Raw genomic sequence first — 288,358 nt, 5'->3', positions numbered from 1 at the left:
CATTCTCATATCGTGATATGATATGGGGTCGGACTTGGAAAGTTTTTAAAGGCTTAAAATTTTCTTGGTAAACCTCAAATGGGAGCCAGGAACATGGAATCCAAAGCTGGCAGGTAGGTAGATAGGTAGGTCCTCAGTTATTCTGTGACTGGTTCATCGGTGTCCTGGCCCTCCCTGCCTTGCACCCACCTCACCCCTACCCCCACCCTCTCAGGCAAACTGACACAGCCCCCTTTAGTGAGCCGGAGACCCTGAGATGGGAAGCAGAGCAAGGATTTTCTGGTCACTCAGCCTGTCAAAGACCATGCAGTGATGGGCTTGCGGTTTCTGCCTGGCGAAGTCTGTCTTTCCCAGTTCGGAGTTTCTGGCCCCTGAGAGGATGGGCAATGGGAAGGAGAGGGGCCCAGAGAGGCTAGTTCTCAGGGGTATCAGGATCCAGGGTTTCAGGACGAGGGGGCCTTCCCAGAGACTCTCTGAAGTATGAAGAGAAGACCAGTGGGCTCTTAGACGGGTAGGAGAGACTGGTGTGGACCCTGGAGCACTGCCACTAGGGAGACAGCTTGCAGTAACTCGCTAATTTCAGAGCCAATCGGAGAGGTTTTTCTTCTGCTGTAGGTCTAGGACTACCCCAGCACCTACCTCACCTAAGCCAGTCTCAGTCATCCAGTCTCATCCCTGTGTTATCAAACTCTCCAAGGGAAAGAGAGCACCTCCCACCCACCCCCTGACACACAGATCAGCCATCCTGATTCACGTCCTTCAAGTTCCTTTTTTTTTTTTTTTCAAGTTCCTGATATGAGGTCTACAGCGACTAGATATTTCCATGGTCAAAAATCACAGTAAGAAAACTCTCTTCAGGGATCCCTGGGTGGCGCAGCGGTTTGGCGCCTGCCTTTGGCCCAGGGCGCGATCCTGGAGACCCGGGATCGAATCCCACATCCGGCTCCCTGCATGGAGCCTGCTTTTCCCTCTGCCTGGGTCTCTGCCTCTCTCTCTCTCTCTCTGTGTGTGACTATCATAAATAAATAAAATCTTTAAAAAAAAAAAAAAAAAAGAAAACTCTCTTCAGGAAAAAAAAATTCTCTTCCCTTTTCTGGGCCCTAGCATCCCCATGATAATAGTAAGAGATTTCTGAAAAGCTCTGTGGGCAGTGAATGGGCAGAGAAGTGGACAAAAAAGGCCCAGCCCTGGCCTGACTGAGGCCCTTTGGATGTCTGTGGGCCTAAGTAGGCCTGGCAGTGGCATTAGCTTCATTTCAGAGGCACGGACAGAGGGCTTACCTGGGGTTAGCCAGGGTGAGACAGTTCTGCCCCCCACCCCCTGCCTGCCCACCCGCCCCATCTGGTACACACCATTTTTCCTGTCTCTCTTGGCAGAGCAACCTTCCTGGGGCCACCAGACTGTTCTAGGAGAGCTCTGGGGCAAGGTCCCCAATGAAAGAAATGCCACAGAGGGAACTCTGTGTTGCTAAGCTTTGCTCAAACCCTGACCTACCTCCTTCCACGAAGCAAAGGTTTTCCTCTTCCCATTTGCCTCTCTGGGGACTGCCATCTGTCCCTCACTGCCATATTCATCTCTGCTGGGAGGGGGTTGGTGAGCGCTTTTCCACTGGGAAAGCAAAGATTGTAGGGCCTGCTCCCGCCACCCCCATACTCATTCTTAAAACCCCATCAGAGAAGCTGCTCAATATGGCCATTCAATCCACTTTCTCTGGTCCATGTCTGGGCCTTGCTGACTTGCTGAGTCTTAGGGATCCACTCTCTGTTCTGGCCAAATGCAACCAGGAACCAGGCTGTCAGAACAACATCTTCTTTGACTTTAAAATCTTCTATTTTCACAGGAATCACCTGGGTGGTTTAGTGGTTTGAGCTTTGGACTCTTCCAGAGCCCAGAGCCTGGGGCTTGGCACTCAGTGTGGAGTCTGCTTGTCCCTCTCCCCTCCCCCTTCTCTCTCTCTCTAAAATAAATAAATAAATTGAATCTTTAAAAAATCTTCTATTTTCACATCTCCTATTTTCTATCCTGAGGATACAGGTTTTCCTCACCCCTCCCCTACTCTTCTTCACAGAAGAATGTAATAAGGAGGTGAGGCCACAGCCTTTTGACTCGTGTGGAGCATCATGGCCAGGGCAAGCCGAGGCTGCTGCCCCAGGACCAGAGATTGGAGAAGTCTCAGTGCCCCTTCTCTGGGAGAAGGGTGGGCTGCCCTCTCTATACTCTCCCCATAGAACCAGGGTGTTGGTGGGACTGCTGTTTCCCTCTTCTCTGCCCAACCCCATATCACTTTCTGAAACAGCTCAAGAGAGATTATAGGGGGCCCAGCTCACAGTCATGGGAGCTTTTGTTTAAAAACTCAGGCTCTGAATCCAATATGTGGCTTAAACCCAGCCCCCGTCAGAGCCTTATTGGGCTCATTTGTAAAATGGGGATCAGAACTCCTCCACAGGGATTTGATAGGAATAAATGCCATAAACAGTAGAAACAGTTGGTACCTGCACTGGAGTAACCACTCCACAGATGTCAGCAACGATTATTATCCACTGGCAGGACTCGCATCTCCTCTCCACCTGGGGCTGGAAAGAGCCTTCTCTGAGAGCTTGGAGCACCAAGCACAATATCTGATCCTTTCTTCTTGTTAACTTCACTGTGCTTGTCATTTACTGGGCACCCATCATGGCACAAACACCCTCTCAGGGTGTTCACACGCTTCCCTCATCAGCAGTGCATAACTGCCCCAGTATATGGTTGGAGAGCCCGTCCAGAAGCATAGAAAGGTGCTATGATGACCTGCCCAAATTTCACAGCCAGTAATGGAGTTTGGATAGCTCCTCATACCTCCTGGTCCCAGACCCACGCTCTGAAGCCCCAGTAGGCCTCTGGGCAGTCCTGTGTCCACATCTGGTGTCCTTTCCTCAGACCAGCTGCCTCTCTCTTACCCACCAAGATGGGAAATTCTGGGAAGTCCCAGAGGAGCCTGTGGCCTTGACTCCAACTCCCTGCAGAGGAGGTTGGAGCACTCTCCTGAATGAGAACAGAAAGCCCCCTGTGGGGGAAAGAAAAGCTGAGCACTTAGTCCCCCTCACCCTTTCTTTCTTCACTGTGAGCTCCATCAAGCTCATCAAAGGAGCAGCCTCTGATATGCTTCCCACAGCCATCCACAACACTCACTATGGCCCTTCCATGTGAGGCCTGAGCTCCCAGGCTGCATAGCTGGCAGGGATGCCACCAACGTGAGAGTTAGGCCTTGGCACCATACCTAATTGGTCAGAGGCAGAAGGTGGAAGACTACCCCAATCCCTCTAACTGAGGGGACCCTGCTGGGTTGTCAGGTTTGATATCACCCCACTGGTGGGGCCTGCTGGGCACCAGGCCCTCTGAATTAGAGCCATTCAGATGGGCAAATGGGAGGAGCTGTGGCAAAGCTTAAGGCTCATCCCCACTCACTGCTCCATCAGAGACTGGCAGGATCTGCTCTGATCCCCAGCATTCCCACGGGAAAAACACCTTACAGCCCCTGCAGGGAGGCTTGCCGACCATCTTCCATGTTAACCACCTTGTCCAGACTAAATTCCTCTCACTACCCAAGAACAGAAATATGGTTATGGGCTCAGTTAGGCCAAGACAACCAGCCATCTGCCATTGACTGTTAAGTCCAAGCTCCTTGCTGGAAAGATGGGGAAACAGAGGCCCAAAGAGGCAGTGACTTGCTCCCAAATCAGAGCCAGTTTAGTAATAAGAAACTGTGGTGAAGGAGTGTCCAAACCAGGAAGATGGTGTTTCCTTAGTAAATGAATGGACATTCCCTGCAAGCCTACCTCTGCTCTAGGGCTTAGGAAAATACCTGTGAGGTACTTGTCTCAGGGCTGATGAGTGACCTTCTGGGGTGAAAGCTTAACCCCTCTTAACCTTTGCTCTCTGGCCATCAGTACCCTCTTGGCCCCAACTCCATCTCCCAGGCTAAGTGAGTGCAAATCCAGCATCAGTCTGTGCAGAGGCCACCTGAGGGGACAGAGAGGCCAAAGGCCCAGCAAGGACAGAGCCCCCTTAAGCCGATCAGCCTTGCCCCAGTGAAGGGAATCCCAGAGGGAGTGAGGTTGCTGCTTGGCAGGATAATTGCTGCAAGAGGGAAGAGATGGGGTAGGCCCAGCTCCTGGCTCCCACGAGGGCCCTCTGTCCACATTCCCTGGCCCAAAGCCCATGCCTGGGATGTGCAAATGCTCCCAGGACTCAAGGTGGTGGTGGGGTTGGGGGGGAGCCCTATCTAGAGCAGACTTCTGCAGGAGAGCTTGGAGCTAGAGGGGACTTCAGCCTGCTTGAAAGAACAAACAGCTTTCAAGTGCTCTCTGAAGTACCTATTTCATTGCAAACTCTTGTTATGCTAATGAAAGACCCCTCTTCTCTGCTCATTAGAGCACATCTCCAAAAGACCTCCTTGTAGCCTTTCTGTGTGAGTGTCCAAGAGTCAAAGAGGCGCTCCAGAAAAGGCCTGGGGCTCACTGTCCACCCTGCCAGCATGCGATGTGATGGGAGAGGACATGTCGCCAACATCTCACCTATTTAGAAATCACATCAAAGAAACCTGCCCTTTCCCAGAGCATCACGGCGCATCAGGCAGCCAGCCAGGGAAAAAACATCCACGCTGCCCAGAAGATGTCACTTAGCTCTGCCTGGGGCCCCAGTGGATCACAGCGTGAGCCCCGGATTCCTGTCTTGGCTCTGTACTCACAAGGCAGAGGACCTAACTGCTCTGAGACTGAGAGTGTCTATCACATGGTGAGAATTCAGGTTGAGGCCAGATTCTCTGAAAAACGTTTTAGCACAGGGTCTGCACACAGCAAGCCAGCAAGCCAGCAACCCCTCAAGGAGGAGTGTCCACTGTGGTGAATCTTGCTTTGGTCCCTGGCTCAGTACTGAACACTCGGGAAGAACCCAGGATGGGCAGGTTTGGTTGAAGACTCCGGAAAGGAGGCCCCTGGGTACACGTATAGGACATGTGGCTGGCACCTGGTGATCATTTGGATAGAAGCTCAGACATGCACCATAGATTTCCTTTTCAGAAAAGCTGATCTGTGATTTTTCATCTTCACAGAAGGCTCAAGAGTGGCAACTTCCCAGAACATCTGAGGGTATACAGGGTAGATTCCTCATTTCCCTCAGAATCAGCCAGGCCTCTACAACTCACCAGGTTTGTCCCTGGGTCAGTGATTTGGTGCTGAGGACCAGAGGACCCCACCCCTCCCCCTTTCATATGTTAAAGCTCTAACCTCTAGGGTGACTGTGATTGGAGGTAGGGATTTTGGAAGCAGGTAAGGTTCAATGAGGATGTAAGGATGGGAGGCTAAACCAACTGGATTGGCGGCCTTATAAAAAAAGGAGCAGAGAGGAACCTCTATCTCCCTCTCTGCCACAGGATGACATGGCAAGAAGGTAACCATCTGCAAGCCAGGAAAAGAGAGCTCTCACCAGAACCCGGCCACGGCAGCATCCTGATCTTGGGTGGGCCTCCAGCCTCCAGCACTATGAGAAAATGCACTTCTGTTGTTTGAGCTCTCCAGTCTCTGGTGTTTTGTTACAGCAGCCTTAGTTGACTAGTATATTTGGCCTCTCCATGCCTTAGTCTCCTCATCTGTAAAATGGGGTAATAATGTTGTCGTTAGATCCATTAAGGGAGTTTAGCCCAGTGCCGAGCTCAATAAATGTCTTCTATCAGCATCATGATCATTTTTCCATGATGATATGCATCTCACCCACTATAATGCTAATAGGAGATAACCACCCAGATGCAAACCCCAAATGATGGGACAAGACCTCTAGATAAGCAAGCCCTCTCAGGGCTCAAAAAAAAGGCTTCCTGGAAGAGGAGACCATTGAAAAACACTTTCTTACTGGCTTCGTTGGCCTACCCCCTTCCTTGCTCCTTAGGCGCAGGGAAGGATCAGATGAGAATAAGGGATAAGTAGTCAGCAGGAGGAAACAGCTGTAATGTGGGGCTCACCTGTGCCCCAGCGCCCCCCTGACCCCCAACCCCTTCCTTCAGCCCATTCTGGGGCCACGCAGGGGCAGGATGCTCACACAGAGCGAGGAGAGGGCTGTTGCCTTGGGGAAGAGAAAGCCCTCAAGAGCAGGCCACTGATCTCAAAGGGAAATAATGGGATTTTCTGGGATTCACATTGATCCCCAAAGGAGAAAAGCTTCTGTTTGCCTTTTTTAAGCCGCCAAACAAGGAACTAAAGCCTCTTTCAGCCCTGACTCAGGGCTGTCCTTTCTGAAGTCCTTATTATCCCTGGGGCACTGGGAGAACAGGCCCCGGTGCTGGGCCCTCCATACAGGGAGCTTTCCGCTGGGCAGAGGCCTGCCTGGTTTCCTAGCGACCCAAACCCCACCGAACTGCAAGCGCGCTGGCACCTTGACCCACAGTTCTTGACTATGGCCTGGCTCAGGCCTGCCTCCTCTTCTTGATTTGCCCAGGGATGAGTTTCCATACCCAGGAGCAAACACATGAAGCAACAGCTCTCCACACCCCCCGATATCACACATCCCTCACCCCAGCTGACCAAAAAGGACATCAATGATGATAATAGTCACACTAAGAGAGTGACTAGTTCTTGAGCAACGTTTAGCTCCAGGCTCCATCTTCTTTTCCACTAGGCCTTACCTCAAGATTTGCATGCTTGGTGGGACAACCAGCCCTCACCCCAAAGAGATATTCTCACCTCCAGGCCCACCAGTGACCCTCACCTCTTGCCACTTGAGCTACTCCTCTCATAACCACACTCTAGATGTGGTCATCATTCACCACTGCTCCCTCCATCTCTGAAACCTCACATATACCTTCGCACTCACACTTACACCCCTACAACCCTCTCAACTCTGTCTCTGGCCTTCTCTCTGTCCAGTTCTTAGACCCTCTGATCCTCGGTCTTTCCTCCACCCCAAGTGCTCTCCTCACCCCTGGCCAACTTCCTCAATCTCAAGAAAGGGAACCTCAAAAAAAAATGAAAGGGAACCTCTCCTCTCCTTCCCTCCTGGTCCTCCTCCATCCACAAATCACCCAGCTTAAGGACCAAAGAGGCCCTCCCCTCACTTCCCTGCTTCATGTTCTCTTGCAGATTTGACTTTCTGAATATTTCAGTTTAGAAACTGAACTACTCTTTAGTGCAGTTTAGACTATACAGTACACTTGGGGATAAAACCAAATTCCTTTGTCAGGTGCACAGGGCACAAAACTTGAGATTTGCCTGACTTTCTAGCATCAGCTCTTGACACTGCTGCCTGGCAACATGGGTGCATGTATGTACACACACGTGCACACACATACATGCATGTACATGCATACACATGGCACCTGCCATATTTCAAGGGAGTGATATGATATGATATGAGGCTGGTAAAGTCAGCTGGTGCTGGGTGAGGCAACCAGGAATGATTGATTGCCAGGCCAGGAGTCTGCTGCTTCTGGCAGCCACCTGGGCACTATGAGGACTGTGAGAGCCATCATTGGATAGTTGCCTTGTTGTCCCTGCCACAAACTGGCCAGAGTTTCCCTTACCTCCTCCTCTTCCATGAAGTCAAGGACTTCTGTGATGCCCAGGTATTGGCAGAGAAGATTTAATATGTGGCAAACGACCCTTCCCTTTGGCCCATCATTGCACTTTTAATAAAATATGTTCTAGGTCTACTGTCATGTGTGTACAAAGTTGAAAGTATAAGTGACTCAAGCCAGGACAATCAGACTCTATTCCTGGACTTTTGTTGGAATTAACAAGAAAATTGTTAATTTCTTGTTAACAATAAATTAACATCATCCTTTGGCTTAGTTCATAGGTTTAGCTGGTGGGGTGTGAGCTTGGAATAGATCTTGCCTTCTGTAGGGAGAGCCTGAAAACAAAGCCAGACAGGAGCAAAGCCAAGAAATGAAGGAGACAGAGAGGGAGGGAGAGATAGAGATAGATAGAGATAGATAGAGATAGAGATAGAGATAGAGATGATAGAGATAGAGATAGCTGAAGCCATCACAGGAGCATCAGAATTGTGTTGATCTTGTTGAAGCCATACGTATGCCACATGAACTAATAAATTCTCCTTTTCAGTGAAGCCAGTTTGCATTTGGTTTCTATCATTTGCAGATGAAAATGCACTCATCACTATGATAAACAAGGAGGTTCACGGCAGTGTTGATTTAATAGCAAAAACATGGCACTATCTAAGTACCCATGGCAGCACTTCCTTATATAAATGGAAGTCTTTGTACATAATGGGCCGATGCTGCCATCACAGAGGGCTCTGTCTTTGCCCACATGGAAAGACACTCAGGCTATATTATTAAGTGAAAAAGGTGAGGTGTAGAATAGTGTGCATGTTTCCCAATAAGTGTATTATTTTTAAGGATGGATACACACATTTACATGCACATTTGCTTGGATTTACATGAAATTTTCTGGAAGTCACACGCACAAACACTTGTTACTAAACATAGCATTTATGTACATGCTTTTGGAGTGCAATAAATGCACTATTCTGAGAGCTCCACGTGTTTTATCTCATTTTACTCTCACAACATTCCAATGGGATTGGTACTATTATTATTATTAGTCCCTTTTTATAGCTGAGGAAACTGAGGCACATAGAGCTTTCAGTGTAGACTAAAATTATAGAGATAGTAAGTGGCCCTTAACTGGCTCAGGGTGCTGGTTACCTGTTGGCAGTGGGCATACACCTGTTTACAATCTTCCCTTCCTACTGCTGGTTCAATCTCACAAGACACACATATGCAGGGAAAAATAGCAGAAGAAGAGGTTGGAGAGGACTTTGGGTAGTCCCTCTGTGTGGCACACCAGTCCCAGCAGCTAGAACAAGCTGCCTTGGCTGAGGGAATAGCTCTGTGGTTCAGAAGGGAACCTGAGGGTAGCACTAGGGGTCCCAAGTCTCCTTGGACCTCGAATCTGTCTATGCTGGGCCTGAGCTGATGGGCTGCACACTCTCCCTCTCATTCAAGCCCGCTGACCATCATCCAGCCTCCAAGAGATGAGCCTCCAGTCCGCATATCCCAGGGGTCAGAGGGCATCTGAAGCCCCCAGAGCAAGGTTGGCCTGGTTGGCAGTAAGGCAGCGTCACCCATCCTATGAGTGACATGGCCTCAGATGTCCAGCAAGGGATCCACCACACTGGGGCCTCCGCAATGGGGTCATAACCCCAGCTCTTAACCCCAGGGCTACGCCCTTTGTTGGGGGATGAGAGGCTCTCTGGAGGCCACTACATTGCTGCCGTGACCTCACTGCTCAAGAAGAAAGACCTGGCCTTGCCAGGAGTGGCTCGCTCTGCTCATGCTGCTCAGGCTGCCTGCTGGGCATTGGGAGCCAGGCTGGTGTTGGGATTGGCTCTGAGCGCAGGGCTTTCCTGTGTGCAGGGTGGGCAGGCAGCCCTGTGAGGGCACGGGGCTGGTAGGGGCTGGTGGGAACTCCTCCACAGACTTCCATTAGCCTTTTTCATGCAGGATCAGCCTGAGGTGGCCCTTCCCCACCCCTAGATGCTTTCATCCCACTGGGTCAGTGGCAGCGTCTACTGCCCCCACCCCCAGGCCACCTGCAGCTCCAACATGATGATGACCCCTGAATGCCCGGAAGCCTCAAACTGCTGATCCCATAACATGCCTTCCTGGGAAGCCCAGCGTGACCAGGTGGAGAGCCCCATTTTGGGTTCAATTCCTACATCCTTTATTCTGCATGCAATAACTGGCTATCTACTCTGTGCCAGGCACTATGATAAGACCTGAAGTTATAAAGCAGTGAGAAAAAACAATAAAGGCCATGCCCTCATTTTGCTTAGAATATGGCAGGGAGAGAGCTCTTGTACAAAATGTTCATGTAGATTTTGGAGGTTGGGGGTTATGCCTCCATTGGGGAGGCTCAGTGTGGTGGATCCCTTGCTGGACATCTGAGGGTTTTGGAGGGGTAATGTCTTATTAGTACAAGGGCCACAGAGGAAAGGTACAAGGGCTGAGACTGCTATGGGTGGGGGAACTCTGACCCAGTCGAGGGGGAACGGGCTACTTGGAGGAAGGATGTATGGGAGCTCATTTTGGCAGAGAGTCCAAAAGATGTTCTACTCAGTAGGAATGGTATGAGCTAAGGCCCTGTGGTTATGGGAAGAGTGTTACATACTAGGGGCTAAAAAGAAGGGCAATGTGTCCTTAGTGCAGAAAATATGAGGCAGTGTAAAGTGAGAGGGTAGGCAGGAGAGGTCAGCGGGGACCAGAGCCATGGAGAGCCACTGAGGGAAGGAAGGTGAGACGGGGGCTCCCAAGATCCATTCGTATTTTCAAAAGATCATTCTGGCTTCAGACAATGTAGGTATGCAGCCTGACCAAGTCACACACCCTAAACCTTGGGTTTCTGCTCTTTTAACTAGTAATGGCTCTCTTCCTGGCCACGAGCTCTGTAAAGTACTTAGCACAGTGGAGGGCTCAGGATAAGAGTCCAATCCATGAGCGCTGCTCTCGCTGGGGACTGAGGCTGTCCTGGGGTGTTGGTGTGGGCGGGTGGCAAGGCCGAGCTGTGGGGCTTGTTTGCAGGGTCTCTGATTCCTCATTTTATTGGGTGGGCTGTAAAGTCCCCAGAGGGCAGATGTTGATGTTGCTTCAGCGGCTTCTCCAGGGAAGAAACTGGAGACGTTCACCAAAAAAAAGAACAAGTCTAAGAGATGAGAACCTGGGCCAGAACCTGTGACCCACAGGAAGATCAGGAAGGAGGGGAAGGCAAGAAAGACTAGGAGGTGAAGTCTGGGAAGGTGAAATCACTCACCCAGAGTCACTTAGCTGGTGAGTAGCCAGGGCAGGCTTTGAGCCCAGACTACCTCCTTCTAGAGCCAACAACCGCAGACCCAGATTCACTCCAGCAACAAGAGGCAGATATCCAAGGATGGACAGAGAGGCCAAGAGGGAAAGGACTCAGGGATAGAAGGACCAGGCCCAAGCCAGAGCTGCCCATCCTGTCCTTCCCCAGGCGTGATTCTCCAGCATTCCCGTGTGCCCAGGTCAGTATATCCTTCCCATTCCTTCTCTCCCTGGCCCATCTGATTCTGCAGTAAGTCCTGCTCCTGACAGCCCATCGGAACAGAAGGTTTGGGCAGCCCGGGTGGCTCAGCGGTTTAGCGCCGCCTTCAGCCTGGGGCGTGATCCTGGAGACCCAGGATCGAGTCCCACATTGGGCTCCCTGCATGGAGCCTGTGTCTCTACCTCTCTGCTCTGTGTCTCTCATAAGTAAATAAAATCTTAAAAAAAAAAAAAAAAAAAAAAAGAACAGAAGGCTTCCTGGAGGAGGTACCAGTGATGCTGAGCTTTGAGGAACCGGCAAGAGTCAGCAAGGGCATTCTGGGTGGAGGCACCTCGGATCAAAGGGCTAAAGATCAAAATGGAAGTGCACAGCCTGAGTGGCGATTGAGAGCAGCCTGGCTCAACTAGGGTGAAGGGAGGGCATGAGAGGGGGACACTGGGAGATGCTCTGGGGGCCGGTTTCTGGGAGGCCTTGAGCATCAAGCTAAAGAGCTGTTTATCCTATAGACAATGGTGTGCGACTTACAGGACAAAGGTGCCTCTTTGTCATCGAGATGGACTTGGGGGGTGTGGGGGAGGGGAGCAGAAACTAGGTCGATGCCTTGGAGGCCCATTGGGGCAGGTGCTTGCCTGGCGGCTGGTGGGCAGGATGAGGCAGGTGCAGAAGGCTTTGGCCTTGGCCTGCCCCCTCTCCGCAAAGGCAGCTCCAAGGCCTGATTCCGGCCCAGCTAGCTCCCCTGCTGATGGCTTGTGCCCCTCTCTCCCCCCCAGCACAGCTAATCAGCTTAGGATGGCAGTAAATGAAGGCTCAGGGACTGCAGGGCCCTCACTCTGCAGCAACAAATTAACACTTCAATTAAAAGCCAGCCAAGCCAGACCTGACATCCACACTCTCACTGGGTGAGGATTTAATTAAGACGTGGTGGGGAGGTGGCGACCTCAGAAGGCCTCACCTTGAGCTGCCCATCTTGGTCAACCTATTGTTTCCAGCTCAGACCATGGGATTGAGACCACAGAGCCCACTGGAAGCAGCTGAGTTTGTCAAGGTACAGCGGAACTCCCTTTCAAGGGGAGAGAGCCTTGCCAAAAATATCTATTCATGGGCCCCACACCAGCACCAGATGCACCCAGCATCTCTCAGAGATGGGCCCAGGGGCCTGGAATTTTATAGAGGTTGGGGGCTGCAGGGGGATCCGAATGGCTGTGAGTATTTGAGAACTACTACTCTGGTAGGTTGTAAAAGCAGTGTAGGGAATCAACACGACTCGCATCTTATTTTATTTTTTAAAGATTCCACTTATTTATTCATGAGAGACACAGAAAGGCAGAGACACAGGCAGAGGGAGAAGCAGGCTCCACGCAGGAAGGCCAATGCGGGACTCGGTCTGTGGATCCCGGGATCACACCCCGAGCTGAAGGCAGATGCTCAACTGCTGAGCCACCCAGGCGTCCCACGACTGGCATTTTAAACAATGGAATGGAATATTAGAATAGGAAATATCAGAGGGCATCTCATAGACTTGGAGGAAGTATTATTTTGTGAAACTTTTGCTTTATTTACCTGTGTGTATATTAGATCGCTATGAAAAAGTGTGTATATATATGTATTTTACTATGGGTTTCATCAGAAATAACTGTTTGGAACCCCCATGCCCACTCTTCAACAACAAAGAGCTGTGCATGCCCTCTACAAAGCTCTAGGCACACAGTTCACAGATGTGCCCGCCAGCGAAACCTTACCATAGCCGTTTCTTCAGGTCTACCGATCCAAAAACATCATGCCCCCTGGCAGCCTGCCTTCCCCCAGAAGTCGTCAGCAGACAGGTGGGAGGGTGTAGCCGCCAGCTGCTCTGCAAGGAAATGGCCCCATTTCTGGACCAGGATAAGCAGGTAGTGGGAAAAGGACCTCAAAAGAGACCCGAGCTGGGGCTTATACTGACATCCAGCACAGAGCCCCCAGGCCAGCCTACCCGCCGACCTCGAAGCTTTGGGCAACGTGAAAGGGTCAGCAGTTGCATCCACACCTTCCCGAGCTCACTGCCTGCTTGGGAGAAGGAGAAGCAGGTGCAGGAAAGAGCCTAAGTGCATCCCAAGGAGGCAGAGCTGAGGGAGGAAGGGACGAAGGGGAGCCTGGGCCGTGCAGGCGGTGGGGGCTGGCGGGCAGGCTGCCTTCCCCATGCCACATTCCCCAGCCCTTGTGAGGCCACGCCGGCCCTGCCCTCTCTGCCTTGGAAATCCCTTTGAGCTCGAGAGGGCAGATGGGGGTCAGAGAGTGATGAGCCCTGGCCCCAGCCCCGTTTGAAATCGAAGCATCCTCGGCCAGGGGTGAGGCCTGCGAGGTGGGGTCGCCACCTCTGGGGCAGCAGCATCCTCCCGCCTGGGCCTACCCGTTGCTAGGGCCCCTGTTCCGAGGCATCGGGTTATAGGGCCGCGTGGAGCAGCCCATCTGCCGGCTAACTTCTCACTTTCCCCCCTAAGGCTGCCTGTGACCCGGCTCCCCAGGCTCTGGCCCGTGTGTAAAGTGGCGGGGGGCCTTTATTCCCACTGAGCCCCTTCTCGGCCGCCCGGCAGCCAAACTGCTCTTGGATTACATTTTGATGAGTTTTCAATTTAGGCCCAGCAGACAAGGGAAGGGAGGGGGTGGGGGCGAGGGGTGGGGGCGGGCTGGGTGGGGGGAGCTAGCGGAATAAATGCAACAGATGGGTTCAATTGTGCTGCCGAGGCCAATGAAGGAAGACATCTGTAGCTCCCGAATACTGGTGGTCTGAAACGCAATTAGCCCTCTGTGAAAGGGGCCCCTCGCAGCCCCCTCGGCCAATCCCCTCCGAGGCACTGCTCACGTTACAATGGCCTTGACCACAATCCATTGAGCAGAAAAAGGAAAAAAGAAAAGAAAAGAAGAAAGAAAAGAAAAGAAAAGAAAAAAGAAAAGAAAAGAAAAGAAAAAAAAAGAAAAGAAAAGAAAAAAAGAAAGATTAATCCAAGAGTTGCTGCGCGGTGGGGCTGCAAGGAGAGCTGGTATGCAGGGAAGGTTACTTAGGGCCCTGCTTCTCCCTTTTTTTCTTCCGTCTTGAGTCTTGACGGAAGGCTGGAAGGTTCCCGGGAAAGAGAAGGGGCGAGGGGAGTGTCTTCGTTCTGGGCTTGGTGAGGCTCTGCGGACGCACATCTTGAGTAGTTACTCATCTGCAAACCTCAATTTTTCTACCGCCCTGTTTGGAACATAAGGGAGGGAGACACGTCCCTGTGGTTGTAAGCGCCACCTCCCCCACCCCCCCGCATCCCCTCCGCCTCGCATCCCTCCTGCCCTCCTTAGGGGTGAGAAATTTGTTACGTGGTAAGACCCCTTCTGCACGCGGTAATGACGCCGCCTGCGGGGAGGTTCTTGCGCAGCTGGAAACGTGAGTTCTGCTTGATGCCTCGGAGGATCTGCCTCTTCCCCGGACCGAGGGGCCCGCTGGAGAACTGGGACAGGACTGGGGCTTCCTTTATCTATGCCTATTTATGATCAGTGGTACCTGGCAGAAAAGGGGGGAGAGCCCAGGGCAACAGGACACGCTGCCCCTGGGAGGGCGCAACGGGATCAGGGCACCTTATAGATGCCCTCCCCGCTTTGGTTCCTCTCTGCTCTTTGGTCTCTGATCTGGGAGGTGGCAACTTCGCCCAAGGAGGTGAAAGAAAGCCCGAGTTCTGGAGAAACCTGTTGTTGGGTTTCTGCTGACTGTGTCCCTTCAGAATCATCGAACAGCCCAGAAGGCTTCCTCCTAAGCCTGGATCATGGGGACCCCCCTAGGCCAAGCACTCCGAAGCTCACTCCCACCTTCACCGAGAACCTATACAGATTGAGAACCCTCCTAATGCTCCTCGTGTTCATTTAATCGTGATGGAATACATATAAAACGTACCACTTTATTTTTTTTTTAATTTTTTTTTTAAATTTTTTTTTTTTTTTTTTTTTTTTTTTTTTTATTTATGATAGTCACAGAGAGAGAGAGGCAGAGACACAGGCAGAGGGAGAAGCAGGCTCCATGCACCGGGAGCCCGACGTGGGAATCGATCCCGGGTCTCCAGGATCGCGCCCTGGGCCAAAGGCAGGCACCAAACCGCTGCGCCACCCAGGGATCCCTAAAACGTACCACTTTAAAGTGTACAGTTGAGTGATATTAAGTACATCACGTTGTTGTGCCACCATCACCACCATCCATCTCCAGAACTTTTTCATCATCCCCAAATGAAGCTCTCTAGGCATTAAACAATGACTCCCCATGTCCCCGCTCCCCAGCCCCTGGCAACCACCATTCTACTTTGTGTCACTATGAATTTGCCTTTTCAGGCACCTCATATAGATGAAATCATAAGTGTTTGTCCTTTCTGATCGGCTTATTTCATTTAATATAATGTCTTCAAGATTCATCCCTATTGTAGCACATGTCAGAACTTCCTTCCTTTTTAAAGGCTGAATAATATTCCATTACCTGTATGTGCCACATTTTGTTTCATTCAGACCATTCATCTGTCAATGGACACTCGGCCCAACCACTCAGAGTGGTTCCACTTTGGGCTACTAGGAATAATGCTGCTATGCATGACTGTACAAATATCTCCTTGAATCCCTGCTTCTTTTTGGAAGCTGAAATGTTGGACCACACAATAATCCTATGTTTAATTTTGTTTGTTTTTCTTTTCACTCCAAGTCTGGAAGCTTCCTAGGAAGATGCAGTTTATTTTTTTTAAGATTTTATTTATTTATTCATGAGAGACCCAGAGAGAGAGGCAGAGAGAGAAGCAGGCTCCATGCAGGGGGCCCAATGCAGGACTCGATCTCGGGACTCCAGGATCATGTCCTGAGCCAAAGGCAGGCGCTTAACCGCTGCGCCACCCAGGCGTCCCAAGGAAGATGCAGTTTAAAGACTATGTTGATGATAATATCTAATAGCGTTAGGCAACCGATGCTTGGATTCATATTGAATTCAGGCTGCAGGTGCTCTAGTTTGCTCTGAATTAAAATTGTGTGTGATCCAAGCCCTGGGGTTAGCTGGTTATTGGAACTGGTCTGGGTATCCCGTTGCATTTGGGTCAGGTCTCCATCAAGTCCTGCTCCCCCAGGCCCTTTCTCTTGCCAGCTAACACTGAAGGTGTGATAGTGATCCAGCTGTTGGGAGTTTTTGGTTGTGTTTATAATTATTCTCATGTGTGTTTAGACAAAGTAGTAGATGCTTGGACTTAATTTTTACAACCCTTACTAACCAAGTGCTCTAAGATTCAGGGATTTCCTAGTTAGTCATCACCTGATGCTATCTGGTTAATTAACGAAGCCAGAACTGAAATGCATTATCTGTACTTCCATGACTGTCTTCTTGAGAACTCCCAATATGTCTCCTGTGGACATATAAGTCTTCCCCTTTCCCAAATCCCTGTAGTGGGCATGGGAATAGTTTGAAAAAGTTGGTGACCACTCATCCCTGAATTCCTACGATGACCCTGGTTTCAAGTACTCTATTCTATATGTCATTTCTTTGAACCTTTTGCATAGTTCAGAAATCCCAGTGTCTCATCATCTGGACTCTCTCTCTCCAGTCCTGGAAATGGGCAAAATCATCTATCTGTGCATCTCTTCCTAACAGAGGTTTGACTACATATTTACAAGCCACTGTCTGAGGGTCTGCTTTCTAACTAGCCTGCAACCATGGGCTGATGTGATACTCCCCTTTGGGACACTGATTGGTCTTGGCACACCCTTAACTACTGGGATCCACAAAAGAATAAAGTAGGCATCTTGCACAACCTCAAAGACCCCCTTATAGTCAAAGCAATCTTGAAATAGAAGAACAAAGCTGGAAGCACCAATGTTCTGACTTCAAACTATATTTTAAATCTATAGTAATCAAGCCAGTATAGTGGCATAAAAGCAAACACATAGATCAAGAGGACCAAAAATAAAGCCCAGAAACCATTCCATGCATAGGTGGTCACTTAATTTTCAACAGAGGAGGGACGCCTGGGTGGCTAGTGGTTGAGCGTTTGCCTTCAGCCCAGGGTATGATCCTGGGGTCCTGGGATCGAGTCCCACGTTGGGCTCCCTGCATGGAGCCTGCTTCTCCCTCTGCCTGTGTCTCTGCCTCTCTCTGTGTGTGTGTCTCTCATGAATAAATAAATAAAATATTTTAAAAAGAATTTTCAACAGAGGAATCAAGAATATACAACAGAGGGATCCCTGGATGGCGCAGCGGTTTAGTGCCTGCCTTTGGCCCAGGATGCGATCCTGGAGTCCCGGGATCGAGTCCCACGTCAGGCTCCCGGCATGGAGCCTGCTTCTCCCTCCTCCTGTGTCTCTGCCTCTCTCTGTCTCTCTCTCTCTCTATCTATCATAAATAAATAAATCTTTAAAAAAAAAAGAATATACAACAGAGAAAGGTTAGTCTCTTCAATCAGTGGTGTTGGGAAAACTGGACAGCCACACACAAAAGAATGAAACTAGACCACTAACCGACACCATACATAAAAACTCAAACTGGATTAAACATTATGGTCTTGAACAAATGACCTTGAACATGAGACCTGAAACCATAAAACTCTTAGAAGAAAATATAGGGAGCAAGCTCCTCAATATCAGTCCTGGCAATGATTTTTTGGATTTGACACTGAGAGCAAAGAGGACAAAAGCAAAAATAAACAAGGGAGACTACATCAAACAAAAAAGCTTCTGCCCAGCAAAAGGAATCATTAACAAATGAAAAGGCAACTTATGAAAAAAAAAGAAAAGGCAACTTATGGAATGGAAGCAAACCACACATCTGATGAGGGTTAACACCCAAAACATACAAGGTACTCCTACAACTCAACAGCAAAAAGCCAAATAACACAACTTTAAAAATGGGCAAAGGACCCAAATAGATATTTTTCCAGGGAAGACATACACATGGCCAATAGGTACATGAAAAGACTGTCAATATCACTAATCAGGGAGATGCAAATCAAAACCACAGAAATGTCACTTCATATCCGCTAGGTTATATATTATCAAAAAGATAAGAGAAATGCTGGCAAGAATGTGGAGAAAATGGAACACTTGTGCACTGTAGGTAGGAATGTACACTGGTGCAGCCACTATGAAAAACAGTGTAGAGGTTTCTCAAGAAATTAAAAATAGAACTACCATATGATCTAGCAATCCCACTTCGGGGTATATATGCAAAGGAAAATAAATCACTATCTGGAAGAGATACCTTTACTCCCATGTTCACTGCAACATTATTAATAATAGCCAAGGTAAGAAAACAACCTAGGTGCTCTTCAACAAATGAATGAATAAAGAAAATGTCACACACACACACACACACACACACACACGCTGGAATATTATTCAGCCTCAAAAAAGAAAGGAGGCAGAGAGGATTATGCTGAGTGAAATAAGCCAGACAGAGAAAGACAAATACTTCATGATATCACTCATCTGTGAAATCTAAAAAAAAAAGAGAGAGAGAGAGAGAGAGAGAGAAAGTTGAACTCATAGAAACAGAGGAGAATGGTAGAATGGTGGTTGCCAGGGGCTGAGGGGTGGGAGAAATAAAAGAATTTGTTAAAAGGGTACAAGCTTCGGCAGCCCGTGTGGCTCAATGGTTTAGCGCCGCCTTCAGCCCAGGGCATGATCCTGGAGACCCAGGATCGAGTCCCATGTCAGGCTCCCTGCATGGAGCCTGCTTCTCCCTCTGCTTGTGTCTCTGTCTCTGTCTCTCATGAATAAATAAATAAAATCTTTTAAAAAAGGGGGTACAAGCTTTCATTTATAAGATGACTAATGTCAAGGGATCCAAAGTATAACTTATACAGTAGTAGAAGTATACGATAGAGCTGATAATTCCATACTATATAATTAAAATTCACCAGGAGAGTAGAATGTAATTGTTCTTACCAAAAAAGAATATAAAGGGGAAAAAAAAGTAAATATGTGAAGTGAAGGATGTGTTAGTAAACTGGAGGGTGGGAAGTCTTTCACAATGTATATGTTTATCTAGTCATCACATTGTACACCTTAAATATATTACAATTTGATTTTTCAGTTATGCTTCAGTAAAGCTGAAATTAAATAAATGAATGAAATAATAATCTCACTTCATGTTAATGTATAACATTTTTAATGAAAAAGAGCTTTGTTTTTTGGAACAATAATTAGTGAGAAGGGTGATGTTGCTTTACATGTTTGCAAATCTCTTTAATATCTGGCTTAATAGAAGACAACTTAGACTTACATATCTGCTCCTGCATTCTCAAGTTGGCCAGCCATGTTTTTGAACTATATGAAAATGCAATCTCACATAATTATGTGGCTTGAAAACAAAAACTTTGCAGACTCCATGTGAGGATCTCAGGGACCTCCCACCCCAGGGTTCTTTGAATACACTTTGAGAACCACAGACTAGAGATGCTCTTTACCCTAACTACTTCAGCGTGTGTTTCCTAAGAAAAATAACATTTAAAAATTTAATCTCAGGTTAATTACCAAAATTGGGAAATTTAACATTGACATATACTAATACCTAATGTTCATTCTGTATTCAAGATCCTCCAATTGTCCCAATAATGTCCTCTTTACTTATTTCCCTGCAGATCAAGATCCAATCTAGAATCACATACTGCTTCTGGTTGTATATCTCCTTAATCTCTTTTAATCTGGAATGGATTTTCAGCCTTTATTTTTCATGACCTTGATATTTTGGGGGAGTATAGGCCAATTATTTTGTATAATGTCCCTCAATATGGACTTTTCTGACATTTCCTCATCATCAGATTCAGGTTGAACATTTTGACAGGAATACCATAGAAGTGATGTGAAAAGCGAGAGGTGATTCTTCTCAATGCCTCAGATGAGGAGGCACTTGGTATTGAATTATCCCAATGTTGGTGATGTTAACTTCAAGCAGGGGTTAAAGGTTAGGACTCTCCACTGTATAGTTACTATTTTTATGATTCGTAAGTGATTTGTGGGAAGATTCCTTGAGATTCTCAATATCCTGATTTGCCTCAAACTTTCACGGACAGCTTTAGCATCCATTGTTGATGTTTGCCTTTATCAATTATTACCTAATGTTTTCTAACTCAATTCATTCCTTCTCCATTCATAAATTGGCATTGTACTATAAGGAAATGTTTTTCTTCCCCCTCATTTACCCATTCACCTATTGATTCATTCATTCATGCATTCATTTATACTATTTTGGACTCGTGGATTCTTATTTTATTCAGTGGGTTTTTTTTATAATAAATTTATTTTTTATTGGTGTTCAATTTGTATTCAATGGATTATATAATTTTTTACTACCATTTTTTGTTTTGACTTCCAAATTGTCAAATTTCCAGCTGGCTTCTAGACATTTGGATTTATCCCCATTGTTCTTTCTGGCATAAACAGATGTCTCATGTTCATCATGTACTTTTCCTGCCCCAGCCATCCTCCAATGAGCCCTGGTTCTTTTTTTAGTAAGGAATGGTATTTAGAAACCAGAACTTAGATATTAAGTGTGCTCATTGGAACTGAGGTTCAGACTTTGCTTCTAGAAGTTTTCACTGTACAAAGCTGACAAATGTATGTATGTGTGTATATATGTATATTTGTTCATATATGTATATATTATATATATTGTATGTTCTGATACCTCTGATCGTATGGTTCTAATCCAACTCATGGAATTCTTTCCAGCCTTCCTCTATTTCATATTTTTTATTCCCTTCCCCAACAGTGAGAATCTGACTCTCAACATTATGTATATATTTACTCGTTTACTTATTCCTACAATACACAGAAAATTGCTGTACTCATATAACTGTGAAAAACACATTCTAAGTAGAGTTTAAGTTTTGCATTTTTGCCTTAAACTGAGGGTATATGGTCAAAGTACTGTGTTCAAGTTACATGGGTTAGTTTTCTTTTTCTTCCTTCAGTATGGTTATGTCATTCACTGGAAATATTGATTAGTTTCATTCGTTTCTCTTTTTAGGATTTGCTTCATTGTTGTTGATTTCCTAGTGTCTGGACCCTTAACTAAGTATTGTTGCAACTCTCATTCAGTGCAGGCCCAGGTAGCGTGGGGCTTCTGGACACAGTTCTATGTTTTTATCCTAATCCCATAATAATATATATTTTCATCCTGATTTACACTTCTGGGACACTTCCCAACTACCTTTTGAACACTTAGCAGCTGCAAATGTTCTTCCCTCCTTCCAAACTTGTCCTGCTCCTGGCCTTTGTGGTGCTGTTCCTCCACGTAGACCACCCCTCATCTGCTCTCTCAAGCATTGGGCCATTTCAGGCCCAGGTGAAGGCCCACTCCTCCAAGCTGTCAGGATGGTAGGCTGGGCCAAAGGAGGTCATCTCCAGATTGCCAAGTATCACCCAGAAGGGTTCTCGTTGTAGCGGGTGCCCTTCTGCTCCTGCCTCAGCTTCCTTGAGGGAAGACCTGGAGTCAGTTCCTGTGTCCACTGAACCAAGTCTTCCTACTCAGTGGAGCCTGTGGGGAGCAGGTCCCTCTCCCAAGGGGAGAGCCCTGGGATCACAATGTACAGCAAAGCACCTTAGTTTCTCTGTGAAGAGTCCCTCCTAGAGGGCCATAGGCAGTGGGCTTTGGCACATGAGGAATGAGGGCTTAGATCTGGGGCCAAACTCCCTCTCCTACAAGTCTAGATACTTCAGTTGTCTCTGGCTCTTGGCAGCCCCCTTCCCTACCCAGGGACTCATTTTCTCTTGCTTCTCTCCGCTGGGCCTTAACATGGAGAGTTCAATCCAGAAGAGGGAAATTTAAAATTGAATGTCAAATATCATTATCTCATGGCTCAACAGAATAGCCCCATTACCAGGGTCCCATGGTAAGAACAAGCCCTCTTGTTTCTTAGCCACCACCTTCAACTCTAGGACTTTGGTCAAGGTCTCAAGGATTCAAGGCCTCACTCTGCCTGGGCTGTGAGGCATGCAGACCTCCACGCTGCCAGCTGCCACCTGGGGCCCATGAGGTTTGGGAAGTCCAGTTTGGGCATTGAGCGTCTTGCCATTGAAAGATCCTGCCCGGTGAATGGGCAGTGCCTCTGGTCCCTGCCAACACACACTCTCCTTAGATCTCTAGCCCCGGGATGGACGCTCTGACCTTCCTGTCGGGCGGCCCTGGCCTGAAACTGTTGCAGAGAGTGGCAGATGCTGCTGAGTCCTAGCGTTCCGGGCAGTCTGTTTCCACTTGGGGACAGTGAGTGCAAATTTAGCTCTTGTTACCAGGACACACCTCACTCTGTGTGCACTTCTAATGAGGCAGCACATACACGCACGCACACACACAAGCTGTTAAACTGTGGACACGCTGCAGCTTTCCAGTGAGAGAGGATTTCAAGGGTGTATTTTTATAAGGAAGAAATGACATAAGCATCCCTCTTTGTTATTTAAATTTCATGAAAATCAACTATAGATGGTGTGTAATTGAGCACAAAATAGGTCCTAGAATATATTCTGGAATAACGGGAGCTCTTTTATCGGGTTATATATGAAGAAAAAAAAGTCAAAGAAAAGCAAAATCTCCGTGCAAAATAATGAACTATTTGAAGAAAAAAGCGAGAGACTGGGGATCAGGCACGGCTGGGAGGGTATTCAAGGGGCTGGTTTTGAGAAGTCGCTTGGGAGTGGGGGTTAGAGACGGTGTGGGTTGTGGTCATTATTGGTTGACTCCGGCACAGAAGCAGGCTGTAAACAGACTTCGACCAGACACCAGAGCCGGGCAAGTGAAAGGCTGAGAGCTGCTCAAGGTGGGCCAGGTGACCCAGGTCCCAGATGGGGAAAGAAGGGTTTGCAAAAGACGCATCTGCTGGACCTTCCCCCGCCACCCCCCAACTACTCTCTGGACTCTGTGTCCGGTGGCCCCTAGACACAGTGTGCCGCTGGGGCCAAGCAGCCAGGGGACAAACAGAGCTGGCCTGGGGTATGTGGTCAGGAGCTAGCCTGACTCAGGAAGAGGCACTGGCCAGCTCTGCATGGATATGCTCAATAACAAGCCCCATCGCCATCACTGACAAAGAGGGACCAGGCCTAGTGGCCCCCAGATACCCCACTCCCCATCACAGTGGCACATCTTCTCATCTGCCACTCAGCCTGAGTACATCTGGACCTGAGACTGTCCTTCCCTGAACCTCCGGAGTCCTATGTGCCTAGCAGAAAAGATAGTGTCTCCAGAAAGGCTTGCTGTGAGGATAATACAGGATAGAGGGCCTAGTACAGTGCCGGTCACAGGAGACGTGCTGAATGTAGGATACTATGTCCTCTTCTATTGACCAAGCCCCTCCACTCTCTCCCTTCTGTTCTGCTTCCCTCTGCAGGCTGCTGCCCCAGCTGCCCAGCAGCTCATACTCTTTTCCTTTTTTTTTTTTTTTAATTTTTTTTTATTGGAGTTCAATTTGCCAACATATAGCATAACACCCAGTGCTCATCCTGCCAAGTGACCCCCTCAGTACCCATCATCCAGTCACCCCAATCACCTGCCCACCTTCCCTTCCACTACCCTTGTTCATTTCCCAGAGTTAGGTGTCTCTCATGTTTTGCTCAGACTCTTTTCAAGGCCAGGAGCAGCTCAAAGCCCTAGGGGCACAGCAGCTTCAGAGAAGGTGCCCAGAACGCCATAGTGAAACTCTAAGGAGCCAAAAAGCTCCCAGGAAATGATCACACTGCTGTTATTGGCATTGCTGGTGCTACTGCCATGCCACACAGCCTCCAGAACGTCCTCATCTACGCCGACTGTGCAGATGAGCACCGACTGTGTGCCTGGTGGTACCTGGTCCCAAATAGTCCCTCAGGCACAGCCCATGAGAACACTAACTCCAGCCTTCTCCCCCAGATGGTGCAAGGCCACTTAGCCCAGGAATTCAATGTTCCCTGGACTCTCAAGTTCCTGCCCAGGACTCTACTCTCCTGGTCGTGGTCACCCTGAGGTAATATGGCCTTTTCTGTCCTCCTCATTGGACCATGAACGCTGAACACTGAGCACACAGCACAGGCCCTGATACTCAGCAGGTGTCACATAAGTGTCAGTTAAAAGAATAGGGGCACTTGGGTGGTTCAGCGGTTGAGTGCCTGCCTTTGGCCCAGGGCATGATCCTAGGGTCCCCGGATTGAGTCCCTCGTTGGGCTCCCTGCATGGAGCCTGCTTCTCCCTCTGCCTGTGTCTCTGTCTCTCTCTGTGTGTGTGTATCTCATGAATAAATAAAATCTTAGAAGAAGCAGAAGAAGCAGAAGAAGGAGGGGGAGGGGGAGGGGGAGGAGAAGAGTGAAGAGGCAGCTCGTCCTCCTAAGGCTGGCGACCCTGGTTGACTCTGGGACCCGCAGGGGGTACCTGGGACCTGCAGCCTGGGGCGCGGCCTAGCTGACCACAGAGCGGGGAGCGGGGTCCGAGCGCCATCTACAGGCAGCTTCTCAGCCTGGCAGGAAGCAGCTGACCCGGCGGGGGACCCTGGCACCTGCAGGGCCGCCCCAAGGCTGTGATATCAAGCGCGATTCTGGGCGCTCCTCCCGAGCCCACCTACAAACACGCCACCTCACCGTCACTAGCTGATGTGGTCGCCTCATTGAGTAAAGACAAGCAAGGCCCGGGAGTGAGTAGGAGGTCCTAGATTGCATTGAGAATATCCCGAAGGGCTTCTCTTCCACCAGCCTCTCCAGGCCAGGAGTTGCCAAGAAGCCCTCCTCCGTGGAAGGCCGACTACTGGCGCTGCAGCACTGAGGCAAGGGCCTGCTCCCTGGGAGACCAGCAGGCTTTGGGGTCAGACCCACCCAGCTCTGCTAACTTGCTAGCTGTGGGACCAGGGCATGGGACTTACTTTCTCTGTGCCTCGCTCTCCCACCTTAAAAAGAAGCTCCATGATCATAGGGTTACTGCGAAGAAGAAAATCAAATCTGTAACCCAGATGCCCAGATACCCATTGTTCCCAAGGGTCAGGCTTCTCTTTCTTGCCCAAATAGCGCAAGAGACCCAGCTTTTGCCCTCCTTGGTCGTAGGATGGTCAGCTTTTTATTGGGTTCCCGGCCCCAGTGTTTCTGGGGGGTCTGCAGGTTGAATTTGCCTTTCCCTTGAATCCTGGCTGCTGCTGTTTCTTTGTTCCCCTTCCTGACTCACACTCCTCCCTCTCCTTTCTCTGGTGACTTCTTGCCACCTTGTAACAAATTTGCCCAGGTCCTGCCACTGCCCGGACCTCATTACTCCAAATGTGGCCAGGGGTGCTCCCCCAAGGCTCCCCCAAACCCAAAAGGACTAGACTTGCCTGAAAGAATATTAACCACAGAGCATGCTGGAAACTCCCTAACTACCTCCTAGGAGTGATCAGGCTCAAAGTCCTAAAGCCAGCCTGGCCTCAGGCTCCTCTTGACCCACTCTCTCTGGAACCCCTGGCTAGCACCTCCTCCATGAGGGAGAGCCCGGTCATGCTGTGCTCTCCCAGTGCCAGAAACATCTGGCTTTCTGAGTCCCTGAGAGGAGAATTGCTTCCTTTTTATTCCTGCAAGCAAAACGGCCAGAGACACAGCTCTACCCTGAACGAAGACTACCTTTCACATGATTATACAAAACTCTCAAGATTTTTATTTTGTTGCCTGGAAGCTCTCCATCCCAAAAAAGCATCTTGGCCTTTCTATATAAAACCAAATGTCCCATTGGTTATTTTCCCCCCTTTTCAGAAAACAAAGCAATAGCTTGCTCTCAAAGTTGTCTCCTGTAGAAACTGAAAATCAAACAACAGTTAACATTTATTTATTTCGTGTTTCCTAGTCTGAGACTCTGCTGTAAGCCCTTTGCCTGTTTTAGCTCTTTAAATCTTCACAAGAATGCTGGAAGGTGATCATCATTTTGGCTCCATTTTGTAGAGGAGGGAAAGGAGAGAATACAGCTCTGCTGACACTTTTCAACCCAGTAATACTGATTTCAGACTTCTGGCTTCCAGAACAGCATGGGCTCAGAGTCGGTGCTCTGTTGTAAAAGCCCTAATAAGTGAGTGTCCCCACCCACCTGTTGATGGTTGAATCCTCAGGGCCAAACCCAGTGCCCAACGTATAGCAGGTCCTCAATCACTATGTGTTAAATCACTGAATGAAAGAAACTTCACCTAAACCAAACTCTCAGAAAAATTAATGAGATAGAAAAAAAAAAATGAAGGAGGCAAGCATTGACCAAAGGACAGACATTATGAGCAGAGTAGATAGTGAGGCAGAGGAACACCACTGGGGATTGTGTAGGCACCCAATAGCATGATCTCGAAATTGATAAAGCAAAATTTGACTAAATTAAAAGGATCAAGAAGGGAAAGGTATGAGAATATAAGCATGGTAGGAGATTATATTGTTCCTCTCAAAAATGGATGGGTCAAATGGCAAATGAAAAAGATGGTAGACTTGAATGTCACTATTAGAAGCTGGGTCTGATAAATGAATGAATGGAGATGAAAGGCTGAAATCAGGCCAAGGTTTAGAGAGGGGAGGAGAGGCTGCAGGGCTGCTTGGGAGCTGAGGATGACACCGGGCCAGGAATCAAAACAAAGCGGGGAGGGGAGCAGAATGCAAGAGGCAAGGAGCACACTTTGGAGAGAGAAGTGGTGGGGGTCTGAGCATCTCAGTCGTTGACTGTGTTCACAGCCTGCTCTACGGATGATGAGCTCTGTGACTTTAGGCAATGAGGGAGCCTCTCCAAACCTCAATTTCTTCCTCCATAAAATGGGGATGACAGATTGACATAATATAGTCATCAAGAGGGTTAAATGAGACAATGAATATAGAGGACTTAGCATGTAGTAAACCCTCAGTAAGTGGCAGCACTTCATAGCATTTGAGACTGGGATGAAGTACATAGGCAGGTGGAAAGGTGGCTTTGCCTGCTCTGAGGGCAAAACAGGGGATGGGGGCTTGAAGGCCTGCACCCAGCCAGCAGTCAGTTTCTCTCCACGGTTTTCCCTGAGAGCATCCCCCCATTTCCTGCCTGGACTCCTGGGGAGACCCAGTGAAGCTCCCCTCCACTCCCAAGGGCTGGTCTTGCTTTCCTGAGGGGTCTCATCTAGCCCCCAGAGCATCTTTATCAGGAGGCAGGGTGTGGGGTAGTTAAGGTCACAGACTTTTTTTTTTTTATGATAGTCACACACAGAGAGAGAGAGAGAGAGAGAGAGAGAGAGACATAGGCAGAGGGAGAAGCAGGCTCCATGCACCGGGAGCCCAACGTGGGATTTGATCCCGGGTCTCCAGGATCGTGCCCTGGGCCACAGGCAGGCGCTAAACCGCTGCGCCACCCAGGGATCCCAGGACACAGACTTTAAAGACATCATATGGACTATTGGTATGACATCAGGTGAGTGACTTAACTCCTGTTCTTAAGTCTTCTCCATTGGTAAAATGAGGACAATTGTGGCCCCTGCTTTATAGGCCTATTGAAGAAATCAAATTAATCAGTGTGTGTCAAGTGCTCCCAGCATTTCTGCCACATAGCATCACAGGTGTCTGAAAGTTAGGACAGCCCTCCTAGGGCTCCACGAGGGAATTCAATCAACCCCCCCCTCCCCAGCCCAGTAAATCACCATAACCATTTTGCTGATACAGCTGCGTGTTTGCAAAATTTAAATAAGAGCCCTGACAGTCATTCCAGTGATGACAGAAAATACCAGAAATGAATGAAACATTGTGTTCTTGATTTTTAAAAATGCTGGCATTGGGGGAAAAAATTCAGTTCATACCAAAACATCCTACAGGCCCTTGAACTTGTGGAGTACAAGATGAAAGGGAGGGGAGGGGAGGTGGGCAAGATGCAGCTCTGCTCACTCACATCTCTCAGGCACCTCTCCAACCACATGAAGACAGACTGAGTTAATGCCACCAAGAGGGACAGGAAGTGGACTCTGAAGAGATGAGGTAGGGGGAGTTCTGGCCCTGACAGAGTCTGGGTCTGCTAAGGTCCCAGTGAGCCTTCCCCACTGAACAACCTGCCCTCCAGACATAACGGCAGGAATCCAGTGATCTTGCTTCTTGCTATTTACTCTAAGTTGAAAACATGTCCGCACAAAAACCTGCTCATGGAGGTCCCTAGCAGCTTTACTCATAATTGCCAAAACTGGAAGCAACCAAGATGCTTGAGTGGATGAGTGGATAAATAAGCTGTGGTCCATTTGGGTAATGGAATGTTGCTCAGCAGTGATAGGACCTGAGCTATCAAGCCATGAGAAAACATAGAGGAACCTTAAATGCATATTACTAAGTGAAAGAAGCCAATCAGAAAAGCTGCCTACCATGTGATTCCAACCATATGACATTCTGGAAAAGGCAAAACTAGACAGTAAGAAGATGCTTGGTTGCCAGGGTTTGCAGGGGACAGAGACATAAACTGGCAGAGCACAGAGAAGTCTTAGGGCAGTGAAACTATTCTATATACTATAATGGTGATACCTGCCGTCATACATTTGTCCAAAACCATAGGATGTGCAACACCAAGAGTGGACCCTATGTGAACTGTGGGCTTTGAGTGATAATATGTCAGTGCACGTTTAGAGATGATAATCCGTTTACCACTCCGGTGCAGGATGTTGATAGTGGAGGAAGCTGTGTGTCGGGGTAAGGCAGGCGGTATGTGGGAACTCTGAACTTTCTGCTTAATTTTGCTGTGAACCTAAAACTATTCTAAAAGTTTAAGTCCAGGGCACCTGGGTGGCTCAGTGGTTGAGCATCTGCCTTTGCCTCAGTGCATGATCCTGGGGTCTCGGGCTCCCCACAGGGAGTCTACTTCTCCCTCTGCTTATGTCTCTGCCTCTCTTTGTGTGTCTCTCATGAATAAATGAATAAATAAATCTTAAAAAAAAATTCAAGTCCATGAAACAAATACACACAGGCAAGAGGCCTTTGGAAAACACAAAAGTTGCCCAACAGTGCCCCCTAGCACCCACAAACTATAAACTTTCTTAGAGTTGGGCGTGTAGGTTAAGTATCCAAGAGGAAAAGGCTGGGGGAAGTCTTGCTTCTGTGAGCCATGCTCACCCATAATCTGTGCATAAGGGGGTTAGAGGAATGGGGGAGGGAGGGACGGAAAGGCAGGTTGGGGCTGGCATTTGCCAAGCCAGGGCCCCGGTATGTTAGCCAGGTTCCCAGGTTTCCAGGCAGGTCAGATCCTGGCTCGTACTAAACACTCACAAAGGCCTGCCAAGGTGGAACGGACAGCCCCTGGGCTTTATTTAAAGGTGTTGGAGGCATCCCATGGTCTACAGCAAGCCCGTCAGCACTGAGGTTTGCCTCTGAATGGCTGAACCACAGTGGTCCTGGGCCTCAAGTGGAAACCCGGGTCTTTGTGCTGAGGGGCCCAGAGGGGAGTATGTGCCCCTCCCAGGGATGGGTCTGCCGGTAGCCGGCAGAGGCCAACACCGATGGCGTGGATGCTCTGAGTCAATGGCCACCAAACAGAAAGAGCCGTGTACTAGGCCACTGGGTGACAACTTCACCAGGCCTCGTTGGTGATTTACGCTTCATGAGGTGACACGGTCCCAGGGAGCCTCTGGAAAACCACTTGGAGAGAGAGCTCTGTTGGCAGGATTTCTCATTTTCTCATCACTTTTCCATTTTCATGATATAGTGCCCCCCTGGGGCCAAGGGAAAGGGAACATGCTTTTTATATTATATTAGTGGCCATGTGGAAAAGACATATTTCCCACAACATTCGGTTCAGAACGAAGACGCACATTTGCAAAGCATATGTGAAAAATGTCATGCGTGAAGGGTATGAAATATCTGTTGTCATGGCTGGGGCTAGTTTTGTGAAATATCATAGGACAGGGAGAATAATTTTAAGAGTGAGAAGCCCCTGGGGAGAACGTGAGCTGCTGGTCTTAAGGACACCTTCACAAAGCAAGGCACCAGACAGTGCTTAGGAAGGAGGAGGGCATGGCGAGGCTGTATATTCCTGTTTGCTTGTACCTGCATAAAGAATATCTGGAGGTGTGTACAGGCCACTCATTACAGCAGTTACCTGACGGGAGTCTGAGACAGACTTTTCAACTCAGCCTCCATTTATCTTTTCAAAAACTGTGTGAACTCTGCAAATCCACTGCTTTTTCAAAACATTACATGAAAACAAGACAAACAAAAAGCCTTTCACTTTGTGAGCCTGCATCTCAGAACAGAACCAGAACATTTGGAGAAATATTGCATATTTTGTCTGGAAAAAAAATGTCTCAGAACCTAAACCTCCTCCCTCTCACCGTGAACCTGAGCAAGACCTCTGGGTTTGGAACTATCCAGATTTTACAGCTGGATGCTGCAGCCCCTTTCTCTGATGGTCCCAGGGGCACTGACTGCATGTGCTTTATGAGAGGCCGTGGTTGGACCCTCATAAATAGGACATTCAACAGGACAGCAGAGACAGGAAAACAAGCTAAGTGACAAAGGCCAACATGTCACATCAACCAGCCTTGAGGGCTTTGACAGGGTCAAGGGAGAGAATTGGAGGGGCAGAGCCGGGAGGAGCTGTGAGCCATGATGAGAGCAGTACCCCAAGAGCTTATGCGGAGGGCTGAGGAAGTAGCAGCCTTCTCCTTCTCTTGCAGTTCTCCTGACATCCGGCTCTTTCAAACTTCTAAGTGAGCTTTTGCTTGTGCGCAGCACCCTCTTGGGACATCTGATCCTCCTTATTAACTTCGCCAACTCCTGCTGTTTCTCCAAGACCCATTCTTGGCATCATCCGCTTAAGGAAGCCCTCCTTATACCCTCCAGGCTGGTCTTGGACCTTGTTGGAACTCCAACAAGGGAAGGTCTTCATGCTTCCCTTCTGGGTCTCCCTGGCTGGAACTTGTCTGAGGGTCTGTCTCCTGCGCTAACCTGGGTCTCCATGAGGTGGGGGTTGTCTCCTGTGCTTGGCTAGTGCAAAGCCCACCCAAGGCTGGGTGCAGAGGAGGCCGGTTCACCCTGGGCCCAGCCTCTTCCTTGGGAAGAGGTCCAGAATCCCCACTTGGAAACACAAACAATCTGGAACTTGGCTCTGGAGCCATGCCATGGTCAGGGTCCTAAAGCGAGCAAGTCTGCTAAGCTTCTGTTCTGTTCTGTTCTGTTTGTAGAGACAGCTCTTAGTCCCTATGGGCAAAGAGCACATGTACACATGGGGGTGGTCCAGGAGCTCCAAAGTCTGGGGAGACTACTGCCAAGGCCCCCACTCTTTGGAAGTTTCCATGGTCTCATTTTTTTTTGGTCCCAGATTGAAATGCAGGTCATGTGGGATCTATCACCTACTCCGGGGTGGGTTTTCTGAATGTCACTGGTTTTGAAATTCCAATAGGTATTAAACTGGTAAAGGAGAATTAAAAGCAGACAATTTAATTTTGCAAAACAAATCCGCAGAAATTGCTAGAGGCCCTTTCCTTTGTTTTGACAAAATCAAGCCAGATTGCACTACCCATGGTGATGGCAGCTTCCTGAGGTGGCATCTGAGGCTCACAGCTTCAGAGCTGGGCCGGGTTATTTTTCTTGGTCCCAGAAGCCTCCATGATATAGCATTCTTCCCAGGAAATCTGAGTCCTCCTCCAGCTCACGATGACTATTCCAAAAGCGGGAGGTGACTTGAGGTGTTAGAGGTGGTAGGGGCAAGTGGACACCCAGTGTGGGCAGCACAGGGCCCTTGAATTCCCACTTCTGGTGGCAGTCCACACAGTAGGGATCAATTTTTCTTGTGGGTATTGGCCGACAGTTGAAAGAATCAACCTTCTAGGAAGAGTTTTAAATTATGACCAAATGGAAAAGTTTTGCAATGCTTTGAACCTCTAGGCTTAGTGTGTCTACTGTACTGAGGGCTCAGAATTTGGCTCATGGGCTCTGAATCTGGGGCCCAAACCCATAAAAACTAGTGCACAGTGGAGGCTGTCTGGCTACAGCTTTGTTTAGAAACTCATGGTAACAAAATCATAGCACTAACACTAACCCTTGCCCTTAAAATCTGTGACGCCAGGAAAATCAGGAAAGAACAGAGAGCAAGGGCATAGGATCCAGTTTACAGGCAGGAAATGATGGACTCGGGTGCCTGGCAACTCACAGCCTGGATGATTCATCGATCTTCCCACTAACACCTCCATGAGATTCATATCGTCAGGAAAAATCCTGTACTGCTGACAGTGTGCTGTGTTATTTCAAAGGAGGAGTATTTCTACTCAATGATATAAAGATGAGAACACAGAACTAACAAAAACTCCAAGGTCAGTTTGAGTGCTTTTTGTTTTGTGTTATCAAGGTATATAAACGTTGTGGTATTTTATTCCACCTGATATGGTCAAATATGGTACATTGTCCCCATTAATCAGAAATCTTATCTTTAAATAACTCTTTGTAGGAAAACCAAATTCACAAGAATTTGGACCCTGACCTTAGATGGTATACGAAAACTATCTCAAAATGGATTAAAGACCTAAATGTAAGACCTAAAACTCCACGACTCTTAGAGGAAAAGCATTCTGATACTGGATTTTGCAATAATGATTTAGGCATGACACTAAAAACACAGGCAAGAGGTAAGAATAGGTACACTGGATTACATCAAAATTTAAAACCCTGCATCAAAGGATCAGTCAACAGAGAGAAAAGGCAACCTCATGGAATGGGAGAGAGTATTTGTAAATCCTCTATCTAATGAGGGGTTAGTATCCAGAATATGTAAAGAATGCCTACAACTGGACACCTGGGCAGCTCAGGGGTTGAGCATCTGCCTTCAGCTCAGGGCATGACCCCAGGGTCCTGGGATCAAATCCCAATCCCATATCAGGCACCTTGCATGGAGCCTGCTTCTCCCTCTGCCTCTGTCTCTGCCTCTCTCTCTGTGTCTCTCACAATTAAATAAATAAAATATTTTTAAAAAGAATACCTACAGCTTAATAACAGGAAAACAACTCAACTTAAAAATGGGCAAAAGACTTAATAGACATTTTTTTTAGAGAAGATATACAAATGGTCAACAGCACATGAAAAGATATTCAACTAAAAAAAAAAAAAGAAAAGATATTCAACTTCACTCATTATCAGGGAAATGCAAATCAAAACCACAAGGATATTATCACCTCACATTCATTAGGATGGCTACTGTTAAAAAAATCAGAAAATGACAAATGTTGGCAACCAACGATATGGAGAAATCGGAATCTTGGGTGTTGTTAGGGAAGGGTGTACAATGGTACAGCCACTATGGCCACTATAGTGGTTGCTCAAAATATTAAACAAAAACTTACCATACAACCCAGCAAGTCCATATATCCAAAGAAACTGAAAACGAGGGATCAAATAGATATTTCTCCAGCATATTCACAGTAGCATTATTCACAATAGCCAGAAGGTGGAAGGAAGAAACGCAAGTGTCCATTGACAGAATGAATAAACAAAATGTGGTATATACAATGGAGTATTGTTCAGCCTTTAAAAGGAATGACATTCGGATACCTACTACAACATGGATGAACTCTGTTAAGGGAAATAAACCAGTGACCAAAGGACAAATACTGTCTGACTCCACTTAACGAGGCATCTAGAATAGTCATAGAAACAAGTAGAATGGTGGTTGCCAGGGGCTGAAAAGAAGGGGATGTGGGGGAGGCTTTTCATTGGTTTAGAGAGTTTCAGTTCTGCAAGATGAAAAGGTTCTGAGATTACTTGCACAACAATGTGAATATACTTAACACGATGAACTGTGCATTTAACATGATTAAAATGGTAAATTTTATATATTGTACGTTTTACCACAATTTAAAGACAGATAACTATTTGCAGAGGGAGAGCTGTTTTCTTCTCCCTCCTGTTGCTATCAGATCTGAACAGAGTATTTCTAGGCACCAGGAACCACCTAAATTCCCACACAGAGGTTTTTTTCATGGCATGTTAAAAGTCTGCCTTTGAAGACACGCTAATTTCAAAATACACTTTATTCCTTAACGTTAGTTAAAAGTATTTATGCTAGGCTTTTACCTCACTTAATTAAAAACAAAAAGCCCATGTTTGATGTGTGTTATGCTGTGTTTGAGGCTGTCTTTGCTAGCCAGATGCATCCTCTAAATAAGAGCAAGCTGTGTTTCTTCCATTTGGGTTCTTTTTTTTTTTTTAGATTTTTATAATTTATTTATTCATGAGAGACAGAGAGAGAGAGAGAGGCAGAGACACAGGCAGAGGGAGAAGCAGGCTCCCTACAGGGAGCCCGACCCAGGAGTCCATCTCAGGATCCCAGGATCACAACCTGAGCCAAAGGCGAATGCTCAACCACTGAGCCACCCAGGTGCCCCCATACAGTTCTTGACTGAAACAGAAAGCAGCCACAGGCAAATCTTTCTGATCAAACATAAGTTGCCCCCTCTTAAAGTTTAAATGAAGATGATGGCTAGAGGGCACACATGATAATCTCCATTCTCTAGATGAGGACACTGAGTCCCAGAAAGGAAGGGAAAAGAAAGGAAGGGAAGGGGAAGGGGAAGGGAGAAGGGGGGAAGGGAGGGGAGGGGAGGGGAAGGGAAGGTGACTTGCCCCTGAGTGTGTCCACAGCAAAGCCAAGGCTGGCTCCCAATCAGGGCTCCCTTCCTGCCCTTTGGCCCTCTGCTGCTCTGGATGCTGTGAGGTGAAGGTGGAGGGAGCGAAGGCTGGCCAAGACCTAGGCCACTGCCTCCTTCCCCTAGTGACCCAAGGGATGGCCGTTTAGCTCAATGGAGAAAAAGGTCAAAAGTACAAGATAACTTCTGGGCTTACTAGTGCCAGCTCTGTGTGGCCTGACCACCTTATCCAACGGTAAGATCCAAGAAAGACTCAGAATACCCAGGCACTCGACCCCAGGCCTGCCTCAGGCATTGGTCAGGGCTCCAGGACTTAGCCCCTAAGTAAATCCTTATTATCGGGTTTAGCAATAAGTAAAATCAACATATATTAAGCATTTAGCACAATTATGAAATTAGGCTTAGCAGTGACCCCTGGAGTAGAGAGGGAGTGTGGGCCGGAATGGCTGCAGCTCCTGAGCTGCTGCTTCTCACCATTTCCCTCTCCTCTGAAGATGGAGGCCTCCCTGCCTCGAGTGGCCAGCCCAGCCTCCATGTGGAGGCCCAGGCAGCACTCTGGGTGGAGAGCAAGTGGCCAGGGCACCCCTGAGAGCTACTTGCTTCCCACTGGGGCTCGGGCCAGGAGACTAGTAGAGCTGGCCAAACCCTGCAAGATCACTCGGAGAGGACTCCCTAAATGGTTAACCTGTCAGACCCACCATTACCTTGCAGTTATCATTTTATTAGCCCAGAGCTTGGGGGAGGGGGGGCAAAGTCATTTGCAGAAACTGGGTACTGACTCCCACCTTCCTCCACAGGCATCGTCTCAGATCCCCCAGTGCAGGGTCAGCAGAAGCTCCCCTCCTCCAGGAGGCCTTCCCTGGAGTCCCCTTCCCTGGCAGGTTAGACTCCCCTCCTGGCATACATGGTTCTGTGAGTCCCTCCTCGCAGCACCCACCTCGATGAGTTACAGGTGTTCTTTTTCCTACCTGAGAGCTCAGTCAGCAGCAGTCATGACGGTGGGAATGACCTACTACGTGTACGCTATGTGCAGAGTACCAGTCACTACACACACAGTACTCTATCCGCATTTCCCCTGCCATGTGCACACGGGGTCCTGGGCTGTGCCCGCGGCCTGCATTTCCTCTGTCGGATTCCCACTCCCCGGGCGGGCGGCAGTGTCACTCCAGTTTCCGGTCAGGAAGCCTGGCTCCTCATCCCTGCTGTGCTGGGCGCCAAGTCCGTGCTCTCGAGCAGGCCCCAACCCTTAGGAGCCCGTCTGCCCCGCAGCCGTCCTGCAAGCGCTGCTCCGCAGGCCTCGGGCTGGGCTTCCTGCTCTATCTCTGCCCTCAGGGAGTTGTCCTCTGGCGCCCTTTGCTGCGGATTCACCTTGGGCCACTGCAGGGCGTTTTGAGTGGGAGAAGCAAGGGCTGTCTCCCCTTGCCACCGGGCCTCCCTCATGCCCTCCTCCCCAGCGGCCCCATGAATGACGCCTCCACCCTCTCACCACCCTCCCGCTCCCCCTGGGGAGCAGGCCGCTGGTTCCACGGGTGCCGCCACCTGGTGGTCACGGGCCACCACGACCCAGGGGGTGGCTGCACACAGGCTTGGCTGGCTGGAAGCTGGCCCGCCTCTCCGCAGAGCGCACTGCCAGCCGGCCAGCTGGAGCACACCTGCAGAAGGCAGGCCATCTGGACTCCAGAGAATGACGCCTACGAGGCTCTGCAGCTCCGCGATTAGGCCCCAGGGCGCCGCCGAGGGGGTGCGAGTCCTAGTTCTGCTGCGTGTCACATTCGAGACCTTGGGCTGGCCGACTGATCCCTGTGAGCCTCAGCTTCCTTGTCTGTCTGTGAAGAGGCAGCCTTGTCCTCCTGTGTTGGGGCCCTAACCTGCAGGGTCTTCCTAGAGCACCCCTTTAACTTCATTATCATCAAAAAAGGAATTTATGTTAAATTCATGCAAATGAGGCATTCAACTCCACATTCTGTTCCTGTTAAGCGAGAGGTGGTGCCTTCTGAGAATTCGAGAATTCGGAAGCCCCTCTCACCAGAGCTGTCTCAGGCTCCTCTGCTGTTAGGGGTGCTACCCCAAGCGGCTCTCGTGCACCAGTTTCCTACCCCGTTTTTGGCACTTGGTGCGCATCACATTTAGCCATCACACAACAACCAACTATCCCGATTTCACAGGTAGGAATCAGGTTCAGAGAGGCTGAGTTACTGGTTTGTGGTCATGCACTTGCTGTAAGAAGGAACCAAGCCTCACGCCAGACTCTGTCTGACACCAGAATCCTCACCTGCCCACCATCATAGAAAGCTCTGGAAGCTGTTCTGGCCCTGCATTCTCCAAGCAGCACATGACAGGGACATTTGTTTACTGATGGACACTCCTCAGGGTCCCAACACCAACTAGGGAAGGCCCTTCCAGCTCAGGGGGCCAGGAAGAGTGAAACTGGCACCCCAACTCCTGCTGCTCTCGTTCTCCCCTCAGGGGACTGCCAGCCAGGGACTGGCAGGACTTTGGCAGGACTTCCAGGTCACTTTCAGAAGCTGCAGATGGAGCAGGACTTCCTCGTCCTGGACCCTGGCTGTTTCAGTTCTCTTTTCCTGGGAACTGATCTGAACCAGTTTACTGAGGGCACTGAAATCATGAACGTATCTCTTCTGCCCACCTCCTCTCCCATGCCAGGGCTGGGAGCGTGGACATGGCCCAGCTCTCAATGAAACATGATTGCAGGGTGCAGTGGTGACGCAGTGTCCCATCTCCAAGGGAGGAAAACTAAGGTCCAAAGAGGGGCTGGGACTCACCCAAGGTCACATGCCAGGCTTCTGCCTGTGGCCCACTATCTTGGGTTCCCAACAGGGATGCTGAAATCTTGTGTGGATCCCGATGGGAACAGGCCTCCCCCACATACCTGGCCCAGCCCTGTGCATGCTGGGGCTTAGACACACAGTGGAGAAGACGGACTACGGGGAGGCAGCCTGAGGCTGACGCTTGGTTCCCTCCAGGGGCACACACACGTCTCGGCTCTGGGGAGCTGGTTTCCTGGGGGGAACCCCAGATGTGGTGTCACACTGGCTGGGACACATAGGGATACTTGACTGTTTCCAGATTTTCCTGTTGTCCTTCTTAGTTACTAAGCAGCCAACTAGAGTCTGAATGCTCAGAAGAGAGAAAGCGGGCTAGGCGCTGAGGAGTGCCTAGAGGGGCTGAGCCCCCAGGGTGTGGCCTGCTGAGATCTCTGTGGCTACAAGGGTCACCCATGAGGAGTGGGTAGGCAGCGGGTCTGGGACAGTGAGGGAGATTGGGGTACCTACATGCTGTGCCACCTATATATCCTCCAAGAGTCCCCAGGATAGTCTGGGTTTGATGGAAAAGAGAGAAAGGATTGTAAGCTAATTTGTTCTGGCGCCTTGGGCCTGGCACTGCCCCTCTTAGGGCCTCGACTGCCCCCTGTATAAGATGGGCACATGTCTCTTGCCAGCTCTGTGAATGCAGTGAGGACAGTATGAACACTGATGGACGATGCAGACTTGTGCCACATGAAGGGTTAGCACCATGGTGACCCTGGGTCACTTTCAGGGTGGTGAGGGCCCACAGTTCTGGGCAAGCATCCATCTTGGTCTCTCCAAGGCTGTCCTGGAAGGCCAGCAGAGCCCAGGAAGGGTGGATAGAAAAGATGGCCTTTCTGCTGTCTTGGAAGAGAGGCTGCCCACTGTGAGCAGCCATTACTCCCATCCCCTGAGGCCCTGCCCTTTCTGACACACTCAATGGCCTGCTCTGTTGCCCACTCACAGCTCCCTTGGTCACTCCTGGTCCAGCCAGAATGCTGTCCTCACAGTCTCCCATGTATGTGGGTTGCCCTCATTGGCTCTCTATTCAAAAAGCTTCTAGTTTCTAATAGGCCTGGGATTCCTTCACCCCACCCTGTGGGCAGGGGAGAAGAGGAACTCTAGACCAGCTGGCAGCTACCAGCTACCAGCCACCAGACACTGCTCTCAAGGACCCTGGGGACCGGCTACAGACATGGGCAGCACTGAAACCCAGCAGGGAACCTCCCTCCCCCCACCAGGGGCCTCTGCTAGTAAGGATCCCAGGCTGAGGTTTCTCAACCTCTCAGCTTTGGGGTTGCACTTCTGCAATGGGAAATTGTACTTCCATTTTCTTTCCTAAAGGGAAAAAGAGAACAAGAAAACCAATGAATGGTGTGACACATCACATCCCTGCACCGCAGCCGTGACTGCCAACCCCAGACGCACCCCGGCCCAGACCCACTTGCCCCTGAGAGCTCACAGCTGGAGTAGCAGATGCAGGTGTGCCCCTGGCACACCCCTGGCAAGGTAGGTGAAGGTTGGGGGGACCTCTACCCTGCCACAGCCAGGGTAGAGGGCCTGGTGGGACGAGGAGAAGGAACCCTGCAGGCTCTCCACCAGGCACCCGTCTCAGTATCTTCCTATCGTCTCACCTCAGAAACATCCCTGGGAGGGCTGCTTTCTGCTTCCCAGAAAAACTGGGGGGGGGGCGTCCTCCAGACATGAGAGGGCCTTGTCAGGGGCTCTGCCCTGGTGGGGGATTTCTGTCAGCGCTGGGATGCTCAGTGGAGCAGAGAGTGACAGCTCATGAGCAGCAGAGAACATTTATTTCTGGAGGATTCTCTCAAGGTCCCTGTGGCATGGGGTCAGGCCCTAGAAGTGAACTCTGAGTTTCTGGCCAGGCTTGAGGACCTGGATACCCGCTCAGCTGTCCCAGGCCCAGTTCACCTTTCGTACCTCGGGAGGAGATGGGATGTGGGATGGAGACACATGTATGTCTGTGCTTTAGGGAAGTGGGGGGTCCTGAGGGGTCTGCCCCTCACTGTCAGAGTGGAAGGTCCTCACCATGAGCCTACTTAACCCAAAAGGTAGAAGGGGCAGAGGGCCTAGGACTCAGACTGCCTGTGACAAGACAAGGCTCTTATTTGCAGCATCCCAACACCTGATTTCACAGGATTTTCATGTGTGTGAGCATCTCCTCATTTAGCCATTTGGCAAATATGCCCCCAGACAGATATTGTGGCCAGGCCTCATTTGCACAGGGCAGTGGGACACAGGGCAGCTCAGACCACAGCCTGCCCCAGGGGCCTCAGAGATAGCAAGAGGAGCAGAGCTCAGGGAAGACAAGACAAGGACCCACATAACTCTGATGTGCAATGAGAAGATGAGCTGAATGGGGGGTGTCCAGAGGAGATTGGAGGCCAGAGAGAAGAAGAGAGCTTCATAGAAGAGGCCACATTTGAACTAGTTCTTTAAAGATGAGCTGTATTTGGGCAGAGTTTGGATGGAAGATGCATTCTTAGCAGAGACAATACTGCAGGCCAAAGCCTGGTGCTGGGAAAGTACACAATTAGTTATTCAAATCCATGCATCTCTTGGTTCCCACTGAAGGAGATGGCAGGTTCTGGACCATATGGGGTTGGGGGATGTGCCAGAGAGTTTATATTCCTCAAATCCATGCAGGAGCAAAGCCAGCTATTGTAAGTAGCCTTACTGCACATGCCCATGAGATTTCTAAAAGACAAATTACCAGAGGTGAAATTACTGGGACAAAGGATGTGTGCTTTTCACACTGTGGCAGCCTTGTTACGAGGCCCTGCAGAGCCCCTGTCAGTTCTTGAGGCTCTCCACCTTCTTCAGCAGGATCTGTCTCCTGCCCATCTAGTGAGACATCCATGTCCAAAATGTACTTGGTATAGTGCCAGGCCCATAGAAGCACTCAGAACATGCTAGCTGGTTTTGTTCTTTCTCTGGTCCCCCAGGAGCCAGCTGGGCTTCCCCAGTCTGTCTGTCCATAACCCCTGCTGCTAGAAGCACCTCTCTCCTCTACCAGCTGGGTGTTTTAGAGACCAAGGGCTTGTTCTCCTGTTGCTTGGGCTCATTCCCAGCAGTTGATCAGGGCCTGGCCCAGAGGAGGGCCTAGCAGGGGTTTTTGTGTGTGACTGTTGGATACGAGGAAGGTGTATCCTGTCTGCCTGCCCTTCCCTTCCCACGAAGCAGGGCCAGATTGTCTCCAAATGACAGTAGGCCACCAAAACCACACCATGCAAGCTGGAATGCCTTATACCTTGCAAAGACAAGGACGGGCATACTTATATTACAGAAAAGAAAGCTAAAGCTCAGAGCGGATGAGTGTTAAGTCCTACTCACAGAGCATCTAGAGATGAAGCTGAGGCTACACCCGGTGGGGCTGACCTTCCACACCAACTCCGGCCTTGGCGCCATCCCAACTTGGACAGAATGACCATCCCCACCCTCCGTGCTCTGCTGGACGTGGTTTAGAGCCCCTGAGCTGGGCAAGCATGTCTAGCTCAGGGAGTCACAGCGGTGTCCGGCTCCAACCACGTGTCTCTTGTTCCAGCGTTCCCAGGCTCCCGGCCATGGAGAGGGCCCTCACAGTCCTGCATGTGAGCCTGCATCACCCCACACGGGACCTGGACGCCTTTGCCAAAGTCCCGGCGCAGCTGCAGCATGACACCAGCCCTCTGCTGGTGGGGCGGGGCCCGGATGCCCACCTCCGGCTGCTGCTCCCCCACCTCTCCCGCCGGCACCTGTCGCTGGAGCCCTACCGGGAGGAGGGCAGCGCCCTGCTGACCTTCTGCCTAAAGGCCCTAAGCCGCAAGGGCTGCGTGTGGGTCAATGGGCTGACTCTGAGGTTCCTGGAGCAGGTTCCCCTGAGCGTGGTCAACAGGGTCGCCTTCTCCGGCATCCAGATGGTGGTCCGTGTAGAGGGAGGCACCTCCCTGGAGGCTTTTGCCTGCTGCTTCCATCTCAGCCCTTCGCCCCTGATTCACAGGCCCCAGGCTGAGGAGACTGATGAATGGGAAAGCACCTCCCAGGAGCAGCCTCCTCCACGCCCACGGCTGCAGGCTCCAGAGCACCCGGGGCTCCACCGCCCTTCCCTGGCAAGCCCCGAAGGAGGAACAGAAACACAGCTCCAGAAGGAGCCCTCGGACAGGGTACCCTGCTAGTCCCCTCAGCTGCCCAGAGCAAGCCTTGCCTGTCATAGGACTTCAACCCTTGAAGCGACACTGGGCGAGGTCGACAAGCAAGACCTGACCGGTCATGATGAACTGATTTTGCAAACATGAACAGCCTGGGGTGGGGGAGCAGCGTCCCCAGTTACAGCTATGCAAGGTAATGGGAACTTCATATACTTTTAGAGGCCCTGAGGGGTCTGAGAGCCTCCTCAAGCCTCTCCCCACGTTTCCCTCCTCTCGTCTGCCTAGGAGTTACTTTATGTTGCTAATTTCGTGAGCTGCTTAAGAGCTGGAGTTTGAGGTTGGGAGAGGAATGTATGGACACATGTAACAATTACGTTTGTGGTAGCTCGGGGTTACCTTGGGCTTTCAAATACCCACAGGCACTTGGGGCTTAGGGAAGCCTGTGTTTAATAAACTGCAAGTATTTCATTAAGCTGGCATACCCAATAGGATTCCCCGATCCCCAGATGGGCTGCATGCACGCCACGTTGTCACGCAGAGGCGGGGGCGGGAAACACAGAAGAGGTGTAAGAGGAAATTGGAAAGGTGGGGGCTCACATTTCTGGAAAGGATCCGGGCAGAGCTCAGGGTCTCCTGGCGGTGGGGAGCTGGGGGCTGGGCCTGCCTGGAAATTCATCATCAGGGTCATCCTAACGTTCCCTCACTGTGTCATTTCTGGATCAAAGCCTTGGCTGATAAGAGGGCAAAGTCTTCCGGGAAAGGTGGCTTCCCAGAGCAGTGGGCTCATTCAGGGCTCATTCAGGGCTCATGAGAGGGTGGGGAGGGAGGTTGTGATAGAATTCAGCTCAGCAGTTATTTTACTCAAAGTGGGTCATGTACCTATGAGGGTGGGCTTTCAAAAATAAGGGACAAGTAGTGAGCCAGGCAGGCCAAGGGTGGGACAATTTTATCAATGAACAGGGGAGCTGGGCATAGGCAGCCCCTGTCTATGTCATCCTAGGAGCAGTGGGGGTTTGGAAGTGCCATTTAGAAACAATGTTCACTGTGTAAAGAAGGAAGGGACCCACAAATTCAGGTTGTCGTCATCATCCCAGACTGTGCTATAGAATATCTGAGACACTGAGGCCATGATGCCGCCTACTGGCTGGCTCACATCTTCAGGCCTAGAACAACGTCCAACAAGGCTTTCAACACTACTTCCCACCCAAGAAGAAAAGCCCCTTTGCACCCAAGGCGGGCTGCAAGGAGATTCAGCTGCACTGCAAGGTCCTCCCTGAGCATCCCCCTCCTTGGGGGAAGATAGCAGTGGGGAGGACCCAGGCCTCTTCTAGCCTGGGAGGCTTCCTTTCTAATAGGGAATAATGCAAGTGCACTCATATCACAGCCACAAGGCACAGGAGGGCAAGGGCTGTGAGGAAAGGGGGCCATCCAATATTGTGAATGGCCCTAGGGGAGGTCCCCAAGTGGTCCTTCACTCAGTCATTCAACAAACTTTCACCAGATGCAATGCAAAGCCCTGAGAATCTGCAGTGAATGAGGCTGACAAAGTCTCTGCCCTCAGAGAGCTTGTGCAGGCTCATGAAGACACCTGTTGAGGAGCAAATCACTTCATCATTTGATCACCACTGTTATTGCTGCTAAAAATATTGTGTTTTCTCTCTCTTCAAGCTGGGGTTAACATTAGCTGTACCATTAAGTGGCCATGTCTGATGAGCGCTTACTGTGTGCTCAGGACTCTGCTAGGTGCTATGTGCCCTGCCCAGCTGAATCCTAAAAACACTAAGATAGATGATGGTATTAATACATTGCACAGATGAGGAAATTGAGACTTAGAAAGGGTATCTTGCCCAAAATTCATGCCACTCACTAGCCCTGTGATCTTGGGCAAGTGACTTAGCCTGCTCTTGTCTCCATTTATCCCTCAGAAAAGGCATAAGATAATAGTACCCATCCATGGTGGTGTTATTATGGTCATAGGAGGTGGCATATGTAAAGCTCGGAGAGAAGCATCTATCACACAGTTAGATACCTACCACTGTAAGACCTGAGAGAGGGAACATAACAAGTCCATATCCACGGGCTCACCTAGGATGCATATATGGAGCTAGAGAAGGTTGGAAGCCTGGTAAACTGGCTACAGAGCCCAAGAGCTCATCTGCACTCTGTGACCACCTGATAAAGGATTTTGTCTTTGCTGTAGACCTGGCAGGCAGTCAGGGGGAGGCTTTGCTTGCCTCCAGAAGGCTCAATATTCAGAGTTTGTAGGATATGAGACACCTTGATGTCAAGACTGGCAAGCAGAAGAAGCCATGTGCTAGGTGGTTTCATGAAGCCCACCATTTTGAAAGCACCTTTAAATTTCATACACAGATTCTAAATGCAGCGATGATCCCTCCAGAGACCAAAATGTTCCCAAGACTATGCTAGGGAGCAGCAGTGTACCTGTAGAAAGGGGAACACACAGGGGAGACTGCATCTGACCTTCAAAGGCAGAAGAGAGGAAGTTGGCTGGGGACATGCACCCCAGAGTTCCAGCGGGACAACTGCCCCACTCCTCCAGGGAACCTCTGCCACTGAGAGGGGTCCTCTCCCTTCCAGGAAGAAGCAAACCCTCCCAGATGCAAGGTCTATTAGAGGAAACAAGCTGCCTCCCCCATGAGGAGTCTGAGACTCAGAGTCAAGTGTTGGGGAGTCCCTCTGGGACCACAGGATGAAGTGCAGGGCAGGCCGAAGGGAGCCAGGACATGTCCCACTTGTTTCAGACTCTGTTGATTCCCAAACTCTCCTTGCAGAATCCCCTGCTCGCCTCATACCAGGTTTCAGGGCAGCAAAGCTCTGCTCCATGCTAGATTCCATTTTTCTGGAGAAGAGAACAATTTAAGTCACCAAGTCCCTGCAGCCACTCCCATTTTCACACCTGATACCACGTTCCTTGGCCTGCATAGACAGCTTGAGCAGATTGGAGAGACCCTCACAGCTGCATTCTCTCAGCCCCACGCACAGGGCAGTGCACGCAGGTGGGGGGGGATGCGTGTGCACACACACACTGTCACGAGGCATGCATGCCTGCCGTGGCGGCTCCCAGGTGGGACTCTGCAAGCGGCGGGGGTGGGGGGGTGGGGGGGGTGGGGGTGGGGGCTGCCTGGGTTGGAATTCATGCTCCACCACATACTGGTTCTGTGATCCTGGACAAGTGACTGAATTTCCCTGTTCCTCAAATTTCTTCTTTTGGAAAACACAAAGGGTAAAGTCTGGCTGTGGTGGTCAAATGAAGTACAGTATTTAAAGCATCTAGTGTAGTCCCTAGCACATAGTAAGTGCTCACTAGTTAGCTTTTCTTGTCCAATTCAACCAGTTCAAGGGAATAAGTCAAATGCAAGTAGATACATAGAGGGCTTACGCACACCTACACATCTGCTACAAAGAGCTATGTTAGTTCCATTCAGACACACCCTAGAGCACTACAGCTCTCTGAGACCACAGTCTAGAGATCTAGAAATCATCCCCTGTGCCCTCTAAGGCATTTTAACTCTCCCACTCCTCTGCTTTACTAAGAGGAGTCTTCCAACCTGTTTGTAAGTGAGACACCGCATCCCCTTGAGCCCCATCTCGAGGGAGACCTGAAAACTCCCCATAACTGCACGGGGCTCTGAGGCATGAACAAGCACCATGAGGATGTGATGGCAGACACATCAGATGGCACAGCTCTGGCTGGGGCCTAGAGCAAGGAAGGCCACAGCTGGACAGCAGCAGGCCCACACAGGACATCAGGATGCTGTAGCTGTAGTTGCTGTGTCTGTTGCCCTGTGAGACCTTGAGCTCCACACAGAGGAGGACCATGGGTTGTTTGCTGTTGTGTTTCTGGTGGCCTTCAGGGAGCTGGCTGGAGAATGGATGGACAGGTGGATGGGCAAGGAAGCAGTCACCTGGGCTGTGTGAAGCCATGAGCCAGGCAGGTGAGGGCACGGCCAAGCCTGGCAGTGGTGGACAAGAGAGATGGGGTGGCCCGCTGGGGCAACAAGGCCTGGAAGCCGTGGGCAGGTGGTAAGTCTTTGCCCGCTCCAGGCCCTGGTGAAGGGACCCCAGATCCACTAGCTGGGATGGAATAGGGCTGCTGCTTCTGTTGGTGTTTTCGCCTCTGCAGTCCAACCAGAAATCTGGGTTTTTGAAATTCTGTGGGACAACTGCTGGGGAAGGTTGACAGGTCTGACAGGTCCTCAAGTCACTGAGGATAGGGCTCAGGCAACACTTCCTGCCCTAAGCAGAGGCACAGAGATGGCCCCAGGAGATCCTGGGAGGGCTCCAAGCCCTAGCAGTCATGAGGTGGGCTGGCAGGATTGAGACTGGGCCTAAGGCTCACCACATCTCCCTAGGATCTGGTTTGACCCCTCTGCTCCACCCTGTGCAATGGGGGCCACCTCCATAGAACCTCCTCCCCCAAACACACACTAGGAACACACTGCCTCCTAAGCCAATGCCCCACCTGCACAGATCGGAGCCGTCCTGTAAAGCGATTGCCCCTGGTAGGGCAGCTAAGATGCCACACTGCTGGAGGCATCTGCATTTTCACAGAAAGGATTAGAGTGGGTGATGTCTTCTCTGAAGGAGTGTGTTTCTTTGTAGAAGGAGTAGCATTAAAGGTCTCACAGTAGGCCAACAAAGGAAACATTTCCCTTTCCCCTCAAAATCGACAGTCATTTCGGGATGCCAGGGTGACTCAGCAGTTGAGCGTCTGCCTTTGGCTCAGGTCGCAATCCAGGAGCCTGCTTCTCCTTCTGCCTATGTCTCTGCCCCTCTGTGTGTGTCTCACAAATAAATAAAATCTTTTTAAAAATCGACAGTCATTTCATAAATGTATAAAGCAGGACATAGTCAAAGGGCTGGCTCAAGGTTTCCCTGTGACTAAACAAAGCTAAGGCAGGATTCTAACAGAGCTAAGAACGGATTTTCTGCCTAACAGCCCGCTGAAGGGCCAGGCTGCTGTCAGCAAAGACATGTGCAGAAGCAAGTAAGTCCCATGCGGTGTGGATGGTTCATCACCACCTCCAGGACGCCCACCTGCACCCCCAAACTGAGCTGTGGAGGGGAGACCTGCCTCCGACTTAATCTACTGTGTGAGCTTGGGTCTTCTCCGTCAGCTTCCACCCCGTGACCCCCGGTAAATGTTGCCATCGGGCTAGCTGGTCCCCAAGCCGGACCCCCCAGCGTTCTGTTGCCGCAGCAGCCCTGCCCGCCTCTTGGTGCTCCGGCCGCTGGCCAGCTCTTGAGGCCTGAGCCCTGTACCAGTCTTCGGGAGAAGAGCAAATGGACCCAGCTCCTCCGCCTCCCAGACGAGATGCCAAGTAAATGAACTCTATTCACATGGCAGGGCTGTGATCCCTTTTACCTTGAACATGAACTCACAGGCGGATTAAAGTGAACTAAAGCCTACCATTTGAGTTACATTCTCAGCTGATTGGAAACATGCATTACCTCCCCATGACCGGGCCGCGAGAAGGGAAGTTATTATTTTTCTTTAGAGTTTGTAAACTCTTTATGGCTGAGGCAGCTTTAATCCTGCTGGGGGAAAAAATGATCCGGGAAGAAATTGCTCTCATTTACCTTTGTTTTCCAATCACACGCTCCAGTGGGAACAAAACATCCTAAGATCCTAAGTGAAGGGATGTGGGAAGCGAGGTGATCCCCGACAGAAGAGTTTAATTATTTTCTTCTTTAAGCGCGTGCGTTGAAAAGGCTTTATAGTGCCGTCTGCTAGGGGGCTCGCTCCACAAAAATGTGCACCCCTCCAATGAGCCCGGCACTGCCCAAGCTCTTACTATTGTCTGCCTCTCTTTCCGGGGCCACGCGGTCTCCCTCTCTTCACCATGCCTACCTTTACAAGGGCTGCTGGCGGCCACGTCCCCGGCTCCAGGCCTTTGGGAACCAGGAAGGAGTCTGAGAAAGGGCAGATTGGAATAGAGATCAAATCACCGTCCTGGGAGGAGGGAGAGACTCGTGGAGTCTGGAGTTCTAAAGGGGGTTTTCTGTCCTCCTCTGTTATTTCTCTGATCCTCTGCATTACCTAACAGAGAAATGACACAGAGCAGGTACCGAGCAAAACCATCACGACGCCCAGGCGCTGAGCCAAGCATCCTAACTGCTGGAAGGGGCCCCAGCTGAGACATCTGCCCTGCTTGCCTTTAAAGCTGCAGAGGCAGGGGGTAGGGGGTGGGGAATCTTCACAGTAAAGCAGAGGCAGGGCCCTTCCAAGGGAGGGCTCGGTCAGGCAGCCAGCCATGGGCTTCCAATAATTGCTTCTTTGAGGGCTCGGGGCGCTGTGATATCATTCTTCCATTCGTCTGCGGCTCGCTGTGCACAGGCCGAGAAGATGGATCCTATTAGGTCACCTTGCTTGGGGGAAGGGAGGGTGCGGGGTGGAAGAGGGTGTGTATCAGGGTCCGGTCAAAAAAACAAAAACCACTTGAAGTATTTTAAAAATGTAGCTCAGGGAATGGAGTACAGAGGCGATGTACCTCAGAAATGGGACACCTGGGTGGCTCAGCAGTTGAGCGCCTGTCTTTGGCTTGGGTCGTGACCCCGGAGTCCTAGGATCGAGTTCCGCATCAGGCTCCCTGCATGGAGCCTCCTTCTCCCTCTGTGTCTCTTCCTCTCTCTCTATCTCTCATGAGTAAATAAAATAAATATCTTAAAAAAAATAAAGAAAAGAAAGAAAGAAAGAAAGAAAGAAAGAAAGAAAGAGAAAGAGAGAAAGAAAGAAAGAGAGAAAGAAAGAAAAGAAACCAGCCAAAGCAGGTGTTCCCTACCCGGCTCGCTCCCACTCCTGGAGCTACGAGGAAACGGAGAGAGGTGGTTGTTGCCAGAGCCAGAGCGGGCACTGCCCAGCACGGAGCTAGAACTACTGTGAATTTTCCCTGCGGAGGCCGTCCGGAGGGAGCTGGAGCTGAAGAGGAGATGCACCTGCTGTTTGACTCCCCCCCTGCCAAGGCCAGGTGCTGAGGGAAAGGGTGAAATACCCTGGCTTCTCCCCGAGCCCAGCCCTGAAGGCAGCAGAAGGCAGCTGATGAGCAAGCCTGGGGAATGCACCCCATGGGGTGGACCCCTGCAGTACAAAGCGGAGGAGAGAAGGGAGAATGATGGGTCTGAGGGTCAACGGCTAAGGCCAGCACAGGGACTATGGCCATTGCAGTTTGCCTCAGCCCCTGCCTAGGGCCCTGGGCCACCAGAAACGGAGAGGAAAGAAAGAGAGAGGAAAGAAAGGGAGAGGAAAGGGGGCCCAGCATAGGGGGCCCAGCATAGAGGGCCACCTGGAGGCAAAAGGCAAACACAGATGCCCCTCCTACTGGTCACCCCAACTACATAACCTTTGGCATCTATATAAGAAAGGCAAGAGGAGGGCACGGGAGGACAGGAACCATAAAACGAGGTCCAAAGAATTGCTAGGCGTGGCCGTCCTTGCCTGGCCCATGCAATCTGGCCGGGGTGCCTGCCTTGACACCCCATCTCTTCCCACCCCAGAGGCAGGGCAACAGAGCAGAGTCCAAACCCCCACTGCTCTCCACTTACTGACTCTAAAACTTCCTTCATCCCCCAAGCCGCTGATCCTCATGTATAAAATGGAGATTCTATCAGTCCTTGCCTCCCCTCTGTGGAGGCTGAAACACATGTACATGGATAAGGGGACTTAGCACGCACACCATGGACGTGCTCAACGAATGCCAGCAGTTAATGTTCACTACCAGCTCTCCCAGAAAGTTTCTTCCTCCAGAAAGTCCTCCTGCTTTTTTCCACAAGGGAATCCTCTCCTCCAAGCTCCAAGCCCATGTGGGGACGCTCAGAGGGGTTTTCAGGCAGCGATCCACGGTATCAACCGCCAGAGGTGTTTCCTCAGCTGGGAATACGTGTACTTGCCGTGAACTCTGCACCATGCCGGAGCATCTCCCCAGGCAAGGCTCAGAGTGTGGATGGAACAGCCCCCTGGCACGCAGTGCATCCTTAGTAAGGGCCCTGCTGACTGAAAGACAAAGCCAGCTGGGAGAAAGAATGTGGGTGGGGTAAAGGCAGACCTATAAGGAATGAGGCTTTGAGAAGAACCTCAGCTCACACCAAACCTGCTGGTTGAACAGGTTAAAATGCACGTAAAACAACTAATTACTCAGGAGGGGACAAGGCCAGGGCGAGTGGTTTGCTGAGTGAACAGACTTGCTGTATCTCTAGGACCCTGAGCCCTGAAGCAAGGACAAATCCCAGCCAGGCCATGCAGGGCATACCCCTGATTCTTCTGCTCTCCGCCAGTGGGTTTTCCTGTTTCCAGATGAGTCCTATCTCCATGGTTCGACACAGGTGCCCAGCCTACCACCATCCAGAAACACACATGTTAGGTGCAAAGCTCCCAGACTTGAACCTCTGCCCCGGGGAGCCCTGGAAACAAGCAGGCTGGATGCTTGATGTCGGAGGCTTCCAGAATCAGCCCTGGGCCTCATTACGGAGGCATACATGGTCCCCTGTGGACACACGTTGGAGACCAACGAGGGAAGCTAATCATCAGGGGGCTCCATCTTTCACTTTTACGTTCCTCTTCCCCGGGCCTGCGGTTGCTGTGCAGATTTCAAGTTGAAACGTCAGGAAAGCCTCATGTGGTTTGACTTCTTCCCCATTCCACCCTCCACCCCTCCCAGCACACACACAGACTCACGCACATGCCTGCCTCTGGTCTCTGTCAAGCACCCTGGGGAAAGTGTTGGTTAGAAATCCGCGGGGCAATTATCAGCGGTGAGCTTTGCTTCTCCGTTAAAGAAAGAGAAAATACCTCCAGTTGAGACTCTCAGCAGGCTTTACAAAACCAGGGAGAGGGGGGCGATGTTTTGGCTCAGCTCAGGGGGGTGGAAACAGAAGCCGAGGAGAGACCTCATTATAAGAAGGATAGGGGCATTCGGAGGAGCCCAGATTGTTCTGAACAAAGAAATGCCCTCCACCCTGGCCACGAGGTCCCAGGAGTACTGGCACAGCTTAGTCTGATGGAGAAAGTGGGGGGTCGAGAGCTTCCATTCAGCGTGGCCGAAAGTTACTGAGAAAGTCACCGAAGGCTCTGCAGCCCTCACTTTGCCAATCTCTACGGTCAGGTGTGTGCTGGTAGATGGTTGACCACAGGCCCTCTGGGTGATGGGGGAGCTCTGATTATAGTGTGGGACGTTTCCTCATTTCCATAATGGAAATTCTCGCACTGCGGTCAGTTTCAAGGTATCAGGATGACATCACTGAACCTGGAGCTGGAAAGAGACGTACAGTGAGCTCCCAGATACAATATGTGTAAATACCTCAAGAGCATAGAAATAGCAAAATGTGGCAAATGATTACAAAACAATGATTATTATTTATTAGCTGTATTTAATATAATTTATGGAACTGTAAGTTCATGTGATTTAATTTTTAATAATAGCTTCTTTTTTATTTAACTTCAATTAATTAACATATAGTGTATTATTGGTTTCAGAGGTAGAGGTCAGTGGTTCATCAGTCTTATACAACACCCAGGGCTCATTACATCCCATGACCCCCTTAATGCCCGTCACCCAGTTTCCCCATTCCCTCCACCCCTTTCCCCTCCAGCAACCCTGTTTGTTTCCTATGGTTAAGAGTCTCTCATGGTTTGCCTCCTTCTCTGGTTGATCTTATTTTATTTTTTTTCCCTTCCCCTATGTTCCTCCATTTTGTTTCTTAAATTCCACATAAAAGTGAGATCATATGATAATTGTCTTTCTCTGATTGACTTATTTCACTTAGCATAATACCCTCTAGTTCCATCCACATCATCGCACATGGTAAGATTTCATTCTTTTTGATGGCTGAGTAATATCCATTGTGTATACATCCCTCATCTTCTTTATCCATTCATCTGCTGATGGACATCTGGGCTCTTTCCGTAGTTTGGCTATTGCGGACTTTGCTGCTATAAACATTGGGGTGCAGATGCCCTTTCGGATCACTATGTTTGTGTCCTTTGGATAAACAACCAGTAGGCGATTGCTAGGTCACAGGGTAGCTCTATTTTCAACTTTTTGAGGAGGCTCCATACTGTCCTCCAGAGTGGCTATTTAACAGTCACCTCTTATAAGACAGTTTGAGGCAGCTCCCGCACAGTCATACAGAGAAAATTGCAGCCCCTGAGAAGGGTGGGCCAGAGGAATGAAAAATCAATGTGAAAATGCCTTGAAATGGTGACTACACAGAAGTGTTGGAGAAATCAGAGTGAGCCTCCTAAGAAAACTGTACAATGTTTTGCCATTTAAAAGTGAACACGTTTATATTTACAACGTTATCCAAAATACATAAAATAGGGCAGCCCCGGTGGCGCAGCGGTTTAGCGCCGCCTGCAGCTCAGGGCGTGATCCTGGAGACCCCGGATCGAGTCCCACATCAGGCTCCCTGCGTGGAGCCTGCTCCTCCCTCTGCCTGTGTCTCTCTGCCTCTATCTTTCTAGCTGTGTCTCTATGAATAAATAAATAAAATCTTAAAAAAAAAAAAGAACTCTCTGAACTATCTTTAAAAAAAAAACAAAATACATAAAATATTTAACGTTATTTAAAATACTCTTAAGGGGATTCCTTGATACAGACGAGGAAACTAAGATTCACTGAGGGGAATGGTGCCCGAATCCACAGAGCTGGTGGATTGTCGCTCTTCTCCTCACCCCTCCACCCACGCACACCTAGTGAGGGGTGGCCCACAGGCTCTGCTGACACTGGGTTGTAGAGCCCCACTGTCAATGCCTGCCTAGCAGATGTCACCAGACATCTGTGCCAGGACCTGAAATCCATCCCCTGTCTTCAAAATGTGCCATCAGGTAGGTATTAGCAAAGAGGCTGTGCTCACTTCTTTCCTGGGATCTCTCTCTTAGAGCTCAGGGCAATATAGGTCGCCTGGCATTTTGAGGCCACCTTCTTTTTCTGAAGGAAAAACATCTCTCTGGGCCCCACCTCATCTCCCTACCCCCTTAGACACCGGATGTTGAAGTCTCTGGTAAATTGAACAGCTGGGAGCAGAGAGACTTTCAGCTCAGTCTCTGAGCTATAGCCAAACCCAGAGGCCTCCAGGACATGGAGAGCAGGGTGGTACCTGATTGGCCACCCAGACTGTGTGCAAGCATTTACCTGGCAGCCCTTTGGGGGGTCCAGAGAGGCCACCCTCCCAACCCAGAGCAACTGGCATTGGATTCCAGATGAGATCAGGACCCTTGTTTGAGGCTTGGATCCCAGGACCCTTGTTTGAGGCTTGGATCCCAGACCCAAACGCACATGTGGTGGGGAACCAGTCCCCTACAAAATCTTCTGGTGCAAAGTTAGCCCTTCTCCCACCTCCCACCTCTTCCCGGCTTTTGTACTATAGCTCTGGCTTCTGGGTAGGAAACACCTCATTGTCCAGGCCACATCCCTTCAATTCTTTGTCATTTCAAATTTTCTGGCATGGAGGTTTGGTATGCTTGGCGCTTTACGGCCGTTTGCAGTGTAATTCTGTTCCTGTCCTGCCATTCAATTTGAATTAAATATCAAACAGATGTGAGTCATTTTTTTGCTCTTTTTAAAGAAAAAGTTTAATATTAGGGAGCATGCCCTCCTATATGATCAGGAAAGCCGTTCAGAGAAATAAGCCCCTTCAAATTAAAAAAGAATCACATTGGTTAACGTTAAGATGCTTTCAAGTGATACATTTCGAAGTGCTAAGGGAAGGTGTTTCCAGCCAGCTATAAAGCAGCCAGGAGAAAAGAAGAGAAGATATACGGCCCCAGGCTGATGGGGAAATTGGAGCTCAGAGAGAGGGCAACCCCACCTGGGGAGGAAGCTCTAAACTTGGAGATGAGGCTCACAGATGGCCGGGGAGGCCATCCTCCCTAAAGGCCTGGGGGTGGGGGTGGGGCTTGCTCTCTGCAGCCCGTGTGGTCAGAGTTGAGAAGGGAGTCAGAAGGAGCTCCATTCCACTCAGAGGGTCAGCCTGACCTGGATACCCATTCCCCATCCTCACATACTTACACCAGTCTGGCACGTCTCCCCCCAGCAGTAGTTCCGGGGGTGATGGTGGAGTTGAACATGCTGAATGGCTTAATCCGTTGGTCTCCACTGCAGTCTCTTGGATAGTAGGGTCTTTGGCTTTTTGTGGGTCTTGTATACCCCCTGGAAATGGCCAAGAAAGCTATGGCTACTTGTTGGACACAGAAACATGCATAAACTTGCATACAACTTCAGAAGCCCATGGTCCCCTGATTTAGACCGCCCTCCACCCACTCCAGCCATGGCATGGAAGATTTCATCACCAAGGCACTCAGCCCACAGGACCATGGCCCCTCTGTCACACAACAGGGACCTACATCTCAAGCACCCATACGCCCGGCATCATGCACAGCCTTTTCGCGTGCCGGAGGAACTGGTCAGTCTCCAAAACCCCTCTGGTTTCTTGGCAACACGCATGCATGGAGCTCAACATTATTGGACCTGCCGCCATTCGTGGCTATGAGCCAGGGCTTCTCCAGGGCTGGCTCAGGCATTGAGTGTTTCCATGTGGTCCTTTTACTCACTGTACCTAAAAGGCAGCTCTCCAACTACAGCCGGCTGATTGCAAATGACATTTCCATGTGGCAAGGAAAAGGGCCAGAATGCCTCTGATTCCAGCTGGTTCTGGACATCCTGGACCTGGAGATGAGGCTCTGCACACCCAACATTTGCCTGTAGGGATGATGTGCAAATGCCCAGAGACCCTGCTCCACAGGGAGCATGGGGCCCTGCTGATGAGAAACAGAACCAACACTTCCTAGAATTCTGCAGACAAAAGAGGAGGTTGAGTGGAGGGATTTAGAGCAAAGAAAAGCCTAGACTTTGGAATCAGACAGCTGAAGTCTGGATCCTGGCTCTACTCCTTATAACTCCATGACCTTGGGCAAGAGACCAACCCCTCCCAGCCTCAGTGTCTCCCATCTGTAAGGAGGAGTACTGCCTATCTCGTGGGGAGTTTGGGAGAATGAAACTGGATGATGCATGCAGGGTGCTGAGCACAGTGTTTGACTTAAATGAGTGCTCAGTGTTTGAAAGTTATCTTTCTTTGGTGTTCTCTCCAAGATGACCAGCCCTCTCCCTGCGTGATGGTTCTTGCGGGGACTAGGGTGCCGGAAGGTGGGTCAAATCAGGCTTATCTCTGAAGTAGCCATAGTGATAACCATGGTGTGGGGGGGAGCAGGAGATGCGAAGGGAGGGGGGTGTGAATTGCAGTTTCATGACTCCTCTTTTGGGAGGGGAAGGAAGAAGCAGGACGGCTGAGTAGGGGAAAGTGTCAGAAATATCTGCAAGTGGTTTGAGAAGAGGAATCGAAATTCACAGGTCATTGCTGCTATTCCAACTATTAGTTTGCATCTGTGGCAACTCCATAAGAAGGAACGGAGGGCCATTCAGGAAGTCTTGGGGGGAGAGGGCGGTGCTTCTGGGAAAGGGTGAGGCCTGGCCTCTGCCCTCCAGTGACTCAGGACCATATCCATATTCTAGAACCACTCTGAGCCTCAACTGACAAGGGCTGAGGAGGCTCCTGGGAGGAGAAGGATGGAGCTATGCCTTGAATGATGGGAATTATGTTGAGCAAGGGCATCTGGGTGGCTCAGTCTATTTAGCATCTGCCTTTAGCTCAGATCATGTTCTCAGGATCCTGGGATGGAGCCTGGTGCTGGGCTCCCTGCTCAGTGGGGAGTCTGCTTCTCCCTCCCTCTCTTTCAAATAAAATAAAATCTTTTTAAAAAGAGAGAGAGAGAGAGAGAGAGAGAGAGAGAGAGAGAGAGAGAGAGAGAGAAGGCCACCCTCCGTGCCTTGTAGTACACTGGGCTGGAATCCCCAGACAAGGTGGCTGGCTCTCAGTGGTCTCAGGTTAGCCCTCAAGGCCACACAGCCACTGGTGAGACTCATTCATTTGTGCTTCACTAAGAACAAGAGGTCTCATCTATAGGGCTGCTCAGGTGCCTAACCTTAGAGGTCCTATCTGCCGTGAAAACACATTCCTCTCACCTTTACAGCGAGGGGCGGCCGTGTGCGATCAGACCCTGGAGGACAACCTTGAAGATCCTCCCCACGCTCTTCAGGGGCCCACAGCAGTATGTGGGGTCCTCATAGAGACTTTGCCCCATTTCACCAGTATGCCTAGGACACCCTACTCAACATAGGAACCTGATAACTGACACGCAGTCATATCTATCTCTGTTCTCATTTCATTTTCATTTAAAATTTTGCATTTAAATATTGAATGACTTAAATATATTTCCATAAACCATTACTTGCATCACCCTCCAGTCTCCCTCAAGGCACACATTTTCTGACTGTTGCAATTGGCACAGACTTGTTTCCTTTAGTTGTTTCCTTGGCATTTCACATGTCTTCATGCTTGTCATAGTGATGTCATTGGCTGTTTGTTATTACATCAATGACACACCTCAGTCTACAACAAATCGATGGGCATTTTCATTCATTATGATTTTTTTTCTGTGTCTAAAGTAATACTCTAAACTGTACAAAAGACAATTTGCCTTTGGAGTGACTCCCTTGGGGATATTCCTAAGGAGCAAAGGAGCTGGATACTCAGTTGAGAGCTGTAGGAAGATTATGTGTGTGCTCATCACACACGGTGAGTATCTCTTGAACCTTCATGCCAACACAGCGGAGTTCGTTCCTCTGATGCCCACTAGAAAATTGAGGTGGGTGGGATGGAGGGTGAGCATTTGCCCAGAGCCACCCCGTGTGTCTCCCTGTGCCATTTCTGAGAGCGCCCCTCCCTCCAGGTACACTGTGGGTAGAGCAGGAGGCCCAAGTGCCTTTACTCTTGCAGTGAGTGACCGACGCTGGATATGCCCCAAAGGTGGCATGGAGACATTATGGGATGGGGAAAGCTGCTGCTTCAGCCTCGGCACAAGCCCTGCCGATGGCTTGTCTCAGACCAAGCCCAAGGCTGCCTCCCCAGCCCCTCCAGAGACCCTGTAAGTGAGGGAGGGCGTGCTTTGTGGATCTCTAAGCCCTTTGGAAGATGTGCAAATGGGGCCAGGTCAGCCACATGAAGTGCTGGCTACAACGTGCAAACACCACCTCGGGGCGCTGCTAATCTTTCAGGTCAGGCCCTGGTGCCACCAGGCGCCCACTGTAGGCACAGAGGCCGGGGCGCCCCCCGCCAGGCCGCCCGTGTGATCCTGTGACAGCGGCAGGCAGTCCTGGGGCCCCTGGGACCAGCCACGGGGCCATCGGCTCGTGCCCGTGTCGGCCTCGTAGTGGCCTGGGCGCCCTGGCCAGCCGTCCCTGCAGGCAGAGCCGCCGCGGCTGCCGGGCCGCAGGAGCCCCCGGGCCCACAGGCCTCCCTGGCCCCCAGTGGTGCCCCCGGGCGAGGTGCACGGGGCTAACCAGAAACACCTGTGTACATGGAATTTCCTGCCCCAGTTCAGCCTTCATTTCCTCCGCCAGTAAAAACCCAAGGCGTGCAAAGGTGAAAGAAACCAGCCAGTCAATCACCTAGACGACGGCCACCAGGGCCGCAGAGACAGGACTCTCTAAATTAAATTTTAATTCCCACCCGATGGCCTGGCCAGGACGGCCGGGATTCAAACGGTGTAACGGGCCGCCTGGCCGGGCAGATGCCCGCTCTCGGTCCCTGCAGGAATCTCCTCCCCCCGGGCCGGGACGGTGGCGTGGGCCTTGGCCCTCACGGTGTGGAATGAGACCCTACGGATGAACGGGACCCCCTGGCCCCCCTCAACCTCACTCTGCAGCTGCAGAGGCTGCCCAGCTGATTAGCGGCTCAGTGCCCCGGGCTGTTTGAATTATTAGGTGCCGGGGAGATCAGAGCCCGCCGGTGACTTGGGGACATTTACCAAGACGACATCAAAGCCAGAGGCGCCCGGGTCCAAAGTGTAGGATAACGGTCAGAGCCCGAGGGTCTGCGCTCTGTCCTGGCCCAGCAGGTTTAGGTGAGGAGAGAGTCGTAAAAATGCCTCCGTTTTTCCAGAATATTTTTCCAGCAGTTCCTGCCGGCGAGAGCAGGGGGCTCGGGGCAAGAAGAGAGGTATCGAGCCCATGTTATGGTCAAACCAATTGACGCGGTGTCTGAGATAATGACTTGCCTGACCACACGGATGGAGTCCCGTCCCCCGTCCCCCTGATCTCAGCCAGTGATGGGAGGAGCCGGAGGATGACCTTGAGAGGCAACCCTGAGATCACACAGGCCTGGGCTCATAGCTCAGCGTGCACCCTCTTAACAGTTCTTAACAGTTCCTTCCCCCAGCATGGGTCCCCTGGTGCCTCCACTGGCAAATCGTGACAGCCCCTCCTCTGTAAGACTGTGAGGAGCCAAGGAGTGTCCAGGAGGTGCTTTACTCTGAGGAATGTGGCAAGCCAGGGGACCAGATGAGGCAACTTCTGTGATTCTCTCCCAGTGCATATCAGTGACAGTCACCAGAGGAATAGAAATCAAGACCTTTTCTTCAAGGGCACCTGGCCACATTCTGGACACCCCAGGCCCCACTTCCTGCTCAGCTGTGTGCAAGACACACAGGCCCCCCTCCCCATCTTATCTGCTTGGTCTCCTTGGAGGGGTCAAATACCAGTATGCATCACTGGTGGGGGCAGGTGAGCCAGGGGATGGGGGAGATTAGCACAAATCCTTCCTAGACCTTGAGAAACAACCTCTAGGGCAACCAGCCAGGGGCTGGAGGCCATGACTGGCTCCCTAGCAGATGACTGCAGAACGTTCCCTGTGAAGTGGAAAGCATCCCAGCTTTTTAATGGCCGCCATCTGCCATCTTTAAAAATAGCTTTATGATTTTAAAAATAATACATGCTCATTATAATATACTACAACTACACACATTCATAACATAAGTGAATCTCACCAACAATGTAGAGCCAAAGGAGTTCACACTGCATGTGTGATTCCATCTACACAAAGCTTTAAAACAGGCAAATGGAATCTGTGGTGTTTAAATCAGGAAATGGGTCACCCCAGGGGTGGGAGTGACTGGAAGGGGACACAGGGAGACTTCTAGGAGGCCTATTGATGTTCTGCTTCCTTGATCTGAGTGCTGGGTTACACAAGTACATTCACTTAGTGAAACTCCACGGAGCTATATGTGCCTATAAACTTTTCTGCATGTACATTATATCAATAATAAATTCCCTTAAGATAAATTAGTGGGTCTGTGGCAACACTGTGTTTACAAGTAAATAGGTGTAAGAGACTCGTAATCAATGTAGAAAATGTGGTGGGGTTTTTTTTTTCTCTAAAAAATGGAAGCTTGGAAACAGATCACTTACCATCCAGAGTTAATTCCTTTAATATTTCAGTATTTTTCCTCCTCACCTTTTCCCAGGTATGATGCTTGCTTACTTATACATTTAGCATTATTCTTCTATAAAAAAACTATATGTACAACTTTTTTCCTTAATATTATATCATAAGGATTCTTGCGTGCATTCTTAATCACTCCCCAAAGCCATCTTTAGGACTCTGCAATATGTCACTATATGGGCACATCCTGCCTTAACCTAGGGGTTCCCAAACTCAGTTGGATTTGCCACTCCCTCAGGGGGGTATTTTGCAATGTCTGGAGACATTTTTGGTTGTCACAACTTGGCGGTGGGGTGGTGGCTCCTGGCATCTAGTGGGTAGACTTCAGAGATGCTACTAGACATCCCATAGCTTCCACAACAAAGAATTGTCTGACCTTAAGTGTCAACGCTGAGGCTGACAATCCCTGTGTAACCATAGTCTTACCTATTATACCTACAAGCTACTCTCAGCTTTTCCTATCACGAATAAAGCAACAACACGCCTCCTAGATTAATCATTGTGTGCATCTCTACCTCCTCAGCATCAGTTTCTATGGGCAAGCTCAATGCTATGGCCACTGGAAAGAGCTTGATATGTGCTTCTGGGCTATCCTCCCAAAAGTGGCCTCACTTTGCACTCACCACTCACCCTTCCTCTATGTGTCTAGTGACAAACTAGAGACGTTTAGTCTTTTAGAAGCTCACAGACCTACCATACCTAAAGATGCCCCTCTTTGGGCAGCCCGGGTGGCTCAGCGGTTTAGCACTGCCTTCAGCCCAGGGCCTGATCCTGGAGACCCAGGACCAAGTCCCACATCGGGCTCCCTGCATGGAGCCTGCTTCTCCCTCTGCCTGTATCTCTGTCTCTGTCTCTCTCTCTCTCTCCCTGTGTCTCTCATGAATAAATAAATAAAATCTTTAAAAAAATGCCCCTCTTTGCCTGGCCACCCTCTCTTACTGTGTGGCTCATCCACTTTCTCTTAAAGCTTCCTGAGGAAGCAGTCCATGTCCCTCTCCCCACCTTCGCCCTTGTGCCTGTCCACCACTCAGGGCATCACAGAAGCCTCTGACCCTCACCACTGCACTGAGACTTTCCTCAGAGGGCTACAGGTCCCCTTGAACCAAACGTCAAGGTGGCCTTTCTTTTTCTTTCTTTCTTTCTTTCTTTCTTTCTTTCTTTCTTTCTTTCTTTCTTTCTTTCTTTCTTCCTTCCTTCCTTCCTTCCTTCCTTCCTTCCTTCCTTCCTTTCTTTCTTTCTTTCTTTCTTTCTTTCTTTCTTTCTTTCTTTCTTCTTTCTTTCTTTCTTTCTTTCTTTCTTTCTTTCTTTCTTTCTTTCTCTTTTTACTTTTCTTTTTTTTTTAAGATTTTATTTATTTATTCATGAGAGACACAGAGACACAGGCATAGGGAGAAGCAGGCTCCCTGCGAGGAGCCCGATGTGGGACTCGATCCCAGGACCCCGGGATTACGACCTGAGCCAAAGGCAGATGCTCAACCACTGAGCCACCAAGGTGTCCCTCAAGGTGGATTTTCAATGCCCAGGGCACCCAACTCTCAGCTACATCTGTCACCAGCAAACTCCCAATCTCTCTTAGAAGATTGCCAAAGACTCCTAAGCCCACCACCTCTCAGGACCCAACCTCCCAGGGCTCAGATGCCACCCTTTCTCACCCAGGGGCAGAGGTAATTCCAGCCCCATCTGCTCTCCTAACTCCAGACTCATGTTTCCAGTGGAAGCGATGTAACTTGGCCTCTTTCTGGAACTTGAAATTTCCATATTTCACCTTTCTTGGGTGAGCTTTCTAAAATAAAAATCATAACTGCAACGTGTAGACTGGCTTTGAATACTGATTCATACAAATCAACCTTGAAGCAAACACATTTTGAGGACAATGTGGGCCATTTGGTTATGAACTTGGTAATAGATGTTAAGAAATTCCTGTTAATTATATGAGGGATGATAATGATAGTGTTGTTGTATTTTAAAAAAACATAATTGGGAACCCTGGGTGGCACAGCGGTTTAGCGCCTGCCTTTGGCCCAGGGCCTGATCCTGGAGACCCAGGATCGAATCCCACGTCGGGCTCCTGGTGCATGGAGCCTGCTTTTCCCTCTGCCTGTGTCTCTGCCTCTCTCTCTCTCTCTCTGTGTGTGTGACTATCATAAATAAATTAAAAAAAAAACATAATTTTTAAAGGTTGTACACTGAAGTTTCTAAATAAGGTGAATTGATTTGTCTTAAAATATTTTAGCAAAGGAGTACCTGGGTGGCTTAGTAGTTGAGCGTCTGCCTTCAGCTCAGGTCCTGATCCTGGGGTCTGGGGATCGAGTCCCACATCGGGCTCCCTGCATGGAACCTGCTTCTCTCTCTGCCTGTGTCTCTGCCTCTCTCTCTGTGTGTCTCTCATGAATACACAAATAAAATCTTTTTAAAAATTTTAGCAAGGAAGAAATAGATTAAGAAAATTTGTAAAAACATTAATAATTGTTCAGTTTAAGTATGAGCTCATGGAGGTTCGCTATACTCTTCTCTCCACTTTTTATGGAATTGTTCATACATTCAAAAAACCCCACAAATATGACTACAGCACTCTCCTGCTCAGAATATTCCAGTATTCTTTGTTGCTTAGAGGATCCGGTCCGGACTTGTGAATGTGTCATACCAGCCTGAGGGGTCAAGCTACTTTCCCCTCTACAGCTTCATATCCCCACATCTGTCCCTACATTTACAGATGATCCTCTTCACTGCTTGGAGAGCTCAGAGTCCAACCCCATCCTCTCTGCCTACAAAACCATACCCATTTTCCAAGAGTTTCTTCAACATGTCCCCTCATCTCTGAACCTTCCCAAGTCCTTCGTTTTCTGACGCCTCAGGCCAAGCCTCCAGCCCTCCCTCTGCCCCTCTGTCCCTGCCTTCTCCCTCTGCCCCTGCCTGTCCACCAGTCAACTATTTCATAGTGGCCAGTTGCCATGTGTTCCCCATCCCACACTCCCCCTGCTCCCTGGAGGGGAGAGCTGTGTCTTGCTCACTCCCACCTTCCGAGACTGCTGCAGACCTAGCACTTGGCCGGGATTCATTCGAAGTCAGGGGAGTGAACGAGTGAGCCTCTTTCTTTCTCCCTCCTTAAGATGAACAGTACTCACATTTGAGTTTCCAGGCTAGGTTTCTTTTCTGCTTTTCCCTGGATGGGACATGATTGAAATCGTTTCTGAAAATGAGTCTTAGGAACTCAGAGGAGAAGTATAAACCAATCTCAAAGAATAGTTGAGTTGCCAGGCAACGGGAGGACACAAGCACAAACTCAAATATTAGCCCAGAGATGTTTTATAATTAATTGCTCAGAGTCATTCTCTTTACCAACAACTTGATAAATCCATGCAAGGAAAGACACAGTTAATAAATATAGTTAATCGCACTGGTCACTGGGAGGAGAATGCCAGAACTGACGTCATATACTGCTGATGAAAGAAGAGCAAACCTGCCCCTGGTACTGGGAGAATGAGGGAGAAAGAAGACAGCATGCCCATCTCCAGAAGTGGCCTTCTCCCAAGCCATCTCCTGCTTCTGGTCTTGGTCAGAGCCAGCAGAGAAGCTTGACTGGGAAGGTGCAGGACAGGGCTCCAAGGGTTGGCACAGAGATGGGTAGATCCCACCACAAGGCCCTGGATCTCAGAGCTTTGTTGCAGTGTCCTCGTCAGTCCTCTGCTCCCAAGCCTGCCACCCGCAGATGCAGCCTGCAGAGACAGTGTGTGGGTCCTCCCTCAGCAAGTGCCCAGAGGGGCCTACCTTCCCCCGACCCGGTGCCAATGCATAAAGTGTGGGCGTCCTGCTTCAGCAAAGCACTGGCAGGTCCTCCTCTTTCACTTCCCGTGTTTCTCAAGAGGCAGGTGACAGGGCTGAGCGCATATCGGCCTTCTAGAGGAGGCCTTTGGATTACCCGCATGGGAGTGCCTCGGCAAGCTGGCTGGAAAAGAGTCCCACCTGGCCTTCCCCCATTCAACAAGTTTGGGAGTGGGTCCTTGGAGCCCTCACTGCAGCAAGCTCTTCCAGTAATTTTGTTTTTGATAGTGGTAAAATATATACAACATTAGGATATGCTGTTTTAGCCATGTTCCCACGTGGTTCAGTTCAGTAGCAGGCCTGAACACTGTTGTGTAATCCTCCCCACTGCTTCCCACACTTTCCATCACCCCAAACAGAAGCTCTGCACCCAATAACCAGTAACTCTCTCCCAAGTCTCTGGTAGCCCCTATCCACTTTCTGCCTCTATGACTATGCCTATTTTAGATACGACGTGTAAGTGGGATCACACTTTTGTGTCTGACTTGCATCACTTCGCATAAATATTCTCAAACTTTACCCGTGTTGTGGTGTGTATCAGAATTCCATTCCTTCTTATGGCTGAAAACTATTCCATTGCATGGATGTACCCCGTTTTGTGTACCCATTCGTCTGTCGATAGACACTCGGGGTTTTTCCACCTCTTGGCTGTTGTGAATGATGCTGCCATGCACATTGCTTTACTGATATCAGCTCCAGTCCCTGCTTTCCATTTTTTTGGTGAAGGTACTTAGGAGTGGAAATGCTGGGCCACATGATAATTCTATGGTTAACTTTTCAAGGGACCCCTAACTATTTCCCCCAGAAGCTGTACCATCTTACAACTCCATCAACTGCACACAAGAGGATTCCATCCTCATTCTCACTAATGCTTGCTATTTTTTAAAAAAAGATTTTATTTATTTATTAATGAGAGACAGAGGGAGAGAGAGAGAGAGAGAGAGAAAGAGAGGCAGAGACACAGGCAGAGAGAGAAGCAGGCTCCATGAAGGAAGCCTGATGCGGGACTCCATCCCAGGTCTCCAGGATCACGCCCTGGGCCAAAGGCAGGTGCTAAGCTGCTGAGCCATCCAGGCACCCCTAAATTTATTTCTTTATTTGAGAGAGAAAGAGAGAGAGTGCTAGTAGGGAGAGGGGCAGATGAAGAGGGAGAATAATCCTCAAGCAGATTCCCTGCTGAGCACAGAGCCTGATGCAGGGCTTGATCCCAGGACTGATTTCATGACCTGAGCTGAAATCACGAGTTGGATGCTGAACCAACTGAGCCAGCCATGTGCCCCACTCATGCTTGTTATTTCCCATGTTTTTTATTATAACCATCCTCGTAGGTATGACACAGTGCCTCACTGTGGTTTCCCTTCAGGTGATTCTGCTATACACAAAGAAGACAGAGCATTCAATAGAGAAAGCCAGGGACTCACAATAAAAAAAGGGGCTTTGGGTCACTTTTCAAAGGATGAGTTTTCTTCTTTTGTAAACAAACACTGTTTCCTAGTGCAGAGTTCGGTTCAGTGGCCCAATCAAGAGCACCTCATAGTCCTGAAGAGAATTTGAAGGGTTTGGGGGTTTCCAGGGTGGTGGCTAATCCTGGAAAGACCGACCAGGTGAGTGTGACAGAGCCACGGGGTTGGTGACAGTGGAGCTGTGGAAGCTTACTACTGGGGATCCACTCTCATTAAGCTTTTGTCAGGGGAAAGGGATTGAATCTGAACCTCTCTCCAGGGTCCAGTGATTTTATTTGTTGGCTTTGTAGGATCACTCTGCCTTTTAGGAAGAGATGCAATGAGAAGGCACAGAGGGAAAAGTGCCATGCAGCTTTTAATAAAAAGCCACGTGCGTCAGGGGTGGGGAGACTAACTTCCCCACCTTCTCCCCAACAGTGTGGACTGAGGTGGGTGAGGTACCGGGCTTTGGGTCAAACAATCAGAGGGGTTTTCTTGCATTCCAAGATTTAAGTCCGGGCTGAGTGAAAATCTCTCCGGAGGCAGGGAGTGCCCCTTATGACCCTTGGTCACCCTGATCAACAAACGGCTGCCCATTAGCTGAGTGTCTGGGAAGGGTTGGGTGGGACCCAGGGTTGACCCCTGGGCCCCTGTAGAGGCTGCCTTCTCCCAAATGTCAAATCCTGCCAGAAGAAACACTCACTGCTTTAGGTGGAATTTTGCTTCTTCGGCAACCCCGGGCCAATTAGCATAGCAGAGCTCTGTGGGTAAGCACACTCTCAATGGGACTTGTAAGAGCCACAGTCAAGAGATCAAATAACCCTCTTGCTCTCTGTGCAACAGGCCTGGACTCCATCAGAAGGACACGCCCAGCCAGCCAAGACATAACTTTGGTGCAGACAGCAGGGCAATGAGGCAAGCAATAAAAAGGCCTAATCTCTTAAGGCAACATGAATTGTTGGCGAGAACATAAGGGGAAAGCAACATTAGCCAAGGATCATTTTCCTCTTGTTATAGATGCCTGCTGACTGCTTGGAAAAACCAAAGTGGGAAAAAAAAAATCCTGCTAGCCCCGGTGGGCGGCAAGATGCAATTTACAGGACTGGTTTTCCCGAGTTTCAAACAGTTAAACAGTCTTATTGCGCTCATTAGTGACTATCGTTGACTGCATGCTGCTTCCGTGACAAGTATTTTATATTTAATAGCTTGCCTAATCCCGTGATTCTAACAATTAGCGGTATCATCATCCTGTGTCAGTGTGGTTCCGTGCAAGGAACAGAAGTTGTTCTAGGTGTTTCTAGCAAAAGGAGCTTCTTGTACCAGGAAGCAAATGCTTACAAGACTCTGGTAAGGGCTGGAGGGTATATGCAAGAAGGGGGTGACAACCAGCTGTCCCATACAATGAGCCATCACGTAGCTGAGATTGCAGGAAGTTGCTACAGCTTCTGCCACAACTACCTCTCCCAGCCCGAGGCTGGTGACCATGCGTCATCCTTGTCCACTCCTGTACTCAGCACTGCCAAGCTGGCCAGCAACCCTGGCAGGAGGAGAAAGGCCTTGGTCAGCTCCACCTTCCAAACATCCCGTGAGCACCATCAACCAGTAGAACTTACTTACCATCCAGAACTCCAGCTGCAAGGGAGTCTGGGGAGTTCTCAGGGCTTCCAGAGGGAGGAGGGTGGAATTGAGAGGAAAAGCGCCTCACGGTCGCATCGTTCAGATGCCCTCCTGACAGGTTAAATCACTCATACGTGGTCACACAGCTAGTGGGTAGCGGAGCTATTACTTGAACTCAAGTTTGCAGGACTGTGAAGTCTATTCTTACCCACTGATTTCTGAGTAATTAGAAAAAAACACATATTCTAAGCATTGGTATTAATTATAATGACACTGAGGGCTAATATTCGATCTCAGATTAAATTGCCAAGAGAGTACTCGAAATTGTACAAAGATAGTGACACTGGCAATTGTGAGAAATGAACTGTTTCAGTTCCAGGGGAGAGGATAAAGAAGGCACATGTGAAAGAAAAATAAATGGGACTAATCTGGCCTTAGCTTAAGGGCAAACCTATTCTCCCCTAGGTCCTTGTTCCAGGCTACAAGTGGTTGGCAGCCATAGGCTACCTGGAGAGCTTCCCAGCACCGTTGAAGGCTTAGCGTGGAAGGGCAATACTCAGGACTACTCACTGACACATAGATGCCCGGCACTAAGGATTAGCACATTTTGTCTGCACAATTATAAGGTAGGTAATTGTCTCCTTTGAATTTCATAGATGTGGAGACTGAGTCAGAGAGATTAAGTGGCTCACCCGAGGTCACACAGCCAGCCTGGGATAAAGTCAGAATTGGCACTCAAGTCTGTCCAAATCCATATTCTACAACCTTAGCCCCCGGCTGCACGTATGCCCCGTAGACCCTACAAGTTCTGGGAGCCCCTCCCAGCACACACAGAACTGGAGTAAGCCAAGCCAATGGACCGCCAGTTAGGTAAACACTACTTGTGGTGCAGTATTGGTGAACAACACCCAGAACCCCGATCTGGAGAACTCAGTAAAGACAGACCTGGGCCTGGGCTAGGACATCTCTCTACACCAGAGACTCTTTCCAGGCCTGTTATGCACTCTTCCCACCACACCCCATCCTGTAGGATTTGGGGCAAGTCCTAAAACCAAGTTGTTCCAAGTTGAGAAACCTTAGAGGCTTGCTGATCCAAACCTCCCCTATACACATGGAGAAACAGAGATTCTAAAAGAGGAGGTAACCTGCCAAAGGTAATTCAGATGGCTGGAATTAAGGAGAGGGCAAATCCCAGGCTGCTTTAGTGTCTCCTCAAGTTTGGAGCTAACATTTAAAGGACAATCCAGGAGCACCTGGGTGGCTCAGTGGTGAGTGTCTACCTTCAGCTGAGGTTGTGATCCTGGGGTCCCAGGATCGAGTCCCACATCAGGCTCCCTGCAAGGACCCTGCTTCTTTCTCTGCCTGGGTCTCTGCCTCTCTCTGCATCTCTCATGAATAAATAAAAAAAATATTTTTTTAAAATAAATAAAAGACAACCCAAATGATGTACTAATAACTCAGTACTCCTAGAATATCCTCTCTCCTCACCAAGAACTCCCCGCCCACCCTTACTTGTTGGTTTCTAAGATAGTGGTAATGATGTGGGTGATAGTCACATGACTATACTGACTATGTGAAAATTCATTGAGCAGTTTACTTATGTTATTTTTTTTGCATTTTTCTATATTATGTCAATCTTCAATAAAAACCTTACTTAAAAATAATATTGGCCAATTAGATCTCCCCCAGAACCAGGAAAATAGTCCATGTTTTAATTGAAAAGCAACTTCTTTCTGGTCTTTAGAGGCTGAAAAAATCTTATCCAGTGTTGCTGTCAACTCAGGATTTGAATAAACTAGGAAGATGAATGATCCAAGAAGATTTGGGGGCTCTTTTCACTTTTCCTCTGGAAGGCAGAAACATACACACAAGTGGGACCCGTCGCAGAGACTTGATAGCTATTCGCAACCACTTACCTATTACTCCCGGACAATCACCAGGCTATGCTTCCCAGCCTCCTTTGCAGGTTGGTAGCCATTTGACTGGATCCTGAGCAATGAAATGCCCAAAGTAGGTATAAGTGATAGTTACAAATTCCAAGTCTGGCCCATAAGCTTTCCCATGGGCAACCCTTGACTACCATTTCCTAGCTAGCTACTGGCTAATTAGAGAGTTCTCTGAGGCCCTAGAAGAGGGTAGAGTCATAAGACAGAAGGAAAATGAGTTCCTGTGACATCAGGTGGAGGAGAGCCATATGGGTGGGGCCCCTGATCAGGAAACCTCTGATGGGACACTGCACAAGTGAGAAATAAACTTCATTGTGTAGCAAAGGTGCAGCTTTATTGTGTAGTGAAATGGGCAGCGTATTTGTTCCAGCACTTAGCCTACCCTGAAAAATACGATAATCATCTTGAAATTCAGCAAATCCTATTCTCCAAATCATGCCTACCTCCTCAACCTTGAGCCAGCCCCAGGGTATTTTTTAAAATCTGAGAGGCCAAAGTGGAGTTTTGCCTCCTACTTATTGATTTTTAATTCAGAAGCAATTGTAACAGGTACAATTCAGCAGTCCAGTGCTCCAATGAGTTAGGGGAAGAGATCAAGGGGAAAAGACTCATTGTAACAAGATGTGACAGTTGGCAGTCCTGTTTTTCATTTAATCGTTCTTTCTCCTCGGTTGCTGACAATGTTCAAAATGGCAGCATTCTAGACCCATTCTATACAGGGGCTAACAGCTCTGTACCACCAGAGGGCAATACTATATAATAGCTGGTGCACATGATGATAACTGAATCATTATGAAAGGGAGGATCAGAGTCCACATTTTAAAAAATAAGTTTATTTATTTATATTTGAGAGAGAGAGCGAGCTCATGTGATCAGGGGGTGGGAGGGATGGGCAGAGGCAAAGGGAGGAAGAGAGAGAGAATCCTGAACAGACTGCCTGCTGAGTTTGGAGCCCAAGACAGGGTCCCTCCCAGGACCCTGGATCATGACCTGAGCTTAAATCAAGAGTGGGCTGCCCAGCCATTGAGCCACCAAAGTTCCCTGAGCATTTTTTTTTTTTTTTGGAGTCAACATCTATGGAGAGGAGCAGAAGGCAGACACCAGGAATGTGGGAAGGTCCCTGGGTGATGGAATGGGGACAGAGAGGAAAGCATCTTTGAGATGCACACCCCCCACTTCTCTCTCCCTTGCTGCTGTTCCAAGGACTAGCTCTCTATTTTTCCTGCATCTATTAAAATTCTCCAGACTGCCAAATTATTTCACTCATATATGGAATTTAAGAAACAAAACAAACAAGCAGTGAGAGAGAGGGAGAAAGAGAGAGAGAGAGAGAGAAAGAGAGAGAATACAAGAAACAGACTCTTAATTCTAGAGAACAAACAGATGGTTACCAGAGGAGGGGGTGGTGGGGATGGGTGAGATAGGTGATAGCGATTAAGGAGGGCCCTTGTAAAAAGCACTGGGTGATGTATGGAAGGATTGAATTACTATATTGTTCACCTGAAACTAATACAGCATTGTATGTTAACTATACTGGAATTAAAATGTAAAACTTAGTAAAAAAATAAAATTATAAGTAAATATTATGTATGATCTTAATTTAGAATTTTTCAAAACCTTGACAATTTTCTAGGAAGATACACAATAGCAAAAAAAAAAAAAAAAAAAAAAAAATCTCCAGCTGAAAGATCCTACTGCATGTGGCAAGAAAAATTGTACTAAAGCTACCTTCCACCAACAGACTCAGATGTGGAAAGCAGTTAGAAAATAAAGGCACTGAGGAAAAACAGAAATAAAAAGAGAAGCATGTGAGGGGGAGAGCCCATTCTGTTCTCCCCCGGGCCTGGGGCCTGCCAGACTCTGTAAGGAAACAGCAGTTTTTCTAGCGGTATCCTGTGGTTTCCTATGAAAACCCAGGGTTGTGAGTTCTGCTTCCTGGAATGGAGAACTAGCTTTTGTCTAGATCAAGCTTCTAGCTGAAAATAACTAAGAGGGGGGAAAAAAAAGACAGAAATATATATCTTTTAAACGGTTTGACAGCAGAAAAGAGGAATGCAGGATTTCTAGAAGCAAGGTGTTAAAGAGAAGAGGAGCCCAGGAATCTGAGCCTGATATTTGGTGTTCTTCTCCTTGAGATATTAGCCAACTCAAACTTTTGGATGAAAAGCTATCAGAAAGTGGCAGCTGAGAAGCTGAGGAGAATTTCTGCCAGCCTCTCATCAGTTTGCAGGAGTAAGAGCTAGAGTTTGAGACCTGCCAATCAGGAAAGGGTGTGATGAGCCACTCAGGTTTTCAGTTGGGATCCCAAAGATTGATAACCTAGGATAAGATTCTCACCATGGATTTCCTAGAAGACAGAGCCAGAGCAAAAAGCTTGCATGCTGACACTTTACTAAGAAATGCACTTGCAGGGAGGCTGGAGTGAGGAACAAAGGGAAGTGAGGCAGAGCAGAAGGAGGAACATGTGCAAGGGAGGGCACTCTGAAAGCCACAGAAATACCAGTACTCCTCAGCACGCTCATCAGAATCAGAGGAAATCCGATCCCATAACAGACTGGAGCAGGAGGAGATGTGATGCCCAAATACGAAGTGGGATCCTGGAACAGAAAAAGTATGTTAGGGAAAAACTAATGAAATCCAAATAAAGGACAGAGTTTAGGCAATAGTCATGTACCAACGTTGGCTCTTTAATTGTGAATGCCCCACGGTAATATAAACCATTAGTAATAGGGGAAAGTGGGTGCAAGGTATGTGGAACTTTCTTCACTATCTCTGCAACTTTTCTGTCAACCTAAAACTAACAACAAAATTTATTCAAAAAAGAGGGTAAACAAGCAGTTTAAACCGAATGATTTTTCACTTTCAAAACACCCATAATAATGTCTTATGGTGGGAAGCCTGGGTGGCTCAGCGGTTGAGCATCTGCCTTCAGCTCAGGGCATGATCCTGGGGTCCTGGGATCAAGTCCTGCATCAGGGTCCCTGGGCGGGCCTGTTTCTCTTCCCTCTGCCTATGTCTCAGTCTCTCTCTGTGTCTCTCATGAATAAATAAATAAAATCTTTAAAAAACAAAACAAAAAAGAGGTGGGACAAATAGAAAATAAATAGTAAGATGCAGGGCAGCCCCGGTGGCACAGCGGTTTGGCGCCGCCTGTAGCCCAGGGTGTGATCCTGGAGACCCGGGATCGAGTCCCACATCAGGCTCCCTGCATGGTGCCTGCTTCTCCCTCTGCCTGTGTCTCTGCCTCTCTCTCTCTAGCTGTGTATCTATGAATAAATAAATAAAATCTTTAAAAAAATAGTAAGATGCAATGCTTAATCCCAAATATCAGCAGTAACATTAAATATAAATGATAAAAATGTTCCAATTAAAAGTCTAAGAGTGTATTTAGAAACAACAATATTAACCAAATGCTACTTTAAACATACTTTAACTATAAGGATACAGAATTATTAAAATTAATGGGAAGGGGGAGTATCTACCTGCCTCAATTGGTAGAGTGTGTGACTCTTGGTCTTGGCATCATGAGTTCAAGCCCCATGTTGGGTGTGGAGCCTACTGAAAATTTAAAAAATAAAATAAAATAAAAATCTGGGGAAAAAAAGTAATGGGATGGAAGAGACATTCAATTTACACAGCAACCAAAAGGAAGCTGGTGTAGATCAATGGACTTTGAAACAAGGCATTATTAGAGATAAAGGGAGATAATATATATTAAAAGGGTGAATCTACCAGAAATATGTAACAATTCCAAATTTGTAGGTACTTCATAGTAGAGGCTCAAAATATAAAAGGCAAAATTTGAAAGGACTAAGAGGGAAGAAGACAAACATATGAGTACAGTGGGAGGCATTGATACATTTCTCTCGGTAACAGAAGAAGCAGAAAAAAATCAGTAAGGAATGAAAAGAATTAAACTATACAATAAAAAATGTTGACCTAACTAACACACATAGACTACTACCTCCCAACAGTGAGAGAATGCATATACATTCTTTTCAAGTGCACATGACCATTGGCCCAAATTGAATACACGTGGAGCCATAAGGCAAATTCCAACAAATTTCAAAGAACTGAAATCATACAGAAGATATTCTCTAACCACAGTGGGATTAAGCTTGAAATCAGTAACAGTAAAATTACTAGGAAAAATTACAAGTGAAATTACTTGAATGTTCAGAGATTAAGTGATATATTTCTAAATAAGTCATGGATCAATGAAGAAATCTCAATAGAGAGGAGAAACCTACTGAATAACAATGAAGACATAGCACACTAAATCTTGTGCTCTGAAACGGAGGTCTTGCGTCTCCCCAAAATTCCTATGTGGAAACATAATCTCCAATGTGATGGCATTTGGAAGCGGGGAACCTTTCGAATGTCATTAGGTTTAGTGAGGGTAACACTGGTGGGATCCCCACGGTGAAAATAGAGCCTTTAGGAGAAGAGGAAGGGACCAGATTCCTCCCTCCCTCTCTCTCCACCATGGGAGGATCCAGCAAGAAGGTGGCTGCGTGCAGACTAGGAAAAGGGTCCTCACCTAGCACCTTGATCTTGGAATTCCCAGCTTCCAGAACTCTGAGAAGTGTTTGTTGTTTAAGCCACCCACATCTATGGAATTTTTTTATAGCTGCCCGAGCTGGCTGAGATATTGTGGGATACGTATGGTCAGCCTGGGCTTAGAGGGAAATTTATACCCCGGAATTCATGTAAGAGAAAAAAGAAAAGGGAATCTCTCTCCAGGAAGTCAGAATAACAACAGCAAATTCAACTCAAAGAGTCCCTCTTCCAGGTAAACGAAGTAATTTGTGGCAAGACAGAGCCCCCACTGAGGAAACCCAGAAACATCAGAAAACTTACAAAAATCATACATTCAAGGGAGCACCTAGGTGTCTCTGTGGTTAAGCATCTGCCTTTGGCTCAGGTTGTGATTCCGGGATCCTGGGATCGAGTCCCGAATCAGGCTCCCAGTAGGGAGCCTGCTTCTCCCTCTGCCTGTGTCTCTCCTCTCTCTCTGTACCTCTCATGAATAAATAAATTAAATCTTTTAAAAAAAATCATACATTCCATAGCATCAGAGGACTACGGAGACAATGGAAATTATAGGACGTAAATTTCACTGAGGAAAGACTTTTACTCAGACGACTGCAGAATACACATTCCTTTCAAAAGATGTGTATATGGTCAATTCATTTTCAATAAAGATGCCAAAGTGAACCAAATGAATTTTTTTCTGATGCTGGAACAATTGAAGGTTCAAATGAGGGAAAACAAAGCTTGACTTCCCTGCTTCACACTATACACAAAATTTAATTTGCCATGGATCATAGACTTAAATGTAAAAGCTAAAACTATAAAGATATTCAGGAAAATATCCTCATGATCTGAGGCCAAAGAGATCTTAGATAAAACTGCAAAGACGAAACTATAAAAGAAATCATTGATAAAATGGTATTTATTGAAAGTAAAACCATCTGTTCATCAAAAGCCTGTAAAGAAAATAAACAGGCAAGCCACAGGTTGAAAGAAAATATTTGCAAGATGTATAAGAAATACTTAGTGTCCAGAATATATAAAAACACTTACAATTTAATAGTTAAAAGAACAAACAATCCCATAAAAATAAGCAGAAGACTTGACAGACATTTCACAAAGGAAAATATTTGAATGGAAAGTGGCAAGGATGTAGAGCAATCAACATTCTTCTGTTGCTGGTAGGAACATAAAAGGGTATGACTATTTTGGAGAAACTCTGCCAATTTCTTCATGAGTTAAATGTACGCTTACACTTTGACCCAACAATCCAATCTGAGGTGTTTATTCAAGAAACAAACATATGTTTGTGAACCAACTTATTAAAGAATGTTCATCACACCTTTACTCACAAAAATCCCCCCTCAAACCAAATATCCATCAATAGCAGAATGAATAAGTCATGATATTTTTATACAATGTAATGCTATTCAATAATAAAAATTCATGAGCTATTAGCCCACACAGCAAAATGTATTGATTCCCTGAACAAAAACAATGGAAGATGAAAGAGATATGTACTACATAATTCCATAATTCCATTTTTATGAAGTTCTAAAACTTCGTGAAACATGCAAAACCAATCTGAGGTGAAAAACACCAAACGTTAGTTCCCTCTGAGGGTAGAGATTCACAGGGAAGGGACTCGAGGATACTTTCTTTTTTTTTAAATAATAAATTTATTTTTTATTGGTGTTCAATTTGCCAACGTACAGAATAACACCCAGTGCTCATCCCGTCAAGTGCCCACCTCAGTGCCCACCACCCAGTCACTCCCACCCCCCGCCCTCCTCCCCTTCCACCACTCCTAGTTCATTTCCCAGAGTTAGGAGTCTTCCATGTTCTGTTTCTGATATTTCCCACTTATTTTTTCTCCTTTCAAGGGTACTTTCTAAGGTGATAAAAATGTTACGATTGTGATAAAGAGACGATCAAGTGGGTACCCATTTGTCACAGTGACACAGCTAAAATGTTGCACCTCCATGTATGTACATTTTACCTTAAAAGAACTGTTAAAGGGACGCCTGGGTGGCTCAGTGGTTGAGCATCTGCTTTCAGCTCAGGGCATGATCCTGGAGACCCGGGATCAAGTCCTGCGTCCGGCTCCCTGCATGGAGCCTGCTTCTCCCTCTGCCTGTGTCTCTGCCTCTCTCCCTGTGTCTCTCATGAATAATAATAATAATAAAACCTGTTGAAATTATCATCATCATCGTTTCTATTGGTCAGGCCACACCCCACTTCCCATCTTTTAAAAATCGGTATAAACTGGGCATCCACACTGACCAAAACTTCAATCCAAAAGCTATGAGTTACTAGATTACATCAGAGCACAGTAGAGAATTTTTCAGAACAGTTGAAATTGTACCCTCCTAACTTCCTTCCTCAGGAAACAATTTAGTCTACACCAAAAAGAAGTAGCTTAGAAAAAATAACTAATTTCACTGACATAAAACCCTTTATACTTGTCAAAGCACTTGCCTTTCTACATACTCAGATACTTCATTTTAGAGGTCTTGATTCTTCTGTGTTTGATTTTGTGCGCTAGATACTGAAGCATCAGATGGCCTTCGCCTGATTTTCCAACCAATCTAGACAAAACAGTCATTCTGGTTTATAGTCCATCTTCTGAGAAACACTGACAAATCAAACTGTCAAGCTGGTGCTTTCCATGATTTATGAAAATTTTCTCTCCTTTACATTTCCTTTAATACTGTTTTCTCTATAGCCACAAAATCTTTTCTTTCATTAATCTTTTGGTTTATATACATAAAATAGACTTTATAATGTAGTTGATAACACTGAAATGGCTTGCATATCCTTCTCTTTTCTCACCTTTTTTAAAGATTTATTTTGAATATTTATTTATTTATTTATTTGGTGCAGGGAGAGGGACAAGCAGAATCTGGGCTGAGTGCAAGTCTCACATGGGCTCCATCACACAACCCTGAGATCATGACCTGAGCTGAAATCAAGAGTCAGGCACTTAGGAGCGGCCTGAGTGGCTCAGTGGTTGAGCATCTGCCTTTGGCTTAACCAACTGAGCCACCCAGGAGCCTCTCTTTTCTCATTTTTTAAAGAAAAAACATTAAAGACCATTGTGCAAAATTCATTAAAAAAAATCATTATCATCGGGACCATCAAGTTGAGGTGTGATAGGGAGAAGATGTGAGAATGGCCAAATTTGATAATTGTCGCTAGGTGATGAGTTCACGGCAATTTGTTACACTGTCCTCTTTACTTTGTAAATGTTTGAATTTTTCCATAATAGAATTTCTTGTTAATGAAGGTGAAATAAAGAAGTTTTGAGACTTCTTTAAAGAAGAAAAAACAGAAAATAGTTGCAAGCATTAATGGTAGTGTTTTCAGGAAAAATGAAAATGATCCGCATGGCAACATAGATATGCAGGGGAGAATGAAGAGCACCAGGAAAGGTAAATATGCGGGTATATGTAGACAAATGGAACTGGACAAAATAACCCTAGGAATGTAGTGGGGTTTAAAATATATGTAGAAGATTCACGAGAATAATGAAAAGTTGAAAGAGTTATCTCTCTCTGGAGAGTTATACTCCAGGTGAAAATATTCTAGGGTCGTGTTATTATTGGGAAGATAGAAAAAACAATTTCTTGGTAAAATGTCAAAGGCACATCTTGTAATATGTGTGGCAATTTGTTGTAACAGCAATCAGAAACAAATATAGTATCCACTCAGGATGTTTGCCAAAGCTAATCTTTATTATCATGGTTGCGAAACGCTCATTTTCCAACTCGAGCCTTCCCTCAACATTTTCTAGTTGTTTTAATATTCTACTAAAGAGAACTCCTTCCTCTCACCTTTATAAATACATATTAAAATATATATTATATATAAATACATATATATTATGAGATCTTTTTATTCTCAGTATGAACTGAAGAGCCCTTCACATTGTCCTAGATTTGGTTCATGGGACTTTCCAAACTGGCTGCTTTACTCTTGTGACTTTCCCCCATTGTGTGTGTGTGCCTGTGTGCACATATGCATGTGCTTTTGGGTGTATGTGTGTGTGTGTGTGTGTGTGTGTGTGTGTACTTCCTTACTTTCTGGCATAATAAGATCTGCACTGAGCAAGGAGCCTGACACGCTCAATCTCAGGACCCTGAGATCATGACCTGAGCTGAAACCAAGAGTCAGATCCTTAAGCAATTGAGCCACCCACGTGCCCCATACTTATGTATATTTTAGAAGTGAGTTCACACTGATACCTCCAATCTCAATTCATTCTCACAGGGCTCCTTGCCTTATTTTTTTTTTAAGATTTATTTATTTATTTTAGAGAGAGAGAGGGAGATAGAGGGAGAGGGAGAGAATCCCAGGCAGATTTCCAGTTGAGCATGGAGCCCAACAGGAGGCTTGATCCATGACCCCAAGACCATGATCCTAGCCAAAACCGTGTTGGTTGCTCAACTATTGAGCCACTCAGGGGCTCAATTCCTCCATTCCATATTTATATGTGTCCCCCACCCCGTGAGAACCCTGCCCCCAAAAACAACACATTTACCCATTTGCTAAAACCTGTAATAGATCCAAAGTTGTCTTAGAATTGATTTTCCCATGCTGGTACAAAAAACAAAGTCAGGAAAAGTGGTTCAGGATTTGTTTGTGATTCTTCCCTGTTGCCCTTTCTCACCACACATTGAAAGTATCACATACTATGTTCATAAATAAAGTGGATTATTTCTTTCTCCTCGCCTTCAGTAGGATTATAACATTCACTTGAGATATGCTTGGGTTCATTGGTTTCAGTTTGATTTCAGTTTTAGAAATTTTCTCCCTGTCCATTATTATAGATGCAAGGCTAGGTTTTGAATATGTAGAGTACTTAGGATGCTTCCAAAACCCAAAATTATATAAAACAATATACTCAGAGAAATATCACTGTGTCCTTTTCTTTTGGTCCCTCACTCTTTATAGGTAACTATCGTCAGTGTTTTCTGGTTTATCCCCATTGCTTGCCTTCTATAGAGATAATATGTATGTTTTCCTTATTTTCCCTACATCCTTACACAAAACAGAGCATCCTGCACGTGCTCACCTGCCCTCTGCGTTTTTCACATAATGCTATCTCCCGGAAATCACTCCATAGTCAGTTCACAGAGCTCTTCATCACTCATTTTTACAATGTATAGTACTTACTGTGTGTACATATCCAAATTTATTCAACCAATCTTCTACACTTGGATATTTAAGTGTCTGTAATATTTTGCAATTACAAATAATGAAGCAATGAAAAATCTTGTGGGTTTATATTTTCCTGTCATTGAGGTGCATTTTCAGGGAAAAACCTATAAGCAGAATTGCTTGGTTAGGGGTAAATGCACAGATAGCTTTATCAAATACTGTGAAAGCCCTCTCAGTAGGGCTATAGCAGTTTGCATTCCCACCAGTAATGTATGAGAGTCTGTTTCCTATAGCTCTGCTAATACAGCACAGTTTCCAGTTTTTGAACTTTTGCCAGTCTGATTAAGTAGATAGGATATCTATGTATAGTTTTATTACCACTTTCCTTGTGAGTAAAGTTGAACGTATTTTCATATTTTAAGCACTAGTTTTTGAAACATTTATATATTTGAGAGAGGGGGAGAGGCCCTAGAGGGAGAGGGCCCCAGAAAGATGGGGCCCTAATCCAATAGGACACTGAGAGTATTCCCAACCCCCATCCACATACCCAGGCCCATACACAGACACACAGAGGAAAGGTCATGTGAGAGTAAGTGGCTTGGCTTTGGAAGAGAAACTGAACTGAACCAGAACCTTGATCTTGGATTTGACAGCCTCTAGAGCTCAGAGAAAATTCTGTTTTTTAAGCCACCCAGTCTATGGTATTTTGTTATGGCAGCCCAAGCAGACTAAGACAGGGACAATACTTTTTACCTGTGTTAAATTTTTCCAATATTTTTTTCCAATCTGTCATTTGTCTTTGCCTTTTTTTATGTCGGATTTTTTTCATGCAAAAGTTTTATTTTATTTTTTATTCAGTCAAGGGAGAAATATTATAATAACCTTTTCAAATAATTGTTGATATTGTTCTCTGATTCCTTATTTTAAAAATATTTATTTATTTATTTTTACGATTTTATTTATTTGAAAGAGTGAGAGAAAAATCACAAGCAGGGGGAGGGGCAGAGGGAGAAGCAGACTCCCTGCTGAGCAGGGAGTCCCATGTAATACCCTATCCCAGGACTCCAGGATTATGACCTGAGCCAAAGGCAGATGCTTAACTGAGTCACCCACGTGCCCTGTTTTCTGGTTCTTTTTTTTTTTTTTTTATTCATAAGAGACACTGAAAGAGAGAGGCAGAGACAGAGAGAGAGAGAAGCAGACTCCTCTCAGGGAGCCCAATGTGGGACTCGATCCCCGGACCCAGGATCATACCCTGAGTTGAAGGCAGACGCTCAACTATTGAGATACCCAGGCATTCCTGTTTTCTGGTTCTATACTGAAATTAGACAAGTGGTAGATTCTTAAAGTTACATAGATTATCACAACATATCAGTGAACTTTTCAAACTCTGTGACATTAAATTCATTGGTTTCTCTTGCACTTTGAGTGGATTTTTTTAAACCTACTTATAGTGCTGTAGAATCATACATTAGTTACTTGGAAAATATTAGTTCACGAAGTTGTACTCTCATATATCACTAAGATATGTAAGACTTTTCCAAATGTTGGCGGGTTTTATTATACAAAATCAAAAACTCATATGTGTTAATATCATCGCCAATCTTATCAGAAAGTTTTTAGGTTTGGGGAAGCTGTCAAATCATGGTGGCACATACAAAAATGCTTAAATCTGCTTCATTCAGGACATTTTTAATTAAGTGAAATTAGCTGTGTGTGTGTGTGTGTGTGTGTTGAAGAATCCCATGACTGCTAGCAGTTTGGAGTCACTGTGTTAATGCATCCTGAGGTGCCAACAGTTTACCTACCAGTGCTTTTGTATCACCAGTGCAAATATCAACATGGTGGAAAAGGCAAGTAAGGCCTTAGCATTATTATGAAAGTATTTTTTTTATTTAAATTCAATTATCCAACATTTGGTACATCATTAGTTTCAGATGTAGTTTTCAATAATTCATCAGTTGCGTATAACACCCAGTGCTCATCCCATCAAGTGCCTTCCTCAGTACTCATCACCCAACCATCCCATCCCCTCACCCACCTCCCCTCCAGCAACTCTCTGTTTCCCAGAGTTATGAGTCTCTCGTGGTTTGTCTTCCTCTCTGATTTTTTCCTGTTCAGTTTCCCCCCCTTCCCTTATAGTCCTCTGCACTATTTCTTATATTCCGCATATTAATGAAACCATAATTGTCTTTCTCTGTTTGACTTACTTCACTCAGCATAATACCTCCAGTTCCATCCACATCAATGTAAATGGCGGGTATTCGTCCTTTCTGATGGCTGAGTAATATTCCATTGTATATATAGACCACATCTTCTTTATCCATTCATCTGTCAGTGGACATCTTGGCTCCTTCCAGTTTGGCTACTGTGGATGTTGCTGCTGTGAACATTGCTGCCTCTTCATTTCACTACATCTGTATCTTTGAGGTAAATACCCAGGAGCACAATTGCTGGGTTGTAGGGTAGCTCTATTTTTAACTTCTTGAGGAATCTCCACACTGTTTTCCAGATTGGCTGCACCAGTATGAAAGTACCTTCGATGCACAGACCCTGTTAAAGTGTCTCAGGTACCCCACAGTGGTCTGTGAGCCACACTTTGAAGAGCACTGCTCTACAGGTTGTCTAAATCCTTCACGGCGCATTTTCAATCCAGCACTAACTTCAGTGAAAAGATATTAAATCTAGAGATGCCCAGAAAGAGGGCATACAGCCCTTCTTCCTTCTGACATGCACCCTAGGATGGTTTTCCTCTGACCCTTTGTTATACCTCACTGAGGGTAAATAAATATTCACCTGTACTCCCCTTGGAGAAGGCATTAAATGCTTAATAAAGATGAGAGGGGTGTAGGTGGTTGAAAACTAGGGAAAGTATCAGATGTTGCCGCCAATTGCAGATCAAAGAGAGAACTTATCTGTGAAGTAATCAAGCAAGGAAGAAAGGCTCTGGCCAGCAGAGATGACAAATACACCTGTTCAGTGGATAAGAGCACATCTGTCCATTTGTAGGGGCAGACAATGGTGAGAGAGAGGTTTACCAGAAATTTTCTTTCCTGGGACCCTCCCCCCCCCACACTCCCTTGAGTGTACACACTCTTAGTGTGATATGTGTGGATCAAAAGCTTTGGAATTAACCAGAGACCCACAAACAAGATCAAGGTAAACCAAGGGAAGGAGTGACACCCCACTGTTTGACTCTTGAGATCATCAGAGGTCTTAGAGAACATTTCAGGGCAGGGTACAGAGGTGCTGGGGAATGCAGGAATGTTCAGGCTTGCCAACTGGTGCACCCTGTCCTGCCTTCTCTGGAGGGCCATTTGACTACCTGTGTTAAAGCTTCAAGCTGTGGCTCTTTGATGCAGCAGTCCCACCTGTAAGACTTATCCTCAATAGTCAGATGTGCACAAAGATGCATCTCTAGGGGGATTCACTGTGTCTTTATAGTAGAGTTGGAAACAGCCTGAAAGAACAGTATGGAAATGGTTAAACCAATGATGGGACAGCTCCAGGATGTTTGGAACAGTGGTTCAGAAAATGGGGTCTGCAGAGCCCCAAAGGTCACAGAGACCCTTTCCAGGAGCCCCCCCGAGGTCAAAGCTTCTCATGATAATACTAAGACATTGTTTAGACATTTCATTATCTTGATCTTTGCACCAATGATGCAAACACAATAGTGGGTAGAACTGTGATGACTTAGCACAGACCAGCAAAGGCACCCAACTGCACTGATTATCATTTTGATCTTTATTGCCAAGCACTTGCAGGAAAAATAAATGTTCTACTTAAGATGAAGCAATAAAAATTATTAATTGAATCTCGATCCTTTAGGACACATTTCTAAACATTCTAGGTGACCAAATGAGAAGCATGGATAGAGCACTTCCACCATATTACAAACTAAGACGATTGCCTTGAGGAAAAGCATTTGTGTGATTGAGCTGTAAGCTAACCTAAGTGTTTTTTGCACCAAACACCACTTGTACTTGAAACAATGGCTGACCGCAGGGCCTCATTAATACTTTCATGGGCCTGGAGCACTTTTGCCTTTGTGAATCCTTTTCTCTGTAAAAATTACATTTTTATGACTGCATTGGTATGAAGATAGATATATGAATATTACATATCAAAATATTTTCTTCTATCTAAAAGAATTAACTTGCATTTTTTTCTGATTTTAAAAGAAAACGTTTCTGTGGACCCATAAAATCTTGTGAGCCTCAGAAATGTTCTTGATGGAGTCGTTGGGTCTGAATGACTGACAAACTTTGGTTGTTCAGACCTGGTTATGTGCAAGCCTGAATTCTCCATAAGGTACAATTTTTAATATCTAATGTTAATATATTTGTCCTTATATCAATGCAGATTGGGGTTTTTTTGTTTTGTTTTTTAAAGTTTTAATAAAGATTTTATTTATTTATTTAAAGATTTTATTTATTTATTCATGAGAGACACAGAGAGACAGAGAGGCAGAGACACAGGCAGAGGGAGAGCAGGCTCCATGCAGGGAGCCCGACGACGCGGGACTCTATCCCAGGTCTGTAGGATCAGGCCCTGGACTGAAGGCAGCTAAACCGCTGAGCCACCCAGGCTGCCCTGGTTTTGTTTTAATGGAGGAAGAGACCAATGAATGCAAAATGCCTAAGGCCCACAGAGGTGATAATGCAGTTTTGTGCATGTGGTAGGCATTTTCTTGTGTAAGTGACAGGCATGAAATGAACCTGTCATGTCAAGGAAAGTATCTAACATTATGTGGCCAATGATAAATTTGAACTTTCAAGCAAAAATTATAGTTTTGGGATACTTATAATTTTGCTGCCATAAACTTTACAAATTAACAATACTTAATAGTTTTTTGATGATCTCAGTGCCGATATTAAGGAATGTGATTTTCCAATATTGTACAATGAAAGGTGCTCATATTTGGAAGATTAGAAGAGCTATATAACTCTGTTGAAACAATTATTTTCCAAATGTCCAATGTATGATTTTACCAATTCATGCATGGCTAAAATATCCATTCAAGGTATAAGATAAATGAATGGACTTTTATGTTACCAAGTTCAAAAAGTTTATTGATCAGTTTCAAATTCTACATTGCAATTAACCTTTAAGAAACTACTATTTATTGAATTTTGGCATATATCAAAGATGAACATGCACAAGAAACTGAGGGGGTTATTAAAATCCTCTATTTTCTCCCCAAATATGTATCTGTGTGTGGCTGGATTTTTTTTTTTTTTGTGTGTGTGTGTGTGTAGACTTCAAGACATGTAGCAGCTGATTGGATACAGGAGCTATCAGAATCTAGCTATCTATTGTCTATTAAATCAGACATTAAAGAAATGTGCAAAATTGCAAAACATTGCCACTCTTATTCCTCTTTTTTTGTTTAGAGGATATAATTGTTTTTCATACAAATACATTATTTCTCTGTTTTATATAATTTAAAAATGAATACTTTAATAAATATTTAAATTTATTGTTTTAATTTCTAATAAAGCAAATTTTGATAGATGTAACCTATATAAAGAAAAGCTCTTCGAAGTCCTCATTAATTTTTAAGAGGACATGGGGCACCTGGGTAGCTCAGTGGTTGAGCATCTGCCTTCAGCTCAGGTTGTGACCCTGGGGTCCTGCATTGGGTTCCCTGCAGGGAGTCTGCTTCTCCCTCTGTCTGTGTCTCTACCTCTCTATATGTGTCTCTCATGAATAAATAAATAAAATCTTTAAAAAAATTTAAGAGGATAAAAGTGTTTTGAATCCAAATAATTTGAGAACTGCTATCGTAGAATAACTACCTGGTAAAATGTTCATAAAAGACCATTAAAGCTTGAAAAGCAGGTACAAGCAGTAAATGCAGTAAAAACCTAAATATATTTAATATTAAGTAGGTATGGATACTAAAGCTGGAAGAGAAGTGGTGGTTCTCTCCTAGTGGTGTACTAAAGGTGATTTTTAACATATTATGCATTTTTATTTTCCAAGTTCCACACAGCAGACATGCAATTTTGCAATTGCAATTGCAATTTTGCAATTGGAGGGGAAAAAGCTGGTGAACTCCCTGAGCCAGATTAAATGAGGGGACAGGTCACCAAGGAGGTGAAAGAACAGGGCATACAAAATAAGGAGGAGAAAGGACCAAAAAAAAAAAAAAAGGAGGAGAAAGGAGAGAGAAAAGGTGGAGCTTTCTGGAGAGAGGAAGAGAGAGGGCCTCTGCCTGAAAAGCGGTGGGGACAATATTGCTAGTGAACTCTCCCAGAACAGCACACTGTAGAGCAGTATTGGCAGTGGGGTGGCACTGAGATCACCTCTTGCGGGGTATAGACTCTAATCCACGGATGGTGGGATGGGACAGATTGGGGAAAAAAGACCTACTCTGCACTGGCGGACAGGGAAGGCTGGATGGGCACATAGAGGAAACCCAAACCCCAGAAGAGGTCCTTCAGGCGTGAGTCATAAAAGCTCGGGTCTTGGGTGAACCTGGGTTTGAACCCCAGTGCCAGCTCTGTCTGTGATCTCAGGCGAATTTCTTGGCTTCTTGAGTCTATAGTGTCCTTGGGAATAGAAATCTATGAGAAACAGCCTGCCTGCGATGAGGGTGAAATTATGGGGTATACGTGATCTTCACTAAGACAGACAAATGCTGGGGTGGACATGAATGAGTTTCTTCTTGGCTTCTAGGGTTGCAGATTGGGATTTGTTTGACAGTCATCCTCTGCGTCTAGCCTTGGCCACCACTGAGGATGTGGTCTCAGTGAAGTCTCAGGTCTCTCTGCTGCCAGGACACCAGCAGGCTGCAGGAGCCTCCCCCTCTCCACACAGACCTGGCCTTCTCTTCAGCCCCAGATGTTGTCTTTTGTTAAGGTTTCCAAGAGTACCTCCTACATTTTGGACCAGGGCCTGGATAGCGTGGCAACACACTTAGAAGGCTTCTTTCTCTGGGAAGGAGCCTTGCACCGGCCTGGCACAAAGCAGTTGCTCTGTAAGTGTTTGTTGATTGAATAAATAAAGTCTGACATTCCTCTGGCTTGCTGTGGTCCATGGAAACTTTACTTGGTGGCTGACCCCTGCAAAACTAAGGGAACTGCCCAAGGACCCAGGGAAGGACAAAGCAACAAGGCAGGTAGTCTCTGCACCTTTCCTGACACCCCTCTGTAGCTTCTCTGGGGGAAGCCTCACACATCCTTAATGCTTTCACCGGGGACCCAAAGAATCACCATTTCTCCAGTTTCATCTATTGCTTTCCTCTTCACTCATTTCACTCTAACCTTACACTCACTGTTCCTTTTTTTTTTTTTTAATTGAGATATGGGGCGCCTAGGTGGCTCAGTCGATTAGGTGTCTGGCTCCTGATTTCAGCTCAAGTCATGATCTCAGGATTGAAAAATAAAGAATGGGGAAAAAAAGTTTGCTAAGCACTGTCCAATACAGGCCATTCATGTATTCATTATTCCAATTAAGTACTGAGGTCATAGTTTGTGTCATACACTAATGTGGGTGATAAAGTTTAAGCAGTGAACAAAAGGGGCAAAAATACTTGCCCTCTAGGAGTTTGAAGTCCAGTAGAGAAATAAAGAGCCTAAGAGTTGACACGTCTTATCTGACGTATAGAAGTATAACACTGTGGAGAAGAATAAGGCAGGGGAGGGGGACAGTGTAAGACGGGGTGAGGTTTCAAATTTTAGAGAAGGCCTCCCTGAGAAGGTGAGATTTAAATAAAGACATGAAGGAATTGAAGGAGCAAGTCATGTGGATGAGGCCAGGGGGGAGGAGGGGAGTGTTCCAAGATGAGGAACAGCAAATGCAAAGTCCCTTAGACAGAAGTGTCTCTGAGGTGGTCAAGGAATAGTCAAAGTGTTCTTACTACAAAAAGAAGTAATTAGGGACACCTGGGTGGCTCAGCGGTTGAGGGTCTGCCTCGGGCTCAGGGCGTGATCCTGGGGTCTTAGGATCTAGTCCTCCAACTGGCTCCAAAGGGAGCCTGCTTCTCCCTCTGCCCATGTCTCTGCCTCTTTCTCTGTGTCTCTCATGAATAAGTAAGTAAAATCTTAAAAGTCAACCCATTCCTTAAATTTACCCATTGTTATATGTCAGTTTATATCTCAATTTTTGTTTTAAGATAAAGAGAGAGAGTCTGAGTGCAAGAGCCGGAGTGGGTGGCAGAGGTAGAGGGAGAGACTCCTAAACAGGCTCCATGCCCAGCGCAGAGACCAGGAAGCCCCGCTGGATCTCACCATCCTGAAATTATGACCTGAGCCCAAATCAGGAGTTGGAGGCTTCATTGACTTAGCTGCCCAGGGATCCCTGCTTTGCAAACTTTTGAAGTGTTAAAGTAGCGTGGGGAGGGGAGGAGGTTACCTACCCCCGCTGCTGAGGGGCAGCCTGAGAGCTGGGAGCGGGTTTGATTACTTCCATAATCTCGCCGCACCGCCTCCAGCAAGGCACAGGAAGCTTCACAATTCTTCCGGGGTGGGTGGTGGGTGGTGGGTGGGGGGTGGGGGGCGTGTATCTTTATTTAAATCTGGTCCACACCTGGGTGCTGAGATAGCCTCCCTGTTGGCAATTTGGCCAGGAAAGGGAAGGCCGTTGAGAGAAGGCCCCTATCTAGGTACCCTGGATGGGGCACTAACGCTTTGGGGCAAAAAGATCAATTTAGGAATATAGAGACGGGCTTTGTAGTGGCTCCTTCTCTTTCTGCTTGTCTGCGGTTTAAAAACAAAACAAAAAGAAAGAAAAAAACTGTGTGTGATAATCACTTTTGATGTTCGCAAATCGCAACTTGGGTCCAACCGTGAACGTTGGCGAAGTCAAAGTAGGTGACGGCTTCCACGGACAAAGCAGGTCCGGGCGTACGCGGGCCACTAAGGGAGCGGGGGGGGGGGGGGGGTCAGGGAGCAGGAGCGGGGCGGCCGGGGCGGCCCGGGTGTCTGAGAAAGGCGACGCGCAGCTGGGCGCGCTCGGCTCGGAGGTAGGGGCGCTCGGGGCTCTCGCCTCGAGGGCGGCGTCCGGCTCTGCAGCCCCGCGCTCCGTGCCAGGCACCCCGCAGGCGCTCACGAAGGGTCGCCGGGGACGCAGGCGGGGAGGCGCGCGAGCAGAGCCGCGGCCCCGGGACCTGAGCCCCCAGGAGCGCCGGGGCGGGGGGCTCGGGCCCGACGGCGCGCGTGCGGCGTCCAGCCGGGAGGCGGGGGTGCCCGTGGGCAGGGCAGGGCAGGGCAGGGCAGGGCCGGGCGCGGAGGGGCGCGCGCAGCCGCGCGGCTGGGGTCAAGGCCGGGGCGCCCGGGCGGCGCGGGGGGGCGGCGCGGGGGGGCGGAGGGGCGGGGCGGGGGCGGCCGGACGCGCGGGGCCGGCATGGGATGTGACGAGCGGCGCGCTGTGCATTGTGGGAATCCCGGGGCCGCGGCGACTGGTTCCAGTTCACTCGGCGGCGGAGCCGGGCGGAGGGGGCAGGCGCGCGGCGCGCGGGCGGGAAGCGAGGAGGCGGGCGGGCGGGCCAGCGACGAGCGCGGAGAGAAAAGGCGCGAGCGGCCGAGAGGGCACCCGGGCCGGACACCTAGCTGCTGCCGCCGCCGCCGAGCCGCCGAGCCGCCCCGTAAGTGCCGCGCGGGCGCCCTCGCGGCGCGCCGGGTCCCCGCCGTCCGGGTCCGGGGGCCGCGCTCTTCCGGCCGCGGGGCTCCCCGGGGGCGGCCGGGGCCTGGCGCGCGCGGGCGGCGCTCGGCGGGGCTCGGGGGGGCCGCGCTCGGCGTGTGGCCCACGCGGGGCCTCCCGCGCGCGCTCGGCGCCCTCCCAGGCCCCGGGCCGGCCGCGCGGGATTCTCTCTGGTTTTGTTCAAACAGCAAACCCGGAAGCCAACTTCTCTCCAAACCGCGTCCTCCGGCCGGCGCCTGGGCGCTTTTGTGGGAAGGCGGCCTTCCCGGGGCGCGGGCCGAGCCGGAGGCCCCCCGGGCAGGCCCGGGGCCGCGGGGCGCGCCGTGTGGCGGCTGGTGAGGCCCCCGCACAATGAGTCGGCCCGAGAGCCAGGTGGCGGCGGCGGCGGCGGCGGCGGCGTCTGGCTCCGCGGAGAGGGGAGGGTCGGCGGCTGGGGGCACTCGTGGGCTTGGAGCCCGGCGGGCCCGGGAGGGGGCACGCGGGAACCCCCGTTGCCCTCGTTCATCTTCTGCTCGGCCTTTTGTTTGCTTTGTGGCTGGGAGTTTTTTTTTTTTTTTTTTTAAGGTAACTCGGGAAGGCTGTAGGCGCCCTGGGTGGAGAAGGCCTGCAGAGAAGGGCCTCGCGGGGGGTGGGGTGGAGCGGAGCGGGGAGGTGAGCGCGCTGGATGCTGCCGGCGGTGTCACCTGACAACAGGTGTGTGGGGTGGCGCGCCCCGCCTCCGCTCCTGCGGGAACCGCGGATCCCTCCAGGATCCGGTCAGTTGATCGGAAGGTTGTTTCAGACGAGAGGTTAGGCGGAGTATTGTTTGAGTTCGAAAGCGAGAAACGTCTGTACAAACAGCTGAGACAAACTTTGAATCCAACAACTGCAATCGCCGTGAAATCCTTGTGAGGTTTTAATGATCCAATAAACAGCATATAAAAGTAGACAATTAGAGGGGCATTCCTGCTAACTTCTCCTTTTCTTCCACCTTTGCGGTTTGAGGTTTTGCCTTAAAGAAGGGCAGAAGTACTTTGTCCCAGGCTCCCTTCTCGTTGGACTGGGGGAATTTCAGGCAGGTTTAGGTTTGAATGGGAGACTCTAGTTGTAAGTCAGGTGGACTCTACCTACTGCGGGCCACCTTTAGTGTATCATTCTGCCTTCAGAGGAGTTACTGGCTCTGAAATGGCCACCTCACGCTTGCAGCTGGAATTTATACCTCTTGTACACACACAACTGAACAAAGTTGGGCAGTGTCATTCCAGTCTTGCACAAGAGCCTCTCCAGTGGGGATAAATACGTTTTCAAACCTTATTTTTTTTTTTTCCTAAGAAAGAAAAAAAACACCCTAACCAAAAACCCTCAATCTTAAAAATTCTTCCGCTGTTCTAGTTTTAGGAGAGTGGGAAATCTCTTCATTCTGTAATTTTGTTTTAACCTGTCACCGTTGTTAATGCTTGATCACTAGATAAAGGCATTAGGAAGGACGGAAGAATTTAAGTGAAAATTATTTGAGGTAGGGCCTTTAGAATGAGGAGTGGTCTGGGACATCACTTGTAAGACTATAACACACAGCCCTAAGTCACTGGTGTGGTCTGTACCAAAGGGGCCAGGCACAGGAAGTGTCCATCTCATTCTGCCATTTCTTCTAGTTCTTCTAGTTCTGCGACAGCAGAACTCCAACAGCCCTTTTCCTTTTTCCAATAGAAAGTCTTGGAATACGTGTATTCTGGGACCTGCCTCTAATACCTTCAGAGCTAATGCTGCCCCCAGTCATCTAAGGGTGATTTATTTAAATAAAAGTGCAAACCCCAAGCTAGCAAAACCACAGTAAGAACCTATTATATGTGCTGTTGATCAGAATTACAGCAGCTTCTACTTTTTGTTGGATTATGCCTTTGGATTTGTGTTAGGTTTTTCAGAGCCCCATTCTTGGCATATAGGCTGGGAAGGAGCAGGGGCAAGGGGGACCCCACACCTGCCCTGTAGGTAGGTCCTCCCCACATTCTACAGTTTTAGAAGTACATTGGGGGCCATCCCAGCTCTTTTGAGTGAGCCCAAGTGGGTCCCAAAGAATTGTATAGCTTGTTTGCTTGGATCAAGCCTGCCAGATTGGTGTCTTCTAGTCATTCAATAAATAATTCCTGAGAATCAGTTCTGAGTCAGGCACTGGGGACAGAAGCATGATCAAGAAATGCCCAGTCCTCCTCCTTGGGAAAGTGATGCAAGGAGAAGACAGGCAAGTGGCTGTTGTGAGGTTGGTGCAAAAGGTCACAGTAGCTCCCAGGGTACCCCTAGAACAGTGACATGAGCAGGAGCAAGCTCTTTCTGGGTACAGAAAGGCCAAGTAGGAGTTTGGCTGGGCAAAGGAGGGCAGGTGGGGACAAGTGTTTGAGACCTAGGGAGTCCCACACATTGAATCTTAGAACAGTGAGAATAGAGGTCATATGGGGTAACTGCCAGAGACTCAGGATGGCTGAATCCTGGAGGGAGTCAGGTGAAGCTACAAGAAGCCTTTTGTAGGCTTCTGAAGGCTCTGAGCAGGAGAGAGACATGGCCGGATGTTTTTTACTCTTACTGGGAATGCTTCATCTCTTCAACAAATACTGAATGGCTTCTAGATGCCAAGCCCAACCAACCAGGGTCCTCCGCTATTGAAGTTTACATTTAAACTTTTCCTTTGATAGCCTTCCATCGAAATGGCTATCTTAGAGTTTGGCACAACCTTTAAAAGAGAGAGGAGGTATGAAGGAAAGTTTCCTCTTGAAGCAGGAAGACCGTGCCTTGCTATTGAAATGTAGCGCTGATTCCTGTAGTGTAGCTCACAAGCTTGTGGGTTTACAGAGGTGAAGTTTTAATCCCAGACTAGCCTCCTGTAAACTCTTTCCTGAATAACACTTGTGTTTGGCTTCTGTTTTCTCCCCACCACTAAAAACCTAACACGTGAGGAAGAAATGTGCGCTGGGACACAATTTGCGGTCTAGGATTTATTTATTATCTTAATTTGTCCTCCTCTCCTTGTTTGTAATCCCCTGGTTCGCAGAAGGTAGACTGTAAGTTCTTTAATCATCTGGCTCGCTTCATGATGTAGTGTTTTATGAATGGAGAGAGATGTTTTTCCTGATTGGCTGGAGTACACAGAACAAGTCTCTGTTCTCAGCCAATCAGAGTGCTGTTTCTGAACCCCAGCTCTGTGAGTGATAGTTGTGTAGTAGATCATCATGCCTCTGGGGACGTGACAGCAGTGACACTGTTAATCATCTGGTCTGATAGCAGTGAATGGGAGAGAATGCTGTAAACAGGATTAGTGTCCCATGGTTCAGAATTAAGTGTCTCAGGTTTGCTGTCATGATTGGAGTTGAGGGGAAGGTGACAAATGCATGTGGACACGTGGGCATTTATCCAGCTGCAGGGAGTGGATGGTGCAGTCCTCCCTCGTCAGCAGTGACTTAAACATCGCTCAGATCCCTGCCCACCCCCCTGCCATCCTCGGGTGATGGAGTTAGGGCTGTCCAACTAGCAGCTCCCTGGCAGTTCTAGTCAATATTTCATTTGGGATCGATATGCATGAATTCATTGCTTAGATAATAAAAGACCTCACAATCGCCAGTTGCAGTGGTTTCATAAGCGACCTGATTAAGAGTTTTCTATGCTGTAGCCTTAGCAGAGGTCAGTGGCTTACAGATGTGAGGAAGGTAAGCATTTCTCCCTGTTCTCTTTTATCGTTTACTGAGCTAGCCTCACGGCAAAAGAGAGGTGGCTGAAGCCATAGAATTATCAGGGAGCAGGAAGGCCTCCTCTTCGTGGCTCCCATCTCAGTTGCCAGGGCATTTGTGGTATTCCCTTCCTGGGAATCCCGAAGGTGGTTTCACAAGCTCCTTGAAGTTTGAAGTCTGGGTTCCCATAGGGATTGGTGAGGAATGTGTCCACAGATGGTCTCACTGAGGGTCCCTGACTTGTGTCTCACTTGCCACATCTCTGAATCCTGTGGCCTCTGGCCTTTGGAAATGCTTCTCTCATCTTTGTCAGGAGAACCCCATCCACTGTAAATACCAACTAATCAGTCACCAGTCAGCCAGCATTTGAGAGCCTACCAGGTAACAGGCAGGGTAGTGGGATCCCAGAGATACAGTGGTGAACAGTGCCAACTGGTGTATCCCATCATCAAGACAGACAAGGAAATTGGCAGTGATGATACAACATAGCATCTGCTAAGGTTGGGGAGGTTGGCTTCAGGATATTTATATAAATTGGATCTAGAGTAGCAATCAGTTTAAAAGAAAGAACTGGAAATTGCATTTGCAGAGCACTTTGTTTTTATTTATTTGAGAACAAGTGAGCATGAATGGAGGAGAGAGGCAGAGGGAGAGGGAGAAGCAGACTCCCCACTGAGCAGCGAGTCCGATGAGGGGCTGGGTCCCAGGACCTTGGGACCGTGACCTGAGCAGAAGGCAGATGCTTAACTGATCAGGCCACCCAGGTGCCCCAGTAGTTGAACATGTTAAAGAGTGGTGGCAGGCTAAGGAACATTATGAGGGATTTATAGCTGGGCTCGGGGGCCAGAGCAGGAGTGTTGACTGAGGAAACAGGGAGCAGTCCAGCCTGGTCAAGCCCTTGTTGCTGGAAATAGGGGGAGACAAGCTGGAGGTCAGTGGGGCCTTGTATGCAAGGTTGGAATCTGGGCACCAGGCTTCCCCCAATTAGCCTGTGACCAGGGAGGGCACAAGGCATGGCCACAGCAGAAACACAGAGGAGGGGGCCACGTGATAGATCTGAATCAGCAGACCACTAGGTAGGATCTCCAGACAGAGGGCTGGAGAGAGCATCGTAGACTGAGTTTGGGGCATGTGCCCAAGAGTCAAGGTAGGAGTGAAGGCGGTTGGCAATGCAGCGAGGAGCCTGTTAGGGTGCCCTGTTGAGGAGGAGTGGAACAGTGTGGTCGTAGGTAGGACAGCCTTCTGCCCCTCTTACCTTTGTTGCCCTTCCTGGTAGTAGAGGGCTTGTCATTCTCAGGTCTGTCTTATTCATGGGATCCTCATAGCCAGGCTTCTTGCTAGTCTTGTGCCCCGAGGACAGACCATGTGCCTTGGTCACATCTCGGTTGTTGAGAGGCCTGTGGTCAGAGACTTACCTCTCACTCAAGCCTGCTCACTTCTCCATACAGCCCCTCTCAGTGTGTCTCTGGGTAAGCTTTGGGTTTCTGCAGGCAAGGTTCATGTCTATTGTGATTGATTTATAGCTGGAGGAGTTGCAGAAGTAAAGACCACAGAGATCCCTTCAGGATCAACCACAGAATCTCTATTTCCTGGCCTGATAACAGTCAAAAACCCAGCTAAGCTAAGGTACAATGATGAATGGATGCCAAGTTAGCCTAAAGTCATGTCACTGTCTTCAAACTCGTGGGGCCCACTCTAGGGATGAGGACTTGTGGTTTATTGAACGCAGTGCTCTCCTGGATGGTTAGTCCAGGAAGGAAGGACACTGCTTTGTCAGTTTGACGAGACAGTATAGCTATTTCTCTTCTGAGCAACGTCAGTGCCTTGAAGAGAAGCCGAGTGTGTTAGAAGCCACTTTTTCTGTGAGGTAGGACTGTCCATTTCTCAGAAGAGGCTGGATGCGGGGCATGGGTCAAACAAGGCCCAACAAGCTTTGGCTGGTTGCTCACACCCTGGCTTCATGGTCCGTTTTCAACCTGGTTTGTTATGTGACAGAAACTGGCTGTTTTCTTCTCTGCTCAAATAGGTAAAGGACATTTCTCAACGCCTCTTGCAATTAGGCGTGGCCATGTGACGAAGTTCTAGTCGGTGAATCACGGTCAGTAGTGGTAGGCCCCACCTCTAGGCCTGGCCCCTGAAGGCCTCCATGTGTTTTCCTCCACTGAGGGATGGGAGGGGTCTGGATCCTAGAATCATGTGAAGAAGCACCAGCCCATCACGGAAACACACTTGGGACTTTCCACGAGGGAGAAATCAGCCATAGGGGCCTGTTTGTTAAAGCAGCCAGGGATGTCCTTGCCAGTACAAACATCCAATGGCAGTTTTCAAGGAGGTGGCCTCTTTTCGAATTGTACATGCTGTTGTTATTTTTATCGACTTTTTTGAGTGCATACTCAGTGAGTGCTGGTCAGGCCTTGTAATGCATGTTTTCATTCAGTCCTCCCACCAACTGTTCGGGTTCCATTCTGGCTTCATCCCTACTTGACAGAGCATAAAATCAGCTCTGAGGGTAATATTCTATCACATGCCCAAGGACATAGGCCATGCTAGTGGCAGAGCCACAACCTGAAGGAGGCCAGTCTGACTTTGGCATTTGAGTTATGAACCCTGGTGTTCCACAGCCACATTCATCACAGCCGCTCTCTCCCCATGTGGGTGCCTAGCCATGGCTGTCCATGGCTCCAGAGACCCCTGATGAGGGGAATGGACCTGGCACATTCTTGGGTTTACCTGGAGACTGCCCAGCTACAAGATGGTTTTCTGAAAGATATTTTAAAAGTCAGCACACATTCCTGGATGTCATGAGGCTGCATGGCTTCGTCAGAAGGCTCTCAAAGCTGCAGCCGCCGCTTGGGCACCTCTAGTTAGAAGTGCAGGAAGAACATGCGAAGGGGTGAGGAACAGGAGCTGCAGGACAAACCCTAGGAGAGGGGCTGCTTTTTTGGGAGTCTGACTGAAAATTAAGTTCTCCTTTCAGCAGAATGGCACTTGAGGATCCATGAAAGTTAAGGTCCTGCCAGGGACCCAGGGACTTAGGAATGAGCTGATCACAGGGCCTGGCATCAAGTAGCTTGCAGTTCAGATAAGCTAGAGAGGCAGGCACACATGTATGTGCCATGATATGTGCTTGGGAACATGGAGCAGTGAGTGACTCTAGTCCATGGTCCGTCTGAGGACAGGCATCTCAAGAGTGTCAGTTCAGCAGATTGGCCAGAGGACGAAGGGTGTCAGTGGCAGGAGAGACAGCATGTGTAAAGCCATGCTCCTCGCAGTGCAGGGAGTCAGGGGTGACCTAGAGAGGGGCATCGGCCCCAGGCAGGGGTGACAGGAGACAGTGCCGTGGAAGTAGCTGTTTGTGGCTGGCTCAGGGTCATGGGGAATCAGCAAGGGGACCTAGATCCTCTGGCCTCCATGGAGAGGGTCTGGAGCTGAGGACAGTGGGTGCGGAGAGAGCTGAACTAGGGCAGGGTGGGTAAAGGGAAGGGAAAAGGCTCGAGATGTTACGAGGTGGGTTCAACAGAGAGCTAGGCTCATGGCTGGGCCCTATGAAGGTGGGCAGAGAAGTAGGGCTCAGGTTGACTGCTGCTTGGTGGCTTGATGCATGAGGTTGTCACTGCTGAGAAACCCAGAGGAGGGAGTTCCAGGTGCCCGTGGGACTTTCAAGTGGGTCCTTGCCACAGGCAGGCAGAACAGAGCTATGGGGCCCCACAGCCAGGTATGCACCTGAGAGTCACCAGCACGTCCATGCAAAGACCAGGAGCATCACTTTTAAGGAATGAGCATTTCTAGGGCCTCTTGGGTCCCTGAATGCTAATGGCTCCTCTCTGGGGCCAGACATTGCCTGATTCCCACAGAGACAGCCCCAAACATACTCAGAAAGGTCTGCCTGGAGATGGGAGCTGAAGCCTGGGCTCCAGGAAGAACAAGGCTGAGCTGCATGAATCATCACTGACCGTAGGCCTCTCCCGCTGAAGGAGGGGAAGTGTTCACTGCCTTTCATGATGATCATTTAAATGACGAGGGTTATTTCTTCTCTCTCTTCTCCACCAGCTCTGGAAGAACAGGGGCCACATCTGCCTTGGGCCCTTCTCTCTCTGTTCCCCAGCAGACTTCTTGAAGTAGATGTGTAAATGACCTGAATGCTTTTAGCAAACATTTGAGACCTAGAATGCTCTTAGCCAACATGTAGACCTTAGTGGTGCTTGCTAGGAGTACAGGTAGGGGCAGCGCTCTGAGAGCCTGCACTATGATGGGAGAGATGGGCGTATGTGGACATCATTGTGGCGTGAAGTGCAAGGGAGCCCAGAGGATGGAGTGGCTGTATCTGAGCACTCAGGGAAGAGTTGGCAGAGGGCAGAGAACAAGTGTGAGAGATAGTGGAAGTCCTGGCCAAAGGGCATAGCCACTGCAGGGGCTGGCATTTGCAGGGAACAGTGTGTGAACCGCCCCCCCCTCATGTCCCAAGTTTGGACTGCCGGAGGTATGGGGTGAAGCTGGATGGATGTGCCAGGCCTAGATTTCTAGAACATTGCGTGACAGGCCATGGGTCTGGATTGTACCTTGAGAACTATGGCAGCTACAGAAAGCTTACAGACTAGGGCCATTGAGTATTCAGATCCGTATGTACTACCCTCGGAGGGCAGGTGGATTGGAGAGTAGGGCCTGTGGTGGGAAGACCTCTTCACATATTTGTGATCACTTGATTAGTGATGATCTGGATTCAGTCATGGTCAGGGTGGAGAGGAGAGGCCTTCCAAGAGTTGTTGAAGGTGGAGCATCCTCTGGCCTGAGTGGCATTTTGGATGGGGATGGGGAGGAAGAGCAGGGAAAGATGAGCACTTTTCCATCCTCTCCAGACAGGCCCTGCTAGTAGACTGAAAGTGTGCTGAGGGCCGATGAGGGCAACCTGGCTATCTGCTGGGCTCCTGTGAGTCATTCTTGCCCCTTACAGGTACAGGATCCTAGAGGTAGAGCCGCTGCTTTCACCAGAGGGCCTAGGTGTCAGGTGTTACATGTTCATTCTAGAGGTGGGTGACATCATTTTCTCTTCTTTCACGAAGGCTTCCACATATTATTTGTCCACTCTGGTCTCCAGGGTCTACAAATTCAATTATTAAACAAGTGTGTAGGACATAGCCAAGAAATCCCATTTCTTTCACATCATGTGGCATAAAGGCAAGAGACTTGAGAGCACTTGTTGTCAGAGTAACCTTTAAATGTAAGTGACCAATTAAATCGATGTTAGGGTATAAGATGTGAAAAGCATCGCTGTTGTCTTTTTTTAGGGGCCAGAGTGCTCCAGTGGAGTGCCTAACGGCTCGAGGGGCTCAGTGGCCGCAGGCAGTGGCGTGTCTCCCTGGTGCCCGAGCGCATGGGGAAGGGGAAGCGGGGATGCATCGTGTCCATGACCTCACACCTGTGCCTCTTGCCTCCACAGTGTGCTTACTGACTGATCCACGTCAGGGCCACCGCCATGTCGAGCCGGGGCGGAAAGAAGAAGTCCACCAAGACCTCGCGGTCCGCCAAGGCAGGAGTCATCTTCCCTGTGGGGCGGATGCTGCGCTACATCAAGAAGGGCCACCCCAAGTACAGGATCGGCGTGGGGGCGCCTGTGTACATGGCCGCTGTCCTGGAGTACCTGACGGGTGAGTGTGTCCGCCCCCCGCCGCGTGCCCATGGCAGCGCTTCTGACATGTGTCATGGGACCAGTTCAGTTTATTTTATTTAGAAATTTTTCAAACCTACAGAGAAGTTATGAGAGTTGGATGGTGAACGTTTTCATCTGGGTGCCCCAGTTATTCACATTCTGCCCCCTTTGCTCTCTCTCCTCACACCGCGCGTGTGTGTGTGCATGCATATGCATACTTGTGCACATCTATACATTCATTTTTGGCTTTTTTTTAAAAGAGTTTATTTATTTATCCATGAGAGAGAGAGAGAGAGAGAGAGAGAGAGAGAGAGAGAGAGAGGGCAGAGACACAGGCAGAGGGAGAAGCAGGCTCCATGCCGGGAGCCTGATGTGGGACTCGATCCCAGGACTCCAGGATCACACCCTGGGCCAAAGGCAGGCGCTGAACCGCTGAGCCACCCAGGGATCCCCCATTTTTGGCTTTTATACAGTCCACTTGGAAATTTCTTTAATGGCCCCAGTAGTGGCCTTTATAGTTTTGTTTGGTTTTCTTTCCTGATCCAGGATCCATTTTAGGATCATACATTTCTTTTAGTCTTTTTTTTTTTTTTTTTTAAGATTTTAAAACATTTATTCATAAGAAACAGAGAGAGGCAGAGACACAGGCAGAGGGAGAAGCAGGCTCCCTGCGGGGAGCCCAATGCAGGACTCAATCCCAGGATCCCAAGATCACAACCTGAGCTGAAGGCAGACGCTCAACACTATACACTATCGTATCATTACTCAGTATGGTGCTCAGATTGCTTCACATTTGACATTCAAGCTGGTTCTGGTGTCCTTTGTGATGGCCTCTTCCATTCTTAGACATTTTCTTACTTTCTCACACGAGATGTTCTAGTCACACCTTGAATTTTCCAGTCCCAATCTTGGAATCAGCTAATTCTCGGGGCGGGGGGGTGGGTGGTCCTTTTCCCAGAAATAATCTTTGTCTCACTGGTGGCTTCATGGCAATTGTGGGAAGCCAGCTGGGCAAGGATAGCACCCCCACTTTTAGTGATGATAAAGCCAGCATCAAAGCTTAAGAGGACCTGCCTGGGGCTGCATATAGCCAATATGGAGTTGGGAAGGGACCCAGATCCTGTTGGCCTGTTGTAACACTTTTACCACTTACTGCTCCATGCACAATTAGGTTATATGGCAGAAAGGGCACCCTTGATTCTTGCAGCCACCTGTCCTACAGCCAGACAAGGAGACTTAGCGAAACAAGGTGCCCTTCCAAAGTGGTAATAGGCAGCAGGAGAGCTGGATAACTTCTTGCTCTTCTAAGTCTCTCAGTAAGGGAGGACCAAGGGTTCCACCATGAAGAACACGCTCATGAGGTATATAACGTTTTTGTGTTCTTTCAAAAGCACCTAGGCACAAAATGTCTTTGGTGTGTTATAGTTGGGAGGCATTTGTACTTCTGGGACATTTAAAACTGTTTCTCAGAGACCCTTAGAGGTGGCATGCCTGGTAGCACGAGCTAGGTATGATTCTTCTCATTCTGTAGATGAGGAACCAGAGGCCCAGAGCTTGTGATACACCAGGAAAGCCGTGTAGAACATTGGCAGTTACATTGGGAGAAGTTACTAGATAGGAAGCAGAAGACATTTTTTAGTTCTGGCTTGGCAGTTTACATGCTATGTCACCTAGAGTGATTCACTTAAACTCTCTGGACCCCAATTTCCATACAACTCAAATGTTGACAACAGCCTATGCTCCACCAACTCCAGGCTGCTTGACAGCCAAAGGGCTTTGTTTGAGCATAATGGGGAAGGGCTGTGCATACAGGCCACGACTCCTGGTTCCCGAATGTCATGATGTCCCTGTCATTGGGATGTCCACAGACCACTATCATTAGGTCAAGTATCACATCAGTTTCATTTCTTCCATCAGGTTTCTATTTTTTAGTTTGTAGGGTGAGGGTGGGGGATACCATTGTTCCAACATATCTGAGGTAGTTATTATATGTGCTACACAGAAAATCTGGATGTTTTCCTTGTCTGTGCCTGGCAGGCTCTGGAACTGAGCACAGCGCTCATGAGTTTGAGGTCAGCAGGTCCATTCTCATGGGACCAGAGACCCTGAGTCTTTTTTGTACCCATGCCCACTGTACCCATCCCCAACTCTCACGGTTGGGTGGTAGTGGTCACAAAAGGCAGTGGGAATGGTCAGGGTAGCTTGTCACTCATACTAGATGGTAGGTCAAGGTGAATTTTTACTCAGGTGTCAGCCATGTTAACCCCTGTATGTTAAGAATACATATTTTTAAGTTTCACCAAGTCCTTCCAGGAGAGCTATAGTTAGCTGAATCTGAGCCATGTTTTCTGTCTGCCTGCAGTGCTGAGTCACTGGCTTGCCATTGCCCTACTCCTGCCCCCACCATGGTGCCTGGCCTACAGGACAGACACTTTGGGAGACATCCTGAGACATGAGTGCCGTGCTCAGGCACTGTGTGGTCACGTGTGCCCCGTTGCCAGTTGGGGAAGTAGCCGAGCTCTGCAGCCACATCCAGTGAAAACACTGCCCTGTTGCACCCCTCAGAACAGTGCCGCATGCCTTCTCTGAGTGTGTTGGCCTGGGATGTGGCCACGTGTGAGGATTTGGAAGTTCTGAGTGTTTGCCTGCTCAGAACTTTGGTTTTATTCCAGGAGTGAGAAGAGAAGGTGGACAAGCCCTCTTTCTGCTCTGCTCTTTGATTTGGTTTTCCCTGAAGACACTTTCTCATTCATTACACACACTTATTGAGCACCTGCTGTGTATCAAGGCACCAGACTAGGCTCTGTCTGCGAACACAGGAATGACTGGGGCAGAAGTGATCTCTGTTCTGTGCCGCTCATGGTCTAGTCCGGGAGAAAGAACCAACCAGCCCAGATGGTTACTGCCTGTGAGAGATGCCGTGGAGAGTGTAAGCAGGCCAAAGCAGGGCCTGGGTGCCTGGGCACCTGGAGAGGAATGGGCTCAGGAAGGCTTCTGTGAGGAGGAGATCTCAGCTGAGGCCTGGAGAAGGAGGTGGGGCCCAGTCAGCCCTGTGAGAGCTGGGAGTGGGGCTGTGCCACCCCCTCCCTTGCATTCCATGTGCCTGCTGGGTGCCAGCTGCATCTTATCCCCAAGCTGGAAGAGAAAGAAGCCCCAGTGCCAGCCCTTGAGCAGCTTAGGAGCCTCGACAGGGATGTGGCCCAGACATCGTGCTCTGACATGAGTCTGTGAGGGAAGGACCACCCTTTCAGCAGGTCCTCACTGAACATGCATCCAGTCCTGGGATAGAAGCCAGAGCAAGACCTTTCCTCACCCCAGAGAGCCTTCTGTTCAGAGGCAGGTACAGGCAAGAAAAGGGTGGTGTGTAGGTTTGTTTGTAGTTTGTTAACCAAAGCTATCCCACTTGGGAGCTATCAGGTGAGCTATCTGGTCATCACCTGAAGGGCCCTGTAGAAAGATTGTGTTCTCTGCATGGCCCAGACTCTTGCAGACTGTGGTATACACAGTTGCAGGCATGGTGATGGAGGTGTGCCATATGACACCCTTCGACATGGCTGGGCCAGGCCTCCTGCCTTCAGCAGCCCCCAGTAGAGAGTTGAGGGGTCTGGATGAGATGGTTAATAGGACTGCTGAGCTACCAGGGTCCTGCTGGGACCAGGTAGCTGTGGAGCAGGGAGCTGAGGTCTCCACGGTGGCCAGCCCTGGGGACCAGATGGGATGCCACTGTGTTCAGCGGATGTCAGGTAGAGGCAGGAGAGCTGGACGGTTAAGATATGGACTTGGGTGTCTTAGGTGCCATTTCCTAATTGTGGCCTCAGGCAGGTCACTCACATTTCTAGGCTGTGAGTTGATTATCTGTACAATGGGGCTACGGTGACTGTTTCGTATGGTTATAGAGGCTGCAGTGAGGGGATCCAGGGGACATGCTCCTCCTATGCCCACACAGTGTAAGTGCCCAAAGCTAACCCTTAGCACTGGGGGTAGGCAGAGAGAGGAGGAAGTCCCTGTACCCCTGCTCTGGCTGATCACATTCCTTAGGGATGGTGATGGGACTGTCCTGTGCGTGTTGTCCTCCCATTGCCTGGAACCCATTGAGCCTCTAAGCCTTACCAGGTGTGTGCAGAATGCCTAGGCAGCTTCAGTGCCTCCTCTCCCTGGTTTGTTTTAAGCGGTACCTAAGTCTTCTTCTTAAAGCCTATACCAGCCTCAGCACCAAGATGTCTGTCTCATGTTGGAAGCCCCTTCTGTCCTGAGCACCTGGCATGTGCACAGACATCTTCCTGAAGGATTTTTCAGTTAGCCAGGAGCTGAGCATGCCAGAGCTGAGGCCACACCAGCAGAGTGTCTGAACCAGCAGTGGCCATTCTGGGCAGAGACCATCAGAGCCCAGTGACACACCCTGTGTAAAGCATGTTTTCAGGGGTGAGGGACCACACGAGTTCTCCTCCTTATGGTCTGCTCTGGGCTCAGGTAGATATGGGGAGGAGGTCATAGCCTTGGGTCTTGCTCTGAAATGTGAAGTTGGCCTCCAGTTCTCCGCTTGGGTCCAGAGCCCAATCATCTGTCTTACTTAAAAGGAAAAGGCAACATCTGGAACAAGCTGAGGCCTGGAGGCCAGACAGCTTCTTCCCCAAATCTGTGTGCTCCTGTCTCTGCTTCCCTCCTGGACTCTCCCCGGAGCTCTTCTCAAGGAATGTGATGCTGTCTGTCTTCTCAGTGCCCTGGACGATGTAGGTCTTGCTTCATTCTGCAGATGAGCAGCACAGCAGCCCAAGCTGTCGGGGCTGCTGTGAGGATTGACACTGTATCTAAAGCATTTAGCCAGCTCTCATCCTAACCACTCGATAAATGGTGGAAGGAAGTGTTATCGCATGGAAACTGAGGCAGTCAGGGCAGCCCCTGCCCAGCTGTCATCTTTGCCCCCATGGGACTGTGGTACTTACCCCTTCCATGATTTAAATATCATTTAAGGGAAAAGGAAACTTGACTTGAGTCAGTTCGAAAGCCTTTGGAATCTCTCCCTTGTGCCCAGCACACCATGCTGGAAGGTAAAGAAGATGTAAGATGAGAAATAAGAAACATGTGGCATGGCTTTTGCCCCAGTGAAATTTCCATTGATGTTGGGGACACACAAAGCCCAGAGACCAGTAAAGGAATAGGGCAAACAAAGTGGTAAGTGAAAGGGGTACTTGAGTCTTGCAGTTGGCGGGGAGGGGTTGTAACTGAAAAGTGTGTGGAAGAGCAAAGAGCAAGCACCCTTGTGATTTGCTGGTCTTTTATTTTTTTTTTTTTAAGATTTCATTTATTTATTTTAGAGAGCAAGAGAGCACAAGTGTGAGGGAGGAGCAGAAGGTGAGGGAGAGAGAGGGAGAAAGAATCTTAAGTAGACTCCATGCTGAACATGGAGCCTAATAATGCAGGACTTGATCTCAGGACCCTGAGATCATGACCCAAGCCAGGAGCATGATCTGAGTCAAAATCAAGAGAAGAATGCTTAACCAACTGAGCCTCCCAGGTGCCATGATTTGTTGGTCTGAAGTCATGGGTCAAGGAACTGTGGGTCAGTGTTGCTCAAACTGTGTTTAGCAGAACCTAAGTGTTTGATGAAATTTAAGAGGTATTCCACCAAAAAAAACATGGCTCCGTGGCTGAGCTCAGAAGATGGCTAGATTCACATCCCCTCTTTTGAGATGGATATATGAATAACCTCAGACGAGTTTCTCAGTGAAGGAATTTGTTTTAGTTTGAGAACCACCAAGAGAGAGCTTTGTTTACTGCGAGACTCTTCAGAGCCTTTTACATATTGGTGTCATTGTGAATCCCCATGGGAGGGAACTATGCTAGGTAGTGGTTCCCAAAACTTTGATCACAAAAGTCTTTCAAGGAACACCTTAAAAAACCCTGCACAGCACAGTGTAGAGGACACTGGTGTGGCTTAAACCCATGAGAAACAGCACTCTGAGGAAGGCTAAGTGAAGACACACGATTAAAAGCTACCACAAAGAGCAAACTTTGGTTTGTTGTCGCATCGAGGCACAAAGCTTGTCTTCAGAGGGGCCCCGTGCAGAGAAGGTGCCTCAACGTTTGCTAGGTGAGTGGTGTCTTAGGAAGCCCTTAGCACTTATTTTACTAAGCTGAGTTGCTCAGGTATTAACTTGGGGACAGCCTACCATACCCCTGAGAGAACAGGCCTGGCTCCTGTTCATCAAATCCAAAAAGATGTGCAGTAACATCTTCTTTCTTCCTTTTTTAAATTTTAGTCCAGAAATCCTGTCGTGTAGCCTGATCACAAATCTTATTCTGCCAAGTTACCTCCTATACTTAAACTTTTTTGCAAAAATCCAATCCACTCTCAGAGGGTTTCTCAACATTAAGGAGTATGGAAAACTCTCAAAGCTGAATTGTTATATTTATCACAAGGTATCTCTTGATCCCCCACTCCTTCCATGTTGCCAAGTCCTGCCCCTCCCACTGCCCCTGGATGAGACCTGGATATCCTTCTCCTGTCTTTTGTCTGGGAGCAGAGCCTCCCCCTCTGCTAACCAGCACCTGGCACCCTCTTGCGGTGGATGCTCTAATGGGAAGCTGCCCTGGTGAACTTTATGGGGCAGGCTCCTGACCAGGGAAATAAGCAGGGTTCCCTGGGTGGACTTTCTGGCCACTTTGTAGACTAAGTGATGCCTGGCCCTTATGCCTGACTGAGTCCGACAATAAAAGGCCAAGGAAAAGGGATTACTCTTAGGAATAGACCTTGCTGTCTGGTTTGGCTGACAAAATGATCATCCTCATCCTGAGGTTCAGCTTGCTTGGTTTCTGATCCCTAACTGTGTCAGACTTTGCACATCCCTTTGGTATCGGGTGGGGCTGCACTGTGATGTTGCCCTAAGTGCAGTAGGGGGAGCCCTCTGTGTCGGCCCCGCATCCTGTTACACAGATACACTCATTTCAGCAAGCAGCCATCATTGTGTGACTTTTCTGGGCTGAGAAAAAAAGGACCCAACAGGCTTGGCAGATGGGTAAGGCGGAGCCTGCATTTGGCACTGTCACTTACCTGGCCTCTTTACCACTTTCCTATCCAGGACACCTGAGTGTGTCCTGTACTCACCCAGCTAAAAATAGGGCAGGAAGAAGAGGACAGTCAGACTGACTCCTTGATGCTCCGAGGCTCCCTGAGGTCCTCCTGAGTCTCTTGCTTATTTGCCTGACCACCCCTACCTTAGACGAACACTTCAGACCAGGACCCGCCTGACTCTCACTGGCACCTTCTTGGGCATTCACGCTGTCCTGGAGCTCACAGTACCCCACAGTGCTCACTTCTGTAAAGCCCTCTACTGTCTTCATATTCCTGAGCAAACCACACACACACACACACACACGAAAAGGAGGACTAGGGATTTTAATGAGACAGAGGGCTGCAACTAGGAAAAAGTTGGAAACACTGAAGTTGAAACTAGCATGCTGGATACCTAGTATGTGCCGACAGAATTTAAATGCGTAATCTCGTTTCAGGTTATACAAGCAGTTTGTGTTTAAAAACACAAGAAGCTAAAAGTCATTCATAATTCCACCACCTGGAGGTAGCTGCTGGCACTGAATGCCTTTTGTGTGCCCGTGCATGAAAGGGAGTTAGATTTTAGCCTAATTATTTGTTTTTATTAATATCTGTTGTTGATGATCTTCACTGATACCCAGTTGCAGAAACTCACCACTATACACAATCTTGCAAAGCAAGTTGCGAGGTATTTCGGGAGGTGCTCCCCGCTATGCTGCACTGGCAGGCCTCCCTCTACTTCCTGGGGAATAGATGATTTTGTTGCAGGGAGACCTTGGAGGAGTGCTTGAAGAAGCAGTTTATCACAATGCACCTTTGACACTTCCCTTATTATGTGGTATCGTCATGTGGTGTCGGATGGCCAGCCAGTTAGCACACCCAGGCGGGGCAGGCCTCAGGGCTCAAGAGGTGGCACTCCCAGAGCTTTGCTACCTGACCCATGATGTGAAGGTGGCAGCACGGCTTGATAGCACACTTCTCCCAGAGGCACAGGAATCTGCCGAAGAGCTCAAACACTGACTTTGGCCTATCCACCACCCAGTCCTTCCAGAGAGTCCACAAAGTGGTCCACAAGAGTGTCAGTGTGACCTGGGCCCACTTCATGAAACAGTGGCTCCACTTCTGCTTTCTCGGGGCCGGGGCTTGGACTGTATCACTGGGATCAGAGAAGGGAAAGTCCTCATTGCTTTCTTTTGCAGTCATTTTTCTCCTAGTCTGTGACTGGTCTTCTTTTTCTCTTCACAGTTTCTTTCACAGAGCTGAAGTTTGTGATTTTAAGCAAGTCTAGTGTATTGTTTCCTTTTTCATGTTTTGCACTTTTGGGGTTGTAGCTAAAAAATCGTCACAAACCCGAGGTTGTGCAGATTTTCTCCTATGTTATCTTCTAGGAGTTTTATAGTTTAGTGTTTTCCGTTTAGGTGTGTGATCCATTTTAAGTTAATTTTTGTAAAATGTGAGGTCTGTGTCTAGATTGACTTCTTTACATGTGGATGTCCAGTTGTTCCAATCTCTCTGTTTTCTTGAGGATGAGCTGCATTGCCTGGGAAACTCAGTAGTCACGGAGGCTCACTGGTGCTTCATAATTTCCCAGTGAAGGGTAACATGCCACTTTCATTTCTGTCATTGGGGCCTGCAGATGCAGAGACAAGTTCCATAGCAAGGGTTCTGTTTTCCCAGAGGCAATGGAAAAGCCCATAGAAAGACCAAACTTGTTTCTGAATTCAGGCAAGGAAAATGGTGTGCCCAAAACTAAGTGTGCCTCTCTCATCCCAGGCCTTCCTCAGATCACTTTACTTGTGATAGAGTACATCGTTTAGGATTTCATTTCGTGAGGTTTTTTGGTGATAAACTTTGTCGGGCTATAGTTTTGAACATGCTTTCTTTTTTTTTTTTAAGATTTTATTTATCTTTTATTTATCAGAGAGAGAGAGCACAAGCAGGGGAGGGGCAGAGGGAGAGGGAGAAGCAGGCACCCTACTGAGCAGGGAGCTGGAGGTAGGGCTCAATTCCAGGACCCCAGGACATGACCTGAGCCGAAGGCAAATGCTTAATGGACCGAGCCACCCAGGTGCCTCTGAACATGCTTCTATCACATGTATAAAGTTTTTAGCTGTTGTTTCTTCAGTGTCTCAACAGAAATCAAATATATGTTATTGTCTCATTCTTTCTCCGTGTCTGTTTATTTTATTCATAGTTTTCATTTCTGTCTTGCAGAACTTGTTTGTGGATATTTTTGCAGTCTCCTAGAACTATCTCCCTGTTTATTAATTCTCTCTTCAGCTGTGTCTTTTTTTTTTAAATTTTTTATTTATTTATGATAGTCACAGAGAGAGAGAGAGAGAGGCAGAGACACAGGCAGAGGGAGAAGCAGGCTCCATGCACCGGGAGCCCGACGTGGGATTCGATCCCTGGTCTCCAGGATCACACCCCGGGCTGCAGGCGGCGCCAAACTGCTGCGCCACCGGGGCTGCCCAGCTGTGTCTTATCTACTATTTAATTCAGTCACTTTTTTTTTTTTTTTTTTTTTTAGAGCTTTGCACATGCACCTGAGTGAGGGCAGGGAGGGACAGAGGGAAAGCGGGAGAGTGGGTCATGAGCAGTTGCCACTCCCAGAATGGAGCCCAATGTGGGGCTCAATCTCAACAACCCTGAGATCATGACCTGGGCCAAAAATCAAAAGTCAGACACTTAACCGACTGAGTCACCCAGGTGCCCCCAGTCCATGAATTTTTTATTTCAGCTTTGAAACTTAGATTTCTAAAAGTCCCATTGGCTTTTTTTTTTTTTTTTTAAATCTGCTTGGTCATTCTTTATAATATCTTGTTTCCTCTTCATTTTTAAAGTTTTTAAAACTATATTATACATAATAATGTATTTATTCAAATAACTTGTTCTTTCCAGTTTAAGGAAAAAGTGATACATATAATTGTATAAAGTGTACAACTTGATGATTTGATATCCATACACATTGTGGAATAATTACCAAGTTTATCTGAAAAATCCTAGTGATGGTAGTCTTTATATATCTATTTCTGCTAGATTTTGAGTCATCATTCAGAAAACCTGTTCTACAAGATTACAAAGGAATTCCCTCATGCTTTTGCTTAGTATTTTTATGGTTTAATTTTTTACATTTTTACTTTGATCCATTTAAGATTTATTCTGATACATTGTGTGAGATAGGGATTGACATAATTTTATTCCAGATGGTTACCCAGTTAGTTACCTCAACACAACTGGTTGAATATCCCATCTTTTTCTTGGTGTTCTGAGATGCTTCCTTTACCGTACTTGATATTTCTAGATTACTTAGGGCAATTTTTGGACTTTGTTTCTTTCCTTGGACTGTCTAGTTACATACTTTGTTTCTCATAGTGGGTCTTTCACTGTCTTCAATTTTTTTTTTAGTAGGTTATGTATACCAATGATAAAATTCACATGTTCCTACGGGACGTACAGTGAGACATGCATTTCTCTTCCTGCTTTTTTCCCTACCCAGTTTTCCTCCCAAAAGATAGTGTTATTACTTTATTATGTATATTTTGTATCTTTTTTTTGTTCTGTATCTTTCTAAAGATACTTTTCCTTTTTCATTTCAAAATCTAAAAAATGAAATGCCAAGAAATAATCAGGATAATGGGTACATGTGATATGCAGAGACTGACATTTATATTTGAGCCAGAATCTTGGTTGGGAGAATCTGAGAGTTGCTGATCTGCCCCGAACATCTCCCCAAGCACTCCCAGACCCCTCAGCCAACCCTAAGACCTGCCTTGAGACTGTGAGGTGAGGCCTGCCTGGACCCTGGGCCATCATGGGGCTGCTTTCCCCTGGGATCACTGCTTTATAGTTCACACTGCCTGCCATGGATCCTGAGTGTTGGCTCTAATACTTGAAACCGGGCCAGCGCCTTGGAGAACATCCCTGCACTTCCATCCTGAATCATGGTCTGAATGCTGCAGTGTTTGGTTTACTCGTTTAGTAATCCATCTGTAATGACCTATTTGTGAAAGGGTTACCAAGCTCTGAGCAGGTGCAAGTGCCAAGCTGGGTGCTGAGGGTCAAAAAAATCAGTGTTCATTTCAACAGTTTGTAGTGAGTGTGCTGGGTCAGACCTATCAGAGGCCACATTCGTGACCCCAGGGCTGGGAACGCACCTTCCCTACCTGTCCCTCATCACTGTGTGCTCAGCTACGGATGCTGGGGATCACGTTCTGCAGCTGCTTCCTAAATAGCTTTTTACTCAAGGATGAGAAGACCAGTTAGAGGATGATGAATTTCAGGAGGACGGAATATTGCTAATGTCAGGTGCTGCCCGGAAATTGATGAGATGGGAGCTGAATTAGGCCCCTGGATTTTTAAATGAAGCATAATTAGGGTTATGCTAACAACACCAGGGTATGGTGGGCCAGACCAGCTGGAGGAGAGGCAAACAGCACGGCACCTGTGAGTGGCACACGGGAGGGTGTGGACAGTTTATCAACGGCTGATCTCTCACTTCTGTTACAAAATCCACTGAGGGTATCTCAGCTATACCTTGAAAAGCAGAGGAAGGCAGGAGCTGCCTACCTGATTTAAATAGCATCCCAGGAGGGGTGCTAGAAGTACCCCAGCGTCTCTCTATAGAGGACCATTGAGAATAGCTTTAAAGAACTACTTACTGGGAGGAGAAGGAAGTGGTAAGAATTCTAGAAATAGCTTCTCTCCTGATACCTTTCTGTTAAAATATCAGCCACTAATGAAACATATTTATAGTCCCCTTTCTAAAGCTTGCCTGAAGGCTTCTATGTCTAGTCAACCCAGAATAAAACACTGAGAGCAAAAAGACACTCCTCAGAGCTATAAATACATTGTAGCAGGAAGACAGACCCAAAGGGTATTAGCCACAGTCAGCCTCCCTCCATGTCTCTGTCTCTCCCCACCGCCCCCTCCAGTTCTCGTTGCCAAGAAGATAACATAAACTCACATTGGACTTGCCAGGCTGCTCAGCCATCCTGCAGTTCTGACCCTGGCTCCCACCTTCCCTTCCTTTATGTCTTTACTCCTTCATTTTACCCCTCACCTTCCTTTTCAGGCAGGTGCCTTCCATCTAATGGCCAGGAAGCAGGTGCTCCCTGGTACTTCAGAGGGCTGTGGTGGTGCCTGATGCAGAGGTGTCCTCTCAAGGGATAGCCTGTTATCCCCATGTACACGGGAGACCTGTGCAGAGTGGCCTCTACAGAAGACATTTATCAATGTTGTCCGCATCAGAAGGAGGCTCTTTCTCTGCCATAGCTCACATCTCTTACCTGCAGGACTGTGGGAACCATGTGGGAATCCAAGGTCTCTGGAAAAGGCCTAATCATAGGCTTCCTTGCCATGGCTATCCTGATTGATGCTCATTGTGGTAACTGGTAACCGACGTTGTCACTGGTAAACATGGATCTGCTGCCTCTGTAAATCTGGGGATTGGCTGCTGAAAGTCAGCATCAGAAAATGAGGGTACTTAGGTTGAGGAGCATCAGTTTCCCTGCCCTCCCACCTCCACCCCAGGCCCTGGCAGCCCCCTATTCCAGATTGAGATTGTGGTTTGTGGCAATGTTCGTGCTTTGAGTGCTAGGCAGAGGCAGAGCCATATAAGTAATGAAACATCAGCCTTATAGTGAACACTACGTGCCAGACACTGGCTCAGTGCTTTACATTTGGTAGTTCACAGGATCCTTAAACTGCCCCTTGTGCTTAGAGTCCAAGTAACCTCTGTGAGGCCACTGGAAGAGTAACCCATCTTTGAAGAGTGTCTCTTGCAGGCTCTTCTCAAGAGTATGGACCTTAGCAGTTATCAGGAGAGCTGGGTGGGGCTCTCTAGCATCTTCTGTGTCTCTAGTGGACTTTGATTGCAGGAGGATGGTATATGCCCAGTCCTCTAAGGCTGACTTAGGTACTCAGTGGATCCACAGGGGCAGGCTCTGAGCAGTTGCAGGTAATGTGCAAGGGCTGGAGATGATCTTATGGTCTGGCATGGGCAGAGGGGACACAGGTCCTGCAGGGATGAGCCTGGAGGGACAAAGAGTCACTGGCAGGAAGGAGATGGATTTAACATAGGAGGGCTGGTGGTTGTTGGCAGGACACATGCTGGGTTATGGAGAAGGGGCAGTCTGGTCAGTATGGGAGGTGCTGGCTGTGGCAGCAGCAGCAACACAAGTGAGGTTCTGGGGAGAAAGGAACCACAGAGTCCTTGGAGAGGGGAGGGTCGTGCCCTGCCCTTGGTGAGGGGATCGTATAGCCCAGTGGCACTGAGGGCAGACTGGAGGGCCAGGAGCTTTTTGCCCAATGTCCCTTCAGGGAAGAGGGGGTACAATCCTGGGTGAAACAGCTTAAATTGGACTAGTGGCCCTCCGTACCAGGAATCTGCTTGGGCAGACAAGCCCAGAGCCTCCCTGAACTATGGCACACTCATAGTGCTTTAAAAACCAGGAGAAGAACCTGAAAAGTCCAAATGCTCAGAAATCTTGTGAGGAGTGGGATTAATTAAGTAGGCTGGGACAGATGTCAGGCCAGAATGTTATCAGATAACATTCTTTGCAGGATTTCAGTCTTCTAATATTTGTTTAGAAACTACAGAATGCTTGTAAAGAAAGTTTGTCCTGAAGTTGTTGGGGGGCAGTGTTCTATATGGATGTTCATTAAGAGAGGTTTCTTATAGGAAAATACCTTGTGACACGTCCCGAAGGTGGAGGTGGGGGGGGGCAGGTGTATACCATAGTTGCCTCTTATTTACACTGCATTTTCATTTCTTACATTTTGAAAAGATAAATTGTGCACAAGCTATACAGCACAAAAGAAGGTAAAGTGTCTCCCTCTGATGGTGTCCCCAGTTCCACTCAGAGGAGGCAGCAGCAGGGCTCCACATGCTGGTGAATGCGCCTATGAGGGTGGAGGACAGGCGTCGCCTCAGCCTCGGCCCAGGCACCAGGGCAGCCCACCATGCCCACACCATCCTCCGCATTTCCCTATTTCACCGGGGAAATAGCACCCTGTCAGGGCTCTTTAAATGAAGCTTCTCTTTATGTGATACTCTTCACATCATCTCATTTCGGCAGACTTCTCCGAGTGTTCATCCCTTCCTGAGATAAATTTAAGAGCCAATGTCTGTGATTTTCCATATCCAAACACACATATCAACCATTTCCTTGTAAATTAACTCAGAGTCCTTGATGGGGAGTGAGGGGGAGTGAGCAGCAGGCAGAGGGCCCTGCCTGTCTGCCAGACCCTGGGTGGGAACAGGTTTCTCTGGGCCTGCCCCAGGCTCCGCGCCCTTCCATCTTCCTCCCTGGGCGTTGACTTGTGCTGTGTCAGCAGCTGGCTAAGGCTCTGCCTCTGCCCTGGCCCACACCCTGTGGGGTCAGACACCAGCCCCAGGCCCCATCCTGAGGCAGAGACCTCCCGTGGGGCTGCCGTGGGTGCTGCGTTCTATCAGGGTAAGTCTGGCAGCCCCAAGGTTAATCGGGTTCAAGTGCATTTTTCAAACATATGTAAACTGTTAAGTGTAACAGCGAAGAATAAACTGTCGGGCGAGGAAACACCAGGTTTTCTGTATTGCTCTTCTCCTTCTCCTCCCAGTTCTCACACACGTGACAGCCTCTGTCCACGTAGCCAGCCCGTTGTTTTGATAGAGGAACCCAAGGAGAAGAATGGTTTTCTTCCCCTAGAAATCAAGCTTACTCTGTAAAAGACGAAGTGTGTGGTTGTAGCCTCAGAAGCAGTAGCTGATACCTACCAACTGTTGTAGCATATAACTTGATTCATGAATCCTCACCGAATTCATTAGGCCTGAAGGTGACCTAATGATTGTCCCCATTCTCTAGAAAGGGAAAGCAAGCCTCAGGTGTGTGTTGGCACTGCTACAACCAAGTGCGGGAGCTGGGATTCACGCCTGCACTGACAGCAGGCCCCAGCCCCAGCACGGTGCAGCCGCTGCACCCTGCTAAACACAGACCACTGAGGTGAGCTAACACAGAAGCACTGGAGGTATTCATTCCTTGGGCTGGGTTGGTGGGGCAGAGGAAGGTAGTGTCTGTCAAGAATCCTGTCTCTGTTAATGGGCGTAATGCAGAATTACTTAGTTTTTAACTTTGAAATATGAAAAGCAGGTTACTAGAGAAACTTCCAAATTAGGCTGTGTTTCTATTCTTACTGCGAGACTTGGGGAAGGTGGGAAACTGGACCAGATGCTCATGGGCTCTTAGGGGGGTGTCTATAACGTGGGCTTAACAGCAAGGGACAAGTGTGTGTTGGACTCCGAACATCTGCAGAGAAGCCACAGAATGGCTGATTGTTACAAAATACTTTGTATCCTGTACACACACACACACAAATGCTACTTTCTGTTACTGCTGTAGGTTTTATTTTCTCTGTGGAATTCCTGGTTCCTTTGAGGCCCCAGGACAGGCAGACTGGAGAGCTTTTCTGTGGCCCATGAATGAGGTCCCAGGAGCCTTGGGTTGACAGCTCAGCAGGCTTCAGACTCTGCCACTCATCTCCTGAAAAGGTGAGATGCAGGCCGGTGGATTCTGGACCCCCGGGAGAATTGGAGGAAAGTGTGGTGCAGTCAGGATGCAGGAAACTCATAGCAATCACTCCCCGATTGGGGTTGATTGGGTTAAGGCTTTCCAGAATGGTGTAAAACAGTTCTGAACTCAGTGAACTGCTGATGGAAGCCCGATGAATTGAAAGAAATACAATAAACAGATTGCTCGTCATGTTGTTGGCTTTGTAGCAAATATCTGTTTTCTCCTCGGGATTACGTGAACATTTGCTTTCCTTTGATTTCTGGTGGTTGTTTTCAATATTTCTTTTGTTAGCAGAGATGCTTCAAAAAGCTCTGTAGAGCCCCTGACTCTTGCTTTTGCAAGGTTTGTGTTTAGAGTTTGGCGCAGCCTCCACACATCACCTGTTAGCTGTTAGGGGTCTAATTCTGTAAGCCATGACTTCATCTCCCTAAAGGAAGAGAGACAGAATGCTTCAATACAGCAGATACAGTTTAGTTCAAGATGTTTGGGGGGTGGGGTAGGGGGAAGACTCTAAGCCTTTGGTCTCTGGATGAACTTGGAAAGTAGACCTGTCAAAGGTATTCACGTTCAGACAGCTGGTCGTAGCTGAAAAGGCTGCCAAATAATGCCATTATTCACGGCTGTGGGAATTGTGTCAAGTGGCCTTAAAGCAGTCATGCTCAGTGGGACTGGGCAATGGTGGGCCCAGGGGGCCTCCGCAGCACTTGCTGCTCTGAGAAGAGACTAAGGTCACATTGCTGGTCCTGGCACTACAAATGATGGCTCTGGTGGCTCACAACTTGCCAGACTGGCCCTGGCTAGGAGTGGGAACCAGAGATATTTGGGTGTTTTGCAAGTTTGATCTTAAAACGAACAGATCTTTAAAAAAACTCATAAGCTGACCAGTGTTGCTCCTCATTCAACTTGTCCTCATGCAACGTTTATCATTGGGAACCTGACCACACTTAAAGTCTTCTCCAGAACTGGCCCCAAACCTGCCCATTGCTGGTCATTCGCTGGCCAGAAAGATGTGGCTTGAGCAGGTGGAGAACCCGGTTCAGGGTCTGTTTCTTCTCTTCCTAAGTGTTCTTGCCCGCTTTCCTTCTGTGGTTTCTTGTAGATTCAATTTGTTTCAGTTATAGCCACGATGGCTGTGGCTCCTGAAAACTCCCTCCAATGGGGGATCCAAGCATTGAGCTCTGGAAACCATGAAAAGGACCTGGGTCTGTAGATGTGGTGCTTTCCCTGATTCTCTTTCCCAGAATCCTTTTCCTTTAATCCAGGTAGGCAAATTTAGAGATGCACAAGACACAAGATGAATCAGGTGCAGGAAATCCTCCCTTGCAGGAAGGCATGGGTTTCATGCAAGTTGAGGTGGAGCTGAAGCTGGCTCTGGCTGCCCCAGGAGGCTGCCCTCTTGCTTGTGGGCCCTACTCACTGGGTAGGGGCAGTGCTCATTTGCAAAGGCGATGGTCAGTTACTAGGAAGGAAAGTGAACGAGGGACTCTCCTTTGGTGGCACATGCCTTGCCACAATCCCTCACAGCCAGCACCCTCTCCCCCCCTGCAGCAGGCAGCCCTCTCCTGCCCAGGCAAGGCCCTTGTGATGGCTGATGCTGAAACTGGCCTGAGGACCAGAGGGTGGGCATTGATGAAGACCTGGCGAGGCCTGAGCTCATTCATGCTCTAGGTTCCCACCTTTGTTAGCTGTCAGATGCGGCCTTTGTCTTTTTCCCTGGCTGCTTATACTGCACCAGCTCTCTGCCAGCAGCAGCGGACTGGGCAGATGGGCATGGAACGTGCTTCTCATAAAAGGTGTGCCTCCAAGGTGCTGTGTGTGTGTGTGTGTGTGTGTCCCTTGACAAAGGAGTTGCTATGGTAACTACCCTCTGGAAAACATGCAGGAGTAAACAGAAGATAAAGCTCTTGCTCAACTAACTGGAGTGTGAATCTGTGCCCCTCTGTATTATCCTCACTTGACACACCTCCTCTCTCTCCTCCCAGGCTGAGCCAAAGGCCTTCCCTGTGGCAGTAGAGCGTGGGAGGGCCAGTCATCTTGGCACTCGCAGATCGCAGATGGAAGGCGAGCTCAGGTTTGCAGCAAGAAAGGAGTGGTAGATATTCCTGCTCCTTGGTGAAGGCAGAGGAATGAGACCCCTGCCCTCTCTTTGCAAGGAGCTGCAGTGCTCCTCATCCCTTGAGACACCTATCTTTAGTATCACTCCCCGGTGGCTTGGGGCTGAGTCAGCAGTAGGTGAGCACAGTCCTTGAGTTTTCCCAAGTGGAGAAACACAGGCCATTGAAATTTCAGCCACAGAGTAAGAGTGGGGTGGGGAAGGAAAGCCCATGGAAGTGAGGGGAATTCCTGGAGGATTGAGCTCCAGATTTCTGAGCCATGGGTGTTCCTTCCAGGCCAGGCCACCCTTGTATTACGTGCTGCCTGCCTCCCACCCAAATTAGTGGCCCAAGGCCACTTAGTTGTGGTGACCCACCTCTCCCCCTCCCCCTCGGGTTTTTGCATCCTTATCACCACCACGTTGGCTTTGGTGCACACAGGACAAGCTAAATGAGCAGTGCCTGAAGTAAGACCACAAACCTTCCCCACAGTGGCCACTGTACCCTCTCTGGGCATGAGCCCTTCAAGTAACACTGTGTCTGCGTCCCTGAGAAGCTGTTATTTCACACGATCTTGCCAGAGAGGGGGCTGAGGGCACTACTGTGGGTCTAATGAAGGCCAGGTGAAGCTTACTTAGCACATAATGGGGAAAAGGCTATAATCCACCCACCTTCCTCTGTATGTTCCAGCTCTGCAGATACTGTTGGCTCCTTGTTTCCCTGTAGTCTCAGAAAACCAGGGACAGTGAGGGGATGGTGGAGGCCAGGAAGAATGCTAGGTAGGCTACAACTCTGTGGGACCAGTTGCTCCTCTCTGCCTTGTTGCCACTTGGGACCCAGCACGGAGCCCAAGGAGAGCCCACAGCTAGCTCTTTCTTCTCTGCCTTTACTCCTAGAGTCTGCTCACCTCAGGCGAGGCTCCTACTGTGGCTTCCTCACCAGCCATGGGCAGGACAGTAGTGTCGCAGTATGGTGCCTCCTCCATGAATGAAGGATGGAGTAGCCCAAGCTGGGCCCATTTCTGTATCATGGCACCTGGACCCTAGGGTCACTCCAGCATCCCAAACACCCTTTTCTGCTTGGCTGAGATAGGTCCATCTCTGCTGGGCATTGGAACACCTTGCCATTGTCACTTACAGGGAAGCTTCAGTGAAATTGGTAGGTGGGCTTTCTGCCCCTCCGGCTGCACTCAGGCTGCATGGGGAGCAGTCCCCTTGGGACTAACTGTTAAGGGTGGGAAATGGGCTGGCTCTCATCCTGTCCTCATGGGGCCTCACTCTAGCCATTCTCAAATGGGAAATTCAAGGTCAGGGTCTCTGGCCTGGGAGCATCAAGGTGGCACAGATCTCAGAGTGCCTCAGTGGTAGCGCATCATCAATGATGTGATTATTGAGTAAATGAATTCCTGCCTCTGATTCATCGTAGAAACCTGCCCCAGGTGTGACTGGTTTTCCACCACTGTCAATAGGAGAGTTTGCATGAGCAGCCACCCATTCATTCTTCAGCGTCCTATGCCATAGTTACTGCGTTGGATTCAGCAGCTAGAACTCCATCATATATACCATGTAATATTGTAAATTCTAAATACAGGATTTTCAGGTAGCTATGATCTTTTCTCTGCTTATTTTATAGTGATTCTGAGTTTGGACTTTGCTGGAGACCTCTAATATTGACAACATAACCCAGAATACTAGAAATTCCTTAGTTCAGGGGGAGGTCACACTTGAGCTGGGCCCATGGGAGTGGTCATAGGCAAGACCGTGACATGGGCAGAATTGCAGGCATGGGGAGGGGGGCTATAAGATGTATTTTTGGGTCCATCTGGGTTAAGAAAATGAGGAAGTGATGTTATTTATCAATAGAACTATGTTGCTGGGGAGAAAAAAACTCTTGCCAAAGGATACCTACTATTTTGCCCCATCTTTGGTGCTGTGGAAGAGCCATTGTCTTGTCCAGTGAGGGCCTGCCCTGAAGGATGGGTAAACGAACCCTAGCACCACCTGTGGGCCGGGCTCCTAGCTGTCTAGTTTTTAAACTGTTTTACAGTATCCAGCATACAGAATGCTAAAATACCACACACCTAGATTTTTTTTTTTTTTAAGATTTTATTTATTCGTGAGAGAGAGGAAAGAGACAGAGGCAGAAGGAGAAGGCGGCTCCCCGTAGGGAGCCCGATGCAGGACTCGATCCGAGGATCTGGGTATCACGACCTGAGCAGAAGGCAGACACTCAACCACTGAGCTACGCAGGTACCCCTGCATACCTAGATTTAATAGCACTTAGCATATCACCACATTGGCTTTACTCCATGGAATTTGTCAGAATTATTTGAGAGTAAACTTCAGATGTCAAGATCCTTTACCCCTAAGTACTTGGGCATGTATCTCTTGTGAACAGTGTTCTCTGCAGGATAGTGACACTACGGTCACACCCAAGAAAATTAATAATCCTTTAGGACCCAATACCCAATCTATGACTAGATCTGTTTTCTCCAGAAAAACTTATAACTTTATTTTTGGTAATCAGTATTCCATCAAGCATTAATAGGCTTGGTATGTTGTGTTTTATTGTTTTGTGTCATTAACCTGTTCTACATCCTACCTCTTCTGGTTTATGTTTTTAGGATGTTGACGTGGTGTCCCTTCATATCCTTCTAGTTTTGAGTCTGAATGTGTAGGTGCTCCGTGTTGCTCTTGTCAACAGAGATGGGCCCCACCCCTGCCGGCCCACAGCACAGGCATGACCCGCTGCTCACGATGCCCCGCTCGCTCCCAGGGCCACACTGATGGCTCTGCACAGGGCTGTGTGGAGGGCCGATTACAGGCAACCCATTCTGGGAAACAGGTTCACGAGTCTGCTCCACCACTTCCTACTGAGGGACCTTTAGATGGTGGTCCCTTCTCTCTGAGTCTCTGGCTTTTTGTCTCCAAAACAAAGGGGATGGACTGGGGGCCTCCTGATCCCACTCAGCACCTCTGCAACTTGGCTTGAAGTTGGCAGGGCAGAGCGCCTGCAGCTTCATGCCTTGAGGTAGCTGCTTCCTGAGGCTGCTGCCCGTGCCCATTCCCAGCACCATGAACAGGGAGATTGGGAGGATGCCTGAGATCCTCTGACACTAACATTACCGGCTGTTCTTTCCCTCTGCTCCCCACAGCGGAGATTCTGGAACTGGCTGGCAATGCAGCAAGAGACAACAAGAAGGGACGGGTCACGCCCCGGCACATCCTGCTGGCTGTGGCCAATGACGAAGAGCTCAATCAGGTATGGGGCTCTCCTTTGCCTCCTGCCCCAAAAACTTGGGTCCACAGTCCTACTACCCAAGGGGCACAGGGAGGTTGATGTTTGGCTGGCTGTCAGAGGTGCACGCTGCATTTTGGACATCTCTGACACCCATGCCAGTTTTTCCTCGAGGCTTTATTTGGGGACAGGAGGAAATGAAATGAGGCATTTGGCTCTCCCTGGAGGGAAGACAGTGGAGTCCCACTGCAGTGAGGGACTCTGAGGACTTGCTTTCTGTAAATTTAGCCTGGGTCCCGTCAGCATCCTTGGAGGTGCCATGGAGGAAGGAGCTCTAACAACTAAGCAAGAATGAATGAGCAGGGCAGACTTCTTCTAGGTCAGAAGCAGGGTGGACAGGCTAACCATCTGCTACTTTGATTTTCCTGCAAGCTGCTAAAAGGAGTCACCATAGCCAGTGGGGGAGTGTTACCAAACATCCACCCGGAGTTGCTAGCAAAGAAACGAGGATCCAAAGGGAAGTTGGAAGCCATCATCACGCCACCCCCGGCCAAAAAGGCCAAGTCTCCATCCCAGAAGAAGCCCGTGTCTAAGAAAGCAGGAGGCAAGAAAGGGGCCCGGAAATCCAAGGTATGTGATTTGGTAGGGGTATGGGGGTTGGGGCAGGGCAGATGTGCATAGGTGAGGTCCTGAGTGGCTCCCCCCATGCTGAGGGCTTATCCAAGGACTGAGGAGGAACATGTGGGAGCTGCTTGTTCAAGTGGCCAGAATCTGAGCAAAAAACCTGCATTCTTGCAGGCATGGGGTTGGTGGTGGGGAGGTTGGGAGACCCAGGCTGGAAGGACCCCATTTCTGGCCTGCCAGGGAGATGCTCACACCTCGGGGAAGGGATCTGTGTGTGCAGGAGCTTTCCTGTGCTAGGGGTGGCTGCCATTGGGTCCTGCCTAAAGGTGCTGGCTGCCAGCTGCCCCTGACACCCTCAGAACTATCAGTGTGTTGCCATGCCCACATGTCCTCCTCTGAGCATCTTCGAGGAAGGATGGTTCAGACAGTTTGCTCTTTAGAATAGTTGCCTTGTTAAGGGAGAAAACAGATGTGTTATTCAGATGCTCTTACCAGACTGAGCTTGGACGGAGATGAGGTTCTAGGTGCTGATTGTTTTGTGGTCGAGTGAAGCCTTGTCATTAGTATGATCTGATGTCTTCTTGAGTGGGGCAGGCCGGCTAATCCCCTGCCCTGATCCTCACAATGGAGGTGCAGCTGCTCATTCTCAGGAGGTCTGGGCCTGTGGGTGGTTGTGTTCACTTGTCTGAGCATCGGTGGGAGGCTCCGAAGCAACTGGAACACATGCTCTGTGTTCCTTCCTCACTGGACCCTGCCTGTGAGCTATTGTCACAGCCTCAAGGGCCAAAAATTAAGGACAGTGCAGTGAAAGGTCATCATTAATAAAATGGAATCTTCAGCTGTCCTTCTTTGCCTTGCCCTGGGGCACCTCCTTAGGTGTGATCCTTGTGGTCTCTGGCCAAACCTAGGAGAAAGTTTCACCTGGCAGGGACCTGCCTATTCTTTGAGACTCTCAGTAGTAGCTTCTGGAAAAAGCCTTGTGGGTCAGATGCAGTGTCAGCATATTCTTCCCACCAGAACCCAAAGCCTTTGACTACATGGGATGGTGAAGACCTCTTCCCAAGGCGAGGCTGCAGGAGCACTGCCCCTCAGCCACGCTGCTGCCCGCGCTCCCAGCACGTCCCCTCCTCTGACCCAGTCCCCTGGCCTCTGACTCCACACCTATACAATTTGCCAACCTTTGGTAGTTGAGGTGGAAGAAGCTGCACCGTCTGGGTGCAGACAAATGCTGCCCTGAATACAACAAAATCTGGATTGGTCTTGCCAACAGACCACCACCCTGGCCACCACCAGGCCGCCACCTGGCTGAGATTCCCTCCCAGGTCTCTGAGAGAGAAACCCGTTACTGAAGAATCTCCTACATGTTCTTTCCAGGCACTTGTACTCCACCTTGCTCACAAGTTCTACACGAGTTCGCAGAATGCTGCCTTACTCATTCCTGCCAACTGTGAAATTAGCAGATTGAACTGTGTCTTCCTCCCCTTTCAAGATTTGCGTTTGTGGGGAGGAGCAGGGGAAGAGGCCTGTGCAAGCCTTCCTAAATGTTAGAAGAGCAAAATGTCAAGTCCCTCATGTCTAGATCATGGGTCCTAGGGAACTGGCTGCCCCCAGGGCAGGGCCCTTGGGCTTTGGCTTAGCCTTCCTTGAGCTGTGGCCCGAGTATGGCCCTTGTTTATGTAGACTCCTTGCTTATTGACATCTGAGCAGCCCCTCCAGCTGTGTGCCTCGGGCAACCCTGGGCTGAACCCTGCTTGTGTCACCCCTTATGTCCTCCTGGTATTTTTTTGCCTGACATCTTTCTGGCCTTCCCACTTTACTAAACACTAGGAACTCTGTTTCTTTCTTTTTGGACTTAAAATGAAGGGTGTGTGTGTGTTTGTGTGTGTGTGTATGTGTCTTTAGCTCCTGGTAGCTATATTTGGAACTTACTGTTTCTAATAACCATATGCCAATAATCACTCAAACACTCAGCTTTCCCCTTGATTACAAAAGCAGGAAGTCTGTTATGGTGGTCTGTTTTTCTTCCACACAATAAAACACATTGTCTGCTTACTGTACCAGTATTTGGCTAACATTAAACCCTGGGGGAAGCTGAAATTGGAACCGTGAACAGCTAATTTTCAAAACATTTGTTTAATGTAAATTGTGGTGTCAGCTCCCAGAAACAGCAGAGAACCTGCATCTCCAGGTTTAAGTGGAATGTTCTGAAAATAACCTTTCCAGAGACACGCAGAAAAAGCCTTAGGAACATGCTAAAGCACTTGGAGTAAAAGGGAGTTGGTATTTTTCAAGTGTCAACACTTGAATTCCAAATCATAATTTTCCCCCCAATTCTATATAATTGGGAGGTTTTGAAAATCTCCAGTTGTGACAGCTGAGTCAGCTATCATGGAACCAGTTAGAGGAGGCAGCAGAACCCACTGGGGCTGGGAGTCCAGAGCCCGGATGGTGCCTTAGGGCTCCTCCTTCCTACTTGGGTGGCCTTGGGAAAGTCTATGCCTCAGTTTACCGCCCTCCCATAAAATGATGAGGTCCATTCCAGCCTTATATTTCAATGACTGAATATTTACACCATTGTTTCTTATTAGGTAATATGTGTGAGAGTGGGGATAGTGCAAGGAAGGATGCTGTAAGATCTCACTGTCACCACAGCCCCCCCAAGCCTCCCCAGAGCAGTCTCTGTAATGAGAGTTTATGTACCTTGCAGAGAGTCTATGCATATAAAAGCATGGAGACCTGTAAAGCTCTCCTTGTCATCCCTGTCTTTATTTTTAAAGATTTTATTTATTTGAGAGACAAACTATGTGCGAGCATGAGTGGGGAGGGGCAGAAGGAGAAGGAGAGAGACTCTGAAGCAGACACCATGCCGAAGGTGGAGCCTGATGCAGGGCTTGATTCCACGATGCTGAGATCACAACCTGAGTTTAAATTGAGTCAGGGGATCCCTGGGTGGCGCAGTGGTTTGTTGCCTGCCTTTGGCCCAGGGCGGGATCCTGGAGACCCGGGATCGAATCCCACATCGGGCTCCCGGTGCAGGGAGCCTGCTTCTCCCTCTGCCTATGTCTCTGCCTCTCTCTCTCTCTCTCTCTCTCTCTGTGACTATCATAAATAACAAAAAAAAAAAAAAAAGAAATTGAGAGTCAGACGCTTAACTGACTGAGCTACCCAGGCGCCCCCCCCCCAATACCTGTCTTTAAATATTTATAAAAATGCTGTTACCCACTGTTTTGGCAGGGTGGCACAGTGGTTAAGGGGGCCAGCTCACTTGGTTTTGTGTTCTAATTCTGCCATTTCCTGGCTGTGTGACTTTAGGAAGTGACTGAATTTCTCTGGTATCTCCGTTTCCTCACCTGTGAAATGGAGCTGGAACACGACGGGGTGGTTGGAAGGCTCAGGAGAGCACGGTGTCAGATCCTTTTCACAATGCCTGGTGCACACGTTTGCTGCTGCTCTTACTCCCTTGTTCTTCCACCACTCTGAACATAGAGCTGGCTCTGGAATATTTTGTGGTGTGGTTCTAGTGACCTAGACTGTAGGCAAAACCCCTCTAACCTGTTCTCTGTGAGTGAACTTGCAGTTGTTCTGAGCATTCTGCCCAGCAGTGCCACAGTGGCCCTGATGGTATGTGGGTGTCCATGCTCACGCATCTGTAGGACAGAGTTCCTGATGTGCGGTTGCTGAGGCAGACACTTCTGATGGCTGTTGCTTACACACACAGCATCTTACTCCGTTCAGAAATTTGAAACGCTGCCTCCTCCTTTTAACATTTAACACCAAAGTTGTTGCAAGAAGATGCATTCCTTTGGTCAGTAGTCATTGGATATGCACGTGCTCATTCTCATTCCTGCTGCTGAGGGTCCAGCAGTGAACAAAGGCCCTTGGCCTCTGGGGGGACTCACTAAGCGTTGGTCTGGTGAGGGCAGCAGAGTCGTTATATAAGAGGTGTAGGGGGCAGTGGGCACTGTGACAGGAGTACAACCGAGTGACAGCAGAGGGGTTGTTGCTTTACAGAGGCAGTCAGGTCAGGCCTCTCTGGTAAGGTGACCTTGGAGCAGAGACGCGAGACATAAGGTGTCTAGATGTTCAAATGACGGGCGGGAGAGCACTTGTGGCAGAGGACCAGCAAGCATGCCTGTCCCCTCCCAGAGGGAGCTCGGCAGGGCTGGTTCTCCATGTTTCCAAGACTTGCACACTTCTGGCAGTTGCACACTTGCACACTTCTGGCACTTCAAGCCTAGGAGTGCTTCTTTATGATAACGGTTTTCAAATGCAGAAAATACTAAAGATTCAAAGGAAGCTGTTTATGCTGAAAGCAGTCTAAGACTGCTTGTTAGAATGTTTACTGAGAGCCATAGGATAACCTTTAGGGGATCTCCAAGAAGATTGTTTTTGCCAAAATTCTGGATTAAAAAATCTCTCACCTAGGGTTTTTCTTATTTCTTTTTAGTTTTTATTTTAATTCGAGTTAGTTACCATGCAGCATCCTATTAGTCTCAACTGTACATTGTAGTGATTCAACCTCACCTGGGACTTTTCAAAGATAAACCGGACTACCACCCCCAACTAAACTATACCCCTCATGTGGAAATCACCCCCTGGACCATGAAGGTACGCCTGGTCCTCACTGCTTGGCAGAAAGGCCATGATGAATTTGATAGAGCACCTTTTTGTTTTCTGAGAAATATTTAAACTGGAAATCGAGTGATCCGTGTCTGGGTAGGGGATGCCAAAGAAAGAGACTGGTTTTTGTGAGAAGCTGCCATCCTTGCAAAATATTGCTGACCTTTTAATGAGCTTTCTTTTTTTATTTTATTTTTATTTATTTTTAATTTTTAATTTTTTAATTTTTTATTATTATTATTTTTTTAATGAGCTTTCTAGCCAGTCAGACATGAGGGCGAAAGAGACCGGGCATAGGTAATCTTGGGTTGATGATTTCACATAAGGCTCTTTGGACACTCAACCCTACGTGTTCTTAAATAGGTCTCCCCCTGACTCTGACTGAATAGGTTTGCACTGTTGCAAACAGTGAAAACAGTGCAGCGTGCAGGTCCCATACATGAGATGTTTGGATTTGTAGAACAATATTAAATTCTCCAACGTCAATTATGTTGGAGGTTGACAAAGAGTATTGCTTGCTAGCTTTTTCCCCTCCTCCTTTTTCTCCTCCTCCTGGGAAAAAAAAAAACATCTACCACCAACTATCACCATTTCATAAGAGAAAATGGCATTTTCATCTGAAAAGGCTGGGAAGGGAAGTAATCCCAACTATAGCCTCTATGTAAAGCTAAGAGGGGAACAGTTACTATGATTTGAATGCAGTGACATCTCATGAGGCACCTGAGTGCACCTAAACTACCCTGTCGTCCTGTCGTGGGCTGGGAATCTGGCACGGAAGAGACATGGGCTATCTGCCAAGTAGCCAGACTACAGAGAACTGGGATGGAACGGCCCGTCCTACACAGACAGGGTTTGGCAGCTTTCTCTCAAGGCCACTGGTTTATCAGTTCTCCCACCTTAGACTCATTTTTCCCATGGGGAATCAAAGGCAGAGGAAAGTTAAGCAATTTGCTCTAGGTTACATCACTAGTAGAACCAGATATCAGATGCAGAATTTCAGAGCCCAAACTTCATGTCACCCGTGTGTCCTGTGACCATGGACCACTTGGTTCCCTTGGGAGAAGCCCCTCTGTTCTGTAGGTGGAGGGCTGACATCCATTGTAGGGCAAGTGGGGCAACTACTTAAATATTTTTTTTTTCAATACCACACTCTGGACTCTAGCTGAATATATTTGTACACTCATGATGTATATATTCTGCTTAAAATTTCCACCACTTGTCCTCTATAGCACTGTTTTCCAGTTTTATGAAGATATGCTTGACATACAGCACCTCATACATGTAAGGACTTGACTTATGTATATTGTGAAATGCTCACTACATAAGTTTAAATGATAGCCGCTGTCTCCTGTAGATTCAAAAAAAGCAAAAGTGTTCGTTTTTGTGATGACAACTCTTAGGATTTACTGTCTTAATAACTTTCAAAAACACCATGCAGCACGATTAACTATAGTTGTCATGCTGTGCATTACACCCCCTGTACTTCTTTACCTCATAACTAGAAGTTTGTACCTTTTTGGGTAATATTTAAGAAAAGAAATATGGTTGAACTACAATGTTAAATTAGTTTCGGGCATATAGTGTAGTGATCTGTCTTCTCTGTATGTTTTACTGTGCTCACTGCGAGTGTAGCTACCATCTGTCACCCTGTAACATTATTATAATTTCATTGACTTAATTCTCTATGCTACACCTTCTATCCTTGTGACTTATTCTGTAACTAGAAGCTTGTACCTCCTACGGCCTTTATCACCCATTTGCCCATCACCCTACCCACTTCTCCCCTGGCAGCCATTACTTCTCTGTATTTATGATTCTGTTTCCGCTTTTTGTTTTATTCATCTCTCTTTTTTTTTTATTCATCTCTTTTGATTTTTAGATTGCATATGTAAGTAATATCCTATGTTACTTACCTTTCTCTGATTTATGTAGCATAACATTCTCTAGGTCCACCCTTGTTCAAATAGCAAGATAAGACAGAGTAATATTCTATTGTGTGTGTATGTGTATGATATATGTATATACCACTTCTTTGTGCATTCACCTGTTGATGGACATTTGAGTTGCTTTTCTATCTTGGGTATTGTAAATAATATTGCAATAAACATAGGAGTGCATATATCTTTCCAAAATAGTGTTTTCTGTTTCTTTGGGTAAATAACAAGTGATGGAATTACTGGATCATATAGTAACTGTATTTCTTATTTTTTTTTGAGGAACCTCCATATAGTTTTCCACAGTGGCTACACCAATATATATTCCCACCAACCGTGCACAGGGGTTCTTTTTTCTTCACATCCTCGCCAACACTTGTTTTTTCTTGTCCTTTTGATATTAGCCATTTTGGTAGGTGTGAGGTGATAACTCATTGTGTTTTTTTTTTTTTTCATTGTGGTTTTGATTGGCATTTCCCTGATGATCGGTGATGTTTTGCATCTTTTCACATGTCTGTTGGCCAAATATGTCATCCTTGGAAAACTGTCTACTCATGTTCTCTGCCCATTTTTAATTGCTTTTTATTTTGATATTGAGTTGTAGAAGTTCTTTATATACTTTAGATATTAACCCCATATTGGATATATCATGGCAAATCTTTTCCTATTCAGTAAGTTGCCTTTTTATTTTCTTGATGGTTTCCTTAGCTGTGCAGAAGTTTTTTAGTTTGATGTAGTCCCAGTAGTTTGTTTTTGTTTTTGTTTCCCTTGCTTAGGGAGATATATCTAGAAGAATGTTGCTAAGGTCAATATCGGAGAAATTACTGCCATGTTTTCTTCTGGTTTTATGGTTTCATGTCTCACATTTAGGTCTTCAATCCATTTTGAGTTTATTTTTGTGGAGGGTATAAGGAAGCGGTCTAGTTTCATTCATTTGCTTGTAGCTGCCCGTTTCCCAGCATCATTTACTGAAGAGACTGTCTTTTCCCCATTATGTATTTTTGCCTTTCTTGTTGAACCATATAAGCATGGGCTCATTTCTGGGTTATCTATCCTCTTCATTGATCTGTGTGTCTCTTTTTGTGCCAGTACCATACTGTTTTGATGACTACAGCTTTTGTAGTATATCTTGAAACCTGGGACTGTGATACCTCTAGCTTTGTTCTTCTTTCTCAAGGTTGCTTCGGCTATTTGGGGTCTTTTATGATTCTATATGAGTTTTAGTTTTCTTGTTCTAGTTCTATGAAAAGTGCTATGGGTATTTCGGAAGAGTTTATGTTGAATCTGTACATTGCTTTTGGTGGAATGGATATTTTAACAATATTCCAATCTGTGCATGTAATATCTTTTCATTTCTTTCATCATTGTCTTAGACTGTTCAGAGTACAGGTCTTTCTCCTCCTTGGTTAAATGTATTTCTAGGTGTTTTATTCTTTTTTTGTGCAATTATAAATGGGATTGTCTTAATTTCTCTTTTTGCTAGTTCATCATTACTGTATAGAAACACAACCAATTTCTGTGTATTAATTTTGTATCCTGCAACTTTACTGAATTTGTTAATTCTAGGGGGTTTTTGATGGAATCTTTAGGGTTTTCCTGTATAGTATCATATCATCTGCAAACAATGACAGTTTAATATCTTCCTTAACAATTTGGATCCCTTATATATATTTTTTTCTTTTTTGATGGCTGCAGCTAGGACTTCCATTACTTTGTTGAATACAAGTGGTGAGAGTGGACATCCTCGTGTTGTTCCTGATAGGGGAAAAGCTATCAGTTTTTCCCCATAGAATATGATGTTAGCTGTTTTTCACACATGGCCTTTATTACATTGAAGTATATTTCCTCTAAACCCACTTTATTGATAGAGTTTTCATCATGAATGGATGTTGAATATTCTCATGCTTTTGGGGGGTGCATCTATTGATGATCATGTGATTTTTATCCTTCATTGTGTTGATGTGGTGCATCACATTGAGTCATTAGCAAATATTGAACCATCCCTACATCCCCAGAATAAATCCCACTCGATCATGGTGAATGATTTTTAATGTATTCTTGAATGCAGTTGCCTAATATTTTGTTAAGGATTTTTTAAAATCTGTGTTTATTAAGGATATTGGATCTAGGACACCAGGACCCTGCTCCCCATCCACCCATGCTCCCAACATGTAGGGGGAATGTAAACCATGGCATTAACCAGTCTTCCTGACATGGAGAGAATTCTAGCAGCTCCTCTGCCATTTGGGAGTTCTAGGGCTGGATCTTTTACGTAGTAGCCTCTCTCTTAAGCAAAGGCTGTTTTTTTCAGTGCCCCAGAGTAGATAGATCTGCTTCCAGTGCTTCATTACTATTCCTCCCTACTGCAGTTCACTGCAGCAATGGTGGGGGTTGCCTTCGTTATCATGCTTCCATCTCTTTTGCTGTTTTTCTCTATGTGGTCTCTTTATCTTTTGTTATGTAGAAGCTGTTCAGTCAGCCCTCAGCTCTTCAGAAGGAATTGCTATATCAGTTGGAGTAGATTTAGTGTGTCTGTGGTGGAGGTGAGTTCAGGGTCTGCTCACATCACCATCTTAGACTGGAACTCTAGGTGAAAGCTGGTGTCTTTTGACCACTGACATCCAAGTCCCCCACAAATACACAATGGTAAGTCAAAAATGAGGTACAGGGCCTTAGATGGAATTTGAGCAAGTTAAGGGACCTTTCTTTATCTTCGTAGTACATTTAACTTCATTGGAGAATTTATTTTTTTTCTCGATTTTTGTCAAGATTGTGTTGGATTCTTTTGAGTTATTGTATGTAGCAGTTAGCACTGAGTCTGTGCATTTCAGGATTGGAATTTACCACCAAGGGATGATACATTCTGCTCTGGAGATATTTAAGTTGTTTCCAATTTGAGGCTCCTACCAAGATTCCTGCTACAAAGTACATGCCTTTTGGTGCACACATGTTATGTTGTCTTGGGAGAATACCTTTAAGAATTGTGATATCATAGGGTATTCATATGTTCAGCTTTAGTAGAGAGTGCCAAATAGTTTTCCCAAGTGGTATAAAAGTATGGAGTCCCAATGCAGCAAATGAGGCAGGCTTGCCGAGGCAGGCTTGCCAGGGCAGGCTAATTTGAGAGTTAAATGTTAGCCATCCTGGTGGGTGGTGCATAGTCTTGATGACCAGTTAGCTTTAACATATGCTCAAACAAATTTTGGCCCTTTGTTTTTTATTTATTTATTTATTTTATTTTTATTTTTATTTTTTTATTTTTTTATTTTTTTTTATGATAGGCACACAGTGAGAGAGAGAGAGGCAGAGACACAGGCAGAGGGAGAAGCAGGCTCCATGCACCGGGAGCCCGATGTGGGATTCGATCCCGGGTCTCCAGGATCGCGCCCTGGGCCAAAGGCAGGCGCCAAACCGCTGCGCCACCCAGGGATCCCAATTTTGGCCCTTTGGATAATTCCTTTTGTGCTAGTGTTTTGTGCTGTTTTAAAAATTAGGATTAGCTATCGATTTTAAATGACTTACTTCCTTTTATATTATGGATATGGATTCTTTTTTTATTGAGATGTAATTGGCATTTAATATGACAGTAATTTCAGGTGTACAACATGACGATTTGATATTTGTGTGCATATTGTGAATGATCACCATAGTATGTCCAGGTAACCTCTACCAGCATACATAATCACCAAGCTAGTTTTCTTAGGATGAGAACTTTTAGGTCTACTTTATTAATAGCTTTCAAATATGCAATACAGTTTTACTAACTATAGTCACCATTCTGTATATTACTTCCCCATGACTTCTTTCTTTTATAACTGCAACTTTGTACCTTTTTAAAAAAATTTATTTATTCATGAGAGACAGAGAGAGGCAGAGACACAGGCAGAGGGAGAACCAGGCTCCATACAGGGAGCCCCATGTGGGACTGGATCCCAGGTCTCCAGAATCACACCCTGGGCTGAAGGCAGCGCTGAACCGCTAAGCCACCCGGGGTGCCCAACTTTGTACCTTTTGACCTGCTTCACCAGTTACACACACATACACATACCCCACTGCCTGTGTCAACCATCAGTCTGTTCTCTGTATCTAGGAACTTGGGTTTTTTTTGTTTTGTTTTTTTTCTTTCGGTAATTCTACCTATAAGTGAGAACATACAGTTATTTGTCTTTCTCTGTGGTTTATTTCACTTAGTATAATGCCCTCAAGGTCACATCTGTCTTTTTATGGCTTAATAGCATTGTGTTCTATATGTGTGTGTGTGTGTGTGTGTGTGTGTGTGTGTAGATGTATATATAAAATGATTTAGAAGATATGTATTATAAGACATATAATAAAAATAATATGACATTAAATATGTAAGGACATATATATTAGAATATAAAACATGTTAGTGTATATAATAGGTAAACACCTTTATCAAATTTTCACATATTCTTTATCCATGTTTCCATTGATGGATACTTAGGTTCTTTTCATTACTGGGCTATAAATACATAAATAATGCTGTAGTCAACATGGGGGTGCACATATCTTTTGAGGTAGTGTTTTTGTCTTCTTCAGAAGTAAAAATTGCTGCATCATATGGTAGTTCTATTTTTAATTTTCTGGGGAACTTCTGTACTGTTTTCCATGGTGGCTGCACCAATTTACATTTCCACCAACAGTGCACAGGGAATTCCCCTTCTCCATGTCTCCATGTCATTTTGATAGCAGCGTAATAGGTGTGAGGTGATATCTTACTGGGGTTTGGATTTGCATTTACCTGATGATTTGTGATGTGGAGCACCTTTTCAGGTATTTGTTTGCCATCTGTATGTCGTCTTTGGAAAAAATGTCTACTCAGATTCTGACCACTTTAAGTTTTTATTTAAATTCCAGTTAGTTAACATGCAGTATAATATTCCTTTCAGGTGTGCACTGTAGTGACCTAACACTTTGATACAACACCCAGTGCTCATCACAAGTGCCCTCCTTAGGGAACCCTGGGTGGCGCAGCGGTTTAGCGCCTGCCTTTGGCCCAGGGCACGATCCTGGAGACCCGGGATCGAATCCCATGTCGGGCTCCCGGTGCATGGAGCCTGCTTCTCCCTCTGCCTATGTCTCTGCCTCTCTCTCTCTCTCTGTGTGACTATCATAAATAAATTAAAACAAAAACAAAAAAAACAAAAAAAAAAAACAAGTGCCCTCCTTAATCTCTATCACCAATTTCACCCATCCCCCCCAGCGACCTCCCCTCTGGTAACGGTCAGTTCTGTAGAGTTAAGAGACTGTTTCTTGGTTTACCTCCCTCTCTTTTGTTCCATTTGCTCATTTATTTTTTAAATTCCACGTATGTGTGAAATCATGTTCTTTTTCTTTCTCTGATTTATTTCACTAAACATAATTTTCCTAGCCCCATCCAAGTCATTGCAAATGGCAAGATTTCATTCTTTTTTTATGGTCAAGTAATATTCCATTGTGTACATATACATCTTCTTTATCATTTCGTCAGTGGATACTGGGGCTATTTCCATAATTTAGCTATTGTAGATAATGCTGCTATAAACATTGGGATGCATGTATTCCTTTGAATTAGTATTTTTGTATTCTTTGGGTAAATACCTAGCAGTGCCATTGCTGGATCATAGAGTAGTTCCATTTTTAACTTTCTGAGGAACCTCCATACTGTTTTCCAGAGTGGTTGCACCAGTTTGCATTCCCACCAGCAGTACAAGAGGGTTCCCCTGCCTCCCTATCCTTGCCAACGCCTGTTGTTTCTTGTGTTGTTGATTTCAAGAAAGGTGTTGTTGATTTCAAGAAAGTTTTGACTGTTGTGAAGTGATAACTCATTGTAGTTTTGATTTGCATTTCTTTGATGATCAGTAAAGATAAGCATCTTTTCATGTGTCTGTTACGATCTGTATGTCTTCTTTAGAAAAATATTCGTGTCTTCTGCCAATTTTTAAATTAGATTATTTGTTTTTTGGATGTTAAGTTTGGTTAAGTTCTTTATATATTTGGGAAACTCTTTATCAGCTATGCCATTTGCAAATATCTTCTCCCATTCTGTAGGTTGCATTTTAGTTTTGTGGACTGTTTCCTTCCCTGTGCAGAGGCTTTTTTGGTGTAGTCCCAATAGTTTATATTTGATTTTATCTCCCTTGCCTCAGGATACATATCTAGAAAGAAGTTACTATGACTGATGTCAAAGAAGTTACTGCCTGTGTTCTCTTCTAGGACTTTTATGGTTTGAGGTCTCACATTTAGATCTCTGACCACTTTTTAAACATTTATTTCCTTTTGCTATTGAGTAGTAGGAGTTCTTCATATATTTTGGATATTAAGCCCTTATCAGATACAGATCTTCCTTGACTTCTGATGGAGTTGTGTCTTGTAAACCCATTGTAAGTTGAAAATAATGTTAAGTTGAAAATGCATTTAATACACCTAACCTACCAAACATTATAGCTTAGCCTCGCCTATGTAAATGTACTCAGAACACTTAGATTCACTTACAGTTGGACAAAATCATCTCACACAAAGCCTGTTTTATAAGAAAGTGTGAGATATGTCATGTAATTTATTGAATACTATACTGAAAGTGAAAAGTATAATAGTTCTGTGGGTACAGAATGATTTTGTAAGTGTATTAGTCATTTACCCTCATGATTGTGTGGCTGACTGGGCCCTGTGGCTAGCTGTTGTTGCCTAGCATCACTAGAGCGTATAGTACTGCATGTTGCTATCCTAGGAAAAAATCAAAATTTAAATTCAAAGTATAGTTTCTATTGAATGTGTATTGCTTTTGTACCATTGTAAAGCTGAAAAATTCAAAGTCAAACCATTGGATGTCAGGGACTGTCTGTATATGATTTGTAAATTTCTCTAAAGGTTTACTTTTTATTTTGATGGTTGCTTTGCAGAATCTTTTCAGTTTGGTGTAGTCCCACTGTTTTGCTTTCGCTGCTTTTGCTTGGGATACCATATCCAAAAAAATCATCACCAAGACCAATATCAAAGAGCTTACCATCTGTTTCCTACGAGTTTCTTAATTAAGTATTTAATCCATTTTGAGTTAATTTTTGTGTATGATGTAAAATGTTGGTACAGTTTCATTCTTTTGCACGTGGCTGTCTCATTTTCCCAATACAGTTTAATTGAAGAGACTGTTCTTTCTTCATTGTATACTTTTAGCTCTTTTGTCATGAATACATATGAGTTTATTTCTGGGTTCTCTATTCTGTTCCATTGGTGTATGTGTTTTCATATTGGTAACATATTGTTTTGATTATTATATCTTTGTAATATAATTTGAAATCAGGGAGCATGATGATACCTTTTGTTTTATTCTTTGTCAAGATTGCTTTGGCTTTCAGAGTCTTTGTGATTTCATATAAATCTTAAGATTGCTCTGTTCCTGTGAGAAATGCCATTGGAATTTTGATAGAGATTGCACTGAATCTGCAGATTGATTTGATTAGTATGGACATTTTAACCATATTAATCCTTTCAGTCCATGAGCACCAAATCTCTCTCCATTTATTTGTGTCTTCTTCAATTTCTTTCATTAATGTATTATAGTTTTCAGTGTACAATATGTAGTTTTCAGTGTATACTTTTTTGCATTTTGGGTTAAATTGCTAAGTATTTTATTTCTTTGATGCAGTTGTAAATGGGATTGTTTTGTTTTTCTTTCTGATAATTTGTTATTAGCATATACAAATCCAACGGATTCCTGTATTCTGGTATCCTGTTACTTTACTGAATTCATTTATTGTAACCTTTTTTTTGTGGAGTCTTTAGGGTTTTGTGTATCATGTATCATGTATCATTTGTGTATCATGCTGTTTGCAAATAGTGACAGCTTTACTTCCCTTCTGATTTTGATGCCTCTTATTTCTTTTTCTTACCTAATTGCTCTCGCTAGGACTTCTAATACTAATATTGAATAAAAGTGGCAAGAATGGATATTATTGTCTTGTTACTGATCTTAGAGGAAAAGCTTTGAGCTTTTCACTAATGAGTATGATGCCAGCTCTCAGCTTGGCATTTATGGCCTTTAGTATGTTGAGGTATGTTTCTTCTGTACCCGTTTTGAGAGCTTTGTATCATAAATGGATGTTGAATTTTGTCAAATGCCTTTTCTGAATTTGTTGAGGTGATCATATATATGCTTTTTATATTTCATTTGTTAATATAGTATATCACTTTGCTGGATTTGTGGGCTATTAAACCACCCTTACATCCTTGGAATAAATCCCACTTGATCATGGTATATGATCCATTTAATATATTGTTGATTTCAGTTTGTTAGTATTTTGCTGAGGGTCTTGCATCTGTGTTCATCCGGGATATTGGCCTGTAATTTACTTTTCGTAAGGCATCCTGGTCCGGTTTGGGTATCAAGGTAATGCTGGCCTTAAAAAGTGAGTTTGGAAATGTCCTCCTCTTTTATATTTTCAAAGACTCATATTTAATTCTTTAAATGTTTGGTAGAATTAACCTGTGAAACCTTCTTGTCCTGGACTTTTGTTTATTGAGAAGTTTTTCATGACTGATTCTATGCCTTTACTAGTAATCCATCTGTTGAGATTTTTATTTTTCTTTGATTCAGTCCTAGTATGTTATCTATTGCTATGATTTGGTTCATTTCTTCTCGGTTGTCCAATTTTTTTTGGTATATAATTTTTCATAGTAGTCTCTTAGGATCCTTTATATTTCTGTGGTGTCATTTGTAACATCTCTTTCATTTCTGATGTTACTTATTTGAAACCTCTTTTTTTTTTCCTGGTGAGTCTAACCAAAGATTTGTTGATTTTTGTTATCTTTTCAAAGAGCTATTAGGTTTATTGATCCTTTCTGTTTTTAGTCTGTTTCCACTCTGATCTGTATTATTTCCTTCTTTCAGCTAACTTTGGGCTTCATTTGTTCTTTTTTTTTCCCCCTCTGGTTTCTTTTGGTGTTGGGTGTTAGAGATTTCTCTTGTTTTTTGAAGTAGGCCTATATTGCTATAAACTTGCCTCTTACAACTACTTTTGCTGCATAAGTTTTAGTATGTTTATTTCCATTTATATTAGAGTATTTCTTAATTTCTCTTTTGATTTCTTCTTTGATCTATTGGTTGTTGAATAGTGTGTAATCTAATCTCCACATATTTGAATTTTCCAGGTTTTTTTCTCCTCATAACTGTGATCAGAAAAGATGATTGATATGATTTCAGCCTTCTTAAATTTATTAAGACATGTTTTGTGGTCTAAAATATTATCTGTCTTGCAGAATGTTCCATGTACATATGAAAGGAATGTGTATTCTTTTACTTTTGGGTGGAAAGTTCTGAATATATGTTAAGTCCACCTGGTCTCATGTATCATTTAAGGCCAGTGTTTATTGATTTTCTGCTTGCTTGATCTATCTACTGATGAAAGTGGGAGATAATGTCCCCTGTTATTATTGTATTGCTATCTGTTTCTCCCTTTAGGTCTGTTACTGTAGGCTTTATACATTTATGTGCTCCTAGATTAAGAGCATAAATGTTTACAATATTTATAAAATATATACAGATATTCTCTTGTTGGCTTGGCACATTTACCATTATGTAATACCCTTCATTATCTGTTACTGTAATCTTTGTTTTAAAGAATATTTTGTCTGACCTAAGTATAGCTATCCCTGCTTTCTCTTGGTTTCCATTTGCATGAAAAATCTTTCTCTGTCACTTCACTTTCATTGTGTCTTGCCCTTCTTGTAAAATGTGTCTCTTGTAGGCAGCATATTGTGAATCTTCTGTTTTTATCCATTCAGTCACTGTATGTCTTTTGTTTGGAGAAATATTTAAAGTAATTATTGACAGGTATATACTTGTCATTTTGTTAATAGTTTTCTGGCTGTTTTGTAATTCTTCTCTTCTTCTCTTGCTCTCTGCCTTTGTGATTTGATGTTTGCCTTCAGTGGTTTCTTTATCTTTTGTGTATCTACTGTAGGCTTTTGCTTTGTGTTCAGCATGAGGTTGATGTATAACAACCTCTTGACAGTCTGTTTTAACTTGCTAATGTAAGTTTGAACACATTGTAAAACTCTGAATTTTTCCCTCCCTACATTTTATGTTATTGGTGTCATACTTTCTTTTAATCTCATGTGTCCCTTAATTATTGTACTATTTTTACTACCTTTTAATTTTAACCTTCAGATTAGCTTTATTTTTTTTTTTAAATATCTAAGCACTATCTTTTTTTTTTTTTTAATTTTTTTAATTTTTATTTATTTATGATAGTCACAGAGAGAGAGAGGCAGAGACACAGGCAGAGGGAGAAGCAGGCTCCATGCACCGGGAGCCCGATGTGGGATTCGATCCCGGGTCTCCAGGATCATGCCCTGGGCCAAAGGCAGGCGCCAAACCACTGCGCCACCCAGGGATCCCCAGATTAGCTTTATAAGGGATTAAGTCACTACCTTCAGTACTTACCTTTACTAGTGAAAGTTAAACTTGGATATGTTTTCCTGTTACTAAATAGCACCATTTCTTTTCAGCTTAAACAAGTCCCTATAACATTTCTAGTATGGCCAGTTTAGTAGTAGTGAACTCCTTTTGCTTTTTGCTTGTCTAGAAAATCATTTCTCTCTCAATTTCAAAGGACACTTTTGCCAGGTATTCTTGGTTGGAAGTTTTTTACTTTCAGCACTTTGAATATATTGTGCCACTCTCTTGTGGCCTGCAAATTTCTGCTGACAAATCTGAGAGTCCCACGGGGGTTCCCTTGTATATTGTAAGTTGTTTTTCTCTTGCCACTTCTAAGAGTCTCTCTTTGTCTTTAACTTTTACATTTTAATTATGGTGTGTTGTGCTGTGGGTCTCTCTGGGGTCATCTTTTTTGGAACTCTCTTGGTTTCCTGTCAGGATTTCCTTCTTTTTTTATAGCTGAATGTTCCATTATATATACTACAGTTTTTTCTCCATTCATCTGTGGACCCTTAGATTGTTTCTTTGTGTGAGCTGTCATAAGTAATGCTGCTGTGATCATAAGGTGCAGTTACCTCTTTGACATAGTGTTTTTGTTTCCTTTGGTTATATTCCCAGAAACAGAATTGCTGGATCATTTGGTAGTTCTACTTTTAAATCTTTGAGGAAGTTTCATACTGTTTTCCATAGTGGTCATGCCAGTTTACAGTGTGGGCAACAGCTTTAAAATGGAAGAGGCCATGAGCAAATAAATCATTTTTGAGAATCACTAGTATTAATTATCATAGGCTAATAAGCCTTATAACTTAGCTTCATATTCAGCTGCTAACTCATACCAGGGGCACAGGGAAGCTGTCACGGCCCCCTCTTCCCAATACAACCAGCTCTGTTTCTTGAATGCCTGAAATTCTGTCAGTTAAGGCTTTCTCACCTCTAAAAAAAGTGAAGTATTTTTGGGCAGAAGCACCCTATCTTTACCTACTTATTAACTGTATCCTGTTCCCAAGCATTTACTGAGTACTTCCTGTATGCATGGTGTTCACTGGGTAGAGTAGTGGTTCTCAAACTTTTTTGCTTGCCTACCTCCCAAAACAATTTTGAAAATCTTTGAATCACACAGATTTAAAATTTGACAGCTAAGCTTTTGATAATAAATATACACATGTAGGGTATAATTTCTGATATACAAAAACTATTTCATTATTTAAATGTATACAAAGAAATCTAAATAATGTGTTGATTTGGAATATCATCATCTTTTAAAAATATATGGACAGCTCTTTTTTAACAAATGGAACATTTACATTACTTTTCTCCTTGAGCTATTATGTCCCTTTCACTTGTCCCACAGATTTTTTTCTTAATGTCCATATTTTATTGCTGGTGGTAGTACTTTACTGATCTTCACAACAAAAATAATGTATATAAATTTAAATTTACTTGAAAATTTCCTGTGATCATAAAGGCACTAAATGTTATGGATTTTACAGGATTGGCTGGTTATTACACTTAAAAACACACAGTTGATCAAACCAGTAAATATTTTACAATTTAATAACTACTAAGGAAAACAATAGTCTTGGAACTGTATTCTTACAATAGGATATATTGAGATACAGTTTTTGCAATAACTGGTAAAGTAGTTACTTATTTCTGAAATGAAACCGGGTTCAGCATCCTGTTTTTGTATATTTACAGGTAAAAGTACCTGGAATGTCTTGGTCACAAAAAATAAGTGGGAATGGAAAGGATTTTGTTAAAGCAACATCATTCAATCCTCTGAACTCTTAAGTTCCAATAGTCACTTAGTAATCTGTCATCAGTTTGTTTTAATACATGCTTTATTTTACAATTGTTTTAGATTGACAAAGTTAGAGATAGTAAGAGAGTTCCTGAATACTCCTCACCAGTTTCCCCATTGTAACATCTTCCATCACCCTGGTACATTTGTCACAACTAAGAAACTGGCATTGGTACATTACTATTAAGTCCATCAATCTGTTTTTATAATGATCTCTCAGGTGTTAAGTAAATTTGATATTTCTCCCATTTTGTTGAAAGCACAGAATTAGAAACATCTGAGTAGTGAAAGGATTTGTCACCCAGCCTTTCCCTTTCTTGTTTCCTGGAAAGTATATAAAAAAAGGCTTACTAAGACTTGCCATGTAACTGTAGGTTATACCTTTCACTTTTGGGGTTCTCTTTCACTTGGCATATCTGGTATACTGAAAGAATTAGGAAAACCATAATAGTGACCATTTTAACCTATCTTTGCTAATGCCCTGTTTCTTGATAAAATGCTTTTTGTCTTAGCACTTATATCAAAACCTTGAAGCTTCAGATTTGGCTCATTTAATTTACAGAAAATGTTCCAGGTTTGCCATTGAACTTAATTGTAAAAGTAGTCCTGCTTGTTAAAGCACTCAGTAAAACTAGAATTTTTTTTTCAATGTAAGCAAAAATGTTAATGTTAATGAATTTGAATCCCTAAACAGACATGTAGACCTTGCCTTGAGTTGGTGGTCCAGAGCCTTCCTTTAGAAGACGTGGCCATCTGGAATACCTCTCACCCCTGCTTTCTTGGTTTGCTCCCACTGGAACATCCCTCAAGAGTGATGTACTTTTTGATAAAAACTGGAGGGAAGAGAAAAGGGGAAGTGGGGAAGTGTCTAAACACAAACTACCATTGTTTCCACTATCTTTAGTCTATGATATATGTGAATACAGAACATCCCCACATGAGCCAAAATACCCATTTCTCATACCGTCCTTATACTTAACAGAAATGCATGAAAGACTGAGAAAGCCCTGTATCCCTATTCCCGGGGTGGGAGAGGGGGAGTGACATCCCAGTAATGAGAAGTGGGACACGAGTGGTAGTTCAAGGATATGTGGCATGAGACCATCACTCAGGGTAGATCAGTTTCAGGAAAAGTATATTAAAAGTTGGGGATTGGAAATTAAAACTCTCTGGACAACATACCTTGCAGGACTCTTGGGAACCCCAGGGTATACATACTTGAATCTGGTTGGTACCGGGAAGAGGCCAATGAGCACGCTGATAACCATCCCACCAGGAGGGTGGGGAGTCCCCAGGGGCAGCAGGGCTTGCCAACAGCCACCATAGGGATCCTTCTTTCTCCAAGCCTGGTTTTCTTGAAGAACAGCTGGGTACCGTCTAACTCCTGGGCTGGGGGAAGGTTAGAGGGTTATGGAGTTTCATCTGATTTTTGGCTCTTTGAGAACTTGTGATCAGGAAGTTTGCTTTTCCTCCTCAAACTTGAATAGTGAACAGACATCTAGAAAGCAAAGACCCTAATTAAGAGATATTTAGTTGGTCTAAATTTATGAAAATGTTGTAGATTGTCACTCTGCAGTAAAATTTTGCCTTCAGGTATATTTTTAATACACAAAAATTTTATTTTGTAAAAATATTATATATTTTTTATGTATTACAAAGTGATAAAAATACAACTAATGCTCTTCATCGAACTCCCGGACTTCACAGAGCTTGCGGCTCCCACTTTGAAAAAGGCCAAAAACTGGTTGTGCTTTAGTTTCCTATTTCCTCCAGGACCATGGGCAGGGCCTAGGAGCCACCTCCCTGTTAGAAAAGCCCAGATCCCTTTGGTCTCTGCTTGTGTAGCCTCATGATGACTCTTATCTTTGTGCAAGAAGAAGCAGGGGGAAGTCAGCAAGGCAGCCAGCGCGGATAGCACCACTGAGGGAACACCGGCCGACGGCTTCACAGTCCTCTCCACCAAGAGCCTCTTCCTTGGCCAGAAGGTAGGCAGACGTGCGGCCTCAGTCTGCTCGCGGCCCTGGGACAGACGGGTGGAGGCCACCTCTGCTGCAGGAAGGCCTGGGGATTCCCGGAGACTACTCCTGGCCTCTTAGGTGTGGGTGGAGGAGTGGGTGGCCTCAGGGAGGGCCGCGGCAGGAATGCTGGGGGAGACTGCCTGGGCAGGTGGGAAGAGGAGATAGTGGTGAAAAGAGAGAAGGCTATTCCTGTGGTGGTGTGGGGTGGGTTGGGCGGGGCGGGGGTGGGCATTCAGGACAGCCTGGGCTTAGTCTGAAGTAGCTGCTAATGTGGGATAAACTGGCTATTACATAGCCCTGGCCAGAGAAAAAGCCCAAAGTCAAAGCTGGGTTTGGCAAAGGAAAGGTCTAGCAGACAGCCCACTCACTCCGGTGGGCACTGCAGGCAGAGCCTCTGATCTGGGGGCAGGATTATTTTAGACTTCCTTAGGTAACGGGTACACTGAGCCACCTCTCGACTCCTCAAACCAATCTTTTGTTTGTTTTAACCGTGGGCACTGTATTTTCAGCCATCCCAGTGATGCAGCTTTGCCAGGACGCCATGGTTTTGTAAAAGATGATTCACTTTTGCTGAAAATAAAAATGATGCAAAGGCTTTTAAGACCTGAGAGTGAGAGTTAATTGATATTTCTCTATTAACACCAAAAAAGGAGGGGAGGGGCTGGAGAGAGAGGGAATTCCGCTTCTTTTATTTTTTAAATCCTACATGAAAGAAAATTAAAGGCATGAATTTGACCTTCCATGTAAATTGCGCTGTGGCCAACAACTTGGTTCTGAAGCTGCATCATTTTTACAACCTCACTGTCAATTTTCTTTCGCATCTCAAGTGACACAGCCCTCCTGCTCCTGCCTTGCAAGTGCTCTTCCTCCTCCCCCACCCCCCTTCCTGTCCTGGTTGCACTCAGGCTCTCATGATGCAATTCCTGTGGTGGACCCTGTGTTCCAGCAAATAACCATTGCAGCTGACATTTTATAACCATTATCTGTATTTTTGTATGCATTTTTCAAAGGAAAAAAATAAGCAGCACTTGTCATCTTAAGGTCTGGGGCTTTGAAAGTTTTCGTTTAAGGTATTTTTGATTTACTTAAAAAATTTCAACTCAGCAGTGGAGGCCACCACCTGGGTCTACTTTCACACCCTTTAACATGTCCTTTGGGGAATATATTGGACGCTAATGTGAACCGTCATCCCAGTTGCCGTGGTTTGAACTCAAGTGTGAACACTCTCTGCGGTTTAGGAGCAGCTCCCGTGTGCTTTAGAACCTTGGTGCAGACCATTAGCTGGGCTTGCAAGCCTGTGAAGCAGGTAGAACAGTTCTGTCCCTCCCCCTCCCGCTGTCCCCACGGTCCCTCACTCTTTGCTCCATCCTACCTTTGAGTACCCTGACGCTGGCCTCTCCCTTCCCTGTGTTCTTCTTGCTACCTCCTGCCGTCTACCCCAAAGCCAGCCTCCCATCAGAACTCCTTACCTCTTCTTCCTGGACAAAGTCATGTATTTGCACAGTAGTGGCACTCACACACACAAATGTCCACGTATGGATGGATGCCCTTTTTGATCTTGGGATTGGGGTCTTGAGCCCTAGAAAGGAGGTGGCTCAGGCTGCAGACAGCCTGCTAGTTCCGCTGCCACCAAGCAGCGCTGTCCTCTCCACCATTCAGGGCACACCTTGGTCTTCAGCCTCAGGGCTGGGTGCCACAGGCATAAGAGTCCTAGAAGGTACAAAGCAAATACGGACTGTTCAGGGCTGGGGAGACCAAAACACTGTAGAGAAGTATCGATACTTCATAGTAACCTACAGGGGTGTCATTTAATGTCATTTAAGAAACAGGAAAAGGGAAGGAGTAGACTTGACAGAGAAACTTATGTGCTGTTGGATGTCCTGACTTTGGAAGGGAGATTCTGAAAGGATTGATTGAGCCCAACCCAGTGTAAAACAGTCAGCTGTCAGAGAGGGAGTTGAGTGCAGAACCAGGTGGACTGCCCACCTTCTTTCGCACCTTCACTACCGCGAGGCTGTGCCTCCAGGTTAATGACCTGAGATTCCCACATCCAGGATGAGGGACCCCCCAATTCAGTACTGCACGTGCCCTTGAGCAGTGTGAGCTATGTCTCCCCAGATGTGGTGGCGGGATAAGGCAGCATTTCAAGCCAGCCTGGACCTCAGTGTCAGAAAGTGTGTTAGCAACCTTTTCTGGAACCCTGGGCCCCTGAGGTGTGACATGGAGCAAGTGTTTGTCATCAGGAGCATCATTTGCAGACAGTACTTCCTGGCCCTTTATTGGTTATGGCCATGAAAGTCATAGCATGTAATGCAAAAGGAGCAAGAATCCTAAAACTGATGTGAATTTTCACACAAAGCACATTTTAAAATGGCATTATCACAGATGACAGTTTAGGCTCAGAGTTCTGGAAATGTCCTAAAGGGAGTACTTGAGAATGAAGAGTGTGTAGTACCCTGTACTCTCTGCATATTTTTTTTCCCATCTGTACAGTGAAACCTATGCTTGAATCTTGCAAGCTAGTGATGGTAGAGAAAGGTGACACTGTGCCCTGCACAGCCCTACCAGGCCCAGTTGCTAAGCTACTCACAGGAGAAGCCGGCCCAGGGCTTAGGAGTCTGGGATCTCATTACTGTGGCTGCTGGCGTGTTTCACATACTCAAGTCTCAGGAGTCGTCATCCTTGTTACTCCACTGTTACCCAGCGTTCACACACATTGTTGAGTTATTTTCCAAAAGAAGACAGCGCTGTGAACATGCCTTCATCAAATGTTTTTGCTTGGTGGTTCAACAGAGATTCGCAGCTTCCTTTCAGAGATTGAAAAACCTGACAGTTTTATTTCCCCCCCAAATTCTTCCAATGTGAACTCTACAAATCTGGGTCAGTGGCAGTAAATGATTTAAGGCTTTGTAGGGACAGGATTTATTTGAGGCAGTAGAGGAGGCTGCATGACGAGGCTATGAGTGAGTCCCAGGCTATCCGCATTGTAGCCACAGTTCTGTAGGCTGCTGAAGGCAGGGGCAGGGTATGTGGGTTTTCTGCCTTGCATACACACACCCAATTCCAAAGGGCTAGAAAACTGCAAGGAGAGAGGGAGTGAGTAAGGCAGTAGTAAAGAGGGAAGGGTCGATGTCTCTTTCTACCCTCCAGTTGACGATTGGTATCTGAGACACCATGAACAGTGCTGCCTCAGCTCCCGGGCCTCTGGCAATGCCCACATCTGTCCTTGTCTTTGTGTGACAGGCTCTAGGCTGAAACCCACCAGATGCCACCACCAGACCTGAGGCCTTGGTGAGAACTGAAGCTGGGGATATGTGCAGGGTGGGTGCCAGAGCTCAGATAAAGGAGCCCCTTCATCCCAGAGGCAGGGCAGGAGGGGGCTACAGAGCAAATGTGGTTCTCCATCAGAGGCTACAAACAGTTTTGTTTTGTTTTAAGATTTATTCTTTATTTATTTATTTATTTATTTATTTATTTATTATTTATTTATCTATTTATTTATGAATGATACACATAGAAAGAGAGAGGCAGAGACACAGGAGGAGGGAGAAGCGGGCTCCATGCCAGGAGCCTGACGTGGGACTTGATCCCGGGACTCCAGGATTGCGCCCTGGGCCAAAGGCAGGCGCTAAACCACTGAGCCACCCAGGGATCCCCTACAAACAGTTTTATGGAAAACCTCACCCTTTCCATCTACTTTGGTTGAAGTGGACTTAAGACAGGAAGAGAGTTGCATTTTCTAGGGTAGCACAAGGAAATAGGACTGGTCCATCTTCTCCCTTCCTTGTCCATTATTAGGGCATGAAAGATACCAAAATTACAGGCTAGATCCAGCATGTCACTTGGATACCATTCATCAGTTAGTTTCATTTCCTAAAATTGAATTTTTAACAGTATGTAAGATAATAAGAGATTCCTGTAGCCAAGTAGGTCATGTCAAGGCACAGCCCACATGTCTGTCTAGTAGTTCCAAGCCACGGCTCCTTTCCTACCATTGGCCGGCTGCCTCCCGACCTGCTGTAAGTGGTGGGGGCCAGCCTTCCTTCCAGCACAACCAGGTTGGCTCTGAGCTTTCTCAGGTCCAAGCGAGGCCAAGGGCCCTATTCCTGAGCTCTGGCATTTCTATTAGCCCTACTTTAAGAGAAGGGAGATGTTCATCTCACCGCAGAGTTGTCAGGACGTTTGAGATTCACTTCCAACTCTGCCTGTAGCAACCCGAGCACTGTCTTAGGCGTTGGGTGGCACTCAGTGTCAAGAGACAACCCACTATACCTTCCAGGAGCTTCTGCTAATGAGTTCACTCACGCGGAGAGAACAAGGACTAGTGCAGACATAATAACCACTAGAGGGAAGATGCGGGTATAGTAGAGAGATGGGCTCCAGTAGAGCCAGTAAGGTTAATCAGGGCCCAGAAGTGGGAGACGCTTGCAGGACCCTTGCTTGGCTAAATCCCCTTCTCCCGCCTGCAGCCAGGTAGGACCCCTTCTGCTCTGTAACTGGCAGCACCCCTGGTCAAGACTACAGTGGCTAACCATTGGTAGAGACTTTTAGTTCCCCGTACTGTGGTTTAATACGTCTTTCTCCATCGTTCCCAGTGAGAAGACATAGAAGTGGTCACCTTGATCAGATTCTGAAATCATTAATGACCCTCCCGCCTCCCAGAGAATTAGACTAAATACGAGAATATTCACAGTTGCCCAGAAATCTTACTTGCCCCCACCCCCCAGACCCCTGCTCTGCCATGTGCTGCAAATGGGCCGCGGGGCCCTTGGGGAGAGGAAGGGCTGGGATTTCTAGGACTGGCCATCTTCCCTCATCCCACTAGGCCTGTTTGCATGTGTCCACCGGACAGCAGGCAGGATCCTGGTCAGACACCTGCACACATGGCCTGTTTGTACCTCGGGCTCACGGGTTCTCTTCTCCTATCCAGGGGAGCTACGCCCTTTGTCCTTGATCATTTCACTGTTGGCTTCTGTCCACTCACCTGCCTGCCCCAGCTGAGCTGGTGCCCTTTTCTCTTTCCGAAGTGCCTGCAGCAGTTGTCCTCTGCCCTCCCCACACATTCTCTCCCAGATATGCACACACGGACTCCCACCACCCCAGACACATGCTTTATAGTCCAGAGGTGGTTTTTAAAAAATACTTCCAGGTATTTAACAGTGGCAAAACTGTTCCACGGCTCAGGCCCTCACTCTAGTGAGCACACAGTCAGAAAAGCAAGGCTCAGACATGGGGTGAGGGAGACGTTAGCTGGGAGTTCTCTTTGCTGGTGGTAGTGGCTCCCTATGGTGCAACATTCTGTGCTTCCAAGAGTGGGGCATCTCTTGTCAGGAAGGTGAGGAGTCCAGAGCAAACTCAGAGTTCTCCAAGGAATTTGTTCTATTGGCAACCACTCTCTAGCTTCAGTACAGCCCTGAAGCTCCCCACCTGCCCCACTGCCCACCCCCACCCACCCGGTTTCTCCAGAGAGCCCATTCCCCAGGCAGAGGCAGTCTCCTGGGGTCTTCTCTGCTAGCTGAATCAAAGCCCAGGGAAATAGCTGATTTTCCATTGTGCTCGCAAATAGGAATTCAGAAGCATCTATACCATTGGAAAAAAATAGTGTGAATTTGAGAGATTTGAACATGGATATTTTTAAATAGGAAAGTCAGAGATACCTTAAAAGTATACTGACTCATACCACACTAAGTGAAGTGTTGCTTTCTCTTTTTTTTCTCCTTTCCCATCCTCCCTCAACAATCTCCTACTACTTCATAGGGTAGGGTTTTGAGGTGTGGGTTTTTTTTTTTTTGGTTGGGGGAGGGGAGAGGCAGGGAGTATTAGCTTAATCTGAATTTTTATAAACAGCACTTGCTTATAGATGCAAAGATGGGATACTTACGTGATACCATAATCAAACTCTTCACCTTGTCCTGAATCCTGACCTTCACTTGCCTTCCTGAGTACCCCCCCCCCGCCCCACCCACACCCACACCTCTTCTCCCTGACCACAGCCCTGAGCACCCTAGCCCTGATGCTGGTCCCTTCTCTGCCTCTGTCCGGCCACAGAGCCTGCACTGCTAAGAGCTCCACTGTGTGAGGTCACCTCCAGGGGGCTTCCTAGGGATGTTTGGTGGCTCCCAGCAGTGCTGGGAACCATTCCCCAGGGAGTCCCCATGGAGAAAACTTGTTCCTCTTCCACCTTACTACCTGGAAAGGGAGCGCACTGCCCTGTGCCAGGGGCCTAGCCCAGTCTTTCCCCAGCCATGTGACCAGGCTGATTTCCACAAGTGCTTTCTCACAAGGGATGAGTTTGGGTTGAAGCAGGTCCTTTTTTTTTTTTTTTTTTTTTTTTTGAGAATCTGTGTGTTTCTGGGAATGAGATATGTGGGTTTATGTTTTTGGTGCTTATAGAGTGTCAGGTCAACAAAACATTTAGCCCCAGAAACTCAGTGCCTTGGCCAGGTTGCCACAAGCCTCCCTGCCAAGGGTCTACACACGGCCCCCTCACCAGAGTGCGAGTGCAGACAAAGGCTCCGGCCCTGCTGGGCCCTGTGGCTGCAGGCGGCTCTTCCAGCCTGGCTCATAGTTGGTCCCGGGCGCCAGCTCCTCTGGAGACTGCTGAGGCATTGCTCTTTGCTGCAGCCGTTAGGAATCCATGTCACTGAATACTAGGCATCTAAGAGCACACTTTGCTTCCTAAGAACAGGAAGGGAAAGGGTAGGGCCTGGGATAGTAGTCCTGGGTCAGCTAATTCCTCTTGCCCCTTTGACAGCTGAATCTAGAATTCAGGGCTCCTTTCAGCCGGAAGGTTGCTACAACAACAAGATAACTGTGGGGAGGGAGGACATCCAGTGGCTCTTCAAAAAGAGCCAGTTGGTTTCATGCTCATGAAACTGGGGGGAATCCTCAACCCAGCAGGCCTCAGTAGAGTGAAACACTCAAAGATACACCCTGTCTCGTAGAGAGCTGCTGTTTCTCTTCCTGGCTTTCACCAGAACTTGAGCATTCCCTGACTAATAGGCATGTAAAATTAGATGTTACTAAGCAACAGACCATCTCGCTCTTTACCACCTCTGAGCAGGGCAGGGAGCCAGCCAGCCAGTAGTCAGGGTGATAGGGAGAGCTTTAAAGACCCACAGCCACTTGGAGAAAGGCAGAGCTACTGGGACTTTCCCAAACCATCGAGGACTTGTGTACCATCCTGGGGCTCAAAGAAAGGGTCACACATATTGTCCCCACTCCGGCAGTGAGTCCTTGGATGCTGGGGCCTGACAGCTGCTATACTTGGTTGTCTTCAAAGGGAAGTGGATCCACCAGTCCACATGGCTTATGCCTCCTTTTTGCCCTGCCCCAGGTATCCCCCAGCAAGTCCTGGACCCTCAGCCTAGCTTCCTTCCAGCATCCTGAGCAGCACTCAAGTCTTGTTTGAAATGGATTTGTTTTAGCCAATGACGCCCCCTTCCCCTATGCGCCCAGTGCACCTGGAGTGTCCACTGCCCTTCATCTGTATCCCAAGGCTCACTTCTCTGTGACTTCCCGGCTGTCCTGTTATTTCCCACCTCATGCTTTTCTTTTCAGCTGAACCTTATTCACAGTGAAATCAGTAATTTAGCCGGCTTTGAGGTGGAGGCCATAATCAATCCTACCAATGCTGACATTGACCTTAAAGATGACCTAGGTAATTGGGGATGGGGTTTGGCACCGCCAGCTGTCAGATGAAAAGTTATGGAACCCAGAATTTAGGCTCTTCATCTTCTCAAATATCAGGTGGACAAGGCAAATTCCCAAATCCAAGATGATCACATGAGGGTAAATCCTGAATGTTTACTTGCTCCAAGCCATTTCAAATGGAAATGATCTGATGACGTCTTACTAAGTGCAATTGGCTACTTTCCCCTTGATTGTCAATACATCGCCATCTAAATTCTCTTCCATAATGATCATACTGACTGCTGGTTACTTGGGAGGGATTTTTTTAAAAATGTGTTTGGTTTTTTTTTAGAACTGAAAAATCTCAGGTTGCTACAAAATGATAGTTTCTCCATTTAAGCCTTAATCAAAAATGACAAAGCGTGAGCGCACTTGAAAAGGAAGACAATTAAACTGCATCAGCATATCGTTGTCTTTAATCCACCAGCAAATTGGTTTCCCCCAAATTGACCATCTACTGTCATTTCCTCAGTTTTCCCTACAAACTGAAAACAGTATATGACTGCATGCCAACTTCATGAATTGTTTGATTAGAGGATGATGATAAACAGGACAGCCTCTCTTTCTGAGTGAGTTCCTATGGGGGAAAACTCTGCCCCAGAGCCATGGTGTCTCCACGGCTCAGGGCAAGCTCGGGGTGTACTCATCAGGTGTCCCGTTCTGTGGCTTGATCTTGGTACAGATGAACTAGCAGCTCAGGGAAGGCTCCTGTCCTCTTAGTTGTGAGCCTCGCTGGGGGCAGCAGACTAACAGATGCCCACGGATGGAGCCTCCTGCCCGATGCTGCCCTATGTATGTTTTTTTAAAGCCTTTTGATCCCCTTTTGCTACCTTTGTCAGGTGGCAGATCTTTTACCAGCAGAGATGCTCCTTCTAGAGTCCAGGCCCGACCCATACAGACTGGGTATGATAGTGGGCTGGAAACATGGGAACCAGGTCTCAAGAATGCAATTGTGTGAACTCATTTTTCAACCATATACTTTCTTTATACAGATGTTTTTTTAAAAAAAGAAAAAAAAAGCCACAAGCTAGAAAAAGCAGGGATCCTATCCAAAGTATATTTGTACATAAAATACATGAAAATAAGATTGACGAGAATAAATGGTAGACCTGGAAAAACTGTGACACGCTGAGGGGGAATATAAAGGCAATTCTCTATGCACACATACTGTTTTCTTCGTTTTTAAGAGATGTCCCTTGAAGGCAGACAAAACGGTGAATGTCCTGAGAATAAAAGTCCAGCTCTGAAAGTTGCTGCCGACAAAATGGAGAAACTTGTTGTTGTGGTTGGCCTGATGGTCCACATTTTTTTTAAAACTGATGCCATGTTTTAGTAGTCTTCTCAGTGGGGTGCCAGTTTTATAGGTTTTTGCGAAGTGAAATGGGGCATTCGTTGTTTTGTTATTTCTTTTAATCTTTGGAAATGATCTCATGTGTGTGTTTCTCTTTTTTTGGACATGTCATTCGAATGTTTGATTTAAACATGTCACATTTGATATTCCTCCTCCTCCTCCTCCTCCTCCTCCTCCTCCTCACCCCCATCCACATGTGCGCACACTTCGTGGACTGATTGCCCCTTGGGCTCATATGTTGGAATCGACCAGGTAGGCCAGCCCTGCCATTGGGGCATTAGTAAATGTGCCTGTGCGTGGGTCTCGGTCCAACACAGTTGATATACATTTGTTTACCTGTTATAGTTGCAAGTTGTACAGGCTGACATTGCCTCGATCGACAGTGATGCTGTCGTTCACCCGACAAACACTGACTTCTACACCGGTGGTGAAGTAGGTAATGCCTAGCCGGGTGCTGCCGAGAGTGTGTGTGTGCATGGTCAGTCGGCCGCCGCAGACAGCTTGATCCTTTGACAGCTATGCAGGGCTGCATTCATTTCACACTTCCAGCTGTCCTGACCTCCCCACGGTCTCCCATCCCTGGGCTGTGACCACGAGAAACTACAGCTAGCTGTCAGCCAGGGTGCATCATGCAGCTCCCAGATGGGCACACTTCTGGTTTGGAAACTGGTTCAGCAACATCATTTCAGCATTTGCTTCACGAGGCACAGCTTTGTTGGAGACTGGGTTCACCCATGATTTCCGCTGCACGGGGGATGCAGCCAGATGGGCTGAGTGGCTTCCCAGACCACTTTGGTGCTGTCTGCATGGGTCTCTGCCCTGCCCCCACCCCCACCCCCACCCACACTTTGGTGTCAGAGGCATGCTTGCTTCAAGATGGTCTTAAAGCCTCTGGGAACACACGGGTTCTCAGACCTTAACTGCATGAATCACCTCATGCTGATGTGGGGCCCCCAGACTTCTCGAGACACACTCTCCTAGACCCAGAAAGCCCCTTCCTGTTCCCTGCAGCTGACATGCATCCTCATTTGGCTTGTGGCACTCACCAGCTGAGGGTGCAGCGAGGGAGAGATAGGGCCAGGCTGGGGGCTGAGCAGTGCAGCTGCAGACTTGCTGCAGAGTGTCAGAGAGTGCCCTGCTTTACAAAGATGTTGTGGTGCTTACATGAGGAGGGGGCATCCTGATGTTTTGGCGAAAAGGCACAAGGTTGGAGCTAGTTGGAAGGAGCTTAAATCCCAGCCTTGCCGTTACTGGTTATGGGGGCTGGGCAAGTTACTTAACTCCTCAGGGCCTCAGTTTTCCTACCTATGAAAGAGTGATCACAATGAGCATGATGTTCAAGTAGACAAAGCACCTTGTCTTGTGCCTGCCCCATGGTCAGTCCTTCCTGTCTGGCATCTATGATTTGTCTGGCATCTACGGTAGATGAGCTGGTCCCAAGAACAGCACGCTGGCTGTAGATTTGAATGCCACTTTCTCAAGTGGTGCCCTTTCTTAGGGGCAAAAATGAAGTCATCCTGAAGGCTGAGGCTACCAGGATTTTCCTGAGCGTCCCAGACACTGGAAGTACAAAAAGTTTAGCAATCTCCGAGGCTGTCCAGTCCTGTTTAGTGTCACTAGCAAAGTCTGCTGTTCGCAGTCTGCCCTAGCCACTGCTATTTGGGCTGATTGCTCTCCTGGGCATTTTGGATCTCAGACGGGGATGAGAAAGACAAACTGGACGGGAAGTCCGGATTCGCTAAGTCTCCCAGGCCAAAATGAGAACGGGCTGTAGGCAATTAAAATAAACTCCACTTTCACAAGATTTTGGAGGAGTTTAAGAGCTCCTAAGTCAGGCAGCTTAAGAGAAAGATACTCCCTTTCTTAACCAAATGAAAGCTTGATGGGAGGGAAGTACTTATTTGGAGGAAAATAAACAGAACAGCTAAGGGCTTATCTTCCTGCCAGGAGTGACTAAGGCCTGGGGTCATCCTGCCATCCAGGATTTGGGGTGAAATGGAAACTAGCAAATTTCCAGTGCAAAAGTATCTCCCCCATGCCCAAGGAGAAGAGAAAGCCCACCTTTCTTTGCTGGGGAAGGCATGTGTTCAGCAGGATTAGCAACACCAGGAGGTAGAGCTGGAGGCTTTGAGATGGGAGCAGGAGCCAGTTTTGGGGTAACAGGCAAAGAACCTGCCCTTCCCAGGAGTCTCCCTGGAATCGTGACAGTGCTAATACTTGCCCCTGAGATGGGCCTGCCCTCCCCGCACTGAGATGTACCGGGCAGGCACAAGTAGCCTCGGTGACATGTCAGTAATCTGGCTCTGAGAGTTTGCCTGAGGTCACGTCGCCGTTGCTCACAGACACTGTCACAGATGGACAAGAAGCTCAGCAGGGTCCAGATGGCTTGAGTGGCCTAGGAGGACCCTAAATGACTGTGTCAGAACCCAGGTCTTCCAAAGCCCACCTCCGTGCTTTTTCTCCATGAACCAGTCCAGACTAGTACTGAACCCACATATCTTTTATGATACCAAAACAATGACAAACCAGACTCAGACGTGGTCTCAATTGGTTCCAGCTCCCACTCTGGTGTGTGAGAGGGGAAAAGAGGAAGCTAGGACATGACCACTCCATCTCCCCCATTGGGTGTGAATTCCTGAGCCCCGAGACTGCTGGAAGAAGGAATGCCAGTGCAGGAATGCTTAGCCCCATGATTAACTCTTACCCATCACAGTTCTTTCTAACAGTGAAATAGACCACAGGCTTAGCCTGACGTTTGTCCAAGCCTAAATTCTCGCTCAGGCTGTTTTGAACACTGATACTTATGCCTGCTTTCTAAGCATGAAATAATGTTCTTGTTCTCATGGGAGTAACACATGTTTATGCTTGGGGGCAAAGAAGCCAATTGCTTTATGATTAACCCTGAAGTGAAGCCTAAAATGCCAGAGTCTTACCTTATGAGTGTTGACAATACGGTTGAAATGGGCCTGTTTCTTGTTACAAAGTACACGTGTGTCTACATGAACATGTGCATACATATGTGTGTGTAGGGGTCCAGTCCTGATGGGGGTGATTGCCTGCAACCTAGGATTCAGTTTTTAAGTTTGGGAAATGCATTGAGTGTATTTTAACGTGCAAATTTTCACTTCTAATTAAAGCAAGATTTAATTATAAGTAAGAATTTTAAAGTAAACACTCTTCCTAAGATAAAACACCTTTAATTATAAATCAGCCCATTTTCTTAATACTGTAGACTTGAGAGAGGAGTTGGTAGTACCAGTACAATACTGATTTTCTTTTATCTTCTAAATTTCTTAGTGCCCCCTCCCCTGCACCCCAAGCGTATGTACAATAGAGAACTCAGCCCTAAGATAGCTCTGAGTAGAGCAGCTATGCTTCCCTGCCTCAGGCCTGAGAACAGGTCAGGAGGCAAGGCGTGGTGGGCGGTAGTGTTTGGGACCCTGCAGGTTCAGACTTAAGATCCATTTTTCTCAGTTGCATGCTATTTTGAGTGAGCCTGTAATTGGGGCTCACTCCTCCGGGTTGTATCCTCCAAGTGTGCACTCCCTGCAAGATGGAGGTGCCCATGAGGCCCGACCCTGCTCCCTGATGCCCACTCCAGCCACCTCCCTGATGCTGGTCTTTGTCAGAAATGTACTACAGCTGTCCCAGCGGTTAGAAGTCTCTGGAGTGGAGGTCTTTTCTCTCCTGACTCCTCTGCCATGTAAAGCACCTGTGGCTGCTTTCTGAGACAGGTAAAGGCATGAAGGTGGTCTCGGCTAATGAGGGATGCTGGACCCCACCCCTAGCATCCCACGCTAATCTCTCCCCAAAAGCCCGGCCTTCACTTAGAGCTCTGCAGGGGTGACAGCCTGCTGGTGAGGTTTGTTCACGCACCCCAGACTCCCTGCAGCGGGCTGGCACACAGGTCAGGGCCTGCCGTTACCAAGGTGCTGATTTGTGACTGTGCCCCCACCATGCGCTCCTCTTCCTCCTCCTCGATACTTCCTGGGGTTAGTGCACACCTCCTCAGACCTCGTCCCAGAAGGGTGACTCCAAAGAGAATTTGGGCTGGCGCACTCTGATGTGCCCTGACATATACTACCAGGTGCTAAGTGCAATGTAGAATATTCCAAGATAAATGGTGGATCTTAAGGGGAGTATTTTATCCTCTTGTGAGGAAAAGTACTTTAAAATGTGCAAAACTGATGAATCAGAGCTTAAGGAAGACTGAGACCCCACATTCTGGCCAAACCTAAGAGGATGATGTTTTCACTCGGTTTGAGCGCTGCTTGCTGTGCCACATGAGGCACTGAACCAGCAGATGTCAGAGGGCTTGGTAAGGTCGTGTGGGCCCTCGGCTTTCATAGCAGGAACGGAATACTGAGTGAGATTGTTAATTCCAAAAACGGTGCTGCCTACCTCACTGGATTTAATCTTGAAGATCTGGCCCTGAACAGTTCGATTACCTTCCTTTCACATGTACAAGGTCGCCTTTAAGCTCTGCTTCTGAGGTTGCCTTCCTTTACCTAAAGTGATTCTCAGTCATTAGTGTGATGAAGGAAATACTGTCTGAAGCCATTTTTTTTGTTTTTGTTTTTTTTTATTTTTTTGTATTCACATATGATGGCAAAGCTGCAAAATAGGAATGAAGCACACTAATAGTGCTGGTCCAGAGGTGGCCAAATGTGAATGCTTTCTTCTGGGCCTGCTGTCAGGGGGAGACCTGGCTTCCTGATGGGAGCATGGTATGCTTCCCCCAAAGCCTCCTTATTTGGGGGTTCTCCCCAGAGACAGAGAAGAACATTTAGGGGAAGCATGAGCTCAGAAGCCAACACCGTCTGGTTTCTCGGGGCAACAAATAACATGCAGAAAGGCATGCTTGCAATGAATAGGCATGTCCCATGTCCCTCACATCTCTGGCATACCCAGGATTACCCCAAGCCACCCCCAAAAGTGAGACAGAAGAGACGGCTCAGTGGTAATTGGCCACTGGTGGGTCCTTTGTAAATGCCACTTTTTACAATTTAACCAAAGCTTGGTTCCTGTTTTGCAGCCGTATGGAAATTTAGTTGGTCAGATCATTTGAAGTATGTAATCACCTGACATGCTAAGTGTCTGTGTGTGCCCTGAGACACAAGAAGGGCAATCTGACCTCACCCTGTCCTTGTCTAGGAAACACGCTGGAGAAGAAAGGTGGCAAGGAGTTTGTGGAGGCTGTTCTGGAACTCCGAAAAAAGAACGGGCCCTTGGAAGTAGCTGGAGGTGAGCTGGGGAAGCACCCTGCTTTTCTGGGTGTGGTTTGTGCAGCATGAGGAGAACCAGGTTCTGAGACCTCTTGGGATTCAGAGGTGCAGGTCATGCAAACCTGTCTCCCTAGCTGGAGCCCCAGGGACTCCTGTCAGCTTTACAACTTGGACTTGCCACATGCAAGTTGTCGGCGGGGAGCCTAAGTGTTGTGAAAACCGCCTTTCCAATTTTTTTCTTTATTGCTCAAAATAGCTTTTAAATGTTTGATGTCTAGACCTCTAATTTTAAGGAATTACAGCAGCCCACTTTGGCAAAGCTAAGAGCCGAGAATTGTAGATAGTGATACTGAGCCATCTGTGGAAGTGCTGGGGAGAAATGCAAATTAATCATTTTCATTTAGCCATCTGTGTTTTCCATGGGAAAAATAAAAATAGACATTTTTCATTTGCCCATCACACCTTTCCTGATACCAGGGGTAAGAAAACGACTTGGAACCTGGTATAGGGAGAAGGATTGCAAAGAGCTGGAGGTAGATCCTTCTTTCTGCTGCTGGCCTGGATTTTGAAATCTGAGGTGGTCAGTAGGATGTGCAGGACAGATGGCCTCCTCCAGGGCCTGGATGTCCAAATAGTGGGGTGAGGCCCGGTTAATTCCACCAGCTGTGTGAGGACAAGCCAACCTTGTCCTTGCTTGGGGCCCCAGCTTCTCTTCATGCTTGATGGTCCCCACTGCCCATTCTTTTTTCTTTTTTTAATATTTTATTTATTCATGAGAGAGGCAGAGACATAGGCAGAGGGAGAAGTGGGCTCCACACAAGGAACCTGATGTGGGACTCAATCCCAGGATCCCAGGATCATGCCCTGAGCCGAAGGCAAACGCTCAACCACTGAGCCACCTGGGTGCCCCCCCCCCCAATGCCCATTCTCTCTTGTAGATCCTATTTTTAAAATGAATATTAACTACAGGTGTCAACAGTTACTATGTGACTGCTACACAATCCCTCTCAGAGGGCACATCAGTGACCCTCTTTCCCCAGTCATCCTGGGCTAGGCACAGAGCCTGGGGTGGAGAGTAGGGTAGCATTCCCTCTGCTGATCTGTGCCTTTGATCTCTGCCCTGCCCAACCCCGTAGCCAAGCTTGGCTACAAAGGGGTATCAGGACAAGTTATGTTTCCAAGCCCTTCTAGGCATTTCCACCAAAGTCCCATATGGAACAAGGTAGGACCCTTGTGTCATTAACTACCCAGCCAGGGGCTCCTGGCCTTTCCTCAGTTCCTTCCTGGCACCTCTCTGTGCCAGCCCAGAGGTCCTTCCTTTGGGGTGACCCCCAGATGGAGATGTGACAAGAGGCACCCTGGTGCTGCCATGTTCCAAACTCAGCTGGTGACACTGAGCAATGGCTGAGGCAGACTCATGACAGCATGGCTCAAGACCTGTGCACCTGTTTTCATAATTTATTTCATTCTTGATATTAAGATCTGTTTCACAAGATTGTTTTAAAATATTTTTAAACATGCAAAGGTAGTAACATAGCCCTGCTGCACTGTGCGCAGGTGTATGATCCCTGTTGGGGTGGTTCTTTCCCACGCATCGTTGAGCAGTGACTTCTCCTGAGGACAGACCAGTGTGTAAACCCTGCAATCTCCCATTGCCTGTGGGTCAGCCCTTCTGCCCAATCAGTATCTGCTATGGTCAAAACATACTTTGAAGCCCTCCCCCTGAGGGCCGTTCTTCACCAAAAAGGCTCAGGAAACAAACCACAGTGGTGGTATGGAGACCTTAGTGCGGTCATTATAGAAATAGAGCACGCAGCCCTCCCCAGACCCAGTGACCCGGAACCGCCAGCTTTGCGGTGCATCTTTGGGGAAGGGAGTTGCAGAACATGTTCTGGAAGACCCTGAGTTGACCTATTACCCTTGCCCCGGGGGATGGAGGGATGGTGGTAGGAAGGTAGCACACCTGAGGCGGCGTGGGCATGTGTAGCTGGACCAAGCAGCTCTTCAAGACCAGATAAGCATATTGTGGAAGAACGGTTTATTTCTGTCGCTGCTAAGGGGGATCAGTGAGGGAGAAGAGGAGCTGCCAGCCTTGTTGCTTCAAGGTTCATTAAATGGAGATAATTAGGAACTATCTGTACAGGAGTCCACTGGAGAAATGGGGCTTGGAGACCCCAAAAGGTAAATCTGAGGCTGCAAAGGGTCTGCCTCCAGGAGGATACAGAGGGGGATCCCTATAATCGTGGCTAAAGTTCCTGTCAGTGACGTGTCCTCATGCCAGCTCTCCAAGCGGTGGGTCTTGGCCCGGTGTTTCCCCTGAGAAGACTAGCCATGGAGCAACAATTTGCACTTGGAGCTGACCTCAGAAGCACAACCAGCAGGCAGGTGCAAGATACAGGGGAGCCCAGGAGATGTGCTACAGCTGGAGGGGTCTGCATTGGGCATCTGGGGCCCTGTGCCTTGCAGAGGGACAGAACTCACTATTCCTGTCTCGTCCCCTCCAGCTGCTGTCAGTGCAGGCCATGGCCTGCCTGCCAAGTTTGTGATCCACTGTAACAGTCCGGTGTGGGGTGCAGACAAGTGTGAGGAACTTCTGGAAAAGACGGTGAAGAACTGCTTGGCCCTGGCAGATGACAAGAAGCTCAAGTCCATCGCGTTTCCATCCATTGGCAGTGGAAGGTAAGTGCACACGGCCTGTGCTCAGTGGCATATTGAGCCCATCATCGTGGAGGTCTGGAGGTTGCTTCCAACCCCCTTGCTTTAGTCAAGAAGACCCAAAGCCAGAGATAAGGAATAATACAAACACGAATGTCTGAAAGTGACCTCGGGGTGTACTAGGGCCATCAGAGATGCTGGCTTAGATAGTGAAGTTTCAGGACACAGAGACACATGTGGGGAGGATAGGGGAGGTATGAATGCGGGGATGCTTGTCACAAGAGGTGCTCCCCCCGCCTCCAGAACCCCAGCATTCTCTGAGCAAAGCCCTCTGCCTCTTACCTTTGTTTTCCCAGGCATCCTTCACTTTCCCCACCCCTGTGCTCTCTGCCTCTCTGTCCTGCTGTTTCACTGTGAGGGATGGGCCTGAGCAGGCACTTAAGTACCAAACAGGGCTGGGCCCAGCCCCCTCTGGGTGTATGCTCAGAGAGAGGAGAGGGCCTTGGGAGCTCCATGGCATGTGGAAGAGGCTGTGACCCACTGCCTCTCCCATCACAGGGTCCTCCCTGCTGCAGTCTATGCTGCATACCTCCAGAAAGCTCGCAGTCTGGACCGGGCCCCAAGATGATGGAAAACTGGCTGCAGTGGGGATATCTTGGGCTTGAGAACGGCCACAACCTGGGGCTCTCTGTACTGGCCGTGGCTGTACCTGGGGCATCCCATCCAGAGCGCACGGCTCCTTGGGTCAGTCCCTCAGGATTAGGCCGGGCTTTAGGTGACAGCACAGTGACTTTCCTTGACACCACAGGCTGTACCCAGTGAGCCTGAGGATCAGTCCTCAAACCCCTTCCTTGCATTTATAGCAAGCTCCTCTTTTCAAAGCACTTCCCTTCTGAACCCATGGGGAAGATAGAGTGGAGCTTGCTCTTACCGTCTTGGCCAAGCTTTGTAACTGCCTTCCTGAACGCTGCTGTCACTGAGTTTCCACACCTGCAGTCACAGAGCTGGCCCTGGGCAGGCTTCCTGTCCTATGACCCAGGGAGGGTCTGCTCAAGCAGAGCTTTGACACTGCACCCAGGAGGCCCTTCCCATGGGCGGACAGGCATGGCCACTGGGCCCCAGGGCTTTCTGTGGCCTGCAGACATTGTGTAGTGCTGCCAGGACTTACTTACCAGAGGACTGAAAGGGGGAAGAGCTGTGGCTAGAGCCTCTGTCACTGGCCACCTCTATCAGCGGCAGATGCTCCCAGGCGCTGGGTGTCTCCCCTCCCCACTCCTGTAGTTCTGAGCAGCCAAGCCATCCAGTACCGGGTCCTACTTTTGTGGTCCTCGGTGCCAGTACAGTGAGCTCTGTCCTCTGCCTTACTAGCAAAAGGCAGCTGCCACATTCCCACATATGTGTGGGAGGAGAGGAACCCTCGAGGAAAGCTCATGCCAGCACCCCTCCCTCACGCGTGCCTACGCTCTCCCTGCCCTGTATGCCGAGTGCCGCTTTACTGCCAAAGTGAGGGATGCCCACCCATCGGTTTGTCATCCGTGCTTCCAGTCACTACGGTTTCATATTCTGTTCTTTTGCCAAAGGCCGATGTGGAATGTAACTTTAAAACACTATTTAAATGCCTCTTAAAAGTGAAAGGAGATAGAGCATTGGAAGCTCCTTGGTTGGCTCCTTGTCCTGTCAGGACACGTGGCAAAGAAGCAACCCAGCAAGCACCGCCCGGCTTACACTTTCCCCCAGAACTATTGAGATTTGTAATAGGTGCCAGAGTCCATTCAAAACCATTTTGGACAAAGTGCTTGTGAACCAGAGCGCAAGTAGCCAGCTTCCTGCTTCCCCCATCTCCCCTTTGGCACTGTGCTGCTGTGTGACCCCAGCTAACCAGGTTAGCCTCTCTGTCCTGCCTTATCAGTGAGTGAGGCTCTGGGGACTGCCCTTCCTCACAGATGGCTCCGAGGCTCAATTAGTGCTTCGGATGCACTTTGATCTGCTCTGATGAAAGGTGCTTCCGAAGAAAGAAGCAATAGGAGCCTTTATTGGAGGTAATAATTTCATATTCTTTCATATGGCTATTGGGAAACTTTTAATTGAAGCATAAAAGTAATTCTCTACGTTTTTCATGGAGTAAAAAGTTTTTAAAAACAATCAATTGAAAGCTTTTAAGAGGGCAGAGTGCCAAAGGCAAGCACATGTGCACCAGCCACCATCCCCACATCTGTCAGGCAGACCTTGCCCCACAGAGCCATGTAAACAGCTGCCCTGTCTTTCATGAGTAAAGATTGGGATTACACCAGAGCCGGCCTGTAAATCACAGTGGGTTTTAGGAGGGGAAATAAAACAGCTTGTTTGTGGCATCCAGTGTCTCCGGCATAAAAGTCATGTTGGAATTAAAACAATATAAATGCAAACATGTTGGTAAAGAGCAGTGGGAACACTTTCTCTCAGCCAAGGCCCAGCATGTGGAAAATGACTGCAGCCTCATGCCCCCTCCCGCTGGCCCATTGGCCCCAGGGCCAACCGTCAAGCCCCCTAAAGGTGAAACCCTGGCCTCGGGGAAACCACCTCTAGCCTCTGGATATCCTGTCCTTGGTCACTGTGGTCACGGTATTTATGGATACCTACACTCTCTCAGCTCAGTTTGACATTCAGGGACGGCCTGTCTCTGGAGGGGTGGTATAAAGGGAATAGGAAGTTTGGGGTTTTGATTAAACTCTCCTTAGATTTATGAGCTTAAAAGACCAGCCAGTTTGTGTTTTTCAAGCTACCATATATGGGTATTGCTTCAGTCCCATGTACTGTGCTAAACCTCAATCTGCATTATCTCTCAACACCACCACCAGGTGAGCACTGTCATTAATTCCACTCAAAGCAAAAACAGCCCAAAAGATGAAAAGGGTTACCTTACCCGATGTGACACAGCTTGGACTGGGTAGAGCCAGAATTGACTGGAAGTCCTTGGCATCAGTGTTGGGGAGATGAGGGCACATGGAACCTCTTCCTCCTGTCTCAATTGGTCAACAGACCCCTTTTGCCCTCCACTGGACGATCACCTCACTACCTGAGTGTACTCTATAGGAGTGGATTCTAGGGAACCTTGGAAAGGAAACTGCACCCTGGAATGCTCTGACCTGCCTCGGCCTAGCCCTCAGCCTCCCTCCACCCTGAGAATGGGCCATTGAAGAGAAATAGGATGGAACCAACCTGAAGGGGGAGGATTTGTTATTAGCCTAAAAACACCCTGGAGCGAGAGAAGAAGTCACAGTGGGCTGTGCCTATACCCTCCAGAACTGTAGCCCACTGCTCCCAGCTGACAGCCTGGTCTTTACCTCCGAAAGGAGTGGCCTTCAGGGGCAACTTGACCAAGGCAGTTTCTCCAAGCTACACAGAACATGGGAAAGTGCAATGCCACAGGAGCACAGTGTGAGAGAGACCCTTATCCTAGCAGAAATGTGACTCCCAGGGGCATGGACACTTTTCCAGTGTCACGCAGCCTTCCAAGCCATTCAGCTCTACACTCTCCTAGACTGCCAGGACCCTTAGATGGGTGGACCAGTCCACCTCAGACACCAGCATCCATCTAGAGTCCGCCTTTAATCCTACCCTGACTTCACAGGCAAGCTCCTGGACCGGCTCCTCCAGAAAATCTGCCTGGCCTCCCTCCCAGGACATAGCTTCTCCCCACAGGATTCTCCAGTGTCCCCAGTCAGCCTTTTTCAACACTGCTCTGGGCCCATAGTCCTATGTCCCTGCCAGAGCCAGCCCTACAGGGGAGCTCACCGGTAATGGGGATGCCTGGTGATGCCCCATCCATTATGTGGGGGCTCAGGAGCACTGGGGGAACTTCAGTGTCGTCTGTGATGTGGCTCTTGTGAACCAAGAATCCCTGTCATCCAGGTGGAATGGAAAGAAACAACCAAGATGTAGCTCCCAGCTATCACTGACCAGGCTGACCCAAAAACACCAGATAAAGAAAGTCTGTGTGGTCCCCTTGTACCAGTCTAGGGAAGCTGAGGCCTAGGACACTGAAGAAGGGCTGTTCAAGACAACTGGACTGACATCAGGGGAAGCTTAGACATCCCCTTAGTCTGCTCAAAGCTGAAGACAGTGGCTGCAGGGTAACTTAAGGCACATGCTGTTCTCACAGTCCCTGTAGGCCCTGTGGGGGCCCAAGTGGGAAGAGGAGGGACACGCACCTCTTGGGGACATCAGCATCCCTGGTATCAGCCTGTGTATCCATAAGGTGCCATTGTCCAGGCATGGACACTAACACTTGGAGAGGTTAATGCCCCAGCCCCAGGGCGGCTGGGATTCAACCCCAAATCCCCACTAGAACAGAAGCCTGTATCCCCTTTTGCTTTACTGTATCTTGGGAACAGTGGGTATGTGGTCTTCTCCAGAAGATGGACAAAATGCTATCAGGGGGCAGTGGGCCCAAAGACTTGGCCAAGCAGGGATGGCCATTCAGGGTGGCCAAGGGAACCCAAGCAGCCAGGAAGCCAGGAGCGGAGCAAGTTATCAGCCCACTGAGCTCCTGAAGCTGGCTCATGCTGCACCAGGGCCCCTGTGTCACCCGGCCACGTGATGCGTGCCAGCAGTTGTGGCCGACAGCTAGGCATCACTGACCTGCCAACAGCTTTCTGGGGGCCTGAGGCCAACACAGCATAGGGAAGGTGCAGTGGCAAATGCTGTCATGGGGCCTGGGAGGAAGGCGGTTTTGCACCACATGAGCCTTTACGAAGACCCTGCAAGACTGCCTGCTGTAGGAAATCCTACAGTTTATCTTGTTCACCACTCACGGCCTCCTGAGATAGCAGGTGCGTGAACTACCCACCCGCTCCCCTGGATGGGCAGCGAGCCACAGAGGCAGGGCCTAGACTCAACTGTGTGGCTCTATGGCCTGAGCCCCTGGAGAGTGGGAGGACTGCCCAGGCCACTACATGTGCCACAGCTGCCCCTGACTTGAGTGTACTGGGCCTGCTGTATAAAGCAGTCCTGGGACACCATCTACTTGTACGTTCCATTTTGCCGCAAACCCTTCTAACTGTGGCTCCGAGATACACTTTGCAGCCTTGACAATCTAAGGAAAGCCCTTACCTTCCCTAGTCCTTCCTGGCGGCCTGTGTGGTCTGCAGCAGCCAGTCCCATAGCTGGACTTCCTGAGCCTGTGGGGGCCTAGGACAGAGGGAGGCATCAGTGTTTGTCAACAGGAGATGTTTGGAGAAACAAATGAAACTCACGTGTACCCGGCCACAATCCTAAAAGATCCTTTTTCATGCTCTGTGAGCAGTAGGGCCTGCAAGGTACGGATACTGCAGGTGTAAAACCTTCGATTCCCACCTTGCTCTCCCACTGACAGGTTCCTACCCATGGGGCCCACACTATGAGCACAGATTACAAAGTCCATGTGGCTGCGTGCAGAACAGTGGTTCTCATGGGTATTCCCTACACCTGGTGGAGCCCAGGACTCTGCACTTGGACAAGCCCTCTCTGATCCTGGGAGAGGCAACAACTGAGAACCACCAACACACAGGAGCAGGACAGAACATTCCCTCACTGACAGTGACTTTTCCAGAGTCCGAAGAGGGGGGCAGAAATGGAAAGCTACCGGAGACAGTCTGAGTCAGCAAGTGCTGGAGTCTGGCAGGAGCACCAGGCATGCCTTTGGTCTGCAGGGCACTACGTCTCCCCCAGCTCAGGCACCCCAGCCGTAGCATGGGTGAGGGCAGCAGGCTGGTGAAACAAACCACCAGAGGAGGGGGGCTGCGGCCATCAGGCAGGCACCTCGACAGACGGCAGGGAGAGTCTACAGGCCCTCACCTGAGCCCAGTACCCCCTGTGGGCATGATGCAGAGGTCAGAAAGGCACCCTTACTGTGGGAGCTGGGGGCATGGTCTTGGGCTTCCAGGGCCGAGATCAATTCCTCACAGCCCTGCTCAGCCCCAGCGGCAAGGCCATGTCCATGCACGATGCTCTGCCTGGACTGGAAGCTCTGAGTTCCCTTGGCAGGAGCCCCAGCTACTCCCATGGTCCAGGCTTCCCATCCTGCTGCAGCTCCCAGGAGCTCCCCACTCCTGCAGGTCAGGCCACTGGCTGCCACCTCCTTGGGGCTTACTCACCAGGAATGAAATGAGGGGCTGTAATCTGGCAAGTCCTTTGGGCAGCAGCTGAATTTACAGCAGGAAAGTAAATATTTGCTCTTTGGGAGATACTTAAAAGGGGGCCTTATTCCAGTGACCCCATGATCCTGTATCTGCACAGCCCTCCCCAAAAGCTGGCCTTCATCCCACTCTCAGGAGCAGGACTGAGTGAAGGGCAGCCCCTCTGCACCCACGGACTCCCCACAACACTCACGTACACACATGCCCCTGGGAACATGCTCACTAGAGATGCACCCCTAAAATGGAAGGTCGAGTTCATGTCCTCAAGCACTTGCCAACACGTGCCTTGTTCTGGACAACCTATGCTGTGAAAATTGTCAGGGCAGGAGATGACGGCCAGGCGTGGGGAGAACAGTTGCTTCCCACAGCTCCTTCCCAAGTCTGCTAGGGAAAGGGGGGAGGGGAATGACTTGCCTCGTGTGTCCCACTTCTCCCCCTCCCCCACACAGCAAAACCCTTTGTTCCACATGGTGTCCACCACCCTCCATCCTGCCTGCCTCCTGGTCACCCTTCCTATTCTGGTGGTAGACGTAGCGCCCAGGATCTGCTCCAGAGGAATGTGGGCCTCGTGGTACCTTGCTAGCTGGCACAGCTCTGCAGCTCTTCATGGACAGTCCTGCATGTGCTGGCTGCTTTGGGGGTGTGCCATGTGGCTGACGAGGATCCGCCTGAGCGAAGGATCGTTTGCACCCCACTATTGACCATGGGCCACTCTGCATGGAAGCGTGCCCTTGGTGACGTCCCTTGTCTGCTAAGGATTAGCTTCACTTCTGTAGCATCCAGAAGTTTGATGGAAAGCAAGTCCTCAGACTGTTTTCACCTGTAACTCTAAGGTGCTCTGAGTCCTGACAACAGAGTAAGTGTGGCTCTCCAGGGGAGCCAGCCAAGGTACTTCACAACTTACAGGCACTTAGTGAGCAAGGCTCAGAGTGTTCGAAGACATTTGAAAACCTCTCACCTTGTGGCAGGTACCCCATCTGGAGGAGAGGTGGAGTCAGAACTGGCAGGTTGGCTCAGCACTTTGGCTACCAATAGTCCCCAGGCTCAGGGCAGTTCAAAGACCGTAGACCTGCCAATGAAGAAAGAGATCCCCATGAAAATTGGCCCCAGCCTCACACCCGAGTATCCTTAACTGTACACGGGGCCAGTAGGATCTGAACCCAGGGCCACTGGCTCCAAAGCTCACGTCATTCCTGCTGGACTAGGCAAGCTGCTATGTTCCTGCCACTGTCCTGGGTCACCTGGGTCCTGTACCTGTGGGGTTGACCAGGGTCGGTCTCAGGCACTGAGGAGCAAGTGGTGTCAATTGTTCTAGGCCTCATTTGAGATTCTTAAGAATTCTGTGCACCTACCCTTGAAATTGCCACCTGACATTTAAGTGGAAGTACACATGAATTCACAGCCATTTGGCCTGGAGTCTTGGATGTTGTCTCTTGAGATGAAGGGGTCCCCGGGCCAAGAGTTGTTCCCCATACCCCCCAGCTCTCCTATCCTGGCCTTTGGGTGGTGCAAGCTAGGGTGCTCTGGGATGCATCCCGGGCCCGCAGCTCCAGCACCTACGAAGTGAAGGGTGTAACCATCCTACCTGTGTGCATGCAGAACAGCTCCCTCCCGGGGAAGCTCCTGCCTCCAGTCGTCCCATGGAGTGAGCCCTAGAGCTGAGGGTCAAGCCCAGTGCGAGTCACAGTGATGCTGGGAGAGGAAACACAGGAGCTGGAGCTACCCTGGGGAGACTTAACGCCCAAAACGCAGATCCTGCGTGTCTGCTGGTTGCTTTCCGAAAACCCGCCGTGTCCCCTTCCTCCGAGGGCACAGAGGACCTTGTCCTGCAGGTCCCAGCTCTCCGCCCACTTGTCCGTCCCATGTGGCAGGCGTTGGTCTCTCTCATGCCTGTGCATGGGCGGCCACAGGACCCCATGCCCGCTCCCCCCCCCCCCCCCCCCCCCCCCCCCCCCCGGGCACTGAGGCAACACAGACAAAGCACAACACTCGCCTCAGAGCCTCGGGGAGGGAGACGGGCAGGGCCACGGCCCAGCCGTCTCTCTGGCAGCTGAGCACTTTTCTCTCCCACAGGAATGGTTTTCCAAAGCAGACGGCAGCGCAGCTGATTCTGAAGGCCATCTCCAGTTACTTCGTGTCAACAATGTCCTCTTCCATCAAAACGGTGTATTTCGTGCTCTTTGACAGCGAGAGTATAGGCATCTACGTACAGGAAATGGCCAAGCTGGACGCCAACTAGGCTGAGGAACTACAGAGCCAGCCTGCACCGTGCCCCTGCCTCCACCTTGCAAGAAAGAAAGAAAAATCCCCTTCACTCCTGTTGGGAGGCGGGACCCTTTCATTTCCAATTTTGCTCATCTAGGGAAAATAAGGTTTTGGTTTCCAGTTTAATTGTTTTTGACCTTCTAAAATGTTTTTACGTTAGCACTGATAGTTGGCATTACTGTTGTTAAGCACTGTGTTCCAGACCGTGTCTGACTTTAGTGTAACCTAGGAGATTTTATAGTTTTATTTTAATGAAATCCTGCTTGACGCAGAACAGCGGGGAGAGCAGTGTCTTCTACGTGTGGCCGAATCCAGGAAGCCTGTTTTGTAACCGTGTGTTGTGGTGCTTTATTGTACACCCAGTGGCGTTCTTTTTACTATAATGTTCCTTTTTTTTTCCTCAAGAAGAAAAATCATGAATTTGCAGCAGACTTAATTTTTTGTTTACTTTTTGTCTTAATGATGGATTTGAAAATGAAAGATTTAAAAAGGCAGAACAGAATCTGTTGTCCTTAATTATATTTGCAATTTGGAATTTGTGTGAATTGATTTAGTAAAATGTTAAACTGCTGTTGTGACTGGTGTGTTTCAAGTTACTGTGCCATGAGCCCTGGGTGGGCTTCTCTCCTCACAGGGTGGGGGACTAGGTGTGGCTGCTGCACCCCGTCCTGCCCCCTCCCCCCGCACCTCCCTGGAAGCACCCCAGGGCCACTGCTGCCTGGACACAGGGGCATCTTCAGTCCCTAACAGCTGGTAGGGGGAGTTCATGTGAAGTCCCTCTTTCCATCCTTGTGACACTTGGGCAAAGTCATTCTCCCCATTGCATGGATGAGGAAGCAGACATGCTGAAAGCCGTGCGGGTGGCAAGTGGCAGACTGGTATTCCAGTCCGGGTCTTTAGACGCTGAGCCCAGCTCTCTCTTGCCATTTGCCCTCTCCTGATGGATGCTCTCTCCAGCTCCTGGATGGACCCAGTGTCCCTGGGCCACTTGCCAAATGGAGCTGCAGAAGCCTGGAACCCTCTGCGAGGGCTATGTTGGGCCCTTTGTTCCTACAGGACAGGGTTCCTGCTGCTAAGAACTTTCCATGGGCAAGGCACCACTAATAAGGTCCTCAAGGTGTGCTGCTAGCTCTTGCACGCTTTCTGGAGGCTGCGGGTGGGGTTTAGTGATGCACGTTAGAGCTGATCCTTGAACAACATGGGGGTTAGGGGTGCCAACCCCCACACAGTTGAAAATCCACATACTTACAAGTTCCCTAAAACTTAACTCCCAGTAGCCTACTGTTGACAGGGAGCCTTGCTGGTAACACAGCCGATGAACATAATCTGTACGTTACCTATACGATATACTGGATTACTACAATAAAGCAAGCTCCAGAAAAAATGTTACTAAGAAAAGCAGAGAGAAGAGAAACTACACTTACAGTACTGCACTGTATTTATTGAAAAAAATCCTCACCTAAGTGGACCCGCAGAGTTCAAATCCATCTTGTTCAAGGGTCAGCTGTAGTTAGAAAGGGCTCAGCTGGACCAGAGTGGCTACACTTTTCGTTACCTGAATTCAGTTCACAAAACAGACACTGCTTGCTTTAAAAGGTACTTTACCTTTATCCAAATGTGCCTACAACGCACGGAAGACTTTCTCTGTCTTAAAAAGAAACGTGCCTGCTTCTAAAACAGACTTCAGCCAGGAGAAAATATGCAGTGCACTGCATATCGTAGATGACTGTAAAGGATCATTTTTCCTCCCCAAGCTGTGCCTAATGAAATCAAAATAGACGTCCAAAGCCATCACAAACACGCTTTTCAATGAAAAGGCAACTACTTCTCACCAAATCCTGAAAGATGATTTTCCCCAAGTTTCTCCTAAAAGTAGGGTGTTATTAAAGCTTTTAGCTTTCTTCCCCAAGATTTCTACAGAGTCTACATTTCCTACTTCTTGATGAGAATTTAGCAACAATAATAGTAATGTCTGTAATTTATCATGGTGTATTCAAGAAGATGCATCTTAAAAAGTCATCACTTCATAAGTAAGACCTTCACATTGTTTGCGTGGGCAGACAAAGCCATTCACCCAAGAACGTTGTTTCTACAGGTAGAATCCGCGGCGTGCAGGGTGATGAGCAGCGCTACTGGTAGCTGGAAAGAGCGGCCTTTACTATGAGCCACGCACTGTCTTGAGCCCCTACAGACATCCTTCCATTCTGTCCTAGGGATGGTTCTAGGGGTAGTCCCTGTTATCAGAGCCATTTTACAGCTGAGAACACTGAGGCTGGGAGAAACTATGCGACTTGCCAGTGATCTCACAGCTAGGAAGCACAACCAGATTCAAGTGCAGAGATGCTGACCACTGAGATCCAGGGCTCACTCTAATCAGCAGCAAAAGAGAATCCAGGTCGCCATGGTGGTTATTTCTAACTTGGAGACCAAAACACAGAATGAAACCAGGGCTAAAAGGCTTCTAGCCATCAGCAAGGATGAATTCCCACCATTTGCTTTGACCTGGATGGAACTGGAGGGTATTATGCTGAGTGAAGTAAGTCAGTCGAGAAGGACAATATTATATGGTTTCATTCATTCAGGGAATAGAAGAAATAGTGAAAGGGATTATAGGGGGAAGGAGGGAAAATGAATGGGAAAAAATTAGAGAGGGAGAGAGAACATGAAGACTCCTAACTCTGGGAAACGAACAAGGAGTGGTGGGAGGGGAGTTGGGCGGGAGGATGGGGTGACTGGGTGACGGGCCCTTGATGGGATGAGCACTGGGTTATGTTGGCAAATTGAACTTCAATAATTAAAAAAGGGCTTCTAGGGATCCCTGGGTGGCGCAGCGGTTTGGCGCCTGCCTTTGGCCCAGGGCGCGATCCTGGAGACCCGGGATCGAATCCCACGTCGGGCTCCCGGTGCATGGAGCCTGCTTCTCCCTCTGCCTATGTCTCTGCCTCTCTCTCTCTCTGTGTGTGTGTGACTATCATAAATAAATAAAGAAAAAAATATTTTAAAAAAAAGGGCTTCTAGGTGAATTGCGTTTGCTCAACCATGAGAAGGTACCACAGAAGCAAATCCCGCGTTTAGCAGGGGTCCTCCACTAGATGGTGCTAAAGGGACTGGGAAGCAGATAGAGGAAGGGGGGCTGGTTTCTGCTCTTCCCTCTGCACAAAAGAGTAAGTTGCATTTGTCAGGATTTGTGTGAATTATTTACCATAATCACCTAAATGTTTCTAAACTTTCACTAATCCAAAGTGCATCTCGCCCCTGAGATGTGGGCTCATTGAAGAAATTCTTTTCAGTGGAACGGAGGAAAGCGAGCCAGCCAACTGCCTGGGATTCCCATCATGTCTAAACCACCCAGTTAGCTTTTAAAACCAGGATCAAAATTTGTTCTCTGATGTCAGCCTCATGTTTACAGGGGAAAAAGAAAACAGCTTATTACTTTAAAGAAAAGTTGGTGCAACTGCGAGGGAAACTAGGAATGTACACGTGCCTCTATTCCAAAGACTGGCTGGCAGGCCGTGAGGTTCGCCAAAAGTGAACCGATTCCATACCCTGGGGGCCGTGCAGCCCTGTGGGCTGGTGGTGGCACCAGGCAGACGTCAGCCTCCAACTTGCCCTCGGCGGCTGGCCTCCGCCCTGCGTCCTGCAGCCGGCTCCCTCTGCCTCCTCCATCTGAGATCGCACGTGGCGCCAAAGTGGCCGCAGTCACCGCCGCGCGTGCCCGCACGCCACACGCACTGGTCCTCCACACCAGCTACTTCCCGCCACAACCTTGTGATGCTGATGCTTGTCCTATCTTACAGATGACAAAAGTACAACTCTCCTCTCTAGGTGAGACGTAGCCCCCAAAGTCTTTGGTTGGCTCCCCTGTTCTGTTATCCGAGCCCCCAGAGGTAGCCTCTCCTTTGGTACGCACCCCTAATTTTTGCTCGTTAGCCAGGCCGTCTTGCCTGTTCGCTGATAGGCCCCGTGTGGCCAGCCCTGGCAGCAGAACGTGTTGGAGGACAGCTATTCACAGCAACCCAGGGGCCGGTGAGATTTCCTGGGAACTTACTAGGCCTCTTGCAAAGGCAGATGGGACAGTGCCCCCGTCCAGCAGGCCGGGAGACCCGGAGCCTTGCTTGCTAGCCGGGCAGGGATTCAGGACAGAGCTGTGCTCACGGCTCGTGTGCAGGGAGGGGCGTGTGCAGGTGACACAGACCTGGACTTCAGAGGACAGGCTGCCATCTTCCAGGCGATAGGTGGCAGTGGCCAGATGGCACACAGGCACGGCAGCCCCAACGAGGGGAGCTACGGCGTCTGCTGGGGTCTGCAAGCCCAGGCCTGGACCCCACCAGCCACCAGGCCAGCACCTCAGCCCTGGCCTCTGCTCGGCCCCATCCCTGGGCTGCGGAGCCGTCTGTCAGGGCCTGGGTTTAGCTGTCAGAACTCCTCCTTGCCGCTCGGGGTCCGGAGGCCGGGTTTGGTCACAGAAGAGGCGAGAAGCGAAGACAAGAAAACGAGAGATGTGCAGCCATTTGCGCCTCTTGTCCAGGTGCGCCCTCCTCGTCCCACTCCCCTCCCAAGGCCGGAGGGTGACGACTCAGGGGGGCCAGTCGGCGCCGGGACAGACGGTCATCAGGCAGTTTCCTGGCTGTCACTCAGGCCGCGCCGGCAGTCCCCGAGTAGGCCGGCTCTCCCTCCGTGGGAGGCAGCGGTGGCAGGGGGACAGCGGGGCTGCCTCCTTCACTAGCAACCCGATGTTTGATCTTCCTGGCCCGGCGCCACCACCAGCCAACGTTATCTTGGCAGCTGGCTTTGGTGCGGCCCTCAGAGGGATCCCCTGAAAGCGCTGGGGTGGGAGGAGGGTGCTGGGCCCAGCCCCGGCCGAGAAGAAAGGGAAACGCTCAATGGCCAGGGGTGAGGCCCCCTTTCCTCTGGCATGTCTTCTATTTGGAACCCAACCTGTTGTGTTTGCTTCTGGGGCCCCCCTGATATCAAAATAATATCCCATGACCCTCCTGACAGGGAGGTAATAAAACTGTTCATTAATCCCGGCCCTCATCACTGCCCTGCCAGGCTCCTTAGCAAAGGTGTGTAAATAGATTGGCCTTTCCCTGACCCCTAAAAATCAACTTTGCTTTGTCAAACTCGAGAAAGAGAAAGAGAAAGAGAGTGCTTCACGAATGCTCTCTCCACGGACGGCGCTATCCTCCTCACGGCCCGCGCCCCCCACTCCTGACACCCACACTCTCTCACACACACAGTCGCCCACACACATCCATGAGACTCTGGAGCCCCGTCAGCGGAGTGCAGAATGCGGGGCGTGCAGGTAAACACCCATCGTGAAGCATCCCGGACTCTGTCTCCCACAAAGCTGCTGAAATTTCTCCTCCAAGAAGCCGGTTTTGCTGTGTAAACGCAGACCTTTGCTAACAGCCCCATTGAGCGCGCTTACAGGGGGCAGCCCCGAGGTCTGCTGGGGCCCTGCACCCAAAGAGAACGGGGGGCTGTGACGGGCCCCAGAGCACGTGCCACAGGGAGTGTAACCCCAGGGGAAGAGGCCTCACATTACCCCGGAAACTGTGCCAACGTCACAAGGCCAAGGTCACTGCCGTGGCTTCACTGAGCGCGGAGAGATCAGAGGCCCACAGCGACACCCTCCAAATCTTGTCCAACGCCTGGGAGCCAGACCCAGGGCCACAGCACCGGGTGGCCCAGCCCGAGAGGGAGCATCCCGGCCACCAGCCCTGGCAGGCGACTCGGGTCCAGCCCCACACGCGACTGGGCCAGCTGCCGGCTCGGCGCCCCCTGCGCCCCACCCCTCCTGCGCCCCAGGCAGGCCCCAACTCTCCGCTCCCCACGTGGCAGCGGGGTAACGAGCTGTCAGTCACCGGCGCCGGCCCGCCTAATTGGACCCAGCAGCCCTCAATAGGGCCCCCGGAGGCCCTGCCCGCAGCGCCCACCTCGGGGCGCCCCCGGAGCCCAGGAGGGAGAGCACCCGGCCGCCGCACGTCCGGCCAGGGCGCAGCTGACAGTGAGGAACCCCTCCCGGCCGTCAGCGGCCGCCGATGCGGGTGGACACCAGCGAGCGGGGCGATGCCACGACTGCCCTTGGGGTGATGGACACCCCAGGGACCCCGCTTGGCAGGGGGCCCTGGCCTGAAGCCTCCTTGGCCTCAAGCGGCCCCAGCTGGCAGCCCAGGGCTGTGAGGAGGGCAGCACCCCAAACCATCACCCCCTCGGCCCCTCCACAGCCTGCAAGACACGGCCCAGGCCCGGCCCCCTCAGCCCTTGCTGTGCCCCAGGGTGACAGCACAGCGCCTCCAGCTGCAGAACGGATAGGAAAAGAGGGACCCGTGGAAGTTTAGATGCTGCCCCGTGAAGGTGACGTGGGCCTGGGCTCCGAGGGAGGCTGCTCAGCCTCCACCGCCTCACCTTCCCACCTCCGCCCCTTTCCACTGGTACAGATTCTGTTTATGCCACTCTTATCTCGCTCTCAGGACTTCGTGCACGCCACCTCCACAGCCTGGAACACGCCACTGCTACCTTTCACCTGTAATCCTGCTCAACTCTTCAGGTCTCAGCTCTTCGACCTCCGTGCTGCCTCCTCCAGGAAGCTTTCCTGGACTCCATCACTGTCTGGGCAAGGTGCCCTCTCTCGGTGCACTCTGCACACCCACCAGCCACAGCCCTATGCCGAGTAGACGCTGTCCTGCACTGACAGAGCTGTCTCCCCATCACACAAGGAGTATCACTCATTTGCACAGAACCCCTGCGCACTCTGGGCCCAGCACTATCCATGGCCCTGGGCATGCAGCAGTGAGTGAGCGAAGGAAATCCTGCCCTCCGTGAGGCCAGGAGGCAGATGCTCAACCAAATGCCTTTGCATTTCACGGCACCCTCAGGCCTCACCCTGAGGGCTGATGGCAGGAAGGGGCACCTCCTCAGTGGTTACGTGGATCACCGCTCCAGCTGAGTCCACCAGGACCACAAAGGCTACTCACCAGGCAGAGTGCTCGACTCAGAGAAGGCAGTGGGAAGACTGGGGAGGGTGTGATTGCTGCAGACCCTCCAGCCCAACACACATCAGCCAGGGGCACCACCGCGCTGGATCTCTCGCTTCATGTGGGCACACGGTGGCTTCAGAGTGAAGCCTGACGTTGGCACCAGGCCCCAGCTCAGCACCCTCTTGCTGCACTGCTAACCACAGCCTGGATCTCATGGTATCTGGTGTTTCTGCTTTCTTTGGCTCTTGATTTGAAAAGGGAAAGGAACAAGAAAAGGAAAAAGAAAGGAACTTTCTGGCTAGATGCTAAATCCACGATATCAATAAACAGGGAAAATGGTAGAAAATGCTTCCAGGAGAGACCTCTGAGGTATTGCAGTGGAGAGCTCCTTGCCTGCATGCCAGGGAGCCTGGACGCACAAAGGTTCCAGGCAAGGGCACTGGCCACAGGGCAGGTATCATTTCCTGATGGCCCAGCACACAAGCCTGAGTCAGGAATCCTCTTCTCACAGACCCAGCCCCAGGACAGGAAGGCCAAGTCCTGCCACTCGTTCAGTCCCAGGCCCGGCTTCTGGTACTGTCAGCCTCTTCTACCAGCACAAAGATGACAAGGGACACGTGGACCCCATGTGTCTTCAACATGCCCCCGACACGGTGTGTGTCTGGCCCTCAGCTGCCCGCACAGCACAGGTGCAGAATCATAATGACACGGGGCCTTCAAGAACCCGTCTGCCACTTCCATGCTTGGGTAGGAAGACAACAGGAGCCACACAGCCAGGTGGGACTGTGCACTGAGGGGTGGCAATGGTGTGAGTACATGGCACACGAGGGGGTTGATGTGCATTCTCCTGTCAAATCCTTCTCAAGACCCTGCAAAATGAACATTATCACCCCACTTTCGAAGGTGAGGGAGGCGGTGAGGCTCAGAGAGGTGGAGTTACTTGGCCAGGCCACTCAGCAGAACCTGTCAGAACCAGGATGCAGAGGCGCCTGGGTGGCTCAGTGGTTGAGCATCTGCCTTCGGCCCAGGGTGTGATCCCGGGGTCCCGGGATCGAGTCCCACATCCAGCTCCCTGCATGGAGCCTGCAACTCCCTCTGCCTGTGTCTCTCATGAATAAATAAACAAAACATTTAAAGAAAAAAAAAAAAAAGAACCAGGAGACAGAAGCAGGAGCAGGTACCTGTGACATCAGCTCCTGTTGGTCGTGGCCCAGAGGGTGCCCTGCCCCCGTTTCACAGATGGGGAGCAGCGAGGAGGCGGCCTCGGGCCTCCCGCTGGGCCTCTGCGCCTCCGCAGGCCAGGCCGGGGACCTGGCCGGGCCTTCCCGTAATTAGTGGGCTCTTGCTAAGACCCAGTCGCGCCGGGCCTGGGCCAGGGCTTGTTTTTGTTCTCACGCGGAGGCCCTCGCAGGAAGGCAGGCGCACGTGCGCAGCCCCATAAATCCAGCCGGCGTCGCTCATTACAAGGTTCTGCTTCAGGCCCCAGGCCCCAGGCCCCAGCCCGCGCTCCGCCGCCTCCCGCCGCCCGCCCGGCCGCCCCGCGCCGCCCGCAGCCGCAGACATGAGCTCATCCAGCGCCGCAGCTGAGGAAGTGGCCGGGGGCGCTCTCGGCCCTGGGGGGACAATGTGCCCATTAAGGCCACCGGCCGCACCCCCGGCCGCCGGCGGGACCACCCCCTCGGGCGCCCGAGCTCCAGGTCGGTGGGCGAGGCCCTCGGGGTGGCCCGTCCGCTCGGACGGACAGGCAGGCCCAGGGCCCCGCGCCCCGAGCCCCGTCCTGCTCTGCCCCCAACCCCGAAAGACTGACCAGCTCGCCGTGGGACCTGGGCAGCTTCCCCGGCCCCTCCGAGCCTCCATTCTCCCAGCTATCAAATGGGCAGGCGTTCCCGGCCCGGCGGGGAAACACTGCTCTGGAGCCCGTGACCTTGAGCTGTACCTTGGCATCTTGTCCGCTCGAAACCTGGCAGGTTCTCTGGCTCTGTGGTCTGAGGAATGCGGAGGGGATGAGGGGCTAGGCAAGTCACCCCATCTCTTGAGGGTGTGGTCTCCTTGTCTGTAAAACAGAGTTGCCAGTACAGTGTCAGGAACAAATATTTTAAGAAATGTGAACCCTTTCTTTCTAGCGCTCCGATTCCCATAAAGGTGAGAAGCCGCGTACCTGCCACGGCTCAAATCCAGATTCTGACCGTGGTCATCGTTTGAGAGTCGGCCAGCTCATCTCTACGCAGGCCAAGTTTCAAGGGGACCCGGCCAGGTGCATATCAATACCACGTGCAATTCTAACCCAACCTTTACGGTATATAGCTGAAGATGCTGGAATTATTGACAAACCCTTCTCCATCTGGAGCTAACATAGCTCAGAGAGGAGTCAGGCAATGTCTGGTTTGCAGGGAACCTTCTAGAACTGTGCTGTCCAATAGGATAGCTATTAACCACATAGCACCATTTAAATTAAGTAACATTGAAAATTCAGTTCCTCGTTTTCACTCGTCACATTTTAAGTGTTCTGTAGGCACATGTGGTTAGTGGCTACTGTTTTGATCAACACTGTTCTTTAGTATCTCCGTGGAGCTCTCCAGAGCGACACTCCAAGCTTTTCATATCATTTAATTTAGCATATGGAGCAAACACCATGGCGGGGACATCTCCACCAGCAAGTGGTTCCAGGCTACCGACTGTGATACAGTGACTGATAATCATGGTGGTAGAAACAGTACTATTCATGCACTGATTATTTCTGTGTTCCAGGCACTGCACTGGCTGCCTCATGTTAATTGAATTCCCCCCAAATACTCTACAGTTGGTGGCATGTCCCTACCTTACTCATGACAAAATGGAGTCAGGGAGACTAAAGAATTAAAGCAAGGTAGAGGCCGGCCCAGCTCGGCTTCAAAGCCAGCCTGCCCCTCAGGTGCAGAACCCATGTGAACCTTGTCCTGTGCTTCAACTAGATTTGCATCCAGAGGGTTGACTGTTCTTTCCAGAATCTGTCCCCCTTCTGCCTTTACCTTAGCTTTGAACACTTCCTGCTCTCAGGAAAGCTCAGATCTGTTCAAGGCTGGGCTGAGGCTCACTCTCGTCCTTGGTTGCTATGTGGAACTGCTTATGCAGGACAGGCCTGCGAAGGCTCCTGCTGGACACGGGGGTTGCCCTCACCCCAACTACTACCCCCAGTGCCCAGAGGGACCTGCTCACTGGGCCTAGGAACCATGTGGGAGATAGTGGATGGTGATCCCAGCTGTGCTGCCAAACTCCCTTCAGAGAGCACAGTCCTATGCAGGTGTCAGGTCAGTGGAGCCAAAAGGGACAGCAGGTATCAGTGGGACGCCCCAGGGAGTGTGCTTGTGAGCAAGCAGGACCAGCTCACGTGTTCCTGCCTGAAGCCACAGCTATGGGTTACACTTAGACGCAGTGAGCGGGACAGAGTGATGGGCCGGGCCCTTGGAATGAGCACCAGCATAGCATGTTCATTCATTAACCTGTTAGTCACTCACTGAACAAAGGAATGCCAGGTGCTGAACTCGGTGCCAGGGTCACCTTCTACAGGTCAGGCCCCCCTGGGCCACAAAGCAGCTCTTCCACCATTCCCCAGTGCCTCTCTTACCCTGCAGCTTCGTGACAACCCCGAGAGGCAAGCAGGTGGGGACCAGCCTCTAACTTGACAGATGGAGAAACTAAGGGCTGAGCAGCAAAAGCAATTTCCCAAAGCCAGCAAGCTGCCTCCCAAGGCTTGCCCCCTGGGCTCATCACCTCATTACCTAGTCACTCTTTAAAGGGAGCATTTTAGGGGATCCCTGAGTGGCTCAGTAGTTTAGCGCCTGCCTACGACCCAGGGTGTGATCCTGAAGGCCCGGGATCGAGTCCCACATTGGGCTCCCTGCATAGACCTGCTTCTCCCTCTGCCTGTGTCTCTAACTCTCTGTCTCTCATGAAAAAAATAAATCTTAAAAATAAATAAATAAAAGGAGCATTTTACACGGACAGGGGGTGCTGTGGGCTCTGCGGCCCCAAAGGCCACACAAGGGCACCAGAGGTCTGACTCCTCCACCCTCTCCCTCTCCCCCGCAGGCCATCCCCGGGTCTAAGCCACGGGGACGCCTATCACAAAGCTCAGTTAGCCAGACCCTGGGGACAAGGGACATCTCCTCTCCCGTGCTTGCTTAGAGACCCCAGGATCTCAGGCGCCCCCACAAGCCCTGCGCAGGGCCGAGTCCCTTGCTCTCACACCGCAGAGGGCCACGCAGGCCAGCCGGCTTCACCAGGGACTCACCGAAGCAGAAGGCGCGGGCAGCTCCCACATCCGGAGCCCTCTGCCTCTGGCGCGACACACCGCGGGGGCCCAGCCAAGCCGGGGCTCCCAGACTTCAGGCTGAAGCAACATCCGCAACAGGCTCACACCTCTGGGCTCAAGGCAGGGGGATGGACTGCGCCCTCCCAAGGCCCGGTCCCACACTTGTCTCGCTCAAGCCCTAGGACTCCCGTTTAAGAGCCTTTTTATAGACTCCTATAAAGGAGAAAGTGAACTTTTAACATGTTTGCACTCCACTAAGTCAATACGCATAAAAAGGACAAGAGCGGAGCTTCCCCTGCCCAGATGCAGGCGGTGGCCTGCGGGCAGCGTCGGGGCACCCCCACCCCCACCCCGCGGGCAAGGCCGCTCCTCCGCCGCAGCCTGGCCCCCCTCGCAGGCCGCAGGGGCACTAATGACTCCGGAAAGCACGGCCCGGCCGGGCTACTGGTGGCTCCTGCCCTCGCTCCCCCGAGACGGCCCCCCAGATGCACGCTTTTCATGGGAAGACTTAGAGGAGCAGAAACGCGGAAGCTGTAAAGTTTTACTGGGAATTCTCAACCGTCCTCCTTTGGCCCCGACACTCACGCTGCCCTTCATTCTGGAGAGAGCGTCCTTTCTGCTTTGAACGGGCTCCTTAAAATCTATAGCGACTCTGCGCCCGCCCCCAGGATCCAGGATCTGGGCTCAAACTCCAGAGATGCCTGCCCGCCCAGGAGGAGGAGGAAGAGACCGCTCGGGCACCCCGAGGGCCTTCTCCTGCCCAGCCTCGCCCCGGGACAGTCCCCAGGGAGGCCGCCTGCCTGCCCGCCGCCCGCCCAGTTCACATGAATCCAGGGTTCGTGCCTGAGGCCCGACACGCTCCTCGGAGCCTGCTGCACAGTCAACACACGCAGCTCTCTTCTCTTTGTTCCTTCATTTGGACTGACTGAGTACCTACGGGGTGCAAGCCCTACTAAGGGCAGGCATTACCTCAGGGGTTAGGAGAGAGGACATTCGAGTCAACTTCTGAATTCGAGTCCCAGCTGTGCCGCTTATCAACTGCGGTCCCAGGTGTGTCACTTGGCTTCTCTGAGCCTACAACTTATCTATAAAATAGGGACAACACAACCCCTTACACATCTCCTCCCACCACGAGGTTACCAAAAATATTAAATGACCCAGTCCATGTGCCCTACATACAGCAAGTACTCAATAAAGGTACCTTAGTGACCTAACAGCTCTACGGGGAAGATCCCGTTCTCTCCTTTCTGAGAACAAGGGAAATGAGAAAGTTAAATGACATACTCAAGGTCACATGGGAGACAGAGACTCAGAGAGACAGAGACTCAGAGCTAGGGTTCACTCCTGGCTCTTTTAGACTCCAGGCCATAAACATCAACATTGGAATGCAAAGCACTGCAGGCCCAGTGAGAAAACCTTAAGAGTCAAGAAGTCTACCTAGAATTTTGTACTTAGCCCATTTACAAAGGAATTACTTTAATTCCAGCACCATGGTTGAGTGTTGTTTCTTCCTCCAAGTTAGTGATGGCAGAGAGGCGGTAGGTAGTATTACAATGCTTGCAGTGCTTCGGGGAATTGGTTCAGTGCATGGCGCCAATTTATTATCTGCTGCAGGAGACCAAGCCCTCAGTGCAGGGGCGGTTATTAATTGTGGTTTCTGAGGAGCCAGTCCCTGTAGCACGCCAGCCCGTGGAGGCCAGGTGGATGGGAGCCCTCTGGCTGTGCGCTCAGGGAGGGCTGGGGCGGGGAGGGACCGCGGGGAGCCAAGGCTGCCTGGCGTCTGCTTCAAAGGGTTCTCATCCTCTGCCACATCCTGGTATGGAATTATCTGGACAGGTGGTATCTCCCTGCAAATTCTGAGGACTCTCTGCTCACCACCTTTGTGGAATCCTTAACTTTCTAAGAGAATTTCTTTCAATTATTCACATTATACTTTCTCTTTGTTTCTGAATGGATCGAGGACTCCTCAGTGTAAAGTCATGCAAAGCTTGGGCCTGGAGCAATGTTCAAGCCTGGAATCCAACAATGGTATGAATCAGAAGTGGATGGACCCACGGGGAATGTGTAGGTAGCAGATAGGGAAACAGGCCTAGGTGTAGAGGGTCTGCTCCAGAGAATTAAGCAGCATTGTCTTGGTCTGTCTGCCGCCTTATCTTTACCTCAACCTCCTTTATAACAGCCGTGAAGTGCCTAAATCCCAGGATAACTGTGCCAAATTTCTCTTTGGATAAAGAGCTCATTTGTTTTCCTAAGTTGTTAGAAAGTCCAGGGATGTGCAGATCATCAGGTCCCAGGAGGAGGCCCTCTATGGGCAAAGGCTGGCCTGTCCATGGAAGACTCCTGAGGCCTTACAGAAAGCAAAACCCCAAAGCCATCTACTTCCACCCTCATCCATCCCCAGAACCTGACAGTTCCTCTCAACAAAGCCCAAGGCCAGTTGTAGGTTCACCTCCGTAAGCTGCAGTGAAGATGGTGGTTTAGTGCTTACCCTGAGCACACCAAAGCCAAAGGAATTTCTGAAAAAAGCTCACAGATCCCACGACCATTTGGGGCTTTCTATACAGTCATGAATGTGGAATGAGGTCTCCACATTCCCTAACAGCATTCAAAACTCCTCTCTTGGCTGGCATTCACCTTTCTGGGAGCTTCTGCTCTCTGGAACACAGACATGGAACCAGAGAGGATTGAAGAAAGCAACAGAGGGAAAAAAAAGTGTCGTCACAAAGCTCAGTCATGACTCTAGAGGAAAGAAGGAGACCATTCCATGCCAGTCATGATTACCCTCCATTCTCTTTGCTCCTTATGTGCTGTCAGACATAACCCCGAAAGAAGTGCATGCTCGTGAAGACAATCCTTCCCAAAGCACCAGATGGTAGCAAGGGAAGAGGCAGGAAGCCCATGGAGAAAATCTGCTGCAGGGGCACCTGGGTGGCTCAGTGGTTAAGCATCTAGATGCCTTTGGCTCAGGGTGTGATCCCAGGGTCCTGGGATCTATCTAGTCCTGCATCGGGCTGTCTGTGGGGAGAAATCTTCAGAAATCTGCTGAAGAGCGAGGGACTGCAAACCCAAGTGACGTTGAGGCACGGGTACCTGACCACAGCCTCCCTGGCTGAGTCTCTGAGGATGGGGTCAGGACAGAGTATACTCCGTCTGAGTGGGGAGCACTGAGTTTCACTTGCTAGGTTTCCAGAGGGAGCTGCAGGGAGGCACCATTCTCATTTAACCCCCAGGTCAGCCTCCCCAGCTTAGACGGCCTCCTGCCAGGGCTAGAGGGCCACAATCACACCAAAACTGGCCACTCAGCTCCTACACCAAAACTCTCAATTATTGGGCTCTTTCACCTGGTCTCTCCTCTCATCACTCAGACCAGAGCCAACACAACCCCGTGCCATGGACTCCAAGGTCCCTTCAACATGGATGGCAGTGAAGAGCACAGGTAGCATTTCCTGACTGCTCACCACGCATCAGGCCCTGTGTGGAAGGCCCTCGGCAGCAACGCAGAGGCACACACTGTTGTTACTTACATTCTCACAGGTGGGTAAACTGAGGCTTTGAGAAGTTAAGGAACTTTCCTGAGGTCACAAGCAAGTGACAGAGCCAGGACTTGAATCCAGATCTATCTCACTCCAGTGTCCACTTGCCTAATCACTCTGCTCCCCGCCCTGCTCTGGGGTTTCCCTCTCATTCCAGAACACCCACCCCCACCCACCACAGAGGTTCCAGCTTGCAGGCAGCTTGGCCAGGAAGCCTTCAGGAGCCCATGGTCACTGCAGGATCTGCACAGGGCAGCTGAGCTGTCCCGGAGCACCCTCCTGCACAATAGCCCCCTGCCCCCACTGACAGGGACAGTGGCGGGGACACAGCACAGGGCTGCCATGTGCCCTGAGGAGTGGCTTTTTTCTGCTCTGCCCCCAGCATTGGCTAGAGCCTTACCACTCAGTAACTGCACGGGAGCTGGGGGCTGGGGGCTGTGGGCTGGGGGCAGTGCCAGGGTGAAGACCCAGAGGGGGATGGATCTTCTCAATGGGAAAGGTATAAACAAACACCACTGGGTTGGGAGAGAAGACTTAAGTTTAGACCTGTATGCTGAAGCTGTTGCCATCCTTGGGAACGAATCTTCATTAAAAACACAAACAACCAGGAGTCCTGGGTCCAGTGGGTCTTGGCAGGTGAGTATTTGGAGGAGACCCAACACCATAGCAGCTAGATCTGTGAGGAGTCTGGAGCACAGCCCCATGGCCAAATGCCCATCCACACACACCCTCCTGTATCTCAACCCAAAGCATCCATGCTTGGATCCCCAGTGGCTCCAGAAAAGACTGTGCCTTGACAGCCCCTCCGGCCCCAAACACAACACAGCCCCCTCCTCTCACATACAGTACAGCCTCCCCACACACCATTTAAGAGGTTTACTTGTCTATTCATTTGGAATTTCTAATGCCATCATGAAAATGGAAGGGGAAATCCACTCTAAGCCCCTACTCACTGGCGCCCACCATCGGGTTCGACGCACATGCTCCGAGACATAGGCATGCAGAGTGGTTTGTGAAGGATCACACAGCTTCTCAGGCACCTGCCCAGACAGTCAGGCCCACTTGTGCCTTGTCTTCTAAAGCAGCACAGGACAGGGAGAAGAGGGCAGACTTGGCTTTTCAGCCCAGTCTACCAGCTTGATGTAAGATCTTGGTACATCGCTAGACCCTTCTGAGCCTTTCAAAATGTTGCCGTGAGGATCAAATAAGATGATAAATATAGAGACATGGCACTGACACAGGATCTTGCACACAGTAGGTGCTCAATAAGTGCATGGTGGTCATTTCCTCTTTACCTCCTTGTATCTGTGTGCCCTGTCCTCCCTCTGACAAGAACCTCATACAGAGAAATTGGGTCTTTTCCTTCTCCTGGAAGGAAGGAGTTCAGGGCCGAGTCCAGGGCTGAGCCCCTAGGCTCTAAAGAAACGGGGCCTGCTGTACATCCAGGGAGGACTGAGATAAGCGTACTGCAGAGGGAGGCCTCCAGCCCCTGGTAACACACCAGGCTACCCTCCCACCATAAACATCCAGAATGCTGGGTAAGACACAATAAATAGAAATTTAAATGCGGGCAGCCCAGGGGGCTCAGCGGTTTAGCGCCGCCTTAAGCCCAGGGCCTGATCCTGGAGACCCGGGATCGAGTCCCACATCAGGCTTCCTGCATGGACCCTGCTTCTCCCTCTGCCTGTGTCTCTGCCTCTCTCTCTCTCTCTCTCTCTCTCTCTCTGTCTCTCATGAATAAATAAATAAAATCTTTAAAAAAAATAAATTTAAATGCAAAGGCTATTCAGGGATGGAAGGAAGAGGAGGAGGAACAGGTGTGAGAAATCTACAGTGCTAAAAACTCAAGCTGAAGATGCTCCCTGTGAGTACTGAAACCACAGCTGCCCTGGGAGAAGAGAGAAAAGAGAAAAAAGAAAAGAAAGAAAAGAAAAAGAAAAAGAAAAAGAAAAAGAAAAAGAAAAAGAAAAAGAAAAAGAAAAAGAAAAAGAAAAGAAAAAGAAAATCTTTGGCTCACAAAACAGGGGGGAGATCTAAGGAGGTACCTCTATCTGGGCCTAGGACTCTGGAAGTTACACCTCCTCCAGTGCACTCAGTGGAAAAGGAGACCACCAGGAAACATGGCCATCTCCAGCCTTGGCTCTGAGGGAGAAATACCCAGGGAGTGTCCCATGGGAGTACATGGCCCAAGCCTGCCTTCACTCGGATGAACTTACACCACTGCTCAGTCTGGGGAGCTCCAAGTAGACAGGTAGACTTCAAAAGATTTCAGGTAGGGGGCATCACTGGACACCAACAGAAATCATTCATGAAATGTCTCTGAAAGAATGCCTGCTCAGCCCAGGCCCCCAGGAATCTTGCAGATTACAATCAGTTAAGTATGAGCTCACCACGGAAAATTACCAAATATCCAAGGAAAGAAGCCACTATGAGTGAGAGTCAGCAGGAAGGGCAGCATAATTGATCCCCAAGGGCCAGATTATGCATATGAAACAGGGCCTATCAGCTTAAACACAATGGACAAAGAAAATTTCAAAACTGACCAGGCATACTCGAAAAGGGATCAACTAGAATTTCTAGAAACAAAAAGTGAAATCAGAAGCCCAGTGAATAAAGACAGCTGGCCTGAGAATTAATTAACTGGCAAGAACGTAAAGGAAGACCGCACCAAGTGGCCCAGAGACAGGATGGGGCAGGGGGGCAGGACCATGAGAGAAACGCTTCCAGAATTACAAGCTGGAGCACACGCTCTGGGACAGGCCACCAGAGAAGCGTGCCTGAGATAGCAGATGCTCTTCAACCCGGAGCCCCGCAAGGACAGTCACCTGAACCTGACCCGCAGGTTGAGCACACAGAAGACTTGCAGATCCCTGAGTACAAAATGTTCGTGACATCAGCCCCTGGAGTTATCAGCCCCCAGAGCTGGCGGCTATTTTTGCTGCGGATGTGGGTGATGCATCGAGAGAGCAGAACCAGCACCCAACCCCACCACAGGGGGGTCTCACATTGTTCTCCCAGGACGAAGACTACCCCAGACCACTGCTATATGCCTCTGCCTCTCATTCCTTGTCTTTTCAGTGATAATTGAATGATGATTTTCCCTGCGTTTCAACTGCATATTGTGTAGAGGATTTTTGAGGGATGGGGAGTGCAAATATTTGTCTCTTTACTTCAGAGGCCTCTGGACCAAGAGAAATGTGGTGGATTACAAGATCCTGAGCCTGTCGTGAGAGCCAGATGAAACTTTTGCATCATCTTGGGGAAGGAGGCAGTTATTTTGCTTGAGTCTTAAAGTGAATATTTGTGACTAAGGACAGAATACGGGGGCACCTGGGTGGCTCAGTTGGCTGAGGGTCTGCCTTTGGCTCAGGTCATGATCCCAGAGTCCTGGGATCGAGTCCCGCATTGGGTTCCCTGCTCAGCGGGGAGTCTGGTTCTCCTTATCCTTCTGTCTCTGCCCACCCCCTTCACTTGTGCTCTCTCCCTCCCTTTCTCTCAAATAATAAATCTGAGAGAGAGAGAGAGAGAGAGAAGAGAGGAGAGTTTGTAGTAGAGTGCATGAGAGAGAGAGAGAGAGAGAGGAGAGTTTGTAGTAGAGTGCATTAGCATTCAGCAAATAATCATCTCTTCTCAACCTCATCCTCAAGTAAAGTAGACTTTCCACCCACTCTTTTAGGCTGGGTGGAATGTGAGTAGACATGACATAGGTTAAAGAGGCTGATGTGGTATGTCTTGGCCTCTTGCATGCCTGAGAATCCACCCAGCTACTTGCTGCCCCTTCTGCTTGGGTCCTGAGACAAATGCCGTGTGAATCAGATCTGAAACTGATCCTTAGCATGGAGCAGAGCCACCAGCACCAAGACACTAATCTATGAGCCGAAAGAACATATACCTGATATATCTCATCAGATTTCCTAAACAGGAGAGAAGAAATAACAACAGACGCTTTTCCAAAATTGGTAAAAATGTGTTAAGCCTCAGCTTTACAAAGCCCAGGATATCCCAAGTAGGATAAAAAGAAATTCACATGTAGACATATTACCGTGAAACTGCACAACACCAAAAACAAGGGAAAGATCTTCCACGTTGCCCAGCATGGATGCAATCTATCCCTTGCCCTGCATGAGCTCCATGTCTAGGGCTCTTCATACAGCATCAAATACTTCTACCATTTACTGAGGAGAATCGCCAGGTAGGTGGCTGTTCAGGTATTGTCATCTGGAAGGGAACTTCAAGGGCCCCCAGTCTGACCCCCTTGATGACAGATAAGGACACTGGGTTCTAAGAGTGAAAAGCAAAACAGCTGCATACACTGCCTCATTCTCTTGGCAGACCCGAGATTCGAGGCCAAAGCGCTACCTCCCAGCCTCGTTTTCTATCACAGAGGGCTGAATGTGCCTGGGCCTGGTACAGGAGTGTACACAGAGAGCACGTGCTTCTCAAATTCACATGACAGGGCCTAGAAGATGCAAAGAGAGCTGCCCAAAGGCTTTGATGCACAGGCCACATAGGCAGACCTCCTTGGTTCATTATGGTTGTGCCTTGGGGAAAAAAAATGCCTTCCACAGGATGCAAGTAGGCTCCTAGGGCCTCTCCTGGCAAGGAATACTCCTGCTACCATTCCCAAGAGAGTACTCAGCCCAAATCAAAACCAAGCCCTGTCAAGCAGGGGCATGCCAGACTCTATCAGAAAAGTCCCTGGCCAGCCACTCCATCTCTTTTTGAATGACCCTCTCCAAGTGGACAAGGCATCATTTCCCTCAACCCTCAGCTGGCCAAGGTTGTTCCAAGGACAGTGGCCAACATAAACAGCACATAAAAATGAGTCCAGAAACCAAATTTTCAGCTCCAGGATGATGAACATCTATTTGTGTGTGGTAAACCAAACTTCCTGGGATAGCTTCCCAGAGCCCAGGGCCATCTGTCCCGCTGCCCATAACCCCAAGCCCAAAGGTGCCACCAGCAGTGCGGTCCCCAGAGATGACAGCTGTCTTGGGGATCTGCTTCCACAACTACTTCCCTCCCAGGATCCAAGAAGAAAAGAGACATACTTCTCGGCCTCAAAGTGGCCCAGCCAATGTGCAAATGAAGAGTCTTGTGGAATGTGCAGACTGGCAAGTGAAGAAATGGCAAAAACAGTCTGAGCTGGAGGTGTGACAGGCCATTACTAAGCTCATAAAAACAGAGTCATTGGCTGGTGTTTCCCTGGATGGCACCCCTGAAGTCACCGTCACAAGCAGCAGTCAATGGATACTTCACTCTTCAGGTGGCGTTGGCCAGTCTACTAATATCCGGCAACCTCTGGGGGCCGCAGTGATGACCAGAGCATGCTCATTCTCATGCTGACCTGTCAGCTAACCCTGCTGGAAGCAAAGAAACCAGATATCTCCCCAACCCAAAGTGGCCACAATGTACAGTCAACCCTCAGGCAATCTCCCCTCTTCAGAATATTTTCAGAGCCCAGAAATAGGCCACAGCTTGGAAAAAAAGGTAGCCTGTGACCATTCAGGGCAGAAACAAACAGTACCTTACATTTGGGTAAGTTCTGAATTATAGCCAAGAACAAGACCTGACATGTCACCACGTGCAGATGTGCTTTTTAAATTTTTAATTTGCCTGAATTATTATTATGATGATGACTGCTGAATGGACATTTTCCTAACTCTGTTATTCCTTTGATATTAGTCAGTTGGCATTCCACTGTGATGTGGAGCTTTCTCTCCTTCTACACTTCATCCTTTATACCAGTTTGGGCTCACAGATTACCATTTCATAGGTTTTAAACTATTACTTTCATGATATATTTTGATGCTCCAATATCCAAGATTGCACCAGGGGGAGTCCCTTCAAGATGGCTTCATGTTCTGTGAACATGCCTGCATCATTCTGTAACCATGTCCTGACTTTCTGTTTTTTGTTTTTTTTTTTTTTTTAAGATTTTATTCATTTATCCATCAGAGACAGAAGACAGAGAAAGAGACAGAGAGAGAGGGGCAGAGACACAGGCAGAGGGAGAAGCAGGCTCCATGCAAGGAGCCCGACGTAGGCCTCAATCCTGGGTCTCCAGGATCAGGCCCTGGGCTAAAGGCGGCACTAAACCACTGAGCCACCCAGGCTGCCCTATGTCCTGACTTTCTGGCAGAAAATATTTCTAGCATGCACATCGTGTATTTTTTCTGCCCCGGGCCCTGGTATCAGTCATTTCTCCAAGGATTCCTAGTCCCTGTTAGTGGAATGGGATTGGAGACCATTACCTGAGCAACCAGGTGTCCTCTTAGTCCTGGTTGGTAAGCCCTCTTAGTGGAAAGAGCTCATCAATATTTGTATATGCAAGGATATATATGTAATATTCACATATGTGTTAATTTCTACATTTACTTATTTTGGAAACCACAAGTTTACACAAATACCTCCAATTACAGTCCAATATAATTGTGTTCATTCTCACCCCTTTCCTGATCTGTAACTCCCTCCTCTAACAGCAGGGAAACCAGCCAGCCTCCTTTACTCTCAATGTATTCACTTATCCACCCAATCCCAGTGTGTATAATCAAATTCTTGAATCCAGTAGGCGGCCACCACACTGAGCCACCTTACTCATGAGGCCTTCAACCTTTCCCAGGTTGCATTCCCTATCAGGTCTGCATAAATGCTTCCTTTTTTTCAAAGAGCTTTAGTGAATTATAAATTACCATAAAAATTAACCCATCTTAAGTATACAAATCAATGATGTTTTTAGTAAATTCACACGACTGTGTAACCATCGCCACAATTTGGTTTTAGCACACTTCCGTCATTCCAATGGCCATTTCAGCCAGGCCTCTTTCCTCAGCGCTAGACACCCACCAACCTATTTTCTCTCTTTGTAAATTTGCCTCTTCTAGAATTTCCATGTACAAAGAATTATGTAGTTTTTGCATCTGGTTTGTCTCACTTAGCATCATGTTTTCGAAGTACATCTGTGATGTAACATGTATCGTTACTTCCTTTTTACTGGTGCATCATATTCCATTTTATAGATATTTCATACTTTGTTATCCATTGACTAGTTGTTGGACATTTAGACTGCTACCAGTTTGGGGCTATTATGCATAATGCTGCTGTGAATAACTATGTGCAAGTCTTTGTGTGGACACATATTTTCTATTACTGTTAGTAGTGTGGTAGGCAGATTAATGGCTTCCAAAAGTGTCTGATTTACTAATCAGCCAACTTTCAGAAAGCAAGATTATCCAGGATTATTTTATATTAAGTCCATGTCCCAATCCCCAGAATCTGTGAATCTGTTAAGTTACATAGCAAAGCGGAATTAAGGTTGCAGATGAACCTAAGGGTGATAATCAGCTGGTGTTAAGAAAGCAAGATGACCCTGGATACCCTGGGTAGGCCCAGTGTACTCACAAGGGTCCTTCCAAAGAAGAAGAGGCAAAAGAAGTCAGAGTGATACTCTGAGAAGTACACAGCCCACCGTTGCTACCTTTGAAGATGCAAGAAGGAGACCATGAACCAAGGGATAGTGGGTAGCCTCTAGAAGCTGGGAAGTTTCTCCTTGAGAGGCTGCCAGAAGGAATGTAACCCTGCCGACACCCTGGTTTTAGCCCAGTGAGACTCCTGTTGGACTTCTAACCTCCAAAGCCATCAGAGAATGCATTTGTGTTGTTTTCAGCCACTGTTTGTAGTGATTTGTTACAGCAATAACAGAAAACCAATACAGATGGTTCCCGATGTAAGATGGTTCACGTTACAATTTTTCAATTTTGTGATGGTGCAAAAGCAATATGCCGTCACTAGAAACTGCATTTCAGATTCTGTATTCTACTCTTCCTGGGCTAGCGACATGTAGTAGAATACTCTCTCTCTCTCTCTCTCAATGCTAGCCGGGAGAGAAGCTGCAGCTTCCTGTCAGCCGTGCAATCTTGAGGATAAACCACCAATAACTTATAATCATCCCATCCCCAAGAACCATTGTGTTTTTCACTTTCAGTACAGTATCCATATGTAACATGAGATGTTCAACACTTTGTGTTATATGATTTTGCTCAACCGAAAGCTTATATTAGTGTTCTGAGCACATTTATGGTCGGCTTGGCTACACTACAATGATTGGTAGGTTAGGCATATTAAATGCACTTGCCACTTACGTTACTGTCAATTTATGATGGGATTATGCAATGTAAGTTGAAGAAGATTTATACAGGCAGATACCTAAAAGTGGATACTGGATTGGATAGTATGTTTATGTTTAACTTTTTAAAAACTGGGATATTTTAGTGTAAAGAACTGAAAATCTATGTTGGTTTTCAAGCTGGCTATACCATTTTACATTCTTGTCAGAAAAGTATGATTTTGGTAAATTTCTTGGATTCTTAAATGGTTGCTTTTGACATTTTTGTCTACTTTTATCACTGTCTTGGGGAGAGAGGAATTTCTCACTCCCCCAGACCAACACCACCCAATGACTTTTTCACTGAGTTATTAAAGAAGGGAGGAAAAAAAGGAAGAAAAGAGGGAGGGAGGGAAGATCAACTATTTTTAGTGACTTACTAGTGGTATTAGAGGCCCAGATATTTCAGGGGCTCATACACTATGCTTCTTCTTAACTATGTGATGTGAGGTACACTGTCTCACTCGCCTAAGCCTCAGTATTCTGACTATAAACAAAAATAATAAGATATGTGTCCTGGGTTTATGATGAGAACAAAATAAGGTGACACAGATAAGGCGCATATGCAGGGCTTGGCCTCTAGGAGCTACCATTTTGTCTGTGCTGCTCTATTTGAGAAAATGGACAAATGTGTAATTAATCATAAAAAATACATAGTGTGGGTATCTAGAAACATAAACAACTTGCCTAGTTGGCCTATTTTCCAAGTCACTCATAGATCTTAGAAACCAAAAATGGAACTGCAAAACCTGTCAATTCATCTGTTGCCAGCAGTTATCCACACACCATGTGCTTCCATCCGTAACAATGCTACCCTGGACAAGATTCTATGCTTTCAGACATCTTTTCAGCACATACTTTCATGTGGTCAAAAGGCCAGTGGGTAGACAGAACAGGGATGATCCCATCTGATCGATTAAGGAAACTTTTAGGAAAAGGCCCAGAGCTGCCAAGTGATTCAACTCAAGACTCTAGAGAGAGAAGGTGACAGAAATGCCACCATTTTCCCATTTCTGTAGGGCATAGCTCTGGTTTCCACCCAGGGGCACCTTTCCCACCTCTCTTTCACTGACATTAATCACTCAAGGACTGCAGAGAAGACGAGGGTTCATCAAATCCAGAAACGCTAATAACACAGTCAACATCCATGAACACATGCTGATTTCATTGTAATTCTGCTCATCTTGCTGGGAGCAGCCATGCATGGCTCAGTGCAAGCTTAAGACTCCATTACAGAGTTAAATTGGCATTTGTTCTGAGCCCAGTGGCATTTGTAATGCATCTGTGAAAACGGAAATGAGTCGAGGCACCCAAGGTCCATTACACAGGGCAAGTTAAACACCCCCAGAGCCCACCACAAAGGCTCAACCACTGGATTCACAGCTGTGCCAACGGCTCTCCATGCTCATCCTCCCAAGGTTAAGGCCTTCTGAAGGACCATTCTCCTGTTCACACAGCCGTTTCATGTCTATCCATTTCAGACCCAACTTCACGACGGCCTGACAACCTAAGTCCCATCATTCTTGTTTCACAGATGAGAAAGTAGAGGCTTAGAGAAGTTAAGCGACCTGCCTAAGTCACACAGCTGGTAAAATTATGGATCCAGGCCTCAAACTCAGGTCACTGAGACTCAAAATTCCATGAGCTCATCATGCTTCTCTCCAGTGTCTCTTGCGCACAAGCCTTCTCTTCCCTCTTCACTATGCCTCCTTGATCATATACACACAGTGTACATGTTGGATAACTGTACAGTACTGGGGAAGGGTGTGCACATCAGCGCACCCAAGGATACCTCTGCCCTCCCAGGTTCACATACAAGGTCAATATATGGTTTAAAGCCTTTCAAGTTTTTTTTTTTTTAAGATTTTTTTAAATTGGAGTTTGATTTGCCAACATATATCACCCAGTGCTCATCCCATCAAGTGCTCCCCTCAGTGCCCGTCACCCAGTCACCCCATCCCCCCGCCCGCCTCCTCTTCCACTACCCCTTGTTCGTGTCCCAGAGTTAGGAGTCTCTCATGTTCTGTCTCCCTCTCTGATATTTTCACTCATTATTTTTTAAAAGATTTTATTTATTTATTTGAAAGAGTGAGCGAGCAAGAGAGCATGAGCAGGAGAAGAGGGAGAGGCAGATGGGGAGGAAGAAGCAGGCTCCCCATTGAGCAGGGAGTCCAATGTGGGACTCAATCCCAGGACCCTGGGACCATGACCTGAGCTGAAGGCAGATGCTTACCTTACTGAGCCACCCAGGCACCCCTGATTTGAGGCCTTTAAAAAAAAAAAAAAACGCTTGGACATAGAAGCCATTTGTATAGAAGAGCAATGCCTGAGGGTCTCATTGAACTTATAAATTTTGCTCCTCTTAATATTCTTTATGATGTTTTGATTTTTGGTTTTGCTACTCCGAGAAAAGCTAATCCATTAAATAAGTGACACATTATTCTCTTGAGTCAGGTCTTTAATTTTGTGGGAGGGCATGGGGGAAAGATACAGAGAACCAGAAAGCAACGTAGAACCTTTTTTTTTAAAGATTTTAATTTTTTTATTTATTTGAAGAGAGAGGGAGAGAGACAGAGCACAAGCAGGGGGAGCGGCAGAGGGAGAGGGAGAAGCAGGCTCCCTGCTGAGTGAGGAGCAGGACATGGGGCTCAATCCCAGACTCCAGGATCATGACCCGAGCCAAAGGCAGGTGCTTAACCAACGGAGCTTTCAAATGCAAGGTAGATGAGTCATAAAATGTAGAGCTATACCTGCCTACTGCTGGGCTGTCGCCCTCACCCTGGATCATACAGACATGAGCAAAGTTTATATTCCAGCCCCCAAAGGACATTTCTTTAAGTTCCCTTTTTAGGCTCTGTTCTAAAAGCTTGAAAAGGGCATGCACCCACCCCCATCTGGACACAGCAATACCTGAGTGGGAGAGGGCACAGGTGCATGTCCCCAGGAGGGTGGGGACCCTCCTGGGGACATGCCTCCGGCTCATCTTCCAGGAAAAGCAGAGAGGAGTATCATGCCTGCAGCACCCTGTCTCTGTGGCCTTTGAGCTGTCCCCCATATTTCCACTGACAGCACCTGGCCTCCAGAGCTCTCCCCACATTTCTGATGATAGGTGGGAGTTAGGGAGGTAGAAAAGGGGAGCAAACAAGATTCATTGAGTCTACCTTACAAGGAAGGTTATTTAGACTCATCCACTCATTCGTTCAGGGCTGAACAGCAAGCCAGGAACCAGTGACTGGCAGCAGCAGGGTACTTTGCCATTCCCAAAACCGCTTCGCACAACTTCTCTGGGCAGTCCCTGTCTGCCATGGTATCGTGCCCATTTTATAGGTGAGCAAACTGATATCTAAAAGCGACCTACCCAGGTCCCAGAACAAACAGCAAAAGCAGGTTGAAAACCCAGAAGCGAGGCAGGCGGGCTGACTTCGCTGCCCATCCCGTGAGCACCGGGCAGCCTTCTCTCACCAACCAATCCCTGCCCCGAATTCCCAGAGAAACCCCAACTGCAGGCCTATGTTCACAGCCCAGCTTCACCACTGTCTGGCTGGGGCTTTCCCTTCCTTGCCTGCGCGGCCTCATCCATAAAATGGGCACAAGAGTGACCAGGTCATAAGATCACTGAAGAAGGTAGAGGTGGCTGTGCCCTTCACGGTACCCAGCACGTGACTACGCCACAGACATCAGCCCCTCGTATCACTCCGTGCCGTGGGGCCCGGCTGGGCACACCGCAGGGCCTCAGGACCTTTACTTCCAGTAACCAGGTCAGTGAGCTGGTTTCTCCCCTGCCCTGGCCCCCCAGGAAGGCAGCAGGGGCTGGGAGGGAGGGACAGGCCCACGGCAGGGCTCCGGGCAGCCTTAGGCCGGGCACACCCGGCCTCGCCTTTGTCTGTGCGCCTGTAACTGAGAGGCCCGTCTAGACTGAGCGGCTACTAGAAGTAATCCCAGGAAAATCTCCCTGAAACCTGATCCCTGCCCTTATCGAGGGCCGCGCAGATTAGCCTGATTGATTGAACAATGGACGCCAGGGCCTTAACAGGATCTCCATGTGTCTCCTGTGCAGAAGGGGCTCTGGGCAGGCGCAGGGCCCACCTTGCAGAGGAACCTGTCCTGCGGGGTCAGCAGGCCAGGCGGCCTCCTCCCAGGGGGCTGGAGGGGGCTGGGAGGACTCCGTTCTAGCAGGCCCATCACAGCACCCCACAACCACCTGCAGCACTTAGGGGCTGCTCTGTGTGACCCACAGGCCCCGTGAGGGCATCACCACCCCTGCTTCGCAGCCCAGGACATGGAGCCTGAGCAGCCTGCTCAGGCTCACATACCAAAGAGTAGCAAAATCCAGAGTCAACTTGGGCCTGGTGACACAGAGGCATGAACTCTTAGCTACGCTCCAGTCCTGCCCCCTTGGCACTCCCGCGGCAGTGGCCTGCAAACCACAGGCTCTGGTCACTGGCTGACCTTCCGGCGTCCTTCAGTGAAGAAGTCAGCCTGTGGGCCCCTCTAGCATAACCATGGGCGTGGCAGTGTCCTGTCAGCAGCAAAAGACACCTGCAAGCCAGTGTCGTCATCAAAACCATCATTCTCTTTTGTTTTCCTCTGACCCACCAAGCTTGGGAACTAACTATAAACAAAGCCGTGCTGCTGTAAGCTGCCTCCACCAGGAGCCTTCCAGAGTGCGGGTGCCAAACAGAGGGCAGGGCCACCAGTTGCACATAGGCCATCAGTTCAGGACGAAAGGGGCCTGTCCCAGCCACAATCTACCAGCCCTCACCGAGGGGTGGATGCCGAAACACCTGGGTGGTTCGTCTTGTGATCAGCGTGCTTTGGAAGAGCCAGGGAAACAGGACAGGCAGCTGAGCTGGTCAGGACACGGATGGTAGAACAGCCCAGAATGAGGCTCACACAAGCCAGGCCTGACTTGTCCCCGACCTCTGCCACTCACCTATGTGACCTGCCCTGCCTGAGCCACATCAGCTCCATTTCACAAATGAGAATGTCAACCTCCTATCCCTGTCCAGCTCTAAAGGTTGTCAGGAACAAGATGGATCAACCAGCCTCCTACATGCTAGGTTAGGTATGGCAAGAGAATTGCCCCCCAACTCAGAAACTCTTATTAAGACTCAGAAGGGGGACGCCTGGGTGGCTCAGGGATTGAGCATCTGCCTTCGGCCCAGGATGTGATCCTAGAGTCCCAGGATTCAGTCTGCACCGGGCTCCCTGCATGGAGCCTTCTTCTCCCTCTGCCTGTGTCTCTGCCTCTCTCTCTGTGTCTCTCATGAATAAATAAAATCTTTTAAAAAAGAAAAGACTCAGAATTGATGCAACCTGTAATGAACTGTTACCATGTGAAAGCAACGAGGCAGGACGGTCAAGTTCTATCCCACCCTGCAGAGTGAGCGCAGATGCTGAGGGCTCGGGAATGCCGTGTACTGGGGCAGCGTCTCCATCACCGTCGGCAGCACAGGCTGGAAGAGTCTGTCTCTCGGACACCACCACCAGTGTGGCAGGAGGGCTGCTGTGGGGGGGCCTCATGCCACAGAAGAGGAAACCAAAGTCCAGGAGACTTGCCCTTAGGACTCAGTGAAAATGTTCCCAGGAAGCATTATTAGCTCATTAACTAGAGTGGGTAATGCTGATCCCCCACTAATACCTCTTTGAGGGCTTGTTTCTTTTTTTTTCTTTTCTTTCTTTCTTTCTTTCTTTCTTTCTTTCTTTCTTTTTTTTCTTTTTTCTTTTTTTTTTTTGCAACTCAAATACCCAGCTGGGGTCCTAATTCATTTCAGCAAATGGCATCTGTCTCTATGAGGTTCTGTCTCTGTGATCTTAAATTGGATAATCCCTTGCCCCTCTGGTTTCCTGTTCACCAGGTAACACCTGCGCTTCCAGAGGCCCCTTATCTGCCCTCTCATTGGGCCCCTGTGTGAGACTGAGGTCCACCCCTGGCCATCCCCATATTTTATCCCAGCACCTCCCATGTCTGTCCAGAGCCAGCCAGACCCTCAGCATGTGGGTCCAGCCCCATTCTACCTTCTGGATGGTCGGCCCTTGGATCATCATCTTTTTCTGCCTGCCTCAGACAACTTGCCCATCCGGAGGCAGCAACTTCATCTCCTATTACTGGTCAATTTCTTCTTGTACCTTTATAACTAGGCAGGGATGGGGCCCATGCCCGCTGGGGAAGGGATCTGAAAGAGCCCTGAGACCATGAACTACTGTGGGTGCTGAGGACAGAGAGACAAAAATTAAGTCCTCCCACACAAGTTCACGTGAGAAGCATGAGCAGGACACTCACTACATGCCAGTCCCTGTGCAGGGAGTAGGGCAGAAAGACATACACCTTCTACCCTCCGGAACCCCATCTCACCCCAGGCCACACATACCAGGGACCCAAAGGGGCTGACAGAGGAGCTGCAGTCGGTGGGGAGGAAGTGCCCGTAGAGGAGGGGCTTCTGAGAGCCAGGCGGGAGGGCTGGACTCAGGTGTTCTTGGATGGCTAGGTACAAGGGACAGAAGCCTAGGATGGGAAGGACCCATCTCATGCTGGACTCCTGGTGGGAGGGTAAGTGGAGCTCACATCACAGTGTGAATTTGCACCTACATAAAGTCAAACCACTGATGATTGCAGAGTGGGGTTGAGTCCCAGAAAGACCACTCTGGTGACACAGTAGCAGGTCGACTGGTGAGGGGAGAGCAGAAAGGAGACCACTGTAATAGTCCAGGTGACAGAGGGCTCCAGGGCCCACACTGGTCTCCCATTTATAAGCTGTGTGACCTTGGGCCAGGTACTTAACCTTTCTGAGCTGCAGTCTCCACCTCAGTCAAAAGAAGACTCCAGCAGCAGGATGTCATGTGTGTTCAAACTGATAACGCATGAAAAGCATTTAGCATGATGCCCGGCACACAGTAAATGCTCAATAAATGTTTGCTTAGAAAAACAAAAGGGCAAAGGCTGACTTCTAGGGCCTCCTCCCTCCCCCAGTCTCCCCAATCAATAAAAGCAGCCCTTTTATCTAAATCCCTGGGACCAAAGGGAAACCAAACACAGCAGCTGTAGCTTTGCTTCCCAAGACCCGTGCCCCCCTGCCCAGGCTTCTCCCGTTGGGGCCCATCGTGGCTGCTGTGGCCGAGAAAAGAATGCTGGCGCACTGACCTGGCCATGAACCTTCCCCCCAGTCTCCAAACACGCACAAAAGCATTTCTCCTGCCTCGGCAATGCAAGTGCCACCCAGTCCAGCATGCCCTGCCCACAAAGGCCACAGAACTGATGTGATCCATGCAGAATCACACACCTACCCGGTTCTGCTGCCTGGACCATGGCTGGGGCAGCAGGAGAAAAAAAAATGAAAGAAAAATTTGTTCTTAATATTTATGACTCTGGTGGTATTCTTGTGCACAGGGCTGAATTCCTGCATAAAGAGGAGAAATTCAATCCAGTGTAAAATGGGCTTGGTAGAGGAGGGGGTAACACAAGCTCTCGAAATCCTGAGAACTTTCGGTTGGTCTTTTCACAAGAAAATTGAGGGATCTTCCAGGTGGGCTGAGAGGTTGGGAGGCACACATTCTACAAAAATGGGAGTGGGCAGGGACCAGACTGGGCCAGACTCTCCAGGACTTCAGAGACAGATCATGCTGGCTGCTGCAGGATGGCAATGTGGCAGGGGCCTGTCCCTTGCCATGATCCTCAGCCACAGACACGTGTAGCATGCTACACGTGGAGGTGGGGGGTGGGGAGGGGGGGTGGCAAATGAAGCAAGATGGCATTTTAGATAGAATAAAAGGGGGACTATTTCTTTGGCCGGCTTTGGATCATCGTTGTTTCTTTTCCATAGCGAGGTATTGCAGAAGGATCAAGGTCTTGGGCATCAGTAAGGTCCCAAGCTTGAATCCTGTTTCCCAATTTATAAGCACTGCTCACCCACAGGGACCTTGAGCCACAGGTGAAGGTGAAGGGTGGAGGTGACGGCGGCCACCCGAGGCGCCCCTGGCGGGGGTGAAATTAAACAGGATGCTCAAGAAGCATTGAGCTGTGCAGATCTACGCCTCCCCTAAAGTGGGCCAGTGGATCAATTATCTAGATAAAATAAATATTTTAAATGACTGTCACTAGGTAGTTGAAATAACAAGGTTTTTTCCCCATGGAAATTATCTAAATAGCCTCAAGTTTCTTGTGTGTGCAATAGATATGAACAGATAAACAAGGGACTTAGCAGCCCTCTTGGAAAAGCCAGCCCCTGGTCATATTTCCAGAAATCGAAAGGACAACCTTGTCTTAGCAAAAAGCATGATGTGGACTTAAATGGTAGCAAGGAAAGTCCTAAAGAGCGTGACTTTACCTTCCCAATTACCCTTTCCTTAAAAAACAAAACAAAACAAAAAAAACTTTTAGTTTTTTCTTCTGTTTTTAACTAAGAATATCTTAGATCAGGCTGCCGGATCGTAATCAGAATATCCAAATTAGGCTACAATTTGAGGAACCCAGTGAGACTTCCCATGGGCTATAGGTCTTGTCAGCATCTTTTTTTTCTAACTTTGGTGAAACACAATTCATATGAAGTAAATGCATCCATTTTGTGTACTTTGCTGAATTTTCACACACGCACATGTGTTCAGCACAAGTCAATATCTCAAATATCGCCATGACCCCCTAAAATCTCCTTATACTTTCTTCACTCAATTCTCTTCACCTCCAGCCAATGATGCATGTGGCTTCTATCACCACAGTTTTGCTTGTTGTAAAATTTCATGGGGATGGAATCATGGAAGATGTGCTTCTCTGTGGGCTCAGCATACTGTGTTTGAGACTCCTCCAGGACAGCCTGTATATCAGCAACTTGTTTCTTATTGTGGAGCAGTATTTCACTATATCATTGTATGAATGTACCACAATTTGTTTATCTATTCATGGCTGATGAGCATTTGAGTTCTTTCTAGTGTGGGGGGCTTTTATGAATGAAACTGCCTTTAATATTCATATAAAAGGCTTGTGATGGACATATGTTTTCATTTCCCTGGAATAAATACCTAGGAATGGAAGACAGTTAAATGGCAATGTGAGTTTAAAAGAAACTGCCAACCTGTTTCCCAGAGAAGCCATTCAATTCTACACTTCAGCAATATGTGAGAGTTAAAGTTAATCTTCATCCTTGCTAGCACTTGGAAATGTCAGCTTTCTGCAGATTTACTGAGGTATAAATCACAGTCCATAATGCTCATCTATGTTAAGGATACAGTTTGATTAACTCTGGTGATTACATATAGTCCTATAATTGCAACCACAATCAAGAAACAGAACGTGTCCATCACCAAAATTCTATCCCCCACTGAGTCACTGTGCTGTAGGGGCCTCTCCCCTGAACATGAATACTCAGCCACCACTGATTTGCATTCCTTCCTCTTCTATTATTTGCAATAGTTTGAGAAAGATCGGTATTAGCTTTTCTCTAAATGTTTGGTAGAATTCACCCGTGAAGCCATCTGGTCCTGGACTTTCGTTTGCTGAGTGGTTTTTTTTTTGTTGTTGTTGTTGTTGTTATTTTTTTTATCTGTGATTCAATTTCATCACTAGTGATTGGTCTGCTGAGATCTTCTCTTTCTTCCCGAGTCAGTCTTGGCAGATGGTATGCTTCCAGAAATTTATCCATTTCTTCCATGTTGTCCAATTTGTTGGCATATACTCTTTTGTAGCACTTACAATCCTTTGTATTTCTGTAGCGTTGGTTGTAATATGTTTTCCTTCATTTATGATTTTATTTATTCCAGTCCACTTTTTTCTAGTGGTCTAGTCTGGCTAAAGGTTTATCAATTTTGTTTCTACTTGTAAAGAACCAGCTCTTTGTTTTAGGACCACTCATGGTTCATCTGATGTCTCCTCAGAAGATTAATGCAATGCTTCAGACATTTTAGTGGGAATGACAGCAAAATCTATGATAATCTTTACTGGATGGATATTACACACTGACTTGAATACAAGAACATGCCACTGGATTCCTCAGGGACAAGAAAATGCTATTTCAGAAATTCTTAAACTACAGTATCTTCTCTTTTTTTAATTGAATTGTAGTTGACATACAATGTTATATTAGTTTCAGGCATACAACATAGTGATTCAACAATCCCATATATTACTCAGTGCTCACCAGGATGAGCGTAGGACCAGCTCTCAGTTTCATCAATCTTTTAAGTCTCTAATTTATTTCCTCCCATCTACTAACTCTGAATTCTGTTCTTTTTCTAGATCTAAAAGGGATAAGGTTAGATGTCTGAGATTTTTCTTGTTTCTTGAGGCAGGTCTATATTGCTATAAGCTTCCCTCCTAGAATTACTTTTGCTGCGTCCCCAAGATTTTGAACCATTCTGTTTCCATTTTCATTTGTCTCTAGGTATTTTTTTCCTTGATAACCCAATTAGTTGTTGGGTGGCATGCTGTTTAGCTTCCATGCATTTTTGTCTTTTTTTCCCCCCCAATTTTTTCCTTGTAAGTGAATTGTAGTTTCACACTGCTGTGCTTGGAAAAGATACCTGATATGATTTCAATCTTCTTATATTTATTGAGACTTTTGTCTCCTATCATGTGATTCATCCTAGAGATGTTGCATGTGTCTTTAGAAAGAATGCTTATTCTGCTGTACTTGGATGGAATGTTCTGTATGTTTGTTAAGTCCATCTGGTCTAATGTGTCATTCAAAGACAATGTTTCCTTTTTGGTTTTCTGCCCAGATTATCCATCCACTGATGTAAGTGGGGGGTTAAAGTCCCCTACTATTATTGCATTACTGTCCATTTTCCCTTTACGTCTGTTAATACCGGCATTATGTATTTAGGTGCTCCGATGTTGGGCACACAGATATTTACAATTATTGTATCCTCTTATTGGATTGATCCCTTTATCATTATGTAATGTCCTTCCTTTTCTCTTGATCCAGTCTTTGTTTTAAAGTCTATTTTTTCTAGGGGATCCCTGGGTGGCTCAGTGGTTTGGCATCTGCCTTTGGCCCGGGGCGTGATCCTGGAGTCCTGGGATCGGGTCCGGCATCGGGCTCCCTGCATGGAGCCTGTTTCTCCCTCTGCCTGTGTCTCTGCCTCTCTCTCTCTCTCTCTGTCTCTCATGAATAATAATAATAATAAAGGTCTATTTTTTCTAGGAGTGCCCGGGTGGCTCAGTCAGTTAGGTATCCAGCTCTTGATCTCTGCTCATGTCTTAAGGACATGAGTTCAAGTCCCTCACTGCCCAGCATGGAGAACACGTAAATGAATAAAATAGGACACCTAGGTGGCTCAGTGATTGATCCCTGAGGGTACTAGGATCGAGTCCTGCATCAGGCTCCCTATAGGGAGCCTGCTTCTCCCTCTGCCTTTGTTTCTGCCTGTCTCTCATGAATAAGTAAATAAAATCTTTTTTTTAAAGAATAAAATAAAGTATAATAAATAAATTCTACTTTTTTTCTGATGTAAGTACTGCTCTCCCAGCTTTTCTAGTGCTTCCATTTGTCTGGAATATCTTTTTCCATCCCTTCTCAGCCCCTTCTCAGCCTATATGTGCCTTTAGGTCTGAAATGAGTCTCTTATAGGTAGCACAAAGATGGATTTTGCTTTGGTTTTCATTCATTCAGTCACCCTGTCTTCCAGTTGGAACATTTAGTCCATTTACATTTAACATAGCTATTGATAAGTATTTACTTATTGCCATCTGTTCCTTGTTTTCTGGTTGTTTTGTAGTTTGTCTCTGTTCCTTTCTTTTTCTCTTGCTCTCTTCCCTTGTGATTTGATAACTTTCTCTACTGTTAAGTGTGGGTTCCTTTCTCTTTATTTTTTGTGTATGTAAGTTTTTTTGTTTGAGGTTACCATGAGATTCATATATAACACCCTACATAAATAGCTGTCTTTATAAAGCTAATGGTTAAGTTCTAACATATTCTAAAAGCACTACATTTTTACTTCACCCTCCATATTTTAGGTATGTAACACCATATTTTACATTTTTAAATTTCGTGTATTGCTTCACTTTTTATAGATATAATTGATTTTACTACTTGTCTTTTAATCTTCATACCAGAAATTGTGGTATTTTTAGAGTAAGTTTTGAAATCAGGTAGTTTAAATTCTCCAAATCTGTTTTTCTTGTTCACGATTACTTTGGATATTCTAGGGACTTTGCGTTTCCATAGGAATTTTAGAATCAAGTTGTTAATTTCTACAAAAAAAATTCACCATGACAGATTTGAATTGCACTAATTGGGGGAGGACTGACATCTTAACTATATTGAGTGTTCCAATCCATGAACATGGCACCTCTCTCAATTTATTTAAGTCTCTTTTAATATCCTCAGTAATGTTTTGTGGTTTTCAGTGTAGAGGTCTTGCAAACATTCCATTAAATTTCCCCTTACATTTTTTATGGGTTTTTATAACTAATACAAGTAGAATTCTCTCTTGAAGTTCATTTTCTAATTGTTTGCTCCTAGTATATAGAAAAATATGGATTACAATCCATTTGCAAAAAAAAGACACTGTATCCTCTGAATTTGCTAAATTTATGTTTCAATTCTAAATGCTTTTTCAATAGGTTCCTTAGGATTTTTCTAAATATATGATCATATTACCCAAAAGTGAAAATTATTTTAATTATTGCATCCCTATCTGTATGCCTCATTTCTTTTACTTCACTTTCGGCCCTGGTTAGGATTTCCAGTGCTTTCCAATGCTGATGGGAAGTGACCAGAGTGGAAAAGGCTATCTTATTTTTAATCTTAGGAAGAAAGTATGTAATGTTTCAGCAGCAGACCTGAAATAAATTGTAGGTTTTTGGTAAATGTCTTTTATTGGATTGAAGGTTTCCTTCTCTTCCTAATTCACTGCACTTTTATTATTATTATGGCTATTGAATTTTCTCAAATGCTTTTCCTATGTCTTTAAGATAATCACATGGTTTTCCTCCTTTACTCTGATAATGTGGGTTATAATGACTGATTTTCAAATATTAAATCAACTTTGCATTCCTAGAATAAACACTGTTTAGTCAGGATGTACTTTTTTGTATTGCTAGATTTGTTTTGATACAGTTACATGAAGGATTTTTGTCTCTATAATATATCTCATGTGTCCTCCTGTTCAAGAAAGGTATTGATCTGCAAACCATGAGAGACTCCTAACTCTGGGAAACAAAGGGCTGTAGAAGGGGAGATGGGTGTGGTGATAGGGTAACTGGGTGACAGGCACTGAGGAGGGCACATGATGAGATGAGCTATATTTTGTTATACTATATTTTGGCAAATTGAATTTAAAATTAGAAAAAAAAAGAAAGATATCGATTGATAGTTTACTTCTTTATCATGTTTTGTTATCAAGGTCATGTTGTCCTCAGAAACAAATTGTCAAGTATTTCTGCTTCTTGTATTTTCTGAAGGAGTTAGTATCAAATTCCTATTATTTATTCTTTAAGGCTTTGATAGAAATCACCAGTGAAACCACCTGGGCCTGGAGTTTTCCTTGTGTTGTAGGTTTTTAAAAACAAATTCAATTACTTTTACTGGTATAGAGCAATGAGTCTTTAGATGCAATACCAAAAGTATATCCATGAAAGGAAAATTTGACAGGTTAAACTTTAATAAAATTTAAAAGTTCTGCTCTGCCAAAGACATAGAAAAATAAAAAGAAAGCCCACAGACTGGGATAATTCTTAAAACTCAACAATAAGAAAACAACCTAATAAAAACGTGTAAAAGACCAGGACACCTCACCAAAGAAGATATACAGATGGCAAATAAGCACATGAAAAATGCTCAACATCCCGGATACAAATCCATGAAACAAATTCATAAAACCATACCCTTACCAGTGTTACACACTATGAGGTACTCTCTTTATGGTACTGTTTAAGAAGGCAGGAAAGTATGCAATATACATGGTTTATTACAGAAATACATTTGGTTTAGAATTTGTCACCTAAGAAATAAACCTGTGTTAATTCTGATAATTCATTTCAGTGGAACATCTCATTTCCTAAAATGAAATTATTGTTATTTATAATTATCATGATGATGATTGTAATGATATTAATGAAGGAAATGCCTGGTAATATGAGGATTACTAGTCAGTGATATAAAATCAGTACAAATTCTTTAAAGCCTGTAAAGTCAGTATCATAACCTGTGTTTTATAGGAGAGGAAAGCAAGCATCTTAGTCTGCTCAGGATGCCATAAAATGCAGTAGCCTCGTGGAATTAAACAAACAGTTGAATTTCTCACAGGTCTAATGTTCAGAAAGTCCAAGATTGGGTCTTGGCACTGTCATGCCCTGGCTTGCAAACTGCCTTTTCATCATGTCCTCACACGGCAGGGTGGAGGACAGGGGTGGTGGGTGAGTACATGATCAAGCTCTCTGGTGTCTTTTCATAGAAGGCACTGATCCCATCATGAGGACCCCACCCTCAGGACCACATTGAAACCTAATTACTTCTTTAAGGCCCTACCTTCAAGAACAATTACACTGGGGGTTAGGGCCCAAATGTATGAATTTGGGGACATGATTCAGTCCATAGCACCAAGATTCAGAGACGTTCACCTCTCAATTAAGTGGTAGGAGGTAGGCTAAACCCCTGTTGGCCTGACGTGAAAGCTCATGTTTTCCATAGATAACATCTTCTGCTAATAAAGCTGGGATTTAAGACAGCCTTCCGATCTGAGCTTCTGATTTTACCAATGCAGCAAATGCCCCAAGAAAAGCCAAAAATGAGCAATCAAAACCTTGAGACACCAAAAAAGTAATTTTAAGGAAAAGCACAGTGTCTGTGACCACATACCACACCATGCCATGAGTTCTCTCATGGGCAAGCCCACAAGGTGAGAGGCAGCAGAGATTGTGGCACAAGGAGGGATGGGGCAAGAGGGGTCAAGCAAGTTCTGTGAGGATCTGGAGCCCTCCATTCTGGTGGGTCAGGGACTACTCTGGTCTTGCTTCCCACTCATGCCTGGACTCCCAGGCCTGCCCTTTGGATGCCCAGTGAACAGTGATCATTCATAAAGCTATGGGGTATTTTCATGTGTTATCCAAAAAGAATTTGGCCAAGTCTTAATGTCTGCCTTATCACCAAGTAATAAAAAGTTTTAAAAGATGCAATCACACTTTTCTCAACCCCACCTCAACCCAGAGTCTCCTCCATTTCACACGCTCATACTCTGGCAATGGGGGGTAAAGTCAAGGACATCTATTGTTCACCTCATTAGGTTATAAACACTCTAAGCTCTAATTTTATTTTAAAATGTTTTTCTTTAGACCATATCAAAGTGTTTCTGTGTCCAAACAGCCAAGTGAGCATGTCATGCTTCTGAATGACACCACTGAATTAGCCTGTCAAAATGCCCAGCATAACAGTTCCTGGGTGTAAACCAGCTACTATGATGGACACTCTTATCCACAGCCCATACTCAAGGACACAGAGATAGAGGAAAACCAGTGCCTGGAGCAGTTAGAACACACACATTTATCAATTAAACTAACTGTCTAATATGGGCTCAGTTTGGGGCACCCCCACACAATTACAATAGTGACATCAAAGATCAATGATCACAGATCACCATTACAAATATAATAGTGAAAAAGTCTATTGTGAAACATTGTGAACATTACCAAAATGTGACTCAGAGACCCAAAGTGAGCAAACGCTGTTGCAAAAATGGTACCAACAGACTTGCTCAGGGCAGGGTTGCCACAAACTTTCAATCCGTAAAAATTGTGCAGTGTCTGCAAAATGTAATACAGGACAGCACGATAAAATAAGGTACACCTGTAATCCTAACCATTGTAAAAGAACAGCATACCCAAAACACATCAAAATCAACCTGCAAAGACCCCAAAGATAAAGCAAAAATCTCGAAAGCAGCTAGAGAAAACAACACATTATGTGTATAGGGGAACAATCATTTGAAATACTACAGATTTATATCAGAACAATGGGGGCCAGAGGACAGTGAAACAACATCATTCAAGCGCTGAAAGAAAAGGAAGACCAACCATATCTAGTGAAAATCTCCTTCCGAAATGAAAGCAAAATAATGACATTCTCAAATGAAGGAATCTAAGAGAATGCGTCGCCAGTAGACTGGTGCCAAAATAAATGCTAAAGGAGGTTTCCCGGACTGAAGGACAATGATCCCAGAAGGAAACCTGGATATTCAGGAATGAAGGAAGAGAAGCAGGAAGGGTAAATATATGAGACTATTTTTTTTCCTTTTAAGTTTTTAAAAACACACATGACTGTTGAAAGAAAAAAATGCTAATTGGCAGAACCTTGAAAGAGGGACCCAATGTACCTTTATATAATACCTATAATAGCTATAACATAAAGTGTTTATGTTATAATAACTAAAACATAAAATACCTATAATAACTATAACATAAACATAATGGGTATCTTTATGGTTTTAAGGCTTTTCCATTTTTCTTGAAACAGTAAAACAAGAACTCTAAATAGATTAAAAATTTAGGTTTGTATTGTATAAACGCTAGAGTGATCACTAAAAAAATACACCTGAAAATATGTAGTCAAAAAGCCAACAGATGAATGAAACTAGGATATTAAAATATATTCAGTTAATCCCAAAAAGGCAGGAAACAAGATATAAAGGAACCAAGAGGGGACACAAATCGAAAAACAATAAAATGGTTGACCTGTGTGTAAATATTTATAATTACATTGACTGTAATGACCTAAATACATCAATTAAAATACAGATTATGAGATTGGATTTTTAGAAATAGTCCACTATATGCTATAGTCAAGAAATCTACTTCAAATGTGAAAACATGCACAGGTTAAAAGTAAAAGGATGAAAAAAGACTTAATATAAACACCAATCAAAAGAAAACCAGAGCGGCTATATTAATATCAGATAAAGTAGACTCGAGAACTCTAGTCCTGGGATCAAGTCCCACAAGCCTGCTTCTTCTCCCTCTGAGTCTCTGCCTCTCTCTGTCTTTCATGAATAAATAAAATATTTTTTAAAAACCCAAAATTTCCTTTAAGAGATATTTAACTATCTAATGCAAAAATATACACATGCATATATATATATATATATATATATATATATATATATATATGGTATTATGACCTATGTAGAAATAAGTTTAAATTTTAAAATTGCACAAGGGATAAGAGGGGATAAATAGAATTGTAGTTTTTAAAATATATTGAGACAGTTACAAAAGCAAAAATAAATGAATGCATGCATGGATTAGTGTATATATATATATTATATACACACTCATATATATCTCCAAGTTGATGCACCAGTAGAACCTAGAAACAATGACATTCCAGTAACAATGGGTATATTTACTACCTAGATCTCAGCTTCTAAGTAGCATCCCTCAATTAGAAAACAAAAGCAAAACAAAAGCCACCACCACTACAACCAGGATTCCTTAGATACACTGCTTAAGGCCAAAGCTGGGACAGAAAAATGCAAGAGGATCTGAGAGCACCATGGGTACCAGAAGGTACAGAAGTGCTCAAAAAAAGATGAGGACATATGAAAAGTTCAGGAACCAATTTCAAGGAACTCCCAATACCCAAAGCTGGAGTAATATGAGCAACAGGATGCATGAGAGAGTAACCTATAGCATAAAATAAGTATGCCTGGGTCAATATTGAGAGGAAAAAAAGAAAGAGGGTGGGGAGAGGGAGTGGGAAGGGGCTGCTCTTCCTTACAGAAGAATTCCAATTAATACAGACAGAATGGATAAGGGAAATAGAAAATCACCATTAGAACATCACAGAAAAAAAAAAAACACATCACAGCAATTGTTGCAAACAAGATCCACTGTTGGCTGCTAAAATTAGTGATAGAAAGTTTGAGGAGAAATAGGATATTTGTGTAGTATCAAAGTATTTCTTCCAAGATATTTATATATAGAAAATAGTAACTTTTCAGGTCTTTCCACATGAGCACTGGGTGCTATATGCAACTGATAAATTACTGAACATTACATCTAAAGCTAATGTTATACTCTATGCTAGCTAATTGAATTTAAATTAAGAAAAAAGAAAAACAGTAACTTTCAGTAGATACTTCTGGAAAACATTGCCCGATCAATGGTAATCCCATCAGTAACATTTTTTTTTAATTTTAATGTTTTTATTTATTTGACAGAGATAGAGAGTACTAGCAGGGGGAGTGGCAGGGAGAAGGAAAGAGAGAAGCAGATTCCCCACTGAGTAGGGAGCCTGATGTGGGGCTTGATGCCAGGACCCTGAGTTCATGGCCTGAGCCAAAGGCAGACAACCAATTGAGTCACCCAGGTGCTTCTAACCCCACCAGTAATAACAAGATATATCATACGCCCCCTGTTAAGATCATGGAGAAGGGCACTCCACTTCTGGGTATCTTTGCCAAAAATGCCACCACCTCAACCTAATCAGTAGAAAACATTAGACTGAGGGATATTCCATAAAAGTTGCTTCAAAATTATCAAGAATATCGAAGATAAATAAAGATGAGGAATTGTCACAGGTTGATGGAGATTAAGAAGAGGGTGACAATCAACTGCAAGGAAGGAACTTGGACAGGCTCCTAGGACAGAAAAATGACATCTGTATAAACGTGGTGAAATCTGAATAATGTCTAGTTAACATTTTGTATCAATATTAGTTTCTTACTTTTAATAAGTGTACTACAGTTATACAACATGCTAGTTCACATTAGGGGAAGCCAGGTGAAGAATATATAGGAACTCTAGGGATTTTACAACTTTTCTGTACATTTCAAATTATTACAAAATAGAAAGTTTCAAAATTTCCTTTAAGAGATATTTAACTATCTAAAAAAAAAAAGAGATATTTAACTATCTAATGCAAACATAGATAGATAGATAGATAGATAGATAGATAGATAGATAGATAGATATGGTATTATGACCTACGTAGAAGTAAAATTAAACTTTAAAATCACACAAGGGATAAGGAGGAGTAAATAGAACTGTACTATAGTAAAGTTCTCATGTTATAAATGAAGTGGCATAAAATTATTTAAAGATAGAATGTGACACCAGAATAAAATATTGAAAATATTGAATAAAAGATGCACATTTTATTTATTTTTTTAATTTTTATTTATTTATGATAGTCACACAGAGAGAGAGAGAGAGAGAGAGAGAGGCAGAGACACAGGCAGAGGGAGGAGCAGGCTCCATGCACCAGGAGCCCGATGTGGGATTCGATCCCGGGTCTCCAGGATCGCGCCCTGGGCCAAAGGCAGGCGCTAAACCGCTGCGCCACCCAGGGATCCCCACATTTTATTTTTTTAAGATGCACATTTTAAAACTTAAAGCAACCACTAAAAATAAAAATGAAAAACAAAACACAGTAAAATGAAGGTGAATCTAAGAAGCCATGAGTAGAATTAACATGCAATCATTAAAAAACTCACTTACTCTAGAAAGGCAGGAGAAAATACTTTTAAAAATATATAAAAACAGAAACAAAGAGAAAAACAGCAGGATGGTACACTTCAATCCAATCATATCCATGATTACATTTAATTACAAAATAAAATTTTAATTCTAAAAAGTACAACAAAGGGCGGAGTCTCAACCTAGATAAAATAACAAAGCACAATTATATATTCTGTACAAGCCACTTTGAAATAAGACACAAATATTAAAAGTAAAATACATATAAAGATATATCACACAGACTGTAATCTTGAGGAAATTGAAGTGACTTTATTAATAAGAAACAAAGTAAAATCTAGGTTGAGGAATAATGTCACATAAAAAGATATTTCATAATGATAAGGGGGGGTATATTTATTATTTTTTAAGACTTTATTTATTTGAGAGAGAGAGAGATAGTGAGTGGAAAGCAGGAAGGAGGAGCAAAAGGAGAGGGACACTGCGCTCATTCCCAAGAACCTGAGAAAACGACCTGAGCCTAAATCAAGAGTCAGACACTTAACTGACTGAGCTACCCAGGTGCTCCTAAAGGGATCAATTTATTGAAAGACATAATCCTAAATATGGATGCACCAAATAACATAAGTTAAAATACATGAAGCTAGAAAATATTTTGAATTTAATCAAAATAAAATCACATCATATCTAAATTTGTGTAATGCTGCATGCTTTAAAGGGAAATTTATCGCTTTAAATGCTAATATTAGAAAAGAAGAATGGTCTAAAATAAAGACGGAGGTTTCTTCCTTTGGGAGCTTAAAAAAAAAAGGAGCAAAGTAAACCCAAATAATTAAAAAGAACAAGATAATAAATGTAAGAACAAAGATTAGTGAAATAGAAAACAAAAAGCAGAAAATCAATGAAACCATAAATAGACAATCTAAAAATACCAAAGTTAACTTAGTTAGATTTTTTTTTAAAGATTTTTTTTTTAAATTTATGATAGTCACAGAGAGAGAGAGAGAGGCAGAGACACAGGCAGAGGGAGAAGCAGGCTCCATGCACCGGGAGCCCGATGTGGGATTCGATCCCGGGTCTCCAGGATCGCGCCCTGGGCCAAAGGCAGGCGCTAAACCGCTGTGCCACCCAGGGATCCCAACTTAGATTTTTTTTTTTTTTTTTTTATGATAGTCACAGAGAGAGAGAGAGAGAGAGAGAGAGAGAGGCAGAGACACAGGCAGAGGGAGAAGCAGGCTCCATGCACCGGGAGCCCGACATGGGATTCGATCCCGGGTCTCCAGGATCGCGCCCTGGGCCAAAGGCAGGCGCCAAACCGCTGCGCCACCCAGGGATCCCCTTAGTTAGATTTTTAAAGAAAAGGAGAAAAGATACAAATTACTCCAGGAATAAAAACAAAGACATCACTATAGATCCTGGAAACATTAAAATGGTAAAAAGAGAATTCTATAAATAACTCTCGGCCAATAAATTTGGCAATTAAAAGGAAATGGAGAAGTTTCTTGAAAGATGCTAACTGCCAGAAATGACTCAAAAAGAAACAAAAAATCTGAAAAGCTCTGTATTATTTTATTTCCTAACTTAACCCACTGTAAACCTGACTATTTTCATACACAGTTCTTTTTATCCTTTAAATATACTGAATTCAAAATTTAAAATATCCCCCAAACCTCAGGACTGGATGGCTTTAAAGGTGATTTAAAACAAGCACATAAGGAAAAGAATACCAATCCTATACTAGTATTTCAGAACTTAGAAAAGGAGGGAACAGTTTCAACTAATACTATGAAGCCAGCATTACCCTCACACACACACACACACAAAAAAACAAAGTCTATGCAAGAAAACCAGAAACTCAAAACATTGTTGAATGAAATTAAAGAACAGCTAAATAAATTGAAAGTCATCCCACGTTTATGAGTCAGCAGACTTGATATTGTTAAAACAGCAACACTCTAAGTTAATCTACAGATTGAAGACATCCCTATAAAAATTCCAGGTGCCTTTTTGCAGAAATTGACAAGCTAATCTTAAAATTCATATAAAAATTCAAGAAACTGAAAAGAGCCAAAACAATCCTGAACAGGGATAATAAAGTTGGAAGACTCCCGCTTTCCAATTTTAAAACTTACTACAAAGCTACAGTAATTAAGAAACTGTGGTGCTAGCAGAAGGATAGACCTATACACTAATTAAATAGAACTGAGATTCCATAAAAACAAAACTCATCTCTCTATGGCCAATTGATTTTTTAAAAAAATGTATTTGAGAGAGAGTCTGTGTGAGCAGGGGGTTGGGGGGGAGGAGAAGAGGGAGAGGGGGGAGAGAGAGAGAGAATCTGAAGCAGACTCCCTGCTGAGCACAGAGCCCTAAACAGGGCTCCATCTCACAACTGTGAGATCATGACCTAAGCTGAAATCAAGAGTTGGACCCTCAACCAACTGAGCCACCCAGAGGCCCCAGCCAACTGAATTTTGACAAGAGGTGTTAAGTCAATGCAAGAAAGAGTAGTCTTTTCAACAAATGATGCTAGGAAAATAGGGTATCTACAGGCATAAGATGACTTTGGATTCTTTACACTCTATTTTTTTTATTTTTTTCTTTATTTATTTATGATAGTCACACACAGAGAGAGAGAGAGGCAGAGACACAGGCAGAGGGAGAAGCAGGCTCCATGCACCGGGAGCCCCACGTGGGATTTGATCCCAGGTCTCCAGGATCGCGCCCTGGGCCAAAGGCAGGCGCCAAACCGCTGTGCCACCCAGGGATCCCTTTACACTCTATTTAAAAATTAACTTGAAATACATTAAAGGGGACACATGGGTGGCTCACCTGGTTAAGCATCTTTGGCTTAGATCATAATGCCAGGGTCCTAGGATCAAGCCCCATCAGGCTCCCTGCTTCCCTGCTTGATGGGGAATCTGCTTCTCCTTCTGCCTCTGCTCCTCCCCCCACTCATGCTCTCTCTCTCTCATTCTCTCTCAAATAAATAAAAAGGAAAAAAAGAAATGCATCAAAGACCTAAATGTAAGAGCAAAACCTATAAAGTCCTTAGGAAAAAAACTTTGGATAAGGTACTGGTCTCTTAGCTATGACTGAACAGAAACAAAATTTTAAAAATAAGCTAGGCATCATCAAAATTAAATACATCTATCCCTCAAAGAAAATCAACAAGAAAGTGAAAATAAAATGCACACAATGTGAGGAAATTTTTACAAATAATGTATCTGATAAAAGACGTATCTAGAATCTATAAAGAACTATTATACCACAATAATGAAAAGATAACCCAAACTTTTAAAAAATGGACAATGGAGCTGAGTAGACAGTTCTCCAAAGAAGATATTCAAATGGCAATAAGTACATGAAAGGATGCTCAACATCATTATCCATTGGAAAAATGCAAATCAGGGCAGCCTGGGCGGCTCAGCGGTTTAGCACCTGCCTTTGGCCCAGAGCCTGATCCTGGAGTCCCAGGATCAAATCCCACGTCGGGCTCCCTGCATGGATCCTGCTTCTCCCTCTCCCTGTGTCTCTGCCTCTCTCTGACAAGAATAAATAAATAAAATCTTTAAAGAAAGAAAGAAAAATGCAAATCAAAACCACAATGAGGGGACACCTGGTTGGCTCAGTCAGGTAAGCATCTGACTCTGTTTTGGGTTCAAGTTGTGATCTTAGGGTGGTGAGATTGAGCCCTGCATCAGGCCCTCCCCCTCACTCTCTCAAATAAATACACACACACACACACACACACACACACACACACACACACACAATAAGGCAACACTATATGCCCATGAGGATGGCTATAATCAAGACGATGGTAATAGCAAGTGTTAGTGAGGATATGGAAAAATTGGAACCCTTATACATTGCTGATGGGAATTAAAATGTTGGGAAACTGTGGAAAGTGTTTGGTAGTTCTTTAAAAACTTAAACATAGACCTACCCAGTTGACCCAGAAATTTTCCTCTCAGATATCTCTCCAGGAGCATTGAAAATATATGTCCACATCAAAACTCGTTCACATGTTCACAGCAATTTTCCTAACAGCCAAACAGTGACGACAATCCAAATGTCGACAAATGACCAAGGATAAACAAAATGTGGTGGATACATACCATGGAATGTTATTCAGCCGTAGGAATGAAGTACTGACATATGGTGCAACATGAATGAATCTCAAGAATGGCATGCTAAATAAAAGAAGCCAGACACAAAAGGCCACTGACTATATGATTTCATTTATATGAAGTGTCCAGAAGAAGAAAGTCCACAGAGACAGAAGTTGATTAATGGTTACCAGGGGCTTGGATAAGAGCTGAATGGGGAGTTCAGGATTTCTTTTTGGGCTTATAAAAATATTGTGGAATTAGATGTATTGATGTTTGCACACCTTGTGAATATACGAAAATCCACTGAATTGTACATCAATGTTGAAATAGTGAATTTAATGGTATGTGAATTAGACTTCAATAGTAAAAAGAATAGTGCAGACCAACATCTCCCACAAACATAGATAGAAAAATCCTAAAGGAAATATTAACCAATTGAATCCAATAAGATGTAATTAGGATAATATATTACAAGCATGTGGGGCTTATTTGAAAAGCAATGTAATGCACCATATTAACAGAATAAAGAATAAAAACCATCCAATCATCCCAACTGGTTCCAAGAAAGTATTTAACAATATTCAGTGCCAATTCACAATGAAAATTCTTTTTTTTTTTTTTTTTTACGGTGAAAATTCTTAGTAAACCAGGAGTGAGAGGGGACAACAAACATTTGTCATCTCGCAGTTCCTGGGGTCAGGAATCTGGGTGTGGCTTTACTGAGCACCTATGGCTCAAGAGCTCTCATAAGAGTACTCTTAAGACGGTCAGCTGGGGCTTCAGTCTGTTCTGAAGATGCCACTGGAAGAGCAGACACTTTCAAGGTCGCTCATGTAGCTATTGACAGGGTTCAGTTCATCATGGGCTTTTGGAAAGAGGACTTCAGGTCTTCACTGTTGGCTGGAAGCCACCCTTATGCCATATGGGCCTCTCCATGGGACAGCTCCCGGCATGGCATGTGGCTTCCCTCAGGGCAAACCAGCAAGAAAGAGTGAACCCAGAGATGAAAAGCAGTCTTTTTAGGACCTAAACTTTAAAGTGACATCTCATCCCTTCTGCATGGTCTGTGCATTAGAAGCAAGTCAATAAGCCCACTCAAGGAGGTTGCACAAGGGTGTTATTAAAAGTAAGGATCTTTGGAAACCATCATAGAGACTGCCTACTACAAAGGTACCTATAGAAAAAATGACAGCTAACAGCATTAATATTATATTTAATAGTGAGATATTGAAAGCTTTCTTCCCTAAGACAGAGAACAAGCAGAGGATAGATACTGTCATTAGTACCACTCAGCCCTGCACTGGGGATCTTTTTTAGCACATAAAGCTAAATAAAAAGTCCATGAAGATCAGTCAGAGAGAAATAGGACAGTCTCTCTTCTGATGACAGGATTGTTTATGTGGTGAATTATAAGGAATATAAACCCCCAAGACTACACTACTAGAACTAATGGGAATTCTGAAAGATCACAGGATAAAAGTCAAAACACAAATATTACTTGCATTGCATATCCTGGTTCCAAACAATGAAAAATGGTATTTAAAACACAACATCATTTACAGTTGCATCATAAAACACAATATATTTAGGAATAAATTGAACAAAAGATGTGTAAGATCAGCAATACATTTTGTAAAAAGATCTGGAAGAACCCTACCCTGAAGACTACAGGATAGGAGAGAAATTAAAGGTGGCTTTAAAAAAATTAAGTCAGGCAAAGAAAGACAAATATCATATGATCTCACTTATATGAAGAATCTAAAAAAAAAGAAAGAAAAAAAGAAAAGTCTGGTCTCATGGATATAGAGAACAGAATATTGGTTGCCTGAGGTTGCAGCATGGGAAGGGTGAAATGGGTCAAGGTGAAATGGTCAAATGCCAGGAGATACAAATTTCTAGCTATAAAATATTAAGTCCTGGAGATACAATGTACAGCATGGTAACTATAGTTCAGAATACTGTATTGCATATTTGAAAGTAACTAGGAGAGCAGATCTTGAAAGTTCCCACCCTGAGAAAAAATTGTAATTATAGATTGTGATAAATTAACATAACTGGATTTATTATGATCATTTTGCAATATACACAGATGTCAAATCATTAGGTTGTATGCCTGAAACTAATATAATGTTATATCAATTATACCGCAAAAAATTTTTAATTAAGATAGCATAGCAATGGCATAATGATCATCAAATCAATGGAATAGAATGGATAACCCAGAAATAGATAATCACATATACAATTTTTGACAAAAGACCCAAGGCAGTTCAAATGAAAAAGGAAAGTCTTCTCTCAAATCAGTACCAGATGATGATGATAATGATGCTAGAACTGAATAATGATAGAATGGAAATTAACTTTGACTCTTACATCATCTCCTATTTTCAAATATTCATTTGAAATAGATAATAGGGTCAAGCTTTATAATCCCTTTATCGGTATTCAATTATTCCAGCTCCTCTGTCTCCCCAATGCTGGGTGTCGTCAGTCTTTTTCATTTTTACCTATTTTAGTGTCTAGTGGGGAGAGAAACAAGCAGAGCCCATATATGTTGCTGGTGGCAGTATAAAATAGCAAAATGACTTTGAAATTTTTTTTACTTTTCCTTAAACTGCTAAACATAGATTTATTTATAACCAGTAGCTCTATTCTTCCTCTTCCAAAAGACTAAAAATGTACATCCACAAAAATCTCTCATGCAAGAATGTTTGTAACACATTCATTTATAAAAAGCCCCAAACTTTAAGAACCCAACAGCTTCTTCAACAAGAAAATTAATAAACTGTGGTATTTTTATACAATGGAAATGCTATTCAACAATTTAAAAAGTGAACTAGTAGTAACTCACACAGCAGCTCGGGTAAATCGTAAAACATTATGCCGAGTGAAAGAAACCAGACACAAATGAGTATACACTGTGTGATTTCATTTGTATGAAACTCAAGAACATGCAACCCTAATCTATGGTTGTAGTAATAAGAATAGTTGCCTATCAGAGGTAGGAATGACCCCAAGGGGACATGAGGGAACTTTCTGGGGTGATGAAAATATTCTATGTTTTGACTGTGGCGTTGGTTACACAAGAGTATACATTTGTCAAAATTTCATCAGTTTACACACTTGAGTTATGTGCATTTCACTGTAGGTATCTTCTACCTGGAACTTAAAAAAGATCATTCTGGCTGCTGTGTGGTGAATGGACAGTTAAGAGAGCAGGAAGGTGAGGGCGAGGGCAGCTGGCAGTCTCTAGGGGTATCCCAGGAACAGATGTGAGTGATGTGGATGAACGTGGCTGCAGCCAGCCCGAGACAGATATGGAACAACAGTCACCCCGAGCACATCTTCCCTCATGGTGGCAGCCTTCATCTGTCTCCTCACAATCTCATATGCTGGCTCCGTTACGTCAATTCCACATTGTTATTGAAAACTCACTCCATGCCACGTACCTAATCATTTCCCTGCTTTCCATGGGTTGGAGTTCTGCCTGCATTGTAAACCAGCCTCTCTGCCACTTACTAGTTGTGCAATCTTGGGCAAGTTAAGGAACCTTTTGAGTCTCAGTACCCTTTTTCTGTAAATGAGGAACAACTGTACCTATCCTGAAGGCTTACTATGGGTATTAATTTTAGATGAAATACATGCTTATCCTTAGGTTTAAATTGGGCAAGAATGGCAAAGTGCCAACTCCATCACCTGGCACATAGTATATAGTGAAGAAATGACACAACTTCTCCTTTCTAAACTTTCTAACTAGATGTGAGCTCCCCAAGGCAGGAGCATACCTCCTACTCTGGTCTCTGCAAAGATGCAGTAGATGACCATAACAAGAGATATGCTGCAGATATGTGCTTTCTTTCTGGCCCAAAGTACCAGGGAATAAGGTGCTTTGTGGAATGGGTTCTGGTGCAGATTTGCTCACCTGGGCAACACAGACGAAACCCACAAGATTTTAGAGAACATTAGTTTGCCCTAATTAGAACACAACAAAAGTCAAAATTTCAAATGAAACTCAGATCTTTGGAAGTTTAGTTGTGGTTGGGAAGTTTTTGGGGAAAAAATGGTTCTAAATAAAAATTAATGAAAAAGGCTTACTTAAAAAAAGTTAATAAAGAATGTGGACTTAACTAGTGCTTTATGAAGAAATATAATGATGTACTGAAAGCAAAACCAAACAACAACAACAACAAAAAAAACACAAAGCCTCAAAACAAAACAAAAAAGCCAACCACATATGGATTAGATTCTCCTGAAAATACATCAAGTTTTAAAATGTAAGGTATTGGTGCTCAGAAAAATGTGGAGGCTTTGTTCAACTCAAAACACAAATCATTTTCTGAGTTTATTAAAAAGATTCGTGTATTTGTGATGAGCCAGGGGCATTCCCTATGTGTTGGTCAAGTGATGTCAGACTATCAGTCCTCAAAAATCAATCAATGCTACAAAATCAAGCACATCTGGCTGGATACAACGTAGACATTTTATGGAAACACTAGATTTGAGGGAGAGATGGAATGGGAATCTAAGCTAACTCATCAGATGGGCTTCCATTGGCTTTTGAGGGAAGGAGAGATATGGCATCCAGTAAAAGACCTACACTTTACTCTCTATGGAAACACAACTAGTTGATAACACAAAGATGTTTTATGGTATAATAAAGAAAACAGGGGTTCCCCGGGTGGGGCCCAGTCAGTTAAGAATCTGACTCCAGCTCAGATCATGATCCCAGCGTCCTTGGGCTTCCTGCTCAGTGGGGAGCCTGCTTCTCCCCCCCCCCCATACTCTCTCTCAAATAAATAAAATCTTTAAAAAAAAAAAAAGAAAACAGGAGAGAACATTTTGGAAGTTAGATAAGCAGTAACCAAGTTAGTGGATCTGAAAAACAGAGTTGTAAGTCAACAGTAATGAAAACCAAAAGTCAAGCACTCAGGAATTGGCAGCAACATTACCTCTGGAAGTGGGGGTGAGTGTCCATTTTTTGAAAGGAGGATTGATTCATAATCTGTGTAAGAAACCCCCAAGACTTCAGATGTCCATCTCCACTGTAGGTAGCCAGGTGACATCCTTGTCACCATTCTAGCAGAAGACTTAAAAACAAAAGAATTGTTCAGGACAGGATGAAACAGTCTTGAGATCACCAAGCATAGCTAAAGGCAACAGTATCAGAATGAAACAGAAATATTAAGTGAAATTCCACAAAGTGCTGTGAAGTGAATTGTGTCCCCCTCAAATTCACACGTTGAAGCCCCAACCCCCAATGTGACTGTATTTGGAGACAAGGAACTGTGAGGACATAATTAAGGCTAAATGAGGTCATGAGGTGGGAGTTCTAGTCCAATAGGACTGGCATCCACAGGAGAGGAAAAGAAAAATAGCAGAGCATTTGCTTTCTCCATATATATGGAAGGAAGACCATGTGAAGACATAGGAAGAAGGCAGTCTTCTGAAAGCCTCCCCATAAACTAACTCTGCTCATACCTTGATCCTGGACCTCCAGCCTCCCTCCACAATTGTGAGCAAATTAATTCCTGCTGCTTAACCCATCCAGTCTGTGGTGTTTCACCGTAACAGCCTGAGCATCCTAGAGATACATATACCTAGTAAGGAGACTGTTAGCCTTCTTCACCTCTTAAGCTCCCAGAATGCTGGTAGCTAAACATACACCCTCCAGGCAAGAGACTGAAGACAATTTCTCTAAGCAATCAGATTAGTCTAAGAGAAAAGTCCAAAAGATACCAACATTGAGAATTCCCTATAAAAATAGCACAGCTAGGTTTATGCAACGTGAAATTCATAGTTGTTTTTTTTTAAGATTTTGTTTATTTATTTATGAGAGACAGAGGGAGGGAGGAGACAGACAGACAGACAGACAGACACAGGCAGAGGGAGAAGCAGGCTCCATGCAGGGAGCCTGACATGGGACTCGATCCCAGGTCTCCAGGATCAAACCCTGAGCCAAAGGCAACGCTAAAACGCTAAGCCACCTGCACTGCTTGAAATTCATAGTTTAGGGATCCCTGGGTGGCGCAGCAGTTTGGCGCCTACCTTTGGCCCAGGGCGCGATCCTGGAGACCCGGGATCGAATCCCACATCGAGCTCCCGGTGCATGGAGCCTGCTTCTCCCTCTGCCTGTGTCTCTGCTTCTCTCTCTCTCTCTCTCTGTGACTATCATAAATAAATAAAAATTAAAAAAAAAATCTTAAAAAAAAAAAAAAGAAATTCATAGTTTAAATAGCCCCACCTAAGCATCTAGAGTTTTCAAATCAGCTTTTTAATTACCTCTATCCATAAATGTAAGCAGATAATCAAGAACCACCAGGAATGTGTAGTGATTATGTAGTATGAAATAGAGACCAAAACACATAGGGAAGGAGGAGAATAACTGCCTGTAACTAATAATATTCTCAGAGAAGATATTACATCTATGAAGCAGGAACAAGATGCTTCCCTAAGATGGAATGTTCAGAAAAGAACAACAAATGAGCCTTCGGAAATTTCTTTAAAATGATGGCAGATATAAAATGCATAAAAACTTCAAAATCCAAGTTACAGAAATGACAGAGGAGACAAAAAGGTAGGAAAAGGGAATAAAAATAAGAATACTGAGGAAACAGTTTAGGGGGTCCACTATCTAAGCAGCAGGAGTTCTAAAGAGGGGATGGGAATTACACAGGAAATAGTGAAGGAAATAACTTTCACAAATAATAACTAGAATTGAAGGATATGAGCTTCAAGATAGAGGAAATTCCCCTCAGTGACCTCCATAATGAGTAAAAATACATCTACACCAAGGAACTGGATCATAATATTTCTAAACGACAGGAACAAAGAAAAGTGCCCATTATGGAGGAGGGAGGGAGGCTGACTGATTCATATCATGGTCTTCTTAGTAGAAATGGGAGCTTACAGGCAGTGGTGCAAGACCATAATAGTTCTGAGAGATAATTGCTTCCAACCAGAATTCTATACCTAGCCAAACTATCAACTAAACATGAGGCTAGAATAAAGGCATTTTCAGGCACTTAAGGTCACACAAATATAACCGATCACTTCCTTGTAAATTCGTGGGGGGGGGGGAATGTACTCTGCCAAAATGAGGAATTAACCCAAGAAAGAAGAGGATCCAGGAAATAGAAGATCCATCAGAAAAAGAACACCAAAAGGATCACCAAGATATGAGTGAACAAACCCCAAACAGATGCTGTAGAGCAGATCTGGAAGGCACCCAACCCAGTTCAGAAGGTTGGATGAGTTTTCTCCTCAAGAAGATGACATTAATAGGATAGGGATTGTGAAAACAGCTTTGAGACTAATCTTATTCAACTGGAGGATTGGTGCTGATTTAGTGACATAAAACAAAACATTGGGCAGAGAAAAAAAAAAAAGATAATTCACTCCAGAGAGGAAATGTTGATAAGAGAGGAAAAAATGCAAGTCATTGCAGCTCAGGAATTGTATTTTCAGGGTAAAAATCATTTAATCACTGAATACTGAATAATAAAATTATGCTATAACTATTTTGGAAAGATGGGAGATGGGACATGTGGGTAGTGATGAAAAAGAGTTGAATCCTCATCTTCCATAGCAAGAAGCCAAAGGACAATGCCAAAAATGAAAAATTCAAGTAACATAAATATAAGCGCATTATTTATAGATACAGAGGTAATTATCATAAGAACCAGCTAAATTACTAAAAGTAGTTGCCCCTGGAAAGCAGAAAATGCAGGGGAAGGACAAATTCAGGATAGATGTGTGTGGGTGTGTGTATGTCTGTGTGTGTGGGTATGTTTGCAACTAGAACTATTTGACTCCCTCAACTATGGGCAAATCTAACTTTTATTTTAAAATAAAATTTAAAGCAAAAAATGAACAACAAAAAAAAAAAACTCTAAATGGAAAAAAACAAGGAGGAGGAAAAAGTAAGAGAAAGAAGAAAAAGACAGGGGTGTTTTGATTTCCGAGGGGTCATTACAGGGCCACAGGTCATCTGTGCTACTGCTTCTTCCCAAGGCCCCCACTTCTCTGACTCCTTCCTGGCAGGAACCCCTTCTAGCTACCAAGGATCTAAGAACAGAGCATAGCATGCACCCCAAATTCCACACACACAAAAGCTGTCCTCATGGCCCATCCAGGACATACACAGATTCACTAAGACTCATTTTCTTACATACACAGATTCACTAAGACTCCACCCAGGAGCACCTGCCTGTGTACTCTGTCTCTGGGAGAACACTTGCTAACCAGCACAGGAGTGAGGTTGGTTCTAAGGGTGCATTAAGAACCCCAGGCCTTGCCCCATGGGCTTTTGTCTCCCTATTTCTATAGGGAGACTAGGACACAAGACCAGACTACCAACTCTTTAAGCACCTGGACAGGACAGGGCTCCCCAGCCCACCAGCTAACTCTGACCCCACCCCTGAAAGCTCAGGGGTGAGCTTTTGCTTCACTTCAATCAAAGCAAAACAGGACCCTGGTTTAGCCTTGAACCATTCACACAGTGACCATGCTGGAAAGCCACTTCTTGGACAGTTAGTAGGATTTCAGGAGAAACACATTTTAATAATCCAAACACACACACCCCCACACACAACTTAGAAACAAGATTTCATCTCTTAGCTACAAAATGTTTTAACTACAAAGAAGTAGCTTCAATTGCTTTTTCTCCGCCTTTAAAATGATAAAAGTATTCATGCAAATAATTTAAAACTTCTGACAGTCCGAAAAGGGAGGATCAAGAGTCAGTCTCCCACCCTTTTCCAGCTCCTAGGAGCTTTAACGAAAATCAAATCACTGTGAAAAGTTTCTGATGTATTCCTTGGGATATACTTCTATACACATAAGCATGTGCATTGGCATATACCTTGTATTTTAACCAAATAAGAATACTCTGTGCCTACTGCTCTGCACTCTCCTCATTCTGTACTCACTTAACGGGTCTGGGGTGATATATGAAGGTCTCCAAAATATGGTAGAGAAACACCATGCTCTAACAGCTGCAGGGGATTCCATTACACAGCTGTACCTTAACCAGTCCTCTATTGGGGGATGTATAGTTGTTTTTTCTCTATAATAAAAGGGGATGTAAACAATGTGTTCAAATGCAGATGACTGCATTCATTTATACACATACCAGTAAGATAAATCCCTGTATGTGGGATTGCTAAGGCAAAAGGCTGGTGCGTTTGTAACACATTTCCCAAACTGTCATCCATGGGTCTTACACCAGTCCCCACTCAGCCCACCATGTGGGACTGTGCCTCTTCCCCACACCCTGTCCAACAAAAGGTATCAGCAAATGCATAAGCCTTCACCAGCCTGTAGGGTGAATATTATATCTTGCTGTGTTAATGGACATTTTAAAAAATCTAAGTAAGATGGGGCTTCTATTTGCTTTCTGTATCTCCTGTCCTGTGGACAGCTTGCCTGGGTCTTTGTCTTTCCATCAGGTTTTCTGCTTTCTTTCTGATCAACTGTTCAAGGTCAGTTATATGGAAAAGAAATCAGTTAACTTTGAACCAGAATTATGCGCCTGGTTTCTCTAATGGTACCTGATGTTAAATCCTATCATCAACTAGAAAGAGAGGTGAATCCTTCCAGGATGTCTTGTGAGCACCTAACAAGCAGGAAGAGAGATAAGAACAGCAGTGGTCCTAACAGGTAGGCACTCTGAGAGCTGCCAAGTGCCACTGCTGAGCACTCTTCATACACCATCTCATTTTGTCCTTCCCATAATCTTTTGAGGAAACTCCATTAGTATCCCCATTTTACAGACAAAGAACAAGTGCAGAGAGGTCAAGTCCCTTGCCTAGGCTCTCAGAGCCAGGAAACAGGAGAGATGGGATATGTACCCTGGTTGTCTGACCCAGAGACCCAGTTACTAACCACTCTGCCACACCATCTACTATTTGATTCCCAGGACCTGGCACAGAGTGGGGACCAAGGATCAGGTTGGTCACCCCAGACCATATGCATCTTGATGCCATTGTGGAAATATAAACCACCAGTGTAGCACGTTGGCAGGAGCTGACTGTCCTGTTCTTTCTTCATTGGGTTCTCTGTGTCTAGAAAGGCCCCTGGCACAAAGTAGGACTTAGGAAATGGTGGCTGAGTAAATAAATGAATGAACAAACATCTTCTCACTTGATTATGAGCTCCTTGGGGGCAAAAACCATGGCTGGCTTGTCTTCCCAGGGCCTGGCTCAATGCCTTTCATGGGAAGAATGAAGAACACTCAAAAAAATGTGTGCAAGCCTCACTACTATTTGGGATGGTGCTCCCCCTATAAATTCAACTCCTAGTCAGGTTGGAGCAACACTATCAATCCTGGGAAATCTTCTTGGACAGTATTTGACTGTCATTTGGGAAGACCCATGTAAGATAGGAGAAGGCCAGGGAGGCAGGCCAGGAAGACAAGGGTGGCCTACCCACTCCTGGGCCAAGAAGCTGGCCCCCTTCTTCCACCCTTGCTTTAATGCTCTGGCTATTGGTGTTTCTCAGTCAGGAGCTAATAGCAGCCCACAGCTCCAGCAGTTACTCCGCAGATGAGTATAAACCTAGCTTTCTATCTTCATTAATTTATCTGGTCTTTGAAACAACCACACATCACGTGTAGTAGTATCCCCAGAGATAAGGGAAGGCACAGAGATGTTAAGATGCTCAAGGCCACAGAGCAGAGCCAGGATTTTAACTCCCAAAGACCATCAGACCCTTCTGCCTAGGAGTAATACTATTCCTATCTGGGGCTACCTTCCAACTCATGCTCATTTTCCCAGACCCAGCTTCCTGCTTTCCACCCCAGGCAAGAGCTCCCAGCTCCCAGACTTCCCTCCCTTACCTCTCATCCCTTATCCGGCTCTGCCTTTGCTCTTGCTCCATTAGCCATAGCAACAAGTGCTTGTCTTGTTTTTCAGCTCCTTAGGGTGTGAGCATGGATTCCCCACACAGTCCTGCCTTCCAAGGCTTCCTCCATTCTGTTCCCAGCACTGAGCAGCAGGCAATGGGCCCCTGGAGCCCTCCAGACTAGGGAAGAACTGTCCCCGGGGGCCCAGCAGGCGTCCTTTGAGTCCACCTGTCACAAGCCGGGCTGACAGACACAGCTTGTACGCAGGCAACCTCTTAAGGTGAGGGAAGGAAAGTCAGGCCACAGGTGAGCTGGACCTGATTCCCATCCATCTAAGGGCAGAGGGCCAAGACAGGTACTTTCGCCAGCTCTATAACCAGCACTTACGAGGCTCTAGAGTCAGACATGGGTTCAAATACACTCTGTGTGGACACTAGACAAATTTGTCAAACTCTCTGAAGCTAGATTTCCTCAGCTGTAAAACAGGGATGATGGTAATACCCATTTCACAATACACAGGCTTGGGGGAGGATTAAACTGGTTGGCAAGACCCCTCCTATTTTCTGAACCAGTGCTGTACTCAGAACTGGGCAAGTACTCTCATTAGCACCTGCATTATAGATCCAGCACCTGGAAAGCCCTGAGAAACCCTTTCTCCAGGAGCTGCCCCCCTGCTGCCCCCAGCCGTGCTCAGACTCCTCCCTTCATTCTAATCCTATGATCCCTCACAAGACATGTCCCAAGTTCTAGTCTCCAGCCAAGCTTATCTATAGGGGCAAGATGATGACCCTGAATCTAAGGATGCCCAAGCACCCCCAGGCTTGAGGTCCCCACTGCTCCCAGCCCCAAGTGGGTTCCTTGGCCCGGCAGGGAAGGGGAATCCTTGGAAGAGGAGCTGCGAAAGGTAAAATGGGCCCTCACCCCAGGATTTTTCTCACCATCTGTCTTGCTTGGCGTGGATGGGGCCTCACCCATCAGGAGTGAGACCAGCTCCTTCCTTCCCAGCCAGCCAGCCATCCCTCACCCACCCTTTCTCTCCCTCTTTCTCAGCTAGCCAGTCACACCACAGGGCTTGCTCTTAATTAGCCTAACAAAACTCAGTCACCAGGGGAAGTCCTTGAAGTTGAGGATTTCAACAAAACTAAACCACTAAATCCCGTGGCCGCCAGCCTGTCTTCACAGCTTCTCTGGCTCTGGCAGAAATCACACTCCCATGCAGAAACCACAGCCCCAGCAGCTTCAGTGTCCAACTCCCCCCACCCCAATCCCATCTTGGGCCACCTTATCAAGGCAGGCCCGGCCCATCCTTTATCTGCCTGCCATCTCTAAGTGCTTCCATCCCCCTGACAGGCCCCATAAAAGCTGGTAAAAGATGTGGCTGCCCCGCTCCTGACATGGCTGACTTCAAAGGCAGCGAATTAGGTGGGGCTGCTCTGGATGCCTTACTGAGTGAAGGGCAAAGCTCAGTGCTCCTGGGATGACCCTGTTGGTCTGGGGAATCATTCCGAGAGCCCAGACCCTGTCAATAAATACACAAGAGTGGTGAGGGCACAGGGTGTGGGGGCAAGTGTCCCCAGTTCAAGTCCCAGCTTGGTCACTTGGTAACTGGGCAGGTGGCTTGCCTTGTTCTCAGCATCTTCTGTGACAAAAGGGGATCATGAGATTTGCCTGCCTGTCTAGTCCTACAGTGTTTCTGGGACAGGCTTGACATGTGAAAAGGACTCCCTTCTGTATGGAGATGGTTGCTCCTTGGGGCCCCGGTGAGCCATCCTCACAGGGCCCTGGGGAGCAGTGACAACTGAATTTGGCAGATGACCCTGAAGAAAAAGCAGTACAGCAAGGACCCAGGCCATGTGGCACATGTAGGCTCAATTCACAGCTCTACCTACCCCAGACCCTTGAGAGCTCAGGGACTCCAAACACCCTCATGCGATATACAGTAGCTAAAGTCTACCCCCCCAGTAGTGGAGAGTTAGTGTTCAATGAGAACCGAGTGTCAGTTGGGGCAGAAGCAGAGCTCTGGAGATGGACGATAGTTATGGTTACACAATAGTGTCAATTTATTTAAACGCCACTGAACTGTGTATCTCAAAATGGTTAAATTTTATGTTATGAATAGTTTACCACAATTTTTTTTTTTGAAGTTTGGCCCTCAGATAAAGGAGACAATTGAGGGATGCCTGGGTGGCTCAGCAGCTGAGCATCTGCCTTTGGCTCAGGGCATGATCTGGAGTTCCTGGGATCAAGTCCCACATCAGGCTCCTTATGAGGAGTCTGCTTCTCCCTCTGCCTGTGTCTCTGCCTCTCTGTGTCTCTCATGAATAAACAAATCTTTAAAAAAGAAAAAAAAAAGAGACAATTGAGAAATAGAAACAAAGTACTTTCTAGCTCTCCCAAGGGTTCAAACTTAAAACCCAAGATTCTTATCTACTGATAGTGGAAATGAAGACCAGCCCAAGAACTGGCCCTCCTGCCAGTCCCAAATCCACCCCATGGTCCCATCGGCCCCATTGGTCCCATCTGGAGGCTGCATAGACTGGGCACAGGCCAGAGGTGTCCCGGAGGGCTCCGCCACACACACTGCCTCGCTCCCCTAGAAGCCCCAGAGTCCAGCTCCACTGGCTCCTGTCCACAAACAGTGGCTGCTCAGGACCTCCTGCTCCAAACCCTCAAAACAAAGAAGAAGTGCCGCAAGGGAAAGAGGAAAGAGGAATTAAGTCATCTTCAGCTTCTCCCCCAAGTTGAGCTGAGAAGAATCAAGACGCTTTTTAGGCCCAATGCCCAGAGACAAAATAGGAGATGAAAATATTTATTTGTTTCTAAGGCTCTTACAATCCCGGGATGAAAAGCCCACCTTGGTTGTAACTTACTGCAGCTCGAGCTGCTTCCCAGGCAGGTCTCCCCATGGGCAGCCACCCGTTGCTCAGGTCTCGGGGCAAGAAGTTCCACCATCCCCCTGGGGAGAAAAAGTGGGATCCCTGTCCCAACAGAAACTGATTCTATTAAATGAGAATTATCCCCGATTGGCATCAGGGAACCATAAATAGCCCAGCCGCCCCAGTTGAATCACCAGAACTAGCACTGTGTCAGCATTTCTATATAAACCAGGGTTTGCTAGGGGATTAGCTCACAGCCATAAAAAATTTGCTCCAGGCTGAAACTTGGCCTAAAGAAAATCTCAGCCCAGGAGTAGATACTGAAAAGAAAGCCAGACAGACACCGCCCCCAAACCTCTCGAGGACAAGGGTGCCTCTGACCAGGACCTCTTACACCGGGGCTCTGTTGTCACCAGCATGTAAGAAGCCTGGTGATTTAGGGCACTGCTTGGGGTTGCCATAATTCAAAATTTGGTGGTTTTTTTTTTTTTTTTCTTTTTCAAGCCAAAAGAAGGGATATTTGCTGCTTTGAGAGCTTTGCATAGGCCTGAGTTTGAGAGTGTGTAATCTAAATCCTCCCTTTTCTCTGATGACAGCTAAATGTCAAGCAAAGAGATTTCCCTGGGCAGGGAACCGGGGCTCATGTGGATTCTTTGTACACTGTGGGCACAAATGGGTGCTGTCTTCTACCCGAAAGGTAAAAGGGAAGATTCTGAAAGTAAGGCCTGGGAACCTACTTTATCATAAGGAACCTACTCTATCATACGTAACTCCATGTATGACGCAGGTGTAGTCAGTGCTAAAAGGAAGTTGTTTTGGTTTGTTCCCCTGGTAGATAGTCCAATATCAACTACTAAATAAAGTTAGATGCTTCTACATATCATATACATATCTTCCTGGCAGATTCATGATCTAATTTTTTTAATCTATAAAAATATCAGAAGAAAAATTAAGAGAATATATATGTAAATTTAGAGTGGGGTGGTCTTCTTAAATAGGTCCTAAAAATCAGATGCCCTTAGGGCACCTGGGTGGCTCAGTCAGTTAAGGGTCTATCTTCAGCTCAGGTCATGATCCCAGGGTCCTGGGATTGAGCCCTGCATCATTGGGCTCCCTGCTCAGCAAGGAGATTGCTTTTCCTTCTCCCTTTACCCTTCCCCGCCACTCTTGCTCTCTCTCCTTCTCAAATAAATAAAATCTTTAAACACACACACACACACACACACACACACAAACACACACAAACCCAAAAAACCAGAAGCCCTAAGAAAGAGAAAGTTTTGATATATGGTAACACAGTTTTGAATTTTAGGTAGCCAGTTTTGTCACATATGGCAAAGGGTTTAAATGTTGTCTTAATAAAAGACTCTTATAAATTAACAAGAAAAAGAAAACATGGCAGAAGAAGAGGCAAAGCTTATGAAAATTCAATGTAAAGAAGAAATGAAGTTGCCAGCAAACAATGAAAAGATAGGCCACTTCACTGTAGCTGAGGAAATACAAATTAAAATAACAAATGTGACCCATCAAATTGACAAAATGAAAGCCAATGAGTCAGGGCCAGTGCTGGTGAGGATGTGGGGCGGGCAGGCACTATGAACTGTTCCTACTCTTAGCAAAGTTCTCTGTAGCATCTCTGAACACTTAAAAGGCCCCAAGCCTCACTTTCAAGAGTACGTCCTACAGGCCATACCTGCGGGAATGTTTATTGCAGCACAGTTCATTAGGGTTAAAAATTAAAATCAAAACAAATGTCTATCCATTGAAGTATTCAATAAGTTGATGTTATGCATATATCACTGAGTATAAATTATGCAGGTATTAGGGGAAAAGGAATAAATAACAACTTACCTTTACTGGCAGAAGAAAAACCATGACAAATTTTTTTATTTTTAATTATTCACATATTATAATGCATCCTCCTTTAACACTGCTTGTCTTGTTAATGAGTCTCTTTTTATTTTTCTTTTATATGAGTTAATATTTTTTAAAGGGTATTTATACATGTCAGAAGGTTCATTTTGCCTATACCCTTACTGATAGGGGAGGCTTTTTTTTTCCTTTTCTCTTTCTTTCTTTTCTTTTTCTTTCTTTCTTTTCTTTTTTTCTTTCTTTCACAAATTTACTACCTAATGTAATACCATGATGTGATACTTAATTGTAAAACAATGTGAAGATATAGAGTGTGAGCCACATTTCATTTTATAAATAAGTGGGAAAAAGTAAAATCCCAATATATGTGTATACTTTTTAATTTAAGGTGGTTTGTGTGTAGAACGAGATGTACATGAAATTACCCTGTATTGTGAATACTGGTAACCTCAGGGGGAACAAGCCTGGAAGGGAGACCCACAAACTATTTTACTTTTTCTTTATATCCCTCTATATTGTTTGGCTTTTTAGAACAAATATATTAGTGTTATAAAATTTTTTAAACAGGAAAGTTTTAATCATTCCAAAAAACAAAATTCACTGGTAGTGGGGAGGTGGTAGCTGAACTTTCACACGCTTCATAAACACTATGGAGAGCACTAACTAACACTACAGGGTGGCAGAGAAGTGGCACTGCCCCTGCACCCCGGGAGCTCTCGGACAGGTGGGGAAGACCAAATACACAAAGCCCTGAGAAAATGATTTAAAAATCCACAGGGATTCAGAGGCAGGCAGGATCTGGGTGTTCAGCAGAGGCTTCACGGTGGAGGCTCCCCCGGGCTTTGCGAACTGAGAACGGAAGGACTTGGATGAAGGGAGGATTAGGGGAACCAAGCGAGCAGCAGCATGAACAATAGGGCCCTGGCCGGGACGGAGCCTGGTCCCGACAGGCCGGGCCGGGAGAGGGCCCGCCACACCGTGGTGCCCAGCAAGCCCCCCGAGGCCCCGGCGGCTGCACCTCTCATGCCTCACACGGTGGCGCCCCTAAACGAGAGTCTGCACATCGGTCTCACACCGCCTGTGCGATGGACGGTTTCGGTTTCCCTTCACGCCACCACTTCTCTGGGGAATGATTCACAGCCAGACTGCTCTCTGCCCCAGTGCTGAGCCAAAGGCAGGCACCCAGAAGTCTGGGAGCCCCCCTCCCAGGGATCACAGGTCTGTGAGGCTGGCTTCTGGGGTCACTGAGTTGTGTTCACGCCCAGCCCAACCCAGGTTGCTCCACAGCCCCCCACCTCATGCCAGCACCCCCCACACACACACACAGAAGCCCCCAGACAGCCACCATCTTCCCAGCTGGGACCTAAGCTGCTGAGGGCAGCGACCAGACCTGACGGGTTCACGCTTCTCTGGCGGGTACAGGGCCAGAGGGGTGCTCAGCGAGTCAGTGACGACCAGTGTCGGTTCACAGAGCTGGTCTTTGCCCAGAAGCCCTGCCTCCCCGCCGTGCTGTCTGGCAGAGCGATAATACCACCAGGTCTGGGAGCTAAGAGTTGGGATCTGGGGCTTATGAGACCAGTCGACAATGTGAAGTTCTGAGAGACCAAAAGAACATAGCGGCCCACATCGACATTCTTAAGGGAGTATTTGATCAGAAGAGGACAGTGTGTGGATTGTTTTCTACGGGGGAAGGAGGAAACAGGATAGTCTGCAAATTATTTTCGTTAGACGCACAAGGAGTTGGTCTATTTCCCATGATTTGTAAAGGAGGAGAGTAAGGAAGGAGGGTGGTTTTCCCACACGTACATCCTTAGTCAAAAAAGGGTGACACTTTATTTATTTCAAACCCAGGAATGTCTTGGTGAGACTTCTCCTAAATTGGTCAGGAATAGCAAGGCCAGCTCTGAGGACAGACATGTCCCTTCCTGCCAGTCCCTTCTGTCAAGCCCTCAGTGGTCTATCCCCAGCCAGCACGCCAGGGACCCACTTGGTGCAGCTCCTGTCAATGCTCAGGAGAATCACGCCCCCCACCCATTTCCAGTCAGCCCCTGGAGGTGTTCACTTGGTCAGCCTCAGCCTATACTGAGCTGTGGTCCTGAGAGGGTGGGCGGAAGATACACAGTAGCTTCTGGGTTCTTCCAACACAACTCCTCATTAAATCTGTCTACCTTGATACCTAGTTATTGAGCATCCACAGATAGGTGCAAGATCTTGAGCCCCAGGGCAGGTATGGCTCCTGACCTCATGAACCAAGCTGGTGGCCCCCCAATCTGGGACTTACCTTCCAGAACCCACAGGAATGATGACACCTTCCTCCTTCCAGGGCAATCACTGCTACTCCTAAAATCCAAAGGGGCTGGTCCCCTACCTTAGTTTCAAAATCTTTGACTTTAAAAATCTTTGCTTTCTGCTCGAAGGAACTGGGGTGTATTCATACTCATTCAATCAACAAGTATGTAGGGAGTGCTTCTTAGGAGGCACGCTGTGATCCGCATGGTGAGTACAGAGCAGTGAACAAAAGAGGCAGAAGTCTCTACCCTTGGGGGACTTAAAGGTTAGTAGGGGGGCACAGAAGAAAAGTGGAGTCATTTAGGGACGTGCTGTAAGCTAAAGCGAGGGCAGGGCGTGCCGGGAGGGGAAGGGGCTACGTTCAACAGGGTGGTCAGCAAGGTTCCTTCTCAGCCCTGCCCGCTCGGCCTTTATCTTCTTGCTGAGATGGTGTTATTATGGTTCCCAAATGGCTGAGCTTCGAGTGAAGAGTTCATCTGTAATGGGATTATCTCTGGCCCTGTTTGCTTTCATTACAGTCCGACTCTCCGAGCATGAGAATCTAACCTTACCGAAAGCATATTTTGGTAATCTGATATAAACTAAATTTAAACTTTGACCTCCAACAATAAAAACGCTACTTTTCTCCCTCTGAAGACCTGAAATTCAGATTAAGGGCCTGCCAGCTTCACTTTCCGGATTTCTCACTGACTTCTAATTAGATTCTAAGCATTCCTCAGAAGGGGCTGAGCACAGGCCCCCAGCCCACGGCGGACACCGGCCCACAGGCCTGGCTTCTCCTCATTCCCATCAGAGGTCAGATGTCTCTGCTAGCTTTCCTGCACCCTTCCCTCCAGCTTCTATATCATGGTATCATTGCAGAATGCCAAGCTAGTGCTAAACACTCACCATGAAATTGCAGCCTTAAGCCACATCACAAATTTGTTCTGATTCCCGTTTTGCACGAACTGCTGTAATCCTGCTATAGGTCAAGGTTAAGTATGAGCTTACTCAAATCTGCCCCCACGTCGTGTTCTAATTCCTATAGGTTATCTTATTTAGAAATTAAGGCAAGCAAAATCCACGGCGGGGGAGGGGGGCATCTGCCGCCAGGGTGGCTCCTTGCCACCAGTCTGTCAACCAGTTTCTGCCTCTCAGAGCTTGGTATTCATAGGCTGTGCAGGTTTGCAAGACACAAAATTGAAATCTTGCTTTTTCCTTTTTTTTTTTCTTTCTTCTTCTTCTTCTTTTTTTTCCCCCCCCCAAAAGAGACCTGAAGTAAGTTTCACGATCTAGAGCAGAAAAAACAACTAAACATTCAAATTCAGGGATGTCCCACATTAATAACTGTTCACCGAGGAAGCATTTCCTGTTTATACATTGAGCTAATGAGAATCCATCACCCCTGTCAAATATACTGAACACCAAATTCAAATGTCAAACCAAATGTAAGAGGTCACACATTTCCTTTGCTAACTAAAAGTGTAATTCATAAATATTATTGCTACCAAACTCTCCATCTACAACATTTGTTTAGAAATATGCACATGTAATATAAATTGTGATTAAGTTAAATGGGTATATTATTTCCTGTTTTAAGGGCTAACAGCAGCATGAATTATGCTTTACTGCAAAGAAGGCTCAAGTCACAAGCAGTTCTGTCTAACTACAGCCCCACATTTTACACCCCAGACTGATTTTTGCACGCTCATTCATAAATACTTTACATTACCCAACCTTGCTGATAACTTTCACTTCTGCTGCCTTATAAAACAGCTCTTACTATTGAAAAGGTCAGCTAAATGGACATAAACTTTGGGTCTAAATACATTTAAAAATAAAAGTGGAAAAATAAATAAAAATAAATAAAAATAAAAGTGGAAAAACAAAACAAAACAAAACAAACAAAAAAAAAGATTTACGAATCCAGGGTCTTCATTTACCTATGGAAGCATAATATCAGAAACCAAATTAAACTGAAACTTTGCATCTGTGGCATGATTTAGTGAGATAGGAAATGTTACCACAGGAAGCAACAACCCAGATTTTTAACTTCCACAATTAATATTAGGGAGGAGAGAAACCAGTAGGGAAACAAGCTTTCGTTTCATCTGTATCCACAAATAAATTCAACGAATGTCCTTCGTTTAAAAAAAAAAAAAGTGTATACAATATTTATGTTATTTTAGAAAAACAAAATTTATTTTAGCAAGGGAAGCAGAACAAACTGAAAAAGACTCTCACCTAAGAGCCAGAGAGGGCTGTCAGTCATGTCTTCCTCATACTCAAATCAGAGGATGAAAATAGGAAAAGACCAGACTCCAAGCTGACCTGTAACAGTCATGCTCTGTCAGTTTGGGAGAGAGGTACAGTTTGACTCTACTCATGAAAACTATGACTGACAACAACACCAGGGAAAGGAAAAAAAAAGGTCGGGGGGACGAGCATGCAAAAAAAATCCCTCCCTTCCCCAGCCTAGGTTGAGAGGTTTTTTTCCCACAGCCAGGCTGGAGGACTTAGCCCCATATCTTGGCAGAGCCCCACTTCCCTATCAGCAAGCCTGCTGGTCCTCATTCCCATGGGAACCAGGTCTCCCTGGCCACCCTGGTCTGAGGCATGTAGAGGAAAGAGGTGGGTAAGAGGCTCCTTCCAGGAGCTCTGAGTCATCACTGTTTTCAAAACTCTTCCCAAGGAGAGCCAGCCTGACGCCATTGTGCCAGACAATTTTGCAATGAAACCAAGTCTTTGATGTCATGGGCTGGGAAGGAGGGATAAACAGGGCCCCTCAAAGAGATAACCAAGATGACTGTCCGGTTTTTGAGATCTGGTGAAGAGCATTTCATAAACTCCAGAATCAGAAATGGATAATTAACAGATCCCACTGAAGATCCTATCTGAGGACCCTCTGCATCTAACCACAAGGCAGGCAGGGACACATTCTATCTGCCCCCTTGCCTTCCCTGAAGTTTGGGCTGAATGGGCAGATTTGGGATTTGAGAATCAAAGTATGTAGCTCTTATTAAATATTGTAAATTAGGTTTCCAATAATTCAATCATGTCATTTTTTCCATCATAATATAATAGTTATATCAATGGATTGTTTTAAATACAGTACCTTCAAATCTGTTAACTGCAATTTTGGCATAAAAATGATTTTTTTATTTCACATTCTAAAAATTGGGGGATAATTTACATAGAGCAAAATGCTTAGATCTTAAGTATTCTGTTCTAATAGTTTTGGTGAATATACATAAAGACAGACCTTTTCTCTCACCCAAAAAGTTCCCCACACCTCTTCTCAATTTTCCACCCTCAGAATCAACGACTAATTTGACTTCTATCTGTAAGTTAGCTTTTCCTATTCTAGAATGTCTCATAAATGGACCAAATATCATGCACATTTTTATATCTTCATTCACTCCCCACATTTCTGACATTCATCCATGATACTGTATGAGTTAATAGTTCAGTCCTTTCTGTGGCTCAGTATCTATTGTGTGACTACACCTCTGTGTATTTATCCATTCATTCTTCACTGATGGACACGTGGGCTATTTTACAGTTTCAGAATTTTATGAATAAGGCTGTTATGAGCATTCTTACATATGAACTTTTATAAAAATACATTTTCATTTCTCCAAAGAAAATACCCAAGAATGATCTTTGTAGGGTCAGAGGGTTAATGTACTTTTAAGCTTTTTAAATAAGTACCAGTTTTTCAAAGTGGTTATACCATTTCACACTCCCACCAGCAATGTATGAGAATTCTAGTTCCTTCACAACCCCTCTCACAATTCCCTTTGTCAATCATTTTCACTTCAAACCTTCTGGTGGATAACTTCCGGTGGTTAACTCTGGCAAATGACTCATCATAATTTTAATTTGTATTTCCTGGATGCCTAATGATGTGGAACATTTTTTCACGTGTTACTGGCCATTTGTGTGTCTTCTTAAGGAAATTTCTACCGAAATAATTTTTGCTCGTTTTTTATTAGATTGTTTGTTTTTTATTAATGAACTGTAGGAGTTTTATATATTCTGGATCCAACACTTCTGTCAAAGTCATGGCTTAGCAATAGGTTAGCGTATGTGTTAACCTGCTCATTTTCTCAACAGTGTCTTCTGACAGAGATTTTTAATTTTGATATAATCCAGTTTATCAAGTTTTATTTTTATGGCCCATGGTTTCTGGGATCCCTCCAAGGAATCTTTCCCAATGTGGCCCAAGGTTGCAAAGATATTCTCCTATGTTTTTTCTAGTAATTCTATTGCTTTAACTTTTATGCTTAGGTCAATGACCTATATTGAATCAATTTTTATATATACTTAGAGGTAGAAGCCAAGATTCTTTTTTTTCCTAATGAATATCCAATTGTTTCCATACCATTTGTTGAAGAGATTTTCTTTCCCGATTGAATTTCCTTGACATTCTTGGACCAAAATTCATTGGACCATGTATCTGTGGATCTATATATACCCTCCCTCTATTCTGTTCCATTTATCCATTTATCCATCTTTTCATCAATACCACACTGTCTTGATTACTGCAACTATGGAGTCAGTCTTGTTATAAGGTAGGGTAAGTATTCCAAATTTGTTCTATTTTTTTCAATATTCCTTTGGTTATTTCAAGCCCTTTGTCTTCCCATATAAATTTTAAAATCATTTTGTTAAAGAAAAGAAGCTTGTTAGGCTTTCAATGGAGATCAATCATTTTGGGGAAATTGACACTATAACAATATTGAGCTTTCCAATCCATAAACATGGTATACTCTTCATTATTTAGATATTCTTAAATTTCTGTCAGCAACATTTTATAATTTCAGTCTTAAGCATCTTTCATTAAATTTATCCCTATGTATTTGATTTTTTATACTATAAGAAATATTTTTTTAAGAAATATTATTTTTAAAACTTCATTGTTAATTGTTCATTGCTAGAATATGGAATGTAAACTTGGTCATAACTTCTAGTATTACACAATAAATTATTAGTTCTAGTAATTTTTAAAATAGGTCTTAGGAGTTTTTTTGTACAAAATCATGTCACACATAAGCAAAGACAGTTTTACTTCTCCCTTTCCAATTTGTATGTTCTTCATTTCTTTTTCTTATATTATTGCCTTATCTAAGACTTCTAATAAAATGTTCAATGAAAATTTTGAGTGACATCTTCACTTGGTCTTCAATCTCTGGAGGAAAGCATTCAGTCAGCAATAAGTATGTTAGCTGTAGGTTTTTTGTAGAAGCTATCTGTGAGGTTGAGAAAGCTCCCTTTCTAGTCCCAGTTTGCTGAGTTTTTACCATGAAAAGATGTTGAAATATGTCCACTGCTTTTTCTTCATCTATAGAAATCTAATTTTTCCCTTAATCACATTGATGAATATATATTGGCAAATGATATAGATTGGTTTTTAAATATTATACCAACTTTTTTCATCCCTAGAATAAACTCTACTTTACCATCTCCTATATATCATTGATTTTTCTTTTTTGCTAATATTCTTTTAAGGATTTTTTTACTTATATTAAGCAGGAATTTTGATCTGTAATTTATTTTTCTTACAGTATCCTCATCTGGTTTTGGTATCAAAGTAATGCTTGACTCATAAAAAGTGGGGAAGTGTTCCTTAATACTCTTTCTGAAAAAGTTTGTGTAGAATTGGTATTATATTTTTTCCTTAAATACATTAAAGAATTCATGAGAAAAATCCTCTGGACCTGGACTTTTGTTTGTGTGTGTGAAGCTATTTAATAACAAACTCAATTTCTTTCATGAATGTGAAAGAAAGGTTTAAATTTTTCTATTTCTTCTTGTTGGTTTTTAAGTTATGTTTTTCAAATCATTTGTCCCTTTCATACAGGTCACTGAAATTTACTGGTGTAAAGTTGTTCGTAATATCACTTCACTATCCTTAAAATAACTTTAGTGCTGTCCTCTTTTTTATTCCTCATATTAGTAATTTGTGTCTTCTTTTTACTTTTTTATAATTATTATTATTATGGTTAGGAAATATATAAAATTTATCCTTGTAACTATATCTAAGTCTACAGTTCAATTAAATATATTTACATTGTTGTATAACCCATCTCCAGAGCTTTTTACCTTGGAAAGCTGAGACTCTCTATTAAACAGTAAATTTCTCTAAGCATTTATCAATTCTATTGATCTTTTTTAACAAATTATCTTCAGTCTTTGCTGATATGCTCTATTAATTTTCTATTTCACTGGTTTCCACTCTTTTTATGGTTTAATTAGCTCAACCCTTTGAGCTTAAGATGGAAACAAATATCACTGATTTTGTGCTTTTATTTTCTAATATAAGCATGTAAAATTTTACATTTCCCTTTAAAATTTGTGCACTCAAAAATATCAGTGTCACATTTTCACTATCTTTAAAGTATTTTCTAATTTCCCTTGTGATTTCTTCTTTGACTCATGGGTTAATTTCCAAAGATTTGAGGAATTTTGCAGATAACCTGTCATTGATTTCTACTTTAATTCCATTTTGTTTAAAGAACATACTTAGAAATTCAACCTTTAGGGCAGCCCGGGTGGCTCAGTGGTTTAGTGCCACCTTCAGCCTGGGCAGTGTGATCCTGGAGACCCGGGATCGAGTCCTATATCAGGCTCCCTGGATGGATCCTGCTTTTCCCTCTGCCTGTGTCTCTGCCTCTCTCTTTCTCTCTCTCTCTCTCTCATGAATAAATAAAATCTTAAAAAAAAAAAACAAAGAAAGAAATTCAACCTTTAGAAATCTTCAGAAATTTATTTAGACTTCTTTTATGGTCTAGTTTGTGATCTATGTTGGGGGATGCTCCAGGCCCACTTGAGAAGCATGTGCACTTGAGCTTCTGTTGTTGGGTAGGTGTTCTACAAATGTCAAGTACATCAGGTCACTGGCAGTGTTCAGATCTTTTGTATACTAATAATCTATCAGTCTATTACTGAAAGACGGGTCTTAAATTCTTCAGCTTTGATTCTGTCAATTTTTGCTTTATGTATATTGAAGTTTTGTTATTAGGTACAAATATAGTTTATATTTTTAGGTCCTTTTGATTAATTAACCCTTAATGGGTTTGTAAAATGCTCCTTTTATCTTTTTATCATCTTCAAGTCTACTCATTCTGAAATTAGTATAGTATAGCCTGTTTTCCTATGCATAGCATTTGCACGGTACCTTTTCCAAAGCTGTTACTTTCAACATGTTTGTGACTTTATGTTTATGCTATACTTTCTGTAAAAGTCTTCCACTTTTATCCAGTATGACAATCTCTGAACATTTTATTTGGGAAGGTTAATCCATTTAGATTTAATTCCATTATTTATATATTTTGATTTTGAACACACCAAATTTGGGCCTGTTATTTGTCCTTTATGATCTTTGCTTTTCTATTACTCCCATCCTGGATTTCTGGGATGAAATAAGTATTTTTGCATTTCATTTCATCTCTTATTAACACTTTAGGCATGCCTACTTGTATTTTATTTTCCAAGAGCTTTCTAGGAATTACATGTTTATCTTTAATTCATCACAGTTAACTTTCAAAAAAATTACTTTGTGAACAATGTAAGAACTCAATGACAATATATTTCCAATCACAACCCTCTCACTGTTTGTGTTCTTGTTGCCAAAAGTTTTAGTCTAAAAAACTATAAACCCCCATGTTCCTCTGTTATTACTTTTACTTTAAATGACCAATTACCTTTAGGGTCTTAAAAGTACTTTTTATTTTTTTTTAATTTTTTACTTATTTATGATAGTCATACAGTGAGAGAGAGAGAGAGAGAGAGAGGCAGAGACACAGGCAGAGGGAGAACCAGGCTCCATGCACCGGGAGCCCGACGTGGGATTTGATCCTGGGTCTCCAGGATCGCGCCCTGGGCCAAAGGCAGGCGCCAAACCGCTGCTCCACCCAGGGATCCCTTAAAAGTACTTTTTAAAGAGCTGTTCACTCTTTCTGTATTCTTCATTCATACAAATCCTTCCTGTAGGACCAGGTTTCCATCTGAAATCATTTTCTCTTAAATCAGAGAACTCCATTTAGCATATTCTGCTCTCCAGGAGATTGATTTTTTTCAATAATGAAAATGTCCATGCTTCATTTGTGAAGCATATTTTTAAAAGATTTATCTATCTATCTATCTATCTATCTATCTATCTATTTATTTATTTGAGAGTGAGGGAGAGAGAGAAAGAATGAGCAGAGTGAGGGGCAGACATAGAGGGAGAGGCAGACACCACACTGAGCAGGGAAGAAGATACGAGGCTTGATCCCAGGACCCTCAGATCATGACCTAAGCAAAAGTAGATGCTTAACGGACTGAGCCATGCCAGCATCCCAAAATATATTGTCACTGGATATAGAATTCTAGGTTGGCTGGAGTTTTAATCTGTTGCTCCTTGCAGCACTGTGACAATGACATTACTGTCTTCGGATCTCTATGCTACCAGATGATAGTCAATGGTCATTTTTTTTAAAATAATAAATTTATTTTTTATTGGTGTTCAATTTGCCAACATACAGAATAACACCCAGTGCTCATCCCGTCAAGTGCCCCCCTCAGGGCCCGTCACCCATTCACCCCCCGCCGCCCTCCTCCCCTTCCACCACCTCTAGTTCGTTTCCCAGTGTTAAGAGTCTTTATGTTCTGTCTCCCTTTCTGATATTTCCTACCCATTTCTTCTCCCTTCCCTTCTATTCCCTTTCACTATTATTTATATTCCCCAAATGAATGAGAACATATAATGTTTGTCCTTCTCCAATTGACTTATTTCACTCAGCATAATACCCTCCAGTTCCATCCACGTTGAAGCAAATGGTGGGTATTTGTCGTTTCTAAAGGCTGAGTAATATTCCATTGTATACATAAACCACATCTTCTTTATCCATTCATCTTTCGATGGACACCAAAGCTCCTTCCACAGTTTGGCTATTGTGGACATTGCTGCTAGAAACATCGGGGTGCAGGTGTCCCGGCATTTCATTGCATCTGCATCTTTGGGGTAAATACCCAGCAATGCAATTGCTGGGCTGTAGGGCAGGTCTATTTTTAACTCTTGGAGGAACCTCCACACAGTTTTCCAGAGTGGCTGCACCAGTTCACATTCCCACCAACTGTGCAAGAGGGTTCCCTTTTCTCCGCATCCTCTCCAACATTTGTGGTTTCCTGCCTTGTTAATTTTCCCCATTCTCACTGGTGTGAGGTGGTATCTCATTGTGGTTTTGATTTGTATTTCCCTGATGGCAAGTGATGCAGAGCATTTTCTCATGTGCGTGTTGGCCATGTCTATGTCTTCCTCTGTGAGATTTCTCTTCATGTCTTTTGCCCATTTCATGATTGGATTATTTCTTTGGTGTTGAGTTTAATAAGTTCTTCATAGATCTTGGAAACCAGCCCTTTATCTGATACGTCATTTGCAAAATCTTCTCCCATTCTGTAGGTTGTCTTTTAGTTTTGTTGACTGTATCCTTTGCTGTGCAAAAGCTTCTTATCTTGATGAAGTCCCAATAGTTCATTTTTGCTTTTGTTTCTTTTGCCTTCGTGGATGTATCTTGCAAGAAGTTATTGTGGCCAAGTTCAAAAAGGGTGTTGCCTGTGTTCTCCTCTAGGATTTTGATGGAATCTTGTCTCACATTTAGATCTTTCATCCATTTTGAGTTTATCTTTGTGTATGGTGAAAGAGAGTGGTCTAGTTTCATTCTTCTGCATGTGGATGTCCAATTTTCCCAGCACTATTTATTGAAGAGACTGTCTTTCTTCCAGTGGATAGTCTTTCCTCCTTTATCGAATATTAGTTGACCATAAAGTTGAGGGTCCACTTCTGGATTCTCTAATCTGTTCCATTGATCTATGTGTCTGTTTTTGTGCCAGTACCACACTGTCTTGATGACCACAGCTTTGTGGTACAACCTGAAATCTGGCATTGTGATGCCCCCAGCCATGGTTTTCTTTTTTAAAATTCCCTGGGCTATTTGGGGTCTTTTCTGATTCCACACAAACCTTAAAATAATTTGTTCTAACTCTCTGAAGAAAGTCCATGGTATTTTGATAGGGATTGCACTAAACATGTAAATTGCCCTGGGTAACATTGACATCTTCACAACATTAATTCTGCCAATCCATGAGCATGGAATATTTTTCCATCTCTTTGTGTCTGTCAGTGGTCATTCTTAACATTGTTCTTCTATGTGGGATTTCTCTTTTCTCTTGAATTGCTTTCAAGATTTTTTCTTTGTTCTTTGCTTTTAGCAATTTGACTATGATCCTGCTTGGGGTTCTCTGTACTTCTTGGAGCTATGATTTTTTTTCTCAATGCTTTTTTTTGAAAAGCATTTGATTCTTCTCTCTTCAAATATTTTTTCTGCCCCATCTGCTTCTAGGCCTTCAATTCCACATAGGTTAGACTTTTCAGCATAGCCCTATAGACCTCAGGTGCTCTGTTTCATGTTTTTACTCTTTTTCCCCTTTGTTTCATGGTAGATCATTGCTATTGACATGCCTTCAAGTTTGTTGAGTCTTCTCTCTGTCGTATCCCATCTCCTAAAAAGCCCATCAACAGAATTTTTCATGCCTAACAGCCTATTTTTCATGTGTAACATTTCCATGTATATCTTTCTTTATAGTATCCTTTCCTCTGCTGAAATTCTCCATGTGTTGGGCAGCCTGGGTGGCTCGGTGGTTTAGTGCCTGACTTCAGCCTGGGTCATGATCCTAGAGACCCGGGATTGAGTCCTATGTCGGGCTCCCTGCATGGGGCCTGCTTCTCCCTCTGCTTGTGTCTCTGTCTCTTTCTCTGCATCTCTCTGTGTCTCTCATGGATAAATAAATAAAATCTTTAAAAAAAAAAAGAAATTCTCCATGTGTTCATACTTGTTGCCCATCTCTTCCACTAGATCCTTTAGCATACTTCTCATAGTTATTTTACAAGAACTATCTGATAATTCCAACATTTGGGCCAGCTCTAATCTTGTTCTATTGATTATTTTGTCTCTTGACAAGCAGTTTATCATTGTTTGGGTTGTGTGTGTGTGTGTGTGTGTGTGTGAATCATAACTTTAAAATGAATGCCACAACTTGTGTATAGTATATAGTACAGACTGAAGGAAATATTCCCCCAAATGGAGAATTCTCTTCTTCTATCAGGCTGTTATTGTGGGAAATTGAGTTAGTATCTGGTCTGTAGCTGAGCTGGATTTAGAAGTTGTTATGTTTTCAGTAATATTTTGTGTATATACGCTTCAAAGTTTCTTAGTGGTGCGCTATTATACCCTATACTGAGGCTGTCCGTAGTTAGTGGAACCCCATACTTAGGATATAGCTAAGATAATAGAGTTATTCTAAATGCCCCTATACTCCCTAGGCTTTCAGCAGGCTTTGCACTGCAGAAGCAGTCCTGCTCCTCTCCTAGTGGTACACCGCTGCCAGGGGCTCAGCGCAAGGGCCGGTGATCAGGAAAACTTATTCAGGCAGCCGTACATACCTGTGCTCAGACAATCACTCTCAGCTCCCCTGCCTTTTCCTAGGACTGAGATGACCACTATCTCATACTCAGTGCAGAATCCAGAGCTTGGGCAGGTTTCTGGCCCTTCCCCAGGAGCCCAGAACCAATGACTCCTTCCCATTCAGGGTTCAAGAGGGCTTCTCAGCACAAAAAGGTTTCTCTTGGTTCTCCTACTCCAGTCTCAGCTCTAGACAGGCCTTGTGCACCTCTGCCCGTCATGTGTGGGGCAGGGAGGGTGTCAGTGTTCCTTTCCTTCCCCAGCAGATAACCTCTACCTCTTACTCTTGAAAGGTCAGGAGCAATTAAGGGTTTCTATTGTTTCTCTTGCTTTAACTACAGACTCAGGCAGGTCCTTCATACCTGTACCAAAGAGAGTTCTCTCTCTGTTCTTCTGTCCTACCCCTAATCCTTTTTGTCAGCTCTCAGTGGAGGCCCATGGACAAAAGTGAGTAAGCAGCCCATACTGGGCTCTTAAAAATTCATTACAATCTCAGCTATTTCCTCATTACTTGCTTCTGTGATGTCTACCTTCTCTTTGCGCTGCTCCACCCAAGGTGGAACAATCATGTGATCCATCTCCTTGGAGGGGCTGCCACCCTTTGGATTTTTATTTATTATGTTACCTTGTGTCCTCAGCTCTCGGACAGACTTAAAAATATATGGTCTTATAAAATGTCTGGTTTGGTCTTATTGTTAGGGTGAGAGCAATTTTTTTCTTGCAACTATTCACATCCTAGATGGAAGCTCTCATTACATCTAAGTATTAACAACTACTAAACTCTCTCTTTTGGTATGTATTTCTATGATTTTAGACACAATTTTACTTTTTGTACATTTATTCTTTTGTAATGAAATTAAAATGAAATCTGAATTTCCTCCTTAGTCTCATAGCTCCTTGTACATACACCTAATGAAGGGTAATAAGGTAAAGAATTTGTGCACAATCAGTGAAAGAATGAATAATAGAATAATCATAGCCACCACATGTATTGAGTACACAACAGGTAAAGCAGGCAGGAGTTGTTTTATTTATTTATTTATTTTTTTAAAGATCCCTTATCTCCTACACCTTCACCTTCTTCTTCTTCTTCTTCTTTTTTTTTTTTTAAAGATTTTATTTATTTATTCATGAAAGACACAGAGAGAGAGAGAGGCAGAGACACAGGCAGAGGGAGAAGCAGGCTCCATGCAGGGAGCCCGACGCGGAACTCAATCCCAGGTCTCCAGGACCACACCCTGGGCCGAAGGTGGCGCCAAACTGCTGAGCCTCCTGGGCTGCCCGGCAGTAGCTTTTATATGTGTTACTTCACTTGTCATGACTCAGTGAACTAGATATTGTTTGGCAGTTGAGGAAATTCATGTTCAGGGAAACATAATGACTCAACCAAGGCCACAGAGCTAACTAGAGAACCAGAACTTGAACCCAAGCTCTCTAGATTCTATAGTCTACACTTGCTATCTCCATTTCATAAAGAAGTGAGTAAGGGACTAAATGTTAACTTAAACTTGTTTACATTGATGGTCTGATGTCTGAGTTCTAATTCTTATAGCTCTCCATACATCCAGGGCCGGAGCAACACACACACACTTTTTTTCACACCAATCTTCCACAAGGAAGTGCTACTCCCACACTTCATCTCATCAGGATCCCTTATATCACCTTACCACCTTCAAGAGTGCCTTCCTCTCATCTACCCACCCAACATAACTGGATGAGGACTAAGGCTAGTTTCAGACTGTGGCAGCAGAGCAGAGTCCCTAGCAGGACCAGCCTGTGGATGAGTTCTGGGACAAATGCAGAGAGAAGAATCTGACTGTTCTAAGACTGTTCCAAGGCCCCTAATGTCCTGGGGGCCTCCACACACAGTCTGACTTGGGCAGAGGAGTGAGGAGTCTCAGGACACTGTGAGTTGTCAGCTGGTGGATCTACAGGCCACATCCTTGATCTTAAACAAACGGAAGGAAAAATTCGTATAACCACATTTATAGTTCAGCAGCCTCGCTCCCCAGACAAGCTGTTTAGAACAGGGCTTGCTCTTCCTGAAGCAATCTCCTGGCTGTTCAAAGGAAGACTTTCCCAAGTCACTTTAAAAACTAGAGATATTGCCATTAGGGGCCAAGAGATCAAAAGCACTTTAATCTCCTCTATCAGGAGGCCAGCCACTTACCAAGTCTGAGAATGTTACCCACGTGCTGCCCCCTGATCCCGACTGACAAGCCCTGGGATTGGTAGCTTGGATATCTTGGAAAACAGAAGTATGGTTTTACTTATGCAGGTCTCTGTCTCAAGAAGATGCATGGAATGATAGCAATCATCCCTCACCCCGATGGCGGCAAAAGGGTATTTCAGAATTCATAAGTGGAATAGCTGTGGTTTCTTTCTTGAAAGAGGGATCAAAATGTTGAAATCCACATTCAGAGCACTGCTGTGTACACTGAGAGTGAGCCACAGTTAATAATGGGGTACACACAAGGAACTGGCCCTCTCACCCATAGGAAAGATTCCCTTGCCATATCTTAGGAAGAAGTGGCCCCATAACTCCAAATACTTGGTACTGTTTGTACAAGATGCTGGTATCACAGGCTTACTCATAGGCTCTATCTTATAACACTATGTTGCTACAAAGGTTGCATTAATAGAAATATTACTTCCAAGAACAAGGGAGGTGAGGCTCTTCTTGCTTCTATATGGCTAACTTCTAGAAAGTGTGTTGCATTCTGAACCCTTGCACATTACAGTGAACTCTGCCCAGATAGAGCCACATGGAAGGTGCACAGGATGAGGGGAGCTCTGGGACCACAACATATGACCTCATTGTACAGTCAGGACAAATTTAGCCTGATGATTAGCATTTATCCTAAGCTATACTTCTGCCTTTCTCACCCTGCCCCTAATTGCACCCATACTGATGCTTCTCCCTCAAATGAACTTTGACCCCCTTGGAGGCAGGGATGATGGGTTGTTAACAGTATCTGCCTGGCATGCTTAAGAAATATTGAATGAATGAATGAATGAATGAATGAATGAAGACAAACAAAGCGACTGCCTTGGGAGGACAGATTCCCAGATGCCAATACTGTCCAACACGTCCCTCCATGGGATGAAGGGAGATGCTGTCCCGCCAATGGAAGGGGGTGATAAAGTGCTGCCTGCCTCCCAAAGAGATCCCAGGGGCTGGCAGATTAGGCTCCTCCAGGGTCTAGGAGCAAGCCAGCTCCTACTACGGAAATCATGAGGATGAATAACAAATCAGAGCCAACCAAGGATAGGGTTCAGAGTCAGGAAGCTGTGGGACCTCAAACTGTCTATGCCTCTGTGTTTCTGCTTCCTTTGGTCGTACGCGGACTAAAACCACAGCTGGCTCCCAGGGGTTGCTGCGAGCAGCAAATGACATGCTGCCAGTAGGGAGGACACTAAAACCTAGGGAGAGCCCTCAACAGGTGAGTCATGATAACAGAGAAGAAGCTGTTCCAGGGAGAGGGGACAGTCTAGCCTAAGACACGACAGGGGAAGATGTGGGGAGAGCTCTAGAACCCTGAGCACCAAGTAGCCCAGTCCTTCACTGTGGGCAGCTGACCAGGACACATGGGCTGACTCTGAACCCAGCCAGGAGGCTGTACCTACAATAAGGCAGCGTATGGGGGGCCAGGGGGTCTCCACAAAGGGGTGGGGGGGCCTGTGCTGTGGGGTGCATGCCCACAACAGCAGGATGAAGCTCAGTACTGCTGCTCTACTGTAACCAAAGCAACACTGAGCATATGCCCAGACCCTCATCATTTCCACCCGCATCCCCACTTGTTGTGGACACTAAGGAGGCTCAGAGTCTAATCTGTAGTCTACAGCTAAGAAGAGCCACTGGACCTGTGGGTTTTAAAAAACAAAAACAAAAACAAACACATCTCCTGCAACACCGCTTGCTCCAGGAAAGCAGGAACCCCAGGGCTGATGGCAGTTGGGCTCCTGCTATATCCACAGAGCCAGACGCGTGGCCAATACTAAGGAATTGCTTGCTGCCTGACCAGTCACACCCCTGTCCTCACCCTTCTTCTCCCTTTACCTAGCTTCTACCCTGATTTCATGTTTATCCTGCTGCTGCATCTGTGTTTCTGAAAGCACCTCAGATCCTTTTTTGTGTAAGGCAAGGTACACATCAATTTAAGAAAAAGAGCATAGAAAAAATACAGAATCTATGAATGCATCTGGCATCCAAGCAGCTCCTACAACAATGTGGCTCTGCGGACCTCCCGCCCCCTCCTAGACACAGGCCAGCGGAGACAGGAGCAGAAGTTCAGCTCTGTCCCGAGGAGGCCCTCCGACCAGGCTGCTCCCAGAGATTATGTTACCTCCAGACCCAGAGGAAAGGTTGCCTAGCAACACTCATCAGCCTCCTCGCATCTAAATCCCTCATTTGTGTCTGACACATACACAGCGCCGTGTGAGTGTGACCCTGACCTCTCCTCCACCCCACCTGAAACAGGCTCATCTGCCTGCATTACCGAACCTTCGGCTGTGCTGGTCTGCGACTTCCAGCCTCAAGTCCCGGGCTCCCATTGAGCATGAGCACAGAGGCAGGCCAATGCACTGAGCTTCATGCCCCAGAGCCACCACATCGGATTAGCACATACCAGGAAGAAGCAAGGAGAAAGGGGAAAGATGAGCTGAGAGCCCACATATGTCCAGCTGATGCAGACACCATCACCGACTCCTTTGAGATTTTCTGCTTGCAGGAAAACACTTGATTTTTCATCCAGAAGAGTCAAAAACATGCAAATGTGTAAATAAATGAAGTGTTGCTTAAGATCATGACTAAACAGTGTGCAAAAATAAATATCTTTACTCTAAAGCAAGACAGTATACAGCATCCATCTGGGGGAAGCAGGAGAACAAGGAGTAGCTTGGGGTAAAGAGCTCTATGAGATCTAAACTGTATCTGTGGCTCTCTAGAAGCCACAGGAAAAAAGCAAAGAAGCTCCAAACTCACAGACCCCCAAAACGGGCCAGAGGAGTGGACATGGGCTATGGGCTCTTACCACTTCCTTCTGGCTCTGAGAAACCTTGCCAGACAACCTCCTCACCGCCAGTAGGGACGGATTTCACTGTGGCCTCTCTCACTACTCTTCCAGCTTAACTACCAGGCAACTGTCAGCCACAAAGTGTCAATAGGAAAACACCCCTCCTTTCCATTTTCTTCCAAGAGTAAGCCACACTTTCTTGTATTAGGTCTAAAACAAGTCAACTCCATCTGGCCTCTGTCTCTCAGCCAAAAGTTAAAACTTTAAGCATTACACACATAAAAAAAAAAGCAAAAAAGCAATTTAAGCTCTTTATGATGAAATTTATTTTTGATAGTGAAATGAAGAACAGACCAGGGGAAAGGGTCAGATTGAGACATTTCAGAGCTGTGCTGGCAAATGCAGTGGCCACCAGCCACAGAGGCTTACTTAAGTTTAAATTAATTAAAATTAAATAGAATTAAGTAGAAGTAAAAATGGAGGTGTTCAGTTGCATGAGCTCTTTTCAAAACCTCAACAGATACAAATAGGTACCATGCCCGACAGCTTCAATACTAAAGAATATTTCTATCATCACAGTAAATGCTACCGGACAGCACTGCTCTGGACCATTCCAGGGGCAGGTGGTGGTCACAGTGGTCCATCGCCAACATGGTGGGCTCTGTTTCTAGGCCCAGATGAATGCCCATATGCCCCTGATCATCACTTCAAAGCTGGGCCCTGAGTCTACAGTCTCAGGGGTAAAAAAATCTAAATCCAAGGCCCAAACACTTCTGGAAAATTTCCTACTGCCCCCCAGTGCAGTATCCCAACCAGATTTATCTCCTTGTGCCCTCACAAGTTACCTTGGAACCTCTCTCTTGAGCCATAGACTCATACTGCTCTAAGGCCCCACTGGATGGAACAGTGGCCCTCCTCAGCATGTCCACCTGAAATCTGTGAACATGAACTGAGTTGGAAAAAGGATCTTTGCTGATGTAATTAAGAAAAAATGCTGTATTAATTCATGGGCCCTAAATCCAACGACAGGGGTCTTTATAAGAAAAGGAGATACAGACAGAAGAGGAGAGGGCATCATGGAGGTGGAAGCAGAAATGGGACTCATAGAGCTTCAAGTTGGGCAGAGCCCAGGGTGGCCAGCAGCCACCAGAAACCACAAGGGAGGTGTGGAACAGATATCCCCTCAGAGGCTCTGGAAAGAAACAATGCTGCCAACACCTGGATTTTGAACTTCTGGCCTCCCCGACTGTGAAAGAATATGTTTCTGTTGTTTTAAGCCACTAGGGTTGTGGTTATTTGTTATAGCAGCCCTAGGAAACAAATGTAAGGGGTTAATAGCAAATTATGAATGAAAGGGTTCCTCTCCCCAAGGAGATGCATTAACATCCACTCCCGGCCTGTGGCATCGAGGGGTCCCTGTGGAGCAGGCACAGAGAGGCCAGCAGACCAAGCCTTGAGCACTAGAGCCACTGTATCTGATTTGCATATACCAGAAAGAAGCATCTGCTGGTAGGGACACAGAGAATGAGCTGGGGACCATGAAGCCTCCTCAGGACTCCTCAGATGAGGCTACAGAGTTGGCTGTGGTCCCCCTCCCCCTTCCCAGGCCCTTCTCCGCTGGTAGCACCCTCCTCTACACCATGCACTTACCCCACTTCCTGCTGGTCTCATTCCAAGGTTCACCTCAAACCCACCTGTTCTAGGAAGTGTTCTTAGACCACTCAACCCAGCGTGGCAGCCACATGCCACGGCAGGGGGAGCCCTGGGTCCTAGGTTTGGCTAAGGCATGTGCTTGCTGTAAGACCCTCCCCTCTTAATCTGTCTCGTATCTCTCTAGGTCTCCGTATGCCCATCTGCAGCAAGGGGTAAGGCTAGGCTGGTCGATGACCAGCTCTCACGTTAGATGTTGACCAGTTTGTACCATTTCTCACCTTCTCTGCCTAGCTAAAACTAATATTTATTGAGCCACACATGATGCTAAATGTTTTACATCCATTATCACATTCAGTCAATACTTAGTGGATGGATAAGTGGATGGATGGATACAAAGAGGGAGGACAGGAAGGGAGGAGAGGCTGCACTCTAATGAAACACCGGAGTCAGGAGGACAGAATCCTTGCTTCTCCTGTTGGACTCGGCCCTGAGTTTAACTAACCACTAGGGGCTCAGTAATCTGGGGAGGGAATACTAAAGAACTTTTGGAAAGGAGACAAGATCTAGGAAGTCTCTTCCATCAGAATGGGGTCCCCATTCCATGGCCTACCAACCCCATGCCCTCTCTTGGACTGCAGGAGCTTCAGGAAGGATCCAGCGCTCCCTAATGACAGGCTGCCAAAGGTAACGGGACCCTCACCAAGATGCTGACCTGCCACATCTCAGGGGGTTCTCCCCAGCCTGCGTGCCCGAGCACTCTACAGCAGAGGTACACAGACAGCCAGCATCAGGATGAACCTTGCAGTTACAATCTCCTAGATGTCAGGGATCCTCACAGTCAACCTGACCACCACACACCCCACCACCTTGGCCTGCTCCTCTGGGCCACCACACTTCTCCTTCACTCATTTATCACACATAACCTGAGATCAGCGGGCCTGACCAAGGTATGTTAGTCCTGACATGGTCCAGAGAGGCCAGGATGACCACTGTCAGCCTTGTTCTCATTACTCTGTGGAGAAGGAGGCTTACTCATATTACTCCATCACTTAGGTGCTGGGCCACGGGGCTGGCTCCCCAGGAGGCTGAGCTGGCTGGTTCCAAGGGCATGAGCTAAGCTCTGGGAGGTCTAGCACCTCTTATCACCATCGAACCTTCAGGAACTTGCTGAACGTAAAGCATTTGCTTCCCTTCTCCACGGGCCCCCTGGTGTACCTCGCAGTGCCAGAAGAAAGGCGCCTCACGCTATTAGCTCAAATAAGGAAAATAATGCTGGGAAGATTGAATTTTCTGCAGACTTGTTTAACTTGCTGATTTCTGAGCACTTGGTGCTGGCAGCCACAGGGGAGTGGGCTGCCAGCCGGCGATGTATCAGCCGCTTCTTGAAAATATTCATGGGTTTATTAAATCAGCATGAGTCACTCTCTTGCCTGCCTCACAAACATGAATCACAAATCATCAAAACCCAAGGAAAACCTGTGACTCAAAAGCTTCTTCAGGACCTCATGGGGTCTAAAGCACTGGGGGGAAAGTGCTGTCAACCCGAGGTCACCTCGCCAGCATGTGGAACTCCCCAGGCCAGGCAGGAGGGCTGCCATGGGGCAGAGGGAGCCTCCAGGCAGAGCCCCAGGGCCACCGCACAACCACGCAGGCCTGGCCCCGCCTGCTCACTGGCTGGCTCCCTCAGTCCTGCTGTGGGCCACACACTGCTGTACGCCGGGCCACCGGCAGGGAGCAGGCTCGAGGTCCAGGGCAGGTTTCTGAAGTGACCGGAACCCTGTTTCTACTCCTCTCCTAGCTGGGAAGATATGGGTAACCTCAGTTTCGCTATTCTAATGCCTCCTCACAGAGCTGCTGGAAGGATGGCAGAAAGAGCTCGTGTACACCGGGTCCCTCACACCGTGCCTGGCACGTCTCACCAGCCCAGCAGGCATCTGCCATGTCTCTGGAAGGAGAGGAGTGATCTGTAACATCCTACCGAAACCACAAGGCCCTCTCCCTATCCCTACTGACCCCTCTGGCTGCATCCAGACAACCTAGTATCTGGCCACCAGGCTTGTCCCCTGGGAATGTGTGTCAGCAGCCTTGCAATAGCTCTGGCTGGAGAGTAGCCCTGTCCTGGGTCTCCCCAACCCTGGGGCTCCTGCCCTCCCAGCCCACCCACCCTACCCTCAGCTTCAGCCTCAGGTCATCCTTCCCAGCATCCTTCCACTGTAGCCTCTCTTCTCAGGTCTTTCAGCCAGCGACTCTGACCACATTCCCTGCCTACATCCCTCGCCTCCCTCCAAAGGGACAAAGGCTACAAAAAGTAGCTTCCTCCACATGACCTGGGTCATCACAAACCTGGTTCACTCTCCCCCAGAACAAGGTCCAAGGACTAGAGGCTTCCACTTGATGCTTATGCTGCCCCTTCACCTCCTGCCCTGCTTTTCAACAAACTTCTCTCTCAGACTCTCCGGTTTCAGTCTCAGGCTGGAAACATCACCTTTCCAAGCTGTCACCTCCAGGGCACAGGCTGCACAGTGAATGCCCAGCTGGGGCAGGGACAGGAGGGGTTCACACACACTGGAACGAGGGATGGAGGAACCCAAAGCAGGCGCGGCATCCGCACTATTGGTCAGCATTTGCTGAAACCTGTGTACCGGGGATCCTTTCCTTAATCCCCAATGACAACCCCCCACCTCAGGGCAAACTCAGCCTCAGAGAGACAAATGGCCCAAGGCCATCATGCCATGCAGTGCATGAGGGCCATTAGGTGTAACTTGGGTCGGAAGGAGATAAAAGAGTAGGCCCATTAGTAGAAGGGCTGTGGTCTAGACAACAAAACCAGCAAGGCCTTGGTGGCCAACCTCAGGGTAACGCCATTCCTGAGGCCCGGCCACACCTCCTTCCTACACCTCCACAACTCACCTCCCAGACTGGCCTCTGACTTTGGGAAGCAGCTTTACCAACAGCAAACTATCCTTTCTCGGGCCCTTCCCGTATGCCCCCACCCAAAACGAGACAAAGGACCCCGTGATCATTCAGAGTGTCTGCAGGTGGCAGCAGAGCTGCCCTGACGGAAGGACACTGTTCCTTTCAGGGCCACCAAGGCCAGCATGGAAGTCTCGGCCCAAAGGAAATACAGCAAAACAGTCACCATGTAGGAAAGAGCTACCCAGACATCCTTAAACTCATTCTAATTCTGTCCTTGACCTTCTAGTCCAAGCAGCCACCTTCACAATGAGAAGTGGGTGACACAACACCCTCAAAGACTTTCTGGGAAGGCTGAAGGAAGCTCCCACCAGCACCCACCCGCCCACCACCCTGACTATTGGCCACTAACTTCCCAGGACAAAAGCCTTGCCCCTGCCCCAGGCACACCGAGGTGGGGGTCGCGGGGGCTTTCCATCCCTCTGGTCTCCTTTAACGCCAGACCAGACAGGGGCCCAGGAAGTGACAAATGTGTCATGGTAGGGGCCAATTACACATGCTAATAACAAGTCCGTGCCGGGGCCCAGAGTCACCCAGATGGTAGAGGGGATTTATGGTCCAAACCTGATTTCCCAGAATCCAATGAAGGCAGGAACAGAGAGAGACAGAATCTGACCGAACTCTCTTCCAGGTCTCACTGGGAGCCAGTGTATTTTTGGAGGGCTTTGGCTTCGCCTGCTCGCTGTACTTTATTGCTGGCAGAGAGACGGGAAATTTATTACTTTACAAATCATACCATTCGCAGCATAAATGAAATGTCTGGCTGCAGCACGCTCGAGCCCAGATGATTTGCGGAACGTCTAATGGTAAGCGGAGTTATGCTATCTGCTTACGGCCTCTGAGACAAAAGCCAACCGTAACGCAGAGCATCTGCACAATGTAACTCCAGGCCGGCAAATTGGCTGCGACTCATAAATGTTGGCTCAGCAGCATTACATAACGCGGTGTGCGCGGCTGGGGACTCCGAGGAACGCGGGGCAGCCCCTGGGCGCGACGAGCCAGCCCCGACCAGGCTGTGGATGACAAGCAGGGCGCCACGGGGGGCTCGGGGCTCCAAGGTCAGGGCTGGGCAGGGGGCCACAGCCCAGCCAGTCCAGAGGCCTGCTAGCAATCAAGAGGCAGGGTGAGCTCCTGGGCCTGCCCAGGATCAGGGAAAGCTTGCTATGGTCCTTCTGCTTCAAATTCCCCAAATCCAGACTGGGAGGATGATCATGAAGTCACTATAGCCTCACCATGCAGACAGGAGCTAGGCAGCACCCACAGCCCATGGGACAGTCTACTCAACTGGCAGGTGGAGAGGACTGATCACAAGACCATCACCACTGACAGGCTCAGCCCAGTGAGTGGGACATGGGACATCACTAGGAGGGAGGTGACAGCACACTGTTTATGGAGGAAACCTGCAAGTCACTTGGTCTCTCTGAGCTTCAGGCTGAGAGTGAGTGGTGGTATCAGGATTCAAATCCAGCTGTTCTAAGTTTGCTCTCACATATCTACATTAAACACAACAACGTAATGACCATTATTTTTACAAAGCCCTCAAAACAACCCATGAGATATGGCTATCATCATCCCCATCTTATAGGTAAGCAAATTGGCACTCAGAAAAATCAGGTCCCTTGTGGTTAGTGAGTGGAAGAGCCAGGATTCAAGCTCAGGATCCTCGAGTTCTGAAGTTTGTTTTTTTCTGTGGCATCTGCCTCCCAGGATCAAAGGTGTCATTTTATGGCTTCCCACACCTCACATTTGTGCTGTTTGGGACAATGCCGTTAGATACTCAATCAGTGTGCCTATCCAGCAATAAGTTGGAAAAAGGCCCCCAGAAAGAGAGGTCTATGCTTGGCTTCTGGGAATTCACAGTTTGATTATTCTCAGGTATGAGTTCCAAGAAGTACAAGGTGGACACTCTCCGGGGGGTCTGAAACCATGGGAGCGGAAGCTCAGGGAAAGCTTTTGGGACCACACGTTCTTTGAGTCACCCTAGTTTTGCCACGGCCCAGAAAGAGCAGCAGAGGCCCTGCTCCAAATAAACCTGGTGCCTATCTCTGGCTCAGGGACTTGGGTGACCTCTGCATGGCAGGAGAGGGACCCAGCAGAGCCAAAGGGCCCTTGCCTGACTGCAGAGACAAGCATAAGCTCAGGCTTAGAATGTAGCACCAGGAAAAGTTCAGCTCCTACTGATCCTCAACCTGGTGAAGTCTTTAGCCAAAGAGCAAAAACAAAAATGCTGTCTGAGCAGTTGATTTAAAAATAGGGAATGGTATTTTAAAAACACTTTGATCTTCAAAAATAACAAAGTTGCCTTGTTATCAGAGAGAATTTTGACTGTGCCACTTGGCAGTCAAAACAAAAGGCTGCTTACTGAAGACTCATCTAAAAATAGCCTAACTGTAGTTCACAAGCCTTACGAGACAAATGCTTGGGCCAACGATAGCATGCTCTCGCTCTCACACACCTCGTGCATTCATTTACCCACCTTTTCATTGAGTCTCCAAAGGTCCCTTGGATTTCTAGCTCATTCCATGACACCTGCCGATTAGGTCCCATGATTTCTAGAGAAGCTTAGTTAACGGACTTTCTATAGCATGGAAACACCACCCTCAATAAGGAAGCCTATGAGCTTCATAAATAGTGCACACGTCTATGTGAAACACAGCTGCGGGAGGGTGACAACACCCACACTCTCACCAGATGAATGTTTCCCGGCATTTCTACCAGGGGCATTGGTGTGTCTCTCTCAGAACCTTTCTGGCACATGAGTAATACCCTGTGCTCAGGAGAGGCTGCCGCAGCATTCCATGCTGGCTCTGACCTTCTAAGAAAACCCCCTAAAGCCAGGAGATTTGGGGCTGACCTAGACAGGAAGCCAAGCAGGGAACACTCTAGTCTTGGACCTAAGCTGCCTTGAGCCATGATGACCCCCAAAGCAGCATAGAACTGAAGGAGTTTCTTTATCCCTATGAGCATGCACTCCAAGAGTCACCCATGGCCTCCTGGTTCCTGGGGAGCTCTTTTGGAAAAATGAGGGAAGAAGGTAAAATAAAACAATGTTCCTGGACCCAAATCTAAGTGCTCTACCAACCCAGATGCCAACCCCAGCAGAAGGAAACACACAACACAGCCCCTGTGCACTCAGCCTGTACACCCTCTCCTGGGTGACAACCTCCCAGGAGCATGCCTATGGTAGTAGCAGCCACCAGGAAAGTAACCAGGGAAGACAAAGATGCTGAGGACAAGTCTGAGTTCCTCTAGTGAAACAAAGTAAGGTCATTTGCTTTACAGCTCCCACTAAAGTGGAAGACATAAGCAACTGGTTTAACTACAAAGTTCGTGGAAGCTCTGATTTTTCACATGGCTGAGTCCAGGGATCCCTGGGACAATCTAAGAGAGGTATGGAGCCTCTCCCCAGAGAAGTTCACACAACACTTTTCATCCCACATCACAGGAGAGCTCAGATAAAGAAATTCTGTCATGAGTTTCCCAACACAAGAAGATGACCAAGGCAGCCAAGTGACCCCAGCCAACCATTGCGCTCCAACACCCTATGCTTTGGAAAGCACACAGGAGGAGCCATATCTGTGGCCATGAGAAGACCCAGGACCCTCACCACGCCCCTCTGGAGACTCTGATTTCTTCACACTGAAAATAAAGGAAACAATTCCGGCTTGTCAGTGTTCCAGTGGGTTACCCTTTCTAGCTGTCTTGCCTGGAAAGGAAGACCAGGGCTATCTGCCCAGCTCTCCCTGGTGGAGATGCTTCTGTCAAACTTCTCTTTCCCAGAAGACTTGCCCTCAACAAACAGAGACCCGCTGTGCTGGTAAGGGCTGGTACCTACCTGCCTGCCCTACCCTTGGCCCAACGACAGCCACATTTTGTACTCTCTGCCCTCCCACCTGGTCCCGAGGCAACAATCCATAGAAGCTACTTCTGACCTAGGAGTCAGGCCAATCTGATTCCCTGCCCTGGAACTCAAGAGCAGCAGCAGATACAGCTGAAAAATCTTAACATTTTCCCAAACTGGAAGCCTGTGGCTCTTCCTAGGCTGGAGAGGGAGAAAGCAAGGGGTCAGAGGAGAGTGTGAGAGCCCTTCCCCATCAGGTGGAGAGAGGCCGGCAGTGGGGAGATACTGAGCCACCATCCCCTACCCCTGGGGCCCAGAGCCTGATCCAGAGTGATCCAGAGCCTGCCTCCTACAGCCTGAGCTGAGTTGGGAGTTTGCTTTTGGGCCACAGATACAGTGAAACTCATGGAGATTCCATCAAAAGTCTCTCCACTGATTGTCCTTGAACCCCAAAGAGCCACCAGCAGGGAAGGAAACAGGAGCCCCAGCACTGAACCCCCTGGGATGCTTTGGAAATGCAGATGTCTAGACCTCATCTGTGGCCACCACCTGGGTTTGTCTGGGGCGAGAGCTAAAGTGTTAGTTGCAGCTAAAGTGTTACAAAGTTCTTGGGTGTCAGGATGTGGGCCAGATTTAGGGACCACTAGTTTGGGTCACACACTCTTTGCCTCAAGAAAACCAAAATCCTGGTATTCAGATGGCAAAGGATAACATTTGGGGAGCAATGTTGTTTCAGGGAAGTTCCTCATCAGTCTGGCAAAACCTGTTCTCAGGCCTTCAAATTCCACCCCATCTCCTCCAGGAAGTCCATCCTTCTTATAGGAACTATTCCTTGAGCTCCATCTTCTCCACACCCTGACATCCAATGTTCTGTGTGGTTTTCAGCCTGCACCACACAGGAAATCTTTGTCCCTGGGGAGCTCCTGGCCTAGTGGACACACCTGTGTCCTCCAAGACTCAGAGCCATCTCTGGACCTCCACTGAGCTCCTGCTGGAAGCTCAGGCTCAGGCCCAGACATGGCTGTGTGGGTAGGGCTGGTAGGGGTAGAGAGACCAACTCCTCTTGACCTTTTGGGTCTGTGGTGACCCCTGGGCCAGACATTCTGGTGGAGGAAGGCAGGCCCAGCAGGTCTTCACAGGCAGCAATAAGACACATGAGAGAACTCAGCTTGAGCCCATGAGTCAGCCCAGAGCCCAGGATCATTCTGGCAAAACCTTTATACCTCTTCTTAGTAATGGTACTCAGAAGGGTAGGTGTGGGAGAGGCAGGAATTTCAGGGAGAAGAAAAGAAAAGAGAAGAACCATCCCAAAGCGCCTTCCAACCCAGGCAGGAGACCGGCTCCCCCGAAGCCTGGTCCCAGTGCCAGCTACTACCCTGGTCTGCCACGGTTCTGAGCAATCGGGTGCAGCTGGAAGTGTGCAGGCGTGGAGAAGGCCCCACCACGCAAAATGTGCATTTGATCAAGGTTGAAAACATGGTGTAACATGAGTTCTCATGATCTATTGGATTTCTGGAAAAAGCCCTGAACTCCTCACTCAAGTTCAACCTCAGGTCTCGGGAAAAACGAGTTTGTTAATTCAAGCAATTCCCCAGTGGTTAGTAGTTTATACCACATGCTTTGAAACAATGGGGCCTGAGTCAGGGGAGAAGTTGAATGGCTTCCTAAGGGAGGGCCAAGGCCTATCCGTTAACCTTGACAGGTTCGGCAGCCTCCTGCGCTGGATGGCCCCCGCTCTCTGCCAGCAGCCCCGTCAGGCTCGGGGGAGAGCTCCGGCTCCAGAGCTCACACACCCACACAGAGCAGCCCCCTCTCTTCAGAGAACAGCCAGCCTCCCTGATCCGCAACCCTGCAGGCTAGAGAGCTGGTGTCTGCTCTCACCTGCCTCCCAACAGGCCTGTGCCTTGGGCAGGGACTAGGGTCCATGAGGACCATGACCATCCCACCAAGCCAACCTAGGGGACTTGTGCTGGCCAATGTGGATGAGAGGCAAGTCCAGCCCCATTTGTGGGTTGGGCTCAGGCAAGGGGAGGCAATGGGGAGGATCCTTTTATGAGAAGATTCATTACTGCAGGAGACCTCCAAGCCACTGGGTAAGTTCCATTCCTTCATGCAGTGAATATTTCACACCCACTTCACGCACCTGCCAGTCTCACTGCTCGAAGCCATGGATCACATCACAAGTGTGGACCTGGGAGACTGTGCAAGGGTGACAGTGACGGGGCAACAGTCAGCACATAGTAACAGCATCCATCTAGGACCCTGTTTGAAACTCCTAACAACCCCTGAGGTAGGTACAGATGAGGAAACTGAGACACAGGATCCCCCCTCCAGCTGGCAGGCAATTGGATGGGAATTCAGACTCAGGGAGTCCAGCTCCAGAGCTCTCCTTTGCTCACTACCTGGATCATTCCACCATTATAGCGCATTCACACTCCCACTTATCTGCCATGTACTGACACAACCGAACCCCCGGCAAGTGGTATCCTTGGGGTAAACCCAGGGTCTGAGTTCCAGCCCCAAGTTGCTGGCTCCCCTGCTCTGCTGCAGTGCATCTTAGATAAGATATTCAACCTCTCAGCTTCTTTTTCCCCAACTTAGACACGGAAATAATTATTACCCATAGGGTTCTTGATGTAATTACATGAAATAACACATAAAGTGTTCAGCACTTTGCAGTATCTGTAAATGAAAGTCTGGTAATAATTAGCTACTCTGTAAGAATTCTGATTATTGGGGCACCTGGGAGGCTCAGTGATTGAGTGCTTGCCTTCAACTCAAGGTGTGACCCCAGGGTCCCAGGATCAAGTCCCATGTTGGGCTCCCCTCAGGGAGCCTGCTTCTCCCTCTGCCTGTGTCTCTGCCTCTTTCTCTCTCATGAATGAATAAATAAAATATTTTATTTTAAAAAGAATTCTGATTTACCTATTATGTTATTAAAGGTTATATACATAAAATGCTGTGCATATAAGTCCTGAACAGGCCAAAGTTGGAGGAAAATAATGATCTTCATTACATTGTCACATGCCATATCATTATTTTCAATGGGGCTCCCATTTCACTTTTTACCTAAAGGAAATATATTTGTTTTCTATCTTGATAAACTGCCCAAACTCCCCTTCCCTTGCCTCCTCCTCCACACCCATGTCCCTACCACAACCCCAAGCTCCAGCACCAGGGCCGCCAGGTGTGGGCATCTGACACATGCCACTACAAATAAGAAACAAGAACACAGAAATGCTTGCCACTTTTCAGGAGTTTTAGCATCAACACTCCCTGAGGAACTTGATATTTTTTGGCAGTGCGTTCACTTACAGCTCCTTCCAACAAGTCTAGAAAGAGGGAAACGTGCAAGAGATGTGAGCCACTGCTGCTCAGGAAGAAAGGCACTGATAAGCCACACCAGCAGAGACTGCCAGGGAAGATGATCCATTTCTAGATCCCAACCCTCGGCAACAGCAACCAGAGACCTCAACAGAGGGCTGGACTCCTTCTGTACCTGATTTTATACCTCTACACCTGGGCAAAGGGTGGGCATTTGAGTTGCAGTCCAGTCTCAGTGGATATTCCCAACAGCCCAGCGAGGCAGGGGTGAGTCCCTCCCAAGAGCTGAGAAGCAGGCTGAGGGCCAGAGAGACACAGAGATGTGCCCAGGGAAGCTATTGCTTGGGGGCAGAGCTGGGCCAGAGCCGAGTCCTCCATGTCCCGGACTCTGGGTCAGGGGACAGATGTAGTAGACCACACTGCATGTCTCTAGAAGGCTGAGCCATTCCTTGGGCTTGCTTGGGCAAGGGGCCATAGCTGTGCCTCACAATGCCCTAGCCAAGTTTTCCATAAAATCATCCAAAGCCAACAGGAGCTCTGGGAGCCATTAAGCTATAGCTGCAGCTCCCTTCCTGGCTGTGGGAATCTCCAGCTCCCTCGGGCCTGGGCTCAGTGCATGCTGCACACATGCAGAGGAAGTGCACCAAAATCTGATCCTTCTCTCCAGACAAGGCCTGCCCCCAGCCAGCCTGCCTGGTGCCCACAATGATGGCCAAATCAGACCCCAGCAGCCAAAAGCAGCACTCACTGAGGGACAAAACAGAGAGAGCCTGAGCTCCCCGAGGAACCCACTGCTGCACCATGCCCAGATACCGAAGACCCACAGCTGCACCCGTGTACAAATGCCTTAATCCCAGCTCAGCTGCATGAACACACGCACCTTTCACGTTTATGGCAGCAGGCCCACAAGGCAAGCAGCAGGCATAAAACAGCTGGACGCCAAGGGCAAGCTGAGGGAGATGGGCCCTCTGCCCCTTCCCATATGCACAGGGTGGTACAAGGTACAGAATGGGTGATGGTGGCTGACCCAGGCCTCTCTGCCTCCAAGAAAAGCCTGTCCAACACCTGTGCCGGCAGCACAGATCACTGAGATGAGAAATGGGCCTAGTTTCCACCCACCAAATCCTTCAGGATGACCACTGAAGCTGCGAAAAATCAATTTTCTGCAGCTTCTTCAGAAGCCAGGATTTATTTTCTGAGTGCACAGAGCCACTGGCTCAGATGTTTCCCATCAGCTCCCTCCAGGCTTCTAGGCCACCAAGCAGAGCCGGCTGCCTCCCTTCTCCCCAGAGGCTAAACCCCACAGCCAGAGCTCTACCTGTGAGAACAGAAAGCCTCGCTCAGGAAAACCAAGCCAGGTGCCCAGGGTCCAACTCCAACAGCACCAGCTCATGTTTCTGGAACACCAAACCACCTGCAGAAAGCCCTCACACATCTGCATGTGGGGAGGGGAAGAGGACAGAAGAGCTGCCGGACCCTGGAATCACAGGGCAGAAATGAGAACCCTCTAAATGGGGACCACAGTGCTACTGCCTCTCAGAGTCAGCACCTGCTTCCTGAGGGTGTGCTGCCCAGGGCCTTGGGCCAGGGATGTGTATCCCCTCACTCATCTCAGCTGTAGGCCCCGACCTGTGAGGCTCCCATCCTTGGTGACCAGACCAGCCAAAACGGACTCGCAGAGGCACTGGCCACGTCTGTCACACATACCCCCACATTCAGCAAGGGACCCCCCCCCCCCCCGCTTCCCTTACCTGACACCGGCCAGGCTGCTGGAGGCACCAGAATGATGGCTGGTACCCTCTAGGAGAGACTACTGGGCCAGACAACCATCCCGTGTGACCAGGCCAGGTCCTTTTCTCAAGCTTTGATTCTTGTTCTCTCTCCACAGTCACTCTGGACAGAGGCCAGCATGGTTTTCTATCTGATCTAGAGGGAGGCTCTCAAGGTGAGGTCCCTGGACCAGCTGCAGTGGCAGCACCTGGGACTTGGATGAAACAGGTTGCCAGGCCCCAGGCCAGACTTCCTCGATCAAAAATCTGAGCTGGGGCCCAGCAGCCTAAGTTTTCACAAGTCCCCTAGGTGATTCTGATGCAGCTGAGGTTGCAGAACCAGCACTCTGGATAGCCACGCTGTTGGGGGACAGGATTGGGGGCAGAGTGCCATCAGCGCCTCTGCTCTCCTTGGGCCCCATGTACTGTACCACCTCTCAGCAAGCAAACCTCAGGGAACCCTCCTGACCCCGCAAGATGCTCCTGTGCCTGGGCCTGGTGTCTTCCTGGGCCCCCATACCCTCAGGGGGCTGAGAGGCTACTCTACTTCTTGCTGCGGGACCTCAAGGCCCAAGTACCCATTCTCACTGTGCTGATGAATATCAAATTTTTATTCATATCATAATTAAAATAATATTCTCCACACACACTGACCACATCCCCATCTCAGGGGTCTTTGCCCCTGCTACCTCCTAAGCTGAAACTCCCTTCTCCCAATTGGTGGCCTGCACTCAGGTGTCTGAGCAGCGTTACCTGTCCAGAGAGGTCTGTCCTCACTGTCAGGTCTAAGGGCCACTCCTCATGGGCTCTATCCTTCTACATTCTTGGCTTTTTCTTCATCCTCACTTAAAAATATTAGATTGTAAATTCATTTATTGTGAATGGTTTCTGGGTTTGGTTTTGTGGAATTTTTATTGGTTTGGCTTTTTTTGTTGTTTGTTTGCTTTGTCTCTCTCCCTCTCTAGATTATCAGCTCCATGAGAACAGGAATTTCATCTGCTTTGTTCACTGCTGTACTCTCAGTGCCTAGAACATCCCTTGAACACAGTCAACATAGAAGCTCAAGGGTATACTTCTTGTGAATGAATGCATACATAGAAACAAACATCAGGACTATCCACCATTCCTCCTATTTATCACTCCTAAGTATGTAAAAAGTCAAAGCAAATTTGGAAACTAAATGCAAACAAAACTTAAAAAATCAGGTGATGTGTTTTGATAAAGTCAAATTGCCAAGAACAGGTTTAATGAAAGAGGTTACCTTGGGCCAGTTCTGTCTCTGTCTTTTGATTCAATTAATACCAACGCAGAGAGTGAACATCTGCAAACAGATGTGTGCGAAGTGGCACTTCAAGGTTTGTTTGCAAGGATGACCAGCTTCCTACGAGCCATAAGTCTGCAGCCCCAATGTTAACGAGGGATCGAGTGATAACTCTGCAGAGCTGTCCTGTTTACTTGAAGCCACGTTAGCCTGACGGTGGTGCTAATCTCTGCCCTAAGTAAACTCTTAACCCCCCTCATCCTCATTCTAGAGATTTCTTCCTCATTTATTTTCCCAGTACAGTTACTGTCAATGAACTAGATCCTGCAAGTTGCCACGCGCCAAGCTGGGATCCATTTGCCACGTGACTTTGACACAGGCCAGCGAGTGCCGCAAACTCTGGCACGGCCTGCTGACACATGCTGTGTTCCACCCTCCGCGTCTATCTGAACAAATGCAACCAAACTAAACTTCCTTTGTATGGTGGGCCATGGTGGTATTTGGCCCTCCCCTGGAGCAAAGAGAAGCAATCAAACATACCGACACCATCATGAAGACTGGCAAAGCATTCTTTTGATTACCTGGCAGTACCGGGTTACAAGGTGGATACTCAGATGATAGAGATAAGATCGTCTGAATTCTAAAGGATCTTCATCCAAATAGAAAGGCGCATGTTTGAGAATTAAGATACAGGGTCTCCAGCCACTGATCTCTTGGCCTATTCAAGGACCTGGGCACATGTCACCAAGTCCCCATCAGGGAGGGGGACTAGCAGAGCACAGACACACTGAATTCCAGCCCACAGATCGGGCATGATCTTACCCGCTGAAAATGCAGCTATGGAGTCACCAGGGAACTGTTAAGGGTCCCATCTCAACAGTGCCCATGTGGAACTTCGCATCAGCTCCCTGGATTCACGTGTTCTGAAGTGGTTCCATAACTTTGGCATCTGCAAGGGCTTTCCAGGGATGAAGATATCACGGGTACCAAACATTTAATCAAAAGTTTATCAGAGGTCATCCTGGGTGGCTCAGCAGTTTAGTGCCGCCTTCAGCCCAGGGGGTGATCCTGGAGACCCGGGATCAAGTCCCATGTCGGGCCTGCTTTTCCCTCTGTGTCTCTGCCTCTCTCTCTAAATAAATTCTTAAAAAAAAATTATGAGAGAAAAACTTATACCTGAGAACATTATATCCACTCTTTCCAGTTTGGGTTTTGTTTCCCCTGCCAATGTGGACAAAAGCACCATGACTGTTTTATGGGCCATCTCGATGTCCCAGGCTGCACAGCTGGGTGGCTACCTGCAGGGGGAGGCTTTCTGCAATGGGGCCAGACTCTGGCACCCTGCCCTAATGCCCCTCCTGAACTGACCCTCATCTTTGGGGTGGGTGCCAAGACCAGCACCCGCTTGAGGTCAGACCCCAGGATCAGCCGGCCAGTGGGTTAGTTTGTCTTGATCTGCCGGCATGCAGGCCCCCAACGCTACCATGGGCCATGGGAGGATTCTAAGACAGAGCTTCCCTGGGGGCATCAGTCTCACGCAAAAACAAGCCATCTCCTCGTTCAGGCCTTCCATCACTTGCGGTGTCTCCAAATGTTGAAGATGTTTTTCAGTGCAGACACTGTCCAGGGAGGAAGATCTCTCCTCAGCCTGTACCCCTGTCACTCATGCTGGAAGAAGCAGCTCTCACAGAATCTCTCCAAGGCACCAGCTAGAAAAGCGCAGCTCAGGCTGCTGTCCATGGGACCCGACGGCCAGCCCTGTGGCCCGCCTGAAGGCCTCCCTCTCACACACTCCCCCCCATACACACGGCCTCTGCCCTGGTGAATGTAGCCTCCTGCCCGGATGGTCTCCAAAAGGAGGAGGGAGTGTCCTGTTTGCCAAGAAAGCATTGCTCTGTGTTAGTCACCTCTGCTCACAGCCCAGGGGTGAGGGTGAAGCCAGGAACCAATGGAGACAAAGGCCAGGCAGCCTCCAAGCTAGGGGCAGCACCCAGGTCAGCCCCGCACATGGCATCTGTGGGGAGGCACAGGCGCCCTCCAGGGAGGCAGCACCCCTTCCAGGGACCCCCAAGACTTGGCTCCCTAACCACCTACACCTCATCTGACTTCAAGAAGGCTTCTTTCCTCTTCCATGTTTCCAAGGCCCCCAGCAGGACTATAAGCAGGCCCTAATATTCAGCTCAGTACCCTAGAAAGGAGGCAGGAGTCCCTAGAGGAAGTGGGGCTGGTCCCTGTCCCCTACCAGCCTAGCCCCATTCTTGATGGAGGAGAACCCGGGGCCTTCCCAGAAACACATTCCAGTTAATGGGTACATTCTTTTTTTCCCCACATCTCTACTGAAAAGGCTTTCTCTGAGAAAACTGCTTGACAATGACAGCTGTTACAAGAAGGGGTACTTAGAAGTGACAAGTGTAAGCAGCCTGGCCAGGCAGCCCACCCCATGGCAAATCTCCACCAGCTCCCAGGCAGAAGGCCCAGGGTTGCCGCCCGGGGGCCCAGCTACATGAGCCTGAGGGCAAGGGCGAGGCATTGCCAGCTGTGACCCCCCCCACACCCCTGACCTCAGCAGGTAGAAAGGGCAGGCTGGTCCCTGCCTCATCCAAGCCATAGCCACAGTGACAGGCAGTGATGCACTCCGGAGGGGTGGAGCTTCGGCATCACCCACCTGACCCCCCTCACACACCTCAGAGAGGGGCCTTGGATGGGAGCGCGTTGGGGAACATCTGTGAGGTGGGGTATTGAATTGGACTTTAGAGGAATCACCAACTGGTATATGGACTGGTTACCTCCTGTCTGCCTGGTACCAAGCACCTTCCATGGGGTACCCTGCTGAGCCTTCCTCATACCTCGAGTCCTCACAAGGCGAGGAGGGATAGATCACCCTCAATTAGCAGATAAGCTAAATGAGGCCCAGAGCTGGGTCTCAGTGTACTTAATAATTTAGCGACTTAATGGCTTATTAAGCCACTTGCTCAAGGAGCCAGTTAGCACGTGGCAGGGTGCTCTGAAGCCACTCCATGCTCCTGAGCCCAGCCCTTCCTGCCGTGAGGCGAGCAGCTCCTCCTCAGACCTTGGGGAGCTGAGGGAGACACACTGAGCCTGGCTCCCTCCCTGTGGTCACCGCCCCGAACCAGCCCTCCCCCGAAGCCTGTTAGAAACTGTTCAGCTCCACCCTGGCCTGCCCCACCCTGGTGGAGGTTCTTGCACACTTTCCATCCGTTCCTGCCCCACCTTCCTAAAGCACATCTCTAGCATCATCACCTACCTGCTCCAGTACCTTCCATGGTTCCCTATTTTCACAGACTAGAGTCTAGGCAGGCCAGTCATTAAAGGCCTTCTGTGATTAGGAGGCAACCTCCCTAGACATCTTTTGGGGACTCTTTTCTACACACACCCTATCTCCCAATCCGATGAGACTAGCCACTGAACTCCTTGCTTGGTCTGTCTCTAGGTCCCCATGAGTTTGAGTCTGCTGCCCAGAGTGGCTGAGTGTGTTGAAGATTTCAGGGAGCTCTCCAGCCTGGGGAGGCCTGTGCCTGGGTCAGGCAGCCTTAAAGCCAGGGGTGGGGATGGGAGGGGACTGGGTATGTGCAGAGGAAGTCACCGACCTAGGCAGAGGGCACTCCCAAGAGGCTGTCACAGACTGCCTGTGCCCCAGTGTGGCATCCCCACCATGTTGGCCTCCCCTGGCAGCTCCCCCAGGGAGCCTGGCGCTGCTGAGTCATCAGTGCCGGCTCCTTTCCCAGGACCACACTGCCCTCTCCATCCCGTATGAAGCCTTTCCAGTACCATGGCTGCCACACAGTCCTTGCGCAACTTGGCTTTTTGGTGTGTACTTGGGGATTTCTCCAAGGCCACACCCGGGGCAGGCGTCCATACAAGCGTGGCACCTGCAGGATGGTGGCCTGGCAGCCCTGGGCTCTGGAGGGGCCTCTACTGACTTCCTGGGATTTGGGGGAATAAGCACCCTGGGCTAGCTGAGGCATCTTCTGGCATCAGAGTGGCCTCCCAACAGGGCTGCCTTCCCCACCACACCCTCATCCAGCCCTTCCCACCCATGGTGCTTCCGGAAGCCACCAAGGACATGGAGGCAGGCCTGCCAGGTGCTGGGAAGGGATACCACTGCCTGAGCAACCGCATTACCACTGGCTCACAGTGACTCTAGGAAAGTCCTTGTTCCTCTCAGGCCACTGTATCTTCACCTGACATTCAACTAGTCTGGGATTTCCCAGCTTTGCTCCTGGAAGCCCTGTGGCCAGCCACACTGTGGCCTAGAAGTACCACAGCTGAGCCTCCTGTCCCTGGTGCATAACCCTGGGCAGGTGGCTCCCCTTCATGAGCAGAATCCCAGCCTCACCCTTTCTTCCCACTAAGATAAGGGCTTTTAAGGAGCAATGGAATGGGAGGTCTGGACCAGAAGTCTGTGGCCCCTCCTACCTGAGCAGGTGAGGGCAGGGTGAGCAAGGGGAGCCAGGCAACAGTGAAAGTCAGCAGTGAGTGTACGGTGCCTGGGGGGCCAGCTCTGACCTCGTGAATGAGGGAACCCCCTGATAACAGGCCTCTATGTCTGCCCACTACCAGGCCTCCAGCAGATAGCTCCAGCGGGGTGACAGACAGGGGCCTTGGAATCAGGTTTAGGAAGTCACTGAAATATTGGGAGTCTGGGGCCCAGGCAGGCAGGGGCTACGCTGGAAGGTTGCTAGGCATCAGATCTGGCTGTCTGGCCCAAGAGCAAGATAAGGGGGAAGAGACACCACCCACCCGCCAGGAAACTTCTCCTACCCCTCGCCCCTTCCCACAGATGAGTCGGAATCCAGTCAAGAAAGCAAAGCCCATAGCCAAGGCCCCATAAGCCATCATGGTGACCTAGTCACGAGCTGGAAAATAAGCAGGGGACAGTGAGGTGATGAGATCAGCATTAGCAAGAGAAAGCCAGCACCAACCCTTAGCCCTTGGGCTAGAAGAAAAGCAGGAGGAGGTTCTTCCAGAGCCCAGAAGCCAGGACCATCTAGGAGGAGCTAAAAATCATACCAGAGCCTCCTCAGGCTGAGGGAGCCCAGGCATTGAGGAGACAGGCTGATGAGTGACATCAGAGCCACAGAGGAGACACTGTTGCCAGAGACCCAAGCCAGAGACCCGAGAAGAAATGCCCCTTCCTGTCCCCTCCTCCTGTGCTCCAACCTCCTGTCACTGCTTCCCATGGACCAAACCCGCTGTGCTGGTGAGGAGGTCTAGGAATTGTAATGTGTGGGGCCAGCTCCTGTGCTACCGACCCAGGCTGGGAAGGGATCTGAGAGCTAAGAGGCAGACAACTGCCACATACACACCCTCAGACACCGCTGAGGGACCTCTTCACTTCCAGATGCTGTCCACACTTCCAAGTTCAGCTAGAACAACCCTCCCTCAGGAAGCCTTGACTGTGGGTTCTGGGCCAGCCCTGCTCTGTGCATCTGGCCACACTCCCCCGGCCTCAGTCCTCTTGCCCACACTGGGTCAGGGCAGGAGGCCCCGGAGGAACTCTCGCCAGTCCCAAGGATGTCCTGGCAGCTCGGCAGGCCTCTGTCACAGCTGAGCACACACTCTGATGTGTCCTTCTGCCCTCAGCTCCCCGACTAGTTCTAGTTCCAAGACGATATTTTTTTCCCAAATGAAAATTCCCAGGTCATTTTTTGGGAGGGAATGTATGTTGCTGTTGCTGCTACTGCTGTCAAATCCCTGGACTGAATTGTGCAGAAGGCGGCCCCTCCCATGTGAAACTGCTCGAAGCCCAGAATGACCTTGGAGGGGAAAGGGGAGACCGTGCGCTGAAGTCCCACTATATCCAGAAGCCTCCCATGGAGACGTATATTTTTAGAGCAAGAGACCCAAGAGGTTTCTGACAGAGGGAGAGACCTTGGCTGCACCAGATACCTGGGATACGGCCCTTCCCTTCCAAGGATCCCGCCCACCCTGTCTGCCCCAGGCCCCCACCCCTCTGGCTCCAAGGGTCACCCTGGCCTCCCAGGTGGCCACCTTCTCCAGCTCTTTTCCCACCGCCAGACAACCCAAGTGTTGCACTGTGATGAATACCCCTGACAGAGTCATCTCCCCTCTGACTGTCTCCTGGATAAACCCCAAACACCAGAACCAGAGAGACCCTGGAGTGCAGCCCACAATGGCTCAGGACAACGTATTGTTCACTGCCATCACACTGGTAATGTCAAGCTGGCCAAGGCAGAAACATTTACACCATGGACATCGTCAACACCTCACGTCAGGACCTTTTTGTTTTTCCTTTATCTTTTTTTAATTTTCCCCCTGGGAGAGCAGGTTGTTAAGCGCTTACTGGTATACCACGGAGGTTTTGACATTCTGGGCAGACAGAGCCATCACCAACAGCAACTCCAGCCTCATACCCTGCCACCCCCTCTCATCTTCCCCTCCAGCTGTTTCCCGAACCCCCCCCCAGGTCCTTCCAAGCCTCCTTGCCATCGCTTGCACTTTCCTCCAGCTGCCAGGGGAGAGAGAGGGGGCACGCTTCTGTCCAGATTCAGCTGTGTGACCTTAGCAAGTCCTATTCCCTCTCTGTCCCATCACCTATAAAAGGCAGAAAGCAGCACTGGACTGTCACAAGCATGAACTAAGAGCATGGGGACTGCAAACTCAGTATCGTCCATGCTCCAGGGATGCTCTCAGAAACAACAGCGCCCCCTTCTCTGCTGAGAGAAATCCACAGGCACCTCAAAGTTCAACCTAAATCCCACTTCCTTGGTGAAGCCAGACTTGCAAACAGTAGAGCTCTTCTGTTGCCTTTCAGCTGCCCCTGGTGACCACAGCTCTCTGACATGAGACCCCTGTAAGGTCAGAGCTGGCAGCTGGGGAGGCATGGGAGTGGGAACTCTTGATCTGCACACAGTTCCAGTGGGAACCAGGATTACGTGACCACTCCAGCTGGGGCTTGTCCGTGTCCTCACCTCCAACTCAGGGAAATTCATGCTCCCTCCCTTTCTGAGAGCCCCTTCCCTCGAGATAAGGTAGCTGCCTCCTTCCTGCCTTACAGGCACTTGACCAACAGGAGCAGGAAATAGAAGTGACTTCGGACACATGGCCTCACGCAAACTCAGAGTGAATCAGCTTCACGGAACTCCCCTCCCACTGCCGGCCCACTTGCAAAGGTGAGGAAAACCTCTAAAAGATACATGCCCATTGGCCCAATCTGGATGCTGCCAGTTGGCCAGCTCACAGGAGCTCTGCTCGCTATGGCTAAGGCAACATCACACTCACCACTTGGCCCCTGCCAGGCCTGGCCAAGGTGCTGACCAAGGGGGGAGGCATTAATGTCACTGAGCCTTCTCAAGAGGTCAAGACCCACACCTTGGCTGTGCTCACCTGGCTTCTTACACAGGGTAGATCAAGGCAGTAGCTCCACTCTCCTATGATGCACTCAGCAGATGCCCGGTAGCTGGTTAATATTCGCTGTCATCCATCACCCCCTAGTTGTGGCCTTGACTAAGTTACTTAACCTCCCTGGGCCTCAGTTTCCTCCTCTATAGAGTGAGCATTAACAGCTCTGCTTAAGTAGATCAGAAACGAGAGCTTCAAACAGTGTGAGGCATACACTAAGCGCTTAATTAGCAATTATTATTACCCTCGTTTTCTAAAGGAAGAAAGTGAGTTTCCAAAGGGAACTTAGGTAGACACAACTTGGAATTTTTGTTCTGAGTCCCTACAGGGGACTTGACAGGATCAAGTCTTTAAAGAAAATCCTATGAGTGAGCATAGGTCTGAAACTTCCAGAGAAGAGAGCACCACCTCCTTGGGCCCAAGCGGAGGACAGCAGAGAAGAGGTCACTAATAGTGATTGTTTAAAGCCCCAGTGCTGCATCTTCTATCAGAGGTATCCCTATAGCTGTAAAGGTCAGCAAGGCCTTGCCCAGACTCCACTTTGTAAAGCATCAATTGCAGAACCTCAGGATTACAAGGGACTTTAACGACCATCCAGGTCTGCTCTATAGCTGGGCACAGATTCCCACAAAACCTAGGCCAGATCACTGCTTGAATACCTCCAGTGATGGGGAACTCAGTACTTGTCGAGCCCACACATTCCCCTGCAGGTGCACCTGAAGGCAGGAGCAGAGTAAATAAAAAAAGAGGCCAGTGTAGCCTGGGTGATGTAGACTGCAACTGCCACCTTCTCAGACAATCCTGAGGGAGGGCCAGTCCCCAACCTCCCAGCCACTGCCCCGTGCCTGAGAAGTCCCGTCCTCCAGGGAATTGAAAGCACCTCTGGGAGGCCAGGCTTGGGTGGAAAGACATGGAAACAGGCCCAGCCACACACCAACTGGTTCCACACCACTAGGCAACAGCAAAGAAAATAGGATGGCCCCAGGCCGGGCCCAGCAGCAGTAGCAGCAGCCAGGGAAATCAAAATGCCCGGATAATGAGCCGAATTCTCGCTGAGACACCAGCTAATGAAAGGAGCACAGGAAGCCCCATATCAAGGGCCCAAACTGTTTATACAAGTGTTAAAAATACATCTCAAAAGAAAGCAGGGAAGCCCAAGGAAAACCCTCTGCTGCCCTGAGAAAATGATTTCTGAAAACCACGTTAATTTGTTTTCCGAAAGGTGTTTGAAGTCTCTCGGTGTACCCCTTGGGCGACTTTAATTCCTCCTCATAATCCCTATTAAACCTGATGCTCACTAGCACAGCTTGCTTAGGGGATTATGATTTTTATCCTTAATTATACAGATACATATTTGGGTCCATGTGTGTCCCTATGTTTCTATGTAAATTACAAAGGCACTGTCAGCCACACTTCTCTGAAATGCCTAAGACAGCCCGGGCTGGGCTTCATTAGTGTACTAAGAGGGCTGGATGTGAAGTTTAAAGGGTCAGAAGAGTGCAATTTTTTAAGAGTAATTTTCAAAGCCTTGGAGCCTCACAACCAGAGATGAATGGGTTCATGGGGCAGGGTGAGAAGCCAAGTGTGAAGAGCTGAGCCTGGGGGCAGCGGGAGTGGGGATGGGGGGCACGTTAGCCAGAGCTCAGCAGAGGGGGTGGGATCCCCAGGCGACCCCCCACCAGTGTCAGTGGGGGTTCAGCAGGGGAAACCAAAATGCAGAGACAATGACCACCACCATCGTCATCATCACCAGCAGCGAGCTCCTCTTCTTGAACACCTACTGTGTGCCCGCTTTCAGACTCCACTCCTCACACATTTTGGCTCATTAGAGTCCACAGCCCCCTACGGAGGACACTGTTACCAGCTGCAGTTTTCCAAAGAGGAACCAGGCATGGAAAGGTCAAGCAACTTCCCTAAGGTCCCACTGAAGAAATGGTAGGTTAAAAAACAAAACAAAAAAAAACCTTAATAATTATGATGATGATGATATTTATTGAGCACTAATAATGTAGCAGGTGCAGTTTATGTGCATTAGCTCATTTAAACCACAGCAAATGCTAGTGAGGTAAATCCTATTAACCTGACTTCACAGAGGGGCAAACAAGAGAGGCTTCTAAAAAAGATGCCATGAGGGGATGCCTGGGTGGCTCAATGGTTGAGCATCTGCCTTCGGCTTAGGGCGTGATCCTGGGGTCCTGGGATCGAGTCTTACATTGGGCTCTCTGCAGGGAGCCTGCTTCTCCCTCTGTCTGTGTCTCTGCCTCTCGCTGTGTCTCTCATGAATAAATAAAATCTAAAAAAAAAAAAAAAAAAAAAAGTTTAAAAATTAAATAAAAAATCAAATTAAATTAAAAGCTGCCAAAGGTCATATAACTAGTAAGGACCTCTGACTTGAACCCAGGTAAGTGAGACCCACACCCAAGCTCTCTATCTTTTCTCTCTCCACAAACTACCGGCCTGCTACCTTGCTGCAGAGGACTTCACAACACTGGCATACAAGGTATGACAAGACAGCATCGCTCCCACTGGCCCTGAAAGCCTAGCGACCAGGCACCTGTCTGGGTCCTGCATCATCAGGGCCCCAACAGCCCAGTTGGAGAGAGAGCTCTGTGGCCTGAGGAAATCCCAGAAGACTCCTTGAAGGAAGGAGGTAAGAGGCTGGGGAATAATGGGCTGAGACATGGAAGGCCGTAGAAGGGGGAAGAGTGAGGCGCTTAAGTGGGAAAGGACAAGTATACTCAGAAGCACAAGGCTGGAGACATCAGGAGGCAGATGGGGAATCAGAAGGATGGGGACAGAGGTCTGGTCTGGGGACAGACATCTGGGGTCGGAGAACTGTAGGCATCTCTCGGCCAAGTCCACTGTGTCTGCCTCCCCTACAGTGCACAGACCTAAAGAAAGTATCCCCGCTCTTATTCCAGGCCCACTCTTGCCTTGTACACCAAGGCCCACCTCCCTGGCCCCAGCAGAGACGTGCGTCCTGTCGGCATCCCCTCTACCTAGGGACTAGTAACTCCCATCTGCATCATTCACACCAGCAGACAAATTTGCTGTAATATCTCCCATATCCAGAAACCCCTACATTGACACCCCCCCCATCTCCCTCAAGCTGCCACCCCATGTCTCTGCTTCCTACTTTGGCAAAACACCTGGAGAGTTACATGGGCCCCGTGCGTGGACAGATCTGCACGCCTTCACCCACGGCACCCAGTTGGCCCTGCCCAGGCAGGCTTCACCACTGCCTCCCCGCCAAGCCCTTCCCTCCTCCTGCTTGCAGGATGCTCACGCCCCCAGCCATGCCTTCCCCGCGCCCTCACTGGCTGGCTTCCCCATACATAAAGGCCGCACAGCCCAAGAGCTCACTCTACAAGCCCTCCTCTGTCCTCTCCAGGGCCCACCGCCTCTTCCCACTCCGTGGCTGTCAAATGCCACCACCACACCAGTGACATCAAGTGTTGAGACCCAGGTCTACTCTCCTTGCAGCTCTCTGCGCATGACAGCCTCCTTCACGTCGTCACTTATATGCCTGATAGGCCCCTCAAACTTAATAAGTCCCAAGTTGCACCCCTGACTGCCTCTCCCCCAAGTCTGCTCTTCTTCCTCTCCCCATCTCAGCAATGGCTGTGGGGCTGAGGAAAGAAGGGAAGTTGGGTGTGATCGTTGGCTTGGCCAACTGTGTGGGCAGAGTGCCAACTCGTCAGAAAACCCTAGTGACTCTACCTCCAAAACACATGTGGATCCACCCACTTCTCTGCCCCTCTGTGCCCTGTCAGTCTACGCCACCACCATTTTGCACCAACACTCCTTTACTAGCCTAATTGACCTCTTGTCCTCCATCTTTGCTCTCTACAACCAATCCACTGTCCATTCCATGGTCAAAGGGATCATTTTAGAACACAAATCCCATCATGCACCACTATCACCACCCCGGCTTCCCATTATATTCGGAATTATATCCAAACTCCTAGATCTTGGCCTGTATAGCCCCACACAGTCTATACTCTACCTCACCCATATCCTCATTTACCACTCTCTTCTTGATTCCTAAATCCATCTGCACTGTCCATTCTGCATCCTCAACACACCAGAACTATTGAACCCCAGGGCCTTTGCACCTGTGGTTTTATTTGCCTGCAATACATTCCCCTGATTTTCTCACAGCTGACTCCTCGTCACATGGATCTCTTCAGAGACAATGTCCCTGACCACCCAGTTTTGTTTTGTTTTTTTTTATAATTTTTATTTATTTATGATAGTCACACAGAGAGAGAGAGAGAGAGACAAAGACATAGGCAGAGGGAGCAGCAGGCTCCATACACTGGGAGCCCGACATGGGATTCGATCCCGGGTCTCCAGGATCGCGCCCTGGGCCAAAGGCAGGCGCTAAACCGCTGCGCCACCCAGGGATCCCCACTGACCACCCAGTTTTAAAGAGTTCTCCACATGACCCAATTTTAATGCTCTACAGTGTACTTGTCACAGCTGATAACTCTCATATTTCTTTATATCCGTGCATACTGGATGTGTCCCTCACCAGAATACGAGCTCCAAGAGGCAGGGAGCTCATCTGTCACGCTTCATGTTATATCTTCAGCATTTAACACAGTGCCCAGCACAGACGTGATGCTCAGTCACCATGATGTGAATGACTTCTTCCTCCCATCTCCTCATCCCTCCTCCTACCACCCACCCAACCTCCCCCAAGACCCTGGCCTGTCCCATGAAATCCAATATCCACAGGGTGGCAATCAATGTCCTGATTATGTCAGAGCTTAGGGTTGGTGGCAAAGGGGAGTAGGAATACCAGCCTTGGCTTGCTGGCTGGCCGCCACTCCACCCCACCCCCTACCCCACCTCCAGTGCCCAAGCTGCCATGGGCCAGGCCTATGCTGGGCCTGGGGACCACCTACTAAGCCACAGCCTTATGCTCAGGAGTCACCTGGGCAGGGCTCATACCTTATGGCCAAGGGACTTTCACCTCTCTGAGAACATTTCTTCTGAAGACAGTAAAAATATCAGTTGAAGGGAGGATGGGGAGGGTGGGATAAATAGCACAGAGATTTTTTTAGGGTGTTTAAAGTACTCCATGTGACATGATAATGGGGGATACATGTCGCCATACACTCATCCAAACCCATACAATGTACAACACCCAGAGTGAACTTGAATGTAAACTGTGGGCTTTGGGTGATAATGACACATCACAGCAGGTTCACCAACTATAACAAAGGTCCCACTCTGGCCGGGGATGTTGATGACAGGGGAGAGACTATGCCAGGATGGGGCTGGGGTGGTGTGCGGGAACTCTCTGTATCCTCCCCTCAATCTTGATGTGTGTCTAAAACTGCTCAGAAGGGGCGCCTGGGTGGCTCAGTCAGTTAAGCATCTGCCTTCAGCTCAGGTCTGATCCCAAGATCCTGGGGTCGAACCCCACATCGGGGCTCCCTGCTCAGCGGAGAGTCTGCTTCTCCCTTTCGCTCCCTCTGCTTGTACACTCACATGCACTTGCCATCTCTCAAATAGGTAAATAAAATCTCTCAAAATAAATAAGTGAAACTGGTCAGAAAACTAAAGACTATTAAAGCAAAACAGCACCAAGCCTGGCCCCCAGGGTTCCCTTCTGGCAACACATCTGGCAAAACGTGCCTATGCCTCTTTGTGCTTACGGTCTCCCCAAGTAGCTAGTCGCAACCCTGATGCTGTGAACTCATTGCACCATACCGAGAACATTAAGGTCTACTTGATGCCTGCAGAGTATGGGCTGGAATTATGGCCACACTGACAAAGCTCTGGATGACTCAGCCCCTCACTCCACACAAAAAGTTAGGGACTGAGCCCCCTAGCCTGGGAACCTGACAGCGTGCACCTGCCACAGGAGAACATCCAGCTCTGAATAGTCCCCCAGAGGCCACTGGCCCTTGGAGTTGCATCAATTTACGTTGGCCTGAACACCCTTTCCAGCAACCAGTGCCATCAACATCAGCCCAACCCATCCCCATGGTGCTTCTCATTTGCAAAAATGCTGACTCACACCACCCCACCACCTTCTGAGCAGCTGGATGCGGAAAGCAGAGTGGGCACCGCGGTTCTCTTTTTACCGATGGGGACACTAGGACCCAAAAACAGGCCGGACTTACCAAAGGCCACACAGAGAGAGTTAGATACAAGAAACCTGGAAATCCAAAGGCCTGGCTCCTAATTTCATTTTCTTTCAACCCCACTGCCCTGAATGGGTTGGGAAACACCACAGGAAGGATGAACTCACTACTGTCATCACTACTCCTTGGAAATCTCTGTTAGTACCAACAAAATGCAAACTTCCTATACTGGTCCAAGCCTTCACAAAATGCCTTCTTTATAACTGTTTTTAATTTCAATTTATTATCTGGGTTTCCCCATGAGCCTGTCAGGTTGGTTTTGACCTCCACATTTTATAGAGACCCAGCAAGGTCCCTGGTTCACTCAAAGTCACATGGAGCAAGGGCCATATCTCTTGACTCCCAGCCCAGCTGCTCCACTCTCTCCATCCCGCAGCCCTCAGACTAAGTGAAATTCCCACCTTGCATTCCTTACCTCTTGTTGGAGGGGTGACTCTGCCCCTGCCTCCAGACCTCCTTCTTGCTGACTACAGCCCACTATCCTTAAGGTAGCACAGTCTATGCCCGTTGACCATGGGGCCTCTAGGAGTTCCCACAAAAGTACCTGAATATACCTGCCAGACAATGCAGCCATCACATCATCCTCCAACCCCGCACAGAGCACAGCCAATGATGCCTCCCAACAGAAGGGCTGGGGTCTGCTGACCACCAAAGTCCCAAGAAGTTAGCCAGATGGCTAACAGATAAAATATACAGACCCAGCCCAGAGTTCTGGACAGGCCTGGGCTCAGCTCAGCATTATCCATCCATCTGCCATCTGTCCACAACAACTAACATCTCAACCTGCTCGTTTCTGCAGAGGCCAGTGGCCTGGAGGCTTCACCAAGCCCAAGCTTCACCCCGGGCATTTCAGCTCAAGCACTGCATGCTTATAACCCCCATTTCCAGGCCTGTCTGTGGTCATTGGTCAAGAGCAAACACTTGGGAAACCTTTGCTGGTCTCTGGGATATCCAGCACCCAAGCCCAAGCCAGGAATGAAACATGCAGACAATGGTTCAGGGGCCCATGGTCCCAGAAGTGGACCCTGGGCTGGCTGAGCCTTCCAAACAGCACTAGGCCTGGCACTGGAGGCCCTCAGCAGATGGGGCTGGCTCTCAGGAGACGGCTGGAGCCGACCTTGGAGGAATGGGACAAGGCAGGGAAGGAAGAGTCCACAGATGTTTGGAAGGTGTAAACACCCAGGAAGGGCAGGATTCACCTTGCCCAGTAGCCAAGTGTTTTCAGACGTGAGGGAGAACTGGGACCATAATTCACTTTCTGTCTGTATATGAGGGGGCATGCTGGACATTAGGTCTACTCTGGCAGCACAGGGTGGACACAGGGATGGCTGTCTGCCAACACTACCCTCAAAGGACTTCCCAGGATGAGGACAGTAAAGACGTACACGGACAGAGTCTCTCTATCACCCTAGATGCTAGGCTTCTAGGAAAGAGAAGAAGAAATATCCGTTTCACCTCCCAGTAGTGGGGGTTCTAACCACAACAGCATCTGCCAGCAGAGAAGCTGCCATGACAAGCCTCCCAGAATCCCTGAGCTGCTCATATGGCTGGAAAATTGAGGCCCAGAGAGTCAGGGCCTGCTGCAGTCACACAGCGCATGGCCAGTGTAGGCCCCTGTCCCATTCCCGAGGCCTTTGCACTTGTTAGCTTTCTCTGGGTCCCCTGCTAGACGGCTCAGTCCATTATGTGATAGCTGACAAGTGGCCCCTAAGTGTCTGTGACACGAGCCCTGTGCTTCACCAACAGAGCTTTCCTGTGAAGAGGCCTTGCTCCCCTAAATACAGTCTTCTCCAGGGTTGGCAGCACAGAGCAGTGTGCGCACCCAGGGAAAGGACAGGAAAATGGGTATGAAATTACATAATAACATCTGATTCACACACAAAGGAAAGGAAAGTTCTCTCAACCGTGGAGACCCACTGGGAAAAGTCAAGGCACGATGACCAAAGGTTTGATGGGTCTTTGAAAGCTTTGTTTGGTCGAAATGTTTGCTCTTATTTTAAAAACTTCTTTGTCGCAGATAAAATTGTTCTCTAATTTGGTCATACATTTGGATTTCATTATTTTCAGAATGTATTCCAGACATCTAAAATTAAACAGATGTCATCAACCCCGTTTAGGCCTAAAACACTTGTAACCAAACAGTGACTTCAACTCCAACGCAATACCGACTTGGAACACTGCGTTTTAGTCATTAAAAGTTTTAAAACTCTGCTCCATTTTTCTCATATCCTATAATGAGATCGCTTCCCCCTCCCCCACCCCCCGCCACCCCTCCTTGAAATACGCCAATTCTTCAAGGGTCAGTGGAAAGTCAAACCGGAGAGGAAAGCAAATTTAAATATGAAAAATGGAAGAGCGGAGTATGAAATCCTTTATCCACTGAAGCCCTCACTCGGCTTCAGCGTGAACAGGGGGGAGACGAAAAGGGAGAGATCTAGAAACAGTGTGAGTGCAGGAAGGGGATTTGGCTTCTAAAGCCTGAATTGTTTTATCGTTCCTTTTCTGACAGGGATTAGATTAGCGAGAATCCTCCAAGCCTGCTCAAGGCGTCCTGGGGACAGTTAAGAAAAGACAATTCTCTCTCTCCTCCGATCCTCATCTCTGAGCTCGCCCCCAAATGAATTTGTTAAATAACCAGGTCAGAGCGAAGTGTCTGTTTGAGATGCCCAGATTCACAAGCAGGGGCATGTGGCTCCGGGGACATGCCTGAGGAGTGGGGGAGGGGAGCCTGGATCTGGGGTGTGGAGGTCACAGGTGGGGTCTAACCGTCTTGGCCACATAATGTCTTCATTACATCAATTTCTTAAGTAAACTTGAAAGAATAAACTAGAGAAGTGGATCCGAAGTACAGATACCAGAGAGGACTTTGGCCTCTCCCACAGATGTGCCTCTGACCGTCGGGGTCTGGACAGGGAGGAGGAGCCCCAGCAACCAGGCCTCTACGGACCCTAACCCCTACTCTGCAGAGCCAGGTATCTCAGCTGGGCCTGCTGCCCTGGGAGCCCAAACCCAATGCTACACTGCCCACTTGGCTCCCCACTCGAGATCTCAGCTCAAGCCCCACATGGCAGGCCCTTTCTTCCTGACCACCTAACATTGAAGGAAGGGAAGGAAAGGGAGCTCAGAGCCACATAAGCTTTTGGATGCACACAGGTAGGCAGCATGTTCTCCCCATGTCCTTTCCCACCAAATAACTCTGTCTCCAAGTCTCTGTCTGGAGGACATCAGAGTAGAAAAGTTCCTCCAAAGATGAGAGACGAGCTTTCTTCTAAAGAATGACATCTCATAGGGCACACAGCCCCAAATACTTATTCTAGAGAGAGTACTCAGGATCCAGGCCTCAGAAAGGGACATGGCTATGACCATGGACTTGCTTTGGTGGGGACTGGCAGGATCCTTTTTGAGGTCTGCTGTGTCCACCCCAGGAGGGAAGGCAGGCAGACAGGCAAAGAAATACCAGCACAGTGACCTGCATCAGAGGACAAAGTCAAGTGCCCCCTAGGAGGTGTGTAGCAAAGGTGTGCAGCAGTTTTGCTGCCTTTGAAACACATGAGTGGCCCATTTTGGCCTAGAGTTGGAAAGGCTCAGTGCGTTCCTGACATAAGAATCCACCCAAACAACCTTTCCAGAGCCAGCTGTCAGTTCACAGATGCACTTACCTCCCAAGTCTTGGGTGAGTCAGCTTCCCTGGGCCTTGCTTCTCTCGTCCACACCTCCCAGATGATTTGTGAGGATTTAGTCTCCATGACTGGCTGAGACCTGGAGAGCTTAGTGCCGGCTGGGTATCCGATGGCTCTGCTGCAGAGGACCACATTCTTGGAGCTCAGTAGTGACATCTGCCTTTGCTGTGGAGGACAGATAGAGACAGCATTTAGTTCTCCTACGTGCCAATCCAGAATCAACCCATCTTGTTTCACAGATGTGAAAACTGAGGCCCTGGGGAAATAAGGTGGACCTATACAAGAAGATTACACATTAGGACAGAAGATCAGGCATTTAAAAATCATCATACTAGATTAGAATTTGCTGAGTGGTCTATTTCAATCCTCAGGGTTCCCTGGATTTGAATACTACCTTCGAATGAGCCCGTATGTCTGTAAGAGATGTATTAGGCAGAAGACGGAGCTCAGGAGCTGAAGTCATATTCCAGCTTACATGGAGACCTAGCGACAGAACCAGGATGAAAACCCAGGCCAAGCTTCCCGTGAAACCACCTGCCCTATCAAGCTGGTATCTTTCCCCATCCATACTGACAGCCCAGAGCTGCAGGGGGCATTTTATGTCTGACATGGAGTCTGGGGGGTAGTGGGAAAAGACACAGAGAATTCATTCTGACAATTTCCTTGTGGGAAGCACTAAATGCCCTTTCTATCAATGCTGAGGCTTGGAAGTAGTGCTAGCTGACTGAGAAGACACCATCACCACCAGGGCCCCTTGATGTTATTCCCACAAGGACCTTCTGGCCAGTTGATGCCACTTGTTTCTCTAATAAGTGATCAACAAAGTTCTTTCAGTACATTGAATAAACAGAAGTCACAGAAGGGACAAATTAGCTGATAATTATTTGCTATACCAAAGGATTGTGTTTTCTTTACCACAGGGTTCCTATAAACAACAAGAGCCCTTCTACTAGCGTTTGAGTATGATCCCATTCACAAAAACTGTACATGAATGGCACAGCAGCCACACAGAAGCATAAAGCTACTGTAACCCAAGACTTGACAACTGCCCCGCATAAAGCACCAGATGAATGGCTCGAGTCTGGTCTAAACCCCAAACCTACCCCAAAGAGAACCCAGCTTATGAAAGGACCATGACCACAGAAAGGATGCTAAGAAAATTAGGCATGGGGAGTAGGGGGGTTATCAAGACAGCTGTCAATCAAACAGCCATGCTCATGAATGCCTAACTGTAAACTCAGCTAGGAACTCTGAGGGAAAGGAATTCTGGTCTAGGAGAGCTTTTCCTAAAGGCATGGGAGCTAGCCCAACAGCCAGGGAGGGCTTTGCCAGAAGTCACTACTGACGTGACATCTAACATGACAGTTAACCAGGCAGACTCAGGCAGAGCACAAGGTAGTCCAGGAAGAGGGGAGACCACATGTCAGGGCCCTGGGATAAGAAAGAACATGGCATGATCTAAGGAAATGGGACAAGGTGGCCAAAGTGGCTGGAGAGCAGAGAGCAAGCGGAGCAGCATGGCCACAGGTCAGGGCTCAAAGGTCACACAGAGGAGTTGGTCTTTATACAAAAGACGATGGGATGCCATCAGAAGGCTCACACAGGTGAGTGCAAGGGTTAGTGTATGATTCTCGGAGCTGGCTCTAGGTGCTACGTGGAGAATGGACCAGGAGGGCAAGATCAAAGGGGACAGGCAGCCAGAATGCTGCTGCAGCTGCGCAGGTGAGGGGGGAAGGGCCAAGACAAGTGCCCTCGGCGGCAACTGTGAAGATGAGCAGAAGTGATGGATGGCGGGCATCAAGGGCAGTGAGACAACCAATCAACAAGCCTTAGGGCTGGATCCCCCCAGGGGGCTAGAGACAGGGTGTGCCAAGACACCTCCCAGGGATCCAGCTGTGTGAATGGACAGAGATACGTTCCCTGACATGGACCCTGGAGGAAGTGCAAGGTGGGTGTGCTGGGGTGGCACGATCAGAGTACATCTTGGATCCCTGTGAGCGAGCCTCATGCAGAGAGGGAGCTCGCAGCTGAGTTACACAGGTCCCAAGGGAAGACGTGAGCACTACAGCAGTATGGTCTCCTCCAAGGGCTGGGAAAGGACAAGGCCCGGGATGTTACGCCTCTCTCCTCAGCCCTTTTCGTGGCCTCCTAGATCTCCTCACACATTGATTTCCCAGGGAGATTGCAACCTAGAGCTGCTGGCCACGGAAGTCCGACATCTTGCATGAGCAAAATCTCTGTCTTTTTCCCCTAAGGAAACAGCAAGAGAAAATAAGCTTCGAATCTGGTGAGGGGGATTAAGTGTAGACGCACAGGAGGACTTCCTGGCTCTGAGGGTTTGATGCTGGAATGCATTAGTAAGCAGGAGTCTGGGCTCTCCCTCCCCTGAGGTCCCGGAGATTGGCAGGGGTGGGGGGCAGTGGTATTGGGTACTGTTTTATGGGGATGCCTGGAAGGCAGGCCAGACAAGAAGCAGGGATTGGACTCAATTGACCACTGAAGCTCCCTGGGCCCAGGTGACTAAGCCCCAGCTACAGGAACCCCACGCCCCCCAGTTACAATTGCTCCAGTCACCAAGAACCCCTCCTGTGCCAGCACAGAGCTGGAGAGCAGTAGCCCCTTGTGAAGGGGAGGCTCAGAGAGGTTAGGTAACCTGAAGAACACAGGTAACACAGGGAGAAGAGTGCTCTGCTGGGATTTCAACCATCGACCAACACCAAAGCCCATACTTTTCTCTCCCTCACCTCTTACCCTATCCCTACTCCTTTTTTGTTTTCCTCAAGTACAGTTGACACACAACACTGTATCTGTTTCAGATGAATCACAACATCCTGATGGGACATTTATATACATTACTCAGGGCTCAGCAGTGATCATCCATCACTACACAAAGTTAACATTACTGACTATACTCCCTCTGCTGTGCTTTACATCCCCATGATTTATTTATCTTATAAGTCTGTACCCCTTGGTCCCCTTCACCTATTTCGCCCATTGCCCCCACCCTCGCCCCTCTCTTATGCCCTTAATTCCATCTGAGAACAGCTGGTGTCAGAGTGTTCTTGGAAACGTTAGTGACACAGGCTCCAGGCAGGGTACAGACCATGCATAACAGCATTTCAGTACCAATTATAGTATAAATACACAAATATAAGTTGTAACAAATATATTAGACAACTGTCTAGAGAAGGAAAATTTGTGGCTTTCTCAGAGGAAAAAAAAATGGGGGAAAAACATTGTAAGAAACAGAGCTGTGTAGAAACAGACAAAGGATAAAGCATTGTACCTCTTTTAAAGAAAACACATTTCAATGTTTGCCCAAGCACTGCAGTCATTTGCACCCAGCATTATGGGAGGGTTGCTAACACCTCCACCCTCATAAAAAAAGAAATTTATACTGATTTGTAAAAACTTACATATGTTTGTGATCTGGCATATGATACATATGTAACTTCCCTGTTTGTCTTTCTACTTTAGGTTCCTTTCTAGAAATTCAACTTTAGTAACCTAGTTTACAGAGTTGCTTAAACCCACAATTTAAAGCAAAAATCAAAGGATCGAAGATATGCCTTTGCTGGACTTTACATTCTGCATTCCATGGCTGACCATGTTACCCTGTCTGGGGAGCGACAGGAGACAGGCCCTCCGAAGGGAAGCAGGTCTGCCCTGGGCTCTGGGGCTCACCCAGAGTGGTAGCTGGTGAGGGTGAGCCCTCCCAGAGCGCCAGAGTTCATGGGGCCTTTGCCTCAGCCAGCACCCGCTGCCCTGCGTCCAGGGTCCACAGCTGGCGCCGCTGGACCTGTGCTTCCAGAGCCCCGAGCCTTAGGGGGCAGCCAAAGGAGAGAGCCGCACAGGAACCCAGCAATACCCTTCTTGGGATCACACCCCCTCAAGAGGCAGCTTCCACTCTTATTCCAGGCCTTTCCCTATCACACAGATACACACAGCCACATGTGCCCACCTCGAGGCTCCAAAACAGCAATTGGCCAAAATGAGCCCATGCCACCCAAAACCCGCTCACAGGCCACATAATGTGGGGCAGGGATCAGAGCAGCCCAGCTTTCCCTGCAAGAGCTGAGCGCCAACGGCATGCCCTTGAAACACATGTTTTTTGCCCTTCACCCTCCACTGTAACAGGCACCAGGAAAACACTGAGCAGTATGTAGCCATGTACCCAAATAGATGCAGAGGGGCCAGCACAGGGGCATCCTTGCACTGCACCCCATCCTTCCCTCCACGTCACACCCAAGACTCCAGGTGGCTGCTGTAGGGAGACAAGATGATCTAAGACAGCAGCAGGGACTGGCTCAGCTGGAGCCCCTGTCTATGCAGGGACTTTGGAGCTTATAGTCAGAGAAGGTCTGTGCCCTGTGAGTCTGGGGCCCCCAGAAAGAGACTCGCTCAGGCCAGGTCCAGGAGACTGGTCATTTCACTTCTCCATGAACAAAACATCTGTTCCTTCCTGGAGACAGGGCCTCCTCAGCCCCCTTTGGACTCTGCAGCTCTGGTATCTCCCCCTCCCCACTCTGCACAGCTATGCAAACAAAGGCATCTTTGCGGGACGAATGGCGAATGGCGCTCATATTTAATAACCCTCAAATCTGACTCCACATGTGGCTATTGTTAGGTAGATTTAGCCAGCAATTATGGAGGTACCTCCTTCCTCCTCAGCAACAATCTAGGCCCTTAATCCAGCTAAGACCCAGAGACTTTAGGGTTGAGCTCACTGAGATGAAGGTACCAGCTCAAGCTGGCCTGCTCCAGGCTGGGGGAGCTGGAATGCAGACAATGGCTCTCCAAAATGTACTCCTTCTTGCCAGCAAGAAAATAAAGGGGTGGGGGGCATGGGGCAGGCAAAGAAGGGACTCTCCGGCTGAAGTCCCCATGATAACTTGACTTTCAGAGAATTCGCATGGAAAGCTGGCACAAACGGTTGGATTAAGAATTGAAGAAGAAAGCCAACAGGCCCCATGGAAGCCCCAAGCATGGCTGAGGCTGGGGAGGGCCCCGGCTCCTCCTGAAACACTGTAGCCCTGGCCCCTTCTCTAACAGGAGCCAATCCTAATGCCTCAGCTCCACAGGTAAGCTGCCTACCATATGACCAGGGGAGAAGATAAGTTTCCATTGGGAAACAATGCTGGGAAGATAGGACGGGATTGTAGGAAGAAGCTTAACACTGTGCCTCAAGCATGCCAAGTGCATCTCCACCCCCAGAACCTTTGCCCCTGCTATACTCCCCCACCCCCGACTGCCCTACTGCCAGGCCTGCCCTGCCTCCTCTCCACTGTCAGGCTCCCTCCCTAGATGGCCCAGCTTTGAGCTTTCCACTGCTTCCCCAGAGCTCAGTCTCCCATGACAGCACCCATGCTGTCTGTACAGGTTTCTGGGGCTCAGAGCAAAGCCCATTTGTCTTCAGGGGCATCAGAAGAGGCAGAGAAATTGGAAGGCTGTGACTTCTCTCTGCTAGCCTGGGCTGCCTTCATCAGGCCAGCCTCCACTTTATAAAGGAAGTTCTTGGGGTTCCAGGGTGACTCAGCTGGTCAAGCATCTGCCTTCAGCTCAGCTCATGATCCCATGGTCCTGGGATGGAGTCCCACATTGGGCTCCCTGCTCAGCGGGGAACCTGCTTCTCTCTCTCCCTCTGCTCCTCCCCCCACCCCCACATCATACCTACCCCCCCTAAAATAAATAAAATCTTTAAAAAGGAAGCCCTTTCTCACTGTGCCAAGGTCAGAGGATGGAGTGAGCTCAAGGGACCGGGAAGTTGCATGGCCTGGGCTGGGAGGCCCCTTGCTATAGGTCCTGCAGGGCACTAAGTAGAGGCTACTCGAATGAGTCTGCAGCTGCTCTGAGCCCTGCAGGACAACTAGGGTCTAATGGTTCAGCACCTGCGTGGCTCCCCAGCATTTCGAGCCTGGATTTTCCATCCAAGTTTTCTAAGTAGTATTTGGTTCTGTTTTATCACAAAACAATAACAAAAACCAGTTAGTGTCAACTGTCATCTTGGCTAAAGGTCCCAATTTTGTTCTAATTTTTTTTTTTATTTATTTATGATAGGCACACAGTGAGAGAGAGAGAGAGGCAGAGACATAGGCAGAGGGAGAAGCAGGCTCCATGCACCAGAAGCCCGACGTGGGATTCGATCCCGGGTCTCCAGGATCGCGCCCTGGGCCAAAGGCAGGCGCCAAACCGCTGCGCCACCCAGGGATCCCCCAATTTTGTTCTAAAGAGGTACAGGGCCAGGAGGCAGCACTGAATGGGTGTCTCACCCCTGCCAGGAAGAAACCATGTCAGAGCTCACACACACCTTCACATAGACTCTAAGAACAGTGGCTTTGCAAAGCACGGACCTGGATTCCAATTCCAGCTTCACCACATAGGGCTTGTGTGACCCTGGGCCAGTTACTGCATCCCCTAATCCTTAATTTCCTTATCCACAATGTGACAATTACATTCATACCAAGTTTAGGGGGTCATCATGATGAGTGAACACGACGAGCTCTATGCAGTCATTCTCCAAGTGTAGACCCGGGACCTGCAGCATCGAGCGTCACCTGAGGATGTGGTAGAAATGCAGATTCTCAGGCCCCATCCCAAACCTACCGAATGGGATCCTCCAGAAGCAGAACTCAGCCATCTGTGTTTGCTCCCCTTTCCAAGTGGTTGTGATGCACACACTAGTTTAAGAATCACCCACTGATGCAGGAAAGCTGCTTAAGCATCAGCACCTGGCGAGCAATTTCCTGTCCAGCTCTCTCCCTTCTCCCCTAATGACCCAAGGCCCAGAGAGGTCAAGCCAACTGCCCAAAGTCAAACAGTTAGAAGCCAGGCACCATGGCTCTGGAGGCCACAGCCCTCCCACTGCACCCTACTGTCTCCCACTGAAAGCGCACACCCAGAAATGAAGGTAGGATTGGAGCGATCTCCACGGGGCCAACCAGAGGCTAGGAGCCATAAATGCTTCCCACAAACCTGCAAGGATAGCAAAGAGAATAAGAAATGAAATGATCCCTTCTAAAATATGAGGGTGCAGAGCCTCTCCAGCCAGAGATGCCTCCCTTCCTCAGGAATAAAGGACATGGGATACACATACCGAGGGTTCACCTGGATGTGGCTGCCGGCCGCTCCCTAGGGAACAGCCAGCCACGCTCACGGCACCAACAGCAGCTATCTGAGCTGTGCACATAAAGGCATCAATTTAAGTACTTCTCAAACGTGAAATTGAAAACATAATTACCAGTGAGCCCAGAAGCTTGGTCATGTCCTCTCCGGGACTCCATTTCTCTAGCCACACAGAGACTGCTCGGTGCCAGGTGCCCAGTGCGTTACAGCTTTGGGAAGGGCTGCTTTGTCTCCTTCACCTGCAGGTTGGGCTGAGGCCCCCATACTTTTCATGCCTTAATGCAGACCTCCTCCCCACCCCCCTGCCCCTGCCAAGGACAGGGTCCTTATGGCTTCCACTCCCCGGAGTCTGGGTGTCCCATGCACCAACCGTATGCAAAGCACTAACCACATCTCCAGCAAGAACCCAAACAAGCCCAAGGCTCAGGCTGACAGGTGGAATGGGGTTTGGTGGAGAGGAGTGGTGCTTTCTGGGAAAGCATCTCACAGAGAATTCACAGAAGGCATGGGCATGACTGCTGCTCCGCTACCAGGTCGCACCATGTTACCTAAAGGTAAAGAGCCCTGTGGGTTTCTCTTTGCCTCCAGGAGATGGATCCCAACTAAGTTTACTCTGCCTCAACACTCAACGCAATGCCTGGCAAACGCTAGGCTCCCAATAAATGCTTATAACAAAGGTACCAGATATTCATAAAGCAACATTCTCGGTACACCACATCCTCAACTCCTGTTAAATATCCTTGCTTCAATTGAACCCATGAAGCTCCTCTCCTCACCAGCCTGCCTCAGGACTGGCCACCCCACATGAACGGGCTCAGCTTGCCTTTACTCACTACACTGCCAGCCACACTGATGGTTTTCATGCGACAAGAGAGCCAAGCTCTACACTACCTCAGGGCCTTTGCATATGCTGTTCTTTCACTCTCTTGTGTTTTGTCTGACTGTGCTCCCCCTCCAGTGAAATGTCAGGTCCAGTGAATCAGGACCACTGCTGTTCTGCTTACCCCTGTGTTCCTGGGACCCAGCACACTGCAGATACAAATTAAATCTTTTTAGAAGTGGTGGCTGAATGAGTAAATGAGTTCACAGAGAAAAAGACAGAAAAGCAATGTTAATAATAATCCGAAATGAATGAGGAGAGTGACAGCATTCCATGATTGTGAGAGGGGTGGGGTGCAGGCAGGACAGGTCCCTGCCTCCCTCCAGGAGCCTGGCTGAGGGCTGACAAGACTATCATGGGGGCTTTGCACATATGGCAGACAGAGAATGGCCCTGGAGGGTCTGCCAGACTGATGACCACATTCTGCCTTGCTCGTCACCAGCTACTCCCCAGTGAGGGCATTCACACAGCCAGTGGGCCAAGGCCATCATGTGCAGCCTGGAGGCTAAGCCCTAAGGAGGGAGACCTTCTCCTTCCCAGACAACCTGTCCCTTCTCAAAGTCTGCTGTAAGTCAAGGTTAGCGGCAGGGGATGCAACGGGCATCAATAAGAAGGAAGGAGCCCTTGGCACTACTAGGTTGGCTCCACCAAACAGGCCCTCAGCAGGAGCCTGGTCTTGTGTGTTCCTACTGAAAAATAACAAACAAAAATACAGCTCAGCTCACAGGGCTGAATTGAGCTCCACAGGTTGAGCTCTATAGGTACAGGGCACTTAGAGAGAACACAAGACCCTCCACCTCACCCGCAAGCATAGATCCCAGCCAGTGCTTCCAGTTTGTGCATTTCTCTAGGCAGATGTGTGCCAGACTGGGCTGGACTATCACAGTAACATTTGCCTTTCATGGGAGTCTGAACTTCTCCTTCCCAGACTTAGAGTTGAAACAAGCCATGATGGATGTTCATGCTAAGAGGAAGACTAACAGCTGGTCATCATTTATTTATGCAAAGAACCTCATGCAGGGAGCGTCTTCCATACACCACGCTGCCAACTAAAACCCATTCTGCTACCACGCAGAGGCCTGCTGCATGCGGCTTCCCATGAAACTAGAACCATTGCCTCCAGAGCTTCGCACGCCGTGAATGCCATACTGAGGAGGGGAGGAGGAGGAGGAGAGGCTCTCCCTGGCCCTCTCTCTGTCCTTACTCCCGCTGGGGCCTTAAGCCAGGGTATTTATAAGCAGCTCTGACTGCTTGCAGCCAGTGAGGTCCATTAGTAGGATGTAAATAGCTCTCTGCTCTTCAAAGGCTGGTTGAGCCATTCTGTGAGGTCTGAGTCAACCCTGCCAGAGTCTCGCTTTTCAAGCCTTATTCATCTTCCTGATAACTTCCATAAAGGGCCAACCCGCCTTTTTGGTATGCTGGGCCTGCCAACAGTGCCCCAGGGAGGTTTTTACAAGAAATTGGATTTGCTGGGCTCCTACTGTGTGCACAGCTCCATCCCAGTCACTCTGGGGAGAGGAAAAAAAAAGAAACACGGTCACTAGTTCCAAGGAACAAGGCACACAGGCATAGGAACTACTATAGGTCAAAGCACAAACAACCCTGAGAAATCAAACTGAGAGTGCCCTCAGGCATGGCAGGGTGTCCACACACGTAGCCCTTGCTGTCGGAGAGACTGGGCTTTGAATCCACTTCTAAGAGCTGTTCAGTCTTCCAAGAGTCCAAAATCCCATAGCAAATTAGCCTCGTGGAGAAGACTACCCAAAAACACAGAGCCAGACAGGCCTTGGTCTAAGGAAGCTCTGTCACTCAGGGAAACTGAGTCTGAGCCACAGCTCAGGACAAGAGGGTCAGGACAAAAGGTGAGGGGTGTAGGGAGACAGCAGCTTATTGGCAGCAATGCCCTGTCCTAACTACAAGGGGGTGCCCGGAGGAGAAAAGCTTAAGCCTTGTACTATGACAGGTGACTGTCCCTGGCTTCTGTCTCAAGCACTTTCCCACCTTTCATTTCAGGACACTCTCACAGCTACCCTGTGGGGCATGTGAAAGGGTAGGAGTGTCATCTGCAGTTTGCAAAGAAAAATATTGAGGATCAGAGAGGCTAAGTGATTATCCAACATCACACAGCAAGGCACAGGCAAACCTAGAACTCAAACCTATCTTCCAATGCCTGATTCTATCCTCATGGCCTTCCTGATTCTGTCCTCATGGACTTCTTTCCCCACATCTGCCAAAAACCAGGACGTTCGGATGGCTAAATATGTTCTTCAACCCAGAAAAACTTTCAACCGAGCATGAGACCCCCGTGGGAGCAAATGACATATTGCATATGGCAACTTCCCAGATGTTGCCAAGATGGCAAGAGAATTTCCAGGATGAAGGCAACATTTTTAAGATGGAAGCAACTTAAGTTTCGTCAAGAGGGAATGGCAAGATAAACTATAATATGCTCACACTGTGGCATACCATTAGCCACAAGAGAAGCATGAGGTTGATCTTGAGGTCCTGGCATGGAAAGAACACCAGGACGCTGATGGGTGAAAACCATGAGCTGCTGAGTGAGGCATGATATATGATCCCATGCATATTTTTAAAAAAGCGTTGAAAACAAAACCACATATTGTCTCTGGATTCATAAACACATATGCAAATGTATCAGAAGACATCTGGCAAGATCCACACTCTATCAATTATCTCCCACATACCCATTGCAGATCTACTCTCTACCATGTTCTGTGCCCCGGGAGGCCAGCTGTATGGATGGCATTACTGATTTGCCATGCCTCCCAGCCAATGGCGAGCACCAGCAGGAGATGATAGGAATGGAAGAGGACAACACTAAACCATGAATTCTTCTAGCTCTCACCTATGAAATCTCCAAAAACTGTCCATATCCCTCAACCATAGATCATAGCTTTTTTCAGGGTGTACCACTCTCTTCTCCCAGGTTCCGGGGCCTAAATTTGAGAAACGCCTCTTGCTATAGCGAGCCCTGGGGCGTCGTACTATGTTTTGTGGGTTCCCCATAACCTACATATTGTTCCTCTATTAAAGCCTCCTCAAATTACCCTAGTTAGAATGTTCCATCTGTTTTCTCCTAAGATAAAAGCCAAACTGGTAACAGTGGTCAGTGCGGAGGGGGGCGGGGAATAGGAAGAGAGAGGGAGAGCATCTGAGGCTTAGTGATCTACCTGGACTTTAACCTTTTCAGTAATTACATACGGTGTGCTTAGTTCTTACTGGAGGAAGTTTCAAGCATATTAAAAAATGGAGAAAATACTCTTAACAAGATTGCAGGTATCCATTACTCAGTGTCGACAGCCAGGCCATGACCAATGTGGTTTCATCTATGG

General features: G+C 47.4%; 2 protein-coding genes and 2 long non-coding RNA genes across 17 annotated transcripts; 2 read left to right on the top strand and 2 right to left on the bottom strand.

Moving 5' to 3' along the window:
• The first annotated feature begins 38,500 nt into the window (after positions 1 to 38,500).
• TIFAB (TIFA inhibitor) lies at positions 38,501 to 42,012 on the top strand. The gene is made up of 3 exons (XM_025433124.2): positions 38,501 to 38,648; positions 38,740 to 38,904; positions 40,958 to 42,012. The coding sequence occupies exon 3, from the start codon at positions 40,977 to 40,979 to the stop codon at positions 41,565 to 41,567; it is 591 nt and encodes a 196-aa protein (XP_025288909.1). The 5' UTR covers positions 38,501 to 38,648; positions 38,740 to 38,904; positions 40,958 to 40,976; the 3' UTR covers positions 41,568 to 42,012.
• An 8,289-nt stretch (positions 42,013 to 50,301) lies between these two features.
• Positions 50,302 to 54,402, bottom strand: LOC112650465 (uncharacterized). The gene is made up of 3 exons (XR_003130208.3): positions 54,111 to 54,402; positions 53,564 to 53,704; positions 50,302 to 50,806 (listed from the first exon to the last, which is right to left on the bottom strand). It is a non-coding gene; the product is annotated as an uncharacterized LOC112650465 (long non-coding RNA).
• A 31,766-nt stretch (positions 54,403 to 86,168) lies between these two features.
• On the top strand, positions 86,169 to 164,671 carry LOC112650295 (core histone macro-H2A.1). Of its 9 annotated transcripts, none has more exons than XM_049091799.1 (9): positions 86,169 to 86,221; positions 96,187 to 96,394; positions 117,244 to 117,350; positions 117,759 to 117,956; positions 138,615 to 138,725; positions 148,147 to 148,237; positions 152,956 to 153,045; positions 155,531 to 155,705; positions 163,910 to 164,671. In XM_049091799.1, the coding sequence occupies exons 2-9, from the start codon at positions 96,223 to 96,225 to the stop codon at positions 164,073 to 164,075; spliced, it is 1,110 nt and encodes a 369-aa protein (XP_048947756.1). In that variant the 5' UTR covers positions 86,169 to 86,221; positions 96,187 to 96,222; the 3' UTR covers positions 164,076 to 164,671. The 9 variants fall into 9 exon arrangements, with proteins under 9 accessions (XP_048947756.1, XP_025288858.1, XP_048947759.1 ...); XM_025433073.3 differs by lacking the exons at positions 86,169 to 86,221; positions 148,147 to 148,237 and adding exons at positions 86,232 to 86,250; positions 146,319 to 146,418; XM_049091802.1 differs by lacking the exon at positions 86,169 to 86,221 and adding an exon at positions 86,273 to 86,377 and having other exon boundaries at positions 138,618 to 138,725.
• Positions 155,048 to 277,164, bottom strand: LOC112650296 (uncharacterized). 6 transcript variants are annotated; one of them, XR_004803807.2, is made up of 7 exons: positions 276,983 to 277,164; positions 173,021 to 173,137; positions 163,422 to 163,528; positions 162,795 to 162,905; positions 160,773 to 160,850; positions 159,456 to 159,561; positions 157,267 to 158,679 (listed from the first exon to the last, which is right to left on the bottom strand). It is a non-coding gene; the product is annotated as an uncharacterized LOC112650296 (long non-coding RNA). The 6 variants fall into 6 exon arrangements; XR_004803803.2 differs by lacking the exon at positions 276,983 to 277,164 and adding an exon at positions 222,365 to 222,462; XR_004803804.2 differs by lacking the exon at positions 276,983 to 277,164 and adding an exon at positions 215,536 to 215,826.
• Between the last annotated feature and the right edge of the window lie 11,194 nt (positions 277,165 to 288,358).

Source organism: Canis lupus, chromosome 11, assembly GCF_003254725.2.
Source record: "Canis lupus dingo isolate Sandy chromosome 11, ASM325472v2, whole genome shotgun sequence".
In the NCBI taxonomy this organism is placed as follows: Eukaryota; Metazoa; Chordata; class Mammalia; order Carnivora; family Canidae; genus Canis; species Canis lupus.
Note: the sequence above shows the minus strand (reverse complement) of the source record. Positions and strands in the feature narration are given on the sequence as shown.

Coding starts and splice junctions, on each gene's coding strand:
- TIFAB (XM_025433124.2), top strand. CDS start 40,977: ATGGAGAGGGCCCTCACAGTCCTGCATGTGAGCCTGCATCACCCCACA.
- LOC112650295 (XM_025433073.3), top strand. CDS start 96,223: ATGTCGAGCCGGGGCGGAAAGAAGAAGTCCACCAAGACCTCGCGGTCC. Junction 146,419..152,955: donor TGACCTTAAAGATGACCTAG/GTAATTGGGGAT, acceptor GTCCTTGTCTAG/GAAACACGCTGGAGAAGAAA. Junction 153,046..155,530: donor GCCCTTGGAAGTAGCTGGAG/GTGAGCTGGGGA, acceptor CGTCCCCTCCAG/CTGCTGTCAGTGCAGGCCAT.